The sequence below is a fragment of the Silurus meridionalis genome, chromosome 23, assembly GCF_014805685.1.
Source record: "Silurus meridionalis isolate SWU-2019-XX chromosome 23, ASM1480568v1, whole genome shotgun sequence".
Taxonomy (NCBI): domain Eukaryota; kingdom Metazoa; phylum Chordata; class Actinopteri; order Siluriformes; family Siluridae; genus Silurus; species Silurus meridionalis.
In genome coordinates, this window is record NC_060906.1 from 14,072,446 (window position 1) to 14,320,194 (window position 247,749).

The following is a 247,749-nucleotide window of genomic DNA, read 5'->3' on the forward strand; positions in this document are numbered from 1 at the left end:
TAGTGTGAGAGTTGGTTTATTGCCTGTTTTGTATCTGAACACAAAATATGCGTTTTCAGTCATCCATTACCAAAACCAAACCCATAATGTACACATGAGCCAGGCCACACCTGTTCTTCTGCATTACTTCTTCTTTACATGTCACTACTGAAAAATCTCACGGATTATTCACATGCAAATATTTCTGCCGATCTGAATGAATTCATTCTGACTACAAAAAAAAAACACTAAAACCTGTGCCAAATGCATAGAATGAAGTTTTAGTGAATGACCTTCAAGCCCAGTTTCAAACCTATGCTTTGGATACAGTTTGTGTGGAGTTTCTCTGCATGTTGTGTGATGGATGGACTAAAATGAATCACACCTAGCAGTTAATGAATGTTTTGTGAGTAATGATGCCCTATTATACTGGTGCCCCATTCAAAGTGTATTCGAGACAAAACAAATCAAAAGTAATGCAGTAATGTTTTGTTGATATCAAAAGTTGGGGAAAGATATCTTGACTGGATCCAGCTACAGGAAGGATCCAGTGATTCAAATGATCACTCTTCATAGCTGAAGTGAACAGGAAAGCATGACATATCAAATTGTAAAGTGGATTTGGAGACAAAACCTGAAGACCTTATCGTTTTTACTCCTGCCAGAACAAGAATGATTGACTTGTGAACACAGATTTATTCATTTAAACCATTTTTATAAACAACAACCTGGTCTTTTTATTTCTCGTTTACAGATATAAATGTGTCAATAACACACTGTGTAATTATAATGAATAAAAAATAAACCTGTTATGACTGTTTCCTTTGAGTAAGTAACATAAATCTGTTTTTCTTTTAATATTTAATGCTTTTACTCGCCACTCCTCCTCTCTTTACACGATCATACGCTTATATTATCTCGGCTTGGGCGTGCCCTACACGTGATAAAACACATGATACACAGGATAAAATAGTCGGAGGTGTCCCAGCTGCATTCTCACTGTTCACTCCGAGCTTTCTCATGTGAGTATTAACAACTACATATCTCGTCAGATTTCTAGGTTACATTAAAAGTAGCGTAGAGCAGCACATTTGTAGGACATGCACCGCATCTCACTTCCGCATTCCACTTACATACAGTATACAAATACTGAGCGCGTGATTTCTGCGAACTGCGCATGTAATAATGAATGTTTTTGAACTGTTACATTTATAGCCTGGTATATCCGTGTATATATATATATATATATATATATATATATATATATATATATATATATATATATATATATAGTACAGACCAAAAGTTTGGACACACCTTCTCATTCAAAGAGTTTTCTTTATTTTCATGACTATGAAAATTGTAGAGTCACACTGAAGGCATCAAAACTATGAATTAACACATGTGGAATTATATACATAACAAAAAAGTGTGAAACAACTGAATTACGTCATATTGTAGGTTCTTCAAAGTAGCCACCTTTTGCTTAGATTACTGCTTTGCACACTCGGGGCATTCTCTTGATGCCTACTTTGAAGAACCTACAATATGACATATTTTCAGTTCACTTTTTGTTATGTATATAATTCATGTGTTAATTCATAGTTTTGATGCCTTCAGTGTGACTCTACAATTTTCATAGTCATAAAATAAAGAAAACTCTTTGAATGAGCAGGTGTCCAGACTTTGGTCTGTACTATATATAATATATATAAACTTTTGGTCTGTACTGTATATATAATATATATACAGTACAGACCAAAGTTTGGACACATAAGGTGTCCAAACTTTTGGTCTGTACTGTATATATATATATATATATATATATATATATATATATATATATATATATATATATATATACTACTTTTCTTCTTCTTCTTCTTTCGGCCGCTCCCATTATGGGTCTCCACAGCGGATCATCCGTCCACACCCATTAACCTCCTCCTTGGCCTACTACTATATATACTATATTACTTTGAATATAAAATAAGTGACACGTGATTGTTTCTCTATGATAACAAAATGAAAATAAAGCTGTTAAAGGGTACATATGCACCGCAGGCAGTATCTTTTCCCTAATTTAAACCATAATATACACTGCTTTTGGTTGTCTGCGTCACACCAATTCAATAAATGTATGTTTTATAAATTAGAACCAACAGCTAAAAGATGGAGAGTTTGAGCCACGCTAACAGCCAGTTCGCTCTGAACCTGTACCGGGCCATAAGCGCTCAAAACACGGAAGGAGACATTTTCTTCTCCCCGCTGAGCATCACTGCTGCCATGTGTATGGTCTACTTAGGGGCCCGAGGAGTCACTGCTGAGGAGATGGCTAAGGTTCAGTATGACAGTTTATCTCACACACATACTGTATATGTGCACAAAATGTCAAAATTGTGACTGCTACTGTGGTGTGTTTTTAAATTTTTTCACCTTTTGTATTATTGCGTTTCTATCATTCGTTAAATATTTTTTGTGGTACAGTATACAGCCAAATCATTATATTCGAAAAATTTATCAAAGTGTAATTAGAGCTAGCGTTAATAAGCAATAAATATTTTGTTCACAGCACCACCAAGCGGCCACAGCTGGTAAAGTTTTATTAAGTTCCCAGTTGTGTAATTCATATATTTTTTACTAAAATAATCTAAAATCTAACTTGCCATTTTTAATTTGTTATTGAATTTGTTACTTTTGATAATAATTTGAGACAAAACTTGATAATACCATTTCAAAATGCCCTGTAATAAGTCATGAGTGATGTTGAATATTTGTTATTCTGGTTTAAATTATAAAATGATATATGTTTATTTGTTCGATGTTCGATTTGTTCTTTGTTTTTTTAAACAACGCCTAAAAATGCACCTACTGCATATTTGAGTTTAATCAGTATTATACATTGCGCACAAGAACCCATTTATATGCTTAGTCTTGTGATAAGGCCTGATGAATTACACAATAAACAGCTCTAGACATAACTGTGCAAACCAACATACATAAAGTTTATAGCTTGACAACGAACTTTAGACTCAAGCAAAGTTTGTGTTGTCATATCCAGGGTGTTTCACAGTGCGAGCAATGAAACCACACCTGCTCACACACTCAATGAACTTAATGTTGTTTAAAATGAACCTGTGTTTTCCATGTACTGTGGTATTACATTTCCTTGATGATGTTAAAAATGTTCAAATGCACCATTTAATTATCTAATTATCATTTAATCACCTATCATTTATTGTGTAATGCTCATTTGTGGCTCTTTTGTTGGTTCCTATTGCAGGTTTTGGGTGTTAGTTCTATCCCTGATGTTCACACCCATTTCAAGACTCTGAACTCTGAAATTAACAGCCCCAAAGTGTCCTACATTCTCAGACTGGCCAACAGGATCTATGGAGAGAAGACATTCAATTTTTCATCTGTAAGACTTCCTTAACTGCTCTATTTTTTTGTTTGTTTGTTTGTTTGTTTTAGCTTTGTTCCAAAAGTTTGATCAGGCTCTGTGATCTGTCATAAAGGACATATTAGGTCCTGGAGGTTCAGAAATATATTGTCAAATTCATAACATACTATAAGGTGACAAAATGTGCAGTATTACATTGTCCAGCAACTGATCCAGCCATCAATCTTTGTTTAAGTAGCCTTCAATCTCAGATTTCTAGCTTCCACTAGATCATATGATAGGTATTTTCTCACTTGCCAAATAGCACAGAAAACACTGTGCCATTTGACTAATATTGCAAGGACCTACTGACATTTCAGGTTTGTGAACATACAGTATATGTAGCCTTTTCCTATTATATTTACTATTTAATCTAGATGAAATTCCTAGAAATTAAAGCAGGTATCAGGTGTCAGTGACACTGGTTTATTAAAACTGTTCCCTTTTCATTTTTAGTTCCTTTTTTTTCAAGGTTGCTTTTACAATTTATAAATTATTTTTTAAAAAGCTTGTTTTTCACTTCACCTGCTAGCACTTAGTGGCCAATATTTCCATTCTTGGCCCTCTCAGCCCCCAACAGATTTAGAAATCACTTACTAATTGTCCTTGGCTTGTGCACCTGTAGCTAACGTTGCATTTACCAGAACAACCATGTATACTTAAGGTCAGGCAGCCAGTGGCCAAATCTCTTGAACCTGAAGATGGCCAATGGCTATGTGCTGCCTCAGTGGCAAACAAAGAAGGCTGCTAATGTTGAAGGCTCATGCGATTTAGGAGACATGCAAAACAAAACCCAAGTTACTATAGAAGACTTGACTATAGTATGCCCTCTAAAGGATCTCTCTTGGTAGCTTAAGGTTCGGTGCACAAGGATGACATGTCTATAGCCACATTCAGAAGAATCAGCTTAATAGAACATTTCAGTAGACATCAGAGTGTAGCTGGTACAGTCCACAATTCCAGAGGCATGTATACAAGCATGTGTACAATTTGTCTCATGAGTGCATGGGTCACTCATTGAGCATGAAGGCTTTGGAATTGCAAACTCAATGCAATTAAATAATCACATATTACCAATGGCCACATCAATGTTCTGACATCCTCTAAATGTCCACAAGCATTGTCAGAACCATAGGGAAATAAAATCACGCAATACTCTATTCACTGCTAGGGTACTCCTGATCTACCTGGTGTCTCAGTCCCTAAGTAGCACCCTGAACTCGAAAAAATGTCATGGAGCCCGTTGAAGGGAAGGTTCTTAAAACAGTTGTCTATTGAGCAGCAACTAGATAATTGCATCCTCATGACCATGTTGTAATGATACAAGCTTCAGTTCTGCTGTTGACCCCAGCCCCAATGGGTTCAAAAGTTTCAGACCCCAAGTAGGTAATTTCCCCTGTGACATGATCCAAAACGTACTAAGGTATTTGTGAAGAGGACATAGGTATCCTGAATGTGTTTTGCCTTTTGTTGTAGGAATTTGTGGACTCTACTCAAAAGCAGTACCAAGCTGACATGCAGGCAGTAGACTTCATTGGATCATCAGAAGAGTCACGCAAGCTCATCAATCACTGGGTGGAAGAGAAAACAGAGGGTAAGAAGCAGTGTTGGGCAATAACGCGTTACTAGTAACGCGTTACTGTAACGCAGTTACTTTTGACAGTAACTAATACTGTAACGCGTTACTTTTTGTATAAAGTAACTCTGTTACGTTACCGTATGGTGCAGTGTCTGTTACTTTTTTAAATGAATTAATTTCGGCTGAAGTGTAGCCTACGGTCTAACCTGTTTACAGCAGCAACGCATTGTAGGATTGGTGGATAAACCACTGTTAACACGAAGAAGACGCATTGTGGGCGTGTCTCCGTTTATTCAAGTCTGTGCGTCAGTAATGGCGAGTCAAGGCGAGAGCAAGACGAGTGTCTCAAAGTGGAAATATGCTCATTATTTCACTTTAGTTGATCATAAAGACAAAACTTTTTAGTCAAATGTAAGCTTTGACTTTCTGGTTCGAAGGTCGTGTCTACTGCGATAAACAGCAACGTCTCTAGGTTACGAACGTAACCCTAGTTCCTCGGGGGAACGAGACGCTGCGTCGAAACGCTTTGGGAACGCTCCTGCGTTGTCCATGCTCTGAACCACGTGTGAAATCTAGCCAATAGGCAAGCCGTGGGTTGGGTGATATAAACAGAGGAGGGCAGAATACCTGTAACACGACACATCGTGCGGGAGCCGTAGGCACCTTAGGTACGCACCCAGGTTTCGTGTATAGAAACACTCTGGCCATGCCAGGGGCAAACTCCAGGCGGGACAGGGCAACTGCCAAGTCCCAGACAGGCACTCTGGGTCGTGTCCTGGGCCTCAGCCTCCGGGCACCGCGGAGGAAGCGTGTCACCAGAGGGTGCCTACCCAGCGACCGCCCCACAGGCGGGGTGATATATGCCGCGATGGCGGACACATAACCCTTTAGGGTCGAAGGGGTTAACCCTGTGGCAAACTGTTGCTGTAAAAACCCCAGAACTGAACCGACCAGGCAGGTAACTGCTTCCAAGTCATGGTGCTCACACCGGCATGCCCGGACATCGAGGTGCTACCAGGAGGAGACAGAATCCTTTCTGGCAAACTCTTCCCAGAATTCCTGAGAGCAGCGCGATCAGCCACAACTGTACCATGGCAGCCACTGTCTCGACAGGGCGTCTGCTCTGACATCCAACTGTCCCGGGATGTAAACGGCTCTCAATGAGAGGAGTTTGTCCTGGGACCACAAGAGGGCATCTTGCGGCAGTTGTTTGCAAGGGGCAAGACCGGAGGCCCCCCTGGTGGATGATGTACGAGACGACCGCAGTATTGTCCGTGCGGACCAACACATGGTGGTCCCTTAGGCCTGGAAGGAAGTGTTTCAACCCCAAAACACTGCCAACATCTCCAGGCAATTTAAGTGCCACGAGAGACGTGGGCCGCTCCACAGACCCTGGGCGGAGTGGCCACTCATGACCGCTCCCACCCGTGAGGAAAGCGTCCTTCGTTAGCGTTACGCGACAACAAGGAGTCCCTAAAACGGGGCCTCGGGACAGAAACGTTGGGTCCTTCCATGCATCAAAGGCTCAAAGGGCACACTGTAAGACCCTGATGGTACGATACGGACTCCCCTTGGGGGAGAACCCTTCTGCCCTGGAGCCACCACTGGAGGGGCCTCATCTGGAGGAGGCCGGGTGGAATTACACTGGACGCTGCCGCCATGAGACCCAGCAGCCTCTGGAACTGCCCCACAGTGAGTGGCTGGCCTGCTCCTACCCTCCTGACTGCGGTGAGGATGACTTCGATCCGGGCGGGAGAAACCGTGCCCGCAACCTGGCCGAATCCCACACCCCGCCGAGAAAAGTGGTCTACGCTGGAGAAAGTACACTCTACCGGGCGTTTCAGTCTGAACCCCAGTTCCTTCATGCAGGCGAGAGGACAGCTCGATGCCGAACTGCCTGGTGCTCTGAACGAGCCAATATCAACCAATTGTTAATATAATTCAAAATGGGGACGCCCTGAAGCTGCAGCGGGGTCAGTGCTGCGTTTACGCACTTTGTGGAGGTACGGGGTGAGCGTGCTAGGCCGAACGGGAGGACCGATATTGGTAAGCTTCACCCCAAAAGCAAGCTCAGGGAGGTTCCTTGGGGGTGGAACCTCAGGGAGGGTCCTTGTGTGGTGAAGGATGGCTGCATGGGAGCATGCGACCTCCAGATCCAGACAAACGTATGACAAATCAGTCCTTGGACTTGATCTGAGACACAACCTTTCTGAGCGAGCATCCTGAACCCAAGCCTCATAAGTGAGTGGTTCAAGGAGTGGAGATACAGAATGGGATGCAACCCGCCGTCCTACTTCGGCACAATGAAGTACGGGCCGTAGTAGCCTGACTCTCTGACCGAGGAGGATGGAACCACCTCAATGGCCCGATTCCTTCGCACCTCCTGTCCCAGTGGGACACATCCCGTTGAACCGAGGAGGAGAAGACGCGAACTGAATCACGCAGCCCTTCTCCACAGTATGCAGGACCCCCTGAAGAGACTCCTGGCAGCCCTCCAGACTGACAGAAAGTTCCACAGAGGAACCAACCCCTCGGGGCTGGCCCCTGACCCACTCAGAGCGGCTGGAGTGGTGCTCTGCAGCCGACTACACCTCCTGAGAGGCGGCGGATCACCCCCACCCGCAGCGATCTTACAGGCGGAATACGGGGAGCAAACTGCTGGAGGGAAGCCACGCCCTGAACACGTTCCGTGGCAGGGCTGGCAGACAGTCCTCTTGAACCCGAACGACAGGAGCAGCGTACTGCGGCCGTTGAAGCCCCCTGATAGGCGGCGGATGACCCCCATCCACAATGAACTTTCGGGTGGAATAAGGGAGTTAACCACTGGAGGGAGGCAGCATCCTGAACCCTCTGTGGCAGGGCCGACAGACTGACCTCCTGGTGGTGCCGGGGAGGGACGGGAACCGTAGCATGAGGTGCACACTGCCCTCCAAGATGCAAGCCATCAGGCTTATGCACCACACCCCATTCACTAGAGGCGAGGACGAACCTCAGGTTGTCCAGCCCCTCCTCAGGCTCAGAGTTTTGCCAGGGGCCCCTAGGACCTCCCTGCAGGAATCGGGCGGCAACGCCCTCTTTCGCTGTGCCTGGACGTACCAGGGCGAGGCTGCCGCCGAGGAAGTACCACTGAAACACCACCGCGGTCTCCTAAACCCGCCAGCAATCGCCCTTACCTACAGCATCACCAGGTCCGGCCAGGAGGGGTCACTGTGGCGCTTAGAAGGAAGCTCACACCATCCCCCATAGCAGGCCAGCCACTCATCATGTGGAAGCAACCCGCAGCCTGACCCGCCACGTAGCCCTACCTACCAAAGCCAAGTGGCTCTTCGTAGGCAAACCGATAGCCTTCATAGATGCAGCACTCGGGGAGAGATAGCTAGCGAGCGTCTCTACAACAAGCGGCTACTACTACTTAGTCCCAATAACATTCAAGGCACAGCGAGAAATATTGCAAAAGCACGCGCCGCACACGGGCCTCCCAGGACCCAGACACCTCGGTGCGCAGGTCAGGGAAGGCACTGAGGCTGTGACACAGGGCGCAGGAAACGCTCATCCAGCTCACTGGGTGCACGCTGCTTCTGCTACACGACCAGCCAAGCTAGATCCAGCTTGGCATGGACCCGTCCTGTGCCATGACCTCGAGGAGCTCTTCGTACAGTACAGGCTGTGAGGAGTCCACATCCACATCCAGACCGCTAGCATCCATCATCTCATCCTCCTCGGAGAAAGAGACATGTAACACCGTGCCGCCCGCATTGGGAGAAGAAGCAGCCGCCAGGCATGCTTACCCGGAATTTCCGAAATTTCTCCCAACTTGGAGGAAGAAATACGTAGCACCACGTTACACACACCGGAAAAGGAACCACCAAAGGCGCTCTCCCCGGGGAACAGGAGCTCGGCTAGCAGCCGGGAGCGCATAGCCACACGGCTAAAATGCTAACAACTGGTACCATCGAGAGCCGACTAAGCACACTCCTAAGCTAAGCAAACAACACATCGACTGCGTGTCATCCCCCCGGAATGAAGCAGGCAGACGGAATTCTGCCTGCAATTAAGCTCATGACGGCACAGATAACACACACAAAGCGCTTGCCTGAACGAGCAGAAGCTAATGTCAGTACCAGAGCACAGCCATCTTGTAGCTTCCTGGTTTACGAGACGTCGCCTGTCTATGACGTCATGGCTTACCTATTGGCTAGATTTCACACGTGGTTCTGAGCGTGGACAACGCAGGGGCGTTTCCAAAGCGTTTCGACGCAGCTCGAGTTCCCGAAATTGAACTCCAATCTGTCGAAGCTCCTCCAGAAACTCCATGCCTCGACTAAGCTAGAAGCTAACCCGGTGTTATGTTTACATTGTTGATAGTTTTCATACTTAAGCTGTGAAAGGAACATTTTTAAGGACTCAACACAACAGCTTTTATGATGCAGAAGCCACTTTAGTTTTTGATTGTGAATATATTATTCAGCTTGTTTTGTTATTTATTTCAGAAAACCTTCTGATATATTTAGTTTGTGCTGGTCTGACTTAAATGAAATAGTGTTTAAATATTACTTTGTGTTTACGTCAGTTTTGTGTTTGTATAGACCATAACGCATAAAAGAGCATTCATGGGAAAATTAAAGAACGTTCTTTAAAAAAGTAACTAAAAAGTTACATTTAACGAACGTATTACTTTTTGGTGTAAGTAATCAACAAAGTAATTGAGTTTAAAATAAAGTAACTAGTAACTGTAACTAGTTACTATTTCTTAGTAACTAACACAACACTGGTAAGAAGCAAATCATTTTATACATAAACATTCACTCAAAATCTACAACATAAAGCACATAACACAACAGTTGTATTACAAGAACATGCTCATGTCACTAATGCTTTCTTCCATTTTGATGTTAGGTAAAATCAAAGATATTCTGCAGCCAGGGACGGTTACAGCAATGACACGACTTTCCCTGGTGAATGCTATTTATTTCAAGGGAAAATGGAAGCATGTGTTTAATAAAAATAACACGGAAATGATGCCCTTTAAGATAAATCAGGTGAATAATCACACAGTACCCATTCTCTTAATAGTATTTTACTTTCTCTGTATAGCAATGTGTTGCTTATCACTGTTTGTGTGCGTTCTTTAGAATCTGTCAAAACCAGTGCAGATGATGTTCCAGAGAAATAAATTCCCCTTTAACTACATTGATGAGTACAAGCTGCGGGTGTTGGATTTACCATATGTAGACGAGGAACTGAGCATGGTGGTGCTTTTGCCTGAGGAGTCTAATGATGGCTCAGACCCCCTTCTAAAGGTCTGCACAAACCTCCTAAATAATATAATCCTTTTTTTTCCCTTCTAATTAATAACAATCTGCAGAGGAACAAAATCTGTTTTTATTAATTGCTGTCTGATTTGCTCAAGTATTTTGTATTCAATCGTATGTCTTGGCCTTATCTGTATTTTCCCACTAGGTCTTTTCTCTTTTATGAAATTCCACTGACAGTAAAATATACTTATACCAGAAATTGTACTCCCATAGTTTTACAAGCAAGTGACAGTGTGTATATTTGTTGCAGCTGGAGAGTGAACTAACGATGGACAAACTTCTTGAGTGGACGAATCAAGAGAAAATGGACAGGTGGACTGACATTGTTGTCTATCTACCAAAATTCAATTTGGAAGAGCAGTACTCTTTAAAGGAGCTACTGAATAAGATGGGCATGAGCTCTTTGTTCGATCCTAATTCTGCAGATCTGACAGGAATAAGCAGCCAAGGAGGCCTTTTTGTGTCATCCGTGACACACAAAGCATTTGTGGAGGTTAATGAAGAGGGCACAGAGGCGGCAGCAGCCACAGTTGGACTGATTTCTTTTTGCATGTCAAGAGAGGAGCTTTTCATGGCAGATCACCCCTTCCTGTTCTTTATCAGACACAACCCTACTAAAAGCATCCTCTTCTTCGGGAGGTTCAGGGGTCCAAAGTAGAGATGTACAGTTTAATTGCATTAAAATTAACGCTTGTTTGAATGTTGAATGTTGTGTATAAATATACAGAGAAATAAAAAAAGGCTGCTTTGGATGATGTGCATTGCATTTATATACTGATTATAAAACTTACTATATTACAAACATAAACAGAACATAATTAACCTGTTGAAATGTAAACATACAATAAACCATTTAATAACAGAATGACTTCATCAGATCTTTCAAGATTTTTCCTATTATGCATTGTTAGTTTAATTACCCTGATTCAAGGGTTTAATTTCATATACTGTCATCTGTAGAATTACTTATGTTGCAGGTACTACAAAAAAGTCTTGGGTCCAGTCTTGGATTTGTGTGTGGACACAAAAGACCAATTTTTTATGTTGACATGGACTTGTCTCTGACTTATTTCTATTTGCAAAAGCTATTTGCTATTCGCAAAAAAAAAAAGGTCTTTTCTTTCAAATGCAAAAAGTTTGACAAAAAGCAATCTATTTTTCGTAAAAATTAATGCACAATCCAAGTCGACTAGTTGAAGTAAATGTTTTGCCTTGTGTGTACACCATTATCTACTATTGACTAATGCATAGTTGCATCAGCATACATTCCATTAATTTCTTTTTACTCTGGTAAATAAATATTCTTATTAATGATGAAACATCATATTGTAGTTAGTGCAGGGTGCATCTCACTATTCCTACCAATGTTTTACTACTATGCTTTAGAGCAGGGGTGGCCAACCAGTCAGAGACCGAGAGCCACATTTTTTTACTGTGTTACTGCAAAGAGCCACATCATACACATGGGCACATCACCCATCCCTTCCTCTCTCTCACACACACACACACACACACACACACACACACACACACACACACACACACCTCTTCTCAGCCAGATTTATGTGTAAATGTCACACACCAACATAATGACAGAAATTGACTCCTACAGTTCTAAGACCACAGGACAGTCATTTTCAACAATGAACATGGTGCACTGTCTCACACACACAAACTTTAGCCCGGTTCTCTGATAACATGAGTGAGGTATCTCACTATGGGAATCGCCTCGGGCGTGACCAATCCTGGAAGCATCAATCACACCACGTCTGTCGGCTGACAGACCAATCACGACAGTGATGCGGGAGTCCCGCCTCCCTATATACACCGCTGCTGGCGGTCCCTGCCTCATTCTCACATATCTCTTCTCCGTGCACTGCAAGGAGGGAAGTGTGGTGAGATACCTCACTCATGTTATCAGAAAACCGGGGTTATGTAAGTAACCTAAAGTTCTCTTTCAAACATTCGTTCGGTATCTCACTATGGGATATAGACAACTCCCGTATTGCAGATATGCTGTCTGAAGCAGGTGTCAACCAACTCAGTGATGTGATAAAAAGAGATAATCTCTCTCACTGAAGAGAGTGGAAAAGTGAGAGAAATGACAAACATCCGAACCACGATGTTTCCATCAAAAGCGCCCACGAAGTGGCCAAGCTTCGGGTACTATAAACCCTCAGTCCTTCCGGAGGGTTGAGACCCATGCTATTATAACACATTATAATAGCCTCCACGAGCCAATGGGACAGGCGCTGTCGGGAAACGGGACTTCCCTTACGGGAAACGACCCATGAAACAAACAGCTGATTACTCTGTCTCAAACCCTTCGTCCTGTCAACATAGTGACGTAACGCACGGACAGGACACAGACAGTAAAGTCGCTCCTCCTCCGCTGAGGAAAAAGGAGGCGGATGAAAAGCCACCAAATCCATCTGTCTGCAGGCGAAAGCTGACTCGCTCACCTTAGGGATAAATGCCGGATTAGTCTTGAGAGCCACTCGTGAGAAATCCGAAGCAAACCGCATACAGGAGTTATGAACTGACAAAGCATGAAGTTCACTAACCCGCTTCGCGGTAGAAAGAGCCAATAACAAAGTGACCTTCAGCGACAGGAGCTTTAAATTAATACTCCCTATCGGCTCAAAAGGAGACTGAGAGAGGGCGTTCAGGACCACTGACAGATCCCATGGCGGAACCAGCGGCTTTGAGAACGTGCTCAGACGCCGCGCTCCCTTCATAAACCTGCACACGAGCGGGTAATGACCGATAGTATTACCGTCAATCCCTATGTGGCATGCAGAAACAGCGGCGAGATAAACCTTAACGGTTGAAAAAGCCCTGCCCTTATCCAAAAGTTCTTGCAAAAAGCACAACACATCTGCCACAGAACAGTGAAAGGGATGATATGTCTCTGAGCACACCATAGTTCAAACACACTCCATTTCCTATCATATGCAGAGCGTGTCGAAGCTGCTCTCGCATTCTGAATCGTCTCAATCACCCTCGGAGGCAAACCAGCGACGCTGAGATTCATCCTCTCACGAGCCAGGCCCATAGAGCTACTCTGTCTGGTGCCGGGTGAAAAATCTCTCCGCGCGCTTGCGAGAGGAGATCCCTGTGCAACGGGAGAGGCCAGGGTCGATCGTGCAGGAGTTGGAAAATCTCCGTCAGCCACACTTTCCCTGGCCAGTTCGGAGCGATTAGTATGACAGAGTGACCACCTTCTCTTACTCTTTGTAGAGTCGGCACGATCAAACTTAGAGAAGGAAATGCGTAAAGCAGAACGTTTGGCCACGGGTGGGCTAACGCATCCACACCCATAGGTGCACCGTTTCTCGCCAGAGAAAAGAACAGAGGGCAATGAGTGTTTTCGTGCAAGGCGAAGAGATCTACAGCGGCCCGGCCGAATCTCTCCCATAACAGGTTCACCACCTGAGGATGGAGAGACCACTCCCCATACAGGGGATTTCCCCTGGACAAGAGATCCGCCCCCGCATTCAACATTCCCGGCACATGAGTTGCTCGCAGCGACAGGAAATGCTCCATGCCCCACACCACGAGATCTCACTAGACGGTAAAGTCCAGGAGAGCGCGTTCCGCCCTGGCGATTTATGTACCCCACCGCCGTCGTGTTGTCTGATCTGACCAATACGTGGTGACTCCGAAGAAACTGCACGAAATGTTTCAAAGCTAGAAACACCGTTAACAGCTCCAGAAAGTTTATGTGTGCGCACCGAAGCGAAACGGGCCATTTCCCTTTCACTATCCTGCCTTCGCACACCGCACCCCAACCTGCGAGTGATGCATCTGTCGTCACTACTTTCCTCAGGGAAACAGCCCCCAGCGGGGTTCCCGACTCGAGAAAATCGTGACTTCTCCAGTGATGGAGAGCGCGTAAGCACAGTGACGTCACCATCACTTTGCGATTGAGGTGGCGCTTCGGACATAAGCGCTGTGCCGTAACCCAGCATTGAAACTCTCTCATTCGCAACAGTCCCAACAGTATGTCAGACACCGCCGAAGCCATCAGCCCCAGCAGGCGTAAACAGAGTCTGAATGGAACTTTCCTTCCTCTCTGGAAAATAGAGAGACAACTGCGAATCGACCTGACGCGCTCTTCTGATAGAAAAGCCTGATACAGGTCTGAGTTCAATCTGAGACCCAGGTATATTATTTCCTGTGTGGGCACCAAGCAGCTCTTTGTCTCGTTTATCCTGAAACCCAAGCCAGTCAGGTGAGACAGAAGCACACTCGTATCCACCTCCACTTGCTGCCGTGACGTAGCGCAGAGGAGGAGATCGTCCAAATACGCTGACACTCTGAGACCCGATGCTCTCAGCGGTGACAGTGCAGCTTCGACACATTTGGTAAAGAACAGAACCGCTGAATATTCGTAGGCTGTGCCCTGATAGGCAAAGCGTAGGAATTTTCTGTGTGCCGGATAAATGCTTATGTGGTAATACGCGTCCTTCAGATCCACTGACGTCAACCAGTCTCTGGGACGAATAACACTGTACAAAGCTTTCAAAGTGAGCATCTTGAACTTGTACTTTCTGAGGTGTTTGTTGAGGTTCCGTAAATCCAGAATGGGACGGAGACCCCCCCCTTTCTTGGGAACGACAAAGTACCGGGAGTAAAAGCCGAGCTGGCTGTCCTCTCGCGGCACCGATCGAATTACCCTTTGCTCAGTAAGGAGGTTATTTCGCCTCCAAAACCTGAGCAGATTCGCCTCTGCTGTCGACTAAATCATGCCGCTGAAAAGCGGTGGTCTCCTGACAAATTGCAGGCGATATCCCGCTGTATTGTGGAATACACCCAATGACGAACTGCGCATGCGCGCCAACTCTTCGCGCGAGCAGAAGGCGGGCCTCTGTGGCTCTCGCTGACAGGCGGCGGTGGCACCATCTGGAGGCGGGCGGGGTTGCAACTCTGGTTCGAGTTTTATTATTGTGTGTGTGGATTTTTTCACTTTTCTCTTTATCGCACACGTCTGTGCCCTCAGCCCACTGCCTGGATGCACAGAACAAATCTTTAATAAATTTGGACGAACATGGAACATTCTGCTCTCTCTCTTGCATAACCCCGCGGGCGGAGAGGGGAGAAGTAACTTTCCGGGCACTGGGGGAACCCGTGCCAACACTCCAACCGGAGAAATTTTGTTCGTCGAACACAGTCTTTGAAACGCTCCCCAACGCCTTTTCGCTGGAGGGGGAGGACAAGACTCCTGAGATGAGTCGAGGGGTGCTAGAGAAACTCCGAGAGTGCTGCCACCTCTCTTTTGACCCAAAATCAGACCACAGGCTAGGTCGCCCGCCTTTTCTTCCCTCCCTGAGGGTCCGCTGGGCCATGCCTAGCAGCTGCCGCTGCAAAAGAGATCTTGTTCCTGGGCTGGGGCTGTTTCTGGCGAGCCTCCCCGCGCATTGACTGCTGGGGTGGGGGTTGCCTAGGAGCCCTGAAACCAGGCTGTCTCTCTCTGGATGCAGGGGCGAAATATGAACGTGCGGGTTGGGGAGGGCAAGCAGGAGGCTTTCTTGGGAGGCATGCCTTAAAAGCTTCACCATCCTTCTTGCAAAGGTCGCATTGCTGGCGCATATTCGCCACCGCAGCCCCGAAAAGGGCTTTTGGCTCTATCGGGGCATCAAGGAACTCCACCTTCTCCCTCTCCGATAAGCCCGTCAAACCCAACCACAGGGCCCTTTTGCCTACCACAGCGAGGCCCATGCTGCGGCCCGCTCCCCTAGAGGAACGCAGGTTGAGATCTGCAATGATGCAGATTTCTTCCCACAAGGTAGAATCTGGAGACCCAGCATCAATCTGCCTCCCCATCTCTTCCATGAGCTCAGCCTGGTAAGCCGTGAGCATGGAGGTGGCATTCAGAGCTCTAACCGCCAGGGCCGAGGAGCGGTAGATCTTCTGAAAAAGGGAGGCGGACAGCCTTTCTGTACGTCCTGGCAGAGAAGGGGAGGAGGAGGATGGAGCAGCTCGTCGATTAGGGTGGAGGTGGCTAGCCACCGACAGCTCTACCGGGGGGGGTTGCACATCCCCAAAGCCTCCATTTTGTGCACCTCCAGTCTAGAGAAACCCTTAACGGGCACTCTATGCGAGAAGGGTTTGTCCCAAAAACGACGCATTTCTGTGACACACGCCGGTACAGCAGGAATCAGCTGCTTAACTGGGGAAGTGTGCAATGGCAGCCTCTTCCCGTCATATAAATCCCTCTCAGCGTCGGAATGCACCTGCTGAGACGGCCATTCGATGGAAAGTTTTTTGGCCGCTCTCCTACACACCTCCACGAGGTCCAGCTCACCTGGCATGGGGGAAGGGCCTGTAGCACTTCCAAGCCTGGAGAGAAGATCAGGAGGGAGGATAGCATCCTCCTCATCGTCCTCCAAATCCTCCTCCAAAAAATGAGCGACCTCATCATCTTCCTCTTTCACACCCTTGTTATCCAGCAGAGAGTGTGATTCGAAGAGTGAAGGAAGGACAGGAGAAACCTCGTCCATAATCTCTCCCCAGCTGCACTGTGCTTGTGAAGCAGCCTCGTCCCTCTCCGCGGGCAGCGGAGAGAGACACGGGTCTCCCTTTTTCGCGGCCGTGACTCGCAGACGGCGCTCTCGAACCCTTGACGGGAAAAGAGCGCAGTGCGGGCAGCACTCGGGGTTAGCGAGCACGGTTTGAGCGTGCCGAACTCCTAAGCACAGGGAATGAGAGTCTTTTGCCGAGATCGTAGACCCGCATGCACACGGTTGGGATTGATCTTTCCCCGCCGTGCACCCGGATGAACTCGCAGCCGCCATAACGGAGGTGCAATCACCGGAAAAAAAGGAAAACAACGAGATCACCGCGACGTGCTTCTCGAAAACGGGTCTCGAACAATAATGTTAATACTCGCTTGACGCGATGTGAAAAGAAAAAACAGCAGAAGGGAATATCTGCTTTGACAGTGGATATTCTCCCCAAGAAGCAGCCGTGCTCGGAGACGTACCTTAACGGCCTGTCTGTGAACAGTTAAACGACCGCCCCCAGAGGATCTGCTGAGGATAGCTTCCTAAAAGGATCTTCACGGGGAAGAGAACGAGAATGAGGCAGAGACCGCCAGCAGCGGTGTATATAGGGAGGCGGGACTCCCACATTACTGTCGTGATTGGTCTGTCAGCCGACAGACGTGGTGTGATTGATGCTTCCAGGATTGGTCACGCCTGAGGCTATTCCCATAGTGAGATACCGAACAAATGTTTGAAAGAGAATTCTGTTTAACCAAGTCCACAAACAAAAATATAATAATTTACTATAGCGTTTTTTTTTTACTATGCATGTTACTTAGTGGGACTTTTGGCATTCCTTGCCTTGAACAATCCCCTTCAAATCTGCCTCGTATTTCGTTGTTGCCACTCGAAGCAATTCTTTCATACGTGTGTCAGTCAGAACAGATCGATGCTTTGATTTCACGTGTTTTAGGGTAGAAATTCTACCCATACTATGGCATTGCCCCTATAAAAAATTTATATTTTTGATGTTTTTTTTTTTTTTATCGCTGACTGCTGGTCAGAAAATTGCTTCATTTTAATGTAGGATGGATTTTCTTTCAAAATACAAGCTTTACAACAGATGTACTCTTAATATTTTCCACAAGGGGGAGACTTTGTCCAAATCTTATCACTGCAGCACTAAGCTGGTTCTTGGCCAACCAGCATCATTTGTTCTATACGTTTCACATCACCAAAAATATTATAAATTCGGGCAGCTTGATGTCTTGGTATCCACCAAAATTATTATACATTTTTCTGTGTGTATACCTATATAAATATACCTGCTTTGAAAGCACACGTCAGAGGAAAAATATAAAGAGAAATATTATTTTAGGCACTGATACAGTACATATCCTATAATTGGCCTTGGATCAACACATTGAGAGCTGAATTTTATCTTATGGTATCTGTAAGTATCTAAAATAGCTCTCCTTTATGACAATAGTTAAGAGACCTCTAGAACCAGCATTGTGGCTCTTTTGATGTAGAGACAACTTGTGCATTAACTTATTGAAAACTGGCTATACAGAGAATGAGCAATTCTCTCTAAAATACTGTATTCACTATTGTGATTTCTATGCTGAGTAGCACGTCTTATATATAATTCCTGGTTTGGATTAAATCTAGATGATAAACAGTATATACCCAGTGTATCAGTAAACAGTAAGGAAAATTGAGAAATTATATTGTGCACATACACTATATTGGGACACTATATGTGGTTCTTCTCCAAACTGTTACCACAAAGCTAGAGGCACACAGTTGTATAAGATTTCTTTGGATGCGCATTGCCATGTTCCAGCATGGCAATGCCCCTGTCCACAAAGCGAGCACCATGAAGATATGATTTACATGGTTTGGAGAGTCAGATCTTGAGTGGCCTGCTTTAACTCTACTTCCAACCCTACTGAACACCTTTGAGATGAATTAGAACACTGACTACACCCCAGGTCGTCTCACCTACATCAATACCTGTCTTTACTACCACCCTTGTGGCTGATAAACACAAAGGTCTAGTAGATCATCTTCCCAGAAGAGTGAAGAGAGTTAGAAGAGCAAATTGGGACTAAATGTGGAATGCGATGCTCAAAAAAACATATATACATAATTATGACCAGGCGACTGCAAACCTTTGTCCACTTAGTGTAGTTGTTTACACTTCATTGGATTTTATTTTTAAAAATAATTTCAAACCAAAATCCACCAGCCAAATATGGTTTCATCACTTAATATATAGTTAAAACAACACTATTATTGCACAGTACAGGTATTAGGGACTGAAATGCAGATAAACAACATGAAGTTAAACATGTAAATATTAATATTTATGTACAGCAAATAACTATAAAAGCTGTTTTGTAGATAATCTATAAAAATATGTAAGGTATACTGTATGTCATAAATATTCATATACTGTATTTATTACACACACCATAGTATAAACACAAGTTTTTGAACATAAGTTTTCCTAAAAAAGTAGGCTCCATAACTGTTATGAGTCTGTGAATACCTGTCATTGAACTGGAAGCTCTGATTAGCTTTTATTTACAATTAAGTCAAGTCAAGTTTATTTGTATAGCGCTTTTCACAACAGACATTGTCTCAAAGCAGCTTTACACAAATCAACAGTTAAGGTGAATGTTGTGAATTTGTCCCTGATGAGCAAGCCGTGGCGACTGTTGCAAGGAAAAACTCCCTTAGATGTTATGAGGAAGAAACCTTGAGAGGAACCAGACTCAAAAGGGGAACCCATCCTCATTTGGGTGACATCAAGAGTTTGATCATAAATCTTTCAACAATACAGAACACTGAAGAGTGAGAACTAACATGATTACTGGAGTATAAGATTATAAGTGATGTTCTTTCTGCACTCTTATACAGTCTATATGGTTAGTAGCTCCTAGTTTTATAAGCTCAGCATTTGTGATCATCACAGATCCAGCATCAGCTTCTCCATGCCAGAGCCTTTAAACACTCCAGGAGGTCCAATGTCAAAACTCCACACATGTAGCGGGATCCAAATGGCACTGATACGTCTCTAGATGGTTCGGGATGTTTGCGAGTTCGGCATCTACTTCTTCAAAGGTCCGTAATCATCACGAGGTGGGAGGTGACTGGAGCTGGCCAAACCTCAGGGTGTCTCGGGATGGAGAGAGAAAGAGAAGCAGTGGAGAGGAATTAGCGTAGCTGCTGTTCATGATATTAACAGCACAAGTTGATAATGTGCATGTGATCAGATGTTCTGGAGCACAAGGTTATGATATGTGATGTGTGTTATGTGTAGGCTTTGCTAAAAAGATATGTTTTTAATCTACACTTAAACTGGGTGAGTGTGTCTGAGCCCCGAACACTGTCAGGAAGACTATTCCAGAGTTTAGGAGCTAAATGTGAAAATGCTCTATCACCTTTAGTGGACTTTGCTATTCTACTAGAAGCCCAGAGTTTTGAGATCTCAGGGAGCGTGGCGGATTGTAGCGTGTTAAAAGACTGGATAGATACATGGGAGCCAAACCATTTAGTGCTTTATAAGTGAGAAGTAATAGTTTGTAGTCTATTCGAAACTTAACAGGAAGCCAATGTAGGGACAATAGGATTGGGGTTATGTGATCATATTTTCTTGACCTTGTAAGAACTCTGGCTGCTGCATTCTGGACTAACTGAAGCTTGTTTCAGGACATCCACCTAGTAATGCATTACAGTAGTCTATTCTGGAGGTCATAAACGCATGGACGAGCTTCTCTGCATCGGATATAGACAACATGTTTCTTAACTTAGAAATATTTTTAAGGTGAAAGAAGGCTGTTTTTGTAACTTGGTTGATATCATATTTGAAAGACAAGTTGCTGTCTAAAATAACTCCCAGGTCTTTTACCGTTGAACCAGTGGTTACAGAACATCCGTCTAAATGCAGGTTGAGATGCTGGAGCTTCTGTATACTAGTTTTTGGGCCGATGAGCAAAATCTCAGTCTTATCAGAATTTAAAAGTAGAAAGTTATGGGTCATCCAATCTCTTATTTCCTTAACACACTCAGTTATCCGGGTTAATTGAGCTATATCGCCTGGTTTAGATGAAATATATAGCTGAGTATCATCAGCATAACAATGGAAGCTAATTCCATGCCTTCTAATAATATTTCCTAACGGAAGCATGTATATTGTGAAGAGCAGGGGTCCTAGAACTGAACCTTGCAGTATACTTACAGTATAATGTCTATATAAGCCAAAATGATATGTGCTCTGTACTATATACAGATAATTTACACATCACATCTGACCCTGTGAAACAGATTTTATTGTAAGACTTGAAGAGGCTTCCAGTCTCTGAGTTGTAAACTAGATTTGATGCACTTGCTAGCCCCCTCAATCACTTCTCCATGGTCACTGCTGTGCATTCTAAGCACTATTGTTCTTTCTATAGATTTCCTGTGAATACAGCATTCAGTTCAATCAAATCGTATTTGTATGATCACTTTTAACAATGAACATCGTCATAAAGCAACTTTACGGAGGCTTTTGATGCAGATTTAGACATTCTGTGTGATCATATTGTTAGTCCATAGGTGGTAAAAATCTGGGGTATCCATGTGAGATTATCCACAGCAACAGGAGGAGGTGAGTCATAATTGCAGAAAGCTTATGGCAGACAGAACAGCTTGCTAGGTATGATAAGAACATACAAGAGTTTAAATAATGGTTACTTTCTTTCACAGATCAGCGGGTCATTAAAAGCTCATTTGTAAAGCCATAATCATACTGTGTGAGAGTATTTTTGTAGATTGTTCCTGGTTAAGCCCTGGATTTATACAAATAGAAGTCTGTATATTATGTTAGCTTGTCAAAAAGCTAGTTTTCTCTTCTTTTTTTTAAGCATATTATTATGATTATTAGTCTAAGACGCAAAATCTTTTAATGCTTCTCCTCCTAGAGTTTTTAGGCAACACCCACATGTGCTATGACTTTTTCAACTCTTCAGAATTAAAGTTTTAAAATAGAAGAAACTGAAAGTAGCCAAAATTCCCATTGACCTGATCTTTCTTAATTCTTTCAAATAATCTACCTGTATCACTCTCTCACGCCTTTTGTCTTTCTACTAATAACACTCTCTCCATCTTTCCCTCTATTTTTTCTTTTTCTTTCTTTCTTTCTTTCTTTCTTTCTTTCTTTCTTTCTTTCTTTCTTTCTTTCTTTCTTTTCAACTTTAACACAAATTTAAGCTTATGAAACAGTTTCCGAGTTTTTTAAATACTGGTTCTGTCAAACCAACATGTGTGTCTTGATTAACTTTATCTATCTATCTATCTATCTATCTATCTATCTATCTATCTATCTATCTATCTATCTATCTATCTATCTATCTATATTTATATATTTATATAAATATAAATTATACATTTAACCTAAGATTTTTATGTCTAATGCCTAATTAGACACACAATTGCAAAAATAAAATGTCTAAGTCAGTAAAACTTTGAATTTCCAACTTATATTTTTAGCTACCGTAATTTCCAGACTAAAACGTGCACCCACTTATATGATAGATATAAGACGCACCCACTGAATTTTACAAATATTTTTATTTTTAACATAAATAAGCCGCACCTGTCTATAAGCTGTCTACACTAATGTACTTTACACAGGCTTTAACGAAAGACTCTTTACACACGGTGTAACGGGTGAAATATTTTGCGCTTCCTTTAAGAGCATAGCGCTATTTTGGGAATAGCATACCACTGCATTTTTCCTGTATTACTGCATGTGTGGAGACTGAGGAATATGTCCTTACTATTTGCTGATGCTGATTTCTAAGTTTCTTTGACTAACCCATAACGCTGTTGCCAAGAAAAATAAAAAAGCAAGAGTTTTGGAAACCTGTCTGTGCTTATATGATTTCTGTTGCAACTGGGGTTAGAGAGCTATCCCTTAACCCTGACTCAACGCGTTACAACGGCTTGTATCGAAACAGTAGCCGACCAAGAAAGTCATTGTTCACGGTCTTCCTCCGTCCTTTCACAAATATTTCTCTCGGGAGTTTATCTTTTGGCATCGTCGTGCCTTTAAAAAAAATATTTTTCTCCGATGCCGTGCAGCTCAGAACACAGGTGAGGTGCGTTTTTTCGTTTCTAATGTTATATCGCTCAGTTTTTTGGCTTGAAGTTTGTGAAACCGGGAAAAACCCAGGAAAAATTCATAAATTAGCCGCTTCGTTGTTTAAACCGCGGGGTTCAAAACGTGGGAAAAAAGTAGAAATATACGGTAATAACAAGTTTCATGCTAGCACTATCAGCAAAATAATTTTCAAATACAGTGATGTAAGCTAGAGGAGAAGAAGAAGCTGATGCACTGACTTCATACTGAATACCTGAATAATTATGGTGGAAGCATCCATCTAATCTTCATGATCAGACTCTGCTTGCTGGAATGAGAAGATGAAACATATCTACTCTGTCTCTTTCAAGGACTATTATGTCTGAGCTGGTAGGTTTGACTTGTTATAAGTCAAAGAAAATCAGCCATTCCTAATAATCATAATCCCCTATAAGAAATAAATTATCAAGTGTGTAGTCATATACTGTGGAAAACACGGAAATTCTGTTCTGAACAGCTATGAACCAGCTTTTCACTGTCAATAATGTTACACTACAGATGCTCATCCCAGATTAGTAGTTATAATAATCTTACCGTACGTAGTTTACATTTGCACTGCAAATAAGACATTCAAAATATAATGTAACACACAAGTAAATAAAGGCATAACATAAGTGAAGATATGTGTTTTAATATACTTATCAGGCTTTGACCTCAGAAACTCTGCACTCGTGTGTGAATGCTTATATACCGTAATTTCCGGACTATTGAATTTTACAAAGATGTTTATTTTGAACATAAATACGCCGCACCTGTACATAAGCCGCAGGTTCCTACATTGAAAATAATTAACTTTATACAGGCTTGAACGAAAGACTGGATCCAGCTACAGGAAGGATCCAGTGATTTAAATAATCACTCTTCATAGCTGAAGTGAACAGGAAAGCATGACATATCAAATTGTAAAGTGGATTTGGAGACAAAACCTGAAGACCTTATCGCTTTTACTCCTGCCAGAACAAGAATGATTGACTTGTGAACACAGATTTATTTATTTAAACCATTCTTATAAACAACAACCTGGTCTTTTTATTTCTCGTTTACAGATATAAATGTGTCAACAACACACTGTGTAATTATAATGAATTAAAAAATAAACCTGTTATGACTGTTTCCTTTGAGTAAGCAACAAATCTGTTTTTGTTTTTATTATATAATACTTTTACTCGCCACTCCGCCTCTCTCCTACACGTGATAAAACACATGATACACAGGATAAAACAGTCGGAGGTGTCCCAGCTGCATTCTCACTGTTCACTCCGAGCTTTCTCATGTGAGTATTAACAATTATATATCTCGTCAGATTTCTAGGTTACATTAAAAGTAGCGTAGAGCAGCACATTTGTAGGACATGCACCGCATCTCACTTCCGCATTCCACTTACATACAGTATACAAATACTGAGCGCGTGATTTCTGCGAACTGCGCATGTATTAATGATTGTTTTTGAACTGTTACATTTATAGCCTGGTATATCCGTGTCTATATATATATATATATATATATATATATATATATATATATATATATATATATATATATATATATACACACTACTTTTTCTTCTTCTTCTTCTTTCGGCCGCTCCCATTATGGGTCTCCACAGCGGATCATCCGTCCACACCCATTAACCTCCTCCTTGGCTTACTACTATATATACTATATTACTTTGAATATAAAATAAGTGACACGTGATTGTTTCTTTATGATAACAAAATGAAAGTAAAGCTGTTAAAGGGTACATATGCACCGCAGGCAGAATCTTTTCCCTAATTTAACCCGTAATATACACGGATTTCGGTCGTCTGCGTCACACCAATTCAATAACTGTATGTTTTATGAATTAGAACCAACAGCTAAAAGATGGAGAGTTTGAGCCACGCTAACAGCGAGTTCGCTCTGAACCTGTACCGGGCCATAAGCGCTCAAAACACGGCAGGAGACATTTTCTTCTCCCCGCTGAGCATCAGCGCTGCCATGTGTATGGTCTACTTAGGGGCCCGAGGAGTCACTGCTGAGGAGATGGCTAAGGTTCAGTATGACAGTTTATCTCACACACAAACTGTATATGTGCACAAAATGTCAAAATTGTGACTGCTACTGTGGTGTGTTTTTAATTTTTTCACCTTTTGTATTATTGCGTTTCTATCATTCGTTAAATATTTTTGTGGTACAGTATACAGCCAAATCAGTATATTCAAAGAATTGATCAAAGTGTAATTAGAGCTAGCGTTAATAAGCAATAAATATCTTGTTCACAGCAGCATGATGTGTCAAAAGAATGGAGCTAGTATTTAAAGTGGTGCCTGGAAAAGAAGGTCATCAAGCAGACATACAGTCAGGTCCATAAATATTGGGACATTGACACAATTCTAACATTTTTGGTTCTATACACTCTATTTACATCCAAATCAGGTGAACGGTGTAGAAATTACAAGAGTTTGCATATGTGCCTCCCACTTGTTAAGGGACCAAAAGTAATGGGCCAATTGGCTTCTCAGCTGTTCTATGGCCAGGTGTGCGTTATTCCCTCATTATACCAATTACAATGAGCAGATAAAAGGTCCAGAGTTCATTTCAAGTGTGCTATTTGCATTTGGAATCTGTTGCTGTCAACTCTCCAAGATGAGATCCAAAAAACTGTCACTAACAGTGAAGCAGGCCATCATTAGGCTGAAAAAACAAAACAAACTCATCAGAGAGATAGCAAAAACATTAGGTGTGGCCAAAACAACTGTTTGGAACATTCTTAAAAAGAAGGAACGCACCGGTGAGCTCAGCAACACCAAAAGAACCGGAAGACCACGGAAAACAACTGTGGTGGATGACCAAAGAATTCTTTCCCTGGTGAAGAAAACACCCTTCACAACAGTTGGCCAGATCAAGAACACTCTCCAGGAGGTAGGTGTATGTGTGTCAAAGTCAACAATCAAGCGAAGACTTCACCAGTGTGAATACAGAGGGTTCACCACAAGATGTAAACCATTTGTGAGCCTCAAAAACAGGCAGGCCAGATTAGAGTTTGCCATACAACATCTAAAAAAGCCTCCACAGTTCTGGAACAACATCCTATGGACAGATGAGACCAAGATCAACTTGTACCAGAGTGATGGGAAGAGAAGAGTATGGAGAAGGAAAGGAACTGCTCATGATCCTAAGCATACCACCTCATCAGTGAAGCATGGTGGTGGTAGTGTCATGGCGTGGGCATGTATGGCTGGTTCTCTTGTATTTATTGATGATGTGATTGCTGACAAAAGCAGCAGAATGAATTCTGAAGTGTTTTGGGCAATATTATCTGCTCATATTCAGCCAAATGCTTTAGAACTCATTGGACGGCGCTTCACAGTGCAGATGGACAATGACCCAAAGCATACTGCAAAAGCAACCAAAGAGTTTTTTAAGGGAAAAAGTGGAATGTTATGCAATGGCCAAGTCAACCTGACCTGAATCCGATTGAGCATGCATTTCACTTGCTGAAGACAAAACTGAAGGGAAAATGCCCGCAGAACAAGCAGGAACTGAAGACAGTTGCAGTAGAGGCCTGGCAGAGCATCACCAGGGATGAAACCCAGTGTCTGGTGATGTCTATGCGTTCAAGACTTCAGGCTGTAATTGACTGTAAAGGATTTGCAAACAAGTATTAAAAAAGTGAAAGTTTGATTTATGATTATTATTCTGTCCCATTACTTTTGGTCCCTTAACAAGTGGGAGGCACATATGCAAACTTGTAATTCCTACAACTTTCACCTGAGTCAGATCTAAATGCCCTCAAATGAAAGCAGACAGTCTGCAGTTAAAGCACAACTAGTTCGTTTCATTTCAAATCCATTGTGGTGGTGTATAGAGCCAAAATTTTTAGAATTGTGTCGATGTCCCAATATTTATGGACCTGACTATAAGTGAATCACTTGCTACTTAAAAAAAATTGTGATGGATGGGCTCTGCCACCAATTCCTTATATAACTGGAATACACTTGGCTTTTGATAATGGTGTTGGATGAGGGAAGGATTGGGAAAAATAAAATAAATAAAAATTATATGGGTGGCAGGGCATTATATGGGTGGCAGAAGAGCTTTTGAGTGCTTCCGTGGAACTGCCTTGCTTTCATTCTGTAAAATAAAGCCTTTTCCTCTTTGGCACCACAACCCTCTATCCTAAACTTAGTTTATTTCTTTTACTTGCTATTTTTAATTTGTTATTGAATTTGTTACTTTTGATAATAATTTGAGATGTAATATAAAAGAAAACTTAATAAAACACTTTCAAAATGCCCTGTAATAAGTCATAAGTGATGGTGAATATTTGTTATTCTGTCTCAAATTATAAAATGATAATTGTTTATTTGTTCGATCATCTAAATGTAAAGTTACGCAACCTGTGTTTTCCATGTACTGTGGTATTACATTCCCTTGATGATGTTAAACATTTTTAAATGCACCATTTAATTATCTAATTATTATTGAATCACCTTTCATTTATAGTGTAACGCTCAATTGTGGCTTTTTTGTTGGTTCCCATTGCAGGTTTTGGGTGTTAGTTCGATCCCTGATGTTCACAACCATTTCAAGACTCTGAACTCTGAAATTAACAGCCCCAAAGTGTCCTACATTCTCAGACTGGCCAACAGGATCTATGGAGAGAAGACATTAAATTTTTTATCAGTAAGACCTCCTTAACTGCTCCATTTTTTTTTTTTTTTTTGGTTTTAGCTTTGTTCCAAAAGTTTCATCAAGCTCTGTGATCTGTCATAAAGGAATGAAGGACATATTAGGTCCTGGAGGTTCAGAAATATATTGTCAAATTCATAACATACTATAAGGTGACAAAATTTGCAGTATTACATTGTCCAGCAACTGATCCAGCCATCAATCTTTGTTTAAGTACCTACTGACATTTCAGGTTTGTGAACATACAGTATATGTAGCCTTTTCCTATTATATTTACTATTTAATCTAGATGAAATTCCTAGAAATTAAAGCAGGTATCAGGTGTCAGTGACACTGGTTTATTAAAAATGTTTCCTTGTCAGTTCCTTGTTTCCTTGGTTCCTTTTTTTTCAAGGTTGCTTTTACAATTTATTAATTATTTTTTAAAAAGCTTGTTTTTTACTTCACCTGCTAGCACTGAGTGGCCAATGTTTCCATTCCCGGCCCTCTCAGCCCCCAACAGACTCAGAAATCACTTTCTCACCGTCCTTGGCTTGTGCACCTATAGCTAATGTTCCATTTACCAGAACAACCATGTATACTTATAGTCAGGCAGCCAGTGGCCAAATATCTTGAAGCCTGAAAATGGCCAATGGCTATGTGCTGCCTGCCTGTTGTGCCTTTTGTTGTAGGAATTTGTGGACTCCACTCAGAAGCAGTACCAAGCTGACATGCAGGCAGTAGACTTTATTGGATCATCAGAAAAGTCACGCAAGCTCATCAATCACTGGGTGAAAGAGAAAACTGAGGGTAAGAAGCAGTGTTTGGCAATAATGCGTTACTAGTAACGCGTTACTGTAATGCAGTTACTTTTGACAGTAACTAATACTATAACGCATTACTTTTTAAAATAAAGTAACTCCGTTACCGTATGATGCGGTGTCCATTACTTTTTTAAATGAATTCATTTCGGCTGAAGTGTAGCCTACAGTCTAACATGTTTACAGCAGAGACGCGTTGTAGGATTGGAGGATGAGAACCACTGTATACACAAAGAAGACACACTGTGGGCGTGTCTCCATTTATTCAGGTCTGTGCGGCAGTAATGGCGAGTCAAGGCGAGAGCAAGACGAGTTTCTCTCAAAGTGGAAATATGCTCATTATTTCACTTTAGTTGAGCATAAAGACAAAACTTTTTAGTCAAATGTAAGCTGTGTCTTTCTGGTTCGAAGGTCGTATCTACTGCAATAAACAGTCAAGTCAAGTTCATTTCTATAGCGCTTTTCACAACATACATTGTCTCAAAGCAGCTTTACAAAAATCAACAGTCAAGGTGAATGGTGTGTATTTGAGCCAGCCGTGGCGACTGTGGCAAGGAAAAACTCCCTTAGATGTAATGAGGAAGAAACCTTGAGAGGAACCAGACTCAAAAGGGGAAACCATCCTCATTTGGGTGACTTCAAGATGTTGATCATAAATCTTTCAACAGCAACTCCAATCTGTCGAAGCTCCTCCAGAAACTCCATGCCTCGACGAAGCTAGAAGCTAACCCGGTGTTATGTTTACATTGTTGATAGTTTTCATACTTAAGCTGTGAAAGGAACATTTTTAAGGACTCAACACAACAGCTTTTATGATGCAGAAGCCACTATAGTTTTTGATTGTGAATATAATATTCAGCTTGTTTTGTTATTTATGTCAGAAATCCTTGTGATATATTCAGTTTGTGCTGGTCTGACTTCAATAAAATAGTGTTTAAATACTACTTTGTGTTTACGTCAGTTTTGTGTTTGTATAGACCATAACGCATTAAAGAGCATTAATGGGAACATTAAAGAAAAATTCTTTAAAAAAGTAACTAAAAAGTTCCTTTTAACAGTAATGCATTACTTTTTGGTGTAAGGAATCAACAAAGTAATTGAGTTACTTTTTAAATGAAGTAACTAGTAACTGTAACTAGTTACTATTTCTTATTAACTAACACAACACTGGTAAGAAGCAAATCATTTTATACATAAACATTCACTCAAAATCTACAACATAAAGCACATAACACAACAGTTGTATTACAAGAACATGCTCATGTCACTAATGCTTTCTTCCATTTTGATGTTAGGTAAAATCAAAGATATTCTGCAGCCAGGGACGGTTACAGCAATGACACGACTTTCCATAGTGAATGCTATTTATTTCAAGGGAAAATGGAAGCACGTGTTTAAAAAAAAAAAACACGAAAAAGATGCCCTTTAAGATAAATCAGGTGAATAATCACACAATCTCTTAATAGTATTTCACTTTCTCTGTATAGCAATGTGTTGCTCATCACTGTGTTTGCGTTCTTAAGAATCGGTCAAAACCAGTGCAGATGATGTTCCAGACAAATAAATTCCCCTTCAACTACATTGATGAGTACAAGCTGCGGGTGTTGGATTTACCATATGTAGACGAGGAACTGAGCATGGTGGTGCTTTTGCCTGAGGAGTCTAATGATGGCTCAGACCCCCTTCTAAAGGTCTGCACAAACCTCCTAAATAATATAATCCTTTTTTTTCCCTTCTAATTAATAACAATCTGCAGAGGAACAAAATCTGTTTTTATTAATTGCTGTCTGATTTGCTCAAGTATTTTGTATTCAATCGTATGTCTTGGCCTTATCTGTATTTTCCCACTAGGTCTTTTCCCTTTTATGAAATTCCACTGACAGTAAAATATACTTATACCAGAAATTGTACTCCCATAGTTTTACAAGCAAGTGACAGTGTGTTTTATTTGTTGCAGCTGGAGAGTGAACTAACGATGGACAAACTTCTTGAGTGGACGAATAAAGAGAAAATGGACACGTGGACTGACATTGTTGTCTATCTACCAAAATTCAATTTGGAAGAGCAGTACTCTTTAAAGGAGCTACTGAATAAGATGGGCATGAGCTCTTTGTTCGATCCTAATTCTGCAGATCTGACAGGAATAAGCAGCCAAGGAGGCCTTTTTGTGTCATCCGTGACACACAAAGCATTTGTGGAGGTTAATGAGGAGGGCACAGAGGCGGCAGCAGCCACAGGTGGACTGGTTGAATGTGGCTTGCCAAGACATGAGCTTTTCATGGCAGATCACCCCTTCCTGTTCTTTATCAGACACAACCCTACTAAAAGCATCCTCTTCTTCGGGAGGTTCAGGGGTCCAAAGTAGAGATGTACAGTTTAATTGCATTAAAATTAACTCTTGTTTGAATGTGTTTTCTGTGTATAAATATACAGAGAAATAAAAAGAGGCTGCTTCGGATGATGTGCATTGCATTTATATACTGACTATAAAACTTACTATATTACCACAGTTCATTACTGAAACAAAACATAATTAACCTGTTGAAATGTAAACATACAATAAACCATTTAATAACAGAATGACCATCAGATCTTTCAAGATTTTTCCTATTATGCATTGTTAGTTTTATTAACCTGATTCAAGGGTTTAATTTCATATACTGTCATCTGTAGAATTACCTATGCTGCAGGTACTACAAAAAGTCTTGGGTCCAGTCTTGAATTTGTGTGTGGACACAAATGACCAATTTTTTATGTTGACATGGACTTGTCTCTGACCTATTGCTATTAGAAAAAGCTATTTGCTATTTGCTTTTCTTTCAAATGCAAAAAGTTTGACAAAAAGCAATCAATTTTTTTTATAAATTGATGCACAATCCAAGCCAACTAGTTAAAGTAAATGTTTTGCCTTGTGTGTACACCATTATCTACTATTGACTAATGCATAGTTGCATCAGCATACATTCCATTAATTTCTTTTTACTCTGGTAAATAAATATTCTTATAAATAATGAAACATCATATTGTAGTTAGTGCAGGGTGCATCTCACTATTCCTACCAATGTTTTACTACTATGCTTTAGAGTTCCAGGTGCTGTGTAAATTCATAGTGTTGTTACTTGTTCTTTGTTAAGGCTACTTTACCCATACTATGGCATTGCCCCTATATAAAAAATGCATATTTTTTAAGTTTTTTTTATAGCTGACTGCTGGTCAGAAAATGGCTTCATTTTAATGTAGAATGGATTTTCTTTCAAAATACAAGCTTTACAACAGATGCACTCCTAATATTATCCACAAGGGGGAGACATAACTTCGTCCAAATCTTATCACTGCAGCACTAAGCTGGTTCTTCTCCAAACTGTTACCACAAAGCTGGAGACACAGAGTTGTATAAGATTTCTTTGGATGCGGTATAACAAAATTTTGTGTTGAACCTTGAATTTGGAAATCCAACCCTGTTCCAGCATGGCAATGCCCCTGTGCACAAATTGAGCACCATGAAGATATGATTTACATGGTTTGGAGAGTCAGATCTTGAGTGGCCTGCTTTAGAGCTCTGATCTCAACCCTACTGAACACCTTTGAGATGAATTGGAACACTGACTACACCCCAGGTCGTCTCACCTACATCAATATCTGCCTTTACTACCACCCTTGTGGCTGATAAACACAAAGTCTAGTAGATCATCTTCCCAGAAGAGTGAAGAGAGTTATAAGAGCAAATTGGGACTAAATGTGGAATGCGATGCTCAAAAAAAACCATAATTATGACCAGGCGACTGCAAACCTTTGTCCACTTAGTGTAGTTGTTTACACTTCATTGGATTTTATTTTTAAAAATAATTTCAAACCAAAATCCACCAGCCAAATATGGGTTCATCACTTAATATATAGATAAAACAACACTATTATTGCACAGTACACATATTAAGGAATGAAATGCAGATAAACAACATGAAGTTAAACATGTAAATATTAATATTTATGTACAGCAAATAAATATAAAAGCTGTTTTGCAGATAATCTTTAAAAATATGTAAGGTATACTGTATGTCATAAATATTCATATACTGTATTTATTACACACACCATAGTATAAACACAAGTTTTTAAACATATGTTTTCCTAAAAAAGAAAGCTCCATAACTGTTATGAGTCTGTGAATAACTGTCACAGAACTGGAATAGAATAACAGTGCTGATTAGCTTTTATTTACAATTAGAGGGCAACAATGAAATAATGTATTACATATTATTACACAATACATATGAAACATATGATGTAGATTTTTAAAAAATGCTCACTTCTGTTATATTGCTCTTTCTCGACAGGTGTGTGCTGTGGTTGTGGAAAAAAGTTTGTTGCACATTTTGCCAGGTGAGCAATATTTTAAACTATGAAAATTAAAAGCATCATAAAATGATCAATGTACAAAATCACAATCACACAAAATCCAAAAATGACTACCAACATTTTTAAGGAGACTTTCATGTGGTTTATCTTATAATAGTTATTTTACAGTATAATGTCTATATAAGCCTTAATGATATGTGCTCTACTATATACAGGTAATTTACACATCACATCTGACCCTGTGAAACAGATTTTATTGTAAGACCTGAAGAGACTTCCAGTCTCTGAGTTGTAAACTAGATTTGATGCACTTGCTAGCCTCCTCAATCACTTCTCCATGGTCACTACTGTGCATTCTGAGCTCTATTGTTCTTTCTATAGATTTCCTGTGAATACAGCATTCAGTTCAATCAAATAGTATTTGTATGATCACTTTTAACAATGAACATCGTCATAAAGCAGCTTTACGGAGGCTTTTGATCCAGATTTAGACTTAGATGTGTAATGAGCAAGCCAGATGCAACAGTGGAAGAGAGAACGTCTACAAGATGTCATGAGCAAAGAAAAGGAGCCAGATCTTAAAGGGATCTCATCCTGTTCTGGGTGACATGAGATTATAAATCATTACAGTACACGCTTAAATTGATGAAAGACAAACTGTATTAAATGTGTTGAAAGCATATGGAACATTCTGTGTGATCATATTGTTAGTCCATAGGTGGTAAAAATCTGGGGTATCCATGTGAGATTATCCACAGCAACAGGAGGAGGTGAGTCATAATTGCAGAAAGCTTATGGCAGACAGAACAGCTTGCTAGGTATGATAAGAACATACAAGAGTTTAAATAATGGTTACTTTCTTTCACAGATCAGCAGGTCATTAAAAGCTCATTTGTAAACCCATAATCATACTGTGTGAGAGTATTTTTGTAGATTTTTCCTGGTTAAACCCTGGATTTATACAAATAGAAGTCTGTATACTATGTTAGCTTGCCAAAAAGCTAGTTTTCTCTTCTTCTTTTTTAAGCATATTATTATGTCTGTATTGTCTGTATTGTCTTGTATTGTTTTGTATAGTCTGTTTTTGTCTTGTCTTGTCTGTTTTGTCATGTATAGGTTTTATTTATGTCTGTACTTTTGAGAGTCACAAACAGCTGGAACCAAATTTCTTGTGTGTGTCAACACACTTGGCCAATAAACCTGATTCTGATTCTGATTATTAGTCTATTATTAGTTTTTAGGCAACACCCACATGTGCTATGACTTTTCCAACTCTTCAGAATTAAAGTTTTAAAATAAAAGAAATTCAAATTAGTCCCATTGACCTGATCTTTCTTTATTCTTTAAAATAATCTACCTGTATCACTCTCTCATGCCTTTTGTCTTTCTACTAACACTCTCTCCATCTTTCCCTATATTTGTCATTCACTCTTTCTTTCTTTCTTTCTTTCTTTCTTTCTTTCTTTCTTTCTTTCTTTCTTTCTTTCTTTCTTACTTTCTTTCTTTCTTTCTTTCTTTTCAACTTTAACACAAATTTAGGCTTATGAAACAGTTTCCGAGTTTTTAAATACTGGTTCTGTCAAACCAACATTATATATATATAAATAAAAATTATATATTTATCCTAAGATTTCCTGTCTAATACCTACACACAATTGCAAAAATGTCTAAGTCAGTAAAACTTTGAATTTCCAACTTATATTTTTTAGCTAATAAGTTTTCTCATTTTAATACTTTTCTCTCTTCTCTGGTCTCTCTGTATAAATGGTAAGTACTTATGCTGTGAATGCACAAGGATTAGTGGATTAGTTACATTACACTTGGATCATTGCAAAACGCAAGCTGTCACATTTTGCTGCTTTGTAATAGTCATGTTAACTCTAGTAAGTTAACACTAGATCACATAGTTTCATGTTAGCACTAGCAGCAAAATAATTTTCAAATACAGTGATGTAAGCTAGAGGAGAAAAAGAAGCTGATGCAATGACTTAATACTGAATACCTGAATAATTATGGTGGAGGCATCCATCTAATCTTCATGATCAGACTCTGCTTGCTGGAATGAGAAGATGAAACATATCTACTGTGTCTCTTTCAAGGACTATCATGTCTAAGCTGGTAGGTTTGACTTGTTATAAGTCAAAGAACATCAGCCATTCTTAATAATCATAATCCCCTCTGGCTGTTCTTAGCATTTAATCCATAGCTACCCTGCTCTGAATGTTCATAATAACTATTTTCTCTGTTCTTACAGTGAAAGAAATCTGATCTACTGCCTTTTTGCCATCAGCTTGGGTATGCTCACAGTATCTTCACACCCAAAGCTCCTCCAGGATTGGCTATCAAGCCTTATGTCAGTGGCAGAGTGCCAAGCAAAGCTCAGCCACCTACACACTGCCTGATTTTAAGCATTTAACTGTGCTGGATTTCACACAATTGCCATAAAAAAGGCAGGGACCTTGAAATGGTTCTACACTTACTTATTTTAGCTTTTCCCCTATGTGTGTGTGTTTTTCTGAAATGAGATGGATGTGCGTTTGTGAAGTATATAAATAGAGAAAAAAAACAGCCAACTTGAAAGTGGTTGAACAGATTATTTATGGCACAGATCAAACATTTACCCAGACAGACTTGACCCATAAAAGGGAACTAGGCAACCAATTTAATTATAATTTATGCAGACAATAAATGTATATCACACCATCACCTCATAGACATTCTATTTCATGTTTTCTATGTACGAAAACTGATTTGGGCACAAACATTTTAATAATATATGTGCTGCTGGTAGACAGCATGAGACAAAATATGATATTTCCAGAGCTGGTGCCTGTTGCACTATATATTTCACAACACAGCAAGTTCCTGACCAGCAGAAACTGTTCAACCTCCAAAATGCCACCTGGAATCGATATTCAGTGATGCCACTAGTTTGGGCTATTGTTATTGTTTAGGATCAATAATAAAATAAATCATAATCATAGTTTTCTTCAAGCAGTCTTGAAAGTTATTCTTGAAATGTAAGCTGATGGGAAAAACCACTGTATAATTGGAGTGAGCAAAATGAACTCAATTGCCATTTGTAATTTAAAATAAATCTGTTAAAGCAATAAAACAAATATGTACATGTTTAAGTATTCGAATTCTCCCTGCAAACACTGAATGATTTAAATTTGGACGCTAAAATATGTTCCTAGAAGAAGAAGAAGTTCTTTTTTCAGGTCATTTTCACACATACTAAAGTCTAAATACTGGAAAACCGGTAGGACTTTATGGTAAATCCAAAATAAATGCTGGTTATGTTCATGTAAATGCAAGATATTCTTACTTATTACCAAGCAGCTAGTAGTATCGGTGCATAAAGAAGTTTATAAATCACTGAACATGGATGGAAAATATATCTTTCTGTTGATAACAAAGAACAGCGTTGCAGAGTGCAGAATAGACCAGATGAGGGGTATTTTAATACCTATCATAAGTCTGATGGTTTGGTTTTTTCTGCCTAAAGGTGACAAGAAGCAAAAGGCTTTCTTGTAGTCAATGGAAAATAGACTTGTTAAAAATATGGAATATAAAACACACAGAATATAATAATGTGATGTCTTTATGGCTATATCTAGTGATAGCTCCATAATTTAAATAGCAATTTATTAATACATGCCATTACTTCTTGCACCTATTATAAATGTGCAATTTTTTTTGCTTCAAAAAATGATTAGCAATCTCAGTATAAGGAATAATAATAATAAAAAAAAACTTCTAAGTATAACTGATAACCTTGTTAGGTTTTCATTTCTAAGACTATAATAATCTAGTTTATTTGGACTTGAATACTCTAAGGTGTATTTTCCAATCATAAGCAATTTCCTGCACACATGCTGACTGCTGGGAAGACAAACAGATATTTAAATCTTTTTTGTATAACCGTTCACAAATACAGGGCATTTAGAACAATAATGACCTCTCGATACAGGTTATTACACCACTGAAAGACCCTTCACCTTTGTGTGCTTAATTTCCTGTTTATGCCTTTGCTTTGTTGTTTTTGCCAACACCACAGTGCTCCCTGTTTGGATTCTATTTGAACAGGCTATCAGCAAGCAAGGCATAAAATGTATTAAATGCTGTGAGATGTTTCAGAGTGGTAACTGGGAGGGCCAGAAGAATTCCCAGTGAGCTAGTCATATTTCAGGCTGATTATATATGTATGAGAGTGGCTCTCCGAGACTAGCCCTCACTGTCTCCTGCATAAAAATAAAAAGAATGCAACCACAATCTGTAAGTGTTACAAACATCTGTAGTCATTCTGGTGGGTAAATCAGTAGTCCCTTGCCATGTGGTACAACCCAGGATTAAGTTGGAATTGGAAATAGTCTCCTGAGAATTATAAAAAGAATCTCCAATAATAATGTAACTTTGGCTGCATCTCTCAGTGTTCAACCCATAACCACATCATGTCCACAACGTGTTTATTGCGAGGCATTTATTCTCCATAAATCCTATGCTTGTACTCAGATTATGACGAGTTTAACGTGTTAAAAATCACTGAAGAGACTAATATTTAAGCTTGGTTTGTTTTTAAATTTCCCATAATACATCTCATTTGATATTATTATTATAAATGCATCTGCTAGATTAGAAGTACAGGAAACTCTTACTCATTTTATATAACAGCATTAATTTGTAACTAAATTAGTCATATTAATGTTAATTAACAGACATGCCATGCATTTTTAATATGCAACTAAAATATTTCACACAAGTTAGCTCTATAGCCACAGTATAAAACTAAAGAAGCCAACCTTGACCACCAGCCCATTTTTGGCATGTCAGATGCATTTGGGGTGTCAAGGAAATGGTATATATTTAGTGTCATTTACATTGCTGTAAAAGGAAGTCATTGAATCTATTCTCCACTGGAAGTGAAAAAAAATGGTATGTATGGCATATTGGTCATTAGGTGTTCAGATAAAGGATCAGTCAATCAGATCAATCATTGATGTTATAGTAATACATGACTATAAATGATGATACTAATGCAGGAGGAAAAATATTTCTGAGATAGTGAGAGAAAAAAGCAGTTGAGTCATAAATTAAAGTTTATACAGAATTCATGTAGTATTTATATTTAATGTAGGCCATCTGGGAGTTAATGCTGACAGGTGTGGTTGTGTATAATGTGTTATTAAATCAGCAAAATTTTATGTATAATAAATCAAAGTCAGATTAAAAAGGAAGTCAAACAAGCTTCATAGATTAATTAACAAAAATAAAAATCATCCTTATTTGGCTTGTTATTTTTTTCTTTTATTCTATCAGTGGTCTCTTTGATCTGCCTTCTATTAGAAAATAGGAACCCAAGACCTAATCCTAACTTTTTACTTTTACTTTCTTAACCCCATACTTAACCCATAACCCCCAACCCAAAATGCTGACCCCTGACCTACCCTAACCCCATACCCAATCCCTGACCCTACCCTAGCCCAAACCCCTATGCTAACCCCTTAACCCTACCCTAACCCTATACCTATCTCATGACCTAACCCCAACCTCCTATCCTAAAGATATAACCCCTAACATTACTTTAACTCTATGTCTAACTCTAACACAACGCCAAAAACAATCTCATAATGAAAATCACATTTTCACAATAATCCAATTTTACTGAGATCTAAATTGAATATATTTAAAATATACAACTTTTTTTATTGTGTAATGCATAAATAAATACATTTGCACTTACAGTAATCATTAACTTACTCTATCCTGTAGTTAAATGCAATATTACTATATAGAACAGATGCTGAATATTTTATACAAAAAGCTGAAAGTAAAAGTAAAACCAGTGTGATTTACTCTTACCATAAAACAGTATCTATTCACTGTACTCAAATATTGTAATCAAAGCAACAAAAAAAGTAATTATTTTGTTGTTTTTAGCTGTTTGCTTTCTCTTTGCTTTCTAACACTTCTGGTTAATGTATTGATAAAGCATGGATGCTGTTTTATTAAAAAGATTCTGCAAGTTTCTAAGGATTAAACCTTTTTAAAGCAAGATAGCAAAAAAAAAATTAAATAAAACATCTAATAAGTTTCAAGATCTAACAGGTTTTTGATTACTTCTCTCCTAAGCTGACATTTAATATCGAGACATCTTAGAACTACTCATAGCGCTGTCTCAATCCACTTCAAGTGTGTTGTCTACTGACATTTTCTGCAATCAGTAAAGGAAAAGTCAATCATCAAGACTCTCAGAGTAGGAAATCAGTCACAATTGCTTATAAAAAAAAATGGCACATCATTTAAAAATAAAATAACTGATAATCGAGTGCTCAAAACTTGGCAAAAATGTTGCCAAGATGTGTCCCTGATGTTTGGAGAAGTAGTGCAGATTTTTTTTGCTGGACAAAACATTAATGAGCAGTTTAAATTATATTGTGAAAAAAAATAATTATATCATTTTGTAACAGACATTGGATTCAGTTATCAAGTTAGGTACAAACAGATCGAGTGTTCTCACAAACGTTTTTGTTATTCGTAAAAATCCTGTAAATTAATAAATGTTTGTAAACCACTTCTACTTCTCAGGGTCTACATTTATATCTAAGGGGACTAAATACTGTAGACCCTGCCTGGATCAACTTAAAAGCATGCAATTTACATGGATTAGTGTATGTATTACTTATATCTAGAATATGCTGTAAAATTTCAATTGCCTATGTTTGTTACATCTTCAGGATTTAGCAGATTAAATTGCTTAGGAGTCTCCATGAAAAACACTTCCTTATGCTAGTTCATGCTAATGCTGATTTTGTGGTGATTTGCAAGCTGTAATGACGTAATTTCCAAACCATGGCACATTCACTGTGGAATAAAATAATAAAATAAAGCATGTCAGTTTGCTCATTTAAGTACACAAAGCTCACAAAAAGCTACAGACTTTGTCAATTTTCAAGGCTTGTTGAAATAAGCCTGGCTTATGGAGTTATTTTGCTTCATTGAACACTTTATGTTGTTAAGAATTTATCAACAAATGTTTTAATAATAATAATACAATTTTTAATTAATACAAACCGATTCAGCTGTGCAAAAAATTTAGGTACCGGTTTGAAGTGGTTGTTTTTTTTTATTTTACATTTTTTTTCATGATTTCCAAAATTTGCTACTGGAAACTACTAGGTTTATTCAACTGGCAAAAAGATTAGTCAGATTTAAAGATGGATCTGTCTGTTTGAATGACTATAATATACACCATTGCTTCGGGGTAAATTGACATGGCAAAACCGTATCAAATGAACGTAGTCTTAGTGCTTAGGAGAGTTGAAACCATCAATCTTCACAAGTAACACAGGATCACAAGGAAAACAGCCACAGAATCAATAAACCACAACTACCACAATATATTATTTTGACCATCAGTGCTCTGCTTTGTGCTTTGTTTTTATAATGAATAAAAATTACATCTGTTGCATTAATAAAAAAAGTTTTTGTTGTCAGATTTCTTTCAACATTCTAAGTTACAGTTTACAGATTTCAGGAGGTAAAAAAATGATCATTCTTTTACTTTTTTACTAGATAAAATAAAGATTATTAATATAAACAACTGTAAAAAAAAAAAAAAAGAACAGATTAATAATATATATATATATATATATATATATATATATATATATATATATACATATATATATATATACGTATATATATATATATATATATATATATATATATATATATATATATATATATATATATATATATATATATATATATATATATATATATATATATATATATATATATATATATACATATATATATATATATATATATATATATATATATATATATATATATATATATATATATATATATATATATATATATATATATATATATATATATATACATATTTTTTACTTTTTATTTTATTTTTTTGGAATCTTGGTAGTGTATAGAATGGGGAAAAAAGCTTATGAGTTATGAATCATGACTGTGGTGCTCTCTGAGCAATTTATCTCTATGCTCTGCATCTCCAAGTTTTATTTGTATTCCTGCTTTAGGGGTCTTCAGTTACTGATATTCAGCTTGAATCTGACAGGAGCTGAGATTAATGGTCAACTGGAGATGGTTTTCATTTTTATCAGCTGAGTTTAGGTCATTTTGTTTGAGCAGCAGAAAGAATGTCATAACAAATGTAGCCCACAAAGCTCATAAACAAGCAGCGGAAGTGTTACAAATGCACTTTAAGGAAAGCTGTTAACAAAGCTGCACCTCAACTCTATTATTTGTGACACTGATGATTAATATCAATTTGAAAACTTTACCCACTATGGAGGTCACACATCTCTCTGTTCAAGCACTCAGAATGACAAATCAGTTAATTTCCTGTCTAAATGAACTACTTATCGCTTATAATATAATTAGAAATATCTAATTGTTTCAGAAAAAAAAATGTTTGCTCACCCAGACTGCTTCATTACACCTTTGGTCATGTCTGGCTGCAGTATATACTAAGAAAAGGGTTTCTTTGAATCTGGCATTATGGAAACTGGTTAGGGCATTTAGGACATCTAATCATGAAAACTAAATGTCATGACGATTTCACCTGTAATTCTAAGGTACAGTGAACATGTGGAAGGACGAAGTCTTTTGAAATGTGACTGCAGGGTGGCCTTGTTGTTCTATGTACATGTCTGCTTCCATTTAAAAAAACAGATGACAATGTATGAACATATTTAGTCTTATTTAGCTGTTTTTTCAACAAAGGCAAATAGAACTGCTTCGATACAGGGCTCTACAAGGCTCTGAAAGTATAATGGAGGGATGAACAACATTCTTTTTAAATATACTCTTTTAGTTGTTGTTTTTTTGGTGGTAATCTGGTCATATAGGTATTGTGAATGTGATCAACTAAGATGACTGATTTAAGTCATGATTGCAAGGATTGTCTGCATGGTTCTCCACAAATATGATCAAATTTCACTTAGTGAACATGTCTATTTTCACAAATCAAGAAGTTAAATTGTCTTTTTAACTTGCATCTCCCACTAAGGCCAATGTGCATGTTTTACCCACGTTCAAAACTGCATGCATACTGTGATTTGCTTATAAACAATAAACAACTGCATATTAGTTGTCTTAATTACAGTATTTAGTGTATTAAAGATTACAGTATCCTGTCAGCACATTCAATACTGCTTATCAAACTAATTTAGAATGTTTAACCTTGTATATCTCTAGAAGACAGTTAAGACATGAGGCTACAATGAAAATTATTACTGTTTGAATATATTTTAACAGTATGTCACCTGATCATTTGAGTGGCCTCACAAACAAAGCCAATATCATGGATGTTGTCACTTTTATACAGTTTTTTTTGCTATTCAACCACTGGCTTCTATTAATCCGTTGTAATCCCATCACAGTTTATGCACTAGATGGCAGGCCTACTGTGGAGAGATCAGTTATTCAGGTGCCATGTACAATACCAAATAATCTGTTGTAGTTTGAGAATACAGACCTGATCACCTAGAAAGACTATTCTGATCTCAATCTGTCTAATGTTTGTAAATCCTCTGTATGTGCTGGATTACACTATTAGACAACAATTCCCCAGTGTAATTAAGACTTTGGTAAGGTTTTCAGGACAGAACTTTTAAAGTCTCTCAAATTGTTTAATAAAGCGTGCCACTGGACTACATCATATATTCTGCTGCACGATTGTGCAACAGAATATATCTTTAGTCTTGCATGAAGAAGGTAGTAGATGAATACATTCAAGGGCCACTGCAACAAAGATTCATTTGACCATTCCACCTTTCCTGTTTATTCTTGCTTTTTTGAGAGAAATACATGAAAAACCAGTATATTTAAAAGCAAACAAAGCAAAACATGTTCTATTGTGTATACTGTAATCTCATAGGTATACACCACTATTACTTTTAACAACCTCAGTGGCCTCACAGACAATAAGCTACACATTACCAGCAGGTATGACCTGATATGAATCAGAGAGAACAACAAATAGAATGTTGCATTTTTAGCACTATGAGGCACTATGAATAATCAAAGATGTCTTATGGTCGCTCTGTGTTTCAGAAATGTGTGAGTAAAGTCAGCACCCTATTTATCGATGATAGTATCTGTTTAATGCTCTAAATATCCATATATGCAGCTGTGTTTGTATTTACACTGAAGTAACAGTCATTTAAACCAGATATCGTTTAAGTTTTTTTGTCTAATTAAATAGAACCCCTGCCAGTATGTCCCTGGAACTATTGGAACACACTTTTATCATGCTCACAAATAATGTCTGTAAGACTGTTTTTTTTTTAAATCTCACCCTGATTATTTTTGCTTCTATCCATCAATGGTAAACTTTAATGAATTTATTTGGCACTATTTCCCAAAATATAGACAAAGTAGTAGCCAAAATTATATACCACCACAAAAGTGAATGAACATGAAATTTGTTTCACCTTTGGACTTCACATCTGACTCCTAGTTCACACCCACAATTTCTTTTGTTGTGTTAAACAGAATGTTTTAAAAGGTTTTTAATAACTTTGTGACTGTATTTGTATCTATTTGTTTAACCCAATTCTTTTCATCCTTCAAACAATTCCCTTACTAGAATATATGATTTGTGCTGTGGAGGTACAGATGGAAAATAAGCTGGTGGTGGCAATAGTTATGTGCTTATAACCTCAAATGATTAAGAAACTTCAAGGATTTCTGGGTTCATTTTTCTCACTGATTCATCAGAAATTATAGCACAGTGGCCACACCATTTATCTCAATTAAAAGGAGGGCAATGAAAACTGTAGCATATAACACAGACCCTGCTGCTTCCAAGGAACATTATTTTGTGTAAATGCATAAAAGTGTAATTTAGTGACTCTGTTGAAGCACTTGGAACCTATAATTCTTTTGCTTTCTTACTTAGAGCAATTATGACATAGGGAATGGGTAGCCCCTGGTGCTTCAACTGCCACTGGAGGAGTGGATCCAGGAGCGTTCTTTAGCATGGTAAACATGATTACATCCAGGCCCCCAAAAGGCTCATCCCATGACAGGGCTAATGCTCTTTGCTCTTTTCCAGATTCAATTTCAAAATCTTATATTGCATGGGTCTGAAGAATGAAAAGGCAGATGTCTAGCAAGGCATCTTTGTATAGAGTTCATGACCCATTGAAAGAGACTCTCCAATTATTATCTACCATAGAGACCAGCATTCTGCCTTTTCAGTTCTTCAGCTATACCTAGTGTTTAGTGCAAAATATTGATTATTTGTTAATGTAATCTATTTATTATATCTGCACATTAGATTTATCTACATTAAATAAACTTGCCAGCTATGTAATACAATTCATGTCAGTCAGTAAACGTTAGGTTATTCAGCAACAAATCAGGTAACAGCACAACATTTATTTTATTGTCTCACCAGCACAAGGTTTTACAAGTTTCAAAACCATAATAAAGGAAAGTACACTGACTACAATCACTGCATAGGCCTACATTAGTTTCAATGTGTACAACCATTTAGGATGTAACTGTAAATAAATATATTATTTAGATTGGCAAGATAATAAAACAGATACAAATACAGTTATTAATCTATATCCATTTGTTTTCAGTATATGTTTTAAGAAAGCTTCTCAGAAGAGTTAACAGACCATACAGTATATTTGAGATTTGATATGCAACAAATTCTTTCATGAGTTAGTTATAAGTCATATGCAGGAAACTTCTTCTTCTTCGGTGCTCCCATTAGGGGTCGCCATAGCGGATCATCCGTCTCCATACCACCCTGTCCTCTACATCTGCCTCTTTCACACCAACTACCTGCATGTCTTCCCTCACCACATCCATGAACCTCCTCCTTGGCCTTCCTCTTTTCCATTTTCTGCTATTGTGGCTTTCAAATTTAACATTCCTCATGTATGCCATCAGGTTGATACAGTTCAATCTAGATACTTATTAGAGTATGACTGTAACTGTCATATCTGAATTTATTTTTCCTCCTTACTTTTTTCACTGTCATTATTATATATTATTAAGTAACATTTTGTGTCTTATGTTACTGAACATGTTGTTTTGCTTTCTGTTCATTGATTACTGAAACACAAATGAACAAATGAACAAATTACAACTATCTGCTACTCCTGGTGACCAGTAAACACCTGTTCAGTTCCCAAGTTCAATAAAATTATATCTAAGATTAGCTAGTTATTGTAATGTGTGAATAAATGTTTGCTAGTAAGCCTACTAAAAGTAAGGGATAAGACATAGTAATGATGTTTTATTGTAAAAATAAAATACTTCTTATAGGATCTATTAAAATAAATACAAGATGCTAAAAAAGCACAATTAAATTTTTTGCTAGTGCAAAACATAACTGGTTATTAAATTGCCACAGTTAATTTAATCACTTAACTAATTCAGTGCAAATACAGCTTATTAGGATGTGCGCATTCTTTGTATGCCACATCCGTTATTATGTAGGGCAACAATGTGAGAGACAGTCCAATTTGCAATGCTTTATTCTTAGCACCAGTTGTCTTTTCACACAATGCTTTATTAATAGACAGAGGTGTAAAACGTGTCAGCAGGTCCTAGGGAGCTTTGCACAGTATGAAATTTAGGATTAGGTGTAGTAAGTTAACATTATTGTCAGCAAACTTTGCAGAATGCCAAATGTATAATTAAGTGCAACAAGAAATAAAAGTAACTCTTATTACACAATGCAAGACTTTCTATTGCACAATTTTAGTAAATTGGTACATTTCCACCCATATGTGGTTCTTCCCTAAATTGTTACCACAGAGTTGGAGACACACAATTGTTACCAATGTCTTCGGATGTTCAAAAAAGACATGTATTACATGTATTTAGGGTCACAAACTTTTGGCCATATAGTGTTTAAAGCACAAACCCAAAAACAAAAACTAGTAAAATTTTTGTGTGAAAGTTTGATTCTTCCTAACATTTCAAAACAACTTTTTGCTATTCACAGTCCAGTTTAATGGGTATATGACAAATCCTTGAACAAGGTGCCCAGTTCTGTTATAACAATGAAACTCTATTGTAAATTATGCACAGCATTTAATTTGTATAAAATGGATGTTTGCATCATTTACAGTCCTACACTTTTTCTATTGTTGCAAAGACAAAGCAGGCATAAGAATAAAGATAAAAGATTACACACTTCAGGATTGCTTGTGAACTGCTTATTCAAATGTACAGTACACAAGTGACATGAAAAAGAAAAAAGGCAATGAAACGGCCTTTGGCCCCCGCAACTTCAGATACTTTGCAAAGAATTGTGGGAGATGCGTGGGATTGAGTCATCCACAGTTTGTGCGTAAGCAAAGTCCATTGAAAAAAAGGAGGGGAAAATTTTGAATGGCACATCAGTGTGTCACCTGTAATCAAAGCTTAAGTGACAATGAGGACATGGAGAACAAATGTTTGTATTGTGAGAATCTGCCAAGAAAAATCAGCAAGGAAAGTGGAAAGTGGTCGGAACAATTTGGCCGCATCACAGCACAGATCTGTTTGTCATCCTACCCATTTGGAAACATACAATCTTCAAAAACTACCCAGATCCACTTAACAAATGTTCACTGGGGGGAGGGATGGAACAAGTGGTAAGAAAAGGCGTGCCAGTCCGAAACTTAGGCAGGCGCTCAAGAGAGAAAGCGTGCTGATCCAGGAGTGGGCGCCGGTGGATGTAAAAGAGGAAAGGCATCCCGAACCGCAAGACTGTGGGTGAGTTCCCTTGTGAGTACTGAAATGTGTCTAAAAAAACTCTATGTCTAGGGTTAGGGATCACGAGGAAGCGTTCCCAAAGCATTGTTGACTTGAAAGGGAAGGCAAGATCTGCTTCAGAGGCTGAAGCTTACCAATAGTGGGTCCTTCCGTTCGGCCTTGCACTCTCACCACGCACCTTTACAAAATGTGTGGATGTGGCTCTGGCTGAACTTTATTGAGGATTGGTTGATATTGACTCTATCAGACCACTTGACAACCCGGCATCGACATGTGATTCTCGCCCATATGAAGGAATTGGGGTTAAGACCGAACATTAGGTGCCATCTTTTGTGAGACATCAACTGCTTGAAGATGCTGGCCGTGCTTCTAGCGCTGAAGCATTTCCTTTCTGACCTAGGGGCCATCATGTGCTGATTTATACGGATAATACATCAGTCGTCTCTTACATCAACTACCTTGGGAGTATGCACTCTCGCCTCCTCGCCAAAGCCCGGGGAAGATTTTACAGAGCACAATTGGACCTGTTTGTGACTCAAGAGACGTTGAACTGTCACCTCTGGTTCTCCCTTACTCACCCAGCCCTCTTTGGCTGGATGCCATGGCACAGGAATGGTTGGGGCTCTGCCTTTATGCTTTTTCCCCTGTTGTGCTGCTCCTGGGAGAGAGTTCACTAGGATGGAGTCTCCTCCTGTTAGCCCTGTGCTGGCCAGGCCAGCCATGGTTCACCTACCGAACCATGGGTAATCTTTCTTGAACACCCTCCCTTGGAGATTCCTCCCAGCAGGGACCTTCTCTCTCAAGTAGGGGGTGGCTTCACCCCCACCCCAAGCTGTGGAGGCTGTGGCTGTGGCCCCTGAGGGGGCACAGCTCTTGGCCCCTGGTCTTTCGGCCGAGGTCCTAGAGACCATTTTCTAATCCAGAGGAGGTCCTCCTCCACGAGGAGGTTGCATGCCGCAATGTGATGCCTGTTCACTACAATTAACTGCCTGGTTGGCCCAGTGCTGGAATTCCTTCAAGAACAGTTGTCTCGTTTCACCCTAAAGGTTTAGGTATCCACTATTGCGCTTTTTTATGCTCTGCTTGTGGAGCAATGGCTAGTGAAAGCCACTACCTGAGGTGCCCTTGAGAAGCTAAAACAGATTTTCTACTGCCATCTCATCTCTAAAGAGATGTCTGAGCCCCCCTTAGAGCTGCTGGTTGAGATTTTATAGAAGCACTTGTCTCTTAAGACTGCATTTTTGCTGGCTTTCTGCTCTCTGAGGAGAGTAGGTGATCTACAGGCCCTCTCTGTGGCCCACTTTTTGTGGAGTTTACTCCAGGCAGGGCCAGTGCCTTCCTGCACCCTAGAGCGGGTTACGTCCCCAAGGTGTCTCCGGTCGTCCCACGACCTGTTAGGCTCCAGGCATTCAATCCTCCTTCATTCCAGACCCCAAACCAGGAGAAATTGAACCAGCCTTGCTCGGCCCGAGCACTGGACTGCTATGTCCACAGGACAAGTCCTTGGAGGAAGTTGGAACAATTGTTCATCTGCTACGACCCTTCCTGCACATAAGCAGACCCTCAGCAGATATATTAACGCTATTGTGTTCTCCTACAAGTCCTCTGGTTTCCCCGCACTATTCGGTGTCAAGGTGCACTTGACCCGGAGTGTGGCAGCCTCTAAGGCTTGGTCCTCTGGAGTGTCCCTCCAAGACCTCTGTGATGCTGCGGGCTGGTCCACCACACTGACCTTTGTGAGGTTTAACAACCTTGAGCTTTGCGGCACTCCTGGCGCTGTGCTCATTTACACCAGTCAGAGACTGGTCAGGGTGGCAGTGTTAGACTCTTGTTCCCAAAGCATTCCGATGCAGCTCAGGTTCTTAAAAGGGAACGTCTCTAGGTTACGTATGCAACTCTAGTTCCCTGAGGGAACGAGACGCTGCCTCCCTTAAACACTTCCTTCTCTATTACAGAAGCTGGCGCCGGCTATACTCCATGTGCGTTTTATACTTCCCTGCCGGTGAAAGCCTGCCAAAGAAATGTTCTACTTTGCAACATCAAGACCTACTAAATTGTATTAATTGATCTAAGAAATATTCAAGCCAATGTGGCAATCATTTAAATAATATGACAGAATGAAACACATACTTAGTAAAACATGCTATTATTAGCAAATAGTGCAGACTTAAAATAAATATAATATTGCAAGGAAGAATTAATAGTGCAAAGTTGAAGGGCATCTCCATCAGTGCTTGACATTTAAAAAACCATATAAATATGAAAGTGTGTTGTTAAACATGCCAAGTAGTTTATAGAGTAAGCATTATAAATTGATCATAGTTGTAAATGTAGTTTTAACAGGAATAACCTTCAAGCTTTAACCTTTGTTTGGTGATTATGATCTGTATGCTTGTTTTTCACAAATTACATTCTGCTCTGTTTTTTCTACTACGTTCTATTTATTCATATAAATTGATGGGCACTGCATTTAGTAGTGGCGTACACATTAGAAAGAAAACATTTGCAAAATTATTGTTTGTTAGTACATCTAATATGAGAAATCTGAAGAACACATTTCTGAACAATGCAGTTAACTAATCAAATGATATGGCATGATAAAGTCTATCTTAGCCAAGTGCTTTGGGGGTTTAGTAGCTTGTTAGGTTTATTAGCTACCTGGCGCTATACATTCACCAACATTTCTATCATAGTTATGTATCTAAAAACTGTTAAATATGTTACATATGTAACATAGATAGGTTCAGATGTATTCACTCATTCTTACACATTATCGCTCATTCACTTGGATTTGGAATCTAAGCCTTTAACTAGCATTAATTTATAACACAGTAAATACTGTACTTGTTCCGATAGTGTATTAGCTCTGTATTAGGGGCTTCAAATTAGATTTTTCCTCAGGCTGTTACCTAGAAAGGGTTTGAGTTTAATTAAAAAACGGCATGATATTGAAGTGAAATGTTTTATCTTTTGAGTTGCTAAAATATTAATTTCCTCTTGAATGAATAATATAAACACTTTTGTAAACATATAATTGCTGTTTTTTTTTTTACTGAAATTTTAGGGTAGAGCCTAGGATATTTCTGTGGGTATTTCTGCAGGTTGGATGTTGAGCTAAGAAATGTTTAACTTATTTTCTCTTACATAATTTGTAAATCATTATCATGTTTTGTCACATTTTGTGTCGTGAACAATTACTGTTGCTCATTTTGTTGATTTATCCTTTGGTTTCTGGCAAAAGATGAGGTATCATTATAGTGGAAGGCATTTCTTTAGAACCAAAACAACAAGTACAAAATCTAATGTTTGGTGTTTAATATAAAGTTTGATATGGCTGTAAATCTGACCATGATCCCTAAGCAGTTACAATATGTAAGATTAATTTTTTCTATGATTAAGATGGAGACCACGTATGTAGAGAAATCTGGCTTTTATTGGATCTTATTGTAATTCTTGTTATGTTTTGAAGTTGACCAAAAAGATGATACTAATATATGAGGCCAAGTATAAAATTGGCCTTGAGATATCAGGGGATTTAAAAAAGGGTTTGATCCATCCAATTAGCTACCTAATTTAAATAATGTAGACATCATGAGCTCAGCCAGCTAAAACTCATAGTAGGGCCTTTTGGGAAGGTTTCCTTTGCACCCACACTAGAAAACTAATGAGCCAAAACTCTCACCCCGATACCAACATGAGTTTAGAGAAACTCATGAAAAGGAGGTTGGAAATATTTTAAAGTCTCATTATCTTGGGGGAAAAGATTGAGGAAGGCAAAATGGACTGAAATGGCATGTCTTTTTTTGTTAGACATTGGTTTAATTTATTGTTTCCTAGTTCCCGTTGTCGTGCTCAATCCTTTTCTGGTAGGTGATAATCACAGCCTTATTTTTGGTCTGTTTATAGAAGCTAGCCAGATGTCTGATCATTAACAACTATTTACACATTTCTATAAGCCCTGCAAAAGCCAGGAACACATTACCAAGTCTTGCTCCAGGGTTTGTTTCCCTAATGTTACTGAACCGTTCTTTGCATTTCTAAATGCCTGGTTTTCCACTAGGTTCAATTAAATGTCCATGCACATTAACTCACTCTCACCTGACCCTTTTTACTGTACTATAGTGTTTGTGTGCTTGTTAATACATGTTAATGAAGCCTTCCCTGCACTTATATCCCTCCTGTCAGTAGGTTATGATGATAGTATTAGTCAAATATAAGTACCTGTATACCCAAGTGTATTAACCTTGCAAACTTGCAGTAATTAATTCTGCAGATGAAGACTGATAATGTGAACTTACTCCTCATTAATAAATTCTGCTTCCTCTTCTCCCCAGGCTGCCCTGATGGCACCCTTTAATGATCTTTGCAGCTTATTGCAGCAATCCCTCTAAAACGTCCAATGAAAAACAATGCCTTGTGACTGAACATCTGAGCATTTTATGTGACTTATTGTGGAGCATTGTTTTAAGCAGCTACATCATTGATTATCTACATTTGCAAGTGGAAAAAAAGGCATTTAACATTTGCTTCAGGGAAAGCTAGTCAAAGTTATTGGCACCTTGTAAATAATGCACATAGAAAAATAGCAATTTTAACAGGAAAATGCTATCAGCTAATGTTAATGGAACATTTATAGTAAATAAATGATATAGCAAAAATAGCAGTAACAAATAATGCCTCCAGCGTTTTGAAGAGAAACTAAGTGAAGATATCTTCACGAAAAGAAAAGTTTTATATTTGTCATTATGATTGTTATATAACACATAAAACACATTAAATCTATTTCTAGATATATTTCCTTATTTCAAACAGAGCACGGCGAGCTTGAAATAAATAGATATATAATAAAATAATAATCGTATATATACAGAACTTAACACTAACATTCATACTTTATTAGTAACACCTGTACAACTGCTTATTTATTTAGTCGGTACAAGATGGATTGATTTTAGTATTTCAGAAGCTGCTGATCTCCTGGAAATTTCATACACTACAAAACCCTTAGTGTGTGACAGTTCTGTGGGTGGAAACAACTTGTTAATAAGAAAGATCAGAAAAAAAGCTGGATTGGCCTTAGCTGCTGAGAAGGATGTAATTAACTCATATATTTATAACACCTAGATTTTAAGGTGTGGTGCCTGCTAAAATGCTTTTCTGCTTATTACAGATGTCAAGAGTGATTATTTTAGATAATATAGACTTCTTGACAGCTCCAGTCACCCTCCTCTCTTCTCTCTCAACAAGATGTTTAAAACCTACAGAAACTTTACACAGGATGTTTTTCTGTTCTTTTTTTGCACTATTCTGTGTAAACTTTAGTGACTCTAGAGTTATGCGTAAAATTCTCTCCAGATTCTTATATCCTTAAATCAACCCATCTAGCACAAAAATGTATGCCATGGTTAAAGTCACAAAAATCACAATTGTTTTACCTGGTCTGAACTTGTGTTTCTATGATTTTATGCCTCATATTGTTGCCACATGATTGGTTAAATGTATAAATCAGTAGGTGCACAGTGTCTGGTGAGTGTACTGTTTACATTTTATATTTTATTTGCTGGAATCCAATTTTTTTAAGTGTGCAGGACTATTTTAGATTTAAATTTAAAAAGAAAATTTTTAATTACATTTTGAATCAACTTTTCCATTTCATCTGTAATATTTAAGACTTGTCTGTTAATTAAGCCATTCTGGCCATAGACATGCTGAGAAATGTTAAACAACAATATAATAAAGCTTACATTGCAACATTATTGGCTGTACCATTCCAGGTGTTATAATAGCATTATTTGCTTCTATACTATAGAGAATCATTGATTGACATTTGGATTAGAGTTAAGCAGTCTGAAAGTTGATCTCCAGTAACAAAGTAAGTACAAGAAATATATATATATATATATATATATATATATATATATATATATATATATATATATATGCATTACACATATGGAGGGTGAATACCATTTTACTAAAGCAAGCTCCAAACCGCTACACTACAACCACGACTGTGCCACCTACATCATCTGGGGCAGTTCAGAATCAATATTTAATGCTCCTCAGAGGCTGTAAGCCAATGGTACTGCTCATAATCACTGGTCTGGAAGTGGCAAACAAACCCTTTTCCAGGACAAGCTAGTTAGCTTCCTCACGATGACTGGCTTTTCTTGAAAATAGATTTTTACGTATGTCCAACACCACAAACATTTTTCCTTTTCGGTGGAAGTCTAACTCAGATGTATTAATGTGTGCAGAGCGCTACAGAAGCGTTTTGACAGTCGAACTTAGCTGTAACAGTTTTGCTCTGACCAACCAGAAGACGGAAAAAAAATACTGACTCTATTCTGGGCCAGCTAGCTATTTGAAATCTGATTGGTTAAATAAACAGATCCATTGTTAATAGAGACTAAGGTAAAAAGGACAGCATTATTGACTTTAAAGGCGTTGGGCAGATTAGATTGACATGGCAGCACATAGAGGCTGAAATCTAATTGGACAAAAAATCTAACATCCACATACACGTACTGTAAGCAGTGCAGCCAGAAGAAACGCTACAAAATAAAGAGAATAAACTGTTGGGAATAAATTAATACAATTTAATGGAACAAATATTAGAATTTAAATTGTAAATAAAGGTCAGTGCTTCTGATAGAGAAGGTTTTGCTGGCCCTAACAGCCCACCACTGGTTCCTACTGCACACCTAACTGCTGTCACATTGTCCTCATACATGTCGTGCACCACGCTCACATACTTTTCTGACACAGCAGACTTCCTCATACAATACCACAACTCCTCTCTCGGCACCCTGTTGTACGCTTCCTCTAAATCCACAAACACTCGATGCAACTTCTCTATACTTCTCTATCAACATTCTAAGGGGGGAAAAATTGCGTCTATAGTGCTTTTCCTCGGCATGAAACCATACTGTTGCTCACAGATGGTCACCTCTTCTCTCAGCCTGGCTTCCAGTACTTTTTCTCATAACTTTGTGGTGTGACTGATCAACTTAATTCCCCTGTAGTTACTGCAGGTCTGCACATCTCCCTTATTCTTTAAAGATCAGTACCAGCACACTCCTCCATTCCTCAGGCATCCTTTTACCTTCCAGAAATTTGTTAAACAATCTTGTTAAAATCTCCACTGCCATCTCTTCTAAACATCTCTATGCTTCTTCCAGTATGTCATCTGGTCCTACCGACATATCCTTTCCAGCTCTGTCCCGTTGCCTGCCTAATCAAATATTAAGTACAAATACTTTTCACCTTCCTTAGTGCCCAACTTCTCATACAGCTACTCATATGCACTTTCCTTTGCTTTTGCTCCTGTTTTGCCAACCTCTTTCTCCTTATGCTTTCCTGTACTTCCTCATTCATCTACCACCTCTCTTTGTCTTCCTTTATATTTACAGCTGACACACCAAATACCTTTCTAGCTGTCTCCCTTATCACTTTTGCAATAGTTGGCCAATCATCCAGCACCTCTTCACCAACACCGATCCCCTGACCACTTCCCTTAATCTCTTCCTCCTACAGTTTTCTCCATCTTATTCTTCTTTTAGTCCTCCTCTTTTTTATTACCTTCAAAGCCATCCTACAGACCACCATCTGATGCTGTCTAGTTACACTGTCCCCTGCCAACACCTAACTGTCTCCAATCCCCTTCAGGTTGCATCTCCAACATAGAACAAAGTCCACTTGTGTGCACCTTCCTTATGCTCCTCCTTTTTAAAAAAAATATGTATTCACTATTGCCATTTCCATCATATTCCTCTTCTTAAGTCCATACCTACCAATCACCTCCTCATCACCTCTGTTCCCTTTACCAACATGCCCATTAAAGTTTGCCCCAATCACTAATCTTTCTTTCCTAGGTACTCTCTTAACTCATTTCAGAATTTTTATTTCTTCCACATCTCACACTCCACTTGCGAGGCATAGGCACTGATGACATTTATCATCACCCCTTCAACTTAAAGCTTCATCACCCTATCAGAAACTCTCTTCACCTTCACTAGACTCTTACTTCACTCTTCCTTCAGGATCACCCTTACAACATTTCTCTTTCCATCCACACCATGATAGAAAAGTTTAAAACCCTTCCAATGTTCCTGGCCTTACTCCTTTCCACTTGGTCTCCTGAACAGACAACATATCTACCTTTCTCCTCTCCATCATATCAGCTACCTCTCTCCCTTTACCCTAGTACCAACATTTAAAGTGCCCACCCTAACTTCCACTCTCCTACACTTCTTCTTTTCCTACTGTCTCTGTAGACATCTTCCTCCTCTCCTTTTCCTTCTTGGCCAAGAGTAGCCCAATTTCCAACGGTACCCTGTTGGCTAACAATACCTGTGGCGCTCGTTGGTAACCCAGGCCTCGACCGATCCGGTATGAAATTCTGGTTTGTATATTTTATTTGATGTTTTACGATGGATGCCCTTCCTACCGCAACCCTTCACATTTATACAGGCTTGGGGCCAGCACTAAGACAGCATTGGCTTGTGCAACCCTAATGGCTGGTTTACGTTTGCTCCTGGTGTGATACTTATCTAATATCCAGAAACACATCTCTTGCTGTTATTACTTTGTAATGCTTTTTCATCTTCGGTTGCAGTAAAAACTCTCCTCATGTTATGCATGTTATCCTTATCAATATTTGAAATGTGCACACTGTGGTGCCATGAATGATACAAGAGTTTACATACAAAAAGAAGTCAAATTAGGATCAGGACATTCATTGCTTCAGGTTAAGTAGAGTTCTTGGGTGAGGAATTTGATTGACAGTTTTCAATTCTGTAACAATCTGAAGAATTCCCAGGCGACTACAAACCATTTAAATTAAATGCTATATTTAGAAACATGCCCTTTAAAAATAACTCCTGCAAAATTTCATATGATTATTTGTGACTTACAACTATATTGTTGTAACTAGAAAGTCATTGTATTCTGTGGTGATATGTATCAGGACACAGTAAAAATCATGTGCTTTCAGCAGGTCTTAGAATTGTTAAATACAACCTCAGATAAAGAACACATGACATATTACATTGTATCAATATAAATATTTTTTTGCAATTTATCTGAACATTGCACGGTATGACCTTGGGGTGGATTTGCTGGAATGCCCAATCCAGCAAAGATTATCAAATGTATTTGTAAAATGTTTTCCACTTGTGAGTAATATTCTTTACTGTAAAATGATTTTTACGGAAATGGCCTTATAACCGTTACCATCCGATGGAAGCAATAAAGGTGTACTTAGTTTTTCACACATGATTTCTCCAGGATTTTTATTATTATTTTATTTTAATGATTTGTGGAGGATTTATGGCGTATAGATGACTGTATACCAAAACTGACATTCCTCCACATTTCTAACTCCCTACACTCTCCAAGGAAATAGATTGTTTGGCAACTAAAAATACAAATATAAATGAAATAAATCTATGTAGTGCTTCATATTTTAATATTACAATATGTAATAAGAATATGATTATAAATAGGATGATGATATGTGTAATTATTAGCCTTGTACACACTTTTATTTGTGCATTTAATTTTGTTTCTATTGTTCTACAATTGCAAATTTATTTGCCAATAGAATAAAAAAAACATTTAAAGTTTGAAAGTTTAATTATCTTATATTTTCTTTATATATTGTATGTCATAATATAAAATTTTGACTATATGCTGAGAAATTAGTACCTGCCTATACAAGGTAAAAGATAAAGCTGCAAATTTGTCACATGCACACACTCACACACACAAACACACACACACACACACACACACACACACACACACACACACACACACTAACAGAATGTTTAGACTACAGCTGTCTGTAGCTGACACACTGTGATTATGATTAATTGTTACTAACTAAGGCCCAGAGGGCTCCATTGGAAAAGACATCTGCCATTCACACACACACACACACACACACACACACACACACACACACACACACACACACACAAACAATAAAAGGAAAATTGAGAATCACATTTAAGTAGTAGTAAGCAAGAATAATCTTTTTTGAAAGATACTGATGGACTTTCTAACAGACTCATTTTAAATATGATTATAATTCTAATCAGTGAACTCTCCCTTTGTCACATGATGTCCCTCTGACTATTTCTACTTGTGCATTTGTCTGTTAAAAAGAATGTTGCAGATCAGATAGAAACAAATGACTTCCACTAAAGCCAGAGACTCAGATGGTTGTGCTATTTTAATAATTTACTTTTTTCTCTATATTGGCAGGGTGGTGTGGTGGGTAGCATTGTCATCTCACAACTTCAGTGTTTAATGAATCTAACTGGATCTGATTACCAAACATAGTAATACTAGCATGCACACTGAACTGGGACCTGTTCACTGTTAGGATTTTTTTTTAATCGAGTTTACTTTGAGACCAAGTACCACCATGTCTGCAAAGTGTGTGGCATATCCCAACTGACCTGCTAATTGATCAGCGTACAGGTAATGAAAGTGATGTGGGGGCATTTGGTGCTGTTTCTGTTTGGTTTCAATATTTCATATTTAATATTTGCTTTTGCTCACCTTGGTATGAAAAGTGACTGTGATTATTGAATTCACTTAAATAAACTTTGCACTTGAATGTGTCTCTGAGGATGAAGGAGGGAAAAGCTGATGTGTCTTCATTGATTTTTCTGCTGGACTTTCTGGGTGATTACTCTTTTGTGTCTGTTTGCCTCTCTCTCTCTCTCTCTCTCTCTCTCTCTCTCTCTCTCTCTCTCTCTCTCTTTCTTTCTGTGTCTCAGTAATTAACCGCTCACAGGTGCTTCGTTACCATCGTACCCTGTATTTTGATTCATGAGGAAGATAAAGAGAAAATTTCTGCTGAATGATCTTCATCATGGCTCTTTTCCTAGCAGCTGGTGACTGGACCAAACTCTGTATTACTATTGGAATGATTAAATGATTGATCAAATGAAATAGATTAGAACAGCTTGTCTACAAATTAAATGGACTAAATTTCTGAAGTATGCAATGCTTTTTCTCTTTAGTATATCAGCTATCCAAATTGATAAAATGTTATGTTGTTGAATTAGTCATTTGAATTGATCATCTAAATGAGGTTTCGACACTTCCAAAATCCAATTTGTCCAATACATGTTTATGCCCCAACCTGCTTAGCATATGAATGTCTGGCATCAAGTGTCCCTATCAAGCCTTTCAAATCCAATATGCCTCTAATCGATCTATGAAACATTTTTTACTTGACATTCATAGCTAAATGTTTGTCCTCCTGTCCTCTTGTCATGGGTTATGCTCTTTAAACATCAGGATAATATGCCTTTTTCCATTTAGCAACATGCCAAGCTTCCCATTAGCCTTCATTACAGCTCTGATATGGATTTTCTACCTTTCTGCATCGATATGTTCACATACTGTATTCATGACACCACACCTACAATGAAACCATGGGGTGAAACTGGTTTAGCATTCTAATGAAGACAGTTTGTAAATTAAATTCTGTGTGAAGTTTACTGTAAATGTGTGATATTAATACTTGTGATACTTGTACTCTCCTTTCTTTTAAAACACTCATTTAAGTCATTCATTATATTCAGAGCTGTATTTCAGTATTTTCAATAATTTGATAAAAAATAATTAAAATAGTAAAAAATTAACTATTTTAAAAAATATTTCATCTTGAAAGATTCATTGAAGAGATTCATTGAAAGCTGATTAATTGTTATATATGTGATGGTCAGGTGTCCAACTCTAACTTTTTTTTAATTAATTACCATTTAACTTAATTTAGAATGAACTTAGAGGACTGCACACACATACATATTCACACACACATAGAGTGTGGGTCAGAGATGGGCAGTATTTATGATACTTGTATTTCAAATACGTATTTCAAATATAAAATAGGATTTTTTATTTGTATTTGATAGGGTTGATGAAAATGGCTTCATATTTTGTATTAAAATACTTTAGGGTTTTGTATTTTTGAGTTTGCCCAGACTTGTTTAGATTAGAACAGAAAGAAGGATTAGAAGAAGGTGGTGAAGGTAAGAAATGTGCAGCTTTCAAATTGGTGTCCAATGATAAATAAATAAATAAATAAATGTTTCATTGCTGAATATTGTACCCTAATTAAAGTAGTTGTTTAGTAGAATCATAATTTTGGATACTATTGCATGAATGACTGCCTGACATATAATAATATTATTATATTTATGATTAACAATTAAATGATTAATAAGTACTGAAAGCCCTTTGTTACCAAATACCAAGTAACTAAATTAGGATACAATTATGATTAATTTGCACACTGTTAAACATTAAACTGTTGGGTACTTTCAAACTAACCTTCATCTGGGAGATCACAGGGACATGTATGTGCATATTTGATCTGTTAACTGGTTACACATGTCAGATTTATTGCATGACTCAGCCAGAGACAAATTGTTGCTATTAAACATTGTTTACTTAATCCACTGAGTCAGGGTATTGTTGAAGACATAAATTAAATAGGCCAATTGATGGTAGGTTTGCAAAGAGACGTCATGCTCCATTGTAGAGGTTTTTTTTTCTTTTGTAAAATACTAAAATACAGTAGTTTATTTTAATACATAGTGTGGCTGCTGTATTTTGATGTTCATTTTGCACTTAAAATTAAAGTATTTTATATTATATAAATTTTTTTTTTTTATCTTAGCCCAATCCTGCATATATATATTATATTTGGTGTATTATATTACACTAAAAATTGTGTATCTTTCAGCTACATCATTTGAGGTTATTGCACTTCGAATATTTCTTTTAATTTTACTTTACTGGGTTTTTTCTTTCTTTCTTTCATTTCAGGAACAGACACTGTCCTGTTGAGTAAAATCATTGAAAAGCTGAAACTGCACCCCAGTGAACTGGAGCCGAGACCCTGGAAGCTGCATTAGACTTAGCTCTAAGAAATCCCGCCTAGTGCAGAGTAAATATGGAAAGCCAAACATGCCTTAACACTTTCACTCTACTTTCTACAATAATCTAGCGTCTTATTATGTATTATTTAATCTACCTACAAAAATGTTTAGGAATTATAAGTTTACAGTGAAAAATTCATTATCCGCAAGTAATTTCCATAACAACAAAAACAAATAATAACAATGATAATAATGATAATTATTATTATCATTATTATTATTATTATTATTATTATTATTATTATTATTATTATTATCATCATTATTATTATTATTATTATTATTATTGTATTTTTAGTACTAAATACTAAAATACAAAGTATTTTTTTTATTATTTTTTGGAATACAAAATAATTTTACCGTGCTGTAATGTATATGTGACAATTAAAGGAATTTTTATTTTAATTATTGTAACCTTCTTTCTTAGTTTAATTAGTTAAATAAAAATATTATTACATTTTAATAAGCAACTTAATGTTCTTATTTAAACTACTTTATTTGCATACATGCAGTATGGTTTAAATCATTCTAAATGTAACTAATCACATTTTTTGTGTGTGTGTGTGTTCATTTTCAGTGTTAACCCCTGTGTACATTGGGAGCTGCAACTGGTGCTTTTTTGACCATGCGGATTACTGGGAAAATACGCCACAGAGACATTTGACACGATCCAGCAAGTTTATGGCTAAGCTGCAATGAGTCGTTTGAGGTGTTTTGAGTTTCAAGAACATCACTGGAACACTACAAGAGATCAGGAAGAGCTTTAACAAGCTCAAACACAAAAAATACAAAACCATTCAGCAACGTATGCATAATGATTGTCGAAGAACAATCTACAACATTGCTGTCATTGTTGATATGTAACACTAAACAGTTCAGGCAATCCTCATGTCCTTGAGACCCCATCATCTCCACGACAGAAAAAGGCGAGTCCACAGCTCGACCAAGTGCATGCTCAGCATCTTTTTAACAAGCGCAGCGTTGTGCATCCTCATTTCATCCCTAGGGACCAGACTTGTAAAAGCAAGTTCTACTGCCAGGATTTTAGTCATCTGAGGAAGGACATTCAGCGAAAGTGTATGATGTATGGTACGTTGGACACACAGCTGGGATGAGCGTATCTCTTGCCCTGTGAGATGCCCCAATCTCGCTAGCAGTCGATGGAGTAAAGTTGTCTCTGTGTGAGACAGGTTCAAACAGCAATTTTAGTGATAAAAGCATGTCTTTCAAGCGTTCAAGTATGTCTCTAGCTTGTAGTGAAAAAAGAAGAGGAAAGCCATCAGTTTGGAGCAGAAAAAATGAAAATAATAAATCAGCATGAAGCAGGAAAGACTGTCACAGTCATAGTACCATCTTTGACTTACAACATTATTGACTTACGATGGGGTCATTGTAACGTATCTCCATTGTAAGTAGAGCACTACCTGTACACTTATCCCATGTGTGGTGCAAGTTACAATGGTTAGATTTTCCGATCTTACGATGATGATAGTGATACATAAAACAAAATTGGAAAATTCTCTTGTCTCTTTACTTTTTATCATCATCACCAGACACTGCCACATACAGTACACATTAACTTTTGTTCGGCTTCTCCCATTAGGGGTCGCCACAGCGGACTATTCGCATGTTTGATTTGGCACATGTTTTACTTTGGATGCCCTTCCTAACGCAACCCTCCCAGTTTATCCGGCACTAAGGCTTGTGCAACCCTAATGGCTGGGGTTGGTTCCCTGATCGGAGATCGAACCCGGGCCGCAGCGGTGAGAGCGCCGCATCCTAACCACTAGACCACCTGGGAACCTACATACAGCACATATTTACCATCAATTTTATACATTACGGTACTGTAAATTGCTTCATTTTTTGCTAAATAATGTACTGTAATCTGTTAAACAATTGCAGTGTACCCCATACTGATCACCATTCTTTAAGACTCCTGGATATGCTAGGGCATGTCCCGACTTTCGATGTTTTTTTCAAGTTACGATGGGGTCATCGAAACGCATCTCCATAGTAAGGACTACTTGTACTTCATACCTCATTTTTACTCCTCCGGCGGTAACACATAGTACACTCAAGCGGTTTTGAGGTCTTTTGGTTTTTTTTTAAGGCGCTTATGACTCGTATGGCTTTCCACACGCATCCGCGTACTCCAGTACGAGTAATAATCCGATTTACTTTTGTTTCGAGATCTCACAAGGCTACATCGCGTTTCCCTTCACCAAAGAACAGATCTAGTCTTAATTGCACTTATATTTGATGTTTCTCTTTTCAGCGGTTGTGGCTAGTTTGTGTGTGTGTGTGTGTCTGTGTGTGTTTGTGTGTTCTGTAGTATCAGTTCCACTCTGCTTGCTGCAGATGAAGCAGCACTGTTCAGCTCCACCGGCGGCTTTACAGTGTAAACCTAAAAAATCGCTTCGTTTCTTTTTCAAGTGGTCACTCCGAGATGATCTGGGTTTGTTATAGGGGATGCGAGGAGTCCAGCACTGAGAGATACCCGGATACGGTGTCGACTCGATCTCAGTGTCTTCCTCAGCCATTTTCGTCATGGATTTGAATTTTACGACTGGGAATAAACCTGGAATAAGGTGCCGATGATCCTTTCTCGGAGGTGTTAAACAATTGCACTGGGGCACATCCTGGATCATCATGACTCTGGGGGGAAATCAGATCAGGTAGGATCCTTTGGCTTGCTCGGATGAATGGGCGACGGTCATGATTTCTGGCCAGATCACTGAGCAGAGAGGGAAAAAAATCCAACAGCATCAACCCAACTGGAACTTTTCACCTGCTAAATATAAACACTTTACTATTAATACCATTAATTCTGCTTTATTATTCTGTACAACAACTTCCTTTCTGCTCAGATTTCACCATCATTGTATTGTAGAATGGATAATTCTTTTTTTTCTTTTTTTAAAACCCTCATTATAGCATGAAGAAATAGTGCATCAGTGCGTCTGATTGCTGCATGTGCCCACGTTATGTATGTAGGTCTAATATAGCACCTGCTTTCTGACAAGTCATTTATATCATGCTTTTTCTCCTACTCTTTTAGAGCTGATTTTACACCCTGGATTGCTTTCATTGCATATCTGAGTCAGGCATGATATATTTCCTCTTTGCACTAAATCTGGGTTATGACAATGTTGTGGAGGTGGGAGGTGTGTATCAGTCCCACCTGTATTTTCAGACAGTCACGTTATTCAGACACAGACATGGCCATCCAGCCCAGAAAATTCTGGGTCAGGGATATGGTCGTGTAGACCAAAAGTGACCTGAAGGTAAACAGTGTTACAGAAAGTAAGAGTTTTAAGTCAGTTTTAATAAACAAATGCAACATTTCCAGGCAACAATATTTGACCTAGAATCATCCACTGTCTGGTGTACTGATCGTGTACCAAAAGTGGCTTGTTGGTTAAAAAGTCTTTTGTTTTTGGTGATATTTGGCAAAAATCGTGGATTCATTTCAGGAGTGTAAATAAAATATTGCATTGAGCTCTTTTTGTAGTCTCTGTGGGGCCCCAGCCTCTGTAAACAGTAGACCAATGGAAATCAAGTGCCCTTAAACATGTTAAAGTATATTGTTAAATAAAATATGTAGGTGAAAACTTCAAAAAAATAAAATAAATAAAAAATTCAGCATTTTTGAATATTTTGTAAATATAATAATACAAAGAAAAAATGCAAAGTTTGGTTTGACATGATTGAAATGAATCACATTAGCACAACTTGTGTTTGATCATGCAATTTCAAAGCCATGAATCAAATCCACCTCCACAGTCTCACCTGAGCTTCCGGTCACTAGTGTTCTCCAACAGCAACATTACTACTGCAGGACTCCAATGTACTTTTATTATGTGAGGTGAATTTGATAGTAAGGTTAGAAAGTACAATAATTCAAATAATGTTTTTTCTAGCAGGGAATAAATGAATATCTTGTGGCCCGTCACCAACTGTTATAAAGACTTGGGCATGGCAGGAAAATGACTTTGCAGGGAACATGGATGGAGATATATTAATTAAATGTTTGATTTTCAAAAATCTATCCTCTGGGTAAAATCACATATTATAACTTTAAGCTATAATGCACTGAAAAGCTAAAGTAGATCTTTTTGTAGTGCTTCTTCCACAGTTCAAAACAACCTTCATTTAACATTAATGTCATTAAGTGCATTTAACCTTTTGTTTAGACATTTAATAAAATCAATTTTACTGCCATTGTCAACTGTTCGTGCTCCCCAGAGGGGCCTAATATTACATTTTTGACATGTGATTAAACTTGTCTCTGTGGTAGGCTCTGCTTCTGCTTTAAGAACCCCATCATGTTCTTTCACAGATGACTAATCAAGGCTGTTTAGTAGCAGCGCCTAGTTGTGCGTTTAGTAAAACATAGCTTGCAAATAGCAGCTCTACTGTCTGTTTATCACAAAACATATTCATGCACCATAGATTTTACGGTCTATCTCCAAACCGTCCTACGCGGAGCGTTACTGTCTGCTGATTTTTAGCTTTTACCTTATTGGACTTTACCAGATAATGGCTGATGTCAGTGCAACTCAGCATTTAAGATTTTCACATCAATTGAAATCTGGACCAAACACAATTATTCAGATGTGGTGCTTGTGCAGTAGTTCAGGTAATTTCTGGTCTACAACAGGCATGAGATTTTATCTCATTAGGGGAGTTTTTTTTGTATTCTAAGCCAGATTCACATGAGTTCATCACTGTTATTCTGCAGCAGTAAATAGGGCAGATGATGAAAGTGGTAAGCATTAGGATGTCACTCTTTTGCTGTCTGGGATAACTGCTTGCATGCTTTAGGAAATCCAGCTTAAAGGTCGAGCTCTGGCCATATGGCACCCTATACATCTTTACAGCAGCACCTTAAAGGTACACAATAGGAGCAAACACAATTGAAAAAAAGATACAAATCTTGACTTGAGACTGGGAATATACAGTGCCTTCGTTCCACTTCATGATTGTGTCCCACTTGTTGTTGATTCTTCACAAAAAATTACAGTTTCATATCTTTATGTTTGAAGCCTGAAATGTGGCAAAAGGTCGCAAAGTTCAAGGGGGCCGAATACTTTCGCAAGGCACTGTATAACTAAAGCTAATACAGATTCATTGAAATCATATGATATTACTTGTACACATGAAAACCTGCTTGAAATTTAGCAAAAAAAAATAATTTCAAGCATTCATGAGTCTTGCTCTGTCCTAAGAAAAGGTTTCTGTCAGGTAACCTGGCTGTAAAGACCTGATAATTGGAGTAATGCGGCGTTGGACCACCTGAAAATTGCCTCATGATCTCTGAAACACAACCAGAGTTGCCATCAGGGTTTTGATCACCTTTCACACCAAGGTGATCTTTCATACCTTGAAATATCTTCTCCCTAATTGCTTAGATCTAGGAAGAGTTCTTATTATTCTAAACATCTGCCATTTAAAAAATTATAAAGGCACTGAGCTTTTGGGAATCTTCAATACAGCAGAATCTTTCTTGTATCTTTTTCCTGATCTGAGCCTCAACACAATCCTGTCTCTGTTTCACAGGCAGTTCGTTTGACCTCATGGCTGGGTTCTTGCTCTGAATTGCATTTTCAGCTTTTATGCCTTATATAAGCAAGTGTGAGCTTTACTTAACCATGTTTATTCAATTGAATTTTACCACAGGTGGACTCTAATTTAAATGTAGACGAATCTCAAAGATGATCCAGACAAATGGGTTGCACCTGAGCAAGTGTCATAGCAACGGGTCTAAATACTGATGGCAGTGCTGTATTTAAATTTTTTTGTCTTTTTTTTTTTTTGATAAATATGCAAATGAATCACATTTGTTTATTGCTTTTTCATTATGAGCATGGAAAGTAGATCGATGTAAAAATTACTTTGCAACATAAGAAAACCAATTAAATAACTAAAAACGTACTGAATGTACTGTAGCTGGTCTCATTTTGGATGAAAATGTGCTTTAAAAAATAAAATAAAAATAATAAAAATATTGCAAAATAAACTGCCTACTAAACTCACTACCCAGTACTAAACAAATATATTCCAGAGAATATAATATTCCTGAAACTACATAATGTTCTGTGTATAAATAACTTTTATTTTCTGGTTCTTCTAGCAATATTCCACAAAATCATAGTTGATGTGCTTTTCCACTGAATATTCACAACACATTAAAGCATTTTTTTTTAAATGTTGCTTTAGAAAACAAGCAGGACAAGCAGCACAAAAACACTAAAAGAAACACTGCATTTTTTTTGTTACAGCTTGAGTTCATTAACTTTTAACTTTTAAATATTCAGCAGTGTATATGCCTTCCTGTCACAGCCATGGCTGTATGTTTATTTTAAATGATAAACATGTTTAAATATGTATTATATGTATCGTGACTTTGCTCAGGGTAAATTTGCTAAATTGCATTTACATAATTGGGAAACAAGGTGAGGAAATGCAGGTAGTTTGCAATTAAATTCAGTACGAATGCATCAGCACAAGTTCATAGCAATTGCCGCATGTGAAGACTGGATGGGGGTATAATACTGAAATCGGTGTAATCAGCATGATTGGAGCCTCAACAATGCTGCTACAGAAACAATACGCTAATCTTTTTGCTGTTTTACACCTTGTTCAACTTATCAATCCTGTGATTATTCAGGTTATGCGATTCATTAGGTGTGTTGGAAACAATAAATTCACTCGTTTCTGCAATGTTAAACATTTGTTGGGGTAAATACACTGTTTACCGTATTTTTAAACACTAACGAGAGAGTGACCGAATGGTTTTTGAGACTGTAACTGCTGAAAACTAACTAGAATGGTCATGAGTTTGTTGCTTTACTTAATAACATAGAGATTTGGCATCGATTTCAAGTTTAAATTAACTAATGATTGATACATTGCAAATTTTACCGGCTGATTATACAGAGTAAAGGTTGTAGAATATCTTACAAGTTAGATCCTGTTGTCACACATTCTAAATTAGCTTAGGTAGTGTTCACCAAACAGCTCTATATGATCTGCTACTATACAAACAATGATGCATTAGAACAAGCACAATAATTAATCTGTTTCTTCTATTACACCTGGAGTCAAGAGACGTTTACTTTTAATTTTCCACAGTAGCACTGGGTACATTGGCCATTGAAATGCTTGTGATGAGGCTCAGATGTAGACACTGATAGTAAAAGCGCTTAATAAAAATAAAATACTTATTAGAAATTAATTTGAGATGATGTAATGTGATAAGGTAAATAAAAACAATGGCAATAAATAGTAAGAAAAAAATCTATGTAGTAATATGTACATGTCCAGAAATGGCAGTATTAAAGTGATTCACTGTGAAATGAAGGACTACTGACTCTTAAGTAGTCTGATGGCTTGAGGATAACACATGTTCTTCAGTCTGGTGTCTGTGATTGGATGCATTGGAGCCGCTGCCTCATGTCATGTTTCCTGAAGAGGTAAAACTTATACACACCTTCTGACCAATCAGATTAGAGAATTCAACCACTGTTTATTATAAATATGTAGGCCTTAGAGCATTATTGATCATTTTCAGACTCGGTGCTATGTGACCTGGAGCGCTGACGTCCTGAAAGAGAGTTTTCCCATCAGAGTAGAAACGTTTCATCCTAGGATAAAGGTGATCTGTCAGAGTACTTTATATTGATTTGCAGTGATTATTTCCACTGAAACCATGCCAGCAAAAGACACTTTTTTTCATTTACTTTATCAACCATCTGTATATTGTGACATTTCAAAATGGCTGAAGTGACATAGATGTATTTCTCTGGGATGCATGATTTATCCTGTTGTATATGAAGGGGTTCAGTGGTCAGGGTCATTTTGATAGAAAAAAGTCAAGGTCCCTGGAACTTGTGCTGTAGAATAGCACAGTAAACCACAAAGAATTGTGTGTGAAGCTTTAAGGTCAATATAAATGGTTTATGATATGGTATGGATTGTTTTCCATTTGTTTTAATCCAGAAGGATTTGAGCCATGTAATACATTCATCAATATTATATTTGTTCAATTAATTAAAAATTTAAGGTCAAGGCAGGCTTCTTTAATTGATTCCATAACCAACACAACAAACAATATTGTTTCCTGTAATTGGTGGCTTCAGTTTAAGATAGTAAAATGATTAATGTTAGCTGTTTGTGTTTATCTGTGCATTAAAGAATGATCTCCTTTTGTTTGACCATCAAAGTTCCTCGTTTATATGTACTTTTCCACCCCTGTCTTTCAGGCTTTGTGATAACTTAGTGGTGTCATACTCTGTACACACTGTGAGACAAAAATGTTCTTCATTCTGACAGAATTCTATTAGATTCTTATATCACATTTTGTTCACCTTTATGTGGTGAATAGACTTTCTCTCAGTGAGAGATGAATCTCTGGCAGCGATAACTCGGACAGTGGCTAGTCATCAGGATCTTAGGACATGTATGTTTCAAAGAGTTTGAATATAGCAAAAGCGAACAGTTACTGATTTCTGTACAGACCCAACATATAGACAAACATTTTGTGATATCTGCCCATTATTTTTCCCAAAATATTTGGATGCAAACAATCGTGTAGGATGTCTTTGTATGTGGTGGCATTTAATTGTCCCTTGACTTGTCCATTGTCCCTTACCAGTTTAAGCATTAGGGTCTCCCTGTGCACAAAGCCAGCTCCATTAGAATGTGCATTACATGATTTGGAGTGGAAGATCTTGTTTGGCCTGAAGTAAAAATTTGACTATTGTCATAGTTAGGGGTGTAACTGTAAAAAAATTTCACAGTACAGTACACAGTTGAAGTCACAGTTCCATTAAATTTCGGTACGGTAAGCCGGAACAAATGCAAAACATAAAATTGCTTGTCGTTTTTTATTAACAGATTATTATTAATAACGTTTGTGGATATCAACAGTTTACATATTTAAAATAATTTTAATAGAAAAAATGCCTGCTTGGTTAAATAATATAAAATAATATTTTATAATATATAAATAAAATAGAATGAATCAAATTAATGCAATACACTTTTTTATATTTACTAGATTGAAAAATCAATTAAATTGGCACAAATAAAAAAATTGATTAAAATTAAATAAATAGAAAAATGTAATTAAATAGTTTAGATTTGTTAGACCCTATTTGGGTAATACAAATGTGTATGCAAGTGTGTGTGTTGTACATTTAATATTTAATTTAATCTAAATATATGATTTATTTAACTGTTATAATTATTTCAGCATACTTTAACAAAGGCCTTTATTCTTTCCATCCTTTATTCACTTCCTCGACATGTGGAATTGTCAGTATTTTTTCTTTTTTAAGAGAAGTTTTTGAAGTTGGACATAAAGCGCTAAAGAATCCATATCGCTAGCATTAGCTGCTAGCCAATTCCTGGTTAGGGGCTTACGCTAGCGATACACTGTGTATTCTTTAGCGTTTTCATGCAAGCGCAAAACAAATCTTATTTCCGGTGTGGAGTAAGTAGCCATAGTGACACTGCACTAAATCTAGTTTACTTTTATAACCCTCGCATTATTGTGTATGTTTTCAAATTTAATAATATAATTTTATTAAAAAAGCACTCAAAATGTGACTAAACAAACCTGCGGTCTGCCACTGTTTCTTGGTCTGCACAGGTGAGGAAAAGAAGAAAATAAATATATAAAAATGTGTCTATTGGACCCTGCTCAAGCCTATGGACTGATTTAAAGGCTGACTTTTCTAATTGTATGTGTATTAGTTAATGCTGTCAAACATCAACAGGTGCCTTCAACCACGTTAGACATCACAGGAAAAGGCTAAATGTCATTATTCTCAAATATCAATATTTAGAATGTGCTATTTCTTTATTTTTATTTTCACTTTTCCTCAGCATAATAAAAGTTTCCAATATTTTTTGTTGACTGCAAGTGGCAAAAAGTGACATTTTCTCCTGCCCAAAAATTATTTTTCCATTCTAAATTTGAGATGTGCTTAGAATTACACAGATATATTCTAACTGGTCTATCACATATCACTTTGCCAAACTGATAGCTCTGAAGCCTAAAATATTATAATAATCAACACTTTTTTCCTAATTTTTTTTTCCTGATAATGTTTTTCTGATGTTTCCTGAGCATTCTGACAAATGTTGGTAAGTAGAAAATTGAGTATAGTTGCAATATATGCATGCATAGCCAATAGAATTCTAATGGCTTTTACTGTGGATTTTTTAGACAAGTATTCAGGTTTCTAAATTATATCACTATAATAATATCAGCCATGCTAGATGTGCTGGCTATAAATATGGCCTCATATGTCACTCAGCTCTGGTCCCATAAGCCCTACTATGCTCACTTAGTGTTTTCTAACAGTCAGTGGGCTTCTTGCTTCTCCTGACTTCTGGCTGCTGTTTATGTCTCTCATCTTTCTTTACCCTATCAGTGCTTTAGGCTATTGGCCCAAAGGCTTTGATATGACCACTGGGACACTATGAAGGTCAGGGTTTTATTTCACTGAATCCCCCTGCCATATGTCAGGCTCCGGTCGCTGGTTATGCTAGAAATCATTCGGTGCAGGTAGAATAGAATCACCAGCTCAAAACCATTGTTTCATTTAATGCTGTTTGCATAATTAAGCACAGTTCACTCCCAGCACTTTTGTGTCTGTGTGCATTTCATTGTTTTAACTTATCAGCACATTAGCAAAGAGGCCAGCGTTTCGCCCAGTGAGCAGGCATACTCCTCAGCAAACATCTATCAAAATAATTTGTTTTATTAATGCATAAAGAGCTATTTAGGCCAGCTTAATGAATTGCAGTATAGGCTTTAGTAAGGAGGTGTTGAAGAAACCACACTAAGCGTAGTTACACTTCCATGCCTAGATTTAACATACATTTTTGCGTGTAAAAAAAGACATACACACTGGCAAACTCATGGAAAGCAAATTTTGTAATAGTGTCTATTGGACTGCCTCTCACATGACCAAAATAGCATGCTTATTTTGTTTGTTTGCCCTAATTGATATCCACTTTGAGAAATTTCTATCTTAAATGTGACATACATGGCAACGTAAATCGATCAATTAAAGCATGAAAATAACTTCCCAAATTTACTTTTATATATAATATTTATATTTGGAAACTCAATTACAGCATTTGATTTATGTATCATCTGGCTTTTATTGATAGTCAGATGCATTTAATAATTTATCAGCACTTTTCTTGGTACTTTTTGGCACCATATTAATGTATACACACAGGCTAGTGTTGTGCAAAACACTGAAAAAAGTTCACAAAATGGAAGGTGCACGGTGTTCCAGGAGAAATGGACAACTTCTGTTTGTTTCTTCTGGGAAATAAAGCAGAAACTCATTTGCTTAATTTGCTCCCAGCAAGTAGCTGTACTTAAGGAGTGTAATATTGAAAGGCCCACTGTAATCAAATATGGTGAATAGTATGACCATTATACTGGGCAGTTACAGACAGACCATTACAGACTGGCAAATTGCCTTATAAAAAGCATTTCTGTTTTTCAGTAATAGTATAATGTGGCTGTGAAGGTTAACAAACATGAAATAATTATTGATCTATTTATTTAGTTACTAGTGTAAAGTTACAGCTATCGATATTAAGCCACTTCAGAATATGAATCTCTATCATCCTATAATCCTATATATCCTAAAAAATGTAGGCATTATAATCAATATATATGTGCAATTTTTTTTTAAAGAGCTTAAATGTGTTGAATTTGATGTCACGTTCTTTGTTTTGAAATTTTAACCAACATGGCCTTCAACCCCAAATGAGTTAACAACCTCTACTCTAACACAGTTGACAACACCCAGGTGTGTAATTGAGCTGATCAGCTGAATCAGATGTGTTAGAGCAGGAAACACAATAAAGTGTGCAGAGCCAATGAAATAAAGAGCCAATTAGAGCTTGAAAAGAAAATTCTGGACAAGTTGTGTACAAATTTATCCATTTATCCATGTGGCTGCAGGTTTTTTTTTCTAGCCAAGCAGAAACCACAGTACAGCTCATCAGCTTTTTGAAGAGCAAGACTAATTGATTAAATATGTTCAGTCAGGTTCTGCATCCACATCAGCCCTCTGCTAATGAGTCTGGACAGCTTTGTTTTAGGCCATCCAATGTTTACTGAACCATTCAAATTCACAGATAAATTTTTTAAACATGCTTTTGAAATACTGATTTAGTAGTATTTAGTGACAATTTTTTTTTGTTTAGTTGTCAGCTGTCATATAACATTTGCAAATTGTAATGTATAGTATCTTGCTGTAGCAGTCATGTTTTTACACACTTACCCCTTTACAGGTTACGCTGCCAAAGTACATAATCATAAATTTATGTTGTTTTTTTTCCTGACTAGAAGTTTTTCCCATGTGGAATGGCAATTTATACGATTTACTGTCTTGGATTTTAAGCAAATGTGAGGATACGAAGAGGATATGAATCAACCCTAGCCAATTATATACATATTATCTACTTATGATAAACACAACAAAGAAAAGTAAAACAGCTCACTATTTACTGGGTGGTGAGATCAGTTTGTGTGATTTATTTTATTATCATTAAAAAAATGATACTAATAACAATATTATAAATTTAAAATACCCAAAGACTAGGTTTTCATGAAAAAGCTCTATGGTAGCTTTAGAAAGTATATGAACCTGTTAGTTTTTACATGTGATCTGTATTATAGATTATATCTAATATTTAATAGATAGATTTAATTGTTAATTATTAAAATTTAATTTTAATCAACACCCTGCAATCCACCATGAGAAACGAAACAAATAAACCAAAACATTTATAACATTGACAGCATTTAAATTGTTTAGTCCATCTGCTAAAATCATCTTTGAGTTTTGTTTCAGGCACAACAGCACATTTTAAATGCTAATAGTTGGTCAATGAGGTGAGGGAGGCAGTTTAAGAATATATAATGGGACATGCTCACCAGTAGCTTATTTAGTGCCACTGCGACCAAAGATACTGTAGACAGTGGAAAAAATTGTTTCAGTGTCGAAACATTTTGATTACAATTGCAGACCTACTATGCTGCTATGACACGCACAGGATGGAATATAATTACACAGAACACACGAGAGCTACCACATACACAAGTGGTAATTAAACAAATCATATAGGATTTAAAAAAACAAGTGTTTTTTTTTTTTTACTTGTAGCAACGGGGAGAATGTCTGTCTTAATTACACTGATACGTTAAAACAGGACAAAAAGAAAAATACATGCATTGCATTATTTTATGTGTGTACTAAGCTAATTAGCATGCAAACATTCTGTTCGAGTTTATTTACTATTGCCAAAGTAAAATAATTGCATGCTACACACTTGTACTTCATCACTCTGCACCCAGTGTAGCATAACAATCTTCATCATATATTCTGACAGGACAAAGTAACCTGTTATAGAATTATGCATGACACATAATAATCATAAAAGGTAGTTGGAATTTTGCAGTGTAAAACTGGGTTAAGGCACTCCAAATTAAGCTCAGGTGCATCCTGTTTGCTTTGGTTATCTTGAAATGTCTCTAGGGTTGTGTGATTTTTTTTTTTTTGGGGTGGGGGGGTCACACAATTCATAGTCCATAAAGCTCTCTCTGAAAAATACTCTACATATTTTAGTATTTTCCTCTGGCTGTTATTGCATTTCCTATTAATCTGCTTACTATTAAAATCTTTTTTTTTTTCATTTCATTCTCTCCTTTCTTTTAGGGTAAAGTTGGCTTGGGCCGAAAAATGAGCTATAGAATAAGCAGCTCTAGGGTTCAGGTAAGTAGATTAGATTTTTATTTCATTTTTTTTGTCATTTTGCTTTGGGCTTTGATCTGCACTGAATTAAATACACAACAATTATGCTTGAGCTGGAGGTAAGGTGAATTAGGCAGGACATGAGCAATTAATGATGAAAAAAATGACAATTTTCAGTTCACCATTCATTTAAAAATGTTGTGAACTACACAAAGAGGGTAAAACCTTTGTCGCTATGGTGGTTTTCCAAGGATGTCTTCAAAACTTTAATTTTAATGATTTAGAAGGAGCAGTGTAACTAATTAATGGATTTCGCTCCACAGCTTTACCCTTGAAACTGCAATTTTATAGTTTGTACCTTTGTATGTCTTAAGTTTAGAGTCTGTTCTCATGGATTGGTGTTCTTTCTGTTGTGAAGTTTGTAGGGTTTGTGTCTAGAATGAATAAAATGTTATTTTGCTTTGTTTTATTGTGTGGTAAAGAAGCCACATAGACCAGATCTGCTTGAAAAAAAAGTGCCTTAGGAACTGGTGGAGAATCCTGACCAGATGAATAAACATATTTGATGTAGTTTTTACAAGAATGTATTTGCATAGTAAATAATTGAAATAAACAGGGCAGTAAGTAATTACTTAATATTCTATTACAATCTGCCTAATAACTCATTCAAGTTAATTACACAGATTAAATAGATTTTCTCAAATAAATGTGGCAGCCAATGTGTGTAAACAAATTATCCTTTTATATGGATAAATAATTTAGCCTAAAATTAAAGAAGCAACTGATTTATGCAATATTCCAGTACTAATCAATCAAACAACATCAATAGATTTGTATTCATTTAGAAACATCTGCTTTTATTGCTAGGGAAATGGCTAGAATGGTGCCATGGATTTATCTTTAAGACTGCTTGCAAAACTGCAATTGTGTGTGGCAGTATAAGAAATTCAAAATGATGGCAGGTTGGAATGAATCCCATGTTAATAAGAGCAAACAACAACAAAATGACAGTAACAAATTAAATCTATTTGAATATTAAATTATATTAATATGAAACTTGAAATGTGTGTCAACATCAAGTATCAATTGTACACATAACTGAATAGACACTATATATATATATATATATATATATATATATATATATATATATATATATATATATATATGTGGGCCATCTCCTGGCCTTAATTTAGAATCAATTTATTTTTTAATTATGATTAGATTTTTACATTTTAATTATTGCTGAAACAATTCCTCGCCTAACTCGACTAATTAGAATACATTTAGAAATTACAATTTGAAATTATTTGCCTCGCTGTTTTGTTTAGTCTTTTGACAGTAACCACACACAGAGCACCGTGTTTCCCAATGGACCATTATTACTGACACACCACCCGCTAAACTCAAAACTGCTCTGGGGTGTCATTTATAAACGTGGTGTACGCACAAAACAGGGTTGGAACATTTGTATGCCACTTTCCAAGTAAAAAAAAGTGGTGTGCGCTGTCGGTGTCGGCATTTCCCTTTCTCGCCTTCTGTGTTTTTACATCGCAAGGCACAGAGTTTACTTACAGGTACGCACTTTCTCCTGTCCATTTTTTTTTTTTTTTTTTTTTAAATAAATCACAACCTTTGCATGGAAAGTCTTTGCAGGGGTCTCGTTTATAAATGTGGTTTACACAATAAACAAGGTTTAAAAGGTGCATACGCCATGTTTGTAAACAAGACCCCTGGACAGGTAACACAGAAGACACAGAATGAAAAATGCAGAAATGGGGAGAAAACAGCGAGGGGCGAGGAGAAGATTCAGGCCAAAGAAAATGATAGAAAGTTTCCAAAGTTTGGAATTTATTTCAAACTAAAACATAAAGAAAACACCATGCAGTGGGTTTACCTTTTTTTTGTCATTCGGAATAGATTTTAAAATTTTTATTTATGATCTTATTTATATATATTTGTATTTTAATATAATATGGCAATTAAATACACTAAATGGGTTTAGTCTTCACATTTAGTAAATGTTTCTATAAAGGAAACAAATTACTTACCTGTTTTAAATACCTGTTTTATTTTCTCTTGTATAAGTAGTATTGGTTTTTAATGAAGAAAAAGTACTTCTTATCGGATTACTCAATTAATCGATGGACTGATCAGTAGAATACTTAATTACTCAAATAATTGATAGCTGCTGCCCTAATTTGAATATATTGTTGGCCATGAATACAGTATGTATTAAATTATTCCCAATAGTCTATGCACTTAATTTTATTACATCTTGCTGTAACATTCGATTTTCTGGATTTTGTCATCTGACTTTTGCAAAAGTGAGGTTTATTGTTCATTGTTTATCGACAAAATCCAGTTACTGTGCTGTGATATTTCAAGGATCGACTGATATTTAGTGCGAGAGTTGTGTGCAGTGTTACTAAAACCATGCAAGAGTGGCAGATTTATTGGTGTTTGAGTATATTGGGATAAGACTAGTATGCCATTAAATTTTAATACAAAGTAATGATACGATACGACATAGACCATTGTCAGGAATTCCCCTGCCACGCCCCCTTCGGCACCTGTCAAACTTCGGCATTCCCCAAAGCACATCGCTCCTTCTCACGTGCGAACCCCGCCTGCATGGAGCTGCTCGAAATCGGGCTTCATGGAGAACCCATGTTTGCTGATATTCCGGCTTCCGCCTTTATATCCGCCGCGTAGCAACTATAGTAGTCATACATTTTTACTTTAAATGCTATAACTATATTCAGACTTACCAGGTTTGAACAGACATCGCGCGGGTCAAAGGAATTTGCTTTGAGCCTTTAGAATGAACATTGCGGGCGCCCTGTAGCTAACAATCCATGTTGCTTAAATCGGATTTCGAGTTGATGGCACTGAGGCCATTTAGCAGGCATACAAGAGCGTCAACATTTCCACACACTTTAACTGTATGATCACAGAGTGCACTAGTAAAAACTCACAAACTGCATCTGTAGCAAACTGCACAAGCTCAAATATAAATTTGTGTGGATTTAATAGCTGGGTTTTTTTTGTCCATTCCACTATGGCTGACAGAGAAGTAATTGATTTCGTTGCAGATATACTTTTTTTGACTGCTATACACACTAAGACAGAAACACCATCCAGAGATGCTGCATAATCGGAAAGTTTACTTCTAAAAATAAAATATTAGAAAATTTGAGCACAATTTGCCTTTATTATAAATTCTCAGGTAAACCATAATGGATGGAGAAAATGCACAAACATGATCAGAAATCCGGAATCAGGAAAAATATTTATTTATTTATTTATTGTTGAATTGTATTAATTGGATTTCTTTCTTTAGAAAATAGCATTCATTCTCAAGGCATGTAATGCAGCACTGTGTTATACTGCATTTCTGTATACCGTAATTTCCGGACTATTAAGCACACCCAAATATAAGCCGCACGCACTGAATTTTACAAAGATTTTTATTTTGAACATAAATAAGCCGCACCTGTCTACAAGGCGCAGTGAAACTAATGAACTTTACACAGGCTTTAACGAAAGACAGTGTCTGTTACACGGCTTGTATCTAAACACCAGCCTACCAAGAAAGTCATTGTTCACTGTCTTCCTCTTTCCTTTCACAACTATTTATCTCGGGAGTTTATCTTTTGGCATCGTCGTGGGTTTAAAAATCACCATCGATGAAGCTTTTCTCCCGATGCCGTGCAGCTCAGAACACAGGTGAAGTGCGTTTTTTCATGCCCGGTTGTTTTCAGCGTGACGAATGATTTGTATTTCCTGTAGACAGTCTGAGTGAGCGGCAGGTCAAACGTCAGAGGAACCTCATCCATATATATGATGTGCTGAGGCCCTATTCAGTGGGAGCGCATCTGATTTAATATAAAGAATTTCATTGGTTAACCTGAACCTGTTCGGCAATTTCATTGGTCTAATGTTATGGGGCTCAGTTTTTTGGCTTGAAGCTTGTGAAACCAGGAAAATCCATATATTAGGCGCTTTGTTGTTTGAGGTTCAAAACGTGGGAAAAAAGTAGCGGCTTATAGTCCGGAAAATACGGTAATATATGGTTGATGGTTTCTATAGCTGTGGCACCATAAAGATGGTAATAAGAGGTGGATTGAATTAGGAAAGACACCACTGAAGGGCTAGGGGTGAAATGCACAGCCCATCACTGCTATATATGAACTACTGTACAATAAAGAATTCAGAAAGAAATAATTACAAAACTACAATAAAGAAATTAGATACAGCGTATAAGAGAAATGGGTCTGGATTTGTTTCTAGGTTAGGTTGTGCCATTCGTTGTAAAATTATTAACATTTCACAGTTGTCTTAGTACTTGCCACATTTCAAATTTTAGTAATCCATCTCGACGCAAATGCTTTCATATTGTTACTGTTACAATTGTCCATGTTTCCTTTATTCTGCCTCTTGCTCTTCTTTTCACTTCAATAAGTGCTTACTTCTTTGTGAAATAAAAATAAAAAATGCTTACACATGAACACTGCAATAATATATTAGTCACACATGATACAGTCAAATGCACACATTCTTCACTAATAAATGAGGGATATGGAGTATAGAATCAAATGTTCTATTTTTTTACTTTTTTTCCCAAAATGCACAACTTAATTAATTCGATTTCATTAATTTTTGAAGTGAGAAACATGACAGCTGAATGCATAAATCATTTAAATGCATAAAGTCTAAGAGCAGCTCCTGGAGGGACAATAGTATGTATAATACAGAAATTAAACATGGTCAACTGACGCACTAAATAGCCAAAAGTTTGTGGACACCTGACCGTCACACATGATGGAAATGCACAGTTTAATAGAATGTATTTGTATGCTGTAGTTTTATAATTCCTTTTTACTGTAACTAAGGGGCTCAGACCTGTTGGGGCATGACATTAACCTTTTGCACAAGGTGTGAACTATGAACACATGGTTTGTCAAGGTTAGTGTGGAAGAATTTGTGTGGCCTGCACAGAACCATGACCTCAACTTCACTGAGCAAATTTGGGTTGAAATGAAATGTTGACTGCACCACATGACTTACCTGAAATCAGTTCCTGAATTCACTAAATCTCATCTGGATGAATAAACACCTGATCACAGCACATTCTAAAATCTAAAGGAAAGCCTTCACAGAAGAGTGGAGGTTATTATAAAAACAGACTCAGTCTAGAATGGAATGTTAAAAAACACAAATTTAATAGTCAGGTGTCCACAAACATTTGGTTTATCGTGCATTTTTATTAAAGCGCCAAAAATCTGAACAGACAAGCAACTATTAAAACGTCAGCAGGATGCTGCCTTGTAGCGTGAATGCAGGTGGGAGAAGGAGAGAGTGAGAAGATGGATGACGTGTGAAAGAAAGAACAAGGCTTTCATCAGAAAAATAAATTGAGGGTGCGAAAGAGTTATTTCAAGTTTCCTTAGCTTCTCATTAGCAGTTTTGGTGTAGATGCAGTGTGCATCAGTTGATTTCAGCATGCCACAAATGACCCATGCTGTGACAATTACGAATTCTTGGCTCACTCCATTTGCTCACTTTGCATCACTCTTTGCCTCGTTTTGAGATCTAAAAAAAAGATTTTATAACTAAAACCCCAGTTCTCTCATTTCAGTGATCAACACCAGTATTTAGACACAAAGAGAATTGGACAGTTTTAAAGCTTCTTAAATGAATCAACATCATTATAAAGCAGCAGGATCTTTACAGCAGGGCTTTCGTTATCAAACATTTAATTACATAATAGGGCAGAATATATCCTAAATATGATCAAATCATCAGAATATATCAGCCATTTCTATGCAAATGGACACAAACAGTAGATAAACAGTAGAAAACAGAAGGATGAGAAATGTACTGTGCTGTATGTCATACATATGATTGTTTTGTTTTATGTTTAGATGACTTTTATGCCCTGAGAAAAGCAGTTATATGTATTTGTATAATAAAAAAGTATGAGGTAGGATTGCAGGGGAAGACTGCACTGAAAATTTATCATTGACCAAATTACAGAAAATAGTATAATAGTGCAGGTTTTTCAGGACTGGTACTGATGATAGTTGTTATACATATTGTACAGCTATAGCGCACATTGTTGCAGGGGTCTTTAATCTTATACACAAAGGGCTGATGTGACTGCAGGTGTTATTTCCAACCAAGTAGGAGTGATGCCAGATTCCACTTGTTTAATCAGGCTCTCTTGGTCTCCAATCAAATATCAGGTTTGCCTCCTGCTTACCTGGAATAAAAGCCTGTAGCCACAGAAGCCTTTTGCAGATAAGATTCCTTCTTTGTGTTCTTGAATTACATTACAATGAACATTACAGGGCTTCTATCATGGAAATCCGAATTTTCTGAATAAAAAGATTATAATTTGTATAAAGCACTCATTCCCCCTTTGTGTAAGGTCAGTTTATTGTAACCAAGCTGTAACAGATCACTTTGGATTTATTTCTCTTCGTACTGCTTTACCACTTTACCTCACGTAAACTCTAATCAATAACATTAAAACAGGTTCAAACCAGTCAATCTCTTTTTAGCAGGTTAGTCATGTTGAAGTCTGCAGTTATTGGTCAGAGTTATTAGACTAAAAGATATCTCATCAAGCACAAATTTAAAAGACCTATTTAAAATATTTTGTGTGTTTTTGTTTCTTTGTTTGTTTTCCCTTGTGCATGTTATGCTAGACATTTTACACAGCAAGCTAAAATACTGTTTATACATATAGGGCCATTCAAATTATATTATATTATATTACACCTGACAGGAGGCCAACTATCAGTAAGTAGCATAATTTCATGGTAATATTTTATATACCCAGGACAATTCAGGGTGGATCTGAGGTAATTTTCTGCAATAATGTATGTGAATAACACACATTATTCTGAGTATAATTCATATGCTTACTATCTTTTAATCTGTTTCAAATTCTGTGGCTAAGGTAATAACACTACAGTGAGCGTTTGTCTATGTTTAAATCATTTTAACAGCCAGCTATTTATCATGCAAAGTCTACTAAACAGTTTTACAGGTGGTAGGAGAGGGAGCAGGAGTCGCCATTTTTCACTCATGAAACCGTTCAATCAGAACAGAGGCCATTTAAATATAGCAGTCATGAAGACACGGCAACAAAAACAGCCTGAGGGATATTGACAGATTGGAAAAAATCCAAAAGTAAATAAAGCCACAAAAATTGTATATATATATATAACAAAAACAGTGCATGGCATCTGACACTCAGCACCACTGTAGTGACAGACGTTCAGTAGCATTCGATTATCTGGATTTTGTCATCTGACTTTTGTAAAAGTGAGGTTTAGTGTTTATTGTTTATCGACATAATCCAGTTGCTGTGCTGTGATATTTCAAGGATCCACTGATATTAAGTGTGAGAGTTGTGTGAAGTGTTACTAAAACCATGAAAGGGTGGCAGATTTTTTGGTGTTTGAGTATATTGGGATAAGACTAGTATGCCATTCAATTTCAATACAAAGTAATGATACGATACAACATAGACTATAGTAGTCATACATTTTTTAACTTTAAATGCTATAACTATATTCAGACTTACCAGGTTTGAACATATTTAAAATATACTCGACTGGTGGTTGCAGAACAGAGATTGGAAATTTGGAGATCTTTATAAACATGTTTATAATGTAAACATTATGAACTGACAATACCACTTTAAATGTTTCACATTCTTTTCATCTTTAATTATATTGCTCACTTCAGTTTGACATAAAATGAATATTTGCCTGATAATTATTAGTAACAAAGTGGCTTTTCAAGGTATTATCCTTATCAAAATTCATTAAACATTGTTCCATGCACCATTTGGGCATATGCCTAATCCATCATTATTTTGATGATTTGTCTCAAAAGAAATACAAATACCCTTAGATTGTATTTGGACTAGCAGACCGTTCAAGCATCTCCTGATAGAAAAAAGAAGCTGTATGTGAGCCTCTTTTTTCAGGCCAGGTATAAACTGTCCAAAGAGACTACCATCCAGATTCTCACCGTATAATCTCTTGCAACAAGAATGCAAGTTGCGTTTATCATTTGAATTTTGACTTTTTATGTGCTGCATGGCAATGTTGAAGTTTATACAGACAAGCAAGCCAAAATACTGTTTATACATATAGGGCCATTCAAATTATATTATATTATATTACACCTGACAGGAGGCCAACTATCAGTAAGTAGCATAATTTCATGGTAATATTTTATATACCCAGGACAATTCAGGGTGGATCTGAGGTAATTTTCTGCAATAATGTATGTGAATAACACACATTATTCTGAGTATAATTCATATGCTTACTATCTTTTAATCTGTTTCAAATTCTGTGGCTAAGGTAATAACACTACAGTGAGCGTTTGTCTATGTTTAAATCATTTTAACAGCCAGCTATTTATCATGCAAAGTCTACTAAACAGTTTTACAGGTGGTAGGAGAGGGAGCAGGAGTCGCCATTTTTCACTCATGAAACCGTTCAATCAGAACAGAGGCCATTTAAATATAGCAGTCATGAAGACACGGCAACAAAAACAGCCTGAGGGATATTGACAGATTGGAAAAAATCCAAAAGTAAATAAAGCCACAAAAATTGTATATATATATATATAACAAAAACAGTGCATGGCATCTGACACTCAGCACCACTGTAGTGACAGACATTCAGTAGCATTCGATTATCTGGATTTTGTCATCTGACTTTTGTAAAAGTGAGGTTTAGTGTTTATTGTTTATCGACATAATCCAGTTGCTGTGCTGTGATATTTCAAGGATCCACTGATATTAAGTGCGAGAGTTGTGTGAAGTGTTACTAAAACCATGCAAGGGTGGCAGATTTTTTGGTGTTTGAGTATATTGGGATAAGACTAGTATGCCATTTAATTTCAATACAAAGTAATGATACGATACGACATAGACTATAGTAGTCATACATTTTTAAACTTTAAATGCTATAACTATATTCAGACTTACCAGGTTTGAACATATTTAAAATATACTCGACTGGTGGTTGCAGAACAGAGATTGGAAATTTGGAGATCTTTATAAACATGTTTATAATGTAAACATTATGAACTGACAATACCACTTTAAATGTTTCACATTCTTTTCATCTTTAATTATATTGCTCACTTCAGTTTGACATAAAATGAATATTTGCCTGATAATTATTAGTAACAAAGTGGCTTTTCAAGGTATTATCCTTATCAAAATTCATTAAACATTGTTCCATGCACCATTTGGGCATATGCCTAATCCATCATTATTTTGATGATTTGTCTCAAAAGAAATACAAATACCCTTAGATTGTATTTGGACTAGCAGACCGTTCAAGCATCTCCTGATAGAAAAAAGAAGCTGTATGTGAGCCTCTTTTTTCAGGCCAGGTATAAACTGTCCAAAGAGACTACCATCCAGATTCTCACCGTATAATCTCTTGCAACAAGAATGCAAGTTGCGTTTATCATTTGAATTTTGACTTTTTTTATGTGCTGCATGGCAATGTTGAAGTTTATACAGACAAGCAAGCCAAACATCTTACACCTATTTGAATTTAGTTAATCACTTAGGCAGATACATTCATTTAAATGTGTTATAAGCAACTGTGATTGCACAGGTTATTTTTTTATTACCATTGAATTGCACCAGGTAATTTACATCCATGTATTAACAGGGAAGAATAACCCTGTACCAACTCCTTTTGGATAGTGGTACTTCTATACCTTAGGACTTACTGCTGTCCCACTTCCTATATGATATAGACTTGTCAGTTTTAATAGAATAAAAACTAAAATCTGAATCTGTTCATGTTCTGAACTCCCATATAAGCTATTTTATTGCTTAATATAGTTTATTATATAACTTCGTTTATATGAATGCACAGTTTACATTCCATTGAATCTGTTATTATATAATCTGTTATGCATTATGCATAAATTTCTCTTTACTGTTCCAGGATATTGATTTACTATTGCATTGTTTTACTGCTAATATTACCATACATAACTTGGATTTACTATTGATGTATAAATGTTGGTGTTTCATGTTTATTTAAGAGAAAATGCTAATAAGATGTTTATCTTGAGTGTTATTGTGAAATTCATGAATAATTTTTTGTTATTGCTTTTGTTATTGATGGTTTTAAGTGCTTGTTTGGGGTCATCAGTCTCCCTGATGCCTTCACTGGTCAGTACTTTATTACTATAATAATTCTAACTGTAACTCAGGCCTTATAGAACATTTCATTTTCATCAGGCTGATGTACAAATGCTTGAGTCTGCTATTTTTTTGTGAGCTTCTTTCAAAGACAACCTGATCCACACCACTGATAACGGTTCTAATAAAACCAGTGCTAAACTGAAGGGCTCCGGTAACAGGGTTGCTATTTAATCTATTATTCATCATCTCTATTAAAAAAATAGTCCAGCCAATCACACACTGATGGTGTGACTTTAACACACTCACTGTTCCATTGTTTGTTCCAGACAATCTGTGACCATTCTTCTTTATCGCACCTTCTTATTTTCCACAATACAACTTCACACGCAGAAAAGCTTTATCTTTTTTTTTTTTTTGAAAAATCTGTTTTTGTCATTTGTGGTGTTTTCATTACAGCTCTTTTTATATTTTTCATAAAGAAAATGATTCAATAAAATGTGTCTTAACTAGAGTGCTTCAATCACCAGACACTGTTTAATCAATTATTCATCACTGCAGGTGCGGAGAGGCTGTGTTTAGTCACACAGTTAGCAAATTGGACGTTTCATTAGATTGGGTAGTGCAGAGCGTCAGTTTCATCTTATGTGAATCAATTTGATTTGGTTTCCCAGTTGGAAAGGGGCAAATTAGTTCATCACCAAGACACATCTGCTGCTTTAGGGTTATACTGGAGATGCAAGGCTGATGTTGCTAAGAATTGTTGAAAGTCATCTGACTGCATCCACTTGTTCAGAGATATCACACAGTAGCTGATGTGGTTTAGGATAGTGTGTAATCAGTGTGTAATCAGATAGTGTAGGAAGCACTTCTAGTTGGCCAGATGTTTTATTGAGTAGTTAAAGTAGAGTATAGATCCGAAACGACACTAGTTAGTTCCAACTCACATCAATTTCAATTAAAGTACATCTCTCAAGTTAAACGAACCGGAGTGAAGTAGTCAAACTGTGTTTAATCAACCACCCAACCATCTTCTTTTCCCATCGAAAAACCCTAATGCACACTTATTTAGACTGATTCAGCAGGATTAAAAAATGCAGTAGGTTAGAAATATGTAGAATGTTAAAAATACAATAAACAGTCATTAAGCATAATATAACATACTATAATATAACATATTTTTAACCATGGTGAATTTGTAATTATTATCGAATACATTTAGGTAATACATTCGAACCCACTTATCTCGACCTCGGTTAACTCGACAACCCTATTAAGTCGAAGTTTTTGAAGTGGAACCACCAAATTCACGCTTTGTCTTAGCATTTTTAATCGGTTATGTCGATTTTTTTATGTCAACGAACAATAATATCTCAAACACAAGGGAGGGCAAATTTGCCACTTAACGTCAGTTATCTCGATCCGCATGACCAATCGCCGGCTTTTGCCACGTCACCATCTCACTACCGTATTTTTGCGTATATAAGACGCGTCTTATAGAAAGTTTTACATACCCCTCACCCAGGGTGCATCTTATATACGCGAAAATACGGTAGTGAGACGGCACTGTGCAGCTGCAGAAAAACTTGCGAAAGTGGTGGAAAAATCAAGCCTTACAGATGCTATGTTGGAAGTGTAGGATTCAGAGCTGTGTCAGAGTGACGGTGGTTTGTATTGTATACTGGTAAATCTCTGCTGTTAGTTGGTGCACTTATGCCTTTTGTTGTTAACAAACATGTATGTACATTTTTATAGCATGCCTTCATCAAACAAATCGCGGCAACGCTGTTGTGTAAAAAAACCTCCAAAAACACGTGCATGTACATTCTCATTTATTAACGCACATCATGTACATAAAGAAATTTCAAGCACGTTAATATATTGCCGCCTGTTCTAGACTGTTCTAGATAAGGTCTATGTGGAGGAGTGGGCCAAAATCCCTCCTGCAGTTTGTGCAAACCTGGTGAAAAACTACAGGAAACGTTTGACCTCTGTTATTGCAAAATTGTGATTTCTGGATTATTTTTTTTTATTATGTCTCTCACAGTGGACATGCACCTACGATGACAATTTCAGACCCCTCCATGATTTCTAAGTGGGAGAACTTGCAAAATAGCAGGGTGTTCAAATACTTATTTTCCTCACTGTATATATATATATATATATATATATATATATATATATATATATATATATATATATATATATATATATATAAAACACGAAATAACACTGAGTAGGATTCAAAACACGGGATATAAATACCTAGAAGCTATATTTAATCACTGTTTATGAGACGCAGCACTGGCTGGGTGAGAGCTGCTATAATTTGAAGCAGTTTTTGATGCTGTAAAAACAAAGTGCTCTACACTCTCAAGTGGTCTTTCCAAAAGAAATTTCATTAAATTAGACATTAGACAGGCTATTGTGCTCATTCAACATTACAGTGCAAAGAGGGTGGGCACCTAATATACTGGCCATAATGTGATATTTACAGTGGCACGACAACACTTATTACCTCTACTCCCAATGAAAATAAGCTTTTTTTTATAATGCGCAGATTTCATTCTTGAATTTTAAACCGACCCTAACAGAACGACAGTAATATTGTAAACATATCTCACAATGTCCCCTATTTTTTTTTTACAGTGTTTTTGAATGCTTTTTCGTTCTTTATTTGTCCGGTTTTGTTGGGAAGGTGATTTTGTGATTACTTGTGGACATTATTGACACTCCATTTGGTCTTCCTCTGTTGTTGAGGTGTATGTGTGTATATATATATATATATATATATATATATATATATACATACACCTCAAGGTTTGATCCAGAGATGGATTTTTACTCACCACAGTTGTAAATAGAGGTTATTTGAGTTATTATAGTCTTCCTGTCAGCTCAGATCTGTCTGACCATTCTCTTTCTGACCTTTTATATTTTCGAATATAACTATTTTATGTTTTGCAAATCACTAAGCATTATCTCTATATACTGTTGTGTGTGTGTGTGAGACTATCGCAGTAGACCTGCAGTTTCTGAAATTCTTACACCAGCCTGCAACCATGCCATGGTCAAAGTCACTGAGATAATATTTTTTTCTATTCCTACATGAACAGTGAAGCTTTTGACCTGTATTTGTATTATTCTAGGAATTGCACTGCTGTGTGTTCAGTGAGAGCTGAATGTGAATGTGGAAGAGCTAAAATCTTTCATGGTAAACCTCAGGGATGAGCAGTGCATTATATCACTCATAGGTGGGTCACATGTAATTTGCATGTTGTATGCTTAATCTATTTCCCTAGATTTCTTAGCCCTAGTAGCTCATTTATACAAGTGCCAATGGATTGCATGAATGTGTAGTTATTTAGCAAATGTGACATCTGATTTTGAACCAAATTACACTAGATACGCTACGAAATTAAAATCGCATTACATCTGCATATAGTCCAGTGGTGAGAGCAATCCAATATATCTGGTGGCTCGGCATATTTTCCTGTCACCCGCACACCCAAATGAATTCATCACAGTTAATTATTAAGTTCTTCAGCAGCCAAAGCAGCTGTGTTATAAAAAAAAATAATAATCAATGAAGAATGCGGGTTTTAAACCTTTGTTTGTCAATTGTGGGATTGAGAAGTACTCATCAATACGCCAATATTTAAAATATATATATATAAATTAATCTTTCACAGATCATGGCAGATTTGTCATTTTGTTTCCATTTGTAGCATGAGTAAAGTATACAATTTTGCTTTTAGAAATTTGCTTCCAGATTGGGGTTGTCTTTGCAGATATCAGACCTCTGCTGGGTTTACACTCGTTGCTAACATCATGACACACCAGGAAAAAAAATGCTGCCAACCACCCACAGTTGTATCAATGTATTTTCCACCTGTCTGGATATTTTTGTGTTTCTCTGTTCCCTACTGTTTCTCATTCTCCCATAAGTTTCCTAACCGAACAAATGTTATTAATAGTGCTGCAGTACATGGAAGACAGAGACATTATCGCTATCTTTTTTGTATTACATTTTGTACATTGTTTTTTACTTATGTACAAACAGGAAAGTATTCATGTTATAGATATTTTGCTAAATTTTAAGCAAAATCTTAGGCTAATTAAAGTAAACAAATGAACAAAATAAATCCACAACAAACCATTTTATAATTACAGATGGTGAATATTAAAATAAAATGGCTGCCTATTTTTATTTCAGTGGCTATTGGTGATTTAAAAGCAGCGTTGATTGCAAGTGGGATATTGTAGCATTGTGCTGTGAAGTCAGAGAAGTGAACATTTTTAATACAAGTTATTATTATATTAACAAATAAATCTAGAATATTATAAAAAAAAACACACAAGGGAGCATTAGACAGGTAAAAAGCATGAAACATGAAAAAAGCAAAAAAAAGAAGAAGAAACAAGGGAACACACATACCCAGAAAATAAGTATATTTATTTAAGTATAAAAATAATGTGATTACTAAGTGTAACTGAGCATGGGTTGATGCAGAAGATGCAGACATAAACTAAATGATAAGAGAACAGTGTACCTACAAGAGATGGGAGAAAGGCTACAACAATCGCCTAATCATGTGATGAAGTGATAAATAACACACAAGCAGCACTCACATTTGGAAATTCAACACACACTGAGAGGGGAAATGAAGGAAATTTTCTGACAGGCGGTATGTTTATATGCTAAACACACTGTTTATAATCTAGCCATAGCAAGACAAATACATACTTGCCACAGCTATGTTATATTCTAGTTATATACCTGAAAATCACGATGTTTTGTCTATATTTTTGTGTATTTCTTAAACATCAGACTAATGTTAAACCTGAGTCTGTCACTTATTTACCAATGAACCTAATGCTTCATGGTTTTTAGCTTTGTTCTCATAACACTGCTAGCATTGCATGTTAGCTCTGTAAGAAAAGATTATTTGAGTCAGGCTAGCATCAATTTTTTTTTACATCTGATGATGTGTTTAAAGGGAGATTTAAGGTGTGGTGCAGTGACAGCTTCATAATGCACTAAAAGTGATTTTCCTCAGCTTTGCTAGTTTCAGTGTTAGTGCAATTCTTTATACTGAGATAGTTGCTCCTGCTATGCTATGCCATTCTTAAGCTCTCAAATATTCACCTGTCATCTGTCTATCTTTGTAAAGTGTAATTTCTTTCTGTGGTGTCACTATAACCTGTTAAACTACAGACATTCCACCCACACTGCCACTGCAATCAGTCACCATGTTATAAATGAATCCTTTAGAACATTGGACTTTTGCTTTAAAATACAGTTTATGAAAGCTAACAGATAAAAAGGAAGAAGCTACAAACATTAATTTTTATTCTGGAATTTATTGTTGCTAACGTTTCTGGTTCTGGTATGTTTTTTATTATTATCATCTTTAAATTGAACTATTCAACCCTGAAACAAAGCCGATAACGCCTAAGAAAAAGGAAAGAGCTTCAAAGTGGAGTAGATGACACAGAGGGAATTAACCTACATACTTTCATATCTTAAAATAATGCTTCTGCTATTCATAGCAGGAGCACAGCTCTAGTCCAGTCACCTGCTTTATATAACAAAAGTAGGGCTGAGTCTTCAGTGAGTGACCAAAGGATTCCTAAAAAGGCTTTGCACAAGTACCAATTATCTCAGTTTTTTAACTATTTAACTATAACTATATTTTATGTAGTTTGTCTATCAAAGCTAAGTTATGGGGTGCATTAGAGTGCGAAGCATGTAGCACATTCATTCAAATGTACATCATAGTATATAATAATTATAATAATAATAATTATTATTATTATTATTACTATTTAATTAATGAATGTAGCTAGTTTGACCTGGCTTAATAAAGAAATTTAAAAAAAAGTTTTTAAACGAATATTTAAATGTTTTAAACAAAAATATTTGTATTATGTGTTTTTGTTTTATATTGATAACTTCTGTTTATATAATTGTGATGCAAAAAGCTAATTGAAACCCATAGATTTTAAGGTCTAGCCATGCAATTGTAGCCAAATGCACTAAGATATGTATATTTTTATATTTACATCCTCATGATATAATTTTCAATTTTTATATAAAATTATCAATTGAAAAATTCACTTTCTGATTGTTGTGAACTCATGAAACATTTACTGCTTCAACTACTAAAACCCAAAGTAAATGTGTTTCAGAGCTTATAAACGTTATCATTTGTTCAACAGGAGTCTGTTGTTCTTTACTAATCACAATCCATGCAGTAAAATCCTTTAGTGGTGTCTTGATATCCATGATCATGATCAAAACTAGATATCCATGATCATTTGAGTGGCACTATTGAATACACAGGGCTTGTACATGTAATTAAAGCATCACAATTTGAACTGTTATTATGAATCAAATATTTGTTTTTGTAATATTAATTGTTTATTTTCAACTGTACAGGAAACTTATATTTACTTTGTTACCATGGGTATATAATTGGGTAAATTCGGTTCAGTTAACTTTTAGAATAATTTAAAGAAAAATATTTGATTGTTAGGGATTTTTGCCTCAGTTGGCTCCAATTTGTCCATTGTCTTGCTTGTCTCAAAAAGAAACAGTGCCTTTTTTTGCACTCTTCAACCTGAAAATCTGGATGTAGATTTAGATTCCTAATGAGCATTTCAGAGATGACTAGGTGTCAAGGAAAAACACTGTTCTGAAAAAAAAGTCACCAGACTTTAAAGAAAAGCCATTCTCTTTTAGGCAACTACCTGTTAGTAACAACAGATTCTAAATAATTAGCCTTCTATATATACTACAGTGTATATATAGGTAGTGAAACAGTACTAAGTGTGTTTAAAGGATGTCTATAGTCTTCATTATTACAACAGCAGTTCTAAGATAGAAGCCTGCAGTATCCAGGCGAAATGTACAAAATCTGAAAAGCTTTTGGGATGTGTCAGCTTTACTGACCACCCACAGCAGCAGAAAGTCTGTTGCAGCTTTGAGATCTACAGTGATGTGTACTCAATCCTTCATATAACACTTCAGTCAAGCACAAAAAGTCTCACTGCCCTTCAGATGATCACTGGGGATTTAAGCCAAGAGGAGATGTGAGAGTAGAATGCTGGAATGCAAGAGACAGTATGGGTGTTGTAAAGCACAGGCACTTGTTCATGTTGAACTGTGTTTATACAGTGAACCTTGTCCTGAGACACAATTTATAACATCAAAGCTTTTCAGCAGCGCCTTAAATAAGCATTCAAGTGCAAATGCCGCACTTCTACCAGTTCAATACTTGCAGTTTGATGAATGATGTTGAACGTGTTTATTTTTTTTTCACCCCATGGCACAAACACGCAATGCTTTAAAGTAATGATTTGAAAAATCATAAAATGAAATGTAATTGATGTTTACACTTTAGAATTTAATGTCTTTACATTTTGATTAGACTTGCAATTTTTTAATAATTATATGTTAAAGTAAATTTATTTATTTAGTATTTTATGCCTAGATAATTGAAAGCAAGATTATGGAAAGAACAAATTTTCGGTTTGATAGTCTTGCATTAGTTTTAAAGACTTATAGATCTATTAGACTAACCTCATACGCAGACATTTAAAGACCGTAGACACTGTGAACAAATGACATTTTTTGGCCACATTGGATCTTTAACAATTCGTTTTCTTCCATCCTACAAATTAAACAGAAGTGTACCAACGTCTGCAGTAGCAAAACCAGAAATGCTGTGCATACTGATGTCGTTTTGACAATTTTGTTCTCATTAAAGCCTTGCCCAATTAATTTGATGTTCAAAGAATGCTGACAAGCTCCGTGTGAGACTGATGAAGAGGTGAAAGTGTGCACAAGTCTACTGTAAACATCTGCTAGGAGAATAATAATGAGAAGATGAAAAGAAGAAAATCACTTCATTGCCAATGTGTCACATTAAAACAATAATTCACTGTAATGTTACTGTTTCTGCTGCAGGATTAATAACCACAAACTCTGAGCTTGTATCAAATATTAATGATGACCAAAGCAATACTTAAAGCAATTATTTTCCTTTCGCAGTGAATCCTGGGAAAAACACAGCAACTGTGGTTGCCATGCGTCTCCATTTGTGCTATGAGAGCCAAAAATAGTGCAGCACTATGTATTAAATATGTGGCCTAAATAAAATACATAGATGCACACACAGACACACGCACAGACACCTTCTTTCTGCTGGGAGAGGTGCTTGACACACATATATAATAAATGTATGTGTATATATATATATATATATATATATATATATATATATATATATATATATATATATATATATATATATAAAATATATAATAATGTTGCTTTATTTTTTTTTGGAAATAAGAAATTTAAAATCAGATCTTATTATTTCATCTGGAACCAGAAAGTATAAAACATTTATGCAGTCTAATATGTAAATTGCCTCTCATCGCCTTTTCATCTGCAACTTTTCGCACTCGTACTGTGCCGGGACAGAGGAGCTTCTGCCAAACTGTCATTAAAACACATATGCGATCAGAGAGACTGCACACTTACTACTTTGATATAAAAATGTGTATTAGTGTGTATGCTCTCTGTGGTTTGAGCCTGCCAGCAGAATCAGGTTTGGCAAGAACAACAAACGAGGCATCTGGTGTGAAAATCAGTCGAAATTCAGAAGTGGAAGCTGATTCGTAAGTGTTTGTCAGATGGAAGAGTGGCTGCTTTTATTCACTTGGCAGACGCTTCTATACAAAGTGACTTATAACTGAGACAGAATGAAATCCATGTGTAAAGCCAAGCATTTGGCCATGGACACAAATGCTTCAAACAGGTGTTTTCGGGTGTAAAATTGTGTGCACTGGCTACCAAAAGCAGTTCAAAGAAAAACAACTAGTAAATGGTGACAGGATCACCCAAGTCTGGCTGATGCACATGAGGAGAGGCTATCTTGTCTGGTTCAATCTCAGAGAAGAGCTACCGTAGCACTGATTTACATTACAGAATGATGCAACACTTTGCTACCCTTGACCCTGACCTCCTAATCTTGTCTCCACCATTCATGTCACTGCAGAAACAGAGATGAGAGCTGCCTTTGAAAAGTTAAGTCAAAGAAAGGCAGCTTGTCTTGATCAACTTTCTCTTTTTACACTTTCTACACCTTTTAGCACTGTGCTATGATTTGTCTTTGCTGAAATATTTAAAGAGAAGCAGCTAAATCACTTTGTGATAAATGATACTAAGCTAATTTTTTGGTATAGCTTTGGGCATGTACTCATGTTTTGTTCATAATACCATCAAAATAGACAGACAAATTTTAGACAATCATAGTGCTGTGTTCAGTTTGAGTAAACATGTCTTTGTGTGCACTGTACAGACCTGGTTACCAATGTAGCATTTCTGTTTTGGTAGAAAGGTCAATTTTAAATGGTACACAAAGCCAGTTATGTGGTTAGCTAGACTAAATAACCCAAAGTAAATGTAACAACATAATTAGATATACTGAGAAACAGTTGTTATCACCGCAGGGTCAAGTTCTCAAAAGCATCAAGCTTCAACAACTTCAGACCCATTGCCCTCACATATTTTGTCATAAAACCATTTGAGCACAATTTCTTCCTGGCTATAATTATGCACATCACCTCACATGCCTACTGAACCAACAGATACAGTCAATCTGGCATTGTGTTATACATTAAGCATCAAGTCAAGCTGTTTTTCAAACTACAAGGTCAATTTGGCACTGGGTTACTTAATATTAAACTTGTCACTTAGTTGTCTGGGTTGTGTAGTAACCCATTGTCTTGTTTTTTTCCTATTTAATTAAAAGCATCCCATTAAATTATAATTATATATATATATATATATATATATATATATATATATATATATATATATATATATATATATATATATATATATATATATATATATATATATATATATATATATATATATATATATATATATATATATATATACAGTACAGACCAAAAGTTTGGACACACCTTCTCATTCAAAGAGTTTTCTTTATTTTCATGACTATGAAAATTGTAGATTCACACTGAAGGCATCAAAACTATGAATTAACACATGTGGAATTATATATGGAATTATAAACATAACAAAAAAGTGTGAAACAACTGAAAAATGTCATATTGTAGGTTCTTCAAAGTAGCCACCTTTTGCTTTGATTACTGCTTTGCACACTCTTGGCATTTTCTTGATGAGCTTCAAGAGGTAGTCACCTGAAATGGTCTTCCAACAGTCTTGAAGGAGTTCCCGAGAGATGCTTGGCACTTGTTGGCCCTTTGCCTTCACTCTGCGGTCCAGCTCACCCCTAAACCATCTCGATTGGGTTCAGGTCCGGTGACTGTGGAGGCCAGGTCATCTGGCACAGCACCCCATCACTCTCCTTCTTGGTCAAATAGCCCTTGATGCCTTCAGTGTGACTCTACAATTTTCATAGTCATGAAAATAAATAAAACTTTTGAATGAGAAGGTGTGTCCAAACTTTTGGTCTGTACTATATATATATATATATATATATATATATATATATATATATATATATATATATATATATATATATATATATAGCAGGCTAACAGGCTTGATTAAAAAAAGAAAAAAATATGCATTGGTGTACAATTGCATAAGCGTTACTACAACTACAACAGTGACTAAAAATACGACTGTCCCGAAGTTAGCAAACAGTTCACACAGTAGCATTTCATTAAACTATAAAATTTTCACACAATGAGGATTATACAGTTTTTGTTTACCATGCTGATGTTTCACCTTCACCCTTGACTTGGGACAAACACTTTTTCCTGCTGCTGGTTGACCCTGTACTTTCAGCTATTTCACAAGTGTTATCTTGCCGTCACGCTAACCGTAACTTGAGCAGACCAACTGATCAATAATGGCATTTGTTGAACGAATTTCATTATTGATTTATCGATTTTAACGATTAATTGTTGCAGCTCCAAATGTGTGTCCAACTTTGTTTCATGCTCTCAGTGCTATGGCCCGAGATTGGTTTCAGTGCAGGGAACCAACCCAGACCCTAGGGGGCACACAGCCTGTGCACATTAATTGCCAGTCCCAAGCCTAAATAAGATAAGAAGGTTGCGTCAGGAAGGGCATTGAGTGTAAAAACCTTTGCAAAATCAAATATGTAGATCATTGATCTGATTTATTTGGAAATATGAAGCTGTAGCAGCCACTTAATGCTTTGACTCTAGGTTGCACGGTCATCATACCAGGAATATACAATATCATTCACACCCCTTATTTAGAAACAACTGTTTGATTTCCCTGCCAAAGTGCTGATCGGGTTTGCTGTTCATTACTAAGTCAGATCGTGGCTTATTAGTTAGTAGGGAATGCTGGCAAGCTGATGCCAAATCTCTACACCCTCACGAGCCTTGAGAAAACAGCAGTCGAACAGTTGTGTTAGTAAGTACAGGGCGATGAAATATTTATAAGATGTATTGGCTTCAGAATTAAAGCCAGCTTCCAAGAATTTAATCTGCAGTTCACAAAAATGTCAAGGCTACCGGTACTGACCAGGGAATACAAATCACTTCCGCCTGTGTGAAAAATAACCGGGATTTTCAATGCCTCATGCTTCATGCTCTGCTATTTAGGTTGTGCTTAATAATGATATTTACTTATGGGCATCTTCTTTTATACTGCACAGTAAAAAATAAAGTGGATATTAAGTTGTTCAGTGGTGCAAGAGTAGAATGAAAAACTTTAATTGATAATGTGACATTTAATTTTTTATGAATTCTTTTTTTTTATGAAGTTATCTATGGTGGGTTTCTAGACTTTAATTAAGTCTTGGACTAAACAATGACAATTTTGCAAATGTCATTCTTGGTGTGCTTTGACTGAAAGCATAACAAATATATGAGTCACTGTCAGGTGTGTCATTAAAATCATTTCCACTTTCTGTATTATAAATACTAACATACCTAAGCAGATACCTAATCCTATACTATGAGACAAAATTATCATTATTATTTTTGCTCAGTAATGAAATTATTCTTTGTTATAGATTTTACTTGATATAAAGCAGTCTGATATTTCCGGACAGTCCTCTGTTCTTTTCAGAATGTGTTTTTAGTTGTGTGAGCAGATTGTAGCCTATTGTACAATGCAGCTTAAGACTACTGAGACTGAAAGTTCTGTTGAGGAATACATTTTGAGGAATGAGTCAAATACAGTGTGACATTTGCACTTTGACATTCATTGGGCAGACACGCCAATCCAAAGTGACTTGCATGTGGGGCAAAATCCAATCTAACATGTGCAGCAGTGGCTCTCTGTCAGGCTTGGGGTTGTAGATCATAACCATCACTTGCCAGTTACAGCTGCACAATGCAGGAGAGTAAAGTTGTGATGTAAAGTAGTTTATGTAAACTCATTTACATAAAAGACAAAGTTCATTCGAAAAGACACCCATGAGGCATCAAAAAATATAGTTCATTAAGGGATTGTCGATCAAAACTTCACACTTTGCCATTAACCAATCAGTAGCACAACTGGACAACTAAAACATTCAATACTACACATACTGTATGTTCATAAATCAGAAAAGAGACTCAGTGTAACTTTTATTAAATGTTTATTTTAAAAAATGGGTTCTGCTTAAAAATTGTGAAAAATTCAAACTTGTGAAAATTATCAATCTCTTTAGATTTGCATCCCACCAAGGTACATTCCTGCTTCTCAGACATTGTTCTAAGGATAGGTTTCATAAGATGCTTTCTTTGTCTCCAATTTATATGAAACATTTAAAAAGTCTTTAGTTTGCAGTACAGTTATAAAATAATTATTCAAATAATATCGGTGTCATTAAATGACAAGCAAGTATGGGCCGATTATCAAATAAAATAGCGGATAGGTTTGTTAATCAAAATTGTACATGAATTTTGTACTTGAGGATTGATAATGGGGCTATTCAAGCACTATTGGTTTTAATTAAGTTTAAAGGTATACATTAGGGCTGCAACCAACAATTATTTTAAGAATCGATTAATCGTACAATTATTTTTCGATTAATCAGAAAAAAAAAATTGTAATCAGATGTTTTGCTTATTATAACTGTATAAAACACTAATTCGGGGTATTTCAGTATAAAAGTGTACTTTAAAAAATCCAAAATCCAAAAGCCAAAAGATGGAGGTGGTAGCTCAGTGGTTAAGGCATTGGGCTTTGGATCAGAAGATCACAGGTTCAAATTCCACCACCACCAAGCTGCCACTGCTGGGCCCTTGAGCAAAGCCCTAAAAACCCTCCCCTGCTCAGTTGTAAGTCGCTCTGGATAAGGGCGTCTGCCAAATGCCGCAAATGTAAATGTAAAAGCCACATATTGAGTTTAACTATGTTACATTTTGGCATTTTAAACTTTAAATAAAACACAGGTTTGTACAGTTTTTGAACATCCAAAATATACAGTAAATAAAAAAATAATAAGATATTAAGCAGCAGAATTTGTGGTAATATTATTATGATAAATAATAAACAAACAACAAATGTTAGTTTGGTACAGTGGTAGAATGCACAAGAACAGGAAAACTGTAACTGTCAAAGTTGTCTAAATAAATGTTTCTTATTCACTTTTCCAAATTTTTTTATTGGAATGCAACATGTCAGCATGTCCACATGCTCTGGGTTGAGGCTGGCCCTTTTTTTTTTGCAAACTATGTAACCAGCGGCAGAGAACAAACCCTCGGTTGGCGTTGAGGTGCCTGGGATACACAAGTCGGATTTAGCTAATTTGGCCAAAGTGGTGAATTTATCTTTATTATCTCTCCACCAATCCAAAGGCTTTTTTCCTTGGCCAGAGGCCTCTTAACAAAGTAAGCCAGGACTTCCTTTTTATTTGAGTGTTGGGGTTCTCCTCAGCTTTCCCCACTCTGCTCCCTTTCTCTCTGCTGCATGTTGCAAGGTGCAAGATGTTGAAGGTTTAGCTGCTGATCTTATGGCTGAGGTGGTTGTTTGCTGCTGCTGTTGCTCCATTTCCTTTTTTGCTGTAAGTGCTTCATTTTGCACTTTAACCTGCACAGTTATAATTTGCTCGGGTGAAAGTCTGTCTTCTGAAGAAAGTCTTTTGAACCAGAGCAGAGGAGAGAATCACAGGATTATCTACCTGTTCAAAAAGTTGCTTCTATCTGTTTTAAAGCTGCTCAACTGCTGTGGCTTGGAAGGATTCACTGGCACTGAATCAAAGGCAGCACCTTTAGTGGACTTCAATAGCCCTTCTACAAGTGGAGGCAATGAGGAGTACATATTCCTGCCCGCTTCTAAAAACAGTTGCGCATTCTAAAGGCTTAATCTCTTAGCCTTCAGTGCTGTGCCAGCGTGACTGATATCCCATTGTTCTCAGGTGTTGATGTTTAGCAATAGATTCAATAAAAAGGAACAAGAGTAACCATGACTTACTGTACATCATTCTAAAGGTCTAAGCCTCAAGCAGCGATTTTAGATCACTGTTGAATGGAAAACATATAACAAATGTATTTGCTGAATTTGTATATACAGTACACACAAACAACATGCATAAAAAATGCACTACTTAAATTATTATTGTAATAACGAGTCACAAATGCATCCACTGCTGCAAATCCTGGTTTATTTGGAAAGATAAGGGTCCACTGAACAACATGCCGTAAAGCAGTTTTGCTCCAACAAAACAATAAAAAAATAGTGTTTAATTAAGATGGTTATTCTTTTGTTTACATTATAATACCTTGAATGGTGTATTGTTTGTATGTGATTCAGAATAACATTCGCATAAAAAACGCCATCTTGGTGGTAAAAAAACCAAATATAGCTGGTGGAATATAGTGTTACAAAACAAATGAGACGACACACACACAAAAAAAGTCAAAGACAGGCAAAGACAGTCCTGAAACCAAACTCTGTGCAGGTCTTTGTGCTGATGTTTTCTTATACACCACCGATCATTTCAGACCTTTTATTTCCAGCCAGTAGCATTATGGAAGATACATAATCGATGGAAAATGTAGTCAATGAGTGCAGGATTCTAACGATTAGTTGTATTATTTTTTACAATCTCTTAGTGGTCAAAGCAGCACAAGTGAACAGTGACAAATCAGGAAGTAGTTGCAGCATTTGGTTCTGCTCATACAGGTGTTTTCAACTCGTGCTAACTGGGCTTTGTTTACAAAAAAAAAGAAAACAAAGAAAAAATGGACAGCCAAAAAAGTTGTTTTATCAGAGATTTGCACAAACAGCGATGAGGAAAATATTCTTGGGGGTGGAGTAACAACAGAGACTTGGAGATCTGCATGGAGATGGAAAATCTGAGCCTATTTTAAATCTGTAAGTTACAATATATCTCCCTTTACAGTTGTATACGATGTTATACATTTTATTGCCCGTTTGTTTTTAGAAGAGAAATGCTTGAAAAGTAAGTGTGTGTGTGTGAATTGTTGAGATTGGAATGGCCGCACCTTAGTATGAATGGCCATGACTGTAAAGCAATAGCTTGTCTGGCTACCTGGCCATCAATATGAACGCCAACTCAATATCAATAGCCAAACATGTATAACAATAGCCTTTAATGGTCAGTCATTCATTTATATGCAGACTGTATGAATAGATTATGAATGGCCACCTGAATTTAGCAGGTGGCTCTCAAACAGGGGGAGGGAGAAAAGGATCAGACAGTGTCTCAGATAAATGTTTGTAGGCATCTCGATTGTCATCTCATGTCTAATTTTGTCTTCATAAAATGTGAAATATAAACTCATGAGACATGTGGCTTTCAACCCAGTACATTTCTGGATTGCTCCAGGACTAATTTTATGTATTTATATATGAAATAAAAATAATGTTCAGTACAGGAAATGTATATGCATGGCACTTCATCATCTAAAACTTATTATCTTTTCAAGCAATATCAACTTTGATGATTGACAGTAAAGCTCAATGTGTCTTCTTTCTAAAGATATCTAAATTGTGTATGTAGCACATTTTTGTCAGGAATTGTTAATATTTAAAGTTAGGTAGGGCATTTTCAGCTGTGAGTCCCGGAAGCTGTGGCGAAGGCTAACAGGTTAAAAGCAGTGGAAAGCTCTTCTAGACTCTACTGGTCTGGTTTTAAATCAAGATAGCGTTTGCCTCGGTGAGTGATGGATTGGTCAGATAGAGTAGCAGTTAAAAGTCACCTCTACCTAATCAGTCTATTATTTATTATATAACGTACTGTTTCATCTGGTAGTTACATCCTGAACAAATTTGTGCTCAGATGTGCAAATTTGTTTAAATTTCCCTTTAGCTTACTGCAGGCTTGATCAGGACATCTTGCAGTTCCAACAGATCTTTATTCCAGTAACTTTGCAGCAGCCGCAATATTCACACCATGTCATGTGTGATGGCAGTAATTTTCATGTGTTGCCGTTTCAAATTTGAGTGCTACTTCTTCCAACCACTTTGCAATGTTGGTTGAGGTATGTCTGTCTTCGAGTGGCAGGTGGTAAAGCAGACATATAACATCTTCCAGTCATTCTCAATGTGATGGCATGTAATGCCAAAGTATGTTTCAGTGACAACACTTGTCCATATATCAGCATTTAAAACCATTCTGTTAGTGGTGTTTATAGCAGACATAACTTTTTCAAAAGCTTACTGGTACTACACTCTATCAAATTTGTGAAGTGGGTCCTTGATGGTAGAAGGTATCCTGGGTTAAGGATGCTAATAATTTTTTTTAATCTTTCATCTTCATGTCAGTTACCAACATAGTTATTATCTGTTATAGTGGCTGCTTGTTAAGGAGTGCATGGGGGATTCCTCTTTTAAACAAATTCAAAAATTTCTTACTGTAAAACAAACAAAAAACACAATTTGTATTGTATTGTTTCTAATGATAATTGTAGATTGTAAGTTAATCTTTAAAAAAAATCTGTATAAAATATAACATTGTTTTGACAATTTCTGTTTGAAAAAATACACATTTTGTTCATTTGTGAAGATATAAGCATTTACAATATATCATTAATTTAATTTTGTATAATAATAAAATTATATATACAAACATTGAAAACAAACATTTGAACGTATTTAAGCTGCAGTAAATTACATTTAAAAACAGATAAATGCTATAAAAAGAGAATGGAAATAAATACAGCAAATTAACAAGCTTGATTAAAAAGAAAGGAGAAAATATGGATTGGTGTACAAATACATAAGCATTCGCTAATAAAAAAACATCACAGTTACTAAAAATGCAATTGATTACTGCTGCTGTTATTTGCTACAATTAGATTTAGTTTTTGTTCGCACTGTTTTAACTGAATCCATCACTTTGTTGCGAGTGAGCTGACTGCGCAACCTGATGCTCGCAGGTCACAACAGAACAAATTTAGTTTACACAAGAGCACTTCATTAGACTACACCATTTTTCACATGAAGAGGATTATACAGTTTTTGCTTACCGTGCTGATGTTTCCCCTTCATCCGCGACTCCAGTGTGTTTCAGTTTCATGTGCTCATGCATCACTGTGGTACTTCCATCCCTCACAAGTTCGGCTTAGCATAACTTGCAGGTTACAGTCTTCTTTGTTGCATTTAATGTAAAATGCTTTCATGCTGGTAAGTCACGCTAACCTGTAGTTAGAGCAACCTAACTAATCGGTAAGCGCATTCGTTGACAATTAATTTAAATTTTGATTATTATCGATTTGATCAAGTAGTTGTTCCAGCCATAGTATAAATAATCTCCTATGAACAATGAGTGATTTTATTCCTTCTGTAACCTATTTTTCAGGTTTTATAAAATTATTTTTGATTAAAAAAAATTCCTATATAAATACAGCCTAAATTAAATTTGATTTCAGTTACATCTGACCTGTTTGAGCACAATGAATAAAACTCTAGCTATAAGTTGAGGTTTTACACATTGCCTGTTAAAAATGTGGAAACACCTGGTATTTTATGATTTTTAAAACACATGTTCCTTTTGTTTCTATTCAACAAACTGAATAAAAGGCAAAAGCACACAAGAATTGGACAGCGAACGACTTGAAGAAAGTTACAAATTGAGCCCAATTTGACCATTTCAGCTCTAACAGAAGGACGTATGTAAGATGGAAAACAGGTGAGAGGTGTTTTGAAGCAGGGAAGGTTGGAGACTAATTCTGGGTGAAAGTAATACTGAACCAACATGGCTACCATTCTATACTTCAACACCATGCTTTTCATTTGGACTATGGCTAACTGGAACCAACTTCACTGTACATCAAGACAGTGACCTGAAGCTAATATCTAAGCCATGTAAGCATTACAGTCGGCTGGAGTGTTATCTATCAGTCACCAGACCTAAATCCTGGTGAACTGTTTTGAGATGAACTAAATCACAAGGTCAAAAAGAAATATTCACACCTTTGGCAAGTTTTACATGAGGCATGGTAAAGTATTTTAGCCGAATGCTTAGAGAAACTTACTGTCCAGATACCAAGAGTGTGGAAATTTATTCATGCAAAGGGAGGATTTTTCAAGGAAAATAAAGTTTATTATCTGTACATTTATATATTGGTTTGGTCAAAGTAAATCTGCAAACTGATAAATTATCTGGTTTGTTTCATATAAACCAAAGGAACAATCGTGTGTCCTTCAGAAATGATAAAAGACTAGTTGTTAACAAACCTTTGACAAGCACTGTACATAAAATATGCTTATAAATGGTTTTATACAGCCAAAAATTCTATTGGCATCATTCTCAAACAAAAGCACCAGACAGTTTACTGTTATTGGCTCAGGATTGCATAGGGTGTGTTTCATATAAATAATATGTATATTATAACAAATTGAGGGATTTTGTGTGCAAATTATATGTAAATAAAGGAAATAGTGGGTGGGAACTGAAGCTGATTCATAAAAAGTGCTGATTTCTTCCAAACAGCACTGAATAAAAGCAAGTGCGATTTATGACATTTTATATTAGCTGAGGAAAAAAAGTGCACTATGCTGAATGATATAAATGTAGTCATTTTGAGTTTAACCTTATGACTGCTCCAGTTTACATGTGACATTAAATTGTATTTCTACAAGGTGACCTTGTCCGTGGATGATATACTGCAAAGGAAAAACAACCAGCTTGACAAAATCATGATTCTCTTTACAAGATAGAAGGAAAGAAAAAATTTCCCTGCCAATTTGAAAATGATAAACTTTTGATTTGAACACTAAATGAATAGGTTTGTTGTGGGAGAAGATTTTAATTAATAAGGCAATGACACATTTAAAACACTTTACAGTTAAACTAGGTGATAGATCTTAGACCATAACCAATGAGTTTCTACTTTAGAGCTTATCATCAAGCTCTCCCTGCTCTGAAATTCACGTTGTGCATCATTTACTCCTATTTACATTTTATTAAAGGAATATCAGCTATTTTTCATAAACACTATCACATTGCTCTTAGGATATTGCTTTTTACCTCCTAAGGCAATCACCATAGGAATGTTAATACAATAGATGAGGCTTTAGAAAGACAAAACGAGCGAGCAAACAAACAAAAAATGCACATAAAAGTAGCTCCTTGAAATGTGATGTTTGAGTACACACCCAATATAGAATTACTTCAATGTAGATAATATATTATATATATAATATAATTACACTCAGAGAGAATGTTTTCTTATATATCCTATCAGTTTATTTTGTAGTATAGCTAGCTAGAATGAACAGTAAACATTATTAATATTTATTTATATGACTTGAAATCATCCCAGAACTCCTTTACGATCCTTTAATTTTTGTCTGCTTTTTTCTTCTTGTTATGGAGCCACAAAGGCCTCACAAACACACACAACACACAAATATTTGTCTGATGTCTGCTGCCAGTAGCTGCAATGCATTATGAGCCTCGATAGACTCATAGGCGAGAAAATAATCTCTACAATTAATGCGTGATTGTGTGGAAACCCGACTGATCTCTCTAGCTCTCCAGTGACCTCCTTCACGTGACCCCCTCGTTTATCAAGACGCATACCAACCAGATTCCCAGATTCAGACTCTTGGCCACAAAAACACATGCGCAAACACAAAGAAACACAGAGCAGAATTGATAGTGCACATTTTCACTGTAGATGTATGAGTTTGGGACTTGATGTGGTAAATAAAGGAAGAGTATAAAGTAATATGGATAGTGGTGCTTAAGGTTTGATGCAGATAGAAAGGCATTTTTTTTATTAATAATTATTGATCATGTGGATGTCATCCTTTCCATTGAAGCATCTAAAACCACAATAATGCTGATTAAATGATGTTAAACTTGTAATGTTTGTATATCAATATATTCATGAATTTCACATGTGGTTCAGGATGTAGCCATAAGGAGTGGCAATGAATCATGGTTAATGGAAAGACTTGCTGGTTGTGGCTACGCTTAGTTAGCTAGCTAACATTTGCTGGCTAATTATGATATAGGATCAATTCATTGGCAGTTTTTGGACATCGAGTAAATTAAGAACAGATTTTTTTTTCTGGTCTGATCAGGGAAGGTCAATATTTTACATGATTTAAATAGTGACTTCTTATAATAAATGTCCAACAGGAAGTTGACTAAGGTAGGAAAATTACACGCCTTGGTTAGATTATAAATGAATTGTGACAAATACTGTGTAACAAAGTTTGAACTACTACTTTTTTTGTAATCATTTGTACGCTTTTGGTTATTTATGGCAGGATGCATGAATAGATCAAATTTAACACCCTGCAGCCTGGTAAAATCGTGCAATGATGCACATTATATGAATTCAATATTATTTTTTTATGATGCATTTTAATGAGTAGATAAATAAGGAAGATATATAGTTAGAAGAATATAGCTTGTATATAATTTATATAATGTACAATATAATAGACACATTTTGTATGCCTATTACTGAGTATAAAGAGATTTTTACTGTGTCTACTGTATTCATAATGTTAATGATGGATCATTTTCACTCCAGTTTTTTTCTGCTACTGTAAAAAATACATTAAAATGTACAGGTAGTCATCGACTTACAACCTATGCAACTTACGACCATTCGACTTTACGACCACAATCGCTAGCCGCAGCATACATAATTTTTTTACCAGCTTCCGGCATCATTTCACAGTACTGTACATATAGCCTACTCTACTTAGGACCAAATCGTGTTACGATCGATTTGTTGGTCCCAATTGTGGTCGTAAGTCGACGACTACCTGTATTTCTTTCTATGATTTTTACTTTAACTCATACTGAATTTTTAGAAAAGAATTCAGAAAATGCTTAAGATTTCCTAAACAGTCTTATTGTTACTATCGCTATTCTAAATGAAATATAGAACATTATAAAGGGCAACAGCTAAATGTGGTTACTACTGTGCTTAATATAGAAATGTTTCTTAGGTCGCAGAAAATTTGTTTCAAAACCAGTTATTAAAATGTGCTATGTTGATTTGTTTTTAACAACTGTACAGTAATCATCAGTGAAAATGTCTCCCAAATTACATCAACAATAAAATGTGAAAAAAAATTAATGTCAGGATTTTGCCAAGTGACACAGTGAACACTACTCATAAGCTGCTGCACCAAGTCACATCTTTGTTTTTGTACCTGATTTACTGTATGTTTGCTTTTGTATATAGCGGCATCATTTTCTATATTCTTTGTCTCTTGTTTGTCTTCTCGTGTTCTCATTGTTCTCACTCCGGCTTGGTTTATCTTCTTCACGGTTCTGGTTGTTTGTGTTTTGTTCCTTGTGTTTTGTTTGATTGTTCATTCAATTCAATAAATTATCTGCACTTGCATCCACTTCTGTGATACATGACAGTTATGCTTCTTTAGAATGATGTGTATGATAGTCAACATGATTATATTCTAATTGAAGCAGAAGCAAGTGCAGACTATTTTTTATTAAATGCAATCAAAACCAATTAAAAACTAACACTATAAACCTCAATGATAAATACTAAGCAAAACTACATGAAGACCAAAAACTTGACCAAACACACACTAATATGCACACGGCACACAAACTTAAATAGGTGTGTTAATTAGAAATAAAGAAGAAAAGATGCAAAAGATTAGTGACGTGATGTGACATGACGTGCAGTCAGTTACTGATCAAAAGGTCGGGGTTTAAGCCCCAGTATCGCCAGCTCATACTCTCGGGCCCCAAAGCAAGGCCCTAAAAACTTTGTGCTCCAGAAGTGCTGTATCATGGCTGACCTAGAGCTCCGACCCAGGTCCTAACATTGCTTGTATATGTCAATAAATAATTTCACAGTTCTGTAAAGTACATGTGGCAAGAATAAAGCACCTTCTTTTAAAAAACAGACAAATCTGAATTAGAGAAATTCTAAATTGAATATTTTGACATATTTAGTACATTAGAATATACCTTGCACTCATAACAGTGTGTGATTGGCTGGTGATCTTCTGATGGGTCTGTAGTTTTAGTTGTTAGTAGGTAAACAAAAAAAAAGGAATTTTGGCTTGTACAAGGTTGCGATCATAAATGGCAGCAGGACGCATTGAGCTCTGATTCAGCTCTCTGTATTTAATCAGCTTAAGTTCAGACCAGTGCTTAAAGCTCCATTTCTGAATCAGGAATGGTTTGGTCTTATGAAATGTGATTATCCAGCATTAGATCACAGTTCTTTATTGACCCTCCTTGAGTTTACTGGACATGGTGGCATTGATTAGTCTCAACATTACAGGAACTGCTTTCCATCTAAAGTAGGCCCATCACAGGATTTTAAACTTTTGTTTATTCCTGACACAATATGTTATTATTCAGATTTTGTGTGACAAATTAGGTGCAATACAGTGTGATTTAGTATTGGCTAAAGGGTCAAATCTATATGCTTGAGTTGAAATGTCTCCATCACTGGAGTGGGTAAGCACATAGGCCTGCACCCTCTTCATACTGGGATCGATAGGGTATATAAGCCATGGTTCCTATACCATGTTTGACAGGAAGGGCTTTCATCAGCTTTATGTGCATGCAGAGTGATTAAATAAAAAATGTAAAGGTATGCGTCGCTGGTTCATTTCCAGCAAATTGATTTTTTATTCTTGTGTAAAAATGGAAACATGACCTGCAATTTGTCTCAAGAAACTGTCCTTTATGTGCTGTTTCTGATCAGAATTGTACTTTAATCTGTTCTCAATAATTAAATTAAAAAGGTTCCTGATTTTCCACAGTGTTACTCTGCTGGCTAGTTTTAGAGCAGACATATAATGAGTATAGTTTAGTAGTTCGCTATGTTAAAAACAGATGTAAAAAAAAGTGCACACTGTCAAATGACCTGTGTAAATGTTTTAAATATAACTAACAATTGCTGAGTCTGTGGCATACAATCTCTTGGATGGAAATCTGTGAAGTGTTTATTAATGTTAATTGAATAAATCCAGTGTGCTTTATTTTTTACTCTTACTTACTTACTTTACTCTTATTTCTTTAGTTCTTACATTGCTGTCAGCTCTGAGTTTGATCACACACACACACACACACACACACACACACACACACACACACACACACAAAATGCAAGTACAAAATGTCTACATGCCAAATCAAGCCTGGCAGAGTTAGTCAAAGTACATTGGCCCATGAAGGTCATTTCATTGAAAGATTTCAGACTTTTACAAAGTTCTATATTTCATCAGAAAAAAATAAACACTGAAAATAATCTGTTTTTTTTTTTTAAGTCAGATAATTGAACAAATAACGTTTGAATCAAAATGATTATTGTTGCTAAAATAAAAAAAGGGAAATAACTCCAATAGATTTCCTATTATCAGATTTTCCTGAGCTGTCAGTTTCTGTGCTCATCATCAACTATTTCTCTCTTTACCAGTCATAGTACCAACATATAAAGTGCCCACCCAAACCTGCATTCTGCTACACTTCTTTTTTCCCTGCTGTCTCTGTAGACATCTTCCCTCTCTCATTCTCCTCCTTCGACCAACAGTAGCCCAATTTACACTGGTACCCGGTTGGTTAACAATACCTGTGGCGGTTGTTGTTAACCCGGGCCTCGACCGATCCGGTATGAAATTCAGGTCTGTGATCTGCATAATTGATTTGGCACGTTTTATGCTGGATGCCCTTCCTACCGCAACCCTCCCTATTTATCCAGGCTTGGGACTGGCACTAAGAGTGTGCAACCCTAATAGCTGGGTTTGTCAGTTTCCAAAAAAAATCCTGCAGTTCCCCATTCGGGAACTCGAGCTGCGTCGCAACGCTTTGGGACACAGAGTCTCGTTCCCTCGAGGAACTTGGGTTACATACATAACCTAGAGACGTAATTCACAGTGAGTGAAAAATCGTTACTGTCCACTTTAGACACAAAAGAATAAAGAAATCAAACAGACAAGAGACCGTGATCATCATACAGAGAAAGAGCAAGGTTTATTTGGTTTGAAGTAAATGATTAAAGATAGTTAACCAGTTTATTCTAATTATGGAATTTGCATTGTTACCCCATTGAGAGGTTGTGAGACTACAGAAGGAAGTAACTAATAGAAAGGATTGATGTTTTTTTTTAAATATCAAACTCATATATATCTGGCACTTATATCCCAGACCACTGCTTGTCTGATCTGTGTCTTTCTTCTTCTGGTGTGGGTTTTATCTAGTATGCTAACAGTGTCTGGTTTTTGACAGACTGGAGAATCAACTACACAGACAACACAGATGAGATAAAAACAAAACAAAAATATCTCCAGAATTTGTGTGTCGTTTAAAAACTATTATCCAGAGATCTCTAAACTGACAATTTACACACATTAGATTTGCTTTAGTGTTTATTGTCAGATCAAACTGTTTTAAATGTTAATTGCTCAAATAAAGTGTTCTGTCGGGAGTCAGTGAATGCTTCTGTGGGGTTTGACTCAGAATGCCTCATAATGCTTAGGTGAAATTATTCCAAACAACATTTATAAAACTGTTCTCTACAATTGGTTCAAAGCTGAATTTGTTGTTTGCGCTTTTTTCTGTTGGAAATCAGTCAGGTTGTGTGTGACGTGACTAAAATATACAACAGTACTTTTTTACAGCATGCAATATGTATCATGCATATACAGTAGGTTTGCTAACAAACTGTAGTGTCACATGAAAACAAATGAAATTCATGATACATTTCATTTCAGTTATGCAAAAAACTGCATGTAAAACTGAAAAAGAGGATGTTAATATTTTAGTATTTTAAAATCATATTTACTATAATTTTCTGACAGTAATGTCAGACATTCTCGAGCTAGACTTGTTTTGTAGTTCCAGTGCAAAATCAAATAAGCAAATCTCATCTCCAGAATCAGTCCTCGATGGGTTACTTCATAAAACTCGGTTTATTTTATGCTGCTCCCTGACCATGTTTAAATGCCACAATCATTTGTCCATTTGACATACTGGGAGTTGAAAAGAAGCAGCCTGTGACTGACTTTTGTCTAGCTGCATACAGCTCATGCATACTGTATTTATTTACTTTTTATCTCCATAATTATTGGAAAATAAATTGAGCAGAGTAAAAAAAATGCACAGTACACACAGTGGGTAATATTTTTTTTTCCTCAAATAAAAATGTTTTTTTTTTCATAAAAGCATTTTATTAATTTGCTTTCAGTATTTTTTTGCTCTTCACTACATATGAAAATGCATTTATCTAAAATCTTTTTAGATGTACTCTATTATAATGTAAAAAAAAATTCTTCTTTCAGCTAATGGTTATAAATTTGAATAAATTATAGGGACATTTAGTTGATTATAGGATTGTGGTCAATTCAGCTGTTAGATAGCACCACCACATTAGAAAATGTTATCTCTGTAAGAAAATGTGATTTCCACGACTCCATAGCCATGCCAGGTTTCTTCCGGATGATTCTTCTAGAACTTTCATGCAGAAGTGCCTTGTGATTAAGTATCTGGTGTTTGATGTGAACTTCATGATTTTATGATTGAAATATTGCATGAATGAGCAGGTGTACTAGGAGGTTTTCTTACTTCAATGGCAGATGAATTGCAATTGATTTACATTAAAAATACTTTTAAATGAATTATACATCAATAAATATACTTTTAAATGAACCGCAACAGCAAACTGTGTGCTATAATGCCGTTTGTTTGGTTTGCATGAGTTTGGAGTTGGGAGGTGTAAGAATGTTAGGACATCCCACTGTTTTCAGGAATATTCTGTTCTACTTTGAAAGAGACAGACTCATTGACTCCTCTCTCGACCTGTTTATCTTCGCTGTCCAGAATATAGAGGTTATCAGACTTCAGGCCATGAAAGTGAAGGTGTTTCGTGGGTCATTTGAAGCCAGTGGGTGTTCGATCAAAACTGTAGATTTTATAGCAATCATGCTGTCTCACGAAAAAGCAAACATGATGGAATAGATACCGAAATTCATCAAGGCAGGCGAAAAGTGCACTCTGTTTTCATCATCATCCCTTCTATATAGTCGTATGTTGATTGCGAAAGATGGTGCAATACATAATACTCCATGGGACTCCATCACACACAGCTACAGTTAAAACCGTGTAAAGGAATAAAAGAAATGTGATGACTGTAAAAAAAATATGACAGGAATTTGAGTGTGCCAATTTGGCATCCACAGACACAGACTCTACCTTTGCACATTAAATCTACTGAATAAATAGGAAATATAACATTTAACTTACATAAATATAACAGATAAAATACTGCACTATGTTGCCATATGGAAGATATGGTTTATTTTGTTGCACTTTCCTGGTTGCAGAGAGACAGCTACGTTAAAATTTAGTTCACCATTGCTCAGTGTCTGCCGATTGCCCGATAGCAAAAGGTTATATTTAGGTGCAGAACAAAGCATTTTGATGTGAAGTATTCAGGCTGAAAAATGCAATGTTAGATGTTGACTCTTCTCAGACAGTTGGAAAATGCCTTTACCAAAGGGTGAATTGTAGCAATCAATAACAGCTGTGAGGGTGCAGTAGCCAGATAACATCCTGGCTCTTGAAAAGCCTGCTTCAGAACAACCCTATAGAAAATTCAGCATCTAACCCTAGCATTGCACAGTGTGAACTGACTGGGACAAGACCTACAGAAGACCAGTGAAGCAGTGCTTCTCCAGCAATATCTTCCATACCCAAAATGAAGTCAGAACAGCATAATGATAACTATCTATTACATGTGCTTTGCTTAAAACAAATCATAGTCTATTAACCCCCTATGGTGAAGATTCATAAAGCAGGTCTGAACACAGCAATCATACTAAGCATGGGTCCAAACATCCAAACACAATTTAACCCTGAATTAATTCAACAGCAGGGAGTAAATCAGACCTGATATGTATTGAGTTTAAGTTTATGAAACTTGCATATCCCTGTTTTGGGCATTCGTCCACATTAAACTCTGATTTCAAGCATCAGTATAGATACTAAAATGATACAAGATGTATTTTGAATCATAAATCCTATAATAGGCATACTTAGTAGTTTCCTATTGCTGCCATAATTGTTTTATTCTGAATGTATCCATTTTATCATGGAAAGAAATGTTGCTATGTGGCAAATTTAACAGGTGTATAAAAGAGATTGTATTTGTATGACAGAGATTGTATTTTATCCAGCTCAAGGTCATGATAGTGACAGTTGGCTTTCCAGTCAATAGCGGAGACCCTTAACCCTTGTTCTGCCACTGTTTATTTTTCCATATCCCGACAAATGTGGGACGTTTGTTTACCATTTGTTTAACATACTTCCCTCCTCACCCTTAACATTGACTTTTGAGATTCTAACTTTTACAAGACAACTGAAAAATGTTGTGCCAACCTGGAATGAAATTGGTTAACTCCTTTTTTTTTGCTGCAAGCACCAAACTGCAAGTATAAAGCAAACGAGAACCGGTTTCTTACTTATATTTTATTTCTGACAGTACATGGCCTTCCTAACTGGTACTATTTTCATGTGATACAGCAGTTCCAGTTCCTCATTGTGGGGGGTTGAGGGTACAGCACGTGTGGTTGATTCCTTTCAGTGCGAAAGAGTGTGTAATGTGTGATGAAAGCCTAAGGGGATCACAGACACTGCACCTCATGATGGAAACCCAGTTTGGTAGAAAAAAAAGAGCACGCATAGATTGAATATAGGCATCGACGATCTTTTGCTTCTGGGCATGAAAGACAAAGAAATGAATGTTAGGCAGAGACAGACAGTCTGTAACCTACCTTACATGAATTCAAATATGAGTGTGAGTGTAAGTGTGTGTGTGTGTGTGTGTGTGTGTGTGTGTGTGTGTGTGTGTGTGTGTGTGTCTCTGTCTCTGTCTCACACCCACCTGCTGTATTTCCTCTGATGTGATGTCTCACTGCTCAACACTTATGTGGGTATTTGTATGAGTGTTTCTGGGAGTGAACCTGTGCTTAACCTACATGCAGTACTTAACCTACTTTATTATGGCATTCCTACATCAACAGTTAAATCTTTATTAATGTTATTATTATTATTATTATTATTATTATTATTATTATTATTATTATTATTATTATTATTATTATTATTATTATTATTATTATAACTGATTAGCTAGCTAAGTTAACCAGCTTGTTTACACTAAAAGAGATGTGTGTTTTTAAATGAAGTGACAGTAAGGTAATGAATAAGGTGCTGATGTAGCTCACAAGTGAATTGGACTATTTATGATAATCATAATCATAGAACATTACAGGTGACCCTTATAGGTAATGTTAATTTACCATTTATTAAAGGAGGCTCAATGTCAGTGCTTTGAAATAATAAAGCTATGACTTTAGGTCCCACCACCACCACCACCACCACCACCATCATCACAATAAACTGGTCATTATAGAGGAAATTTTTACCATTTCTTTTATATATAAAAAGTTGGATTTTATATCTATCCTTTAAGAGATAAAGAAAATAAATTGAGCTGTTAAGGCATTGAATTTTAAATGATACATGGCATCAATATGTAAATAAACAATTAAAAGTCTGAAATATTTAGGCACTAACATATAACAGGAATAAAACCATCTGTGAAATGCTGTTAGAGGAAAATAATAAAAAGGCTGCATCATTCCACCACACAGATGAGCATATTCAATGCTGTTGGTTCAAATTAGGCCCTCTGAGAACACTACTGGTAAAAACCAGTAAATTCATTAAAAAATATCATGATTATAGCAGAAAATCTGATAATCACTGTGATGTGTTGAGTACTTTATATAAGTTGAATATTGGCCCATGCCGGCTCATATAAAAGCATCATTATAGTGTCTCATGAGCCGGTCAGTAATGGGCATTGAATGAGGCATGGAGCTTTAGGATAATCTCATACTTTTTTAATTATGTGTTTTCAATTAAGTTTATTGTCCTGATGTGTTGTCAAAAATTTGTGAATCTGCAATGATATTACAAAATACAGGTCAAATGTTTGCGACACAAAGAATTAGGGATGCATGTTAATGAATAAAATGACAATCGCATTTATTTTACCTCAATAATTGGGCAGATTTTTTTATCACAAATGTTATTATCTATTGTTTACACTAAATATATTTCTAAATTGAATTTAAATGAAATCAATAGACAACAGGATTTTGGCAGTTACTGTGATTAAGTAATCTACTGTTGACCCTACTGATACTTTGATAATCATTTAATGCATTTTAAGCAACATTGAAAGTGTTTGAATGTAATGAGCTGATATACATATAACACACTATATAATATAGAATACAATATAGCTGTTGTCATTTACTTTGGTAATTGGATGCAAATTCGTGTGTTCAAAATCTTGTTAGTAAACAAAATCATCTCTAATCTATAACATTTACATCATTTTTAGTTTAAAGACAAGGGAGAGCCTATATTATGAGCTGTGCAATCTAGAATTGTATGCTTGCAGTGGCAAATGCAAATACTTTGGCTTATGAATGTTTGGGTGATTCTTCAGCACTGTGCAGTGATCAGTTAAAAAAAATAACAGTACATTTTAACATAATCCTATTACAAATAGATTTTGTAATATCTACATGGCTGACATTTTCACTGTTCAGCTGTTGCTGAAAGTATTTGAAAGCACGTTCAGTGACTGTGGCAGCAGAGCAAAAAAACAAAACATAGGTACAGGAATTCTCATTTTTTACACAGCTAAGTAAATGCTTTAGAAAAATATACTGTGAGAAATAATGCACTTGGTTATAAGCGTAAGTATGTTGCCATACATTTCACATATATTGGCAGACATAGTAAGAAAATGTATTCTTAATCATAACCAATGATTACATGAATAAATTGTGCTATATTTCCTTAACTATACTATATAAAATATTTAAATTTATTCTAAAATACATATGGAAACATATTGCTTTTCCATTCAGGTTAGGAGACACGTAGTAACTTTCTTTTGAAATGTTCTGAGACGATGTGTTTTGGGGTCTTATAACTGCCTCTGCTCTAAAAGGTCTCAGACCAATTTGCCATCAGTGCAATTTGCATTTGATGGCAACCCAACCGCATCGGGTCTAATTTTACCAGATTCTCTGAGAGAAATGACATGTCAGACAATCTTTAACTCACTCCCAGTGTTTTACTAAATAATGCTGTGGACCCTGCAGGAAGCGTTGTTCACTGACAGATCTCCATATAACTATTTCACTGAAGCATTTTCTTTCTCCATGTCCAGTTCACACTTTTGACCCAAGTGTAATGGAGCTTCTGTCTAGACTGTCAGCATGAATAAACCTGCATTAGCAGCAGGATTAATATTCAATATCTATTCATTTATCATTTTAAAGGAGTGTCAGATAAGCAGTGTAATGAGTTTAATAGAGGCCATGTTCCAAATGGAAAAGGGACCAAATGCACAGAGAAAGATAGACAGAAAGATAGAAAAATAGTTTTTACATTGTTGTACAATTTGATGTACAAAATTCAACAATTAAACAAAGATAAAGTTAAAGACATGACCAAATTGTATGCTACATCTTCTCTACAGTGCTGAATACAGATTGAAATCTCTCTCTTTCCTCTCTCTCTTGCTCTCTCACTCTCTCTCTCTCTCTTACACACATACAAAAATTCTCAGTCATGTTAATTATCCTTCATGACACACAATGTTTTCAGCATGTTATCTATGTCCATGAACAGTAAACAACTTTGCACAGGATTTACTGAGTGATTTCTTGGCTGTCAGAGGTAATGGGCACTTTTCAGTATGCTCTATCTGTGAAAAAGGGCGCGAGATGGAACTCTCTGATGTGAAATCAGATGTGACAGAAAGCCAGAAATGTCAATGCAGCTGCAGTATGTGTCAGTTTATGTGTGCAACACTAAGGACACTTCTGACAAATACCCATCTACTGAAGACAGGTCAGATGTATATTTCTGTCCCGAAGGACGACTCCACATACAACTCTGAAAACAAAATGAGAAAAACAAGTTTATTTTGAGCCTTTCACCCTGTTAGTTTATCATAAATAAATGTAAGCCCTAAGAAATATATATATATATGTGTGTGTGTGTGTGTGTGTGTGTGTGTGTGTGTGTGTGTGTGTGTGTGTGTGTGCGAAGTTAAAAGGACTATTTTAAATTAGTTTAAAAGTTATTTTGGTTATTTTATTATAACATTAGAGAAAACGGTTTACGGAAAGCCACGAAGAGCACTGGAAACAGCCGAAGTCGCATGGGAAGGATGGTGAGCTTGTGACTCGCACAACTGAATATGAACACGCACAGAAATCGGTAAAGTCATTCATTCAAGGTTTACCGTGACTAAAGAGTTACGGGAGGACGAGGACATCGTAAACCGGAAAGCATGTCAAAGATCGGTCAACTCAGTAAGACTAGTAAGACTGTTTGAACTGTTAGACTTTTTGGTAATTTATGTAATCATGTTGGTGTATTTAAAGTGTACAGATTGTGTATATTTGTGTTAATGCACACGATGAGATTTGTTTGTAATTACGTATATCTTTCTGTTTTTCTTTAAAGGTTATCAACCTAAGTTAAGCTAGGCTAAACGAAGCTGGATAGAATTAAGCTAAGCTAGGCTAAACTTCGGTGCTAAGTGAAGCTTTGTTGGACAACTTAAGTGGTTGACTCAAGTTCATCCTCTAGCGTTGTTTAAAGTGATTGAAGTTCATCTGTTGGAAAACTTGCTGTAAATGGAATTTACAAGCAACACATGATAAGTCAATCAAGAATGCAATGAGGTATTGAAGTCTGAAAGTAAAGCAATGTTTGAGTCGACTCCTGTGTCTGTGGTTGACCGAGTCCTTTTTTCGAGTTAGAGGCAGAATTGACATGCAAAATCCAAGATAACGTTACAGTTTATAACCACTTGACAGTTACATCTAGTAATCTACAGTAACACCAGCGGTCTTCACATCCATGGAAGTGTTGAATAGATAAGCACAGACGGTGTGAAAGCAACAGTTAAATTGTTGTTGTTGGAGAGTTAATAGACAAATTTAAAGATGGCTGGAGAAGCAGTGGGGAACCCAATTGAGCAGCTTAAGAAGGAAATGACTTCTGCTAAAATCAGTTTTTCTAGACAGGTTAACTTCCTGAGGAGGGAAGCTAATAGACTAGTGGAAGAGGAGCTCAGGGAAGAGTTCAAGAAACTTTCACTTGCTGCAAGGAAGGTCTTTGAGACTAATGATGACTACAGACCTGGACTTCTTGCTGACATGGAGGCTGACGAGAGAAAGATGAGGAAGCAGTACTTTCAGTGCAACAGAACTTTGACATTGGAAAGACAGCAAGTGAGTGTGATGTTAAGTTCAATGAAGTTAAATGAGTTGTTGTGAAAATCTTTGTTTAAGATATGGACTGCATGAACTAAATGGTACAGTCTCTGCAGCGGAGAAAACCTGCGATCAAGTTGCAAGCATAACCGTTGATGGCAGTGAGTGTGAAAACTAAGTGCAGTTGGATTGTCTCACAAAACTTGTTAAACAGGCCATAGGAAAGGATTTGGATGGAGGTTTAAGGGGTCTGTAAGAAAAAAGCAATGACCTTGAACTGAGGAAAGTGGAGTTTGCTAGAGCATAGAGAGCCACTGAAGATGCATCAGCCACACACCCCAGCATAAGAATGCTGTCAAGCGAAATGTCATTATCAGCTCAAACCCTGCCAGTTGTGAGATTCTGATCAGTGAGTTTGCCAGTGTTTGATGGAGTCCTTTTTTCGAGTTAGAGGCAGAATTGACATGCAAAATCCAAGATAACGTTACAGTTTATAACCACTTGACAGTTACATCTAGTAATCTACAGTAACACCAGCGGTCTTCACATCCATGGAAGTGTTGAATAGATAAGCACAGACGGTGTGAAAGCAACAGTTAAATTGTTGTTGTTGGAGAGTTAATAGACAAATTTAAAGATGGCTGGAGAAGCAGTGGGGAACCCAATTGAGCAGCTTAAGAAGGAAATGACTTCTGCTAAAATCAGTTTTTCTAGACAGGTTAACTTCCTGAGGAGGGAAGCTAATAGACTAGTGGAAGAGGAGCTCAGGGAAGAGTTCAAGAAACTTTCACTTGCTGCAAGGAAGGTCTTTGAGACTAATGATGACTACAGAGCTGGACTTCTTGCTGACATGGAGGCTGACGAGAGAAAGATGAGGAAGCAGTACTTTCAGTGCAACAGAACTTTGACATTGGAAAGACAGCAAGTGAGTGTGATGTTAAGTTCAATGAAGTTAAATGAGTTGTTGTGAAAATCTTTGTTTAAGATATGGACTGCATGAACTAAATGGTACAGTCTCTGCAGCGGAGAAAACCTGCGATCAAGTTGCAAGCATAACCGTTGATGGCAGTGAGTGTGAAAACTAAGTGCAGTTGGATTGTCTCACAAAACTTGTTAAACAGGCCATAGGAAAGGATTTGGATGGAGGTTTAAGGGGTCTGTAAGAAAAAAGCAATGACCTTGAACTGAGGAAAGTGGAGTTTGCTAGAGCATAGAGAGCCACTGAAGATGCATCAGCCACACACCCCAGCATAAGAATGCTGTCAAGCGAAATGTCATTATCAGCTCAAACCCTGCCAGTTGTGAGATTCTGATCAGTGAGTTTGCCAGTGTTTGATGGAAGTAAAATAAACTTTTATCGTTGGAGGAAGGATTGGGAAAGCCTTCAACGACAAGAAGATCCTTCTGGATCTGTAGAAGTCAAAAGGATCCAACTGCTGGTAGTATAGATGGCAGGATTGGAAAAGATCTCAGATTGTCCTCCTACAACACTGCTGAAGACATTTTCAGAGTGCTCACAAACAAATATGGAAGTAAGTTTGCGATTACTATGGAGGTTGTGAAAGAATTAGAGAGAATTTCTGTCATGAGAGGGAGCCAGCCACATAAAGTGATTGAGCTTGTTTAAGCAGTGGAGAAGGCTTTAGTGAAACTCACTGATCTTGGAGACACTGGTGCCATAAAAATTCCTCTTGTGATTAAATCAATTGAAAGTAAACTTCCCAAGTTCATGAAAAGGGATTGGTTTGTTTTGGTGACGGCTCCTGATGGTGATGTCACGTCAGAAAACCACTTTGACAAACTTCTCTAGTTCTTGAAGAAGGAGGAGGGCATCCTTGAGAGACATGAGCAACATCATGATGATGACAGCAAGTGCAGAAGCGCATTTCTGTGCAGGAGTAAGGAGTGTTAGCAAGGAACCTTGGCAGATCATCATTATCTTATCTGTCCCAGAGGGCAGATTAAGTTGGAGCATAAAGGTAGAGTTACCATTAGAGAAGGTAAGAAGGGAAGTAGATTACCCATTGAGCAAGAGAAATTCCTTTCTGAACTTCCTATAGAGATGGTGAAAAAGTGTATGAAGGCGCTTACCAATGGGACCAGGATGGAAAGAAAATGCGGTGGCTTGACCAGAAGACACCTATTAAGTCAAGTGGCGGGACGCCAAGCTGATCGTGAAGTCCCGCCACTATCCTTTCTGAAAGTGCCGTGTCCCATGTGTGTCCTGCTAGACATCCACTTCCAGAGTCCTGAAATGCTTTTCTAACAAGAATCTCACTTCAGGAATCTGGAAGTGGATGTCTAGCAGGACACACATGGGACACGGCACTTTCAGAAGGGATCCGGGGAGAAGCCATCGAATTGACTGAGAATGATATGCGATTTTGGTGGTGAACAAGCCAAGGAGTTGAAGTTTGGTTAGTTGAATCTAAAGCTTAACTAACACCAATTGAGCTGAAGATTGAAAATTTAGTAGTCTGTCAAGGTTGACAAGAGTTATTGGCTGGGTGTGGCGCAGTGTGAGGTAATGGCCGAAGGTAAGAGACAAAAACTCAGTGTGTAGGAAAAAAAGGATGGTATCAGTCAACATGTGCTGACCGTGAAAGAGAGAGAGGGCACTTTGAAGGCACTTTTCTTGGCAGCTCAAATGGGTACAACATTCCCTGCGACCACACTCTGTTGACTGGTTGTATTTAAAGAAAAAAAATACTAGACTTCTTGTGTGTAGAGGAAGGTATAAGGCTTTTGGAAAGGAGAATCTCACTGTTCCATTGTTACCCATGAAAGCATGAGTATCGTTACTACTGGTTAATGAGGCATAAAATGCAAACGATGAGAAGATTGCTGGGACTTTTCTGAGGATGAGAAGGGTAGAGTGGGTGGTAAAGGGCTGGAGAGTGGCCAAAAGAGTGGTGGAAAATTGTGTTATTTGCAGGAAAGCAAGGGCACAGAGGTGCAAGCAGATTATGAGTGATCTTCCACCTGAAAGTATTGGACCGGCTGCACCTTTTAAATTTGTGACAGTAGATCTGTTTGGTCCTTATGAGGTGAAGGATGAAGTGAAGAAGAGAACATGACTAAAGGTTTGGGGGATTGTGTATTGCTGTATGGCTTCAAGGGCCATTCACACAGATGTTGTGAGTGATCAATCAACTGAGAGCTTTTTGTTGTTTTACAAAAGGTTCATTGCCTTGAGGCAACATTCCAAGAAAGTGTGGTCAGATCCTGAAACCAAATCTTGAAGGCGAAGCTGCCAAACATGCGACAGAGTGGTCCTGAAAGTTTTATTCAGCGAATTCACAGCCTAGGAGGGGGGAACCTGAGGCTGCTGTTCTTGTTGTAAAGAAAGCTATTCTTAATTTAGGGCAAAGCTTCTTCACGCAGGGCAAATTCCAGACCTTCCTGAACATGGTGGCAAACTTGGCGAATGAGAGACCCATAAATGCACAAACACAAAGTCGTGAAAATTGCTTACAGTACATTACACCGAACTCTCTTCTGTTGGGATGAGCAAGTTTAAGAGGAGATCTGGGTGATTTTGATTTTGCAGGATACCCATACAAAAGATTGAGGGTTGTCCAAGGAGAAATGAATAAACTCTGGGAAAAGTAGAGCCAGCTAGCAGGGCCAAACCTGTTTTACGGAGAAAGTGGCATACAAAACAAAGGAATGTATTGTCTGGGTCGCAGACCAAATGCACTGAGGAGTCAATATAAGTTAGGAAAGGTCATTAGAGCAAATGCTGATTCTAAAGGTGTTGTAAGAGATCCTCATGTCCTCATGTCTTTTATTCAGTTCCTTGAGAAGACGAACAAAAGAGTTGGTTGTTCTTCACAGACATGTCCGCCGGTTGTTCATTCCAATCAGGAAGTGTGACATTTCGGATGTAAAATCCAAGGATGTCAAGTGGGAGGTGTGAAGTTAAAAGGACAATTTTAAGTGAGTTTAAAAAATATTTTGGTTGCCTGAAAAGAAAACGGGAATCCTGAATGCCGAACCAATAACAGAGGAAACAGTTCACGGAAAGCCATGAGGAGCACTGGAAACAGCCGAAGTAGCGCCGGAAGAATAGTGAGCTTGTGACTAGCGCCACTGAATATGAACACGTGCAGAAAGCGGTAAAGCTATTCATTCAAGGGATTACCGCGACTAAAGTGTTACGGGAGGATAAGGACATTGTGAGCCGGAAAGCATGTCAATGATCGGTCACTTTAGGATGCTAATGGTAGGATGGAGGTGCTTTGGAAAAGGTTTGATGCAACTTGTGTGCTAGTAAGACTGTTTGAACTGTTAGACTGTTTATTATAATGTGTATTTAAAGTGTACAGATTGTGTATATTTCCGTTAATGTACAGGATGAAATTTGTTTGTAATTATGTATACCTTTCTGTTTTTCTTTAAAGGTTATCAACCTAAGTTAAGCTAGGCTAAACGAAGCTTGAAACTTCAGTGCTAAGTGAAGCTTTGTTGGACAACTTAAGTGATTGACTCAAGTTCATCCTCTAGCGTTAATTAAAGTGATTGAAGTTCATCTGTTGGAAAACTGTCTGTAAATGGAATTTACAAGCAAAACATGATAAGTCAATCAAGAATGCAATGAGGTATTGAAGTCTGAAAGTAAAGCAATGTTTGAGTTGACTCCTGTGTCTGTGGTTGACTGAGTCCTTTTTTCAAATTAGAGGCAGAATTGACATTTGAATTGGCAAAATCCAAGATAACTTGTTTTACTTTTCAAAATGCTAAAAATATAAGACATATTCTGTAGCCCTTGTGATTAAAAAAAAAAAAGCGGACTTTTAATTGCTAAATAGCAGCTCCTACTTTTTTATGTTTAGGACTGTCACAGTGGTAACTGGAACTGTGCCTGTTACATTGCCTATGAAAGCAGCCTATTAAAAGATCACTGCTACATCACACTCATCCTCAAAGATTTTGGGTGTAGTGTGTTAATCTTTTTTTTCCTGCTAATATTGTTAAATATAATGTATCATTAGAGGTTTCATTAACACATGCGAACAGTTATGTAGTGCCTGGCTTTATTACTATTCATACAGTGGTTGTGAGTATAGACATGACAAATGCATTTCCACATTCAAATTGTAATAAGCATTTTTGTGACTGACATACCCTTTGCCTAATGTTAGTACTGGCACATGGTGTATCCACAAGGTGCATGCAAATCGCTGTAGTGCCCCTGCTGTGCCAGGAGCTGTGCACACTCCCTTATCAGAACGTTGAGCTGCTGTGAGGACAACAGCAGGTGATGAGCCAGACAATGCTCCTGATCTCATACAGTATGTGGAAGCACTAGGACTAAAAGTCACTCATGAAGAGATTCACTTGACTCCTGTGCAGACTGTTCAGTATATTGCCCAAAAGGCAAAATAGTATTGTTTTCTAAATGTTTAAGGCCACGGTGTGTTACGGTACATAACTGGCTAAATCTACAGCAGCAAGTCTTTTTAACTACTGCAGCTAGAGATGACACTGCATAGTGTTCTACTGACTGTGTAGCCAATGTATAACCACTCTGGCCAAACAGGACGTGGTTCAGTCTGTTGGTAAGCTACACTATATAATGTATATAGACACTATTTGGTTCTTAATCATAACATTCTATTTGCTTTTTGAACATCCCGTTCCACATGTAGTCCCAATTAGCAGTTATAATAGCTCTCACACTTCTGGGAAGATATTCCACTAGAGTTGCTTACTCAAACATAAGGGCATTAGTTAAGTCAAGAACAGATGTAGGGTAAGGAAGCCTGGGGTGCAGTCAACTTTTCTATTCATCCCAAAGATTTTCAGTAGGGTTGAGGTCAAAGTTCTATAGCAGGCCATGTACAAACCCGATTCCAAAAAAGTTGGGCCACTTTACAAATTGTGAATAAAAACAGAATGCAATGATGTGGAAGTTTCAAGTTTCATTGTTTTATTCCGAATCAAGTCAAGTCAAGAATCTTTTATTGTCATTTCGACCATATATAGCTGATGCAATACACAGTAAAATGAAACAACGTTCCTCCAGAACCCAGGTGCTACATAAAACAACAATCACAGAAACAGAAAAACACAGGGCCAAAAACTAGTGGAAAGATCCTCGCCACATAAAGTGGACAGAATATTGTGCAAAAAAACAAATCCCGAAATATGTGCAAAAAATGGCATGTAAACATTTTGTGGTAATGATTAGTGTGAGTGGTACTGAATGATGGGTATGCGAAGTGTATGATGTGTGTTGAGTCCGGTTTGTACGAAGTGTATGATGTGTGTTGAGTCCGGTTTGTGCAGATCACTCACACAATTGTGTGTGAGTGTGCGTGTGTGTGTAGAGAGAGAGTTCAGTTCAAATGTTTGTTGAGGAGCCTGATGGCTTGAGGAAAGAAACTGTTACACAGTCTGGATGTGACGGCCCGAATGTTTCGGAACCGCTTCCCTGATGGTAGGAGAGTGAAAAGTGTGTGTGACGGGTGTGTGGGGTTGTCCACAATGCTGTTTGCTTTGTGGATGCAGCGTGTTGTATAAATGTCCATGTTAGAGGGGAGAGAGACTCAGATGATCTTTTCAGCCATCCTCACTATCCTCTGTAGGGTCTTGCGATCCGAGACGGTGCAGTTCCCAAACCAGGCAGTGATGCAGCTGCTCAGGATGTTTTCAGTGGTCCCTCTGTAGAACATGGTCAGGATGGGGGAGGGAGATGAGTTTTCCTCAGCCTTCTCAGGAAGTAGAGACGCTGCTGGGCTTTTTTGGTGATGAAGCTGGTGTTGAGTGACCAGGTAAGGTTATCCGCCAGATGAACACCAAGGAATTCCACTGAGGATCCATCGATGATCAGTGGAGAATGGTCACTCTGTGTTCTCCTCAACCATCTCTTTACTTTTGTCCACGTTCAGAGGCTCCACACCAGGCTGTTACCGTTGCACCTCCTCTCTGTATGCTGACTCGTCGTTCTCGCTGATTAGACCCACCGCGGTCGTGTCATCGGCGAACTTGATGATATGATTCGAGCTGTGCATTGCTACACAGTCGTGAGTCAGCAGAGTGAACAGCAGTGGACTGAGCACACAGCCCTGAGGGGCTCCAGTGCTCAGTGTGGTGGTGCTGTAGATGCTGTTTCCGATCTGGACTGACTGAGGTCTTCCAGTCAGGAAGTCCAGGATCCAGTTACAGAGGGAGGTGTTCAGGCCCAGTAGGCTCAACTTCTCAATCAGGTGCTGAGGGACAATCGTGTTGAATGCTGAGCTGAAGTCTATGAACAGCATCCTTACATAAGAGTCCTTGTTGTCCAGGTGGGTGAGGGCCAGATGAAGGGTTGTGGAATTCAACATAGATGACATATCAAATGTTTACACTGAGGAAATAAAAAAAAAAATTGTATTTTAAATTTAATGGCATCAACACATCTCAAAAATTTGGGAGAAAGCCATATTTACCACTGTGTGGCATCCCCTTTTCTTTTTATAACAGTCTGCAAATGTCTGGGGACTGAGGAGACAAGTTGCTCAAGTTTGGGAATAGGAATGTTGTCCCATTCTTGTCTAATACAGGCGTCTATTTGCATAACTGTCTTAGGTCTTCTTTGTTGCATCTTCCTCTTTATGATGCACCACTTGTTTTCTATGGGTAAAAAATCTGGACTGCAGGCTGGCCATTTCAGTACCCGGATCCTTCTTCTACGCAGCCATGATGTTGTAATTGATGCAGTATGTGGTCTGGCATTGTCATGTTGGAAAATGCAAGGTCTTCCCTGAAAGAGATGACATCTGGATGGGAGCATATGTTGTTCTAGAACTTGGTTACACCTTTCAGCATTGATGGTGCCTTTCCAGATGAGTAAGCTGCCCATGCCACATGCACTCATGCAACCCCATACCATCAGAGATGCAGGCTTCTGAACTGAGTGCTGATAACAACTTTGGTTGTCCTTATTCCCTTTGTCCGGATGACATGGCGTTCCAGTTTTCCAAAAAGAACTTAAAATTTTGATTCGTCTGACCACAGAACAGTTTTCAAATTTGCCACAGTCCATTTTAAATGAGCCTTGGCCCAGAGAAAATGCTTGCACTTCTGGATCATGTTTAGATATGGCCATCCAGTATGGTTTTCCGGCCTTGACCCTTACGCACAGAGATTGTTCCAGATTCTGAATCTTTGGATCATATTATGCACTGTAGATGATCATAACTTCAAACTCTTTGCAATTTTTCTCTGAGAAACTCCTTTCCGATAGTGCTCCACTATTTTTTGCCGCAGCATTGGGGGAATTGGTGATCCTCTGCCCATCTTGACTTCTGAAAGACACTACCACTCTGAGAGGCTCTTTTTATATCCAATCATGTTGCCAATTGACTGAATAAGGTCCTCCAGCTGTTCCTTACCTGTACATTTAATTTTTTATTGCTACCTGTCCCAACTTTTTTGGAATGTGTTGCTCTCATGAAATTTAAAAAAGGCCAATATTTGGCATGACATTTCAAAATGTCTCACTTTCAACATTTGATATGTTATCTATATTTTATTGTGAATAAAATATAAGTTTATGAGATTTGTAAATTATTGCATTTTTTTTTATACACAATTTGTACAGTGTCCCAACTTATATGTAAACCATATCTTAATGGAGCTGACTTTGTGCACATGGGCATTGTCATGGAACAGGTTTAGGTCTCCTAGTTCAAGTGAAGGGAACATTGAATGCTACCACATCCAAAGACATTCTATATTGCTAACAGTTTGGGGACAAAAAAACATATGGCTGGAACGGACCAGTATCCTAATATTTTTACTACTGTACTGTATATGACTGAACCTGGTATTCCACATTAAACAGGCTATTCAAATAATGCAAACATTTCGTAATATGATGTGAAAAACTGGACCTGAATTGCTGTGCATTTTTTTATTGTGTTCTGGTGCAGAGCCAGATATTAATGTTTTTTTTTTATTTTTATTTGCCCAAAAAAATTTTCATGACAACATTGTTGGCACACAGGTTGACAGTTTGCCCATGGGAGTGAATAAACTGGTCAAAACTATGCAAATGTCAAGGAAGCACTCGCTACATAAAAAGGTACAAACTGTCTTTGTACAATTCTTTAACCAGAAGACGAGACAGAAATAAAGTATCTTACATAAGATAGTCACTATTGGGCACACCCAAATAAATAATACATTTATCAGACTGTAGTCTTACATGCATCAACTTGAAACTAGGGTAAGGCGAAGTGTCATGACTAAGGGTGCAACAAACAATCGATAATAATCAATAATGAAATTTGTTGTCAACGAATGCAGTTATGGATTAGTTGTGCTGCTCAAGTTACGGTTTAGTGTGACAGTAAGATAACACAGCCCCTTGCAAAATATCGGAGAGTACAGGGTCAACCAGCTGCAGGAAAAAGTGTACGTCCCAAGTCACGAATGAAAGTGAAAAATCAGCACGGTAAGCATAAACTGTATAGTCCTAATCATGTAAAAATGGTACAGTGCTATTGTGTAAATTGTTTGTTTGTAACTTCGGGACAGTCGCACTGGATCTGTTCTGTCGTGACTCGCGAGCATCAGGTTGCACAATCACCTCGCTCGCAACATAGTGCTGAATTCAATTAAAACACTGCGAACAAACACTAAATTTAAAAGCAGCAAATAACAGCAGCAGTTTTTTTTTTTTTTTTTATCAAGCCTGTTAGCTTGCCGTGTTTCGGTCCATTCTCTTTTTATAGTATTAGTCTACTACAACAGTAACTTATCTGTTCTCTAACGTGATGTCCCGTGGATTTACTACCTTCAAATGCTCATTTTTAATTTATACATATATCATTTAATTATTATAAAAAATTACATAAATTATATTTTCTAGATGCTTATATCTTCTAACTAAGCAAAATGTCAACAAATGTGTATTTCTTAGACAAAAATGATCAAAACAATGTTGTATTATAATTTATATAGATATTTTTTAAAGCATTTTTGTCAACTTGCCATTTGCAATTTTCATTAAAGACATTCTTAGCTGTTTATGAAATTGAAAACTATTGTGATGAACTGGAACACTTTTTGCACCCCAGGCCTCCTCAACCCCTAATCAGAACCTGACATTACTTTTGCCCTTATGCCCAAATGCGCAAAACCACAAAAAAATTCCCAATAAGTGGACATCAAATGGGAACTAAATGTGGAACTGGATGTCTAAAAAGCACACATAAATCTTTTGGTCAGGTATCCACAAATTATTGTCCATAGAGCCTCACTCTAACCCTCTGTACAATACTTGTGTACATTTTTTCCAGACATTCTATACAACATCTGTTTGTCTTTTCTCATTTGTGTCACTGATAATTAGTTGTAAGTTATACACTGTGAGTATAGATATAAAAGTAGAGATGACCAGACAGCGCAGTCACTATGAAACTTTCTCATTTGGGTTATATGATCCAACTGTCTGAAAGCTCACTCTCCCAGAAAGGCTTTTTTTATTCTGTTTGGAATGGCTCATAAACCAGGCTCAATAATGATTAAGAGTCTTAATATTAGTAAAGAGCTCAGGGCTAACACTGTGCACTCATTTGAACGTATTACCTTTTAGTCTTTAACACAGCGCTCGATGCCCTTCCTCATTTTACAGCTTCCTAAGTCAGAAAATCTGACCAGACTCGGTATTTTCAGATGAAGTATGAGTCAGAATCCCAAAGTCCGTAAAATCCTCCAAAGAACTGAAATGGCCAATAAAGTTTGGAATGTTTCTGTCGTCCTCAAAAATCTGACATCTTTCAGAATGGAGGGAGTTCAGAGATGTGGGATGGATGAGTAATGGAATTAAAAACATGAGGGTTTTGGTTTAAAAATGAGTAGAGTGAGTGTAATCAGCATTTTGTGTAAGCTTTAGCTGGACCTGACTTCTTTAGAGCTGCACGATCTGAGAGGGGATTGGGGTCACAGACGAACAAATCATACTTTTCAGCACTTTTGCCATTAATGCCTCTAGTGTGACTCATTCTGGATATGAGAGAACAGAGTTTCGCTGGAACACACACACACACACACACACACACACACACACACACACACACAAGTACAACTTTTTGTCATCTACATTACTGATTATCAATAGATACCTAGTTGCCTAAAATTGTAGTGAATACCATTACAGCTGGAAGCTGTCTACATTAAATCTAGTGTTGGCAATACCATTTGTTCAACAGAATAACTGGGGAAGCTATTATACACTGGGCTAATATGAAGCCTGATTTCCCAGCAAGCAAAAGTTAGATAAGCTGTTATGATGATATAATCAAGTTCACAAATGCCTAATCAAATGTAACCTGTTGCAAATAAATGAGCACCTAATTGTGCACTCTTAATATCAAGCTTTAATGAGCCTTAAAGGCAGATATATGTGGAGGAGTTTAGAGCGGCAGTTTAATGGGTTCTTTCCCACTCATGTACACACATAATCAGGCATCAAAGGTATCAAAGGCATGCATCTTTTTAATAACACAGCAGACCATAAAGTAATTTAGTTATTCCTCATTGGTCATGATTCAATGTGTGGAGGCAGCATTAGCACCACAGACCACTCCTACTGTTCCTTTGTTTCTATCTCTTTCTGTCCCTTGTATTGCCTCTATTTACACACCTCTTCCATGTCTTATATTCCCCAAACCAAACTTTTAGTTTTTCCCCACACATCCTGTTTTTCCTATGCTTCGTCCCTCTAGCACATTTTCACCAGCCTCTAGGCTTCTTTCCCACTTTCTTCATTTTTTCTCAATACATTTTTATGGCATTGTCTTTTTCTTCCAAATATGGCTTTTGCTCCCTCAGACTACAGACAAATTAAGGAGACTTGAGACAAACCCTCATGGTGTAGTTTGATTTTCTGATGCTCGGATTGTTTCAGTCTTGTAGCGTGTGTGATCAACATCTAATGAGAGTTACGTTATTAGATGCCAAATAATATAAGAAAATAAGAAGAAATATTCTGGCATGCCATCCTCGAATGGTTGTTAGTAACAGTAAAAAAAAAAAAAAGACTCCTAGTGACACACGGTGTAAAAATAGCTATGTTTTTTCACACTATACTTCCAGTTGTTTTTGTAGACAAGATCCACACACCCCGAAATCTCCACAACAAGGTTTTCCACATTTTTCACCTATTTATCCTTTGTTTTGTTTCCTTCCAAAAAAAAAGGTAACAAAACAACTATTACAGTTTCTCACTGTCCAGTGTGGAAAAAGTCATCTGATAGACAGCTTTTATGTACAGGATTTGAGGATCAAGCTTATGTTGATCTCTAAAGTTGAAAAGATTATACAGTGCACAAACCTTATTGGCTAATAAATGTATTGTGCGTACATTGATAGGTTCCATAAAGAAAGATTGGAATTAATTCAAACTATGTAATGTAAGTGGCATGGCGATTCTGAGATTTTGACATTATGTATGGTTCACTAGCCATAACAGATTTGGTCATGTCTCATTCCACTTTTACTTATTGCCCTTCTAATCTTCCAGCCAGTTTTTTGCACACTTAGTGTGAAATGTATCATTGCAACCAGCTGATGAACTGATTAGGTTTTAGATGAGATCCAAAATGGAGTCAAGGTCACATCAAGATCAAGTGCCTGTTGTATTTTTTCAATAGATTTCTTCATGTTTCAAAAATATTTTGAAAGGAATTTCTGGCATTCAAGAGTAGACTTGATTTCCCTGATGACACTATTGGCGTCGAGTTCTACTTGTTTTTTCCATGTCATCCTTCCCATATCTGCCTGCCTCCTTTACTCTCCATAATTTAACTGCTTTCTCTGTCTTCTTCATCCAGGCTGTCATACCCTCTTTCTCTCCTTCTCCATTTCCTTCTCCTTCTAGTCTCTTTTAATCACTCATTCCTATATTTCCAAATCTCTCTCTCTCTCTCTCTCTCTCTCTCTCTCTCTCTCTCTCTCTCTCTCTCTCACCCTCACTCTCACACACACACACACACACACACACTCACTCCTCATCTCTCCCTCCACGGTTGGTGTGCAATGACATCACACCTCTGTAATGGCGTTTTAAAGCAGTGTGTGAGACGTGTGTGAGTAAGCACGCCTCATTTCACACCCCTGAGCCAAACTGCAATGTCCTGACCGAGCTGCTTGGTTAAGATAAATCGTTCATGCCCTAATTTTATCAATTGGCAAAGCAAAATACCAGCAGCCACCTTTCTGTGTATCGCATGTTAAATTTTGTTGCCCTTGTGTGTGATAATTAAATTATTTATTTATTTATTCTTTATAAAAAAAATAAATAAATAACATGACGTTAGTTTAGTCAGCATATTTTTGGGAGGATGGAGGCCACAAGGAAACCCACACAATCTTAGAAACATTGCTCAAATAATAATCAAAGCTCTGTATCAAACCTGGGATGTGAGGCAGCAGGGCTTCACACCCACTGTGCCTCACTGGTCTTTTTTCAATCATAATACCAGACAAGCACATTCTGTCTCACTGATGTCTAAACAGTTGTATTTGTCGATATTGACTACATACAGTACTGAATATATAAAAGACCCTTCCAATAGAACAAAAGGACAATTGTATTGGGACACGTGACTTAAATTTTCAGAAACATAAAATTTAATGCAGTAGCATAACAAACTTAAATTAAGTAATATTCATAATATACCACATGCTACATATATGTTAAATGTAAATGTTTTTTTCTACACAACTGTGTTGCATAATACATCAAGGCATTTCCGCTGCACTGTATACAAGTGTCAGGTCTTGTTTTGAGTCAAAAGGACTGAAGGCAAAAAAGTAGTTTTTTTAAGGCCTGGTGTAACTAAATGTGAAGCAGGTAATGTTAGTGGCATCTTTTTAATTCAAACGATCGTAGAGCTCTTACTATAAATTTAACCTGTTTAAACTTTTCATATGGGTGATCACAAATTTGATTCCTCACATATATCAACAAAACAGTTACAAAGAAAATTCTGGATTCAATAATATAGTTAGAACTGATCTAATCTAGTTTTATTACAAACATTGACTTTGAAATGAACAAGTGTCAATCTGGGAACTCAAGACATACTGATTATCAAGCTGTCTGAGTAGAAAGAATGATCTCCTCTCTCTTTTTAGATCAGAGTGACATTGCCAATTACAGGCATTTTTTGTTTAAATGTATGCTGAATAGGACATGGCCTTCACCACAGAGTAGTCTTCTAGAGAATTATCACTGTTATACTGTCATGTAGCTAGATTAGTTAGCCACATTATTGACAAATGGGTGGATTATATTATCAGCAAATTTACTAACTATGAAAAGTGGGAAGTGGTAGCACAGTGGTTAAGATGTTTGACTTTCAATGGTATAGTCATGCGTTCAGATTCTAGCACTACCAATCTGCCATAGCATGGTCCTTGAGCAAAGTCCTTAACACTTGTATAAATGAGACAATTGTAGGTTGATCTTGGTAAGGGCATCTGCCAAGTGCCATAAATCTCACTGTAAAAAGTTAAATTTTTTTAAAGTTAGGTCATGTTCTCTTATTCTAATATCATTTTACCCTGCCTATAATGACAAAAACCTTTTCCTTCCTCTTATAAAACACCATGGGATCCATTACCCACCCAGATATGAAGAGCCACTGCAATTTTGTGCCCTTAAACTTTCATTAGAGTAAAAAGAGAGGGCATGGAAGTCTAACAATGACATCTATATGTGCTTTTTGAACATCCTATTTCAGATTTAGTTTAGCTCCCTCATTCACTGATAAACTCTATTGACAAAGGTTTGTGAACACCTGACCATAAGATTCATGTGTTTTGTGAACATCCCATTCCCCATTAAGTCCCCATTTGCGGTTATAATAACCTCCACTATTCTGGGAAGATGGTTCACTAGTTTTTGAAGAGTTGTGTTCAAGTTCTTTGTAGAGTGAGGAGCTTTGTAGCAGGCCTCTCTCTCTCTCTCGCTCTCTCTCTCACACACACACACACACACATGTGCACAAAAGTACTAACTAACAGAAAAGTATGATGCTAAATGCAAAGTGCATATAAATTGATTCCTTACATTACAATACTTTTCCCCAAAAGCAAAACAACACATGCAGGTAAAAGGAAAAAAAAAAAAAATGTATATATGTATATATATATATATATATATATATATATATATATATATATATATATATATATATATATATATATATATATATATATATTAATTAATTTTTTATTCATATTACTTACTAAAAACAATGAATGTATTTTTTTTCATTGCAGAAATAGGTACAGTATATTGATATATACCTAGTACATATATTTCCATTTCCATTCATTCATCATCAGTATTCAGTCAATACTGATCAAGGACATTTTAGAAGGCTGGGTATGAGGTGAAAACACATCATGAATGGGACAGCCGAACCTGCAAACCCACACACTTGGCAATTGTATATACTGGCATGGTTTTGGGAGGAACCTAGAGAACCTGGAGGACCTTGCGTACACAGAAAGAACATATTAAACTCCCTACACCATTGTGCTATCCCCTCTGACCAATAACATTTTATTTCCCAGGTTAGAAATAAGATAATATGACAATAATATTGTCTATACATTAATCCCAAAATGTCACATTTCTACAAGGGGTTAAACTCGAACAGTTGAGAGCTTAGCAGCAAATGTTTCTTCTCTTGATATCGACCTTGTTAAAGGAGGAATCCATTAGCAGGGCTGGAAGCTGCAGGGGTTGATCAAAGCCACGGCCTCATCTTTGTTTTTAATCAGCAGACTTGCATTCTGCCTGAGCTCAGTTGCCTTTTCTGGCCAGGCAAAACAAGGCCGAGAGGATTGTATTTCATTGTCAGTGTTGACAGTCCCCGCAGGCTTTGTCATACTGAACTGATCCTTATTACTGGAGAATACTTAGTTTAAAACTGAAACAGAGTATTTGTGCATTTAAGAAAAATTCACCGAAAACTGAAATGTGTGTAAATCTATCTAAAGGCTCTAGCTGACAAACAGCATCAGCTCTTTTATTTTCTTCAAATTTTCAGATTATGACGCTGTATACTCTATTGTAATAAGACATCTATAACTGTCAGGTAACCACCAGCCTAGCCTCTCCTCTCGAACCTGCCGCTCAGCAGCACCAGGCCTATTTACAGCTCTCTCTTCCTCAGACCCTTTGTCCGTTCTCACAGGTTATGCTGGAAGAACACCATAGGACTCTATTCGTGGATCTACCTGCTCTATCAGACTGTGTGGACTTCGCCATCCCCTGGCGTTCTATGGATTTGCTATACTTACCTTTCTTTAAGGACTTCACGGATTCTATAAACTTTCCCGGTACTGCCGCTGCTTTTCTCTGCTCTTTCTATACAACCTCTTTAAACATTGTATAAATAATAATAATAACACTGTTAATTGTATTACCTTTTAATTAATAACACTACTTAATAATATTAATTAATTTTGGATATACACACTGTATTGTTCTAGAGCTTTTCATCGCCCTGTTCTTTTATTATATTTTTAACAATTATATTTTCATTTTCAATTATATACTATTTAATAATAGTGTTTCTCAGGCTGATTTTATACAGATATATATATATATATATATATATATATATATATATATATATATATATATATATATATATATATATATATAAAATGGATAATGGCTCTGTGTCTTGTATTTCCACTTATTTTTATTTGTTTATCTTTATTAATCAACATATTATTGCAACATATATTGCATATTTAACACCGAGACAGATTAATGCATCATCTTGCTATGTGAGAAATCACTGAATGAAAATGCAGTCCTTTGGATGAATTTTTAAAATCATATATTTGTGCTAACAATGTGCAGGGCTCACTTATTTTAAGAATGTTGTGTTGTGCAGCATTCAGTAAAGAAACAACAGTAATCTAGGCTGTGGGATGTATATTAAAATGTCTTGTTCATGTTAGGTAAAATGTTTAATATTTTTCATTTTTTGTAAAAGGGTCAATTTGACCTGAACAGAACAGAGACAGCCGAGATATATATATTTTTAATAGGATGATGAAATATATATTTTGTATATTTTCAGTATACAATTTCACCATGATCAGAGTTGCAATGGTTCTTGAGCATATCATAGAAACACTGGACATATTGCGCAAATACACCCTGGTTGGAGACGCCAGTCCATTGCACATAATATTGCTTTTAGAAACTCATTAACACTTAATGTTCAGGACTGAAGTGATCAATCAGATTTATCTAAGGAATTTAAAATCGCCATTACCGCTGCAATTACTACCCCCATTAGTGTTTTTAATGTCCCACAGTAACGCGTTGCACGTTTTCAGATTGCACTAGCCTGCAGTTTTAACCCTCCTGGTGAATATTCTTCCTGTGCCGATAGAGGTATAAAAAGGAAAAATGAGGAAAATATCACGCCACGAGACACAGCTTTTTGTGTTGCATTATTAATGTGCTCTGCCAGCAGCTGAACCCTGAGCGATCTGCTCATGCTAACGATCGACCTTCTCTGTGAATGAATTTCCTTTTCCCATCCCACTTTTCCTCAATCAATTCAAATTCACTGTGCTTTAGTGCTTTAGGCTTTTCACCAGGAGAATTTGGCTCTTATTATTAGAAAGGGAGATTGAGTAATATGCCTCCATTGACTGCTGTACTTAACTGAGAGACAGCATGCGAGAGGCAGGTAGATAACTTTGGCATATGGATAAAGAGAAGTTGAGATTAAGGGTAACAGCTTTTTGGAATGAATGATGATATAACAAGGGTGTGTTCCAGTTTATTTAGGCTTTCTTGCCAAACCATGTGCTACCTTTGTACAGTGAATTGTGCATGCTTTTAGTATTTAAAAATCAAAAAGTCTAAATTGTTATAAGTTTTGTTATAATTTTATGTTGATTTTAGCCGTATAATTCATCCCTTTGGGTTACCTACTGTAGCACATGGGCTTCCACTGGGTTCATAAATTTCCTTGTAACTTCCAAACATGTTCATTTAGGTGGACTAGTTAATTTAAGCCCCTAATTCTGTGAATGTGTGCTCTTTGATAAACTGCTATTCTTTCCAGGGTGTATTCGAACCTTAAATCCAGTGTATATTAATTAATTAATGAAAAAAATGAACAAATCAACAAATGAGTTATATCTATGTAGTAAAATCACTAATACAAATGACCATACATTGGGCCTTTGTCAAGTACTTAACATCTACATTTTCACTACAGTAACCAATTAAAAAAATGAGTAGATTGTGTGTATATTTGGTTTGCTTTATGTTGAAAGCACAAATTCATGAGTTTCATACAGTATGAGCACAACAATGTTGGCTTTTTATAGTTAATATTGTGTAGAATGACTGATACACTGTCACACATCCTTAACAATGAGCCTCATTCATCAAGGGTTTTTTTTTGTGCAAGGATGTGTGTAAATGTTTGCAAAAGCAGGATTTACAAGGACTTCAGAAACATTGATGGACAAAAGTTTGTGGACACCTTGTGGTTTTTCCACAAAGTTGTCTTTGTATGCTTCAACATTATAGTTTATTTAACCACAGCAATCATATTACTTTATATTAAAGAATACACAGAATTCTTATTTAATTGTTATGAATATGAAAAAGCAGCTTAATAAACAATATATTCAAAATTATTGAACGTGAATAAGGAAATAATCAATAGAAAAACAGAAAATGAAATCCATAATGTATCAACAAAAATTCATTGCGTATGATCATCTGGGCTGGGTGCCTCTAGCTGGGAAATGAATTGTAGGTGATTTGAGTTTCTGCTACATTGCTGGTGAATATCTTTAAATTCAACATGCTACTGTGGTCATATCTAGCAGTAATGAGCTAGCAGCTGAATGTGTGTGTTAGTCTAGCACTTACACTAGATGCTAACTTGCTAGTTAAAGACTAATATTTTAATATTTAATAATATTAATAGAAAGAAAGAGTGGATTTGTTTAATCAATTTTATTACAATAGAATACTCTTTTTTTTTTTTGCAATTTTTGCCACACATATTAATACAAAAGCTTCATAATAAATGTGTCAATTTAGTTAGATAAATTACAGTTTCTATTATTTTAACCACTAAGGGGCCCCAATGCAACTACCCAATACATGAAGCTTTTTGTTATATTATCTTTTTTGTATATCTGTTTTAGAAATGGTGGAACCTTGGCTACCGCTTTGACCGTTTGTTTTATTACGGTAGAATGCAGTTTAAAACAGAGCTATTGACTGTGTATTTAAAAAAGTGTTCTTTTGATGGCATTTTGTTCCTGCTCTTCATAACTGTTTGTGGTAAACGTGTTTTGGGCTGTGATGCTTATTAAATAGTTCCTGAAAGACAGAGTAGGGGAGAGCAATGGAGGAGAGATGAGTGGGGTATGGGGGTGGTTATTTGCTCAAACGCGACGTGTCGTTAATGAAATCGGCCGAGATATCTTTTTTGCATTTGCGCATATCTCCAGATGTATGAATGATTAAGAATAGCATCAAAGCCGGAGTGCTGCCTGTATATTGAATAGTTATTTAATATAAAGGATTTTGTTAGCTGATGATGGAGTGAATTTTTCAAGACTGATTTTTTTCTCTTAAGGGTTTTAATCATCACTTTCTCTACTGCAATATATTCAGTAAATAAGCATAACACACCATTTTATGCAACTTTGCTTGCTAGAATTTTTGATCAGATTCTTTAATAAGACATAAAATGGAAAAGCAATAAGTTTAGGTGGAACTCAACAAACTATAACTATGGTAGTGTACCTTGCAACTGCTTCAAAGGTCCACAGTCACTATATATTTAATTAGGCTGTGATAGCACTGTGATATTTATTTTATAGGAACTATTTGGCATTGATTTGGCAAGGTTTTTCTTCAAAGTGATCCACAGCAGGCCATGTGTGTCAGAATCATGCACCAGGGTGATTTCAGAAAGGGAATAATGGATTGTTAGTTATGCTGGGTTCTCTCACAAACTCTGGGGTTGTGTAATCAACATGCAAGCAGGGAATCCAGCTCAATCAGTTTGAACTATAAAAATGAAACTGTTCAACAACTCAACAAATAACAGCCAGAACTGGTATGGGGGCAACTTTCGACATCATCCTTGTTCCACTCCATAACAATTCTAAGAGATCACCAGATATACTGTAGGTGAAACAGAGGCCTACAAAAAAAGACACCCAAGTTAAACAAGCTGCGCTTTGGATGGTGAACATCGCTGATGATCCTCCAAAAATGTCCAAGAGAGAGACAGGATTATACCTTTGGTGAAAATCTCACATCATAGATGGAAAGGATTTGTGCATTAAGTTTCCACGTCTATCTTAATCATAAGTGCTATAGTTGTTTATCTTTACAAACTGTGTGATAAAATCTGGTAATCTGTCTTTGCTGATGTAGGTTATACATCAATATGTATTGAATCCATTTAACTTATCTCTATGGGTTTGTGAAAAAGTCATGCTGCTTGTCGCTTAAGAGTAAAAGCAGTTTTCAATGTATTACAGGATAACATTTTAAACTTTCGATGTTTTTATGAGAACTTTTTAAATGTAAGACTCCAGAGTAAAGCGAAGGGTTGAGTTATTCAGTAAGGGAAGTGCTAGAATATTTATTAAGGTGACCGGTTAAGAGGATGCCTCTAAGTATTCATTATCTCGTCACATTAATGTGGAAACACAATTTTACCTGTACATAGTGCTTAATTTGGGGTCACATGTGCATGATTAGGGTTTTTTTTGGGGTCATTTCTAGAAATAGACATCCATGGGCTGTAATGTTAAAAGTAATTGCTACTTCATTGTCATTGTTCTTTAGTTCATTCTCATTGGATAGTCACATGTTTTACAAATCCTGAAGACAGTAGCTTTGCAAAACAAGGAATCATTTAAGAATCCATAGTCACAAACTGCAAAACATTCTGTTGTTGTTTGTGAAAGCCTCTGTTCGTGCTGACATTTCCTTCCTGTTTCCGGAAATGTTTAATTGGTTCTGTGTGTGTGTGTGTGTGTGTGTGTGTGTGTGTGTGTGTGTGTGTGTGTGTGTGCGAACCTAATGAACTTCATGTTTTATGGATCAAAAGCACATTGAGGCGTCTGCTTCTACGTGTATGTGTGTGTGTGTGTGTGTGTGTGTGTGTGTGTGTGTGTGTGTGTGTGTGTGTGTGTGTGCATATGTGCTTGAGTGTTTGCCCAACTAGATCTTGCATTTGACAGGCTCATTTTCCCCTTCAAATACACCATCACTAACAGTCACAGCAGATTCTAACATGCAACATACCCTCATGGGATTGCAGCTAATCTGTTAATCCAAGACTTGCTGGATGCCTATTGAGTACTTCTTTTACTGTTGTTTTCTTCACCCATAACCTGCAAAAATATAGTAAATAAACATCCTTTCAATCATTTGCTTTATGTGCCAAACTACACCATTTTCATCTTGGCAAGGTGTTCACAAAGTACGCAGTATGCAGTATGCAGCAGAACTGACGTTTAGACTACTTTCAGCCCATGAATAAAATCTCACACAATTATAAGATATACAGTAGTTGATTGGGTTCAGGATATTTTCATCCCATATTCTGAATGCTGTTAAATGTCCAACATAATTATTTTTGATCTGCTATCAACTTACTCATTGATTGTCTCTTCAAAGCAGGCATGTTCACAGACAAAAATCTGCCTGTGGATACATTGGAGAATCTGGAGAATCTTTGAATTATTTTTTGTGCTGAATGGGAAAAAAGGCTGCATCTGTTTAAATATGAATGTAGGTCAAGGTTATGTATGAAACAGTGCATTTAGTAAAAAAAAAGAAAGGAAAGAGAACTGAAAAGATAACATAGCTGTAAGCAATACTGTGGGAAAAGATCTTTCATTTTGTGTATCATTTTGTATTTGTTTTTCATCTGTAAAATAGTACTGGGATTACATTGATAATTCAGAAAAAAATGTATTAATAAAAATAGAATAAATAGAATTTTGATATCTAGAAAATATATTTTGTGTTTTTTTTCTGCGCATTTCTAAGATAGGAGTTATATATATATATATATATATATATACCCGGGTAGCAGGGCTATTTTTTTCATCTTCTTGTGCTTCCTCTATCCATAGTAAATCCCTGCCTCGTCTCATGCTCTTAAGACTTCATCTATATTCAGGACACAGCCCAGTCACACAATGAGTTCGCCAAACACTTTTGCATGCTAAATATTTATTTTCTTCTAATGTTCTTCTGTCTGTTCTTTTTACACTTGCTTGAAGAAGGATAGAGATTTTGCTGAGCAGGTGCATTTGCATCCACGGGCCATTTATTTTAATTTGTTCAGATGGGAATTGTGAGCAAATTGATGGATCCATTCGACAGATGGATTCCAGGCACCAGTGAGGCTGCAGTGTATACTGTATATGTGTGTGTGTGTGTGTGTGTGTGTGTGTGTGTGTGTGTGTGTGTGTGTGTGCGTGCGTGTGTCTGTGTCTGTGCCTGTATGCACGTGTCTGTCTGTGTGTGTGTGTGCATGTGTGAAAGTAAAATGCTCTGCTGGTTTTCGTTCCCATTAGGAATGGTCTTTTTAGGGAGAGCTGAGTCACACATTCAGTGTTGTACTGCCTGAAAGAGGCTCGGCTCAGGCTTCAAGCTAAATAAGTTCTCGAGCAGCGTGTACACAATGCTGTCCTTACCCAAAATGTACACAGCGTTTCCTTTGCCCCAAATATTGTCACTCAAAACCAATAAGGGCTCAGTGTCTGACGTTTTTTTCTTTAGTTTTGCACTGGATCTGCAAAGCTGGTGTACTGTAGCTAGTAAGGGAACACTCAGTTTTAGCATTGTACACAGATTTGGCTCAAGGTATGGATTTGTTCTATACTCTCTGTTCTCTATATAAGTCTATGTAGTTTCTAACACTGTATTGATATGATTATTGATAACAATGGATAGAGGATGTTAAGGAACTAAAAGCATTAGAGAATGTGATTTTTCTTTTTGAACCAAACTATTCTGTTATTAAAGGAAAAATTGGTATTTCTAAACCTCAGGATGTCTGCATTGAAAAAAGGAAGCACTAATTTATATTCTATATTTGGTCAAGCTGTTGCTTTTAAGCGATAGGTCTAACAGCTAAAGTTACGCTTCAGGTGAGTGTGCTTTAGTTGATCAGGTTATTTTGTGTGTCATTGATGCATGCTTTGGTTTTTTTGCAAGCTTTTCCACAATGCTGCGGTGTCTTTCGATCCTCTGTATGATCGCTTATTGTGAAGTTATAGTAAAAGGCACTCACTGTTCTGTTAAAATAAGAGAATGGACCTTGCATGCACACAAACCTATTGCACACACACACGAATACACACACACCACCATGGCAACCATTCACAAATAAATATCTACCTGCAGCAAAGAGTAAATATCCATTACATTATCCTTTTATATTTGAATGCATTCGACTAGCTATTTGTTTCAGAACCTTTTTTTTATTGTGAATGAGGTTAATTAAGCAATATAACAATCTCAGGGCAAGTACCATAATTATTTACAGCTCTAACAATATTCAGTGTAACCCTGATTGCATGTATTATACTGCTTTTATATAACGGTTCTATGACCAAGGAAAACATATAGATGAACTGACTTTTGTTTATATGAGGAAGTAGATTACATAGAAGCTTACTCACTTTATAGCACATCGGCTAGCTGGCTAGGCATCTTTTATTGAGCTGAACATATCTGAACGTGCCAATCCTTTCTTTTCATTTTCAACTCCTCTGACAAGCATCTTTTTTTTAATAAAAAAATTCACAGACCCCTTGCTTCATCGACCTCTGAGCATCCCTGAACTCTTTTGAGAGACACTGCATTGCCAAGGCTTTGTGTTAAAGTGTTAGATTCTAAAAAAGAAAAATACTGTGCATCACAAAATAGAATGAAGAAATTGTGTTTGGCACAAGATTATAATATGTACTAGACATAGTCATTTTCAAGAAGAAGTCCAAATATTTTTTCCCATGGTATTCACTGCAAAGGAATAAAAGTCGTTTAGTCGTTGTGCAGTGGATAACAGGCAGAAAATGATGAGGGCTAAAACTTAGACATCTGTTCTGCTTATATGTTATGATATTGTTATGAATACACATGGGGATGTCTCAGCTGATGGAAATACTGGGAAAACTGATTACCTTAGATTGTGAGACAGTCCTGTGAACAGCTAAGTGGAAAAAAAAACCGTATGCTTCAACACTGATACAAGATTAACTAAGTTTGTTTAGCACAAACTAGCAGCAACTTCTCCTGCAAGATTATTTCAGTTAATTTAGTTTGATTGAAACCAGCAAGCAGGAAAGCATCACTCAGGCTGTATAGATCATGCGTATGTTACATTTGCACAACTATTGCAATCAGAAGGATTAACAAAGGGAATACAAAGAGGAGTAATATGACTTCATACGCAGGCAAAAAAACTGACAGAGTGGGTTGCATTAGTGTACTGTGTGTGGGAGGTAATCAGTCTGGGAGTTTGGAGAGTTCATTACATTAGGTTGATGTATAACTGCAGAATGAACTTATTAAGCTCCATGTGCTTTATTGTTTAGGATAGATGGGAATAAATCACTCCTAATCCATCAATAAATATATTGGCTAATTGCTGGCATGGAAAATACTTTCTATGTTACCATACTTCAGTATTTCTATGTTAAAAATGAAAAAAAAAAAAAGATAGATAGATAGATAGATAGATAGATAGATAGATAGATAGATAGATAGATAGATAGATAGATAGATAGATAGATAGATAGATAGAGATACATAGATAAATATTTACATCTTTGACATTAAATAACTTTTACCTAATTACAGTTAGATGTTAAAAAGAACTGACAGTTCAGATAAACAGATAAAAAAATTGCAAATCATCACTCAGTTGATTAGAACAGTGTCCTCCTGCCACATGATATATCTAATGTGTTAGCTATCCACATGCAGTTGTTTAGATGATTAGTTAGTCTATGGTGATGATGAGGATGTTACCTTGTGAACTGTAGAAGTCTGTAATAAAATCCAGGGTGATGTGTTATCTTGGTTGTTGATGTATCAGAAGTGGTTCAGTGGTTGATGTATAAGAAGTGGCTGGAAGTGTGGGAGTGTGCTAAGAGTGAACAGGTACTGACATACTGCTCAACATCATGTCGTACGGTTTGCCACCAGAATTTGTTTTCCACCTGCCTCTGTATTCTTCAATTGTCAGGTGTCCCATGTTGAGGTGGGTGTGTGTCAGTTGTAACACCTAGCCTTACACCTAGTTACTCTAAGACTTGGTTTGGCCTTAATACTTTGGTGAGGTTTGAGTGGGGTTCAGAAAACTCCACTCTACCCTGGGTTTTAATTAGTGATTAGCTCATTTTGCTTTCAGGTTATCTGCCGATCATGAGTACGTAACTATAGTGAACATAAAATTATGCGGTTGCTTGGTTATTTTTTTAACCATTATTTTTGTTCATTTTTTAATGTTTTTTCCCCCCACACTACTTGAAGCGGTGCCATCAAGGAGCCTGGGACAAGAGGGATATTAAGCAATTGAGCCACTGTTTCATCCATGAAATTACCAGCTGCCCCTGAGTCAACTAGTGCAGTGAAAGACATGTAAATCAGAGCAGCATGAAAGCATTATAGGGAGTAATACATTTATTTTCGATTATAGAGGTTCAACTGGTTACATCTACTGTTTTAAAGCCTGCAAGTGCAAGTAGGTTCTTAGTCTAAAATGATCCTTGTTTTTTCCAGCTTGAAAAAGACTAAAAGAAAGAAATAAAGAGTCATCCATGTATGCCAACTCGGAGTAGGTTGTTGAGGCCGTGCCTTAAAATAGGATGCTAAATATGGCACATTTTATCTGCAGCCAAAGTAGAGCATGTTAGTGCATTACCTGTGGTGTGTTGTTTATTTTGGATCAGTGAAAGCAGGTTTCCCAGATTCTGGGTGCAGGCAGACTTCTTGGAATTCCTTGTTGATGAATGTTTGTTTGAGTTGACAGTATGTGAGAGGAATAGCAGTTGGCCACAGACCCAGGTGATTTTTTATCATGGATGAGGAATTTTGGATTGGAATTCCAATTCCAACAATTGACCTTGAAAGGGCAAAAGCCAAGCAAAGGTTGATTCCTTTGATCCACAATGCTAGAAGCCTTTTGTCACAAAAGGCTCTCAGACATGTTAGATAGATCAATTTTATCCATTTTAGGTATATTAATACAAATGGAAGGGTCAATATCTTCAGTGTAAAAAAAATAAATAAATCTGTAGGTTACATTATGCAACATATGTAGTAACTACTTTTGCCTATAACCTGCTCACATACGTTACTTGGTTGATAAAAACATGACAATTTTATCAATTACAAATGTACATGTTTTTTTTCTAACTAGATTTTTGTTTTATAATTTCACTGACATACAGTCATGTGAAATTTAAAGTACACTTTCTTTGAATTTTATGGTTTGTGTGTATCATGACATGATACATGGTCACCTGGTCCTTTTTAGGTTTTAAAAGTAGGTAAATACAACCACATTACACTGTCGTTATTTTTTTTTTATTTTTATTTTTTACAAAAATCAAGCTGAAATGGAGAATCCATGTGTAAAAAACGAACTACACCTTAGGATTTAATAGCATGTAGAACCACCTTTAGCAGCAATAACTTGAAGTAATTGAGTTCTGTAGGAGTTTGTCAGTGCCTCATGTCGTTGTGGAGGAATTTTGGCTCACTCTTCTTTAAAAGGTTTCTGGGTATTTCTTTACGAACAGCTCTCTTAAGGTCCCATCATTTCAGCATTTCATTTGGTTTGTGGTCTGGACTTTGAATTGGTCATTGCAGTGCCTTGATTCTGTTCTTTTTTAGACATTCTCTTGTAGATTTGCTGGTGTACTTGGGATCACAGTTCTGTTGCATGACCCTATTTTGTCCAAACGTTAGCTGTCAGAAAGATGGCCTCACATTTGACTCTAAAATACTTTGGTATTCAGGAGAGTTAATTTCCAACTCAATAAATGCAAGTTGTCCACATCCTGTGGATGCAAAACAAGCTCAAATCATCACCCTTCCAATGCCTTGACAGTTGGTATGAGGTGTTTATGCTGATATGCTGTTTAGTTTTCACCAAGCATTGTGATCAAACAAGTCCACTTGGGTCTCATCTGTCCAAAGAATATTGTTTCAGAGGTCTTGTAGTTTGTTCAGATCCAACAAACCTAAGCCATGCTGCAATGTTCTTTTTAAAGAAAAGAGCACACAAGCAATAGGCTAAAACACACCTGAATACAAAGGTGAGAAGTAATAAAGTGCAAATGCTTCGTTACTGTACTTAGGTAGATTTTTCTGGTATCAGTACTTTAATATTTATTTTTCGAACAACTTTTTACTTTCACTCATGAATTTTTTTAGACAAATATCTGTACTTTCTACTTCTTACATTTTCAACCCAGGCTTGTTACTTTAGTTTGAATCTATTTGGTGAAATGTCAATATTTTTTCTTCTCCCTTCACCGATTTTAGCCCATCAACCTATTTCTTGTCATTGTGTGGCTTTTTCAACCAACCACTGGTGTATCATTTCCTGGCTCTCACACACCACAGACTTAGGCTAGTTTACGAAGCCAACAATGAACAAGGCACAAGGCAACAAGAAGTATGTTAACAAGGATAAGACAGAGGGCGTCAGTGATGTAAACATGACTGAAAACAGAGACATTCCTGATCACCTGATCATCATCATCTTTTCTCTGATTATGTTCTATATGGTTGTTGTTCAGCATGGATACATACATTAGATAATAAATATATTAATATGATGTGAGGTCCAGTTACCAGCGTGACACTAAAACAGGTAGTAGTAATGACTACATTTTACTTAAGTTCGTGTCAAAGCCCAAACTTTTTTACTTTAACTTGAGTGAAAAAGGATTGTCAGTACTTTTACCAGAGCCTTTTAAAACTTGAGTATCTCTGCCTGAATGCTTCAGACTAGCATACTGCTAAAACTTTGGGCTTTTATAGAGGTGGTCACACTATGATCTATTAATCAAGTCCATTTATTTAACAGCACCTGGCTGTCTTGAATATAAATATATTGTAAAATATAAATGTAAAAAATGACTCGTGCACAAGATAGGAATGAGCTTGTGAAGAGTACGGTTTATGTCAAAACTCAAAACTCAGATTTTTGACAGAATGTGGTAAATTGGTATACAGCTAACAAGGTTTGCTAGCTTTTTACTGTTAGTAACATTTAGGAAACAAAGTCCAGTGGAGACACTACCTTATAATTACCAGGTCACCTTCAGAAAATATAAACCATAGTCCACCTGCTTTTTAATATTGACTTAGACTACTAATGTTCATAAATAAAGCAAATATAACTTTCACTTTCTTTTTTTCTGTATCTCTTTCAATTATACCTTCATCTGGTTCATCACCTTTTAATTCCAAGTCAAACACCCAAATGAATTCTTTCCCTTTGCATCATCTTTTTTATTTTTTCCCCCTAAACATTATTTTTATCACATTGTAATGTGACCTTGACTGTGACAGTAGTGCTAAAATGTAAAAAAAATAAAAAATAAAAAAAAACTAAACTAAACAAAAAGAAAAGAAAAGAAAAGCAAAAAATGTATAATTAAATAAATAAATAAATACCCTGCTTATTCCAAGACTAACAACTTTTGCTGTCACAGTAGCGCAACTGCTGTCCTATTTTTGGAACGAACATGGTGTTGCATGTAAATATCAGTGCCTAAAGCTGAAAAAGCAACAGGACCTGGCTAATTGTAAATCTATAATATTGACTGTGTTTTGTGTTTGTGTAGGTGAAGTGTGTTTTGTGCAGCATGAATCCAGCAGCAAAGTCTCAAAAACACTGCAGACAGATCCAAAGGGATGCCTAATTATTACCATTTCTTTTCCTGTGAGTATTACACACACACACACACACACACACACACACACACACACACACACACACACACACACACACACATGTATAGTGCTTTTTCACTGACATGGTGTTGGAGCAGGTCTAATCTTGACCCGTTCCATGCTTTTTTTTTACTCGTTCTAAGATGACAAATACAGTTTTTTAACCTGCTGGTTTAAAACCAAAGAGGTAGTGATGTCAGGATCTGGAATAAAGAGAAGGTTTTTTCATCACCATGACGACAGCTCTATTTGTCTTCTACAAGACAAGTTGAGGACATGACAAGGGTTAAACGCATCATGTGAGACAATTAGTTAAATTTCCATTAAGTATTTACCCAGAGGATATAGTAATACTTACTAGAAAATAAAATGGAGCGAGCAGATAATAATAAAAAAATAAAAAAAATTAATACATAAACTATGTTTTGTTTTACCTTAACATACTTTGAGAGTATCTAAAAGACTGACTCAACAGAGATCTGCACATCCATGTACAGCAGGTAACTGCAGACAGGAGGGGCTCATGGAAAGGGGATGAAGGTCCCCAACTCTCTTTAGAGATGAGATGGCCAATAAAAAATAGTCTAGAAATCTCAAGGGCACTTTGGACAGGGCTTGAAGGAAGGCTTAGACAAGGCCTGCAGAACAACGGCCAGGTCCCACACAGGTACTCTGGGTCATTCCTGAAGAGGCAGCGAGCCCCCCATCCGGTAAATTCCTAGGCAGAGGCTGAGGCTGGAGATCGTCATGCCCTGGAGCACTATTTGTGGCAGGGTTAAAGAGCCAGTCCCCTGAGGGTGCTGAGGAGGGGCGGGCACCGGGTGCACATCACCCCTGAGCATGCTCCGCTCTCAGACAAAGCACACATAGACTGTGTGTGTGTCACAGCCTGAAAGACTGCTTGCCTTTATATTTCATTCTTTCCATTTCTTATTTTTCATTTTACCACTTACCTATACCCACCTTGGCTTTTCCTGGCAACACAGACACACACAGAGTGCTTTCTGAACAAACAGAACCTTGCGCCATCTCCACGGTATGTGCTTTTATAGCTTCCTGGTTGTGATGTCACCCCACCGGTGATGACCGGTCTATCCGTTCGACAGATTGCACACGTGATTCAGAGCCTGGACACAGTCTGCAGAACTGTTATAGACAGTAACAGCAGATTCAACTGTTTGACAATACATTAACAAACAACAAATACAAAGATCCTGTCATCTTATGCTTCTGTCCTTTCCTAATGTCCTCATTGGGAGCAGTGAAATAAATACATCATTCAATGATTGGTGAGATGTGTGTTCTGGTTCTGGCAATAATGATTTTGGGTTATAAGTTATAATAACAAGACATAATCCATCTAGATGGCTGTTGTTATGTTTTTCTGTCTTGTCGTAGATGTTGTGTGCAGGTCAAATCAGTGGAAATGTAAGCTGGGTAAAGCAAAGTGTAAGAGGCACTCCAGTCTCACCACTTGCCTCATGTCAGGAAACAGAGTAATAAAGGGCTGAAACTATTGTGCATTTAACGGTCCAAAATCAATAGTAGGAAGTTGAAGGCAACAGAAAACCCATGAGGCAATTTTCTGGAATATTGGCCGACCAAAAGATTTTAACAGCTCCGAGACATTAAAACAGTTATAGCCCTTTGTAATGGAAACAGAAAGTTTGAAATTGACCCTGGACTTTTAGTGAGCAGTCTGCTCAAATTATTGTCATGGACAGCTCAGCAGAGACCGTTCAACATGCATGGAGTCCATTTCAGCTACAGTGCAAATCAAACGCTCCTGTCTGCTTCCTCAGTTGTGAAATAGTCATTAGACAGTAGGACTTATTTCTCATGTGGTTTGCTTCAGTACTGCAGCTCACGGTGTCTCAGTTCCCAGTATTCCTCTCGATTCACGTGTTATGTCCCTACAGAGGAATACTGAGCTGTATACAACTATATTTCTGTCCATGGTGCTAAACCATTTACAAAAATCCCTGATTCCATGGTGCTTATCTGTATTCCAAAATGTCTTTCAAAGGTTGGCTTTGCTTTGAATCTGCTCATGCGTGAAAGCTGGTTTTAAATTTGAGTATATTTCATTTTTGTTACACATAAGAACAGAATTAGAATTTTTTTTTTATTCTTGGGAGTGGATGACTTTCCTGTTCTGTGTTCACACTGTACATTTTTGTTACAGTTACTTTGCATAAATTTTATATTTTCTATGTTTGAATAATATCTACATATAATAGCTCTCAAAGATTTTGTACAAAGTAACTACAAAAATGTACAGTGTGAACATAGAGAGCAGGAAAGCCATCCACTCGCTGGAACTTGTCACTTACTATTTGAAGCTGTGCTTTCTCAAGGTCAAGAATCTTTTCGTCTGGAGAGAAGATGGATAGAATTAATTCCATGTTGCAATGAAGAAATCCAAAAGTTTATTACTTACAAAATCTATAGTTAACATTCTCCATTTTTATAGACAATAGTTATACAGTAGTTACATTCCCAGTATTTTGGAATTAGTTATTATTTTGTACTTTTCATAACATTATAAGGTTTTACAGTCAATGCTATGGTTGGGTTTGACCCTGACCCAAATTCTGAAAAAACATTGTGAAAAAGATTCAAAGATGATTGAGTTAAAGACACTCGAGTTTTAACCATTTCGTTTGTTTTTGTAAGGGATTTTAGACGGAAACAGATGTGGGCACAACCTTTTATTGTGGAAAGTGCAACATAACAGCAAAAACATTGAGCATCAGATACATAATATTAAACAGAAGATACTTTTCAAACAATGTAGGCTATAGAACAATTGGCAACACACAAGCACGATAATGTCATGTCATGAGGCAAAAGCGGATGCAAATGCAAATGCAGGTTAATGTTAATGTTTTTATTCGAGAGTCAGGCAGGCAAATTCAAAAAACATGTAGCAAGTTTAAGGTCATAAACAGGCATGAGTCAAGCAATCAGTAAACAGCACAGACAAGGCAAATATAAAAAGGTAACTAGACAGTTACCAGGTGTGTATGGCAACAAATCTGATCTTATGCTTTGTGGCAGCCAAAGAACACACTGGGGTTTAAATATGCAAATTAATAAGAGCAAAAAGGAAGGTGCAATAAGGATAGATGAGGGAGAAATTAATCAAGTTGAATTTAGACCCATTTGAGAGTGATTATGACGTGTGGTGTTCTGGGGTTTTGGTAGTACTATGACAAATAGACTAACCAGTAGTTTGCAAATATTGCATGAAATTTGCAAATGATAGTAATCACATCAGAAACAAGATACAGGTATTATTGCAGAGTTTGGTTAGGAGGATTGTACTTACAATTATTGTACAAATATGATTTATATGCAGTCACTCCATGAAGATTAAATCTGTAGAATTAATACTTCCACAAACTATGCCAGAGTAATATCCTGACACTCTCTGTAGCTCTATATATAATTAAGAAATTATTAATAACTGTTATTTGTACTGAAATACATTGTCCTTGATGTTGATACATGAATTGGCTTTTGGTTTCTGCTCCCAAGGCCACTGTAACTAGTTCTGCAGAACGCATCTCTAATTCTACTGTAAACAAACACAGCATTTTAAATGAAGGTTATTGCTCTATTTAAGTAAGGGTTTGTTTTGTCCCCCTTGGATTATAACTTCAGCATAGATTTGTTTTTGTCTTTATCTATGGTTAAACTCCTGTATATGGCTTTATCTCTCTGTATTATTATTTAATTTCACTCCACAGGAAATGTTATATTTACTGTAATGTCTATATTGCAAAATGGAATACAGTGCAGTTGTGATTTTTTATGTTTTCGCATTAAGATGGATTAGCCCCTCTGACCTGTTAATTAATCCAAAGTAGGACATTTCAATCAAAAACTACGCTTGAACCGCATGAGGTTGTACCAACAATCAGTTCACAGTTCACAGCATCCAGGCCCTGTGTCCTGCTGCACACTTTCTGGCAGGGTGTTTGGCAGCATCTTCAGACAGCTGGAACTGTTAGAAGTTCAAACTCTTGCTGGGTGAAACCAAAAGACTTTGTTAAATGCAAATTAATGTATGTCCTAGCACTTCAGAGGTGCCACAGGTATGCTCAAAATGTAATAGAGAAGCACTTGCTTATCTTTATTGGTTAGGCTACTGTGTAACTGATCCGAGGAATTTCAAGTAAGAGTTTCTTTATTTCCTCTTGTGATAAAATAAAACCACTGATTATGAATAGTTTAGACCAAAGTTACTAACATTCATTTGCAACCTAAATGTTTTTATTTTCTCTGTACCATCAGACACAGCCCCATACATTCTGGCAAGATACTGTCTATGTACATGCTTTCATGTATCAATTATCAATTTCTCTATTTTAAATACTACAGGTAGGATTTTTTTATCGGACGTATAGCTGATTGAGTTTCTGTGTGTTGGTTATAAGAGTACCATGTGGTCCATCTGTCAACCTCAGAAATACTGCAGGGAGTTTGGCTTCGTCCTTCAAAGAACAAGACCATGGCTGCTAAAAGTAAAACTCCTGCTGGAGGTGTTTATGTGTAGTGCATAAAGCCCTCTTTGCCTTTGCTCTCATGCTATACCACTTTCCAGGAAGGCATAATACAATTGCAGAAGAGAACACTCTCCAAGGTTTACTGCATTTGACTTTAATATTTCTGCATCAGCTCACTCGTCGAATGCTATTTGTATCATCTGGAAGATGCCTAAATTTTGCTACCATTATTTCTGCAAAGGTGGGGCTTATCTTTTATACTTAAATATTTTTAATAACTACAAAAACAAATTGTAACAAATGTTGCTCTTATCGTGTTTCTCATATTTCCAGTGGATGGGAGAATGATTGAGGACTTAAAAGCAGTGGACTTATGATGTGCATTTTATATTTTAGAAGGTATGACAGATCTTTAGTGTAATGCTCGACAACTGGCTATAATATAACATCTTATATAACATTACACCTTACTGTATCTTCTAGTATTTGGGATTGGTTACTCCATTTGCATCTGCTTTTGTGCTGGTTTTAATTATTTTTATGGGTAAATTTCAACTGCCAACATAATTTTTTTTTTTTTATATATAAAAGCTTAAAAACTCAAAATCTATCTTTATTGAGTGCAAGACAGAGACAGTGGCTTAACACTAGTGTGAAACTGAGCCATTGTTTTTGCCCTCTAAGCACACTGAACTGAGCAGTGAAATTTTAAAAACAGCAGGTTACAGCTTTTGGCTTTTAGGGGTAATGCATATTACCATGTCCCCTCCTGCAGTGAACAGACTATATGTGCAAAGTTCATATATGTATATTAAAATCCAGTCTGGACATTTTTCATCAGCTGTGCAAGCAATGTGCTCACAATAAACACGCACCATCTGGTGTGTATGACATGCTGCATGTTAGCGAGAAGCAATTGCTTGATACTAATTAGCCAGTACTAATATAATGCTTCAGATGTTTTTAATTCTCATTGAGACCCCTTGACCTGCCATCATATCACCAGGTTAGCACTTTATTAGGTACAAGTGAGGGGTGTCTATTTAGCATACACTTTTCTCTGCTAAGCAGTTATGTATTTTCTCAACTGAATAATAGGAAGGGTTGGGAAATTATGTGTTAAATGAGCAAAGCAACAAAATAAGCTGATGTAATCTTCACCACAGAACTGTTGGAAGATACTTTGAGCTTTAACCAGAAATATGAAAACTTTATTTTCCCATGAATCCCACTTTTTACTTAATAAAAAATAATTCAAATTCAAAATATTCTCCATTTACCTTAATAAAAAAGTGAGAATGCAACATTAGTGTGCCTTTCAAGATCAGGAGGAGAATGTGGCTCAGAGCGTGTAAGTTAATATCAGAGTTCAATACACTTGCACAACTGTCAATCATTCCATATTAGTATGATGGTTGATTCATTTACAATTTATATTATATTTTTTTGTGGTATCACAACAGCTGGTCTAAAAGAGCACACCCCATTGCTTGTATACTTCTTTAAACACACTTGCTGATAATAACTACAGTATAGTAATAACTATAACTATAAGTAGCCATAACAACATGTAATTTTTAAATGCATTACAAAGAATCGTGACAGAATACAGAAGCCTGTTATCTTGCATTGTGTTCTCAAGCTAACCTGATCTGTGGACTCCTTTGCCGTTATTATTACCAGGAAAATAGTCTGCGTTTGTTCAGCTGGCAGTAATATTTTTCACATAATCTTTTTCAACCACAATCTTCCCCCTTTTTTCCCTGTCTCTTGAAAAGTAGTCCAGATTTGAAAGTGTGAACATGACACTGATGAATGAGAAATGTGTGATCACGTTGAGCTAACAGATGGATTCCTTACCACCATGTGAGTCTGAGCTGTACTTTCTGTAAATGATTTTGATGATGCGTAAGGATCTGCTTCAGATCAGAGTTAATGGCAGGAAATGATCCATCTAAACACGCTTCACCAAAGATGCATGTGATTAGTCTATGTCATTAGGCTCAAATCAAATGTACATAATGTACCCTTTGCTTAAGCAAATATGAATAATCAGTGGAAGAAATACTATTTTCTTACTTTGTTCTGGAAACAGCTTCACTAATCAATGAATTCTACATTATTTTATTTTTTACCTATATTTAGTTTTCCATTTGGTCAACGTTTTTTTAATTGCTTGTATAAAAAATAATTGTGATTTTTAACGTCTTAATGGGAAAAATCTTGGGTAGGGAATTCATTCAAAAATCTAAATCCATATTTTCCCACTTCCATCTTGTAAACAGCATGAGTGGATATTGATATTCATAATCACCCTCTTATTACCAATCCTTTATTTGCCAAGCTTTCAAGAAAAAAACGGTTTTGAATAATCTCACATTTTGCCACCTCGATGCACTTGGTGTCTCAAAATCAATTCTGAGCCTCTTAATCCCTGTAATCAAATTCATTATAAAACAATAAATTCCCTTTGCTGAACATTTCATTTAATCACATGTTGGATGTCTGAAGGTCTTTTGGGTCACTATGTAATTTCTTTGCTCTGGATACTGTAGCAATTTCAGGTGTGTCTGATGGCAATTATTGTCACATAATCAGTCATTTAATTTGAGGGCAGTTACAATGTCCTGTAATCTTCTAAGTTTCTGAATGCACTGAAAAACTGAAGAAGGATTTATTTTATTTACCCACTGTTATGATACATTTAGTACACTGAGGTGCTCTCAAGATACTAGTTAATCAAATCATGATCACATATTCGACATTGACATTGGTACAGACCCACTGGTTCCTCTGTGGTCATCTTCATAATATTTACATTTATGGAATTTGGCAGATGCTTTAATTCAGTGCAACTATCAGTAAATAAATTATAATACTGGTGTGTTATGCCACAGACTAAGACTACCATCAGTTTAAAACACAGTTATAGTTAGAAAAATTATTAGAAAAAAACAATTTTTGTTTTTATTTTTTAATTAAAGCGACATGATTCACAGTTACAATGCAGTGATTTTACGGCATTAATGGTAGCCAAAAGATGTGTTCAAATCTCAGAAAATCCATTAATGGTCCAATAAACAAGTCTGTTTATTTAATTTAATTTTGTTTCATTTGGAAGGTTCTTAGGATAAACGTGTCTGGAAATTAAATGTGTTTTATAAAAGTTTTTATGAAAAAGATAAACATAAATTTAAAAAACTGAATGAGAAGTTTTGAGGCTTCCTCAATATTAGCAAACTAAACACTAAAATAACCTATTGAAATTAATAAAACAAATAATGTCTTATTATTATATTATAAGAATCAGAACAAAACTATTGTGCCTGAAACTGAAAAGAACGTTTTCGGGTTTACATGTCATCAATCAGTGAAAAATAGCCAATAATATTAAAGTATTGAGAAATATCTGCATAGTTTGCAAACATATATACAATATTTTTTTAAAAGATTTTTACTGCTGTAAAAATAAATTATTTTAATTACCCCTGAAATCACATGACCAGTTCACCTTTATGCAGTTTAAGTGTCATGTGATATTAGTATAAATGGCCACCAAGATGACTTCATAGTTCATTTAGAGAACATGCCTAAAAAGCATCCGGAAGGGCATGGCCAAAACAAGTTCTAGAGAAGTCTAAATTTGTTATTTATAATTGAATGTAAAGCAGATGTACCTGTCTCAGATTTTATATTTGTGAATAAAAATGATTTTCCTAAATAAAACAGTTTTAACAAAACTGCAATTCTGACTATTAACATTTACAGTTTAATTTCAAATGGATTAATGTTCATGCATTTGAAGATTTTCTAGATCACTAAACACAGTCTCTTGAATATCAAAAGCCCATTCATTTGATCAGATGTATGAAGGGTCACTGAATGAAATGTAGAAGAGTAATTTTTGAGTCTCAGAGATGAAAGATCTTCCACTTTGCAATGATTTTAGAGGCATGTACGTGTCCTATTTACCTTCCTTATTACAGGGAATTATGGTTGTGCATAAATGCTGCTCCTCTATCTCATCTTTTCTTCTGTTTGATAGTTTCTGTCAGATCAGTGATCTTGGATGTTAGTGCAATAAATCAGATGAATATGGGCTGACAGTACTGGGAGATTGTGTGAAGAATATTTTATTCAGATAAATCACTGAGGTAATATGACATTTCTCTTCTCTCATTTGTCAAGGTTAGTGCAGTTTGGAGGTAATTGGAATTTAATTGACAGTTTTCTAAGACAAGCCAGAACCTATGGCATAGCAGCAATACAATACAGGTAAACTCCTAGAGCACTATGTAATTTCTTTTCATAGTGTTTTCCTAAAACAGCAGTGCAGCCTTTTTGTTTATTTGTTTTCCTGATAGGAGTCTAATTAGATCATTAGCAGTATATTTAGAGGCAGATTTTACAAATCAAACTGTGCTTTCATGTCATCTCAGAATGATGTTAATTAAGAATGTTCAACAAGTACAATTCTTTAACATCTTTAAATAATAAATAATTTAATATCAAGCTCAGTTGGTAACTCAAACAATTCTACATAGTGACGTCAATGATCCAGCAACCAATTGGGGGAGAAAGTAAGAAATACATGAGAAGCAAATTAATGCACGGTGGAGTTTTCACTGAATATTAGCCAACTATATAGTTGGTGGTCTATGCTTGATATTATTTAATTCAAAGTTTTATATCAAATAGCTCTAATGTGAGTAGGAGTATAATGCTAGTATTTAATTCTGTATGTGTCTGTCAAACATTCCCTATGATTTTCTAATATTGACACATAATAAGTAGTGTATTTTAACTTTCCATTTAGATGTTATGTGTGTTTCTGAGGTAAATGCTCATTTTCTAGTCTAGGAGATGAACAGCTTCAAGTAAAATGTGTAAGCATTCGTGTCTTAATTATAATAATTATGATATAGATTATAATAATTCAGACAAGGTGTGAATGCTTCCAGGATTCAAACCTTGGCTTTAAAAATGGATATTCATACATATGTGTGTTTTAATGGCTGCAAATTTAATAGAATTTTGGCTGCATTTAGAAAAAAAAAAAAATTTGACAGCACACATGCAGTGGGATGGAATATGAACCTATTGTACTAAACCTACCAACCATATATTCTTCTTCTTCTTCTTCTTCTTCTTCTTCTTCTTCTTCTTCTTCTTCGTCTTCTTCGTTTTCTTTCGGCTTTTCCCATTAGGGGTTGCAACAGCAAATCATCTGTCTCCATACCCCTCTGGCCTCTACATCTGCCTCTTTCAACCCAACTACCTGCATGTCTTCCTTCTCCACATCCATAAACCTCCTCCTTATTCTTCCTCTTTTCCTCCTTCCTGGTGGCTCCATCCTCAGCATTCTTCTACCGATATACCCCGTGTCCCTAACCTGCACATGTCCAAACCATCTCAATCTCGCCTGCCTCACATTGTCTCCAAAACGTCCTACATGTGCTGTCCCTCTAATAAACTCATTTCTAATCCTGTCCATCGTCGTCACTGCCAACAAAAACCTTAACATCTTCAGCTCTGCTACCTCCAGCTCCACCTCCTGTCTTTTACTCAATGCCACCGTCTCTAAACCATACAACATCGCAGGTCTCACCACAGTCCTATAAACTTTCCTTTTCACTCTCACAGATACCCTTCTATCACAAATCACTCCTGTCACTCTTCTCCACCCACTCCACCCTGCCTGCAATTTTCTTTACTTCTCTAACACACTCTCCATTACTTTGCACTGTTGACCCCAGGTACCAGAACTCCTCCACCTTCTCCACCTCTTCTCTCTGCAACCGCACCACTTCACTGCCCTCCCGCTCATTCACACACATGTACTCTGTCTTACTCCTACTGACTTTCATTCCTCTTCTCTTCAGCGCATACCTTCACCCCTCCAGGCTCCTCTCAACCTGCTTCCTATTCTCACCACAAATAACAATATCATCCGCAAACATCATAGTCCATGGAGACTCCTGTCTGACCTAGTCCGTCAACCTGTCGATCACCACTGCAAACAGGAAAGGGCTCAGAGCTGATCTTTGATGCAGTCCAACACCTTGAACTAATCTGTCTTTCTACTGCACACTTCACTGCCGTCACACTGTCCTCATAAATGTCCTACACCACCCTCACATACTTCTCTGACACACCTGACTTCCTCATACAGTACCACAACTCCTCTCTCGGCACCCTGTCGTATGCTTTCTCTGAATCCACAAACACACAATGCAACTCCTTCTGACCTTCTCTATACTTCTCCATCAACATTCTGAAAGCAAATAATGCATCCGTAGTGCTCTTCCTCAGCATAAAACCATACTGCTGCTCACAGATAGTCACCTCTTTTCTTAGCCTGGCTTCCACTTCTCTTTCCCATTACTTCATGGTTCCCCTGTAGTTACTGCAGGTCTGCACATCTCCCTTGTTCTTAAAGATCGGTCCCAGCACACTCCTTCTCCCGTCCTCAGGCATCCTCTCACTTTTCAAAATCCTGTTAAACAATCTTGTTAAAAACTCCACTGTCATCTCACCTAAACATCTCCATGCTTCTACCGGGCCTTCTACCTGGCCCAACCTTTCCACTCTTCATCCTCTTAATCGCTGCTCTCACTTCCTCCTTACTAATTCTATCCACATCCTGCTTTACCAACTCCACACCATCCAACCTTCTCTCTCTCTCTCTCTCTCTCTCTCTCTCTCTCTCTCTCTCTCATTTTCCTCGTTCATTAGCTGCTTAAAATACACCCTCCATCTTCTCAACACACTCACCTCACTAGTCAACACATTAACATCTCCATCCTTTATTGCTCTAACTTGCAGCACATGCTTCCCAGCTCGGTCCCTCAGCCTGGCCAATCGGTAAAAATCCTTTTCTTCTTCCTTAGTGTCCAACTTCTCATACAGCTCCTCATATGCCTTTTCTTTGGCTTTTGCCACATCCCTCTTTACCTGCTGCCGCATCTCCTTGCACTCCTGCCTACTTTTCTCATCACTCTGTCAGTCCCAATTCTGTTTTGAAAACCTCTTTCTCCTTATGCTCTCCTGCACTTCCTCATTCCACCACCACGTCTCTTTGTCTTCCTTTTTATTTCCAGATGTCACACCAAGTACCTTTCTAACTGTCTCCCTTATCACTTCTGCAGTAGTTGCCCAATCATCCAGCACCTCCTCAACACCACTGAGCCCCTGTCTGACCTCTTTCCTGAATCTCACACTACAGTCTTCTGCCTTCAGTTTCCACCATCTTATTCTTCTTTCAGTCCTCACTCTCCTTCTCTTCGTCTAGCTAAACTGTCCCCTGCCAACACCTTACAGTCTCCTATCTCCTTCAGGTTGCATCTCCTACATAGAACATAGTGTACCTGTGTGCACCTTCCTCCACTCTTATACGTCACCCTATGATCCTCCTTCTTCTTAAAATAAGTGTTCACCACTGCCATTTCCATCCTTTCAGCAAAATCTACCATCTGCCCTTCCACATTCCTCTCCCTAAAGCCATACCTACCCATCACCTCCTCATCACCTCTGTTCCCTTCACCTACATGCCCATTGAAATCTGCCCCAATCACCAATATTTCATTACTAGGTACACCATCTACCAATTCATCCAACTCACTCCAGAATTTTTTCTTCTCCTCTATCTCACAACCCACTTGTGGAGCATAAGCACTGATTACATTTAACATCACCACTTCAACTTCCAGCTTCACGATCATCACCCTATCAGAAACTCTCTTCACCTCCACTACACTCTTAATGTACTCTTCCTTCAGAATCACCCCTACACCATTTCTCTTTCCATCCACACCATGAAAGAACAGTTTAAACCCACCGTCAATGTTCCTGGCCTTACTTCATTTCCACTTAGTCTCCTGAACACACAATATGTCTACCTTTCTCCTCTCCATCATATCAGCTACCTCTCCCCCTTTAAAAGTCATAGTACCTACATTTAAAGTGCCAACCCGAACCTCCACTCCCCTACACTTCTCCTTTTCCTGCTGCCTCTGTAGACGTCTTCCTTCTCTCCTTCTCCTCCTTCGGCCAACAGTAGCCCAATTTCCACCGGCACCCTGTTGGCTAACAATACCTGTGGCAGTCGTTGGTAACCTGAGCCTTGACCGATTCAGTATGAAATTCTCTTTCGTGATCTGCATATTTGATTTGGCACATATTTTACGCTGGATGCCCTTCCTAACGCAACCCTCCCCATTTACCCGGGCTTGGGACCGGCACTAAGAGTGCACTAGCTTGTGCAACCCTAATGGCTGAGTTTCACCAACCATATAATACTGCCAAAAAACAAAAATTAGATAAAATAAGAAAATTAGAGAAGTTTGTATCAGACAGTTATTCTAGTCTGCTCTTATGCCAAATCGGAGTGAACTGAAAAATGTTTTGATCATTAAGATAATTAAACTAAATATGGCTAGTATGTGTTAGATTACTATTAAATAAAAGGCTAGTGATTCACCAAAGGGCTGCCACTGGAGTGTGCTAGCTGAGTATAAGCAGTTTGTTGGCTAAAAGCTACATGAAATAAGGTTTAAATCCATTTACACTGCCATCTTGTTTATTAAGCAAAAAGTACAGGGTAACGGCCCTTTTGGAACTTTATTTAATCTTTAAACTTTTCTTTTTATTACCCAATATTGCCGTGAAATTCTTTACTCAAACGATGATCCACTGCAGTGAGGGTGGCTTGTGTAAGCATTTCCAGGTTTTATAAGTACAAGAGGCTTACCAGTTCTACTTCAACACTTCCAAACAAAGCAGAATTCCAGCATTTTTGCTATTTCTAAAAGTCCAACTCCCGAAGGTTCATAAGCACCAAATTCTCCCTACTGTTTAAAAACATATCCTTTAGGAATCCATTTATTGAAAGCCAGAGCTCTGCTTTTTTCCTGTTTGTGGAGGGTTGCAGGGGATTGTCTGACCCTGATCACTTCAAATCCTGCTGATCTGGAGCTTATGAAGTCAGGCTGTTAAATGGAGGAAACTGATCCTTTCGTTTGAGCTTTAGAGGTCAGACATCAGCGGGCTAGTGAGCACACTTGGCTAGCAAAGCCTTTAATATTGGTCTAAAACAAAAATCCAACTATATAGACAGCCAAACTTTACAAGAAGCAGTATTTTCACACCAAACTAATGAAAATGTTACAGTTTAATTCATGCAAGTGAGAGGTGAAATCATTAGGCATGTACACTTTGAATTCTGATTGCTTTGGAAACTAATTATGGTCTGTGGTCATTAAGAAAGCATAGCACACCCCTAATTTCACCTGTCGGTTTTTAGTGCTGACTTCTGACATAGCTGTAATTAATGCCTACTGCAGAGTCTTCAGGCAGTTCAAAGATTTGCTACAGGAAAGGGAAAGGTTATTTAAGCTCTGTAAATTAGATGTGCAGTGAAAAGCCCAGCAATTTAACCAGAGCAGGTGGCTTTTGCAGCCGGAAAAAGCGTTGCTAGATAGAATGATAAAAAATTCTCAAGTAGCAGCATCAAACACAGGGGAGCAGTTGCTAGTCTTTTCTAAGCGATAGTTTTACCTGAGAAGGTTTAGAAAAGATAAGAATTGACAGAGAAAATCAGATACTCATACACTTCTACTCATTTAAAAATTGTTACATGTCCACTTATTTCCCATTTTATTTTAGGTGTCTGGTGAAGAGTGTTTTTAATCAGAACCAGATTACCCTTTAAAAACCAAGCACAAATTCAGATAGCAGATGTGATCTGACAAAGCAAATAAAAATGCAGACTGGTGAGGTTAAAATGAGTTTATTGTCCCAGACTCACTTACAAAACACACCCAAGCTGAAATGTTGTTGGCATTTTTCCTGCATTCTACAATTAACAAAAAATATTCCACTGTGTTACTGGCATGTAAAAAAATATAATGGTAGATGGGATCATTGGGACACAGGCAGCAGGAGTTGCAGTCATAAAAACTGTTCAACTTGCTCAATTCTCAATCAGAACAGAGATTTAAATGGAAAAGTTATCAGTAGGGTTGTAAATTATGGTTGATCACACATTCAGTAAATGTAATGCTTATGCATTAGTAAACTGTTTAAAGAAGAGCTACTGTTCAGGTGAATAAATGCAGGATGACTTGGTGCTGTGGTCAGTATGTACAATTATCTAAGCATCCTTTAATCTTTCACCCATCTGTAGGTAGCCTGCCAAAATGTCAGTGAAAAAGCTTAATTACATACATGGTTTTTACAGTGCTCTATTAAAAAAAAAAAAAAACAAGCAGGATATTTCTCGAGCCAGTGGTGTGATGGCGGAAGAATGTCACCTGATGTCATTGTCAGCTAATGCCAGATATGACCTTTATTCAAGAAAACAAGTGGCTCTAATGGAAGGATGTTAAATCTAGCACCTTTAATAGCCATTCTGTAACTTATGTAGCACTACATTCCCAGTTTTAGGATAAATATGTTCTGATGTTCCCTTTCTTAATTTTTGTTCTGAGAAAGATAGGAGAGCGAGAGAGAGGTAAGTGGATAATAACCATCAAAAGTGATTCTCCAGAAAATATCATCAGCAAGATGCTGAACGAATCCACAGCACAATTCCATTAAAGTTTCCCTCTTTAAAAGTAATTGCAGATCAATTTTGTTTTAAAAGTGGGGCATTTAGTGTAATGCAGGAAAGAAAATCACATACACATGGGTGGAGAAGGATGAGCATGCACTAAAAGTGTATTGCAAAGATTAATGCTGTCTTCCCATTTCCTTGATCATTAGTCACCTTTCCATTGTGGGTCAAACCTGCTGCTTGTACTTGATTCATGTGTTGATGAACAAATTTTATATAGAAACTCAAACCTGGGCCAAAATTTCTTGTTTAGAGTGTCCACATTTTTGTTGCTCTTTCTCAGTTCAAGTTTACTGATGTGAAATTGACATTGGAGGGTTGTTTATAGTGACACCTTTCATAGCTTTAATATAAGACACCCACAAATACTAATCCTGAGACCGAGAACATGAGACAAACAATGACAATGAAATCACAAGGTTTGAGGGACCTGCACTAAAATATCTGGACAGGAACATTTTCGTCCAGGGTTTCCAGTCTTATAGCAAAAGGGCTGATGAGGGTGCAGGTTTTCATTCTAACTAAACAGAAGCCACCCTTGACTTTATTGAAAACCAAGCTCATCTGATTAAACAGCTGAAATCAGGTGTGCCTCCTGCTTGAGTATAAGGAAAACCTGCACCCACACTGGTCCTTTGCAGATAGAATTTGACACTTCTTTTGCCATGTCTGCAATAACAGTTTCTCAGAGTGGCTGCTGCAGTGAGATGTCTCCTCTGTGATCAAATTCTTCCATCCAAAAATCAATAGATACCTTAGGCTAAAACATTGAATGCTAAAACACCTGGGTTATTTCCCTGGCCTTAAGCTTACTGGTCTAAAGTTTTTCCGTAGAAAAATGACAATCTTTGCTCAAACCTGTTGTTCTGAGTGCGAGTCCCAGGACAGGACTGAGCCTGTGGCAAAAAGGATGTCAGTGACACTGACTTGTTCTGCCATCACTGTCTCCCTACTCAGCAAACAACTTGTTCAATTTTAGTGATGGTATTTAGTGTAACTTCTGTCAGTTCTGACACCAGAACTGCCTGGCTAGTCAATGTGACTGGATTTGTGTATAACCATAAAGTCATTCGAGGTTCTTCGCCTTTTCGCTAGTTAAATATTTCTTTTAGATCAGATCTTTATATGTGATGTCAGACATAGGATAAAATAAAATTAATTAGGGTCAGGTGACTGTGATTGGAGTCTGGAGTTATGAATCATTGTGCACAGATAACACTGTCAATACATGATGCAGGATGGATCCTCTCCAATTACAGATGGATGGATGGATGGATGGATGGATGGATGGGTGGATGGATGGATGGGTGGATAGTAGAAGTTTCAGTTTGACATAGAGGACCTCCTTTAGTCTACTTTTAAACTCTTTTCTTCTACATAAACTGTAGACTGTACCCCTTTCCTCATAGGGAAGTTTAGAGCTTTTTGAATAAACACTTACACAAAGTAATTTTACAATATGCTGGTTAATTGATGGCTTCTTGAAATAATAAAGGAATTATATTAACACAGTACCAGTTCCACAATCATATACATATAATCAATTCAAGAAGCAGTGATAACTGGTATAGATGTACTGGGTGGCACCTGACCTACTTTTAATTTTATTGATAATCAGGTCATGGAGAAAAGTGTATGATGTGCCTGAGAGGAGTTGATTGGTCTTGTATCATCCTGTGTCTATTTTATATTCATGTCTCTGATTTGCTTGCCTCAATGTAGAAAAGCATGCATCATTCCATTCTTGATCATCCCTTCCCTGATGATTCCTTCCTTTCACATTGCCACAGTGCCTGAAAGCTTTTTTCTCTTTCTCACAATAGGAAGTACCCTGTTCTGTTTGTGCTAAAAATAAGCAACTCAGAGGATTCATCTCAGCATGAGTGAGAAAATAGTGTGAAAAGTTCAGGGCATGATAACCGTCCAACATGGAATGACCCTTTTCAGCACATTGTTAAAACCCATAATCCATTTCAGACTGTCAGTGACAAAGAGCCAGTGCCAGCTAATACACTGATAATCTCTTTCTGTCACCTCCTATCTTATGTTAAGATTTAACTTCACTATATTTTGTAATGGCTTCAAAAAAATTATTCTTTTGTACCTGAAAACCGCAAGCACATAGAAATATATGCATTAGATGACATTTTAAATATCAATACAAAAATGTTGCTGTGTGTAAATCTCTTGCAATCGATGTTCTAGTCTACTTGTGCTCTTCTTCGCTTTGGTGTTCAGTGTTAAAAATTGGAAAAATGATGTATGTGCAATATCAATACATACTGTACTGCTAAGCACTACTACTATGTCTGTGGCAGTATAACATTAAAGGGTAATATTTGAATGTGTTTGCACATGTCCCCTGGTGGTCTAGTGGTTAGGATGCGGCGATCTCACCGCTGCGGCCCGGGTTCATTGCCCAGGCAGGGAACCAACCCCAGCCGCTCTTAGTGCCGGTCCCAAGCCCGGATAAATGGGGAGGGTTGCGTTAGGAAGGGCATCCAGTGTAAAAACATGTGCCAAATCAAACATGCGGATGATCCGCTGTGGTGACCCCTAATGGGAGAAGCCGAAAGAAAGTTACTTGAATGTGTTTGCAAACATACTAAAACTTTTAAGGAATTAATATTTTTATGTACATTTTTATAGACGTGAGTATGATGTGTCAGCAGGGGCAAAACCTTCTCTGCTGGCCTAAACAGAAGCATAGAATTTACAACCTAGATTCTAATATTTGTTCCATTAAATTGTATTAATTTATTCCCAACCTTTTCATTTCGTAGCATTTCTCTTGGCTGCACTGCTTCCAGTACTTGTATGTGGATGTTAGATTTTTTGTCCAATCAGATTTCAGCCTTTATGTGCTGCCATGTCAATCTAATCTGCCCAGCACCTTCAAAGTCTGTTTTGCTGTCTTTTTACCATAGTCTCCTTAAGATTTTTCCTTCCTCTGATTGGTTGGTCAGAGAGAAACTGTTACAGCCAAGTTCGACTGGAAAACATGTCTGTAGCACTCTGCACACATTAATACATCTGAGTTAGACTTTTTTTATGCCTACGAGGAAGATAAATTGATTCGGTCTCGGACATACTTAAAAATCCATTTTCAATAAAAGCTAGACATCGTGAGGAGGTCGGCCAACCCTGAAGCTAGTTAGCATGTCTCAGCCCGGGAAAGGGTATGTTCGCCACTTCCAGACCAGTGAATACGATGGCAGCACTGGCTTACAGTCTTTGAGGAGTGGTACAAATTATGAGTCTGCAGTAGGTTGTATTTTGTTAAGATTTTAATGTGTTTGTCATGTTATTAGACAAATATTGATTCTGAACTGCTCCAGATGTGCACAGTTGCGGTTGTAGTGTTTGCAGTTTGTATGTAGTATGTTTGGAGTTGTCTTATCTGGGTTTCTTGCTTTAGTAAAACGGTATTCACCCTCCATATGTGTAATGCCTCTCTCTCTGTAATGCCACGTGTTGTTATATTGCGTTTTTTTATAGTAATGATGGTTTCTATAATCGCGACGTGATAGTGATGGTATTAAGAGGTGGATTAAGTCGGGTAAGTCCTCACTGAAGGCCCAGGTACCAAATGCACGGCCTGCCACTGTGTGTCACTATCGCTGTATTATATTGTTGTTTTACTGACTATTTATGGTAATAGCATGTGGTTTTGGAATTATTGGCATTATTTGTTTTGAATTCAAAACTTGGCCATTGTAAACACTTGTAAAAATTGATAGCTAGCTAAAGCAGGTAGGCAGATGAAATACAGTGTTCTCTATTAAAAGCGTCATTTACTGGCTCACTTTTGTTTCTGTTCTCTTGCACCGATTGGCCCAATTTATGAAACTATCACAAAAGTGCCTTTTACCACAGCCTTCAGCAAACTGTTTAATCTGCTTCAGGGACAACTAGTTCCTACTATGCTGCTAAGAGTTTCTTATTGACAGCCAGAGAATAACGTAGAAGTTTTTCTTTTTATGTATTCAACTCTCCATTTTTTCTTGGTGCAAGATATTACTGAGGGATTTAACATCAGCACGAACAAAAGCCTACCCGGTTTTGAAAAGTTTATGCATGTTGGTTTGAATATGAGTTTGGTTCTTCTGTGTGTAATTTAAAAAATTGTAATTTTTTTGTCGTCCCTATTTTCATGCCTGGTCTTCGTCTAAAAAAGGGATTAGTTTATTTGAAGCCTTGAGCAGAGTGTGTGGGTTTCTTCACTCCTCTCTCCTAGCTACTGTTTTCCTTGGTGCTAAAATGTGCAATGCTTTCTAATCCTTGCCAATTGTAATTTGAGTCGCCATGCAAGCAGTTAAAGGGAGTGGGTGGCAGTACACGGAGAAACACTAGCTCCTCTCTGTGTGCTATTCATCCTGGGACAAAAAAGTGTGGGCTTCCCTAATGTATGCTTTTCAAACGCACCCCCCAATCTCACACACACTCATACACACTGTGCTTAATAATAATAATAGTACATTTGATTTATGTAATTTTGTCATGTACAGTTAGTAAACCACATTTCATAACACACATACAGTATATAAATACCTGAAAATTGGACAGTGCTGTCAAGGAAGCCAGACTGAGCTAGATAGGGAAATGAGTTTAAAAACAATGCATATACACAAATAGAAAAATACAGATCTATGGTGTACAGAATAATTATATACAAACATAAACATTTGCATATATGCATTGGAGAAAGCTGCATACCTTGCTTCCAGGGTATTTCAAATATGTATTTCAAATATAAAATAAATTTTGTTATTTGTATTAGATAGGGTTGATGAAAATGGCGTAGTGTTAAAATACTGTAAAATACTTTGTAAGAAGTCTCAGATTGGTGCCTACTTAGTAGTTTGCCAAGACTTGTTGAGATCAGAACAGAAAAAATATCCATAAGGAAGAAGGTGGTAAAGAGAAGAATTGTGCAGGCATACAGCTGTCAAATAGGTGTCCAGTAATTGAGAAATAAATATTTGATTGCCGAATATTGTCCCCTAATTGAAGTAGTTGTTTAGTAGGATCATGATTTTGCATACCATTACATAAATGACTGCCTGACCCATAAAAATATAATTATATTTATGATTAACAATCAAATGATTCATTAGTTAGAAACTTGTTGTTGTGAATACAGGTGCCATCAGTTGTCTTTTCATGAATGACTTGTCATAGAGTCAGTGTTGCTGATGCAATGTAATGTAGGCCCTTCATTACCAAACACCAAGTAAATAATTTAGGATACAATTATGATTCATTTGCAAACTAGTTTAAACATTAAACTATTGGGTACTTTAAAACTAACCTTCATCTGGGAGATCACAGGGACATGTATGTGAATATCTGATCTGTTAACTGGTTGCACATGTTAGATTTATTTCATGACTCAGCCAGAGAAAAATTGTTGCTATTAAACATTGTTTAATCAACTGAGTCAGTGTATTGGTGAAGGGATAAATGAAATAGGCCAATTGATGGTAGGTTTGCGAAGAAATTTCATGCTTAGTTGTAAAAGTATTTGTTAGTAGTTTTTTAATACAAAAAACATTTTGATACATAGTGTGGCTGCTGTATATTGTAGATTATGTTGATACACTTAAAGTTAATGTATTTGGTATTTTATTTTAAAATACATTTTGATGTATCTTTGCCCGACACTGCTTGCTTCTAACAAAATGATTTCCTTAAGAAACAAACAAATGTATCTTGAAAAATCCAGGAAGATGCTAAGGTAAGCAGCAGATTACAGAAATGCATCGTTGAATAGATTCTTAAATCTGTCCGTTTTGGAATTTTATTTATTTATTTAATAATTAGTTGCTTTATAAGAAAAAACTGTTTGCAAAGGTTGCATGAAAAGGAGCTTTTTTTGAGCGAAATCTACAAAACACGGCTTCTAGTTTTCACCAAGCTTCATAGGATCTAAATATCAAACAGTTTGTTTGTGCACAGCATTAGCATATTTGATCACAGAAGGCGACCACTTACTATGCGTACACACAATCATTTCCGGGGTTGAATGTAAACATTTGCATATGTGCATATATACAGATGAGTTATGTACATGGGAAATCTCTGAATGTTTCACTGTTAGGTGCATCCTCGTTTTAGAGCTGTTCATGGTGTCAGATATGATCCCTCATTTATTCTCTGTCATCTCTGCTGTGTGTACATGTCCACTGTTTGAGAGTCTCTGCAACACTTAAGCCTCAGGAATTGCTGTGCCGCAGCACATTGCCCTGCATACGCAGAAGAGCTAAAGATAATTATGGATAATTGCTGTGGGAGAGATGGCTCTGCTCATTACTCAGTGGCCAGCAAGGTTTGGAAGGACAACAAATCAGCACTTAGACAAGCGATAGAGAGAGAGAGAGAGAGAGAGAGAGAGAGAGAGAGAGATAGCTCTGACATACAACAGCAGGATTTTGCCTCTGCATGCAAGTAACCATATGTTCCTCTTCACTATTGGCTTTCAGATCTAAGTATTCATGTTTTTAATGACTGCTTCTGAAATCCGTAATTGTGTGTACTTACTAAGTAAGTGACTGTTTGAATTCTGTTGGATTGAGATTGGAAAGTGGTGGCATGAGATGTGTTGGATATTTGGTTGTTTTGGTTTATTAAGTGTTGGTGCATGTTTTTATAACTTCTCATCCTGAATTCTCCTTAGTATAAATACACACACCGACTCTCTTTTCTACATCCCTACATTCTCTGGAACTACTCTATAAGCTGTCACCAAGTTTGTCCACCATGAGAGGCAGGTCATTTAATGTCCTATCACCTCAGTTTCTGTGGGACTGTTTTCTATTTCCTCCTTTAACAACCTGCACACACACACACACACACACACACACACACACACACACACACACACATCCACTTCTTACAATTTGCCCTCCCTAAAGTGTTATTGGTGTGTATGTAGGTATTGATCATCAGGCTGTTTCTATTTTGTGTGAAGTGACCCATGGGCTAGAGAGCTGAGTAAAGCATGCATAGTAAGGAGTTATCAAATTGTGTATTTAGACTAAAGAATTAATTAAGTCTTAAAATCAAATTAGACAAATAAACATTGTATAAAATAATAAAAGAAAAAAAAAACGGATAATCAGGAGTGGTCTAATAATAATAATATCAGAGCCAGTAGTAGGGGCCAGAAAAGGACACACTAGACCAGCAATGTATTTTTAGTTTGTTTGGTTATTAGATGGTAAACCAACAGCTCAGTGTATATATTCCAGGCCAGTTTGCTCAAGCTGAATATACTTGAGTGATTTTAGAGATTGAAATGTGGAAGCTTTGTATATAACCTGCATATCTGTTTGATAAATAAATGATGTTTATTATACTGTATATAAAAGGTTTTGTTTGCTCTGTCTTTTATAAATCTGAAATTGTGATAATATTTAGTCTAAAGGTGCTTCTCTGTTGATCTTGTACTATTTACTTTCTAAAGCAACCTTGGGGTTCTATATTTAGTAGCCTATTTAATATACAAGGAGAAGCAGCACTTTTAAGAGACTTGTTCTGGGCTATTCATTTAATTGCAAAAACTGGTGAATATGTTTGTTCAAGAAACTAAAATGACACCTGCCAATTCACAATTTTTTTAACAATTCGAATCACACACACACACACACACACACACACACACACACACACACACACACGCACACACATGATTGTTTATCTGGTATCTCAAAATCTAGCCTTTTTTTTTGCTTGTTTGTTAATCCGCTGACCACTGCCTATCTTTACATTTGCTTCACTATTTGGATTTGTTTGTTTGTTGTAAAAAATATAGACTTTTACCTGCAACTGCCTCTGCTGCCTGTCAATGTCGCATTGCCAGCAGACTTTTATTAAAAATTAATTGGGAATGGTGATTGTCAGCTTCAATGTACAAAACCTTTAATGGATGCAACAATTTTCCAATTAACTATCTAAAAAATATAAATAAAATAGTTATAAAATTATAGTAAGGATCTAATCTTGTAGACATGCTTCTAATTAAATAGTCCTGGTCCACTGCATGGACATTGTACATCTTCACTGTACTTCATACTGACTGCTTTCTCTGTAGAATGGAGCCTTGGGATTGCAATGTGGTTTTATGCGCTATCGTATATATGTCATAGAAAGTGCAGCCCTCATAACTCTTCTTCCTCGCTGAGACAACACAATCACACTTCCCTGACCTCTCCATGCTCTCCCCATCTCTCCTACTGCAAACTCACTGATGGTTCGGAAAGTCTGAGACCACTACCGAGTGTTGATTTTTATTAGTTTTACAGTTAATGACACTTGTCAAACAAACCCCATCAATCTACACCAATATCATTTCCAAACTACATGTTTGCATTGACTGAAAGAGAAAATCTAGAATAGTATTACATAAAGACTGGGTGATGCTATGCTCTAGATATTTTTTTAACATGAATGCCAGCTAGATTTTCATGTTTACATAATGTATGTCACACAAGAGTGTCTTCTTCTAAAGATCTTAAGTGCAGTGTTTTTAGTAAGTAGGGTTCTCCCAGACCCATATCAAACTAAGAAAATTAAAGTGAATGCAAACTTGCAAACTAAAGCTGATGTAACATGTGAAAGTAAAAGATCAGTCAGTCAGTAAGATAAGCAAAAGCTGACTTGACAAGGAAAGCTCTCAGGTCACAGCAGATCTAGTAAGTGACAGATATCTAAAAATAAATAAATAAATAAATAAATAAATAAATAAAATAAAAAAGAGAACTAATATGTAAAACTAGCTAGCCTACTTGATTAGGCTGGTACAAATGGATGAAACTGCGAAATAATAGAACTAACAAGCAAAAGGTTTTGACAGAAATATATCACTTATGTTTGTGCCTTAGAGTAGTCAAACGTTTTCCAGATTGATTGAATCAGAATCTTCTGTTGGTGTTCAAAAAGTGTTTTATTACTTTTTATTTCACTTTTTATTTCTTTAGTTTATTCATTCAAAATGTATTTTCAATTCAATAAATAGCATTTAGATTTTCAGATCGCTAAGAAATAATGTAAAAATGTTTTACTTTTTGTAAGTAAGAAAGATGTTCGACCAGGAAGCATCATTAAAACAGTGCACTTGCTTTTAAAGTGGTAAAACAACAAGTTTGTTGGTTAGCCGGAGAAATAAACTAGCCAGGGAAACTGGCAAGGGGGAACAAAACCAGACCTTTGCTGGACAGCAGACAAAATATGAATATAAAACCATGTGCTGGTATGACAAACGCATATTCCTACACTAACAGTAAATACTTTTTAAGAAAACACAGACACTGAACTTCAAAATAACATGCAGCCACAGCGGCTCACAGATATTCAACATGTTCACAGATATTTAGCACCTGCTATACCGTTCGCACAGCTATAATATACATTGGGAATTCTTTAGTTTTCCTTTCCTTCGTGAATTATTCGTCCCGTTTTATAAACTTTTAAGCACATTTATTAAGCTGCTCTTATGCAAACATCCATTTTTTTACTTGGTGGACTCTAGTGGAGTAATATTACTCTCTGGCAATAAGACTGTTGAATTTATTTATATTTGTAACAACAGTCTGCTTCCGTTCCCTAATGGTAATCTCTGTATTTTATAGTATAATAAATCAACTTGTAACTATGTGTTGTCATTCTTGTTCTCTTTCCCTAGCTTCTTGCTGAAAAAAAAAAATTAACGAGCAGCCAGGCATCACAAAGAACACTGCTAAGTTCATCGATCTTCTCCAGGCAAATATGTTCTTCTCCCACTTATAAAAGTCTTATCTGCCAGGACTTAGAGCGCCTTAGGAGTTGATTGACACTGTGATATCATGCCGATGAGAGCCTCTAGGTGGTCCCCCAAATCTTTAGCCTCTGAATGAGAAGGTTATGTAATGCTTATCAGATGAGTAAAAATAAATTTTTGCCTCTCAGTCTATTTACTTTTATTAATTTTTTTTTTAACTACCCTTCCAGATAAGATCTACGATTTATTAGTTGTCAGTGAACACTCTAGACATCCCATGTGTGAGCCAGGTTTTGCCATTTTTATGAAAAGAAAGATGGAGAAAAGGTCTCATTATATGAAGACTGATCTCATATCATCTTCGGAGAGGGTGCAAGTGCATCATTAATGCCACTCATTTGAGATGTTTGTCATTTCAATAAAACCTTCTGTAAATCTAGTCAGCTTGCAGCATCTAAAGCAAGCCCTACTTTTCTGATGCACTTTTCCCCAAAGACTTCTGGACAATGTTCGATTCAATTTCCATGGTTACCAGGATGTCTCTGCTTGCATGAATTATGGTGAGGCAGTCTCAGGAAGTGTTTGTATTATTACTAATAACAACTTTTTTATAGTCATTATCAATTGCATTGTTCCAGACAATTTTTTTGTGCTAAACACAATGGAACAACAAACATATTCTGTCAAAAGTTTTAAAATGATGGTAAGGTGTAAAATTAATTTGTTATGGTTATGTAAGGTGCAAACCACATTTTGATTAACACATCCCAGAAGTGAAATATGGTGGTGGCAGCATCATGCTTAAAAGCTAGGATTCTTCTAGTAAAAGAAAACAATTTATTTCTCCTATATGGTACAATTGGGTTACAGGATTATCTGAATGTACTGTATATTGTAATGGCCCAGTGTAAGGACAGTTATTGTTTAAGGACAGCCACTGTTTAACAGTTGATCTTTTTTTCCTTTTTTTTTTTTACACACTTTTATATGTGGTTTCTGCTTGGTTGGAATAAAAAAACCTTTATGCATAAAGATCGAAAAGACCTTATATAGTATGTATCCAATCATAATAGAATTCTTTTTGCCATCTTGAGCAACCTGAAGTTTCACCAGAATTGTATTAGTCTCCTGGAGTTGGGAATTAATTTTTAACAGCATGCATGCAATCTGCAGTGTGTGTGTGCGGGTGCGTGTGTGTGCAGGTGCAAACTTTATATATTTAATCATAGAGGTAGACCAGCAGGTTGGTACGACCTTTGTTTCTCTGTACCCCACACCCTCATTACATACACGCAGACACACACACACACACACACACACACACACACACACGAGCACACACACAGGTGTCGATGGGCATTATTTCTTGGTGTCATCCAAATGACCTTAAAAATCAGCACCAATAATCTGAGGTAAAAAAACAGTAATATATTCCTCATATTATACTTTTACAGTCACCATTTTCTTTGTGTGTGTGTGTGTGTGTGTGTGTGTGTGTGTGTGTACGTTTGTGAGAGAGAGAGGCAGGCAGAAAAGTAATGTACATGCACTTCAAAATTGAATACATGAAGGAAGAGGCAAGCGAAAGAGGGAGGGAGGTGGGTGGAAAGCAAGGTCGTGCTTCTGTTCTTCCTAAAATCTAAAGATACAAAACAGCAAGTGTCTGTCAATCAGTGTATCAGTAGTTTTCCTTTGTCTGTCTGTCTGTCTACATGGATAGATGCTTGATGAGATGGATGGATAATAGACTATTGGATGATTAATGGATTGAAGAGCCATATGATTTATGTATAAAGGACAAATGTAGGGATAGATGGATGACAGATAAGTGGGTGGTGGAAAGAGGGATTGATGTGTAATGAATCTAGGGTTAGTAATTTAATAATAGCAATAATAATAATATTAATAATTATTATAATTTACACTAATGAATATAGGGTCATATGGGAGCATTTAATACGTGTGTGTGTGTGTGTGTGTGTGTGTGTGTGTGTGTGTGTGTGTGTGTGTGTGTGTGTGTGTGTGCATGCATTCTAATCCTGTGTGGATAATTACACTGGCAATCAGAGGTTGTGTCACTTCTGCAGTCACAATTAATCCGTAATTAAAGGCTATTAACTCTTAAAGAGGGCACTACCAGCAGGCAGGTAGAAGTCGAGTGATTTCGAGCAGAAAGAGAAGGAGGAAAAAAAGATTGTTTTCTTTCACTCAATAAGCCAAACGAGTTTACTGTCACTGCTGATAAATGAGTGCAGTGTGGCGAATACACTCCACTCAGTCACGCAGGCAGCGCCACAGTGAAAATACAGACACTGAGCTGAAGCGAGCTAATGAACTTGGCTAACAATTTACCAGCTAGCATGTAGCAATCAAAGTCTTTTATAGGGGCAATCATTTACATAAAGGTACAATGACAAAGGAAATACACACATTTAGTATTTGTGGGACCAGATTGAGTAATTTTTCTCTTCATACAGAAGAAATTATTTATTTGTTAAATGCAGGTATGCTAGTATATTAGAAGTGACATTTATGTCATAAACAAGGACAATGTTTTTTTTTTTTGTTTGTTTCTTCCTTGGTGGTGGTGGGTTGGCACTGACATTTACACACAGGTGCCAGCATATTAAAAATCTGAATCAGCTTTATTGGCCAAGTATGCCTGAGCATACAAGGAATTTATTTACGGTTCTGTGCAAACCAACAGTGCACATTTAGCATTCAGGCACTGTACAGGAATTCTGGACTGAACAAGACAGACTAATCAAATATGATTACACAGAACACAACACAACTAGATAACCAAGCAACACAAAAAAAACAAAAACAAAGCAAAAATAAGTAATTCATACATTTATGAAGTCACCTTCTGTATACTTGGTGCTATGTGTTCACTTGTACAGAACATCAACATTGATGGTCATTTGTATGATGGTTACATAGACGTTAAAATGCATGAAATTTACATTTTACATTTAAAGCATTTGAATTATGGATAAGCGTTTTTGAGTCTAAATGTTTTTATAATGAATTTGTTCTACGTTTGAATCATAATCAAGTCATGGTGGTAATTTTGTACTGTTAATATATTAGTCATTAATAAACATTGTTTGTAAGCAATTTATCAAATATATTGTATGCATACACTCTGAACTAAGCCCAAACCCATACAGTGGGTTCTTTAGGTAATCTGTTCCCTCTGTATAACTTAGCCAGTCATTACCAGATCAAAAAAACAACACTATGTCAAGTCAAGTTTATTTCTATATCGCTTTTTACAACGGACATTGTCTCAAAGTAGCTTTACAGAATTTAAGAGTTAAGGTGAACGATGTATATTTATCCCTAATGAGCAAGCCATGGCTATGTCACTCAGGTGTAGGTATTAGAGCTGTTGTGTCATACACTCAAGTGTAATATACCAAAGTCTGGTCAAGTCAATTATCACACAAATGCATGCTAAAATGTACAGATTTTAAGAGAATAATGTACACTTTTTTACAATGTATCATGATTAATAGTTATAATCAATTATTTTTGCAATATTATATCCTCATGACTACTATGAAGAGATTTTACTGTACTATAAATTGATGGCCCGTGTTCTTCATTGGAGCTCCTGACTCCCCCCTGGACAAATCAATAAATCAAGATGTTTTTTATCTTAGTGTCTCACCATATGTGGTGTTAGTGGTGACTTGATCTGTAGTACTTATTAGAAGTTTAAGCCTCGACAAATCCAAGCTGCCACTGTTCCTCGCCTCTGCCCCAGCAGTGCTGTCTAATGGCTGATTCTGTTCCCTAATGCTACATTTTCAACAAGCTAGGATATGCAAAGAGAAGTATTTTCCTGTACTTATAAGATATAATACTGGTAATCTTCCCAATCCTCTTTTTTCTTAAACTTAATTTTAAACACAACTGAAAAAACTCCCCTTAACCTTGTGCAAAGTGTTGGTGTTGGAAACAGAAAGTTGCACTGAAGCAGAATTTGAGTTCTTTAGGTTTTGTTAACAGGTGTAAATAGTTTAGTAAACAGTGTCATTGTGTTACTCCTTCCTATTAAATATCCAGTGTTTTATATTTTCAATTTGGCTCGGATTTTTATTGATGCTCTTTGGTGAGAGGAATCACGAGCACATTCCTTCTAACGTGGATGTTAAGTGCTCTTCACTAATCCAGTTCTCTTTAAGTTCAGTGACATTTCAGAGCAGCTTAACACATCTTACAGCAACGTTTTTTCGTGGCTCACATGCTTTATAGGGCTTTTTATTTTGATTTTTCTATTTTAGCACAAAAAACGTTCACTCCCAAGCAATGCTGTCAGAGGAACATCATGGGAGATTTTCAGCTGAGTGTTTCAAGCTTCTCTTGAAGAGATAAAATGCTAACGACTCTGCAGCACTAAACTCTAACTGTGATCTCTGCTGATGACAGAACGCTTGTGACTAGATGTTTTGTACACTGGGCATAATTTTTGAGTGATATATACTGAGAGGTGTATGATGTAAGTTATGTCTTTGAGGATAATCATAATGACAGTTATGATAGTTGATATGCCTGACAGAATAGCCATCCTCCAAGGGCTAAGTTTATACAGTTTAATTCAATTACTAATGACAGAAATCTGTCCAGACAGCATGGCGGTGCAGTGGGTAGTGTTGCCTCAAAGCGCCAGAGTCCCTGGTTCAATCCTGAGCTCGGGTTACTGTCTATGTGGAGTTACTATGCATGTTGTCTATGCAGGTTTCCTCTGGGTTTTCCTACCAGAAACAAGCCAGTAGGTGGATTGACAAAAATAAATTACTTAGAAGTGAATGAGTGTGTGTGGGGGGGGCTCTGTGAGCAAACAGTGAATTCCTACCTCACATTCAGTGTTCCCAGATTCACTGCAACCATAACCAGGAGAAATTGGAAAAAGAATAATTGAGAAATTTGTGCCTTTGTTATCTCTTGCTGTCCCCCGGCCTCTGTTTTAGCACAATCTGTGTTGTATTAATTGGCTTAAATCACTTACTACTTAACCAATATTGATTTAGTAATGATATTAATCAATAGTTTCTGTTTACTGAGAACATGAAGATGGTCTTTATCTCTTGCTTTTTCTCTTTGTACTAGTACAAATAGATGGCCCTTTTTCATTTGTTACAAAATATATATTTTTTTATTATATATCTTTATTTACATTTTATATTGTCACTTTGGTTGTAACAGCTCTAAACAGTCATTGCCACACTTTTTTACACTCTTGACGGTAATGATAAGCAAAATAAAGCTGCAGCTTGTCAAGGAACTGACAAACTGCAAAGTAAAAACACAGACAATACCTTAAGTAACAACTTTACCTTTAATTGCTGACACTGACTGAAATTTCCTTTAAAATAGCAATGCATTTTGAAATCCAATTATTGCTAGTCTAAAATTTCATGAGCTGAGTTGATATAAAATGAGAAACTGTAACGGATTAGAATAAGCGCATTCATATAAACTTGTGATTAGCCAAACAGCTGACACTACTGTCAGAGCTGCTTTTATAGAAAACCATTTAACACAAAGTTCAGTAAGAATCAAGAATTCAGCACCACTGGTCTATAATTAAACTAAAAACATTGCCACTGTTACAGTCATCATTCTGTCCCTGTCATCTCTCAGACTGGTCGACAATGAAATAGACCAGAGTTCTATTGACTGCTGTTTTTATTTTTATTTATTTTTTTTCTTTCAAAGAACAAAATCTCAGAGTGGCCATACTGTAAAATGTACCATTACTTTTTCAAGCTCCTTTTGATCCCGTTCTATCTAGGGCTGATAAAGTGCTTCCAGCCCAGTAGGAAGCGAGTGTGTGTGTGTGTGTGTGTGTGTGTGTGTGTGTGTGTGTGTGTGTGTGTGTGTGTGTGTGTGTGTGTGTGTGTGCAGATATCCACATCCAGGCCTCAAATTAAACGGTCATGGAAGATTTGTCCATTCGCCAAAGCCTCCGTGTCCTTCCCTGTGATTTCTCGGTGATTTATGCTACATGGGTGGCAGGAGCTAGCTTGTACTGGCCTTTCAGCAAATGAACACATTAAGTTGTGAGGAATTATGGGGTGGCAGGCACTGTGAGTTCTGCTCCAAAGCATCGAAACCCTTTTCTTTTAATGGAATTACCTTATTTATGAACACACTGCACCAACTGATGGGTTTACTTTCACACATAAATTGGAATCTTTCAATAATTAGGTAATGATTATATTTAGTGCATATCACTGTCACCACATCATGTTTATATACGAGGTGGTATCTAAAAGTTCTGAGACTAGCTCTGTTTACAAGAAAGTACTTTATTTTCTATGTTTACACAATCACTATACAGTGCTCCCAGCATTCCTGACACTTCTGTAATGTGTCCTGGAAGTCTTCTTTTTGAAGTGCGTCAAGCACCTTCTACGATTCGTGCTGGATCAAGCTCAATTGTGTCAAAACGCTGACCTATGAGCTGGATCTTCATCTTCCAGAAGAGGGCGCGGAAGTGAGATCATGTGGATTGTTTTCCGGCGATTATCATGCACAAGTTGACGTTGTCCATTATGAAATCACAGATGCGATAACATACATGGTCTTAAAAGCACCAGTTAGTGCCATGAACTGTCTTGCCACGTTTTGATACCACCCTATATTTTTGCTCTCTTGTCTGTACTTTGCAAGACAACACAACAGTTACTTTTCTAGAATCAATTTTAAGTAGTATAAAAAAAGCCTATAATTCCGGTCACAATCCAAAAATGTGTGAAAGTGTAGGACTTTGGGAAACTTTCAGTTTAAATATATAACATATAGTGCAGAGGTTATTTTAATCCACATATGATGGAATTACCATATATTATATCATACGAGTTCTCACAATTGTGGGTAGGTAGATGCTTGGTAAAAAAAAACATTTATAATATAAATAGGCAAGAAATCCAAATTAGCAGGCAGAATCAAAAACCTAGACCAGGCAATGGTTCAGAAAATTGGCAAATAACAGTGCAAGCACAAAATTGGAATGCGAAACAAAATATGCCAAACCATGAAATCGATAAACATTAAAACAAGGAACAAAATGTCTTAGAAAACAACAGAAATTGGGTGCATAACTTTTAAAGACAACACAGATGCAAAGAGCAATATTTACCCACACTGAAAACCCTAATAAGTTCAATGAACTCAACCTATTGAGTAAACTCGTTTACTCAATTGAATTGAGTAATGGATTTTCCAAAACTTGTTTATTTAAGTTCACTTAACTTGGTGCTCATGTAGACTGTACTTTAATTGTTAAGTTCATCTAACATGGTGTTTCATAATTTGCACTTAAACTATTAAGTTCACTTACTTACATATTTAAGTCAACTTAAAAATTAAACGGAAATTCCAAATGATTATAAATTGAATTGACTAATATCATTGTTCTTTTGACTGTTAAAGCTTTATTCAGTCCAAAAAACACATTAAACATCATATTGAATGTATTTATTGTGCAAAATTGTTTAAACATTAAAACATTTAAATTTCAATTAATGTAACAGACCTGGTCACATCCACATTGTACGAACATGTACAGATAAATGATATAAATTACATTTCAGTTTAAATTTCAAAAACATACTGTATCAGAAAACACCCAGGTCACAGCCACAGTCCACAACGCTGTACAGGTGGTAACAATCTCCCACATTAACTGCTGCACAACACTGCTAGAACTCTGGGCACTTAAACAACTAAACATTTTTATTAACAAAAAAGCTGGTTTGCCCAAGACTGTATTTTGGGCTTGAGGGCATTCTGTCCCATAGACATCAGTACACGCTGTATGAAATCAAATGTGTTTACGAGTGATTTGGGGTAATTCAGGTCTAATTTCCAAATGTTCTTGTTTCACCTACAATATAAAAACAATTGAAAATATAAAAAAAAATTGACAGTCATTGACAAAACATCATAAAGAAAACTATATTTTATTATAATTAATAATATTCAAAATTAATGTTATTAATAAAACCAGCCTAAACCAGCAAATACGGATAGGTAAACAGCTAGACAATTAATTATTGATGATGAAGATGGACTGCTGAAGAACACTTTTTTCTTTCCGAAAACACACGATTAACTAATGTATAAAGAATTTACATCTTACAAGTCAAATTCAGTTTCTCAATATGATTTCTAAAATAATGTTCACAAAATTGATAGCGATGTTAGCAAAGTCTGAACGGGAAACACAACGTGTCTGAAAAATTTGTAATGATGACTGGGCAGTTCTTTGTTATATAAATGTAAAATTAGGTTTTAAACAAACATATTTGACAAATAAAATAATATTTTCAAGTTCATTTCTGCATAAAAACTTTACTTACCGGGTTTAAAATGGCGATTCCAGAACTTTTATAATATAAATAGGCAAGCAATCCAAATTAGCAGGCAGAATCAAAAACCTAGACCAGGCAATGGTTCAGAAAATTGACAAATAACAGTGCAAGCACAAAATTGGAATGCGAAACAAAATATGCCAAACCATGAAATCGATAAACATTAAAACAAGGAACAAAATGTCTTAGAAAACAACAGAAATTGGGTGCAAAACTTTTAAAGACAACACAGACGCAAAGAGCAATATTTACACATGAAATAAACAAGGAACTGGAGACAGCTGTGGATGAGACGACACTTCACTACAAGAATCAATTATGAGACAGGGGTGGAGATATTACTTAAATGAAAACAAAACACACAAGGTGCATGAAAACAGAGAATAAAATGCGTCCAAGCACTGCAAACCATGCGGTTTTCGGCAAGAGGGGGGGAAATCTCTGACACCAGAAAACTGAACAGCTCATAACTTGAACAAAAACATAAAAAAATAATCGTTGTGATGAAACTAAAATGAATGAATATCGTGTCACCCTGTGAGGAAGGGCTTTCTATTTTAATTTTGGTTCCTCTCAAGGTTTCTTTCTTATGTCTTTCTCAAGTTTTTCTTTGCCATCACTGCCACTGTCACTCATTAGGGCTAAATCCATAGGGATACATTTATGAAATTAAAATGTTTATGTACATTTGCTAAAACTGAAAATTAAACTGAATTCCAAAGGAGCTGAAAATAGCAAAACATATGTAATTTGTTTAAGAATCTAAGACTGGTCTGTGTGCTGTGGCTAACATAGTAATGTTGGATCAGTGATGTGCTCAGGCTAGTGGGGAAATGATTCAAGAGGAATTGCCACTTCCTGTCATGTTATAGTAGTTACCTAGTTGTGTAAAATGACTAACCTCTCCACATACTCGCTCTGGCTTGTCTTTTGCAATTTTATCCAGGTGGCCATTTTGCTTGCTTGTGTCTGATTCTTGTTTTCTCTTTATCTCTGTCAGACTAGGCACTGCGTGAGTTTGTTCTCTCACCATAGCCTTATCACTTCTAGTACTATTGAATGTTCCAATGTTGTTTTTATTTATTTTTTGGTTTCTTATACATTTTGTGGTTCTAGACATCCCTGTTATTCTATTTTAGGGTAAAAATAAAGGCGAAGACCAAGGTTGTAAAAAAAAAAAGTAGCATCATGCTGAGATGCTCACATTAAGTCGCATTGCTTGGCTGTACTGCTTTGTTGAACTCCCGCTCAGTTCATGTGTAGCTTTTGAACACACAGTAAGGCACACACAGGCACAAAAGATGAAACAACTATGATCAAAGTTGAGCTGGATCAGTGGCTATAAGGATGACCTGGGGAGGCTGTGAACACACACACTCACACTCACACACACACACACACACACACAAACATACATACATGCATGGTATATTGTGTAGTCAAATTGATTATATGTAATTACAAAATAGAATAAAGTCTAATGATTTCTGCCAATTTCTAGAATGTTTAGAGATTTTAGAGATTTTAGAGATATAAACAATGAAATGTACATTTGGCCCTTGTTTAAATCAACTTATATTCATTCATTCATTCATTTATTCATTTATTAGTCATTAATAAAACTGAGAGTTTAAGGGATAAAGGCCATGCTCATTCAGGGTGCTTTATGGTGCTGAGAACTGAAGGTCCCATCTTAACTACGAGTTACCAATGAAATATAAATGACTAGGGACGCATAATCATAAGGTTATTTCAAACTGTAACGTTCTTAGATATATTGACTGGCTAATGTAGCATTAAGTCCTTCTCGAACTATAAAGACAAAAAAAGTCATTGATGTACTACAAAGCAAACTTCTGAGAACTTGTCCTAGCCAATGGAAGCTCAGTCAATGTTCTGAGCTATTCATCAAAAGATTGTGCCTATATCTTCGAACAGTCACTTTAAAATCAATATGCAATGCTCTTAACCCCCAACTGCTTAGCTAAGTACCTGAATTATATTTCAGATTAATTTTTAGCATTTGATAAATACATGAATTCAAGCACAATATAAATAAAAGTTAAATATTGCTATAAACACAATATAAGCCATGGTTTGTGGGGAAAATAATTTAGAAGTATAATTTAGAATTTAGGTGGAAATGGTCATGCCTATTCTTTGATTGTTAGCCTACTTGTGTGAATCTACCATGGTCACTGTGTTTCCATTGTGCCAAAACATATAAACAAACATCTGCCACAGAGACCTGCTCCAAAGATAATGATGTTTTGTTCCCCATTAGTTAGTATCACAAATAGACATTTAAATTATCTAAAATTCTTTTTTCTTCCTTCTACAGGCCCCTTTTTATGAATCGACCATGGACCGTGTGCTTTGGCAGCTGCTGGTCCTGGTTATGACTGTGGTGGTTGTTCATGCATGTCCCAAATACTGTGTGTGCCAGAATTTGTCAGAGTCTCTTGGGACACTGTGTCCTGCTAAAGGCCTTTTGTTCGTACCAACTGACATCGACCGGCACACAGTAGAGCTCCGTTTAGGTGGAAACTTCATCTTACGTATTTCACCGCAGGACTTCGCTAATATGACTGAATTAGTAGATTTGACGTTGTCCAGGAACAGCATCAGTTCCATCCAGCCATTCTCCTTTGCTGACCTTGAAACACTGCGCTCGCTGCACATGGACAACAACCGCTTATCTGAATTGGGACCGGATGATCTCCGAGGACTTGTAAACCTTCAGTACCTAATTCTAAACAATAACCAGCTACGCCGCATTTCTGAACATACCTTTCAGGACTTAGTTCCAGCAATCGAGGATCTTGATTTGTCATACAATAACCTGCAGACGCTACCCTGGGATTCAGTGCGTCAGATGATTAACTTGCACCAGCTCACTTTGGACCACAACTTGCTGGAATACATTCCTGAAGGTACCTTTACTGACCTGGAGAGACTTGCACGTCTGGACCTGACCTCGAACCGGCTACAGAAGCTCCCACCAGACCCAATTTTTGCTCGGGCACAAGATTCTTTGCAGGAATTGGTGCAAGTCTCTACACCATTTGCACCACAGCTTTCACTAAGCATTGGTGGAAATCCACTGCACTGCAACTGTGAGATGCTCTGGTTTCGAAGGCTGGAGCGGGAAAATGACTTGGAAACTTGTGCTTCCCCTTCAAATTTGAAGGGCCGTTACTTCTGGACCATAAGAGAGGATGAGTTTATATGTGAGCAGCCCCTTATCACACAGCACACGCACAGGCTGTTGGTTTTAGAGGGCCAAGCTGCCAGCTTAAGATGCGAGGCCACTGGAGACCCGACTCCCACAATTCATTGGGTAGCCCCTGATGACCGTCTCCTTGGCAACTCCTCTCGGATTGTAGTGTACAGCAACGGCACACTTGTTATTACTATTACTACATCCAAAGACTACGGCACATTCACATGTATTGCTGCCAATGTTGCCGGTGAATCCACAGCTTCAGTGGAACTGTCAATCGTTCAGCTGCCCCACATAAACAATGGAACTGGACAACCCAAATCTCGTCTCTCTGATATCACAGGAGCCTCAAAGGCAACGCCCAAGAGCCAACCAGAAAAGGACAAGCCAGTTTGGGTTTCTGAGGTGACCGCAGATTCTGCCCTCATCAGATGGTCCATCAGTAAGGCTGCACCTAAAGTGAAAATGTACCAGCTGCAATACAACTGCTCAGATGATGAAGTGCTCATTTACAGGTACAATATTTAAAAAGACACTTTATTGTGCAGGGTTCAGGGCTCAGTGTGGTGTATATATTTAATAGTAAAATGCTATATGCCAAAAAAAAGACCTCTGACAGAGCTGTATGTATACAAAAAGTAATTGTTTGCTAAGTTCTGATCATTTGATTCACAACATTTTCTTTAGGTGGCACTGCAATGCTATGAGATACAGGTTTATATATTCACTTGATTACAAGCTAAACCAGAAATTGATGCATTTTAGGTATAGTGTTATACTATACCTAAAATACCTAAAAAGTACTATACCTAGTGATTGTGTAACCTTATTGCATTCTTCAGTGAGCAATCCATCAACCCCTGCCTGGTCTACTAAATAGTTCATCAATCAGCTTTTTTATCCTATATTTCTGACTGACAATCACTTAATTTTTTTTATCAGGTTTTTTATCAAGTGACAAACAATTTAAAAATATGTTAGCTGAGCTCCTTTGCTAGCTAGCTAAGATTAGATGAATTATCAATCTATATTTTATATATATATATATATATATATATATATATATATATATATATATATATATATATATGTGTGTGTGTGTGTGTGTGTGTGTGTGTGTGTGTGTGTGTGTGTGTGTGTGTCCAGTAGCCAGAATCACTGTTGGCATTCTAGATATAGCATAACACGATGCTGCAAATAGATAGGCGTTACAAATGATATGTATTTTTTTGCAAAACTAAGTTTTTTGGGCTATTTCTTTTAACAAATGGACATTACTGCACGATTATGAGCATGAGATCTGGATAAAACAAGCACCGGCCTGATGGCACAGTGTGAGTATTCCTCTGTGTCCAGTGTCAGTCAGTATATATTTTTCTGTTACTGACAGTTTTATAGTGTAGGCGAAAACATTGTTGTTTTCCTGTTTCCTCAACTCTCCTTTCATTTCTTTGCATTTCTCAAATCTCATGAGTAGCATTTTGAATCTTTTGGTCCCCAGGCACATGATAATGATATAAAGTGTTTTACAGCGTGCAAGAATAGTGCGGTAAATCTGAGCAAAATGAGCAGAAAAACCCAAGCAGAGAGAAAATCCAATTACTTAATGCCATTTAAATCATTTATCCATTAGTATCTGGGGAAATGTGTGACAGCTCCCTCCTTTCTGCTAAGACCATTGGCTGAGAATCTGCACTTGCCATGTCTCTTAAGGCATTATGTATTTATCATCTGTGTTGAAATTCGGGTTTAATCATATAAAGTAGGTGTATTCTACTGTGTATTATATCCATGTGTTATTATTAAGTGGTCTTATTGTTACCTCTGACACTATACCTCTGTTACCATAGTAACAAGAACATTGTTGTTGTAATATATGGTATGGGTTCTATGTAGCAATGTAAATATAATTCCAAGGACAATAGGATAAGGTACTGTTAAGTATTGAACAGGACAGGATGGTTAAAGACATCTAGCATACTGCCAAAAGGCAGATATAAGTGGACTATAGACAAGAAGTGACATGTTAAATGGAAAGCCATTGAAAGGTTTTAGCTGAATTGCCATAAGGCATCTATGGCAATCTTTATCCCTCATTGTCCGTAATGTCACCCGCTGTGCGATTTAGTGTGCTTGTCTGTCTCACCTTGTGATATATATTGCCATGCTGTCTGGGCAACTTTGCTCCCTGGCTATTCATTGCTCTGGGTCTGTCTGTTTTATTAAAGCCTATGTTTGATTGACAGTAAACAAAGACAGCTCATCATGTCATTTTTATTAAACTCAGTTATAGTGTGTAAAAAGCATGACAGCTATGCAACAGGCGAGAACTTCACATGTTATGCCATGAAACAATTATGGTCTTTGTAATTACTGCTGGGAAGACCTTAATTTCAGAGGTGTATGGTTGCTCAGCTCACACAGGAATAAATAACCTTCGCTCATTAACCTTATCTATTTATTAAACACTATAAATCGGTTGCTGTGTTGTGGTGAGTATCGTTCTAATAGATAATTTGTTAATTTGGTTTGGTTGACCTGTTGCAGTGTTATTCTGACACCAAAACAGAAAGGGCAGCTTAAAGAGCCTTTAAAAGTAGGCTTCTGCTTCTTCATAATTCCCTATTTCTTTTAAATGCATCCATCCATTAGTGCTATTGTAATGTGATGTTCAAACTGCATTTGAGATTAGCTCAATGGCCAAACCAGAAAATTGTCAAGATTTATTTTACTCTGCATACTCTCTGTTCTCTTGTTGCCAGTTCCAGGCCCGTTTACTATTTTTGCCTGCATAAAGCCAATCAAGTTTACCCTCCAAAGAGGAATTACTGTTGTAGGAGTGCATTTGCATGACATTATTCCAGAAAGATCCAGGCCAAGGAAACAGGCAAGAAGGAGTTATGTCTGAAACTGGAAGTGTCTAGTGAAAAATAAGGGAGTAAAAATGAGCCATTAAATGATGTAATTATTATAGAGGGAGGAAATATGCAGGCAAAGTGGAGAGTATAAAGAATTTATTTTTTTGTGTGTGTAAGTTTTATTAGATCAGGTCTGTGACTAAAAGTGCAAATAGGTGAAAGGTGCTGCAGACAAGATCCATGAAGCTCCTAAAGAAAAAGTGGGCCAATATTTGCACTGTTATAGTAGCTGTTTCCTGCTAGTTGTGTTTCATGATTCACTCTCCTTGATTAATGTTATGGTCTCATGCTGTCTCTGAGAAAGAAAAGCCTCAATCTTCCTAAATTGTCTTTCAGTGCCTGAAGCCCTGCTAAAACTCATTCCTTCCTATCTTAAACTTCCACTTATTTTTCATACTAGTATTATAAGCAGAATCAAACATGTCTCACCAGGGTTCCAGTTCCAGAGGTTTTGAATAAAACAAAATGAACTGCTGGACAAAACCAAACTTTAATGGGTGCACGGAAGCATGCGAGTTTGAAATGGCTAGTGAATTGTAGGAAATTGTAGTGTAGCCTAATTGTATATTAGATACAATCACCAGAAGCCCTAAAATTTCACAGCATCTTCACATCCTATATAGATCTGACAATGCCATGGAAGCAGAAACATGGTAACTATTGTATGTGTGAATTGGAGAGACCTAAAGGTAGAGGGGTGATGTACAGAACTCAAATAGCATCCAACACAGTCCAGTAATGGATTTCATTCCAAATGTCTGTTATCAAATACTCTCAGTTTGAAGTGCATACAAATGAAGGGGCTTTTATCTGACAGCTGAATGAGCAGCAAGTGAGCAGATTGCCATGAAGGTCCATTCATAAGACTATGAAGTGATTCAGTTATATAGTGTCATTGTGAGATAATAAAGCAACTGGACCTGTCAAAGTTATCTGAGCTATTAAAGTCATGTCAGTTTCTCCCCATAGTCCCTCACTCTAAAATGCACAAACACAGTTAAATGAAAAGTAAAGGCAGAAGACAAGCAAAGTTGTTCCTTCATATAAGCACTTAGAAAATTGTTTTCCAAACACTTTATGCACGCCTGCATTAAATTAATTTGTATGATTATTTGCCATCTCACAACATAAAAGTTTGATCCTGAACCTAGTTTACTGACTCTGTGGAGTTTCTTTGCATGTTATTCCTGTGTCTGTGTCTTTTCTAAAAACATGCCACTAGGTAAATTGTCTAAGAAAATTTGACCATAATTGTGATTGAGTGTGATATTGTGTGTGAATGGTGACTGGTGTTAGACTGATGTCCCATGCAGGGTGTATACCACCTAACACCAAGGTTTCCGAGGATAGGCTCCAGATAAATTGTGGCCCTGACCAAGATAGGGTGAAAGTGAGTAAGTGATAGTGCTAAAGTACAATGGCACAGCTGATGTTTCTAGCCAGGATTGGATCAAAATATTGTAGTTAACACATTTATAAGAATATTAATATTATGTCAGAGCTTTTCCAATTTTCCTTAAATTCCATATTGAAAAAGTTGCTTCTTTTACATTGTATTTATTTATTTTGGTGATAGTTTATATTTTGGTAATAGATAGCAAGATGTTGCTAAACATATAGCAGCTTTAATATAAAAACAGAAGGCAAATAATACATAGTTCTTTATAGTTAGTATTAAAAACAGAGTTCCTCAGATGATGAATTCTTAAAGGTCTATGCTAATGAAATAATATTTTTCAGCACTTGCCTAAATTGCCCAAATGTATAAATTCTCTCAGATTTATTTATTTATTTATTTATTTATTTATTTATTTATTTATTTATTTATCCTGAATCACTGCAATATCAAATAGGCCATCTGTTCACAGTGTTGGGGCAGATGGCATAAAGAGATAATGCCAGTTATCACAGAAATCATTTTGAGTTGTATGAATAAAATCTTTTAATTTCATTTAAACTAAAAACATTGTACTAAAATAACGTATAACATTGGAGCAACAAAATCATAAAAAAAAACTAAAATTTCCTGGCAAATATCTGAACTTTTTTTACTCTTGCATAAGAGCACAACTGCAATAGGTTACATTTCCAGAACAGGTTAAGGTACCCTTTTAAGGGCACTCTTTTACAGCTATTGTATATTCCAGTTAAGTGTTAATGAAAAGATAAGGACCTTTTTGCGTAGTTCATACAAAAGTTCTGGTAAGCTAATATGACACTCCTTTTGTAAAGCGTGTTATTACACAGGATTTAAAGATTGTTTTTCTTTTTTTTTAAGGATGATTCCTGCTTCCAGTAAGGCATTCCTAGTAAACAACTTGGTCTCTGGAACCCGTTATGATTTGTGCATCTTGGCAGCCTGGGATGACTCTGCAACTACGTTGACAGCTACCAGCATTGTGGGTTGCGTTGAGTTCTACACCAGAGATGATTACCCACAGTGCCATTCTCTGCATGGGCAGCTACTAGGTGGCACGATGATCCTGGTGGTGGGAGGTGTGATTGTGGCTACATTGCTGGTCTTCATCGTCATCCTAATGGTGCGCTACAAGGCTGGTGAGGCAGGGACATTGACTGCAGTTGGGGCTGAGCTTCCTGTTAGCAAGTTAAGCGACGTTGGAGATACCTATTCGCAGACCAATGATGGGCATCTGGGTCAGAATGGAGTCTTTCTTACTCCTTCAAATTCCAAAGCCAAACTCAAAACCAAACCCAAAGTGAATCTACGAGACGAGGTAGTGGAGTTTAAATGTGGCTCTCTTCAGAGTAGTATGAGCTCTCTGTCCTCATCCTCATCCTCCTCTTCTGCTGGTTCTTCAAATGCCTTGCACACCTGCAGCCCCAATAGTGCTTTGGCCAATATCTGGAGGTCAGCATCTCTCAAACCTCGAGGAAATCTGGACCATCTGTTGGGGGCTATTAACTCTCTGGAAATTAAGAGCCAGGCACCTTTGGGAAACACCAAAACTGGTCGTGCAATGGCATCAGCAGTGCCCCCAAATGATAAGGAGCCATTGCTGGGCCGGACATTGGACTCCAAGTTCAGACGGAGTCACTCGTTTGATGCTGGTGAGTTTGCAACAACAATTAGTGGCGTCTGGACAAAACGTAGCCTCTCCATCAACGGAATGTTACTCAAGGATGATATGGCTAACAGCAGGGGCACTCTGGAGGGCTCAGAGTGGGTGATGGAGAGCACTGTGTAAATTGTGTACAATATCTTCAAGCTGACATCCTGCCCTTGTGTGACAGTTAAAAAAATCAAGGGAATTAGGGAAATCTTTTCTCATGCATGGAATTACATATCTTTTCATCGAATATAAAACATATATTCACTATACAACATGCTGTATTGGACAGGCAGTTGTAAGCGTTATGTTCTGGTGAATAAGTGCATTTGTGTGGGTGTATATATGTGTGTGTGGCATAACAGAGTATGTGTTGAGCAGCAACTCAGCTTCATGAATGAGAAAGGTTAGGTCATTTACCCTCTGGATTCTGCCGTTCATCAAAGTCATTATAGTGTGACCAGATACATGACTGTTAAATGGCAGTTAATAAAAAAGAAACAAAAAACCTGCCAACGCTTTCTCTGCTGAAGACTACTGCAAGTTCAGTCTGTACAGAAATATATCTGTGGTATAAATAATATTTATAAATTTGTTGAATTTAAAGTTTTATATTTTTATCTCAACAGTGTCATACCTCTCTTTTTCAAAGGGAAGAGTTAAAAAAAAAAAAGCCACAGAATTTTCATACCTGTATTTTTTTTTGGCTTCACTCACTATTCTCTTCCTTTTATCCCACTCATGTTCTTAAGGACTCATCTGCAAAGAGCAGTATTTGAAAGTTTCTTTTGAAAGAATCACAAATCTCAAATTCAACTTTTTACTGAATATTGAAGTGTATTACACTTTCTGTCACATAGTATGTATACATTTTCTTTGTCCCCATATGTACAAAGGAGTTGGATAAATACCAGATAATTTTGCTGTAAGAAATAATGTCTGTAAAATAATAAAGTATTAAGACCCTCTAATAAATTCATGGCTACTAGCCAAGAAACACTCATCAAGCCATTGCACAGTACATACATTTCTGTCATGCCCTGTATGTTAGAAATTCCTCTTATTTTAAACTGTACATTCACATAGTTTCAAATGATGCCATAGCGAACAGAGAAGTCTACATATGTTTGACAAAGCTTAAATTAAACATATCAGGACATTGATATATTGCATTTAAAATATTGGATTTTTAAATAATTATTAAATGCCTTAGAGTTACCTTCAGGAGCCAGTGATAGACAACTCCAAAGCCAATCATCGCAATCTAATCATATGTGCCAGATGGATGTGTGAAAATGTCACAGTCCAAATCTGCTGGAAGTGGCAGACATTAAATTGGAGACACACAGGAGTGGTCTATGAACTGCTTTCTTGAAATGAGCATGCTTTGCAAAAGCTTATTATTTTCTCATTGCCATGATTCTCATTCCCAGTACTGAGGTCTGAGTCCACTGCATATTTTTTTGTGCATTTCTTGTCCTAACATGTTATTTATTTCATGAAGGACTGGAAGCAAGTGTGCCCAGCAAGCATACTCAATGTTCTCTTAACCCCAAACCTACTTATGATTGGTGTCCAATGTTAGCTATTTTAGGAACAACCTATTATTCAGAAAAAACATGGGAGATGATTGGCTGATCACAACTATAAGAATTTGATGTAAAAGCATTCATTAGTCCTTCTAGTTGGGGTTAACAAAGCAAGATTATGCATCTTAACTATAATTGCTCATTAATTATATTATATATAGTTTTGAGTATGTATTCATGGAGAGTTAGACACCCTGCTTATTTGTCAGCTACATTGGAGTTGAAGCTTCACTGAATAACCAGTGATACAAATGTATAATATCTAGCATATTTTGGTTTGATGATTTTGATGAGCAGAGTTTCCACCATTACTGTTTGTATTCAAATTAATTAATTAATTAATTGAAAACACCAGTCACCTCCTTAATTACTAATAAAAACCAACGTGTCTGAAATGTTGAAGACTCATATACAACAGTTTGCATGGGAATGAATTAATAAATTATTTATGAATAATCCATTATTATGAATTATTATTAATATCGATAACATCACCTTAAAAAAATCAAAATCATAACAAGCATGTGATGTAATGAGAATGCAATGAATAATTTTGTTACATACAAAAACAAGAAAAAAAGTTATCTACTCATGCTATCCTTAAAATACAGTAGTGAGCCATGCATTTCACACCAAGTCTTTCAGTGGTGTATGAATCTGAACCTGAATCAATCCGCCTCTTAATATCATAATTATCATGCCACAGCTATAGATAATTTCTAGCAAAAGTATCAATATTACCCCAGGTTTTCTGTGCAATTTTTGTGCATTTTCCTGTGCATTACGGTTTCCTGGGAATTTGAAGTGAAAGCAAATTGTGCTTTTTTGCTAATTCTACAGGAAAGAAAACACGATGTGTAAATCGTTCATCGTTCAAGAACTGTTATGAACTATTTTAGCTGATCTTTTCTTACGATGTCCAACTTTTTGTGAGGATTTCTTGTTAAAGTCTTTGTAAGTATATCTGCAATAAAAGTATATCTGCAATTAATCAGCTATTAAATCACATTCCAATCAAAGGATATGAAATTGCAGACATTATTGGGAACCTTCTAGATAGCCTCGGTGTCACAAAATCGCAATCTGATTGACCAAAGCAACCGCTACAAGTAGCATGAACTACGCTGCAGGCCCACAGGTGCTGACTGTAAAGGCTAAAGTCAGAAAATACCTTTGACCCTGTCAACACTTGATGTGATGGCTGAAATCTAAATAGATAGAAACTCCAACGTAAACGCTCCTAGCAGCAGCACACCCAAGAGAAAAGCTATGAAATAAAAAGAATAGACTACATATTAAAAGTCAATGATTCTGACTGAGTTTAGGCCAGTAGAGAAGGCCTTGCTGGCCCTGCCGGCCCACCACTCTTAAAACAGCATTTCGTACAATAAATAAATAAATAATTCAAATAAAAATGAAAAAAGAGCAGATCATTGCTTGTTACTTGTTATTAATATATTACTAGTTAAGGTTAGAGTGAGGTGGAGTTAATACTTGTAAGTCTGACAATAACCTATCAATATGTTTTGATCGCTCACACTAAGTAGAATTTGTACTAGGAATGTAACTGAATATTAATACATTATGCTGATTGAACAGATAATGTGTTCTAGTGTCTCACACACTGTTTCTGCAATGGCTGGTTGAGACTGGAAATATGCCTCACGACTAGCAAAACTAGGATGCTAGTTGGTAATTATATACAGGCACAATGAATCAGATGTGAAGGTTGTGGGATAGTGGTCATGGTAGTTTAGCTACTAGTTTCTTCAGAATGTTTGGTAAATAGAACCAATTAACTCACTAAACATGTTGCTACTAAGACATGTGCAAGTATAATAATAATAATTATTATTTAAAAAAAAAAACATTTCCACAGTCGTCTTGAATTATGAACCTGAGTGATGTAGCTGATGTCGAGGAACTGTCAGAGCCAGGATTCCCACAGACAATAACGGTGCTAGACACAAACACAAACTTTGATTTTCTCAGTGTTCTAGTGGGAGCATTCATATTTGAGGCATATTTTTGGCCATAACCACTTTGGGTTTGGTACAGAGACAAATATGTGTGCATCTAACAAAGACACAGATTATGTTGTTGCTTTACATTACTACAAATTCTTTGCATGGTTGCAATACAGCGGTGTGTTTTTTCTCAATAAACTCATATGTAGACTTCTCTCATATTTTGGAAATTTTGCAGTTTTTATCACTCTTTTGTCACACAATTACACAGTCATATTCACACAATTTAGACTGGCTGCTTAACACTAAAAAAAAAGTTTGAGTTTTCTTTGTGCACTTGTTTGAGAATGTGTAAAAGGAAAATTGTTTTACTTTTAAGGGACACTATCTAAAGAAGGGTATTTTCACTGTGTTGCGTTGCTGTATCTATAGAAGTCTTGCTAACTGGGAGACTTTGTTTACTTGATCAGTCACAGTTTAATTTTGCTACAAAAAGGCTAAATACTAATTTGTTATTTGTAATTTGTATTTGTCCCAAGCCTTTATCTCCCCCCACCATCACATTCTCTACTGTTTTGTAACTGAATTATACAGTTGAATTCTCTATGAATAAAAAGTACTTATATGATTATAAAATGTTTTGCGGAATTTCTGTGCTTATAAAAGTTTTTTTGTTTGTTTTGTTTGTTTAGATTTTACATCTGATTTGATGGGGGGGGAAGTAGAATTAGAAAGTAATAATTACATTTGTATGAGATTTTTTTAAGTCTGTATAATATGCTTGGTAAATTTTCAAGATTTGTGTTAAAGTGACTGAATGTGTTTAGTTAGTTTAAATAAGAGAAGACAGTGAGCAGTTGCACCTTCTTTGGATCACTGTCTTGGTCCCTGTTGTGAACATTAATTGTTTAGTGTTGTTCTTGCTTTATTAATGACACTCATTTTGTGAGAATGAGTGCAATTATTGAAGCAAAAACCCAATTAACACAATTTAACAAGTCTACTTTCACTGTAGCCACAATTGCTCCACTCCACACTACACATCTCTAGCAGAATAAATATTAACTTCATAAAATGACCCCAGGCTTTTTTTTTTTTTTTTTTTTGGAATTTTTCCATGCATTATGGTTTTCCCATGGTCCCATGGTTTTCAAGCTCTGACAAGTGCACTCTCTAACCAATCCAATCAAACTATGTAAAAATGCTGACGTGATTGGATGCCGGCTAGATGGCCTTGGAGTGGCCAACTTGAATTAACTGATTGGTTAAAGTAACAGCATTCAAGCAACATGTACTTTAAGCTGCAGGCACCAACACTGTTCATTCTGAAGGCTCAAGGCCCTGGCCACAGGTGATGTAATGGCTGAAATCTGATTGGATAGAAACTCAACAGAAACTTTTCTTTCTGGATGCGTAAAAACGAAGTGAAAAGCTATTAAATGTTCAGAATAGACTATTGGAAATAATTTAATACATATTCTTAAAAAAAAAAAATTACTTTCCTCAAAATTCTACAAACAATACCACGTAAAATGACAACAATTACAACGTGAATGAAGTTTGTTTGAAATCGTTGTACATTTATTAAGAATAAAAAAATAAATTACATGTACATAAGTATTTACAGCCTTTGCTCAATACAGTAATCCCCCGTTAAAACTCCATAAGAACAACTCCCTATTAGTTTTTTTGGTCTATGGTGCTATCCGCGAGAGACCGTGAAAAATCAGCAAAACAAATTAGTTATGTGGCAAATAAAATTCCGCGATAAACCAGGGGCGCGACATTTGAACCGCAGTAAAGCGAGGGAATACTGTACCTTGTTGAAGCACCTTTGGCACCAATTACAGCCTTAAATCTTTTGAGTATGATGCTACCAGCTTTGCACACCTATTTTTGGGCAGCTTTTCCTATTCTTTTTTGCAGAACCTCTCAAGCTCCATCAGGTTGGACCAGGTTGCACAGCCATTTTCAGATTTCTCCAGAGATGTTCAATCGGGATCAAGTCTGGGCTCTGTCTGGGCTACTCAAGGACATTTACAATGTCATCCTGTAGCCACTTCTTTGCTGTATTCTTAGGGTTCTTGTCCCGTTGAAAGATGAACCGTCACCCCAGTCTGACTGCAGAGCACCCTGGAGCAGGTTTTCATCAAAGATGTCTCTGTACTCTGCTGCATTCTTCTTTCCCTTGATCCTGACTAGTCTCCTAGTACATGCAACTGAAAAACATCCCCATAGCATGAGGCTTCCACGTCCATGCTTTGCTGTAAGGATGGCATTGGACAGGTGATAAGCAGTGCCTGTTTTTTTCCAGACAGGACATCTGGCATTCAGGCCAAAGACCAGAGAATTTTGTTTCTCATGGTCTGCGAGTACTACAGGTGGGCTGTCATGTGCCTTTTACTGAGGAATGGCTTCTGTCTGGCCACTCTACCATACAGACCTGACTGGTGGTGCTGCAAAGATGGTGGTTCTTCTGGAAGGTTCTCCTCTCTCTACAGAGAAATGCTGGAGCTCTTTCATAGTGACTATTGGGCTCTTGGTCACCGCCCTGACTAAAGCTCTTTTCCCACGATTGCTCCTTTTGGCCGGGCGGCCTGCTCTGGGAAGAGTCCTGGTAGTTACAAACTCTATTTACGGATAGAAGATCTGTGCCTCGATACAATCCTGTCTCGGTGGTCTACAGACAATTACTTGGACTTAATGGCTTGGTTTATGCTCTGACATGCACTCTTAACTGTGGGATTTTGAATAGACAGGTGTGTGCCTTTTTCAAATCATGTCTAATCAACTGAATTTACCAAAGGTGGACTCGAGTCAAGTTGTAGAAACATCTCAAGAATGAACAGTGGAAACAGGATGCACCTGAGCTTAATTTTGAGTGTCATGACAAAGGCTGTGAATACTGTTGTACATGTGGGTTTTTTTCCCTTTTTTTTTGTTTTGAATGTATTTATAAATTTGCAAAGATTTTAAACTAATTTCTTTCATGCTGTCATTATGGGGTATTGTTTGTAGTATTTTGAGAAAAATAATGAATTGAATGTATTTTGGCTGTAACATCAGCATTGTAAGTCAGTGATTTAGTGTTTAGGTCAGCAGAGAAGCACTGCACTGTTCTGTTAAATGTTCAGACATTATTAGCATAAGTATCAGACAAATGCGGTCACTGCAAGGTTATTACATTGTGCAACTGTGACAATAATCTTTTTTGTTTAGCAAAAATAAAGAATATCAATGGTTTAATAGCTGCCTAAACACAAGCAAATATTGTTATTTGCAAATACCAAGCAATACCAGACAACATCTAACACATCTATCCCTACACTGGCTACCTGTTTCAAATCGACTACAAACTATTGCTACTTACCTATAAAGCACTAAATGGTTTGGCTCCTATGTATCTATCCGGTCTTTTAAAACGCTACAATCTATCATGCTGCTTGAGATCTCAAGACTCTGGACTTCTAGTAGTTCCTAGAATTGCAAAGTCCACTAAAGGTGGTAGAGCATTCTCACATTTAGCTCCTGGAACTGTCTTCCTGACAGTGTTTGGGCCTTAGACACACTCTCCCTCCTAAGTACAGATTAAAAACATATCTTTTTAGAGACACATAACACATATCAGATATCATAACCTTGTGCTCCAGGACATCTGATCAAATTCACATTATCAACTTGTTCTTGTTAATATTATGAACAGCAGCTACGCTAATTCCTTTCCACTGCTTCTCTTTCTCTACCCATCCCAAGGCATCCTGAGGTTGCGCCAGCTCCAGTCACATCCTCGTGAAGATTATGGACCTTTATAGAAGAAGATCCTAGAGCCTAAATCCTAGTTTACTAAAACCTGCAAACATCCCGAACCATCTAGAGACGTACCAGCGCCATTTGGATCCCACTTCATGTAGAGTTTGGACATTGGACTCTTTGAAGGCTCTGGCATGGAGAAGCTGGTGTTGGATCTATGAAGATCGCAAATGTTTAGTTATTTTATGAGTTGTTTAGGAGCTCCTACACATTATTCATAAACTTACATTCCAGTGCTCATGTTAGTTCCTTGTCAGGAACTTGAGCTGCATCGAAAACGTTTTGGGAACGTGCCTGAGTGTTCACGCTCTGAATTAATGTGTGTAATCAGTCATAAATTGGACGATGGCCGTCACCGGCGGGGTGACGTCACGACCAGGAAGTATAAAATGCATATCGAGTGAGGCAGTGCCAGCTTCTGTTTGTTCACAAAGCGCTCTGTGTGTATGTGTATGCATCATTCACCTTAATTCTTAAATCCTGTAAAGCTGCTTTGAGACAATGTTCATTGTGAAAGTGCTATAGAAATAACCTTGACAACAGACACATGCATACACATGCATATGGGGCAATGAGAAAAGCTCCAATTTTATATCTTAATGTGTAGGACTCAAAAAAGTAAGTTTCAAATTCATTTCAAATTTGCCCCAATGGATATATGGGTGATAAGTCATTAAAAAAGATTAGATTGGTAAAATGAACAAAAATTGTGAAGGCTGGAATGAGGGCAAGTATTATTGTTTTTAATACTGTATGTAAATAGGTATCTTAAATCTACCAAAAAAGGTTAAAAAAAAAAAAAAAAAAGGTTGCAGCATATAATATTGTCACCTTATACTGAAGTTTGTGTATCCAGTAGAGAAGGAACATAAAGTAAAGACATTAATCAAGATGTCTGTGAGTGTGATCAATCAATAGTCTGCACTATTTTTAGCTGCACCCATATGTCCTGGCTTGACCAGCATGGTAGCTTGGATAAAAAAAAAAGTTTAGCATGGGTACTTAACTATGGCATGGCTGACTTAGTGCTGAAAATAGCAACAACAGAGGGGATTATGTGTAATTTGCTGAGCCATGCCACAATAGCTGGTGGAAACGCACTATTAGTAAACAAGCTCCTCTGTAGTGAGCAGGATGCAGCTTTGAAAACTGCCAGAGAGACAGAAAAAGCAAGCTATTTAAACTTCGCAGTCAGGGTTATTTTGAGACATTGGAGTAAAACAAATTTTTAGTGGAAAATATATAACTCTTTCTTTTGGGTGCTGGTGAGAAACAAAAAAAACTATTGATACATTTACTCGATGATTTTCTCAGGAAAGGTGCAGTACTATGAATCTAACACACAGTGATGCATTCTGACTGAACATGTACATGACCAGTATAGCCATGACACCTTTGATCCAAGCAAATCCATGGTGAAACCTTTTTCCTGATGTCCTTGATAGTTTTAAAAGCTGAACACATTTAAAATTATATAGCAGTGTATATGTATAATTCATTGCCTTTAAGAAAAGACAAACTAGTGCATTTTTAGCAGGTTCTTGAGAGCTAAAAAATGAGAGGAAAAAGGAAACGTGGAAAAAGTGCTAATCAAGGACTCTCACTGCCTGAGCATCCAGTACCAGCCAAACTATCAAAACACTAACTGATAATCTTCCACAAGTTTCATAGTTATTTTGATTGCAATACTAATTTATATGGATTGCATGCTGAATAGTTATATACTCATGGGGGAGGTGGAAGTGCAGTGGTTTAGGTTCTGGGTTACTGATGGGAAAATTGGGTGTTCAAGCGCTGGTATCAATCTTAGGCCCTTGAGCAAGTCCCTTAACCCTCTATACTCCAGGGGCTCTGTATCATGTACCCTGCCCTCAAGCCACAGCTTCCTAAGAATAACTGAGAAATGCAAAGAAAATTATTTCTGTAATGGACATGTGACAAATAAAGGCTCTCCTCTATTATTTTTCTCTCGAAATGTTATTTCCCACCCAATCCAAAAATATTGCCAGCAAATATAAATTCTGTTGATTGAACCCTTATCAAATACATTTTGTACTCCATACTTAACCTACGATGTGTTGTATTTAATTTGAAGTATTAAGTGTCTTAGTGAGCTTGTTCACTTTGATATGTGAGAGGCTCTTACAGATATTCAGTAAATGTTTATTTTACTTGCTCCAGTTATAAAGGACCAAAAAGCACAGATGATTCGTCTTTTTTTAACACTTGTTGGCTCTTACAAATTGGCATAAATTTGCAATCAGAACAATGAATCCTGTTAGTGGTAGCTCAGTGGTTTATGAGATGAAGATTGAGATCCTCAGCTGCTCTGTGCTCACATTTGATTTCAGCGCTCTTGTAAATGCCCATGGATAAAAGCATGTAATGAGTAAATAGATGCAAATGTTTGAGTGTTGTCCGACCTGCAATCCATTTTCAGTGCCATATAACCATTATGTGAGAATGTAATATTGTAATGAGATCACACTGTGAATCACACATCCTAGATTGATATTAAGTAAGTCTGAATTGTGTGTTGTTCTTTTACAATAATGTTTACATAATTACCAGTTGGTGGCGGTAAATCAGGACCAGCAAAGAAAGCGATTAATTATGCTGTGTTTAGTTTATTAGCACGTCCAATCTATGTACTTTGCTCAGTATTACTTGTAGATGATATATTTAGCTAAGCTTGTAGAAAGTAATTATCTTGATTAAGTGCCTTAATAGCACTTATTCTGCAATGACAATTAGTGAGAGAATATAATGTAAGAAAAAACATTTATTAGAACACAGAATGGCATGGTGGCACAGCAGGGAGCCTTGCCACTAAAGCTCCATTGTCAGTGGTTTGATCACAATCCTCGGTTTCTGAGTTCACATCTTCTTCTTCTTAGGTGTACAAGGCTTATCTAGGGGGTCTCTTCTTTCTTTTCATTGCCCAAAAACTTGTCAGGAGGTGAGCTGGCAACTCTAAATTGCCCCTATAAGATCCCTATAAGATATAGTGATTATTCCATTCTAACCACTTTATTCTTATCCACTCCTATTGGAAGAGAACCACAATTTTCTCGAGATAGACCACTTCAAAGCCAAGCATTTTCCACTCAGGAATCAATTTTAATGTTCTCACGCTTTCCTCTCTAAGGTAAGGCATGTCAGGCTTTGTAAATGCTGCGGTCAAATTGGAGTTTAAGTTTAAGAGAGTCGACTCCTTGAAGTACTTCTCGGCACTAAGGGTGATTACTCCAATTGTCTACGTATATTTGTCTCTCTCTCTCTCTCTCTCTCTCTCTCTCTCTCTCTCTCTCTCTCTCTCTCTCTCTCTCTCTCTATTTTCACAGACCAAGGGAGGAAATCAATGCATTTTGGAAGCATCACAGTTGTTGTATTGATGGCACTGTATGGGAACTTCAGTCAAGCAGATCTGCACTCAGCAGAAGCATTAGGCTACAATCTAATCACATGCAAAATTCAGGAATCAAAACAACTAAGTGTAATTCATAAAAATCTAATTATGAGGAAAGCAACAGCTAATGGCTTTAGTTGGGGTCTTTAAAATAATGTGTTTTCATCCCAGTGTCTCTGATAGTCTATGATAAGGCTTGTACAAAGAAAGATAAATGAAATGATAATCAAGAGTATAATATGGAACAAATTAGAAGTGAAATATTCTTACATGACAATATGGTGACTTACAAGGGACTGGTAGTGATGTGAGAACAAAAAATATAAATATTTTAACAAAACTATTTCAAAATATTCAAATATTTAAAAAAAAGATTCATTGAAGGTACATACTACTAAAGTTTTTGAATAAACTCATTAAATAAATGAAGGGAACAAAAGAGGAATGGAGAAAAGGAGGAACAAAAGATACACAATTCAATTCCAGTCACAGGGAAACACTATAATCACACAAATATTGTCAAATTCAGCAAAAGAATGTGCAAATTGCTGTGTATTTTCATCATCTCCTGTTCAGCAAAAAGACAGTCATCAAAAGCAGTGTCCAAACACACAGTTGTGAGCTTTAGGAAAACTGCACCACAGATTTACAGTACTATTTTCTGTTAAATATTGGATCAAATGGGAGCTTTGATACAAGCTTCAATCATTCTTACATACTTTCACATTTTTATTGTTTCCATTCACATGTATTAATAAGGAAATGAAAAATTATTTTTAAATGACACCAAATGCAGGTTCTAATTGTTCAGACATGTGGCTTCCTGTTACAGATCCGATGCAGAAAAAAAAAAGGGGGGGGGAGAGAGAGAGAGAGAGAGAGAGAGAGAGAGAGAGAGAGAGAGAAGGAGCATTTTTTTTTAAAGTGTTCTACTGTCCTCTGGTGTCCATGGAGCAAGATCTCAGTTCACATCTATTACAAATCATAAATACAAATTAAACAGTTGCTGATAATTCCGGTACAACTGAACTGGTACAATATGTAAACTACGTTTATTGACATATTCAGGGCATTAAATCAGATGCAATTTTTTAATCCTCTCTTTTTAAAACTATTAACATTTTCTGAAAGATTTTACAAGAAGTATGTAAACTTATGACCTCAAGTGTACACATAAGAGTGTAACCTGCTTACAAAGCTTTTATTCTATTTTAATTACATAGTGATAATCTTGAAAATCCATATGTGAAATGGCGATGCTGAATCTGCATAGACAGAATTTGGGGCTATTTATTTGAACCCGATATCAGCTTTATTTTTACAAATCTCTAATCATAAATGGATTTCAACAACATATTTATTTTAGGCATTTCAAAAAGTGTTTTCCCGTGCAAAATTGTACATAAATAGGTTAAGAAAAAAAAGTTTTGATATCTGAGATTCATTTTAGCTTTTTAAAAAAGAAAAACCAAAAAAAACCTGACTTTTCATACACATACTTTTTTGCAAACACTTGAAATGACATACACAAGGGGGTACAGTACAAATATTTCGATTGTCCCTTATAATGTACCTTACTTTCCTATAAAATAACGTTTTCCCTTACTTTCCTTAGGTGAAGTTGGCAGCCCTAGGGACCACCCTCAAATCAGTAGGACAGAATTTTCCCCAAACCTGAGATCTTTATTTTTGGTCTGTTCTACTAAAATGGTACTGAGATCATACACCCAGTCGCACTGATACCTTTAAAATTATACCAAAAATGTAAAGGTAAAATTCATACATTCCTAATGTGTAATAATAACAATATGCTAGTATAGTAGCTGGAATTTAGGGGGAGTCAAAGATGGGTGGGAGGGCAGCTGAACAAATGGCTTTCTCTCCTCTAATTAAAGAGATCCTCTCCTCAGATTAGAAAGTTTATTGTTTTGTTGCATCTCGGGGTCTGACCTAACGGAGAGATCTGACCATCCTTACACAGCTTTACTGGAAATTAATTTCCTCATTATTGCAGACATTAAGACAGTCACAAAGTAATATCGCCACCTACTGGTGAATTAAGTATGTTAATCACAAAGTTAATCAAAAGCTCTTTAAATGCAGCAAAGTTTCCAGGTTGATTTTGAGGGAACGAACAACATAAAATATGAAAATACTCTACATAAGCAAAGAGTTATGGGGACATGTTCATTACACCTATGTTCATTACCCACACTGTTGCCTTTGAATGTCTTGAAATTTCTGGAACTCAAAGTCACAAACCTGTTCAACCATGACCAACACTTCAAACTCGATTAACCTGGAGAGAGCTGAAAATTCAAAATCATTTGAATTCAAAATCATTTATTTGCATATTACTAGCATATTGTTATTATTACACATTAGGAATGCATGATGATATAAAGCGAATGTTCGACGTCATAAGCACTAGATCACCCGCGGGCCAACAAAAAAATAAATAAATAAATAAATAAATTACAGGGTAATCCGGCCAAATAAATTATTTTATATAGATCTATTATTATTGTTATTAATGGCCCGGCGATATGAAGCGCTGATAACACAAACTACAGATCCCATAATGCAGCGCTTCAGCTGCCTTACCGAACGCTAGATCAAGTCGAGCTTCTGTTGACGTATTTAACCCTATTGTAAAATTATTGTGAAACAGCGCCTCACAGTGGCGAAAAGAAAAGTTGATTCTGAAAACAGAGCCTTTTAACACCGATGGGATTCTGAGTGTACGTTTAATGTGTCTGTAATTATGGAATTAAATCTAAGACTGAACTACGAAACAAAAAGTCAGGAAAAGAGGAAAAAATTTGAATGCAGAGCAAAAGATACAGAAAGTAGAAGAGTTAAAGAATAATCTGATATTTCAGCAGACGTTTTTCACCAGAGCAAAATCACAAAGTGAAGCCGGTTATTTACACAAGGAGAGTTTCTGAAGAGCTGCATGATGAAGGTGTGAGACGTCTGGTGTTTGACAGGAGATATTTTTATGGAGAGCAAAATATTTTGTTATTTAAAGTTTAAATTGATTTATTCTGGAATAATATTCCTGTCTGTTTTATTCATATTTATGTTTAAAAAAAAACTATTTTAGTGTGTTCAATAAATGTTGAACACACGTGCAATTGTATAAATTGTTAAAAAGTTTAAATCAACTTAAACTTTAAATAACTTAAAATATTTTGCTCTCCATAAAAATATCTCCTGTCAAACACCAGACGTCTAGAAGAACCGTGGCGGTGCAGCCATGTCACCGTGACAACGGGTAAACGAATTCGTCGCGACGGACGCTTCCGAATATAAGAAAGTGGCCTCTGCGCATATGCGACTGCACTGCATGATGAAGGTGTGAGACGTCTGCTGGTTGACAGGAGATATTTTAATGATATTCTAGTCTAGAAGAACTGTGGCGGTGCAGCCATGTTACCATGGCAACGGGTAAACGAATTCGTCGCGACAGACGCTTCCGCATATAAGAAAGTGGCCTCTGCGCATATGCGACTGTACTGCAGTGACACCATCCTTATCATTCTCCTCCTCAACATCACTGTGATCGTGACGGCTGAGATAAAAAAAAACAGACTGAGTTTCTTTTGGTGTGGATTTAGGAGCATTCTAAAATAAGGTACAACGTGATCTATTCGGTATTTTCGACGTTTGTTTACATTAATCTATAACGCATTTGATGCTGACAACCTAAAGGTGTTGATCGTTCTCTGGATATAGCTAGTGTAGCCTGGACAAATGGACAACACGTGCAAAGAAAGCGAATTCCTCTCACTTTTATTCTACCAAGCTGTGAGGGACCACAAACCTGTGTGGATGTTGGAAGAAATGCGAAACCTGAAGACTTTTCACTGGGAAGAAAACGTCCGGCAACAGACCTACAACCCATCCGAGGCGCTTCTGTATGCCATCGTGCACGACCACCGAGATTACGCACAATACTTGCTGAATCAGTTTCAGGACGTTGCTCTTGCAAATCCAGGAGAGCAATTCTGCTGTTATCCAACATCAGATTCACACCTGGAAATGGCTATCCGCCGTGGCAGGAATGACGTCATAGCGTTCATCCTTCAGGTGGTTCATAGAACACCTTCTCTGCGCTTATACATAAACCAGCGTGTGTGCAAACACGAGAGGGATGGCAAAACTCCACTACATGTGGCATGTGAGCTTTTACAACCACATACCGTCATAATATTATTGGGAAATGGGGCTTCACCGCAAGCTGAGGATCAGAATGGAATGACACCACTGGATCTTCTATTGAATAAACTTTGGACCGCCAAAGAGAATGCACACTCCATTAAGTGTATTAGGGCTTTAAGAATGTGCATTGAGAACCTGCTCTTTTTCATGCCTAAGTTGCAGTTTAAAATGAAGAGCAGACTTGAAGAGGATCAACTGTTCTGGTCCAAAATTCTGGGAGAGGAGCAGTATAACCTTCTAGTGGGGAGAATTCCTGCAACACTTTTTCTTACAGCTATGCAGAAAGTCTTGTCTCAACTGCCTCAACATGAATTTTCAGAAAGTCTTGATAAACTGCCCATTCCAGCTTTTCTGAAACCTCACACACACCATTAACACAGTAAAAAGAGGCCTATGTTCTTACCATGCTTTTTGTTGTCTTTTTTCCCATTTTAATTTAATTACATTCAGTTTTATTTGTGTGGCATAAATTGAATGCTCAAAAGTATTACTATAACTTAAGAAAACAAACGTCTTCCAGTTCTCAAACGAAATAATGCTAAACCTCTTTTTAAAATATAAAAAGGACAGTATTTTTATAGGAATAATCATTTTACTTTTATTTTATCACAGTTTTACTTTTAAAAATGCTTGTGTTTTATTTATATAGCTTTAGAATCGCAGTCTAAAGTCAATGAGAATGTAAAACCATTATAATGTTACTGTGCAGAATTTGATGCATCCAATATGCAGATGTCTTTCAGAGACTTCACTCCTACTATTCTGTTTTATGGACAGAGCTATAGTTTATTTCATATTTAATTTACAATTTTATTTTTTTGCATTGCATTATTATGAAATGATTATAACTACTGGAAAACAGATATTTATTATATGAAATTTGGGGCATGTGTCTGCCAACAGTATTATTATGCAAACCTGAAAGTGTATTTCTGTGAACTGTTCAGCTGTGATTTAACAGTAACCATTATTATGTGTTATTTATGTGTATATTATAAGTTATTTACCTCATTGTGGACAAAAGAAAAAGGGTTATGCATATTAAAAAAAATCATTCCTACCTCTTCTGAAATCATTTGTGTGTGTGTGCGTGTGTGTGTGCGTGTGTGTGTGTTTGTTTGCATGTCTATCTTTATGTCTAAATAAGTATTACTAACCTGTGACAAGTTTCTCAACCCAAACACACACATTTACACTCCATCTTTTAGCAGTTGGAGCGTATATAACGAATTCCATGGCTATGATGGATGGATTACGTACTGATCCAGGTGTATAAGGGAGAGGACTAACATTACTTTAGCCTACCCTTAACACCAGCATGTCACTTATGTATTGCCATTGCTGTGCTTCTGCTTCACCCTCTGATCTTTACTCTATTTTGAGGTTGAGCTTCAAGCAATTTTTCTGCCTTAGCTAATATACATTTGTTCCATGATTCACTTGGTGTTGCTATAGCTGACTTTACTGTTTCCAAATATAAATTTATTATTTAAAAAAATCATATGCTAGGTAGGAATCGATACTGATATGTAAGAATACATGTGTGGTGGTTGCTTCTCACCTGAACAACTACTGGAGATACTGTATGTAGTCAGAAGATGGAGACATTTACCCTGTAAGACCCACACATAATTAGAATATACCTTTTCTGTTTTCTCTCTCTCTCTCTCTCTCTCTCTCTCTCTCTCTCTCTCTCTCTCTCGCTCTGAGTATTACCCTACTGCAGGTATATAATATTAATATTAATATACATTTTACATATATTGTGCATATAGATAGTACTAACCAATACTATATACTATCCTAACCAATTTGTGTTTTCTGTAAATCTTGGTTTCTGTGACTTTTAAATGTATTTGAGATTTATTGCCTATTATAGCTGACTAGCATGCATTAGTCAAGTCAAGTCAAGTTTATTTGTATAGCGCTTTTCACAACAGACATTGTCTCAAAGCAGCTTTACACAAATCAGCAGTTAAGGTGAATGGTGTGCATTTATCCCTGATGAGCAAGCCGTGGCGACTGTGGCAAGGAAAATCTCCCTTAGATGTTATGAGGAAGAAACCTTGAGAGGAACCAGACTCAAAAGGGGAACCCATCCTCATTTGGGTGACATCAAGAGATTGATCATAAATCTTTCAACAGTACAGAACACTGGAGAGTGAGAACTAGTGTGATTACTGGAGTATAAGATTATAAGTGATGTTCTTTCTGCAGCCTTATACAGTCTATATGGTTAGTAGCGCCTAGTTTTATGAGCTCAGCATTTGTGATCATCACAGATCCAGCATCAGCTTCTCCATGCCAGAGCCTTTAAACACTGCAGGAGGTCCAGTGTCAAAAACTCCACACATGTAGCGGGATCCAAATGGCACTGGTACGTCTTTAGATGGTTCGGGATCGGCATCTGCTTCTTCCGTAATCATCACGAGGTGGGAGGTGACTGGAGCTGGCCAAACCTCAGGGTGTCTCGGGACGGGGAGAGAAAGAGAAGCAGTGGAGAGGAATTAGCGTAGCTGCTGTTCATGATATTAACAGCACAAGTTGATAATGTGCATGTGATCAGATGTTCTGAAACACAATGTTATGATGTGATGTGTGTTATGTGTAGGCTTTGCTAAAAAGATATGTTTTTAATCTACACTTTAACTGGGTGAGTGTGTCTGAGCCCCGAACACTGTCAGGAAGACTGTTCCAGAGTTTAGTAGCGAAATGTGAAAATGCTCTACCACCTTTAGTGGACTTTGCTATTCTAGGAACTACTAGAAGCCCAGAGTTTTGAGATCTCAGGGAGCGTGATGGATAGACACATGGGAGCCAAACCATTTAGTGCTTTATAAGTAAGAAGTAATAGTTTGTAGTCTATTCGAAACTTAACAGGAAGCCAATGTAGGGACGATAAGATTGGGGTTATGTGATCACATTTTCTTGACCTTGTAAGAATTCTGGCTGCTGCATTCTGAACTAACTGAAGCTTGTTTATTAATGATGCAGGACATCCACCTAGTAATGCATTACAATAATCTATTCTGGAGGTCATGAACGCATGGACGAGCTTCTCTGCATCGGATATAGATAACATTTTTCTTAACTTAGAAATATTTCTAAGGTGAAAGAAGGCTGTTTTTGTAACTTGGTTGATATGATATTTGACAAGTTGCTGTCTAAAATAACTCCCAGGTCTTTTACCGTTGAACCAGTGGTTACAGAGCAGCTGTCTAAAATGCAGGTTGAGATGCTGGAGCTTCTGTATACTAGTTTTTGGGCCGATGAGCAAAATCTCAGTCTTATCAGAATTTAAAAGTAGAAAGTTATGGGTCATCCAATCTCTTATTTCCTTAACACACTCAGTTATTCGAGCTAATTGAGCTATATCGCCTGGTTTAGATGAGATATATAGCTGAGTATCATCAGCATAACAATGAAAGCTAATTCCATGCCTTCTAATAATATTTCCTAACGGAAGCATGTATATTATGAAGAGCAGGGGTCCTAGAACTGAACCTTGTGGCACGCCATAATTTACTTGCATTAACCTGGATAGCTCTCCATTTAAATCTACGAAATGGAACCGATCGGACAGGTAGGATTTAAACCAGCTTAATGCCTGTCCCTGAATGCCGATGTAATTCTGTAGGCGATCGAGGAGGAGATCATGGTCTATAGAGTCGAATGCAGCACTAAGATCTAGTAAAACCAACAGCGAGATGAAGCCTTGGTCTGAAGCTAAAAACAGGTCATTAGTGATTTTAACTAGGGCAGTTTCTGTGCTATGATGGGGCCTAAAACCTGACTGAAATTCTTCAAAGATATTGTTCTCTTGCAGGTAAGAACATAACTGGGCAGCGACAATTTTTCTAAAATCTTAGACATAAATGGGAGATTTGAAATAGGTCTGTAATTCGATAGCGTGTTTAGATCCAGATTAGGTTTTTTAATGAGGGGCTTAATAACTGCTAACTTGAGGGATTTAGGGACGTGACCTAACGATAGTGAGGAGTTAATAATATTGAGAAGAGGCTCACCAGTTGTATATAACACTTCCTTCAGTAATTTAGTAGGAATTGGATCTAACTGACGTTGATTTAGCTTTGACAATAACATTATACAGCTCTTCCTGTCGGATACATGTACAACAGTGTAGTTGTTGAGTTGAAGGCGAGATAATGTCAGGAGATGCTGTCAGTGGTTGGACCGCCACAATTGTTTTTCTAATGTTATCTAGTTTTTCAGTGAAGAAATCCATAAAGTCCTTACTACTAAACTGTGATGGGACACAATTTTCAGAGCCCTGATTTGTAATTAGTTTAGCTACTGTACTGAAAAGGAACCTGGGATTGTTTTTGTTATTTTCTATGAGTTTGCTCAGGTGTTCAGCTCTAGCAGCTTTTAGCGCCTGTCTGTAGCTGAGCATACTGTCTTTATACGCAATTCTAAATACCTCCAATTTAGTTTTCCTCCATTTTTTCTCCAGATTACGTGTTGTTCTCTTGAGGGCATGCATATGACTATTATACCAAGGTGTCTAATGTGCTAGTGAGGATAAGGTCTATGTTGTTAGTTATTTCATCAAGATTATTAGCATTCATGGGTTTAGTGTGAAATTGAGATAAATCAGGCAGGTTATTTATGAATCTGTCCTTAGTGGTTGGAACAATAGTCCTACCAAGTCGATAACGTGGTGAAACACGGCTAATCTGCTCTACCGGTAGTGTGTACAGTATGAGGTAAAGGTCTGTGATGTCATCACTCTGAGGTAAAATATCTATGTCAGTGACGTCTGCGCCGTGGGATATTATTAAGTCTAAATAATTAAAATAGATTAAAACGGTGAGTTGGTCTGGTGACGTTTTGTTTAACCCCAAAAGAGTTTAATAAGTCGACAAATGATAATCCTACAGCATCGTTTACATCATCTACATGAATATTAAAATCTCCTACAAGCAGCACTTTATCAAAATTGATCAAGAGATCTGATAGAAAACAAGCAAACTCTTGAAGAAAATCAGCGTAGGGTCCTGGGGGTCTGTACACGGTTGCCAAAGCGAGTTTTCTATGCATGTCTGAAAGTACAACTTTAAGAACGAGCACTTCAAATGATTTAAAGCTGAATCCTAATATCTGACTAACATTAAGAGAGGCACTATAAAAGGTAGCTACACCTCCCCCACAACCAGTCTGACGGGGCTCATGCTTATAAACATATCCTGATGGTATAGACTCATTTAGGCCCATATAATCACCTGGTTTAATCCATGTCTCAGTGAGACAGAGTGCATCTAGATTATTATCTGTGATAATCAGTGCTTTGGGTGCAAGTGATCTAATGTTTAAAAGACCAAACTTTAGAACTTCGTTGTGATTGTTTATCTGGCATTTTTCAGTTTTAACTGTAATAAGATTATTTCTGGATCTTGTGTATTTAATTCTTGGTTTTACTACACAAGGAATAGATATGGTTTCCATAAATTGGGCTGTGTGCTCACTTGTAACTATTTCGTCTGTAAGATGCTTGTTCTCATATTTGAAGATTCCCATTATTCAAGTAACTCTTTACAATGAGCTTTATAAACATGGACATTTTTGGGGGTGTGATGATTTAACTAAAATGATACATGCAGCCACAGCAGCAAAAGTAGTGTAAACAAACATCAGAAATCAGAAAAACAAACAAACAAAAAATTGTTAACAGACAAATCTTGTGCTCAATCTGCCACTAATCCAAGTAGTTCTTCTGGTCAGTCAAGTAATGTAGTGCACAAAAATCCCCTTTATTCTTCTACATTAACCTCAACCCTATTATTTAGCATTTTGCTAAGATTTTTAACTTACACAAAAAGCCTATTATGTTGTAGGTTAACAAAAATCTATCTAAAAATGTTTAACAATTCCACAATACCATTGCTGTTTTTTCAATTGGTTATGCATTTTAAGTGGAACCCTTCTTATATAAAGTAATGAGTCGCCCCGGCTGCATGCATCATACCCAAATTCAGTTAAATCATCACACCACAACACAAAAAGTCCAGATTCATTTAAAGCTCATTGTAGAGGGTTACTTGACTAATACAAGCTATTTTTATGGCATTTGGTTTTTATCTTTATAAAATATTTATTTGTATTTTAATTAGTATTTATTTTTTATTTATATATGGACAATCCACTTGCAGAAACCTTCTGTACTGTACTGGTCAGTGCTGTACTGTCACCATATCTACTGTCTTCTTGTCTTATGTTCTACCTTTTTTGCACTAAATGTTGCACATGTGCATTTCATGTTGTGTGAGTTTTGTGTAGTTCGTTGTGTACTTCTGTGTTATTTTATGTTCATTTATATTGTTTGATGTAGCACATTGGTCCTGGGGGGACGTACTGTACTGTATATGATTAAAATGACAATGAAAACCTATTTGACTTGACTTTGCTCTAAAATTATAAACATGAGGACAAATTATCATGTTTAATAAAGGATAACGCTTTAGGGGATTTTGATGTGTGCTCTAAATAATGAGTGAGAGTAGTATAAAGAGCAAACAATCAGAATAAGCAAACGTTAAAAGGCAGATCCTGTGCTCAATCTGCCACTAATACAAGTAGTTTTTCGGGTCAGTCAAGTAATGTAGTAAAGCAAAAAAAAAACCTTTATGCGTCTACATTCAACTTAACCCTATCATATTCCACAATTACATTTTGACAAAATTTTTTTTTGACAGTTTTTCTAGACTAGACGAACTGTGGCGGTGCAGCCATGTCACCATGGCAACGGGTAAACGAATTCGTCGCGACGGACGCTTCGTTTACCCGTTGCCATGGTGACATGGCTGCACCGCCACAGTACTTCTAGTCTGCTTACATTAATCTATGACGCATTTGATGCTGACAACCTAAAGGTGTTGATCGTTCTCTGGATATAGCTAGTGTAGCCTGGACAAATGGACAACACGTGCAAAGAAAGCGAATTCCTCTCACTTTCATTCTGCCAAGCTGTGAGGGACCACAAACCTGTGTGGATGTTGGAAGAAATGCGAAACCTGAAGACTTTTCATTGGGAAGAAAACGTCCGGCAACAGACCTACAACCCATCCGAGGCGCTTCTGTATGCCATCGTGCACGACCACCGAGATTACGCACAATACTTGCTGAATCAGTTTCAGGACGTTGCTCTTGCAAATCCAGGAGAGCAATTCTGCTGTTATCTAACATCAGATTCACACCTGGAAATGGCTATCCGCCATGGCAGGAATGACGTCATAGCGTTCATCCTTCAGGTGGTTCATAGAACACCTTCTCTGCGCTTATACATAAACCAGCGTGTGTGCAAACACGGGAGGGATGGCAAAACTCCACTCCATGTGGCATGTGAGCTTTTACAACCACATACCGTCATAATATTATTGGGAAATGGGGCTTCACCGCAAGCTGAGGATCAGAATGGAATGACACCACTGGATCTTTTATTGAATAAACTTTGGACCGCCAAAGGGAATCCAAACTCCATTAAGTGTATTAGGGCTTTAAGAATGTGCATCGAGAACCTGCTCTTTTTCATGCCTAAGTTGCAGTTTAAAATGAAGAGCAGACTTGAAAAGGATCAACTGTTCTGGTCCAAAATTCTGGGAGAGGAGCAGTATAACCTTCTAGTGGGGAGAATTCCTGCAACACTTTTTCTTACAGCTATGCAGAAAGTCTTGTCTCAACTGCCTCAACATGAATTTTCAGAAAGTCTTGATAAACTGCCCATTCCAGCTTTTCTGAAACCTCACACACACCATTAACACAGTAAAAAGAGGCCTATGTTCTTACCATGCTTTTTGTTGTCCCATTTTAATTTAATTACATTCAGTTTTATTTGTGTGTCATAAATTGAATGCTCAAAAGTGTAGCTCCCCCCAGTAATTTCATGAGCACAAGGATTTTCTGATGACAGGCTATTTATTGACTGCTTCCAACTTAGGATGCCGTGAGAACTAATTACACAAAAAAAATAAAGAATCTATAAAGACATAAATAAATTAAACAAATAAACATTGTCTCTGTAACCCTTTTAAACAGAGTTAAATTAAATTTAAACAGCCTAACTATAGGCTTTGCAGAGATATTGCTCTTTTCCACATAGCAACACAATCCACATTAATCACATACAAATAAATGAAAAACTTACTTTATTGGCTGCTTATTACCAAAGGAGAACTTAATCTTGCATCTGCTGTCCTTTTTAACTCCAGATGAATAAATTATAAACATTTAAATATGAAAACGCTTCATCTTTCCATGTGGTGCAGACATCTTTCCACTTGAGTCGCTCTGAGCTTTTCATAATAAAAGTCCCTATTCAAACAAATCTGGTTAAGCAGTTTTAAAATGAAAAGTTCTTAAACAAAACATTAATAAAAAAAATTTAAATAAGCATGAAATATAAACTGACTTCTCTGTCAGTTACACTTCCACCAAAGCACTTTCTTGTGATTTTTGTAACTCAGTAACATAATCTTAAACCAAATATTATGACCTAGAATTTCAAGGAATGGTAGACACAAGGTAAGCTCTTAATCTGCTTCAATCAGGGTAACTATTTTCCTGGATGGGCCTTTCAAGGTAAGTCGGTTTAGTAACACGTTTGCCCTTGTTATCCAGTGTCGAATCACTGATCAATAACTTCACTGTTCTCACACAGCCATCTGTACTGCTGTGTACTTCTGTTACCTTTGCTAATTTCCATTGACTGCGTGTAGCAGTATCATCTTTGAGAATGACAATGTCATTGACCTTTGCATTTCTACGACGTTTGTGCCATTTCTGCCTGTTTTGGAGGTTCAGAAGATATTCTTTTCTCCATCGTGACCAGAATACATTTGCTAAATACTGGACCTTTCACCATCTCTTGCGTAGGTATGTCTTCCTTGACAAACTCTCCAGGGCCCGGTTTTTCAAAAGTAATCCACTAGGATTTTGGATAATGGATTGGATCAAATCTTGAAAATGGGTTTTTCAAAAGAAAAAACGGATTACATAATCGGATTAGATCATGTAATCCAATATTGGTTTTGATCCGGATCAAACCTTTAGTTTGAGTTTTTCAGAACTTTTTTGTAGGATTTGGATCACTTTGATCCAAAAAATCTGGATTAAACTGATCCCATCAGAAGGGTGGATTCAGCGTGGATTCCATGCCCAAAATGTAATGAAAACTTTACAAATGTATCAAATAATACTATATTTGGATCATGCAGTATCTTACAAGATATCCTATTTATTCATAAGGTTTTAATTTTATTTGTTCATCCATCAGGCTACAGTGATTAGGTAGGCTTAACCGTATTCAGCCTTTCAGTATAGGCCTACAGCAAAGTAGAAAGAGTTTGGCTTCATACAATAATCCCCCAAACAGCTGTCAAAATTGACAAAAAACAATACATTTTATTCTGTCACTAATTTATATATATATATATATATATATATATATATATATATATATATATATATATATATATATATATATATTCATCACAATTGAAAATATTTTTGTTTTTAAAATATTTATTAGTGATGCATGCAATGATTACAGAATAACCCCAAAAATGCAAAGAATGGCAATCACTGATTTTTGAAATCCAAAACAATTCCAAATCAGAAATAGTGTCTAACTATTGCGTCCCTTGTTGCACGTCCTGTTTGCTCGTTCTGGCAGAATGCAGGAGGTTGGTTAGGGTCTCCAAGGGGCTCAGGTGCATCATTGTTAGCACAGAGAGGGACATTGCGCTTAGTAGCAATGTTGTGCAGGACAATACAGGCAAGGGTTATTTTGCATGCTTTCTGTGGTTCCGCTCTCAGGTAGTTAAGGCATGCAAAGCGCCTCTTAAGAACTCCATTTAAACGCTTAATTGCACATCTTGCTCTGCAATGAGCAATGTTGAAGCGTGCCTGCGCCGGTGTATTTGCTGTTAGAAAAGGAGTCATCAGCCATGGTAGGAGTGGGTAGGCACTGTCTCCTAATATTATGCCATCCGGTCGGTTGGTTTGGAGGTCTCTATATAGAGCGCTCTCCCTCAAGATGCTTGCATCATGGACAGACCCAGGCCACTTGACAACGCAGTTGGTGATGATGAGGTCAGCATAACACACAAGTTGGACATTGATGCTGTGCCTCCCCTTTCTGTTTATAAACTCCCATTCATTCTCACGAGGTGCTTGTATATGCACATGTGTGCAGTCGATTGCTCCAATAGTATTGGGCATATTCCCCAAAAGAAAAAAGCTGCGCTTGGCCTGGGCAATCTGGTTGTCCTTTGGAAAAGAAACAAATTCATTGACCAGGCTGGCCAGTGCGATTGACACATCTCTCACCACATCACACACAGCTGATTTCACCACTCCCATATAGTCACCAACAACCTGATAGAAAGTCCCACATGCATAAAATCAGGGAGCAATGAGGATCTGGAAGTTTTGGCCTGAGAAGGTTCACAAGGTACTCTATATCAGCCTTCCCAAAGCGAAACCAGACATACAGCTCCTCAGTGGTTTATTGCTCCAGTGGCTTGGTACGTTCAACATACACCCTTTGACGGTATCCTCTCCTGGCAAAGTGGTGGTGGCGGTGGACAACACCTGCCATTTCACTGTCTCTCTGTGAATCCTCTGAGAAAGGCTGATTTATATGGCTGTGTAGTTGGTCTTTTCAGACACACCTATTACAACTGATTAGTTTTGGCTTGTGTTCAATTGAGGCAATTGGACCCAAGGCCTATAATTGATGAACAATGTTCACTATAGTAAAGCAACAGAACCATGGACTCAAGAAGCTGTAACTTCACTGCTGCTGAAACCAATGCACTACTAGAGGGTGTTCGGTGCCATTATGGAACAATAGTGGGAAGTTTTAATTCTGCTAAGGATACCAACAAAAAGAAAAATGATGTTTGGATTTTAATCACAGAAAATGTGAATGCCATAGGGTCTGGCCACAGGAGGACCAAATCAAATTGCGGTGGAAGAATCTTAAGGCCAGGGCAACAAAGGACCATGCTGAAGCCAAAAACCCACAAACAGGCAACAAGCCATTTAAGAGGGGAGATTACACAGATGTGGTCCTCGACATCATTGGAGGTGAGAAGTCGCAAACTCTCCATGGTATTCAAGGTGTTGTAGGGGATGCGAGCCTTGGAATGAGGAGGAGGAGGAAAATCTGACAGTTCCTCCTGAGGCTGATCCAGAGAGCGTATTTATATTGAATCTCAGCTCTGTTCCTGAGGAAGAAGCTGGATCCTTATTGGTTGAGCCAGTGGTAGTTGCCACAGGATCTCAGAGCAAAGGCTTGAAACGCCCTTCATCAAACAAAGATGATGATTACAAGGCACTTCTGCAAAAAGAGACTGAAAGGGCAGAACCACAGCTTCATCTGGCAGAGGAACAACTGACTCTGACCAAACTGCAGCAAACCAAGGCCAGACTTGAGATCCGGCTCCTAAAGGCTACGCTCAGACAAGCTGGTCTCTCCACATCAGATGAGGAAGTCTGAAATTATTGTGGAGTATTTGACATTAAGTCTTTTTTTTTTTTAATTCAATACATATATATTTGAAACTTGTTATAAATATCCTCAATGTACAGTGTTTGTGTTGTAGGTCTCAGATGAGCGGACTGCTGGAAGAGGATGGGGTGGGGTTTTTCTTGTGTTTAGTTTCTTTTAAATGTGTGTGTTTTCATTTCAAATAATAATAAACTTATACTGACCCCACACTGGCTATTCTACTTGTTGCTCTTTACATATCTATAGTTCTACATTGTGATTTCCTATCCTGTTTGAGCACTGGTTATCCAGATTTGGTGATCCTGAAAAGTGCCTATCCGGATCAGATTGATCCAATCCGATGTTGCTTTGAAAAACTGGCTCAAGAAGTAAGATGGATTACGTGATCACGGATCGCAAAAAAAAGGATTACTAAATCCGGATCATTTTTACCCGGATTAAACCTTTTGAAAAACCGGGCCCAGGTGGTGGCAAAATTACCGAAGACTTCATCATCAAGATATAGTTAGGTATAAGTGGTTGCGGACCCGATGAATCATTCAGATGCTCTGTGGTTAAAGGTCTGCTATTGATGATCGCCATGACTTCATAGAGAAATGTTCTTAGAGAGGCACTATCAAGCCTTTGAGTCGATTGATCCAGAATGGATGTCAAGACACTTCTTATTGTTCTAATTTGCCTCTCCCGAATGCCACCCATGTGACTGGCTGATGGGGTGTTCATGATGAACTCACAACCGAACTCCTTTAGGCGCTCTTGATTCATTTCCTTTAGTGCTTCAGCAAATTCTAGTCTTGCACCAACAAAATTAGTGCCCTGGTCCGATCTAAGTTGACGCACTGGTCCATGTATGGCAATGAAAGTACGCAAAGCATTAATGAATGCGTCAGTGGACAAATTATCCAGAATTTCTATATGTACAGCCCTGGAACACATACATGTAAATAGAAGCCCATAGTGCTTCAGCTCCTTTCTTCCTTCTTTGACGTAGAAAGGATCTAAACAGTCCATCCCACAGTATGTGAAAGGTGGGGTTGCTTCCATGCGTTCCGGAGGAAGATTCGCCATCCTTTGCTCTTCAGTGCCTCTTCTGAATTTTCTGCACCTAGTGCATTTGTAGATATATGAAGGCACTACTCTGCTACATCCCAAAATCCAGTAACCATTTGATCGCAGCTCATTAATTGTCATTCCTCTTCCCTGGTGATACACTCGTTCATGATAATGTTTGATGAGTAACAATGATATATGACTATGTCGTGGGAGTATTGCTGAATGTTTTACATGTGGGTGTAACGCAGCATATGCTAAGCGACCTCCCACCCTGAGGATACCATGCTCGTTTAAGAAGGGATTCAGGCGATGCAGTTTGTTTGTGCTGTTGTTGGACTCAATCTCCTTCTTTTGCTGGAGTCTTTGGATCTCATCACAAAAAAACTGATTGTTGGACCATTTTGATTATGGTAAGCTCTGCATCCTTTCTTTCTTCAATACTGGTAGCTTCATTGACTCTTGGGCTTACATCTTTGACTTCCTTGGCACGTCGCTGAAGTCTTGCAATAACTTTTATCACTCTTGACCAATCCGAAAACCTTTGAAGTCTATCCAGCAATGAACTTTCTTCCTTTGTTTGAGTATTATGAACTTAAGCTTTTCGCAACTCGGGGTCATTGTCTACGATCTCTTCCACCTTGACATCTCTGGGCAATTCATCTCGCCACAGAAACTTTGGTGCTGTAAACCAGTTAGAGGATATAAGTTCTTCTGCTGTAAGGCCTCTGGATGCATAATCCGCAGGGTTCTCTTCAATAGTCACATATCTCCATTGTTTTGCATCGGTACTTTGTCTAATGCATTGAACACGGTTTGCTACAAAGACATGAAATCTCTTTGCATCATTATTAATATACCCAAGGACAACCTTTGAGTCTGTCCAGAAGTACTCATCTAGGTTGTTTATCTCTAGCTCTTTCCTGAGCAAGTCACTTGTTTGTACAGAAACTACTGCCACTGATAACTCCAGCCTTGGTGTAGTTGTAACCTTAGTAGGAGCAACTCTGGCTTTGCCAAAGAACATCTCCTGATGTATCAATGGCTCTGAGATTCTCCATATCCCGATGCACTAGTATCAGAAAAATGATGAAGCTCATAACGCTGAACTTCCTGAAAGGTCGACAGGAGATAACATCTCCTGATCTTCACATCAGCCAATTGTAGATCTGAAAGCCAAGCTTCCCACTTTGGTCGCAAATTATCCTTAAGTGCATCATCCCAACCAGCTTTATCTTAACACATTTGCTGTAGTATTTGTTTACCAACAAGGATAAAAGGTGCTGCAAAGCCAAGTGGGTCATACAAAGAAGCCACAGTCGACAGAACTCCTCTTCTAGTGAGTGGTTGTTCCTTGATGAATATTCTGAACTGAAAACTATCAGATCTAATGCACCATTTCACACCAAGTGCCCTTTCCATGTGAAGCTCACCCAAAGCCAAGTCATGATCTACAGCACCCTGTGCACATTCTTCCTGCGGAATAGATGCTTTCACTTCTTGACTGTTTGATACAAATTTATGCAAATGAAGCTTTCCTGTGCTACAAAGTTCTCTTGCTTCCTTTATCAGCTTGATAGCTTCATCTACAGTTGAGACACTTGTCAATCCGTCATCGACATAGAAATTCCTTTTTATGAATCGAATGGAGGTTTTTCCTGAAGCAGCCTTGACCTTGAGCGGCAATATGCTTGAGGCCGCAGTTGGCACACCCGGGTGAGGAGGCTGCACCAAAGAGGTGTACTTTCATCCTATAGACCTGCGGCTGGGATTCTAGATCTCCTTTCTCCCCCCAGAGAAACCGTAAGTAGTCTTGATCATCTTCCTTCACATGGAATTGGTGAAACATGCGCTCTATGTCATACATGATTGCCACCGGACCCTTGCAGAAACGACAGAGAACACCTACAAGGGTGTTTGTTACCTCTGGACCAACTAACAAATGGTTATTAAGGGATGTACCTTGGAACTTTGCTGAGCAATCAAAAACTACACAGATCTTCCCAGGTTTTTGAGGATGATAAACCCCATGATGGGGAATGTACCAAGCAGGATTCTTCAGTTGGGACTTTCTCAGCATCTCCTCGAGCAATTGTCTCATTCATAAAGTCCACATAGTCTCTATAGTATTTGTCATCTCTTTTAAGCCTTTTTTCTAAGCATTTGAGGCGATGGATAGCACATAGTTTATTATTGGGCAAGCTTGGTCTGTCTTCTTTGAAAGGCAAAGGCATTTCATAATGACCATCTTCTTTGTGTCTGATGCTTGTTTCCATTTTTGACAGAAGCCGTAGGTCTTCTTGCGAAATACGACTGTCCTCTGCTACCTTTTCATTGAAGTCAGACTCAAGCGCTTTGACGACATTTGGTGGAGTGATGATTTCTCTAATTTGTGTTCTACAGATGTACTGAACTTCACCTTTAAGATTGAGAGAAGAATGTAGACTTGGTATAACTTGTTTCATTATGATGTGATGACTCACTCCAATAGCATCCCCACAGTCTACAGAGGGATTTCCACAGCCAACAATGCTCCAGCCTAGATCCGTTTTTTGAGCAAATGGCTGATTTTCTTTACCAGGCACAATTTTTCTAGGAAGGAGAGCTTGAGGGCAGTTGTAGCCAATTAGAAGGCCAATATCACAAACTTGTTGGGTGTAGGAATGTGAGTTCTGTTTGCTGTGCTCTTGGATACCATCGTTGAAAGCTTCAGCTGCACAGCTTCCTTCTTGGCATCAAGAGCTTGAGCTATTTTTTCCAGGATAAAGGTGGTATCACTCTGGGTATCGAGAAGTGCGTAAACCAGAACTTCATGATTTGGTTCATTAGTAGTAGAGACCCATACTGGTACAATTGTAGAGGTATGAGTATTAATCACATCCTGTATTACACGGTTGGATGTTGCTGTCTCTTTATTTTGCATTAACTCTGGTTTTCTTTCCTTTAACTTGTCCTTTGACTGATCTGATTGTGGGGTCCTCTTTGCTTCTTTGGTACGATCCTCATTTAGACATGAGGGGTGTTTCTTCTGACACTTTTCACATACACCTCTATCTTCACAGTGCTTTGAGCGATGACCAGGTTTTAAACATCCAAAACATAACTTGCTCATTTGAACAAACTTAATTCGGTCTGAAACATTTTTCTCCATAAACTTACGACATTTGTGTATACCATGTCCTGATCTCTCACAGAAGGCACATTTTGCAGGATCTGCTCTCTCACTGGACTGGACTGTTAACACTTTTGCTCTAGTGTCTTGATTTCTTGAAACCTTTCCTTTTCATTAGACTTCAGTGCATGAAGTGATGTCAATGGGTTGCAAGCAATTTTAGCTTCTCGTGTTAGAAACTTAACAAACATACAAAAGGTAGGAAAAGTCTTAGTTTCTTCTTCATTTTCTATGACCTGATGATTCCACATTGAGGCTAACCAATCAGGAAGCTTGGAAATGATTTTCTGGTTCTCGTTACAATCATTGAGGACTTCAAGGCCTTTAATCTGCGACATAGCTGCTTAACAGCCTCTGAGAAAGTCCGTAAATTCTCTCAGCTCAACACTGTCCTTGGAACCAATCTTTGGCCATGAATCAAGCTTGTCTCTGAAGGCTTTAGCAATAACAAATTGGTTTCCATATCTTTCTTCTAGTACGGCCCATGCTGCATGATATGCTGACTCCGTGCCTAGCAAGAAGTAACTCTCAATGGCCTTCTTAGCTGGTCCCTCCACGTACTTGCGTAAGTAGTAAAGCTTCTCATTCACTGGTATGTTTTTTCTGTCAATCAAAGTTTGAAACGAGATTTTCCAGTCACTAAATTTGAGAGGGTCTCCATAGAATGTTGTAGGTTCAGGTATAGGAAGACGACTTGAGCTGATAGACTCCGCTAACACCCTAACAAGATCTGCAGTACATTCTTCTTGATGTGATTTTGTCACACTTCCCTGTGGAGGTATGCTCTGTAACACGGAGCTGCTTAAATTTGGTATATTCATCCTTATTACAGATGTGCAGTCACGAAGTAGCTCTCTTGTTTCTTCCTTGGAGTCTTCGTTCTACTCGTAAACTTGCATTCGTGCTTTTGCAGCATTTAACCTTTTTAGTGTCTCCAAGCGCTCAAGCTCTCTGCGCTTGTCTTCCAATGCTTTCCGTCTTGCAGCATTTTCAGATTCAATCTTAACACGTAGCCGTGCTTCCTCTTCTTCTCTTTCTAGTCGTGGCTTCAATGTTTCAGCTTCTTGTTCTGCTCTCTCTTTTTATCTTCACCCTCAAGTCTTTGAAGTTCTTCCAGTTCATGCTCTTGTTGCTGTAATATTTCCAAAGTTGCTTTTGTTGCAGCAATTTCTGCAGCAGCCTCTTGTTTCTTAGCAGAAGACAAACTTGAACCTCTGGAGCTCACACTTGAATTGTTCACAGACTGAGAAAAAGACCTGGAACGTCCATAACTTGATTTGGAGGCTATGGATGAGAACACTGAACCCGTATCAATACAGCATGCTTCTGGTCCAAGAAGATCTTGATCCTTAGCTTCCTCTCCAAGACGGCTCCATGCAGAGTCAACTATCATTTTTGTGACCGCAACACTGGTGTCTACTCTGCGACGAATATCACTGTCTGGGCTTACATTTTGCCTTCTTGTTGGCATTAACTTGACAATGCCTTTAAACTCTTTGCATATACATGTCTCTAGCTTCTTGGTTACTGGAGTATGCAGTAGTTGTAGAATCCAGACTTATGGAACTTGGAGTTATCTCAATGCTTTGTAGACTGCTGGTTGAAAACGTTTCTTCTTCTACCCGTGAAGAGCAGATGAATTCTCACTGTAGCTCCCCCCAGTAATTTCACGAGCACAGGGATTTTCTGATGACAGGCTATTTATTGACTGCTTCCAACTTAGGATGCCGTGAGAACTAATTACACAAAAAAAATAAAGAATGTATAAAGACATAAATAAATAAAACAAATAAACATTGTCTCTGTAAGCCTTTTAAACAAAGTTCAATTAAATTTAAACAGCCTAACTATAGACTTTGCACAGATATTGCTCTTTTCCACATAGCAACACAATCCACATTAATCACATACAAATAAATGAAAAACTTACTTCATTGGCTGCTTATTGCCAAAGGAGAACTTAATCTTGCATCTGCTGTGATTTTTAACTCCAGATGAATAAATATAAACATTTAAATATGAAAACGCTTCATCTTTCCATGTGGTGCAGACATCTTTCCACTTGAGTCGCTCTGAGCTTTTCATAATAAAAGTCTCTATTCAAACAACTCTGGTCAACCAGTTTTAAAATGAAAAGTTCTTTAACAAAACATTAAAAATAATTAAATAAGCATGAAATATAAACTGACTTCTCTGTCAGATACAAAAAGTATTACTATAACTTAAGAAAACAAACATGTCTTCCAGTTCTCAAACGAAATAATGCTAAACCTCTTTTTAAAATATAAAAAGGACAGTATTTTTATAGGAATAATCAATGAACCAGTAATGTATGTATTTCATAATGGTTTTAAGGAGTATGCAAATGAATTTTAAACAAATTACATTTTACTTTTATTTTATCAGTTTTACTTTTGAAAAAATGCTTGTTTTATTTATATAAATGTATATTTATATTTAGAATCGCTGTCTAAAGTCAATGAGAATGTAAAACCATTATAATGTTACTGTGCAGCATTTGATGCATCCAATATGCAGATGTCTTTCAGAGACTTCACTCCTACTATTCTGTTTTATGGACAGAGCTATAGTTTATTTCATATTTAATTTACAATTTTATTTTTTTGCATTGCATTATTATGAAATGATTATAACTACTGGAAAACAGATATTTATTATATGAAATCTGGGGCATGTGTCTGCCAACAGTATTATTATGCAAACCTGAAAGTGTATTTCTGTGAACTGTGCAGCTGTGATTTAACAGTAACCATTATTATGTGTTATTTATGTGTATATTATGTTATTTACCTCATTGTGGACAAAAGAAAAAGGGTTATGCATATTAAAAAAAATCATTCTTACCTCTTCTGAAATCATTTGTGTGTGTGTGTGTGTGTGTGTGTGTGTGTGTGTGTGTGTGTGTGTGTGTGTGTGTGTGTGTGTGTGTTTGTTTGCATGTCTATCTTTATGTCTAAATAAGTATTACTAACCTGTGACAAGTTTCTCAACCCAAACACACATTTACACTCCATCTTTTAGCAGTTGGAGCGTATATAACGAATTCCATGGCTATGATGGATGGATTACGTACTGATCCAGGTGTATAAGGGAGAGGACTAACATTACTTTAGCCTACCCTTAACACCAGCATGTCACTTATGTATTGCCATTGCTGTGCTTCTGCTTCACCCTCTGATCTTTACTCTATTTTGAGGTTGAGCTTTAAACAATTTTTCTGCCTTAGCTAATATACATTTGTTCCATGATTCACTTGGTGTTGCTATAGCTGACTTTACTGTTTCCAAATATAAATTTATTATTTAAAAAAATCATATGCTAGGTAGAATTCGATACTGATATGTAAGAATACATGTGTGGTGGTTGCTTCTGACCTGAACAACTACTGGAGATACTGTATGTAGTCAGCAGATGGAGACATTTACCCTGTAAGACCCACACATAATTAGAATATACCTTTTCTGTTTTCTCTCTCTCTCTCTCTCTCTCTCTCTCTCTCTCTCTCTCTCTCTCTCTCTCTCTCTCTCTCTCTCTCTCTCGCTCTGAGTATTACCCTACTGCAGGTATATAATATTAATATTAATATACATTTTACATATATTGTGCATATAGATAGTACTAACCAATACTATATACTATCCTAACCAATTTGTGTCGCCCCGGCTGCATGCATCATACTCAAATTCAGTTAAATCATCACACCACAACACAAAAAGTCCAGATTCATTTAAAGCTCATTGTAGAGGGTTACTTGACTAATACAAGCTATTTTTATGGCATTTGTTTTTTATCTTTATAAAATATTTATTTGTATTTTAACTAGTATTTATTTTTTAGTTATATATGGACAATCCACTTGCAGAAACCTTCTGTACTGTACTGGTCAGTGCTGTACTGTCACCATATCTACTGTCTTCTTGTCTTATGTTCTACCTTTTTTGCACTAAATGTTGCACATGTGCATTTTATGTTGTGTGAGTTTTGTGTAGTTCGTTGTGTACTTCTGTGTTATTTTATGTTCATTTATATTGTATGATGTAGCACATTGGTCCTGGGGGGACGTACTGTACTGTATATGATTAAAATGACAATGAAAACCTATTTGACTTGACTTTGCTCTAAAATTATAAACATGAGAACAAATTATCATGTTTAATAAAGGATAATGCTTTAGGGGATTTTGATGTGTACTCTAAATAATGAGTGAGAGTAGTATAAAGAGCAAACAATCAGAATAAGCAAACGTTAATAGGCAGATCCTGTGCTCAATCTGCCACTAATACAAGTAGTTTTTCGGTTCAGTCAAGTAATGTAGTAAAGTAAAAAAAAAAAACTTTATGCTTCTACATTCAACTTAACCCTATCATATTCCACAATTACATTTTGGCATTTTGACAAGATTTTTTTTGACAGTTCTTCTAGACTAGAAGAACTGTGGCGGTGCAGCCATGTCACCATGGCAACGGGTAAACGAATTCGTCGCGACGGACGCTTCGTTTACCCGTTGCCATGGTGACATGGCTGCACCGCCACAGTTCTTCTAGTCTGTTTACATTAATCTATGACTCATTTGTTGCTGACAACCTAAAGGTGTTGATCGTTCTCTGGATATAGCTAGTGTAGCCTGGACAAATGGACAACACGTGCAAAGAAAGCGAATTCCTCTCACTTTCATTCTGCCAAGCTGTGAGGGACCACAAACCTGTGTGGATGTTGGAAGAAATGCGAAACCTGAAGACTTTTCACTGGGAAGAAAACGTCCGGCAACAGACCTACAACCCATCCGAGGCGCTTCTGTATGCCATCGTGCACGACCACCGAGATTACGCACAATACTTGCTGAATCAGTTTCAGGACGTTGCTCTTGCAAATCCAGGAGAGCAATTCTGCTGTTATCCAACATCAGATTCACACCTGGAAATGGCTATCCGCCGTGGCAGGAATGACGTCATAGCGTTCATCCTTCAGGTGGTTCATAGAACACCTTCTCTGCGCTTATACATAAACCAGCGTGTGTGCAAACACGAGAGGGATGGCAAAACTCCACTACATGTGGCATGTGAGCTTTTACAACCACATACCGTCATAATATTATTGGGAAATGGGGCTTCACCGCAAGCTGAGGATCAGAATGGAATGACACCACTGGATCTTCTATTGAATAAACTTTGGACCTCCGAAGAGAATGCACACTCCATTAAGTGTATTAGGGCTTTAAGAATGTGCATTGAGAACCTGCTCTTTTTCATGCCTAAGTTGCAGTTTAAAATGAAGAGCACACTTAAAGAGGATCAACTGTTCTGGTCCAAAATTCTGGGAGAGGAGCAGTATAACCTTCTAGTGGGAAGAATTCCTGCAACACTTTTTCTTACAGCTATGCAGAAAGTCTTGTCTCAACTGCCTCAACATGAATTTTCAGAAAGTCTTGATAAACTGCACATTCCAGCTTTTCTGAAACCTCACACACACCATTAACACAGTAAAAAGAGGCCTATGTTCTTACCATGCTTTTTGTTGTCTTTTTTCCCATTTAATTTAATTACATTCAGTTTTATTTGTGTGGCATAAATTGAATGCTCAAAAGTATTACTATAACTTAAGAAAACAAACATGTCTTCCAGTTCTCAAACGAAATAATGCTAAACCTCTTTTTAAAATATAAAAAGGACAGTATTTTTATAGGAATAATCAATGAACCAGTAATGTATGTATTTCATAATGGTTTTAAGAAGTATGAAAATTAATTTTAAACAAATTACATTTTACTTTTATTTTATCACAGTTTTACTTTTGAAAAAATGCTTGTTTTATTTATATAAATGTATATTTATATTTAGAATCGCTGTCTAAAGTCAATGAGAATGTAAAACCATTATAATGTTACTGTGCAGCATTTGATGCATCCAATATGCAGATGTCTTTCAGAGACTTCACTCCTACTATTCTGTTTTATGGACAGAGCTATAGTTTATTTCATATTTAATTTACAATTTTATTTTTTTGCATTGCATTATTATGAAATGATTATAACTACTGGAAAACAGATATTTATTATATGAAATCTGGGGCATGTGTCTGCCAACAGTATTATTATGCAAACCTGAAAGTGTATTTCTGTGAACTGTTCAGCTGTGATTTAACAGTAACCATTATTATGTGTTATTTATGTGTATATTATGTTATTTACGTCACTGTGGACAAAAGAAAAAGGGTTATGCATATTAAAAAAAAATCATTCTTACCTCTTCTGAAATCATTTGTGTGTGTGTGTGTGTGTGTGTGTGTGTGTGTGTGTGTGTGTGTGTGTGTGCGCGTGCGTGTGTGTGTGTTTGTTTGCATGTCTATCTTTATGTCTAAATAAGTATTACTAACCTGTGACAAGTTTCTCAACCCAAACACACACATTTACACTCCATCTTTTAGCAGTTGGAGCGTATATAACGAATTCCATGGCTATGATGGATGGATTACGTACTGATCCAGGTGTATAAGGGAGAGGACTAACATTACTTTAGCCTACCCTTAACACCAGCATGTCACTTATGTATTGCCATTGCTGTGCTTCTGCTTCACCCTCTGATCTTTACTCTATTTTGAGGTTGAGCTTCAAGCAATTTTTCTGCCTTAGCTAATATACATTTGTTCCATGATTCACTTGGTGTTGCTATAGCTGACTTTACTGTTTCCAAATATAAATTTATTATTTAAAAAAATCATATGCTAGGTAGAAATCGATACTGATATGTAAGAATACATGTGTGGTGGTTGCTTCTGACCTGAACAACTACTGGAGATACTGTATGTAGTCAGCAGATGGAGACATTTACCCTAAAAGACCCACACATAATTAGAATATACCTTTTCTGTTTTCTCTCTCTCTCTCTCTCTCTCTCTCTCTCTCTCTCTCTCTCTCTCTCTCTCGCTCTGAGTATTACCCTACTGCAGGTATATAATATTAATATTAATATACATTTTACATATATTGTGCATATAGATAGTACTAACCAATACTATATACTATCCTAACCAATTTGTGTCGCCCCGGCTGCATGCATCATACTCAAATTCAGTTAAATCATCACACCACAACACAAAAAGTCCAGATTCATTTAAAGCTCATTGTAGAGGGTTACTTGACTGATACAAGCTATTTTTATGGCATTTGGTTTTTATCTTTATAAAATATTTATTTGTATTTTAACTAGTATTTATTTTTTAGTTATATATGGACAATCCACTTGCAGAAACCTTCTGTACTGTACTGGTCAGTGCTGTACTGTCACCATATCTACTGTCTTCTTGTCTTATGTTCTACCTTTTTTGCACTAAATGTTGCACATGTGCATTTCATGTTGTGTGAGTTTTGTGTAGTTCATTTTGTACTTCTGTGTTATTTTATGTTCATTTATATTGTTTGATGTAGCACATTGGTCCTGGGGAGACATACTGTACTGTATATGATTAAAATGACCATGAAAACCTATTTGACTTGACTTTGCTCTAAAATTATAAACATGAGAACAAATTATATTTAATAAAGGATAGCGCTTTAGGGGATTTTGATGTGTGCTCTAAATAATGAGTGAGAGTAGTATAAAGAGCAAACAATCAGAATAAGCAAACGTTAATAGGCAGATCCTGTGCTCAATCTGCCACTAATACAAGTAGTTTTTCTGGTTAGTCAAGTAATGTAGTAAAGTAAAAAAAAAAAAACTTTATGCTTCTACATTCAACTTAACCCTATCATATTCCACAATTACATTTTGGCATTTTGACAAGATTTTTTTTGACAGTTCTACTAGACTAGAAGAACTGTGGAGGTGCAGCCATGTCACCATGGCAACGGGTAAACGAATTCGTCGCGACGGACGCTTCGTTTACCCGTTGCCATGGTGACATCGCTGCACCGCCACAGTTCTTCTAGTCTGTTTACTTTAATCTATGACGCATTTGATGCTGACAACCTAAAGGTGTTGATCGTTCTCTGGATATAGCTAGTGTAGCCTGGACAAATGGACGACACGTGCAAAGAAAGCGAGTTCCTCTCACTTTCATTCTGCCAAGCTGTGAGGGACCACAAACCTGTGTGGATGTTGGAAGAAATGCGAAACCTGAAGACTTTTCATTGGGAAGAAAACGTCCGGCAACAGACCTACAACCCATCCGAGGCGCTTCTGTATGCCATCGTGCACGACCACCGAGATTACACACAATACTTGCTGAATCAGTTTCAGGACGTTGCTCTTGCAAATCCAGGAGAGCAATTCTGCTGTTATCCAACATCAGATTCACACCTGGAAATGGCTATCCGCCATGGCAGGAATGACGTCATAGCGTTCATCCTTCAGGTGGTTCATAGAACACCTTCTCTGCGCTTATACATAAACCAGCGTGTGTGCAAACACGAGAGGGGTGGCAAAACTCCACTACATGTGGCATGTGAGCTTTTACAACCACATACCGTCATAATATTATTGGGAAATGGGGCTTCACCGCAAGCTGAGGATCAGAATGGAATGACACCACTGGATCTTCTATTGAATAAACTTTGGACCTCCGAAGAGAATGCACACTCCATTAAGTGTAATAGGGCTTTAAGAATGTGCATCGACAACCTGCTCTTTTTCATGCCTAAGTTGCAGTTTAAAATGAAGAGCACACTTAAAGAGGATCAACTGTTCTGGTCCAAAATTCTGGGAGAGGAGCAGTATAACCTTCTAGTGGGGAGAATTCCTGCAACACTTTTTCTTACAGCTATGCAGAAAGTCTTGTCTCAACTGCCTCAACATGAATTTTCAGAAAGTCTTGATAAACTGCACATTCCAGCTTTTCTGAAACCTCACACACACCATTAACACAGTAAAAAGAGGTCTATGTTCTTACCATGCTTTTTGCTGTCTTTTTTCCCATTTTAATTTAATTACATTCAGTTTTATTTGTGTGTCATAAATTGAATGCTCAAAAGTATTACTATAACTTAAGAAAACAAACATGTCTTCCAGTTCTCAAACGAAATAATGCTAAACCTCTTTTTAAAATATAAAAAGGACAGTATTTTTATAGGAATAATCAATGAACCAGTAATGTATGTATTTCATAATGGTTTTAAGAAGTATGAAAATTAATTTTAAACAAATTACATTTTACTTTTATTTTATCACAGTTTTACTTTTGAAAAAATGCTTGTTTTATTTATATAAATGTATATTTATATTTAGAATCGCTGTCTAAAGTCAATGAGAATGTAAAACCATTATAATGTTACTGTGCAGCATTTGATGCATCCAATATGCAGATGTCTTTCAGAGACATCACTACTACTATTCTGTTTTATGGACAGAGCTATAGTTTATTTCATATTTAATTTACAATTTTATTTTTTTGCATTGCATTATTATGAAATGATTATAACTACTGGAAAACAGATATTTATTATATGAAATCTGGGGCATGTGTCTGCCAACAGTATTATTATGCAAACCTGAAAGTGTATTTCTGTGGACTGTGCAGCTGTGATTTAACAGTAACCATTATTATGTGTTATTTATGTGTATATTATGTTATTTACCTCATTGTGGACAAAAGAAAAAGGGTTATGCATATTAAAAAAATCATTCTTACCTCTTCTGAAATCATTTGTGTGTGTGTGTGTGTGTGTGTGTGTGTGTGTGTGTGTGTGTGTGTGTGTGTGTGTGTGTGTGTGTGTGTGTGTGTGTGTGTGTGTGTGTGTGTGTGTTTGTTTGCATGTCTATCTTTATGTCTAAATAAGTATTACTAACCTGTGACAAGTTTCTCAACCCAAACACACACATTTACACTCCATCTTTTAGCAGTTGGAGCGTATATAACGAATTCCATGGCAATGATGGATGGATTACGTACTGATCCAGGTGTATAAGGGAGAGGACTAACATTACTTTAGCCTACCCTTAACACCAGCATGTCACTTATGTATTGCCATTGCTGTGCTTCTGCTTCACCCTCTGATCTTTACTCTATTCTGAGGTTGAGCTTTAAACAATTTTTCTGCCTTAGCTAATATACATTTGTTCCATGATTCACTTGGTGTTGCTATAGCTGACTTTACTGTTTCCAAATATAAATTTATTATTTAAAAAAATCATATGCTAGGTAGAATTCGATACTGATATGTAAGAATACATGTGTGGTGGTTGCTTCTGACCTGAACAACTACTGGAGATACTGTATGTAGTCAGCAGATGGAGACATTTACCCTGTAAGACCCACACATAATTAGAATATACCTTTTCTGTTTTCTCTCTCTCTCTCTCTCTCTCTCTCTCTCTCTCTCTCTCTCTCTCTCTCTCTCTCTCTCTCGCTCTGAGTATTACCCTACTGCAGGTATATAATATTAATATTAATATACATTTTACATATATTGTGCATATAGATAGTACTAACCAATACTATATACTATCCTAACCAATTTGTGTCGCCCCGGCTGCATGCATCATACTCAAATTCAGTTAAATCATCACACCACAACACAAAAAGTCCAGATTCATTTAAAGCTCATTGTAGAGGGTTACTTGACTAATACAAGCTATTTTTATGGCATTTGGTTTTTATCTTTATAAAATATTTATTTGTATTTTAACTAGTATTTATTTTTTAGTTATATATGGACAATCCACTTGCAGAAACCTTCTGTACTGTACTGGTCAGTGCTGTACTGTCACCATATCTACTGTCTTCTTGTCTTATGTTCTACCTTTTTTGCACTAAATGTTGCACATGTGCATTTCATGTTGTGTGAGTTTTGTGTAGTTCATTGTGTACTTCTGTGTTATTTTATGTTCATTTATATTGTTTGATGTAGCACATTGGTCCTGGGGGGACGTACTGTACTGTATATGATTAAAATGACAATGAAAACCTATTTGACTTGACTTTGCTCTAAAATTATAAACATGAGAACAAATTATCATGTTTAATAAAGGATAACGCTTTAGGGGATTTTGATGTGTACTCTAAATAATGAGTGAGAGTAGTATAAAGAGCAAACAATCAGAATAAGCAAACGTTAATAGGCAGATCCTGTGCTCAATCTGCCATTAATACAAGTAGTTTTTCGGTTCAGTCAAGTAATGTAGTAAAGTAAAAAAAAACTTTATGCTTCTACATTCAACTTAACCCTATCATATTCCACAATTACATTTTGGCATTTTGACAAGATTTTTTTTGACAGTTCTTCTAGACTAGAAGAACTGTGGAGGTGCAGCCATGTCACCATGGCAACGGGTAAACGAATTCGTCGCGACGGACACTTCGTTTACCCGTTGCCATGGTGACATCGCTGCACCGCCACAGTTCTTCTAGTCTGTTTACATTAATCTATGACGCATTTGATGCTGACAACCTAAAGGTGTTGATCGTTCTCTGGATATAGCTAGTGTAGCCTGGACAAATGGAGGACACGTGCAAAGAAAGCGAATTCCTCTCACTTTCATTCTGCCAAGCTGTGAGGGACCACAAACCTGTGTGGATGTTGGAAGAAATGCGAAACCTGAAGACTTTTCATTGGGAAGAAAACGTCCGGCAACAGACCTACAACCCATCCGAGGCGCTTCTGTATGCCATCGTGCACGACCACCGAGATTACGCACAATACTTGCTGAATCAGTTTCAGGACGTTGCTCTTGCAAATCCAGGAGAGCAATTCTGCTGTTATCCAACATCAGATTCACACCTGGAAATGGCTATCCGCCGTGGCAGGAATGACGTCATAGCGTTCATCCTTCAGGTGGTTCATAGAACACCTTCTCTGCGCTTATACATAAACCAGCGTGTGTGCAAACACGAGAGGGATGGCAAAACTCCACTACATGTGGCATGTGAGCTTTTACAACCACATACCGTCATAATATTATTGGGAAATGGGGCTTCACCGCAAGCTGAGGATCAGAATGGAATGACACCACTGGATCTTTTATTGAATAAACTTTGGACCTCCAAAGAGAATGCACACTCCATTAAGTGTATTAGGGCTTTAAGAATGTGCATTGAGAACCTGCTCTTTTTCATGCCTAAGTTGCAGTTTAAAATGAAGAGCACACTTAAAGAGGATCAACTGTTCTGGCCAAAATTCTGGGAGAGGAGCAGTATAACCTTCTAGTGGGGAGAATTCCTGCAACACTTTTTCTTACAGCTATGCAGAAAGTCTTGTCTCAACTGCCTCAACATGAATTTTCAGAAAGTCTTGATAAACTGCACATTCCAGCTTTTCTGAAACCTCACACACACCAATAACACAGTAAAAAGAGGCCTATGTTCTTACCATGCTTTTTGTTGTCTTTTTTCCCATTTTAATTTAATTACATCAACTTTTATATTGTGTGGCATAAATTGAATGCTTAAAAGTATTACTATAACTTAAGAAAACAAACCTGTCTTCCAGTTCTCAAACGAAATAATGCTAAACCTCTTTTTAAAATAAAAAAGGACAGTATTTTTATAGGAATAATCAATGAACCAGTAATGTATGTATTTCATAATGGTTTTAAGAAGTATGCAAATTAATTTTAAACAAATTACATTTTACTTTTATTTTATCACAGTTTTACTTTTTAAAAAATGCTTGTTTTATTTATATAAATTTATATTTATATTTAGAATCGCTGTCTAAAGTCAATGAGAATGTAAAACCATTATAATGTTACTGTGCAGCATTTGATGCATCCAATATGCAGATGTCTTTCAGAGACTTCACTCCTACTATTCTGTTTTATGGACAGAGCTATAGTTTATTTCATATTTAATTTACAATTTTATTTTTTTGCATTGCATTATTATGAAATGATTATAACTACTGGAAAACAGATATTTATTATATGAAATCTGGGGCATGTGTCTGCCAACAGTATTATTATGCAAACCTGAAAGTGTATTTCTGTGAACTGTGCAGCTGTGATTTAACAGTAACCATTATTATGTGTTATTTATGTGTATATTATAAGTTATTTACCTCATTGTGGACAAAAGAAAAAGGGTTATGCATATTAAAAAAAATCATTCTTACCTCTTCTGAAATCATTTGTGTGTGTGTGTGTGTGTGTGTGTGTGTGTGTGTGTGTGTGTGTGTGTGCGTGCGTGCGTGCGTGTGTGTGTGTTTGTTTGCATGTCTATCTTTATGTCTAAATAAGTATTACTAACCTGTGACAAGTTTCTCAACCCAAACACACACATTTACACTCCATCTTTTAGCAGTTGGAGCGTATATAACGAATTCCATGGCAATGATGGATGGATTACGTACTGATCCAGGTGTATAAGGGAGAGGACTAACATTACTTTAGCCTACCCTTAACACCAGCATGTCACTTATGTATTGCCATTGCTGTGCTTCTGCTTCACCCTCTGATCTTTACTCTATTTTGAGGTTGAGCTTCAAGCAATTTTTCTGCCTTAGCTAATATACATTTGTTCCATGATTCACTTGGTGTTGCTATAGCTGACTTTACTGTTTCCAAATATAAATTTATTATTTAAAAATAATCATTTGCTAGGTAGGAATCGATACTGATATGTAAGAATACATGTGTGGTGGTTGCTTCTGACCTGAACAACTACTGGAGATACTGTATGTAGTCAACAGATGGAGACATTTACCCTGTAAGACCCACACATAATTAGAATATACCTTTTCTGTTTTCTCTCTCTCTCTCTCTCTCTCTCTCTCTCGCTCTGAGTATTACCCTACTGCAGGTATATAATATTAAGATTAATATTAATATACATTTTACAAATATTGTGCATATAGATAGTACTAACCAATACTATATACTATCCTAACCAATTTGTGTCGCCCCGGCTGCATGCATCATACCCAAATTCAGTTAAATCATCACACCACAACACAAAAAGTCCAGATTCATTTAAAGCTCATTGTAGAGGGTTACTTGACTAATACAAGCTATTTTTGTGGCATTTGGTTTTTATCTTTATAAAATATTTATTTGTATTTTAACTAGTATTTATTTTTTAGTTATATATGGACAATCCACTACTGTACTGGTTAGTGCTGTACTGTACTGTATATGATTAAAATGACAATGAAAACCTATTTGACTTGACTTGGATTTTACCTACGCGCTTGAACCATGTGGCCTTTCTACTCTGGGACACTCTTCCCACTACTGTCCAGGCTGATTACAAAGCAGTGAAGGACAGACTAAAAGAGTCGTTTGGACAGAAACAGTTCATGGATCGGTTTAAAGCTAGTTTATCGGCACGACCTCGCACTGCACGGGAAAGCTTGGAGATTTATGCTGCGGAGGTTAGTAGACTGGTGGACGAGGCTTTTCCTGATTATGGAGATGCTGCACAGAGTGAGGAGAAATTTCGTCGTTTTCTTGCTGGAATTGACCCGGTGCTGAGAGCAAAGTGCCATGAACAGGGAGCATCTGATTTGGAGGAGGCATTAATAATAGCAGGTCGGTGTGAGAATGCCAGGGACGCTTTGAAAAATGATTGCTTTCCTATTAATGGGTCTTCCATTGTTAATTCTGGTTCAATTGCTACTGTTCAACCTCTTGCTGATAATGATGGGCTGTATAGAGCAGTGGAGAGGTTATCTGAGGACATGAGGCAGATGAGAATGGAGTTGAAAAATGTGGGGGAGGAAAATCGAAAGTTGCAAAGTAGACTGGCCTTTGGCAGCATGGATGAGTGCAGTAATGCTTACTCACAGTCAAATCGAACATTCAGGTGCAACTGTGGCGGCCGTGGGTGCCAGTCACGAGGGTCCTATGACTCGCAAAGAGTATATGTAGGATATTTGGAGCCAAACATTCCTGATTCTTTTAATCTGGTGGTTGCTCACACTGTCACCAGGGTTCAGAATGAACTAACCAAAGCAAGGATTTTAAATCCTACAGGACAAGACATTTCATTGCAACAAGGACTGCACCTGGGTGAGTTTTACAGGGTAAATTAATCTGAGCTTATGCCTCTTCATCAATGCTCATTGAACTCAGTTGCAGCAGCCACGTCACAGGTGGCACCTTCAGTGTCCTTGGATGACTCACCAGTCACTGCCTCGCAAAGAGCTGCACTTTCTGCATTGTTGTTAGAACACAATACGATCTTCAGCGCATCTGAAGGAAGTGTTGGGAAGTGTACTTTTGTGAAACATCGCATTAGAACAGGAGACCAAGCTCCCATTAAACAACGTGCATACCGTGCCTCACCTGAGAAAAGAGCTGAAATTGATAGACTAGTCACTGCCTTGCTGGCAGATGGTGTTATCGGGGAGAGCTGTAGTCCCTGGGCCTCACATGTGGTGCTTGTGAAAAATAAATGTGGTGCATGGAGGTTTTGTGTGGGCGCTTGAACAGTGTCACAGTTAAAACTCTTATCCTCTGCCCCGTGTGGATGACACACTGGACGCATTGGCGGGTTCAACTTGTTTCAGCACATTAGACTTTTCCAATGGCTTTTGGCAAGTTAAAGTTGCTAAAGAGGACAGAGAGAAAACTGCCTTTACAACTGGCTGTGGACTTTTCCAATGGCGGGCTATGCCGATGGGTCTCTCTAACTCTCCAGCGACATTCCAACGCTTGATGGAGCTTGTTCTGAGAGGTCTTCCATGGCACATCTGCATGGTGTATCTTGATGATGTTTTAATTTACAGCAAAACATTCAAGGAACATCTGTCTTATTTAAAGGAATTGTTCACAAGAATTGGGTCAGCAGGTTTGAAATTAAATCCAAAAAAATGCCACTTGGCTAGAGACCACGTGGTCTTCCTGGGCCATGTTGTGTCCCAGAAATGACTTCAGCCGGATCCACATAATACGGAAAAGGTGAGAAACTGGCCAACACCCAAGTCTCCTTCTGAAGTCAGAGCTTTTGTTGGACTCTGCTCCTACTACAGACGATTCATAAAAGATTTTTTAAAACATGCAGCTCCGCTTAACCAGCTTGTGGGCAAAAATGTAACTTTTGACTGGACAAAAAATTGTGAACTGTCATTCAATTATATGAAAGATGTGGTAACCTCTGCCCCAGTTGTGACACTGCCTGGTTGTAATATACCTTTTAGAGTCTACACTGATGCTTCAAAATATGCTGTCAGTGCAGTGCTGGCACAAAAGAAAAATGGGCTTGAACATGTGGTAGCATATGCCAGCCAGGCATTGAACCCTACACAGAGGCGCTGGTATACTTTTGATCGCGAGTTATGGGCGATTGTGTGGGCAGTAAGAGAATTTAAACACTACATCGGACTTTCATCATTTATTATTATCACCGACCATCGTCCTCTCTTGGCCCTTCGACGGATGGCCATTGATGATGATCCGACTGGTAGGAGGGGGAGATGGATCTTAGAGCTGGATCCACTGAATTGGACGATCATCTACAAAAGTGGGCATCACCACAAGAATGCGAATGCTCTGTCTAGACATCCTGATGTGCCTGACTGGGATAGCATGGGTCAAGGCGTTGAAAGCATGCAGGAAGTTAACATGGTGGGCTCCGAGCCTCCACCGACCAACCCTCCTATGACTTCTGTGTCTACAGATTAGGTGTCGGTACCGGACTCAAACATTGTTTCACAATGTAGGCTCTGTGTACATGATTTGTCATATGATGCTTCCTACCTGAGGGAATTGCAGCATTCTGACTCTGACATTGCAACTGTCCTACACTGGGTGCAGCTAGGCCAATGACCGCATAGAAGACACTTGAAAGGGGTCTCTAAATGCCTGAGGAAACTCTGAACCGAGTTCAATCGCCTTTCAATAAATGATGGATTATTGTGTCGTTCTTTTGTCTCTTCACTTACAAGTGACCCGGTCATTCAGTTTGTTGTTCCCTCTACCCTTGTACCCGACATACTTTTGCAGTTACATGGTGGTCCGGCCGCAGCCCATTTCTCTGCTGAACATGTGTGTGAGAAAGCGAGACTGACTTGTTACTGGCCTTCAATGTTTAAGGACATCAGAGAGTGGTGTGAGCAGTGCAGGGCTTGTCAGACTCGTCGTGGTCCCGTTCCAACACAACGTGCTCCAATGGGTGGCATGAATACCATACGCCCATTCGAGAGAGTAGCTACTGACATTTTGGAGCTTCCTTTGACTTCAAAGGGCAATCGTTATGTGCTTGTGGTGGAGGACTATTTCACTAAGTTTGTTAGTTTGTATGCTCTTCCTAATCAATCTGCACAGACCGTAGCTCGCTGTCTATTCGAGGACTATGTGTTGACTCATGGTATTCCAGAGACTTTACATTCTGACCAAGGGCGTCAGTTCGAGGCAGACATTGTTGATAGACTTTGTCAAATGCTTGGGATTCGAAAAACGCGGACTACTCCCTATCATCCGGAGTCAGATGGGATGGTTGAACGTTTTAACAGGACTTTGACCCATCAATTAGCGAAAACGCTGTTGACGTATGGTGGGGAATGGGACAGCTTTGTGAAACATGTAGCGTTTGCCTACAACACCTCGCCCCACTCAAGCACTAAATTCTCACCATATTTCCTTCCTCATGGACGGGAAGCAAGGGTCCCTGTCGACGTTTTAGTACCTGTCCGTGCATTTGATTCACAATCATCTTCGTCACATGCTGATTTCGTGTCTTCGTTGTTGTCTAGACTGCGCTCAGCCTTTAGTAGAGCACGCATGCACAGTGAGGAAGCATGTGAACGCCAAAAACTCTACCGTGATAAAAGTGTTCGTCATCTGCCCTATGCAGTGGGTACTATGGTGTGGCTCGATAATCCTGTTGAGAGTCGTATGAAACTGGCACCGCACTGGAAGGGACCTTTCAAGGTTGTGGAGGTAATGGACTCTTGCGGCGAACAAGGACTGATCTATCGGATCATAAATCCCATGGACAGTGATGACAGAGGGAAGGTGGTGCATTATAACAGATTGCGCCCTTATACACTGCCTGTTTCTCCTTTGTCAACTAATCTCTCTTTTGATGGTACGGATTCTTCTCAGGGTTCTACTCCCTCTGAGTCATTTTTATCTGGTTTGGACGTGGGAGTTTCTCCACAGAATCAGCATTCGGATTCTACTCAGGGACTGTGTACGCATGCAGATGTTGATTGCTTGATGCCAAGTTTGAGTAGGGCTGGTAGAGTGCAGACACCTCCTGGTTATTTAGATGACTTTGTTCTGTATTAAATGTCATTTGATGTTGTGTTCATGAGGAAGGGAGGATGTTAAATGAGGTGTGTAAATGGTAGAATGGAAATTGCTATGGATGTTTTAGTATTGCTTTTCATTCTGCATTGCATATACGTGTTCTGGGTGTGTTAACCATATGTGTAGGTATGTGTATATGTGTGTGTGGTTTTGGGGATTTTTTGGGTGTGTGTAAACGTGGACGTTTAATTTGAAGGGGGGGACGCATGTAAAATACTTTTTGGGTGTAATTGTGTGTGATAGCTCAAGAGGCGGCTGTGTCCATTTTATAGGTGTGTTATACATTTCTTTTTTTTCCCTCGGGACTTGCCGTAGGCAAGAGAGATTATTATCGCACCTGCCACAGTGATGCTGTTCTTGTGATGAAGCGCAATAAAAAGTCGGACTGGTTGTTTCACAGAATCCTGCGTCCATTTCTATTATTTTCTTAGTGAAAAGTAGAAACGCTCGGTTACAATGACAACCTAAACGTGTTGATCGTTCTCTGGATATAGCTAGTGTAGCCTGGACAAATGGACGACACGTGCAAGCGAATTCCTCTCACTTTTATTCTGCCAAGCTGTGAGGGACCACAAACCTGTGTGGATGTTGGAAGAAATGCGAAACCTGAAGACTTTTCATTGGTAAGAAAACGTCCGGCAACAGACCTACAACCCATCCGAGGCGCTTCTGTATGCCATCATGCACGACCACCGAGATTACGCACAATACTTGCTGAATCAGTTTCAGGACGTTGCTCTTGCAAATCCAGGAGAGCAATTCTGCTGTTATCCAACATCAGATTCACACCTGGAAATGGCTATCCGCCGTGGCAGGAATGACGTCATAGCGTTCATCCTTCAGGTGGTTCATAGAACACCTTCTCTGCGCTTATACATAAACCAGCGTGTGTGCAAACACGAGAGGGATGGCAAAACTCCACTACATGTGGCATGTGAGCTTTTACAACCACATACCGTCATAATATTATTGGGAAATGGGGCTTCACCGCAAGCTGAGGATCAGAATGGAATGACACCACTGGATCTTCTATTGAATAAACTTTGGACCTCCAAAGAGAATCCAAACTCCATTAAGTGTATTAGGGCTTTAAGAATGTGCATTGAGAACCTGCTCTTTTTCATGCCTAAGTTGCAGTTTAAAATGAAGAGCACACTTAAAGAGGATCAACTGTTCTGGTCCAAAATTCTGGGAGAGGAGCAGTATAACCTTCTAGTGGGAAGAATTCCTGCAACACTTTTTCTTACAGCTATGCAGAAAGTCTTGTCTCAACTGCCTCAACATGAATTTTCAGAAAGTCTTGATAAACTGCACATTCCAGCTTTTCTGAAACCTCACACACACCATTAACACAGTAAAAAGAGGCCTATGTTCTTACCATGCTTTTTGTTGTCTTTTTTCCCATTTTAATTTAATTACATTCAGTTTTATTAGTGTGGCATAAATTGAATGCTCAAAAGTATTACTATAACTTAAGAAAACAAACCTGTCTTCCAGTTCTCAAACGAAATAATGCTAAACCGCTTTTTAAAATATAAAAGGACAGTATTTTTATAGGAATAATCAATGAACCAGTAATGTATGTATTTCATAATGTTTTTAAGGAGTATGCAAATTAATTTTAAACAAATTACATTTTACTTTTATTTTATCACAGTTTTTAATGCTTGTTTTATTTATATAAATTTATATTTATATTTAGAATCGCAGTCTAAAGTCAATGAGAATGTAAAACCATTATAATGTTACTGTGCAGCATTTGATGCATCCAATATGCAGATGTCTTTCAGAGACTTCACTCCTACTATTTTGTTTTATGGACAGAGCTATAGTTTATTTCATATTTAATTTACAATTTAATTTTTTTGCATTGCATTATTATGAAATGATTATAACTACTGGAAAACAGATATTTATTATATGAAATCTGGGGCATGTGTCTGCCAACAGTATTATTATGCAAACCTGAAAGTGTATTTCTGTGAACTGTGCAGCTGTGATTTAACAGTAACCATTATTATATGTTATTTATGTGTATATTATAAGTTATTTACGTCACTGTGGACAAAAGAAAAAGGGTTATGCATATTAAAAAAAATCATTCTTACCTCTTCGGAAATCATTTGTGTGTGTGTGTGTGTGTGTGTGTGTGTGTGTGTGTGCGTGCGTGCGTGCGTGTGTGTTTGTTTGCATGTCTATCTTTATGTCTAAATAAGTATTACTAACCTGTGACAAGTTTCTCAACCCAAACACACACATTTACACTCCATCTTTTAGCAGTTGGAGCGTATATAACGAATTCCATGGCAATGATGGATGGATTACGTACTGATCCAGGTGTATAAGGGAGAGGACTAACATTACTTTAGCCTACCCTTAACACCAGCATGTCACTTATGTATTGCCATTGCTGTGCTTCTGCTTCACCCTCTGATCTTTACTCTATTTTGAGGTTGAGCTTCAAGCAATTTTTCTGCCTTAGCTAATATACATTTGTTCCATGATTCACTTGGTGTTGCTATAGCTGACTTTACTGTTTCCAAATATAAATTTATTATTTAAAAAAATCATATGCTAGGTAGGAATCGATACTGATATGTAAGAATACATGTGTGGTGGTTGCTTCTGACCTGAACAACTACTGGAGATACTGTATGTAGTCAGCAGATGGAGACATTTACCCTGTAAGACCCACACATAATTAGAATATACCTTTTCTGTTTTCTCTCTCTCTCTCGCTTTCTCTCTGAGTATTACCCTACTGCAGGTATATAATATAAGTATTAATATACATTTTACATATATTGTGCATATAGATAGTACTAACTAATAATATATACTATCCTAACCAATTTGTGTTCTCTGTGAATCTTGGTTTCTGTGACTTTTAAATGTATTTGAGATTTATTGCCTATTATAGCTGACTAGCATGCATTATTCAAGTAACTCTTTACAATAAGCTTTATACACATGGACATTTTTTGGGGTGTGATGATTTAACTAAAATGATACATGCAGCCACAGCAGCAAAAGTAGTGTAAACAAACATCAGAAATCAGAAAAACAAACAAACAAAAAATTGTTAACAGACAAATCTTGTGCTCAATCTGCCACTAATGCAAGTAGTTCTTCTGGTCAGTCAAGTAATGTAGTGCACAAAAATCCCCTTTATTCTTCTACATTAACCTCAACCCTATTATTTAGAATTTTGCCAAGATTTTTAACTTACACAAAAAGCCTATTATGTTGTAGGTTTACAAAAATCTATACAAATTTAAAAATGTTTAACAATTCCACAATACCATTGCTGTTTTTTCAATTGGTTATGCATTTTAAGTGTAACCCTTCTTATATAAAGTAATGAGTCGCCCCGGCTGCATGCATCATACCCAAATTCAGTTAAATCATCACACCACAACACAAAAAGTCCAGATTCATTTAAAGCTCATTGTAGAGGGTTACTTGACTAATACAAGCTATTTTTATGGCATTTGTTTCTTATCTTTATAAAATATTTCTTTGTATTTTAATTAGTATTTATTTTTTATTTATATATGGACAATCCATATGTGCTCAATCTGCCACTAATACAAGTAGTTTTTCTAGTCAGTCAAATAATGTAGTAAAGTAAAAAAACACTTTATGCTTCTACATTCAACTTAACCCTATCATATTCCACAATTACATTTTGGCATTTTGACAAGATTTGTTTTTTTAAACAAACAACCTGTGTTATAGGTTGACAAAAAATGTTCATGTTCACCACCTCTGAGGAGAGGTGCAAATTATGACTATGCATCTCTGGTGAGTAGTATGTTTTTGTCATGTTATTAGACAAATATTTATATATGTAAAATGCCTCTCTCTCTGTAATGCCAAATGCGTTGTTATATTGCTTTTTTGTATTGTAATAGTGGTTTCTATAATTGCAACATGATAGTGGTGGTATTAAGAGGTGGATTAGGGCGGGTAAGTCCCTACTGAGGGCCCAGGTACCAAATGCACAGCCCGCCACTGCAAATTACGCTATGCTTCCTTTTTCCGCGTTGTTCCAAATTATGTGTACCAGACTCGGGCACTGGTAAAGCTCATGACACATTATTCCTGAAATTGGGTTGGAGTGGTTACCCTGGATGATGATTATAGCACAGCAGTCCTTGAGAACTTTGTAAAAGATTAACTTGTGTGTATTCAGTTCCAGGAAGTGTTACCAAATTACTTAGGTTTGATGAATATTAAAGAGAAAATAAAGATGGCAGCCTATTGGATTGAGTCCTCGAATGCCATAGTCATTCTGTTTATTCTAAGACCAGAACATGTCCAGATGTTATTTGAGGAGATGATTAAGAGAAACATTAGTCGTGTCTGGATTGATAGTGATTCCTGGTCTGCAACACGATTTTTAATAAAGATGAAAGACATTAACAAAATGGGAGACATACTCTTAGGTTTTACGTTTGTCACAGGAAAAATTCACGGCTTTAAATACTGTGGGGAACCTTAGACCAAGTACAGGGGCAAGGAATGATTACATCAGTGAGTACAAACAAATTCACTCCAACTGCATCCAGAGTCAGCAACCAGTGAGCTCATTTCATCTGGATTGCAATGAGACAGATAATCAAGTCAAGTCAAGTCAAGTTTATTTGTATAGCGCTTTTCACAACAGACATTGTCTCAAAGCAGCTTTACACAAATCAGCAGTGATGGTGAATGGTGTGAATTTGTCCCTGATGAGCAAGCCGTGGCGACTGTGGCAAGGAAAAACTCCCTTAGATGTTATGAGGATAATAACTATATTGTTCACAATGTGTATCTGACAGTACCTTACACTCAGAGAGTGGCAATCTACACCGCTGTTAATGCCATCAAGAAGCTTTTAAAATGCAACAGCACAACTTGCTCTAGAAACAGTAACTTCCTGCCCTGGAAGGTAATAATCAATTTTTAATACCAATAAAAGTTTTACAATGTGTAAACTCACTGCTTACATACCGGTAGAAGCATGGAGATGTTTAGAAGAGATGGCAGTGTAGTTATTAACCAGATTGTTTAACAAGATTCTGGAAGTTGAGAGGATGCCTGAGGAATGGAGAAGGAGTGTGCTGGTACCGATCTTTAAGCATAAGGGAGATGTACAGACCTGCAGTAACTACAGGGGAATTAAGTTGATCAGTCACACCATGAAGTTACAGGAAAGAGTAGTGAAAGCCAGGCTGAGAGAAGAGGTGACCATCTGTGAGCAGCAGTATGGTTTCATGCCGAGGAAGAGCACCACAAATGCATTATTTGCTTTGAGAATGTTGATAGATAAGGACAGAGAAGGACAGAAGGAATTGCATTGTGTATTTGTGGATTTAGAGAAAGCGTACAAGAGAGTGCCAAGAGAGGAGTTGTGGTAATGTATGAGGAAGTCAGGTGTGTCAGAGAAATATGTGAGGGTGGTGAAGGACATGTATGAGGACAGTGTGACAGCAGTGAAGTGTGCAGTAGAAATGACAGACTGGTTCAAGGTGAAGGTTGGATTGCATCAACGATCGGCCCTGAGCCCTTTCCTGTTTGCAGTGGTGATGGACAGGTTGACGGACGAGAAAAATGAGAGGAGGGCAGTGGAATAATGGCTCAATGGATCTTGTGCTCAATCTGCCACTAATGCATGTAGATTTTCTGGTCAGTCAACTAATGTTGCGAACAAAACCCCCTTCAAACTGTAAAGAACATATAGAATGCAGAATGAGTGCATGATGAATATAGAAGTTCTGAGATAGGAATTTGTCATATTACCTCACACAGCCATTGAGTACCGCGTTCACCTCATCTATGACCCACATTAAACTTAACTCTATTACATTTCACAAATACATTTTGACATTTCGACAAGATTTGTCACTTGTGAAATTTATATTTTTAATTTTATTTAAAAAATATTTTTAAAAGCTTATGTTATAGGTTTACATACTGTCAGGGTGCGAGTGAAACAGGAGGCGGACGCCGGAATACAGCTCGCTCAGGTTTAATAATAAGATGAGGGAGAGAGATACACACTCACACACTCACACAAGCATGTACACACGCACACACGCACACACACACGGTAGTCCTTAGGTTGAAAGAGTCCGAGGTGAGCTAGGGGAGAAGTGTAGCTGATCTGAGATGCGCGGGGAGGAGAAGCACAGCCGGTACCGGATAGTAGAGTCCGAATGGGACGGACAGAGGAGAGTACTGCATGCAACCGTGAACCCATGCAGCAGTACGTAGCATCTAACACATACAATAACGAACAAGGGAGTGAGTGTGAGTGAGGAGCTTATATAGAAGCGGGGTGGAGTGATGATGAGCCCCAGGTGAGCGTGATTATTCCTGGGACTCCAGAGAGAGTGGAGGCATGAGTGATGATGAGCTCCAGGTGTGCTTGGTTAAACCTGGAGCTCTAGGGAGAGCGGAGGCATAGAGAGCCACCAAAGGGGGCATGGCAGGTGGATCCCTGACATTACCCCCCGCCCAGAGGGGGCGGCACCTGACGCCCCAAACCCACTGATGCCCGGAGGGCCAGGGCACTCGGAGGAGGACCCCGGTGTCCATCCAGGGTCGAAAGGGACCTGGTCAGAACCGCCTGTAGCAGAGACCTGAAACCGAGTGACGTACTTGGCAGCAATCAGGGGCGGATTGACGCCCACTGGGGAGGTCTGGAGCGGAGTGATGTCCAGCACAGAGGACGGGAGCGTAACGATGCCCACCCCAGAGACCCGGAACGGAGTGACGCCTTCGGCGGAGACCTGGACCGAAGGGGTGCCAACCACGGAGGTCAGGAGCGGAGCTATGTCCATCGTGGAGATCGGGGAATGAGTGATGCATTCGGTGTAGACCGGGAGCAGAAAAGCGTCCTCGGTGGTGTCCAGAGGCCGAGTGACGCCCACGGCGGAGATGAGGAACACCGTGACACCTTCGCAGGGGCTGTGAGCCGTGACAACACCTCCAAAGGAACTTGGGAGTGCTTCATCATCCCCTGAGGGACCTGGAGGAGAAACATCGCCCGGAAAGGGACCAGGAGGTGTTACGTCGGCCGGAGAGTAACCCGGAGGCGAAGCGTCACATGGAGCGGAACGCTGAGGCATGACTTTGCCTTTAGAAGGTCTAGGAGATGTGGCTTTGCCTTTTGGGAGACTTGGGGCTGAGACCTCTTCGTCGGAGGAGCTCTTAGGCGATACGCTGCCGACAGAGGAGCACGGGGGCGAGACGCAGCCGACGGAGGAGCCCGGGGGCGAGACGTCACCGACAGAGGAGCCCGGGGGCGAGACGTTGCCGACGAAGGAGCTCAGGAGAGAGATGTCGCTTTCGGAGGAGCTCGGAGGAGAGACGTCGCCATCGGTGGAGCTCAGGAGAGAGACGTCGCCATCAGAGGAGCTCAGAGGAGAGACTTCGCCATCGGAGGAGCTCGGAGGCGAGACGTCGCCATCGAAGGAGCTCTCGAAGACTCTGTGGAGCGGAGAGGAGCCCTCTGTTGAGACCCTGTGGAGCGGAAAGGAGCCCTCTGTGGAGACCCTGTGGAGCCGAGAGGAGCTCTCGGAGACTCTGTGGGGCGGAGAGACGTCACCATCGGAAGAGCTTGGGGCTGTGGTGTCACCCTCAGAAGAGTCTGGGACCGCGACATCACAGCCGGATGGCTCTGGAAGCGACCTGGGGCTGTCCGAGGAACCGTGGGTTACCATGCCACCTTCATCGGTGGTCGGAGGCGATATGACCTCTTTCTTGTGGCCAAACGGCGGTGCGACGACCCTCTTGCGGCCAGGCGGCGGTGCAATGACCCTCTTGCGACTAGGCAGCTGTTCGACGTCCCTTTTGTGGCCAGGCGGCACGACGTTCCTTTCGCGGCCAGGCGGCGGCACGACGTTCCTTTCGCGCCCAGGCGGCGGCACAACGTTCCCTTCGCGGCCAGGTGCCGGCACGACATTCCCTTCGTGGCTAGGCGGCGGTACGACGTCCCTTTTGCAGCCTTGGGCACACTGGAGCGGAGCTGTGCTCTCTTGGAGGTCCTGGAGCAGGGTGAGGATCTCCTGGAGGCCCAGGGGCGGAGTAGAGCCGTCTTGCAGGACCTGGAGCAGGGCGGAGATCTCCTGGAGGTCCTGGGTCGAAGCGGTGCCATCCTGGAGGGCCTGGAGCAGGGTCTGGAGCAGGGTGGTGATCCCCTGGAGGTCCTGGGACGGAGCAGAGCTCTCCGGGATAATCTGGTGCGAAACCGAGCTCTCCGGGAAACACTGGAGTGGATCCGTGTTCTCGGGAGCGGGAGAGAGATTGTGGAGATCCGCGGTGACCATCCCTAGTTCCCTGGTGAGAAGCCGGATGAACCGGGCGCACAAGCCGAATTCGCCTCCAGTCGCACTCCACAACTCACGGACCAGAGAGAGGGATTCTCCAGACAGTAGAGAAATGTGGAGCGCGATCTTACCTGCTTCAGTGGGGTAAGAGGAGGAATAAAGGTCCATGTGTTCACAGACGCACCGTATAAATCCATGACATCATCACGGGGGCGTGGCGCTGCCGAGCATGACCCGCGTGAAACGGCAGCGGACTTCCAGGTTTTCCCCGAGGCGGAGCTTGGTGGCCGCGAAAGGGACGTTAAACCGCCGCCTGGTCGCAAGAAGGAGGTCGTACTGCCTCCGACTGCCTATGACGGTGGCATGGCAACCCACGGCTCCTCTGACAGCCCGAGGCCGCTTCCAGAGCCATCTGGCAGTGATGTCGCGGTCCCAGTCTCTTCTGAGGGTGACACCACAGCCCCAAGCTCTCTCTGGAGCTCCAGGCTTAACTATGAACACCTGGGACTCATCACTCCACCCCGCTCCTACATAAACCTCTCACTCACACTCACTCCCCGTTTGTTATTGAATGTGTTGGACGTTAATGCCGCTGTATGCTTATGTGTTCAGTGTTTCATACAGGACTCCGCTATCCTGTACCAGCTGCGCTTCTCCTCCCCGCGCATCTCGGATCAGCTACGCTTCTCTCCAGCGCACCTCGGACTTTCTCAGCCAAAGGACTGCCATGTGCGTGTGTGTGTGTGTGTGTGTGTGTATGTGTGCTTGTGTGTGTCTCTCTTCCTCGCTCTTGTCATTTAAACCCGAGCGAGCTGTACTCCGGCTTCCACCTCCCGTTTCACTCGCACCCTGACACTTGAGGTCCAGTGTAAAGTTTTCACGGTCAGTGGTGGTTTGGGGAGTCATGTCATCTGCTGGTGTTGGTCCACTGTGTTTTATCAGGTCCAAGGTCAGCACAGCCGTCTACGTCTATGTTTTAGAGTGCTTCATGCTTCTTTCTGCTGACCAGCTTTATGGAGATGCTGATTTCAATTTGCAACAGGGCACCTGCCCACACTGCCAAAAGTGCTAATACCTGGTTTAATGACCATGGTGTCCATCTGCTTAATTGGCCAGCAAACTAAAACCCATAAACAGTCTATTGGGTATTGTAAAGAGGAAGATATGAGACACCAGACCCAACAACGTAGAAGAGCTGAAGGCCGCTGTCAGAGCAAGCTGGGCTTTCATAACACGTCAGTACTGCAGTAATTCATGGAAAGGGAGCCCCAACTGATTATTGAGTTCTGTACATGTACATACGTTTCAGTAGTCCAACATCCAAAATGTTTTTTATATTATTATTAATATTTTATTTATTTATTAGTCTTAAGTAATATTCTAATTTTCTGAGCTACTCAATTTTGGGTTTTCATTAGCTGTAAGCCATAATCATCAAAATTAAAAGAAATAAACACTTGAAATATATCAGTCTGTGTGTGATAAATCTATATAATATACAAGTTTTATGTTTTTTGTATTGAATTACTAAAATAAATAAATAAATGTTTTTGAAGATATTAAAATTTATTGAGATGCACCTGTAAGCATTAGAACAAATAATAATTAATAAAAGATAAAGCCATTTTATGTTAGCCACTAACACTTCAGGGTGTGAGCGAAACAAAAGGCAAAAGCTGGAGTACAGCCCATTTGGGTTTTAATGGCATGTGTGAGAGAGAGATACACACGCGCACACACACACACACACACACACGCGCACATGGCAGTCCTTCGGTTGAAAGAGATAGTCCGAGTTACGCATAGGGAGACGCGTAGCTTACCGGGATGCACAGGGAGGGGAAGCGCAGCCGGTATGGGATTCTGGAGTCCGAATGAAATGGATGAGAGAAGTCCTGTATGAAAACCGGAACACGAAAACATGCAGTACGGGAAGTCCAACATAAACAATAACGAACCGGGGAGTGAATGTGAGTGAGGGGTTTATGTAGGAGCGGGGTGGAGTGATGATAAGCTTCAGGTGTGCCTCGTTAAACCTGGAGCTCCAGGGAGAGTGGAGGCATGAGTGATGATGAGCTCCAGGTGTGCGTGGTTAAACCTGGAGCTCTAGGGAGAGTGGAGGCATAGAGAGCCACCAAAGGGGGCGTGGCAGGTGGATCCCTGACAACACTAGTGGGATTGTGGCACATACTCCAAATATTAAGTGAAAGCAAAAAAAAAAAAAAAGAAGGTAATATGCAAATATGCAAATATGCAAATCTCATCCTGCCACCAATGCATGCAGTTTTTCTGGTTTGTCAAGTAATGTAGTGAAAAGAAACTTTTTAAACTATGTATGAGCTGAAAAAATGCAGAATGAGTGCATGATGAAAAAATAAATTGCCACATTAAATCACACATCCACTGAGTACCACATTAATTTTCTATCATTTCAACTATGGCCTTATACTTATGCAGCACAGTAAAATTCTTTCTTTGCATATCCCAGCTGGGGTTGAAGCATACTGGGGCTTGATCTCCCAACCTTAAATGCGTGTGTGTGTGTGTGTGTGTGTGTGTGTATGTATATATATATATATATATATATATATATATATATATATATATATATATATATAGTCTTTTTATTTATATTTGCTAAATGTAAGATATGTAAATTGTCTGTTAAAGGCATGAA

General features: G+C 37.5%; 8 protein-coding genes and 2 pseudogenes across 9 annotated transcripts; 9 read left to right on the forward strand and 1 right to left on the reverse strand.

The window, feature by feature from the left end:
- Nucleotides 1–894: 894 nt before the first annotated feature.
- On the forward strand, nucleotides 895–11,180 carry LOC124377417 (leukocyte elastase inhibitor-like). The gene is made up of 7 exons (XM_046836888.1): nucleotides 895–1,001; nucleotides 2,136–2,319; nucleotides 3,263–3,400; nucleotides 4,898–5,015; nucleotides 9,897–10,039; nucleotides 10,133–10,300; nucleotides 10,566–11,180. Exons 2-7 carry the CDS (start codon nucleotides 2,152–2,154, stop codon nucleotides 10,971–10,973), a joined length of 1,143 nt encoding a protein of 380 aa, XP_046692844.1. The 5' UTR covers nucleotides 895–1,001; nucleotides 2,136–2,151; the 3' UTR covers nucleotides 10,974–11,180.
- Nucleotides 11,181–24,165: 12,985 nt separating this feature from the next.
- Nucleotides 24,166–31,041, forward strand: LOC124377283 (annotated as a pseudogene).
- Nucleotides 31,042–61,707: 30,666 nt separating this feature from the next.
- On the forward strand, nucleotides 61,708–192,001 carry lrfn2b (leucine rich repeat and fibronectin type III domain containing 2b). 2 transcript variants are annotated; one of them, XM_046836721.1, is made up of 6 exons: nucleotides 61,708–62,233; nucleotides 73,316–73,372; nucleotides 132,519–132,663; nucleotides 145,225–145,322; nucleotides 180,942–182,338; nucleotides 187,020–192,001. In XM_046836721.1, exons 2-6 carry the CDS (start codon nucleotides 73,340–73,342, stop codon nucleotides 187,945–187,947), a joined length of 2,601 nt encoding a protein of 866 aa, XP_046692677.1. In that variant the 5' UTR covers nucleotides 61,708–62,233; nucleotides 73,316–73,339; the 3' UTR covers nucleotides 187,948–192,001. The 2 variants fall into 2 exon arrangements, with proteins under 2 accessions (XP_046692677.1, XP_046692679.1); XM_046836723.1 differs by lacking the exon at nucleotides 132,519–132,663.
- Nucleotides 192,002–202,139: 10,138 nt separating this feature from the next.
- On the forward strand, nucleotides 202,140–203,756 carry LOC124377264 (ankyrin repeat domain-containing protein 9-like). Its single transcript, XM_046836671.1, has 2 exons — nucleotides 202,140–202,221; nucleotides 202,323–203,756. Exon 2 carries the CDS (start codon nucleotides 202,341–202,343, stop codon nucleotides 203,181–203,183), a length of 843 nt encoding a protein of 280 aa, XP_046692627.1. The 5' UTR covers nucleotides 202,140–202,221; nucleotides 202,323–202,340; the 3' UTR covers nucleotides 203,184–203,756.
- On the forward strand, nucleotides 202,159–227,463 carry LOC124377266 (ankyrin repeat domain-containing protein 9-like). Its single transcript, XM_046836673.1, has 2 exons — nucleotides 202,159–202,221; nucleotides 226,576–227,463. Exon 2 carries the CDS (start codon nucleotides 226,594–226,596, stop codon nucleotides 227,434–227,436), a length of 843 nt encoding a protein of 280 aa, XP_046692629.1. The 5' UTR covers nucleotides 202,159–202,221; nucleotides 226,576–226,593; the 3' UTR covers nucleotides 227,437–227,463.
- LOC124377265 (ankyrin repeat domain-containing protein 9-like) lies at nucleotides 202,162–230,878 on the forward strand. Its single transcript, XM_046836672.1, is given in 3 exon segments — nucleotides 202,162–202,221; nucleotides 229,992–230,679; nucleotides 230,682–230,878. Coding segments are annotated over 2 exon segments (840 nt in total). The 5' UTR covers nucleotides 202,162–202,221; nucleotides 229,992–230,009; the 3' UTR covers nucleotides 230,852–230,878.
- On the forward strand, nucleotides 209,658–211,104 carry LOC124377267 (ankyrin repeat domain-containing protein 9-like). The gene has a single exon (XM_046836674.1). It carries the CDS (start codon nucleotides 209,741–209,743, stop codon nucleotides 210,581–210,583), a length of 843 nt encoding a protein of 280 aa, XP_046692630.1. The 5' UTR covers nucleotides 209,658–209,740; the 3' UTR covers nucleotides 210,584–211,104.
- On the reverse strand, nucleotides 212,328–216,180 carry LOC124377263 (annotated as a pseudogene).
- Nucleotides 223,159–224,088, forward strand: LOC124377268 (ankyrin repeat domain-containing protein 9-like). The gene has a single exon (XM_046836675.1). The coding sequence runs from the start codon at nucleotides 223,214–223,216 to the stop codon at nucleotides 224,054–224,056; it is 843 nt and encodes a 280-aa protein (XP_046692631.1). The 5' UTR covers nucleotides 223,159–223,213; the 3' UTR covers nucleotides 224,057–224,088.
- Nucleotides 230,879–237,199: 6,321 nt separating the features above from the next.
- LOC124377269 (ankyrin repeat domain-containing protein 9-like) lies at nucleotides 237,200–238,170 on the forward strand. Its single transcript, XM_046836676.1, has one exon. It carries the CDS (start codon nucleotides 237,439–237,441, stop codon nucleotides 238,105–238,107), a length of 669 nt encoding a protein of 222 aa, XP_046692632.1. The 5' UTR covers nucleotides 237,200–237,438; the 3' UTR covers nucleotides 238,108–238,170.
- The last annotated feature ends 9,579 nt before the right edge of the window (nucleotides 238,171–247,749 follow it).

Excerpts from the sequence above, each read along its gene's own strand:
- LOC124377267 (XM_046836674.1), top strand. The coding sequence starts at position 209,741 with ATGGACAACACGTGCAAAGAAAGCGAATTCCTCTCACTTTCATTCTGC.
- lrfn2b (XM_046836721.1), top strand. The coding sequence starts at position 73,340 with ATGAGCTATAGAATAAGCAGCTCTAGGGTTCAG. Across the intron at positions 132,664-145,224 it reads GGATTCTATAAACTTTCCCG|GTGAAGTGTGTTTTGTGCAG; the intron begins GTACTGCCGCTG and ends GTGTTTGTGTAG. Across the intron at positions 182,339-187,019 it reads GATGAAGTGCTCATTTACAG|GATGATTCCTGCTTCCAGTA; the intron begins GTACAATATTTA and ends TTTTTTTTTAAG.
- LOC124377266 (XM_046836673.1), top strand. The coding sequence starts at position 226,594 with ATGGACGACACGTGCAAAGAAAGCGAGTTCCTCTCACTTTCATTCTGC.
- LOC124377417 (XM_046836888.1), top strand. The coding sequence starts at position 2,152 with ATGGAGAGTTTGAGCCACGCTAACAGCCAGTTCGCTCTGAACCTGTAC. Across the intron at positions 2,320-3,262 it reads CTGCTGAGGAGATGGCTAAG|GTTTTGGGTGTTAGTTCTAT; the intron begins GTTCAGTATGAC and ends TTCCTATTGCAG. Across the intron at positions 10,040-10,132 it reads TGCCCTTTAAGATAAATCAG|AATCTGTCAAAACCAGTGCA; the intron begins GTGAATAATCAC and ends TGCGTTCTTTAG.
- LOC124377264 (XM_046836671.1), top strand. The coding sequence starts at position 202,341 with ATGGACAACACGTGCAAAGAAAGCGAATTCCTCTCACTTTTATTCTAC.
- LOC124377269 (XM_046836676.1), top strand. The coding sequence starts at position 237,439 with ATGCACGACCACCGAGATTACGCACAATACTTGCTGAATCAGTTTCAG.
- LOC124377268 (XM_046836675.1), top strand. The coding sequence starts at position 223,214 with ATGGACAACACGTGCAAAGAAAGCGAATTCCTCTCACTTTCATTCTGC.